General features: G+C 36.3%; 1 protein-coding gene and 1 pseudogene across 1 annotated transcript; both read right to left on the bottom strand.

The window, feature by feature from the left end:
• Nucleotides 1-106,690: 106,690 nt before the first annotated feature.
• Nucleotides 106,691-107,214, bottom strand: LOC145713851 (translationally-controlled tumor protein-like; annotated as a pseudogene).
• Nucleotides 107,215-111,713: 4,499 nt separating this feature from the next.
• HDX (highly divergent homeobox) lies at nt 111,714-285,170 on the bottom strand. Its single transcript, XM_081794323.1, has 11 exons — nt 285,047-285,170; nt 252,597-252,743; nt 244,656-245,768; nt 220,236-220,289; nt 174,640-174,786; nt 149,946-150,153; nt 140,709-140,785; nt 137,075-137,158; nt 120,589-120,711; nt 115,892-116,056; nt 111,714-112,768 (listed from the first exon to the last, which is right to left on the bottom strand). Exons 2-10 carry the CDS (start codon nt 252,741-252,743, stop codon nt 115,931-115,933), a joined length of 2,079 nt encoding a protein of 692 aa, XP_081650449.1. The 5' UTR covers nt 285,047-285,170; the 3' UTR covers nt 111,714-112,768; nt 115,892-115,930.
• Between the last annotated feature and the right edge of the window lie 3,188 nt (nt 285,171-288,358).

Below are 288,358 nucleotides of genomic sequence, written 5' to 3'. Positions count from 1 at the left end.
GTCTCACATTTAGGCTTTTAATCCATTTTGAATATATTTTTTTGTGGATGGTGTAATAAAGTGGTCCAGTTTCATTCTTTTGCATATAACTGACCAGTTTTCCAAACACCATTAGTTTAAAAGACTATCTTTTTCCCATTGTGTATCCTTTCCTTGTTTGTTGAAGATCAATTGACTACATAATTGTGGGTTTATTTCTGGTGGTTTCTATTCTGTTCCACTGATTTATGTGTCTATTTTTGTGCTAGTACCATACTGTTTTAATTACTACAACTTTTAATGTTTATTTTGAGAGAGAGAGGGAGAGCACATGTGCACGTGGGGGCGGGACAAAGAGAGAGGGGGAGAGAGAATCCCAAGTGGGCTATGTGCTGTCAGTGCAGAGGCTTGATCTCAATGGAATATTGTGTATATATATATATATATATATATATATATATATATCATTATATATTGGAATGGAATATTACACACACACACACACACACACACACACACACAGCATGGAAAAACCAATCTGAAGAGTGCCTGGGGCTAATAGCAGGGATGTTATTCACTCAACTTGGAGTCCCTTTCAGAGAAAGGGCATTCATGGAGATACAACTCTGGGAACAAAGGGACTGGCCAGTGCCATTTCCCTTCTCTGCCCCTCAGCATAAATGAAAGGTCACCTGAGGGAACCAGCAGAATTCCCCTCTTCATTATCCATTCATCTATCAATGGACACTTGGAATAGTTTGGCAGCCTTCTCTCTTTTTTCTTGATTGGTACAAATAGTGGTTTATCTGTTTGATTTATCTTTTTTAAAAGTGTCAAATGTTGGTTTTATTGATTTTCCTTATTGTTTTCTGTCTTCAATTTATTTGATTTCCAGTCTTATTTTTTATTATTTTTTCTGTTTGCCTTGAGTTCAATCTGCTCTTCTTTTACTACAGCTTTGAAAGATAACTTGAAGTCTGGAATTGTGATACCTCCAGCTTTGATTTTCTTTTGCAAAATTACTTTGGCAATTTGGGGTCTTTTGTCGTACTATATAAATGTAGGGATTCTGGTTTAGTTCTCTGAAAAATGTTGTTGGTATTTTGATAGGTATTGCATTAACTGTGTAGATTGCTTTGGGTAGTATAGACATTTTAGCAATATTTGTTCTTTCAATACATGAGCATGGAATGTCTTTCTATTTCTTTGTGCCATCTTGAACTTCTTTTATTAGCCTTTTATAGTTTTCAGAGTACATATCTTTCACTTCTTTTATTAAATTTATGGATAGATATAGTGAAATAAGCCAGTCAGAGAAAGACAAATGCCATGTGATTTCAATCATATGTGTAATTTAAGAAACAAAACAAACAAAAAAGGAAAAGAGAGAGAGAGGCAAACCAAAAAACAGACGCTTAACTGTAGAGAACAAACAGAAACATATGGTTAACAGAGAGAGGTGGGTGAGAGGATGGGTGAAATAGGGGAAGGGGATTAAGAGTACACTTATCTTTATGAGCACTGAGTTATATATGGAAATGTTGAATCACTATATTGTACACCTGAAACTAATATAGCAATGTATGTTAACTATACAGGAATTGAAAAAGAAAGATTTATTGATTGTAAAAAATGTACAACTCTGGTGTGGGATGTTGATAGTAGGAGAGGCTATACATGCATGTGGAAGGACATGTACAGGAACTCAATTATGCTAACACTGCTGTAAAAAATAAAAATCTAATTTAAATATTTTTTAAAGAATTGAGCCAGTATTAAGTTATTTTTATTTTTTTAATTATTTTTTAATTTATGCCCATAAATCCAAAAACTTAGATAAAATGACTGAATTTCCTGAAACAAAACAAAAGCTTACTCAAGAATCAATAGATATTTAATAGAATGTTATTCAGCCATAAATAAATGAACTACTGTAACATCTACAACATTGACGAATATTGAAAACATGCTAAGTGAAAAAAAAGACCACATATTGTATGATTCCATTTATATAAATTATCCTCAATAAGCAAATCTATAAAGATAGAATACAGATTAGTAGTTTCCAGGAGATGAGGGGAGAGGGAAATAAGGAGGTACTATTAATGAGTACTGGTTTTTTTTAAGGGATGATAAAATGTTTTGGAGTTATATGGTATTGATGGTGATACAATATCATAAATATACTAAATTATACACTTTAAAATGGTGAATTTTATAGTATGTAAATTGTATCTCAATAAAAATGATAGCATGACTACTCTATTAAAGTCATTGAACTCATAGTCTAAAATATCCAACAAAGAAAATTTTAGCTCAGAATGTTTGGTGAATTCTAACAAATATTTAATTAATAAATAATACCATAGAGATGCAGTCTGGGAAAGAAAGGGATCATGACCTCTGTAGTGCTGAGGGAGCCCTGGTTCTGGGAAAGAGTGAGAGACAGACTAGGACACAGGGGAGTGCATGGGGAAAATGAATCCCCATAGCAATTGGCTTGGAAAATGAGAGGGACCTAATTTCATGAGTTCTTGCAACCAGCCAAGCTTAAAGCCTGGGGTTTTATTTTTATTTTTTAATGTTTATTTACTTATTTTGAAAGAGAAAAAGAGAATGAGTATAAGTGGGAGAGGGGCAGAGAGAGAGAGGGAGAGAGAGAACCCCAAGAAGGCTAGCAAGCTTCATGCTCAATACAGAGTCCAACACAGGCATGATCTCATCACCATGAGATCATGACCTGAGCTGAAATAAAGAGCTGGACACTTAACCAACTAAGCCACCCAGGTGCCCAATGCCTGGAGTTTTAAAGGTCAGCATTCTTGGCTCTGGGAAAGCCCAGAGGTAATTGGGGCTGCTCTTAGAAAGGAGTAAGGAAAACAACTCACGCACATACAGCATGGAAAAACCAACTGAAGAGTGCCTAAGGCTCATAGTGGGGAGGTTAGTCACTCAACTTGGAGTGCCTTCCAGAGAAAGGGCATTCATGGAGATACAACTCTGAGAACAAAGGAACTTGCCAGTGCCATTTCCCTTCATTGCCCTTCAGCATAAATGAATGTCCACCAGAGGGAACCAGCAGAGTGCCAACATTCACTACCTAACTTGCTTACACCAAGCCCCACACCCCTGTGATCCTGTGGAACTTCCTTCACAGTCAGGCTTATGCCTGAGTCCCTTTTCCCAGAAGACAATCCCAAATCCCTGCTCACACCACATCACTCAACATGGGAGTTTTTAGAGCCTTGAATCCAGTAGTGGTAGTGAGAGGTCTCATTTCAACAGAGAAGAGCACACCTAGTTAAAATATGCCACATTCATGTCAGGGACCAGACACTGTCCACAACAGGTAAGGAGAGCCTCTGGAGACAACTGGCCTGAAAGATAAAGAGGCTATAACAAAACAGCAGGGCACATACACAGCACATTGGAGACGCTATCGGCAGCATCAGACCCTGCACAATAGGGGCACTACACGTCAGGGCACTACAGGCCTTTTTCTTCATAAGGGCATTTTTCAGCAGACACTTGCCATGCCAAGGCATGATATATTCGATGTACTGAATAGGAAAAATCTACAACAAAGAATACTCTATCCAGCAAGGCTATCATTAAGAATAGAAGGAGAAAGAAAAAGTTTCACATAAAAAGACAAACTAAAGTAGTTTATGAACATTAAATCAGTCCTACAAGAAGTGTTAAAGGAGAATCTTTGAGTGGAAAGGAGAGACCAAAAGTGAGAGTATACAGGTAGGAAACACAAAAGCAGTAAGAATGAATATTTTTGTAAAAAATCAAGGAACTCAAAAAATAAAAAGATGTAAAACATGGCAACATATACTTAAAACATGGGAGGAGAAGAGTAAAGAATGGATTGAAATTTAAATGACCATGAACTTAATATACCCTGCTTTATTCAGAAGAGGTTACATGTAAACATGTATTAAAACATATGTTAAAAAACAACTAGTAAATATGCAAAGACTAAAGAGAAAGAAGTACAAATATATCACTAAAGAAAATCGGGAAACTATGAAAGAGAAGACAATAAAGGATCAGAGAAAACTATCAGAAACAACCACAAAACAAATAATAAAATGACAACAAATGCATATCTATCAATAATTACTTTGAATTAAAATGCACTAAATGCTCCATTGAAAAGACATAGGGTAACAGAATGCATAAAAAACAAGACCCATTTATATGCTGCCTATAAGAGACTCATTTTAGACCTAAGACACCTGCAGATTGAAAGGGAAGAGATGTAGAAACATTTATCATGCAAATAGCTGTCAAAAGAAAGTCAAAGTAACAATACTTACATTAGACAAAATAGACTTTAAAGATTGTAACAACAAAGAATAACACTCTATAATAAAGGAGACAATCCAACAAGAAAATATAACAATTGTAAAAATTTATGCACCCAACACAGAAGCACCCAAATACATAAAACAGTTTAAAACAAACATAAAAGAACTAATCAAAAGTAATACAATAATAGTAGGAGACTTTAACACCCCACCTATGTCAATGGACAGACCATCTACACAGAAAATCAACAGGGAAGATATGACTTTCAGTGACACACTGGAACAGGTAGATTTAACAGTTGTATTCAAAACATTCCATCCTAAAACATCATAATACACATTTTTTTCAAGTGCATATGGCACACTCTCCAAAATAGATCAATATTAGCCAACAAAACATGCCTTAACAAATTCAAGAAGATCAAAGTCATACCGTGCACCTTTTCTGACAACAACACTATGAAACTTAGAAGTCAATCACAAGAACAACTCTGGAAAGACCACTGATATATGGAGGATAAATAGGACACTACTAAATATGAATGGATCAACCAGGAAATAAAAGGAGAAATAATAAGTACATGAAGATAAATGAAAATGAAAACAGCAATTCAAAGCCTTTGGAATGCAGCAAAAGTGGTTCAAAGAGGGAAATTTATATTAATACAGGGCTACTTCAAGAAATAAGAAAGATCCCAAATAAACAACCAAAACTTTACACCTAAAGGAGCTAGAAAGAGAACAAAGAAAACAAAACCAAAAGGAATGAAATAATAGAAATTTGAGTAAAAATAAATGATACAGAAACAAACAAAAACCAATAGAACAGATCAATGAAACCAAGAGCTGGTTCTTTTAAAAAATTCAATAAAATTGATAAACTGCTAACCAGAACTTATCAAGAAAAAAAGAGAAAAGACTAAAATAAAATCACCATTGAGAGAGGAGATAATAACCAATGCCACAGAAATACAAACAATTACAAGAGAATGTTATGAAAAACTGTATGCCAACAAATTAGACAACCTAAAAGAAATGGACAAATTCCTAGAAACATATAAACTACCAAAACTGAAACAGGAAAAAATGGAAAATTTGAACAGACTGATAACTAGCAAAGAAATTGAATAAGTAATCAAAAACTTCCAACAAACTAAAGTTCAGGACCAGATGGGTCCACAGGCAAATACTACCAAACATTTAAAGAGTCAATACCTATTCTTTTTAAACTATTCCAAAAAGTGGAAAAGGAAAGAAAACTTCCAAATTCATTTTATGAAGACAGCATTACCCTGACATTAAAACCAGATAAAGACACTACCAAAAAGACAGAGAGAGAGAGAGAAAGAGAGAGAGAGAGAACTGCAGGCCAATATCTCTGTAGCAAAATACTAGCAAACAGAATTCAACAATACATTTAAAAAATCATTCACCACAATGAACTAAGATTTATTCCTGGGTTTCAAGGCAAGGATGGTTCAGTATTCACAAATCAGGCAACAAGATACATCACATCAATAAGAGAAAGGATAAGATACATATGATCATTTAAATATGACACAGAAAAAGCATTTCATGATAAAAAGCCCTTAACACATCAGGTTAAAGGGAACATAACTCAACATAATGAAAGCCATATATGAAAAACCCACTGTGAACATCATCCTCAAGGGGGAAAAACAGAGAGTTTTCCTGTAAGGTCAGGAACAAGACAAGGATATCCACATTCCCCACTTTGTTTCAACATAGTACTGACAGTCTTAACCACAGCAATCAGGCAAGAAAAAAAATAAAAGCACCCAAATTGGTAAGGAAGAAGTAAATCTATTACTATTTACAGATTACATACTATGTATATAAACTCCTAGGGAGTAGACACACACACACACACACACACACACACACACACACACTACTAGAACTGATAAATGAATTCAGTAAAGTCACAGGATACAAAATTAACATACACAAATCTGTTGTATTTCTATACAGTAACAATGAAGGAACAGAAATTTTAAAAAATCTCATTTATAATTACAACAAAAATAATAAGATACCTAGGAATAAACATAATCAATGAGGTGAAAGACATTTCCTCTGAAAGCTATAAACCACTGATGAAAAAATTTGAAGATGACACAAAGAAATGGAAACACATCCTACACTCATGGATTGGAAGAAAAAATATTGTTAAAATGTCTATACTACCCAGAGCAATATACACATTTAAAGCAATCCCTATTAAAATACCAACAGCATGTTTCACAGAACTAGAACAAACAGTCCTAAAATTTGTATATAACTAGTAAGGCCCTGAATAGTTATAGCAATCTTGAAAAAAGAAAAGTAAAGCTGGAGGCATCACAATTCCAGACTTCCAGTTATATTATAGAGCTGTAGCAATCAAAACAGTATGGTATGGGCACTAAAATAGACACATAGATCAATGGAACGATAGAAAACCCAGAAGTATACCCACAGCTATATGGTCAATTAATCTTTGACAAACAAGAAAAGAACATCCAATGAGAAAAATGTCTCTTCAACAAATCGTGTTGGGAAAAGTGGATAGCAACATGCAAAAGAAAGAAACTGGACCACTTTTTTACATCATACACAAAAATAAACTCAAAATGTATGAAAGACCTACATGTAAGACCCAAAACCATAAACACCCTGAAGAGAACACAGGCAGTAACTTCTTCGACATCAGCCATAGCAACTGCTTTCTAGATACGTCTCCTGAGGTAATGGAAACTAAAGTAAAAATAAACCATTGGGACTACATCAAAGTAAAAAGCTTCTGCATCCCAAAGGGAACAATCCACGAAACTGAAAAGCAACCTACGAAATGGGAGGAGGTATTTGCATATGACATACCTGATGAAGGACTAGTATATAAATATATAAAGAATATATAAAACTGAACATCCAAAACACAGATAATCCAATTAAAAATGGGCAGAATACATGAATAGACATTGCTCCAAGGAAGATATACAGATGGCCCACAGATATATGAAAAGATGCTCATCATCACTTACCATCAGGGAAATGCAAAACAAAACTACAATAGGATATCACCTCACACCTGTCAAAATGGCTAAAATCAATAGCACAAGAAACAAAAGATGCTGGGGATGATGTGGAGAAAAAGGAACACACATGCACTGTTGGTGAGAATGCAAACTGATGCAGCCACTGTGGAAAACAGCATAGAGGTTCTTCAAAAAGTTAAAAATGGACTATGATGGGGCACCTAAGTGTCACAGCTGGTTGAGAGTCCAACTTTTGATTTAGGCTCAGGTCATGATCTCACAGTTCATGGAATTGAGCCCCGTGTCAGTCTCTGCTGACAGAGTGGAGCCTGCTTGTGATTCTCTCTCGTCTCTGCCCCTCGTGCATGTGCTCTCTCTCTCCTCTCTGTCTCTTCAAACATAAATCAATAAATATTTTTTTAAAAAAATATAGGCCAATATACTACAAGAACATAAATGCAAATATTGTTAGCAATATATAAGCAGGTTTCATAGATAGATAAAAATGAAGAAAAAGAAAGAAAGAAAGAAAGAAAGAAAGAAAGAAAGAAAGAAATTAAAAGAAATAAAGAAATTCTTTACAACATGAGAGATTTCTCATGAGAATTAAAGGTAGCCCAACATTGGATATATGAGCAATGTATTTCACCGTATGAAGAAACTAAAGAAGAAAAAAATACAAATAATTGCTTCAATGGATGCGGAAAAAAAAGAAAAAAAAACATTTGACAAAATCCAACATCCATTCATGACAAAAACTCTCAGCAAATTAAGAACAGAAAGAAACTTCCTGAACCTGAATAAGGATATCTACAAAAACCATACAGCTAACATTATACTTAATGATAAAATATTGATTGCTTTTCCCCTAAGATCAGGAACAAGAAAGACAAGAGTGTCCACTCTCAACACTGCTACTTGACATTGCACTGGAAGTTTTAGCCAGCACAATATGAGATGAAAATAATTTTAAAACATACAAATTGGATAGGAAAAAATAAAATTCTCTATTTGTAGAAAACATGAGTGTCTACATAGAAAAAAACCAAAAAAAGATACATAAAAATCTGCTGGAACTAATATGTGAGTTCAGCAAGGTCACAGGCTACAAGAGCAATATAAAAATATTTTTATGTCTATATACTAGCAACTGGAAATTATTAAGTAAACTATACCATTTATAATAGCATAAAAGAATATGAAATACTTAGATATAAGTCTAACAAAATATGTGCAGGCTTTTTATGATGAAAATAAAAAACAGTGATGAAATAAATCAAAGAAGATATATAAACAAAGAAGTGTACTGCATTCATTGATTAAGTTTCAAAGAGTCAATGTTATTAAGATATTAATTCTCTCCAATATGAATCTATATATTCAATGCAATTTCAATAAAAATCCTAGTATAATACTTGTAGCTATTGATAAGGTAATTATGTAATTTATACAACTGATAGAAAGGCAAAGGACCAAAACAATTCTCAAAAACAACAAAGTTGAAGGATTTGCAGTATCAGACTTGAAGACGTTACAAAGATACACTAAACAAGAGAGTATACTAACAAGATAAACAAATATATCAGTGGAAATTAGTGTAATTGCAGAAATATAGTCAACTGATCTTTTATAAAGCCAGACAGGTAATTCAATAAAGAAAGGATAGACTTTACAACAATGTGTGGTATAGAAATTATGTATCCATTTGGAACAAAATGAACTTTGATCCATTCTTTGCATAAAGAGTAAGTCAAGATGGATCATATACAGCAATGTAAAACTTAAAACCATAAAATTGTAGAGAAACGTAAAAAGGAAAAAAAAATTTGAGACCCTTTGCAAGGTAATGATTTCTTAAATTGGATACTAAAAGCACAATCCGTAAAAGAAAAAAAAAAATTGACTTCATCAAAATTTAAAATGCTTGGTCTTGTAAGACACTTTAAGAGAATGAATAGACAAGCCACAGGGTGGGAGAAAAGATTTGTAAATCTTATATCTGACAATGGACTTGTATCTAGTGTAAGAGATTCTTAAAATCCGATAATAAGAAAAATACATTTTTGAAATTGCAAGTGATTTCAATAGACATCTCACCAAAGAAGATATACTGATGGCAAAAAATCCCATGAGAAAATGCTCAACACCATTAATCAATAGGGAAATCCACATGAAAACCATAATAAGATGTAACTGAACATCGGTTATGGACTGAATTTTTTATCTCAAAATTTTGTTTTGAAATCCTAACACTCAATTTTATTGTATTAGAAAGTGGAGCCTTTGGAAGTTAATCCCTCATGAATGGGGTTAAAAGAGATTCTAGAGAGCTCTTTTTTCCTATTTCAAGCACATGAGGATATAATGAGAAGATAACCATCTAAGAACAAAAAATGGGCCCTCATCAGACTACTACATCTGCCAGTGTCTTAGTCTTAGAACTCTCAGCCTCAAAAACTGTGAAAAAGTAAATGTTTGTTGTTTAAGCCACTCAGTCTATGATATTTTGTTATATCAGTCCAAATGGACTAATGACTAAACAAATAAGAAAAACCTGACAAAACCAAGTGTTAAAGAGAATGTGCAGCAATTGGAATCCTCTTACACTGCTAACTGGAACACAAAATGTTACAGCCACTTTGGAAAACAGTTTGACTATTTCCTGTAGAGTAAGCATATACTTCTTAAATAACCTAGCACCCTACTCCTAGATCCTAACCAAGGAAATGAAAATATATGTTCACACAATAACAGTATGTGAATGTTCATAGCAACTTTAATCACAGTCTCCCCAAACTGGAAACCACCAAAATGCCCTACATATACAGAAGGGATGAACAGACTATGGTATATCCATTGAAAAGAATACTACACAAAAATAAAAATGAAGGGACTACTGGTAACTGCAACAAAATGAATGAATTTCAAATACATTATTTCATGTGAAAAAATGCTAGCTTTAAAAAAGCTTCATACTCTATTATTTCATTTGTGTGGTATCTTAAAAAGGCAAACTGTAGAGCAAACTGTAGTGGTTGCCAGGGGCAGGAGGTGAAGGGGAGATTTTTATTCAAAGGGCTAGAAGTTTTGGAATGGTTAAAATGTTCTGTGGTTGTGGTTACATGACTGTATGTGTTTATCAAAACTTACAGAAGTGTATCCTCAAAATCGTGTTTTATTATGTAAAAAGTATTCTTCAAAAACCTAACATATAAAAGGACCATCATACAGGCCAAAAGAAAGGAAATATATATACATAGTCACACAAAGTATGAACAATAGTGGAGGGTAATGTTAAGAATTTTAAGGATTGTACAGGGATGTACAAGGAGCTGAATTTTTACAAAATGTCATTTTGAGGCTCAAAGAAAAATATTTAAAGGAGAGGAAACTTTTGTGACAAAACCAACCTTGTTGCCTTGGTTATGGATGTGGGTGTTTATATACTGATTATATAAGAACACCTCAAATACTTTTTAGCAATAGCCTGTTATGTCACCTGATTATCCCTCCCACTGAAATATTGAGTCACTATCCTTCCAGAGTACCTGTGCAGCACAAGCAACATATTCCCTGTAAGAGTGCAGAGGATCATAAAATGTGAGGCCCAAAGGGATTGCTATGATGTGCTAACCCTAGAGTCAACTCCTCTGCCTGAATAAATTTTGAAAAATGCCCTCAGAAAGGAACACATTCCAATTTATATATTTAATTTTTTCAAGTTTTAAATTGAAGTATAATTTAGAAAATAAAATAAACTGAAGTGTAATTGACATACAATGATATATTAGTTTTAGGTGTACAAAATATTAATTCAACAATTCTATACATTATTTAATGTTCATCACGATAAGTCTTGGCACCACACATTATTAGAACATTGTTGACCATATTCGATATGCAGTACTTTTCATCTGTGAATTGTTTATTTTGTAACTGGAAGTTTGTACCTTTTAATCCCTTAGGTCTGTTATACCCATTCGTCCACTCACCTCCTCTCTTGCAACCACCAGTTTCTTCTCTGTATTTTTATTTATTTTTATTTTTTTAAATATTACATTTATTGTCAAATTGGTTTCCATACAACACCTAGTGCTCATCGAAACAGGTGCCCTCAATACCCATCACTCACCCTCCCCTCCCTCTCACCCCCCATCAGCCCTCAGTTTATTCTCAGTTTTGAAGAGTCTCTTATGTTTTGGTTCCCTCCCTCTCTAACCTCTTTTTTTTTCCTTACCCTCCCCCATGGCCTTCTGTTACATTTCTCAGGATCCACATAAGAGTGAAAACATATGGTATCTGTCTTTCTCTGTATGACTTACTGCACTTACCATAACACTCTCCAGTTCCATCCACGTTGCTACAAAAGGCCATATTTCATTCTTTCTCGTTACTATGTAGTATTCCATTGTGTATATAGACCACAATTTCTTTCTCCATTCATCCGTTGATGGACATTTAGGCTCTTTCCATAATTTGGCTATTGTTGAAAGTGCTGCTATAAACATTGGGGTACAAGTGTCCCTATGCTTCAGCACTCCTGTATCCCTTGGGTAAATTCCTAGCAGTGCTATTGTTAGGCCATAGGGTAGATCTCTTTCTAATTTTTTGAGGAAATTCCACACTGTTTTCCAGAATGGCTGCACCAGTTTTCATTCCCACTAACAGTGCAAGAGGGTTCCTGTTTCTCCACATCCTCGCCAGCATCTATAGTCTCCCTATTTGTTCATTTTAGCCACTCTTACTGCCGTGAGGTGGTATCTGAGTGTGGCTTTGATTTGTATTTCCCTAATGAGGAGCAACATTGAGCATCTTTTCATGTGCCTGTTGGCCATCTGGACGTCTTCTTTAGAGAAGTGTCTGTTCATGACCTCTGCCCATTTCTTCACTGGCTTATTTTTCGGATGTGGAGTTTGGTGATTTCTTTATAGATTTTGGATACTAACTCTTTATCCAATATGTCATTTGCAAGTATCTTGGTGGAATCTATCAGGTTTTCCATGTATAATATCATGTCATCTGCAAAAAGTGAAAGCTTGACTTCATCTTTCCCAATTTTGATGCCTTTGGTTTCCTTTTGTTGTCTGATTCCTGATGCTAGCACTTCCAACACTATGCTAAACAGCAGCGGTGAGAGTCGACATCCCTGTCGTGTTCCTCATCTCACGGGGAACGCTCTCAGTTTTTCCCCATTGAGAATGATATTAGATGTGAGCTTCTCATAAAAGGCTTTTGTGATGTTTAAGTATGTTCCTTCTATCCCGACTTTCTTGACAGTTTTTATTAAGAAAGGATGCTGAATTTTGTCAAATGCTTTTTATGCATCAATTGACAGGATCATATGGTTCTTCTTTTCTTTTCTTTTCTTTTCTTTTCTTTTCTTTTCTTTTCTTTTCTTTTCTTTATTAATGTGATATATCACATTGATTGATTTGAGAATGTTCAACCAGCCCTTCAGCCCAGGAATGAATCCCACTTGATCATGGTGAATAATTCTTTTTATATGCTGTTTAATTCAATTTGCTAGTATCTTGTTGAGAATTTCTGCATCCATATTCATCAGGGATATTGGCCTGTATTTCTCTTTTTTTTGCTGGGTCAGTGTCTGGTTTAGGAATCAAAGTAATGCTGGCTTCATAGAAATATTCTGGAAGTTTTGCTGCCATTTCTATTTTTTGGAACAGCTTGAGAAGGATAGGTATTATCTCTGCTTTAAATGCCTGGTATAATTTCCCTGGGAAGCCATGTGGTCCTGGACTCTTATTTGTTGGGAGATGTTGATAACTGATTCAATTTCTTCGCTGGTTATGGGTCTGTTGAATTCTATTTCTTCCTGTTTGAGTTTTGGAAGTGCACGGGTGCTTAGGAATTTGTCCATTTTTTCCAGGTTGTCCAGTTTGTTGGCATATAATTTTTTCATAGTATTCCCTAATAATTGCTTGTATTTCTCAGGGATTGGTTGCAATAATTTCATTTTCATTCATGATTTTACCTATTTGGGTCATCTCCCTTTTCTTTTTGAGAAGCCTGGCTAGAGGTTTGTCAATTTTGTTTATTTTTTCAAAAAACTAACTCTTGGTTTCATTGATCCTCTCTACAGTTATTTTAGATTCTATATTGTTTATTTCTGCTCTAATCTTTATTATTTCTCCTCTTCTGCTCGGTTTGGGGTGTCTTTGCTGTTCTGCTTTTCTTTCCTTTAGGTGTGCTGTTAGACTTTGTATTTGGGATTTTTCTTGCTTCTTGAGATAGGCCTAGATTGCAATGTATTTTCCTCTCAGGACTGCCTTCACTGCATCCTAAAGCGTTTGGATTGTTGTATTTTCATTTTCGTTTGTTTCCATATATTTTTTTTAATTTCTTCTCTAATTGCCTGGTTGACCCAGTCATTCTTTAGTAGGGTGTTCTTTAACATCCATGGTTTTGAAGGTTTTCCAGACTTTTTCCTGTGTTTGATTTCAAGCCTCATAGCATTGTGTTCTGAAAGTGTGCATGGTATAATCTCAATTCTTGTATACTTATGAAGGGCTGTTTTGTGACCCAGTATGTGATCTTTCTGGGAGAATGTTCCATGTGAGCTCGAGAAGAAACTATATTCTGTTGCTTTGGGCTGCAGAGTTCTAAATATATCTATCAAGTCCATCTGATCCAATGTATCATTCAGGGCCCTTGTTTCTTTATTGATCCTGTGTCTAGATGATCTATCCATTGTTGTAAGTGGGGTGTTAAAGTCCCCTGCAATTACCACATTCTTATCAATAAGGTTGCTTATGTTTGTGATTAATTGTTTTATATATTTGGGGGCTTCCGTATTCGGCACATAGACATTTATAATTGTTAGCTCTTCCTGATGGATAGACCCTATCATTATTATATAATGCCCTTCTTCATCTGTTGTTACAGCCTTTACTTTAAAGTCTAGTTTGTCTGATATAAGTATGGCTACTCCAGCTTTCTTTTGACTTCCGGTGGCATGATAGATAGTTCTCCATTCCCTCACTTTCAATCTGAAGGTGTCCTCAGGTCTAAAATGAGTTGCTTGTAGACAGCAAATAAATTGGTCTTGTTTTTTTTATCTATTCTGATACCCTATGTCTGTTGGTTGGAGCATTTAGTCCATTTACATTCAGTGTTATTATAGAAAGATATGGGTTTAGAGTCATTGTGATGTCTGTAGGTTCCATGCTTGTAGTGATGTCTCTGGTACTCTGTGTTCCTTGCAACATTTCACTCACAGAATCCCCCTTAGGATCTCTTGTAGGGCTGGTTTAGTGGTGAATACTTCGTTTAGTTTTTGTTTGTTTGGGAAAACCTTTATCTCTCCTTCTATTCGAATGACAGACTTGCTGGATAAAGGATTCTTGGCTGCATATATTTTCTTTTCATCACATTGAAGATTTCCTGCCATTCCTTTCTGGCCTCCCAAGTTTCAGTAGATAAGTCTGCCACTAGTCTTATCGGTCTTCCTTTATGTGCTAGAGCGTGTTTATCCCTAGCTGCTTTCAGAATTTTCTCTTTATCCTTGTATTTTGCCAGTTTCACTATGATATATCATAGAGAAGATTGATTCAAGTTATGTCTGAAGGGAGTTCTCTGTGCCTCTTGGATTTCAATGACTTTTTCCTTCCCCACATCAGGGAAGTTCTCACCTATGATTTGTTCAAGTACACCTTCAGCCCCTTTCTCTCTCTCTTCCTCTTCTGAAATTCCTATTATATGGATATTGTTCCGTTTGATTGTATCACTTAGTTCTCTAATTCTCCCCTCACACTCCTGGTGTTTTGTTTTTTTTTTTTTTTTACCTTCCTTTTTCTTAGCTTCCTCTTTTTCCATAATTTTATCTTCTAATTCACCTATTCTCTCCTCTGCCTCTTCAATCTGTGCTACGGCCACCTCCATTTTACTTTGCACCTCATTTATAGCAATGTTTTAGCTCCTCATGTCTATTTATTAGTCCTTTGATCTGTAGCAATAGATTCTCTCCTGTCCTCTATACTTTCTTCAAGCCCAGCGATTACTTTTACAAGTATTAATCTAAATTCTTGTTCTGTTGTGTTGCTTAAATCATTTTTGATCAATTCATTAGCTGTCACTACTTCCTAGAGTTTCTTTTGAGGGGAATTCTTCTGTTTCATCATTTTGGATAGTCCCTGGCATGGCGCAGAACTGCAGGGCACTTCCCCTGTGCTGAGTGGTGTAACTTGTGTTCATTGGCGGGGCTGCAGTCAGACCTGATGTTATTTCCCAGCCCACTGCTGGGGCCACAGTCAGACTGGTGTGTACCTTATCTTCCCCTCTCCCAGAGGAAGGACTCACTGTGGAGTGGTGTGGCCCCTGTCTGGGCTACTTGCACATGACCAGGCTTGTGGTGCTGCTTTGATGGGATCTGGTGTATTAGCCGGGGTGGATCTGCAAGGTCCACAGGAGCAAGAGGGGCAGGCTTAGCATTGCTTTGCTGTTGGTGGTTCCCTGTGGGAGGGGCCCTGCAGCACTGGTAGGGAGGTAGGCAGACCAGTTGGAGAGATGGATCCACAGGAGCACAGCCTTGGGTGTTTGCTAGGTGGAAGCAAACTCGGTGATGGGAACTGGTTCCCTTTGGGATTTCAGCTGGGGGATGGGAGAGGGATATGGCGCCGGCCAGTGCCTTTGCTCCCTGCTGAGCTGAGCTCTGTGTTCCAGGGCTCAACAACTTTCCCTCCCTGTGTTCTCTTGCCCTCCCCACTCTCTGAGAGCAGAGCTGTTGACTTATAACATTCCAGATATTAAGTCCCACTGGCTGTCAGAACTCATGCAGCCTGGCCCCTCTGCTTTTGCAAGCGAGACTAGGGGATTCCACCTTGCTGGGTGGACTGCCCCTCCACCGCCCCAGCTCCCTCCCACCTGTCCATGTAGCGTGCACCGCCTCTCCACCCCTCCTACCCTCTTCCGTTGGCCTCTTGTCTATTCTTGGCTCAGGAGAGTCCATTCTGCTAGTCTTCTGGCCATTTTTTGGGTTATTTAGGCAGATATGGGTGGAATCTAAGTGATCAGCATGACGAGGTGAGCCCAGCATCCTCCTACGCCACCATCTTCTCAATCCTCACTCTATGTAATTTGATTGGAGCATTTAGTTCACTTAAACTCAAAGGAATTATTGATAGAAACGTATTTATTGTATTTTGTTATTTATTTTGTGGTTGTTTCTGAAGATTTTCTCTGATTCTTTCTTGTCTTTCCCTCTTTCATAGTTTGTTGATTTTCTTTAGTTATGTATTTGTATGTCTCTCCTTTCATTCTTTGCATATTAGTGGGTTTTGATATGGTTACCATTAGGTTCGTATATAACCTCTTCTCCATATAACAGTCTACATTAAGTTGATGGTTTTAAATTCAAACCCATTCCTGACTCTTCTCCTCCCTATGTTGTAGGCATATGTTGTCATATTTTTCACCCTCTTATTTTGTGAGTACCTTGACTGATTTTTTACAGATACATTTATTTTTTACTGCTTTTGTGTTTCCTAACTCCATACTGTCACTTTTGGTCTCTCCTTTCCACTCAAAGATTCCCGTTTAATATTTCTTGCAGGCCTTAGTTAGAGGTCATGAATTCCTTTAGTTTGTGTTTATCTGTGAAACTGTTTATCTGTCCTATTCTCAATTATAGACTTGATAGATAGAGTATTCTTGGTTACAGACTTTTCCCATTCAACACTTTGAATATATCATGAGACTCTCTTCTGGCTTGGAAAGTTTCTGCTGAAAAATCCCCTGCTAGACTAGTGGGTTTTCCCTTGAAGTTAATGTCTTCATTTATCATGCTGTTTTAAAGTTTTTCTTTATTGGGGTGCCTGGGTGGCTCAGTCGGTTAGGCATCCAAGTTCAGCTCGGGTCATGATCTCATGGTTCGTGGGTTTGAGCCTTGCATTGGGCTTTGTGCTGACAGCTCAGAGCCTGGAGCCTGCTTCGGATTCTATGTCACCCTCTCTCTGCCCCTCCTCCACTTGCACTCTGTCTCTCAAAAATAAATAAACATTTTGAAAAAATAAAATTTTTCTTGTTTATTACTATTTTTTGCCAATTTACTGACAATATGTCTTGGTGTGGGTTTGCTTTTGTGGATTTTGATGGGGCTTCTTTGTGCCTCCTAGATTTAGATATCTGTTTTCTTCCCCAGATTAGGGAAGTTTTCAGCTATTATGTCTTCAAATAAATTTTCTGCCCCCTTTTTTCTCTCTTCTCCTCTGGGTCTCTTATAATATGAATGTTATTACATTTGATGGAGTCACTGAGGTCCCTATGTCTATTCGTATTTTGCATAATTATTTTTTGTCTCTTTTATTCAGCGTGATTATTTTTCACTACTCTGTCTTCTAAGCCATTAATTCATTCTTCTGCTTCTTCCAGCCTGCTGTTCATTGCATCAGTAACGTTTCTCATTTTGTTTATTGAGCCCTTCATCTCTGCTTCCTTGTCTCTGTGTTAAAGGTCTCATTCATGTCTTCTCCTCTTCGTCAAGTCTAGCGAGTATCTTTATGATCATTACCTTAAATTCTCTATCAGGCATATTAGTTGTGTCTGTTTCACTTGGGTCTGACTACTGCCTTTTCCTGTTCTTTCATTTGAGATAAATTTGTCTGTTGACATTCTCATTTTGTGTAGTCCTCTGTGCATGTTTCTCTGTTAGGAAACTCAGCTATGTCCCCTGTTATTAAGGGTAATTGTCTTCTGAAGATGTTCTGTAGTGTCCTGCAGTGTAGAGTCTCCTGTTCCCCATTGCTTGGCACTTCCAGGAGTTTCTCCAATGTGTGCTGCCTGTGCTATGCTGTTTTGTTTGGATGCTTTATCTTTCAGGACAGTTATCTCCAGAGGCTCTATTTGCCTGTTGTGGGTGGTTTTTTTCCCTTGTCTGAATGTGGCACATTTTAACTTGGCGTGTTATGGTCTGCTTGTGAAATGAGATATGTGGCCAGCCACCACTGGAACCAAGACTCTGCAAAACTCCTGTATTATGAGACAAGGTGTGAGTAGGGGTTTGAGCAGGTGTGGTGGGGGAGGGGGACTGTTGTGCTGGGGCTCAGGTGAGGGGTACTGGGAAGGACAGTTTTTCCAGAGCACGATGGGCTGATCTAGGTAGTTGGGTGAGTTGGGTGAGTTGGTGCTGTACTGGTTCTTGCAAGTGGCCCTTTGTTTATGCTGAGGGGTTGGGGAAGTAAATGATGAAAGCTAGTTTTTGCTTTTGGAGGTGTCTCCATGAATGCTGTCTCTCTAGGACATTCTCCAAGATGAGCTAATAAACACACTGTGTACCCCAGGAACTCTTAATGTAGCTTTTACTATACTGTATGACCATGGGTTGTTTTCATGCCTTCTCTCCAAGAGCAGCCCAAATGCCCTTTGAACTCTATCCAGTCATGCATGCTGATCTTTAAAACTCCAGGCTTTAAGCCTCACTGGTTGCCAGAACTCAGAAAATTCAATGCTTATTATTTTTCAAGCCAGTTTTTAAGGTGATTCTTTTTCCACTGTGCACTCCCCTATTAGTCTGTCTGTTGCCTTTCTCCAAGTCCCTCTCTACCAGAGCAGCCATGATCCATTTCTCTCATAAACTATGCTTCCACACTTCCTAACTTAGATGTGTCCACTTCTCTACCTTTAGTTTGTTCATCCAGTCTTCAGGTCAATGTCTTGGATATTTAAGATGATTTGATAGTTATCAATTTATATTCATGTGAGGAGGTGAGCCTAGGGTCTTCCTAATCTGCCAACATCCTCCAACCTGGTATGTTGTAGTTTTGGTCTTATTAATCTCAAAGAATTTTCTAACTTAGCATTTATTCTTGAGACATTAGTTGTTTAAAAATGTATTATTTAATTTCCACATTTGTAATTTATTTGTAAATTTTTAGTTTTGCCTTTTTTTACCATTTTATTATTTTTTTAATTTACATCCAAGTTAGTTAGCATATAGTGCAACAATGATTTCAGGAATAGATTCCTTAATGCCCCTTACCCATTTAGCCCATCCCACCTCCCACAACCCCTCCAGTAACCATCTGTTTGTCCTCCATATTTAAGAGTTTCTTATGTTTTATCCCCATCCCTGTTTTTATATGAATTTTGCTTCTCATCCCTTATGTTCATCTGTTCTGGCTCTAAAAGTCCTCATATTAATGAAGTCATGTGATATTTGTCTTTCTCTGACTGACTAATTTCTCTTAACATAATACCATCTAGTTCCATCCATGAAGTTTCAAATGGCAAGATTACATTATATTTTTATTTCCAAGTAATACTCCATTGTGTGTGTGTATATATGTGTATATATATGTACACACACACACACACACACACACACACACACACACCCCACACCACACCTTCTTTATCCATTCATCCATCAATGGACATTGGCACTCTTTCCATACTTTGGCTATTGTTGATAGTGCTGCTTTAAACATTGGGGTGCATGTATCCCTTTGAAACAGCACACCTGTATCCCTTGGAAAATACCTAGTAGTGCAATTGCTGGGTCATAGGGTTGTTCTATTGTTAATTTTTTCAGGAACCTCCATACTGTTTTCCAGAGTGGCTGTACTAGCTTGCATTCCCACAACCAGTGCAAAAGAAATCTTCTTTCTCCGCATCCTCACCAACATCTGTTGTTGCCTGAGTTGTTAATGTTAGCCATTTTGACAGGTGTAAGGTGGTATCTCATTATGGTTTTGATTTGTATTTCCCTGATTATAAGTGATGTTGAGCATCATTTCATGTGTCGGTTGGCCATCTTAATTTCTTCTCTCAAGAAGTGTCTATTCATGTCCTTTGCCCATATCTTCCTGGATTATTTGTTTTTCGGGTGGTGAGTTTGATAATTTCTTTGTAGATTTTGGATACTAACCCTTTATATGATATGTTGTTTGCAAATATCTTCTCCCATTCTGTCGGTTGCCTTTTAGTCTTGATGATTGTTTCCATCACTGTGCACAAGCTTTTTGTTTTGATGAGGCCCCAATAGCTCATTTTTGCTTTTGTTTCCCTTGCTTCCAGAGATATGTTGAGTAAGAAGTTGCTACAGCCAAGATCAAAGAGGTTTTGCCTGTTTTCTTCTTGAGGATTTTGATGGCTTCCTGTCTTACATTGAGGTCTTTCATCCATTTTGAGTTTATTTTTGTGTATGGTGTAAGAAGGTGGACCCGGTTCATTCTTCTGCATGTTGCTGTCTAGTTTTCCCAGCACCACTTTATTCCATTGGATATTCTTTCCTGCTTTGTCAAAGATTAGTTGACATTACATTTCTGGGTCCATTTCTGGGGTCCCTATTCTGTTCCATTGACCTGAGTGTCTGTTTTTGTGCCAAGAAGTATATTTCTTAATGCCCCTTACCCATTTAGTCCATCCCACTTCCCACAACCCCTCCAATAACCCTCTGTTTGTTCTCCATATTTGAGTCGCTAATGATTTTCCCCCACCCAGTTTTTATATTATTTTTGCTTCCTTTCCCTTATGTTCATCTATTTTGTATCTTAAAATACTCATATGAGTGAAGTCATATGATATTTGTCTTTCTCTGGCTGACTAATTTCGCTTAGCATAATACCATCTAGTTCCATCCATCAAGTTTCAAATGGCAAGATTTCATTCTTTTTGGTTTCCAAGTAATACTCCGTTGTATGTATGTATGTGTGTGTGTGTGTGTGTGTGTGTGTGTGTATCACATCTTCTTTATACATTCATTCATCAATAGACTTGGGCTCTTTCCATACTTTGGCTATTGTTGATAGTGCTGCTATAAACATTGAGGTGCATGTGTCCCTTCGAAACAGAATACCTGTATCCCTTGGATAAATACGTAGTAGTGCAATTGGTGGGTCATAGGGTACTTCTATTTTTATTTTATTTTTTTTGAGGAACCTCCATACTGTTGTCCAGAGTGGCTGCACCAGCTTGCATTCCCACAAGCAGTGCAAAAGAGATCCTCTTTCCCCACATCCTCACAAACATCTGTCTTTGCCTGAGTTGTTAATGTTAGCCATTTTGACAGGTATGAGATTGTATTTCATTGTGGTTTTGATTTGTATTTCCCTGATGATGGGTGATGTTGAGCATCATTTTATGTGTCGGTTGGCCATCTGAAGGTCCTCTTTGAGAAATGTTTATCCATGTCTTTTACCCATTTCTTCCTGGATTATTTGTTTTTCAGGTGGTGAGTTTGATAAGTTCTTTATAGATATTAGATACTAACCCTTTATCTGATATGTCGTTTGCAAATATCTTCTCCCATTCCATCGGTTGCTTTTTGGTTTTACTGATTGTTTCTTTCGTTGTGCAGAAGCTTTTTATTTTGATGAGGTCCCAGTAATTCATTTGTGATTGTGTTTCACTTGCCTCCGGAGAAGTGTTGAGTAAACAGTTCCTGCGGCCAAGGTCAGAGAGGTTTTTGCCTGCTTTCTCCTTGAGGATTTTCATGGCTTCCTGTCTTACATTTAGGTCCTTCATCGATTTTAAGTTTATTTTTGTGTACAGTGTAAGAAAGCGGACCAGGTTCATTCTTCTGCACGTTGCTGTACAGTTTTCCCAGCACCACTTGATGAAGAGACTGTCTTTATTCCATTGGATTTTCTTCCCTGCTTTGTCAAAGATTAGTTGACCATACGTTTGTGGGTCCATTTCTAGGTTCTCTTTTGTGTTCCATTGATCTGAGTGTCTGTTTTTGTGCCAGTCCATACTGTCTTGATGATTACAGCTTTGCGATACAGCTTGAAGTCCAGGATTGTGATTCCTCCTGCTTTCGTTTTCTTTTTAAAGATTGCTTAGGCTATTTGTGGTCTTTTCTGGTTCCAAACAAGTTTTAGGATTGTTTGTCCTAGCTCTGTGAAGAATCTTGGTAATATTTTGTTAGGTATTTCATTGAATATGTAGATTGCTTTGGGTAGTATTGACATTTTAACAATATTTGTTCTTTATATCCAGGAGCATGGAGTCGTTTTCCATCTTTTTGGGGTCTTCTTCAATTTCTTTCATAAGCTTTCTATACTTTTCAGTGTATAGATTTTTCACCTCTTTATATTTATTCCTAGGTATTTTATGGCTTTTGTCCTATTGTAAATGGGATCAATTCCTTGTTTTTTCTTTCTGTCACTTCATTGTTGGTGTATAGGAATGAAACCGATTTCTGTTCATTCATTTTATATCCAGCAAATTTGCTGAATTCATGGATCACTTCTAGCAGTTTTTTGGTGGAATCTTTTGGGTTTTCCATATAAAATATCATGTAATCTGTGAAGAATGAAAGTTTGACCTTCTCCTAACTAATTTGGATGTCTTTTATTTCTTTGTGTTGTTTGATTGCAGAGGCTAAGACTTCCAATACTATGTTGAATAATAGTGGCATGAGTGGACATCCCAGTCTTGTTCCTAACCTTAGGGGAAATATTTCATTTTTCCCCATTGAAGATGATACTAGCATTGGGTCTTTCATGTATGGTTTTATGATCTCTAGGTATGATCCTTCTATTTCTACTTTCTTGAGAGATTTATTAATAAAGTATTACGTATTTTGTCAAATGCTCTTCTTGCATCTATTGAGAGGATCATGTGGTTCTTGTCCTTGCTTTTATTGGTGTGATCAATCACATTGACTGTTTTGAAAATATTGAACCACCCTTGCATCCCAGGTATAAATTTCACTTGGCCGTGGTGAATGTAATTTTTTAATGTATTGTTGGATCCCGTTGGCTAATATATTGTTGAGGATTTTTGCATCCATGTTCATCAGGGAAATTGGTCTGTAGTTCTCCTTTTTAGTGGGGTCTGTGTCTGGTTTTGGAATCAAGGCAATGCTGGCTTCATAGTAAGAGTTTGGAAGTTTTCCTTCCATTTCTATTTTTGGAACAGCTTCAAAGAGAATAGATGTTAAGTCTTCCTTAAATGTTTGGTAAAATTGCCCTGGAAAGCCATTTGGCCCTGGACTCTTGTCTTTTGGGAGATTTTTGATTACCCATTTGATTTCTTTACTGCTTATGGGTCTGTTCAAATTTTCTATTTCTTCCTGTCACTTTTAGTAGTATATATGTTTCTACAAATTGTCCAATTCTTCTAGATTGCCCATTTTATTGGTGTATAATTTCTCATAATATTCTTTTATTATTGTTACTATTTCTGTTGTGTTGGTTGTGATCTCTCCTCTTTCATTCTTGATTTTATTTATTTGGGTGCTTTCCTGTTTCTTTTTATTAAACTGGCTAGGGGTTTATCTTTTGTTAATTCTTTTAAGGACAAGCTTCTGGTTTCATTGATTTGTTCTATTTTTTATTTATTTGTTTGATTGTTTATTGTTTTGCTTTGCTTTTTTTTCTTTGGTTTTGGTAGCATTGATTTCTGCTCTAATCTTATTATTTCTCGTCTCCTTCTGGTTTTGGGTATTATTTTCTGTTCGTTTTCCAGCCCTTTAATGTGATATGTTAGGTTGTGTACCTGAGACCTTTCTTTATTTTGGAAGGCGTGGATTGCTATATACTTTCCTGTTATGATGCCTTTGCTACATCCCAGAGGTTTGGGGCTGTGGTGTTATCATTTTCATTAGCTTCCATGTACTTTTTAATTTCCTCTTTAACTTATTGGTTAGTCCATTCATTCTTTAGTAGGATGTTCCTTAGTATCCAAGTATTTGTTACCTTTCCAAATTTTTTTCTTGTGGTTGATTTCGAGTTTCATATTCTTGTGGTCTGAAAATATGTACGGTATTATCTCAATCTTTTTGTACTTGTTGAGGGTTGATTTGTGTCCAAGTATGTGATCTATTCTGGAGAAAATTCCATGTGCACTGGGAAAGAATGTGTATTCTGCTGCTTTAGGATGAAATGTTCTGAATATATCTGTTAAGTCCATCTGGTCCAGTGTGTCATTCAATGCCATTGTTTCATTGTTGATTTTCTGTTTGTATGGTCTGTCCATTGTTGTAAGTGGGGCGTTGAAGTCCTCTACTATTATAGTATTATTATTGATGGATTTCTTTATGTTTGTGATTAATTGACTTATATATTTGGGTGATACTACATTTGGTACATAAATATTTACAATTGTTAGGTCTTCTAGGTGGACTGACCCCTTAATTATGATATAATGTCCTTCTTAATCTCTTGTTACAGTATTTATTTTAAAGTCTAGATTGTCTGCTATAAGTATGGCTACTCCACCTTTCTTTTGTTGACCATTAGCATGCTAGATGATTCTCCATCCCTTACTTTCAATCTGAATGTGTTTTTAAGTCTAAAGTGGGTCTCTTGTAAACAGGATACAGATGGATCTTGTTTTCTTATCCATTCTATTACCCTATGTGTTTTGATTGGAGCATTTACCATTGAGGTTTAGAGTGAATACTGAAAGGTATGCATTTATTGCCATTATGATGCTTGTAGAGTTGGAGTTTCTGGTGGTTTTTCTGGTCCTTTCTAGTCTTTGTTGCTTTTGGTTTTTTTTTTTTTTTTTTTTTTTGTCTTTTCTACCCTCAGAGAGTCCCTGTTAAAATTTCTTGCAGGGGTGGTTTAGTAGTCACAAACTCCTTTAATTTTCCTTTCTGAGAAACTTTTAATCTCTCCTTCTATCTTGAATGACAGCCTTGTTGGATAAAGAATTCTTGGCTGCATATTTTTCTGATTCAGCACATTGGATATATCCTACCACTCCTTTCTTGCCTGCCGAGTTTCTGTGGATAGGTGTCCTGCAAACCTGATCTGTCATCCCTGTTAAGTTAAGGACTTTTTTCCCTTGCTGTTTTCATGGTTCTTTCCCTGCCTGAGTATTTTGTGAATTTGGCTATGATATGATTTTTCAATGTTAGGTTTTTGTTGAATCTAATGAGAGTCCTCTGTCCTTCATGGATTTTGATGTCTGTGTCTTTCCCCAGATTAGGACAGTTTTCTGCTATGATTTGCTCACGTAACCCTTCCACCCCTTTTTCTCTGTCTTCATCTTCTGGGACCCCTATTATTCTGATGCTGTTCCTTTTTAATGAGTCACAGATTTCTCTAATTCTTTCCTTTATTTTTTAATCTTTATTTTTGAGAGAGAGACAGACAGACAGAATGTAAGCAGGGGAGGAACAGAGAAAGGAGACACAGAATCCGAAGCAGGCTCCAGGCTCTAAGCTGTCAGCACAGAGCCAGACACGGGGCTTGAACCCACAAACCATGAGATCATTACCTGAGCCTATGTCAGATGCCTAACTGACTGAGCCACCCAGATGCCCCGCTGATTGCTCTAATTCTTAAATCATGCTCTTTTGCCTTAGTCTCCCTCTTTTTTTCTGCTTCATTATTCTCCATAATTTTGTTCTTTATATCGCTGAGTCACTGCTCAGTCTCATCCATCCTTGCTGTCATGGCAACCATTCGAGATTGCAGCTCAGTTATAGAATTTTTTATTTCATCCTGAGGAGCTTTTACTTCTTTTACCTCCACAGAGAGGGATTTTAATCTATTTTCAATCCCAGCTAGTATTATTATTGTGATTCTAAATTCTGGTTCAGACATCTTGCTTGTATCTGTGTTGATTAATTCTCTGACTGCCATTCCTTCCTGCTCTTTCCTTTGGCGTGAATTCATTCATTTCATCATTTTGAAGGAAAAAAAGGAATTAATAAAGTAAAAAAAAATAAAATTAAAAAAATTAAAAACAGCACACACACACAAAATGAAATAAATGATGTTAAATCCTGGGTGTTTTTTGGTCTGGGAGTTGAAATGAGCTTGATATATTAGAGAAAAAAAGGGAAAAAGAAAAAAAATATGGAAAAAGGTTGAAAATTTGAAAAAATGAATAGAATGAAATGGAATAAAATGAAATGATGGAAGTAAAATAGAATTTGAAAAATTTACATAAAAGTAAAAACATAGTCGAAAAAACTTTAAAAAATATTTTTAAAACAATTAAAACAAAAATAATTCTTTTTCTTTCTGCTAAGTTCTGTGGTTCAGGTTGTTCAGATTGTTGTGTTAATCCTCACATCAGGTTTCTATATGTGCAGGATAGTTTAGTGTTGTTCTGGCTGTATTTCATGGACACAAGACACAAAAATCACCTCCATGCTGTCCCGCCATCTTGGCTCCTCCTCTATTTTTGCCTTTTTTAAATTGATTTCTAGCTTCATCTCATTGTCAGGGAAGAAGATACTTTTGATGATTTCAATCTTTTAAAATTTATTAACACTTCTTTTGATCTAGTATTTAGCTTAGGAAAAACATTCCATCTGCACTTGAGAATGCACAGTATGTTGTTTTTGGATGAATTTTTCTACTATATCTAGTTAAATTACAGAGTTGTTCAAGTCCTCTATTTCCTTGCTCATCTTCTGTCGAGATAATCTATCCATTATTGAAAGTATATATTGAACTCTTCTGCTATTCTTGTAGAACAACTTACTTCTTTCTTCCAGTTAGTCAATTATTACTTTATATATTTTGAATCTTCTGTTAGGTTTGTGAATGTTTATAATTCTTGTATTCTTCCCTTATATTCTTCTCTCTGTATTGAACCAAATATTTTATCAATATATAATGCCATTATTTGTCTCTTGTACATTTTTGAGTTTAAAGGCAGCTTTACCTGGTATTATTATAGCTTCCCATTTCTCTTTTGGCTATTATTTGCATGAAGCATATTTTGTCATCATTTCACTTTCAACAAACTTGTGTCTTTGGGTCTAAAGTGAGTACCTTGTAAGAAGAATATAGTTGGAACATGGTTTTTACCCATGCTGCCGATCTCTGTCTTTTAACTGATGAGTTTAATCCATTTGCACTTAAAGTGATTACTGGTAATGGAAGGACTTATTTCTTCCATCTTGCTATTGTAATATATGTTTTGTGTGTTTTTTCCTTATTTTTTCCAATACTACCTTTTTTGGTCTTTTATTATTTTCTTAGTGTACTATTTTGATTTCTCATTGTCTTTTCAGCCTGATTTTTTTAATTTATTCAATATTTATGTATTTTTTTAGACAGAAAGAGACAGAACATGAGCAGGGAAGGGGCAGAAAGAGAAGGAGACACAGAATCTGAAACAAGCTCCAAGCTCTGAGCTGTTGGCACAAAGCTCAAGGTGTGGCTCGAACCCATGAACTGTGAGATCATGACCTGAGCTGTGGTCAGACCCTCAACTGACTGAGCCACCCAGGTGCCTTTTTAAAAATTTTTTAAACATTTCCTTTTTCAATGTTTATTTTTTTAATTTTTTAATTTTTTTTAAAATTTATTATATTTTTGACAGAGAGAGAGAGACAGAGCATAAGCAGGGGACGGGCAGAGAGAGAGGGAGACACAGAATCCAAAGCAGGTTCCATGCTCCGAGCTGTCAGAACAGAGCCTGACGCAGGGCTTGAACTCACAGACTGCAAGATCATGACCTGAGCTAAAGTCGGACCCTCAACTGACTGAGCCACCCAGGCACCCCTAATGTTTATTTTTGAGAGAGTGAGAGAGCGACTTGGGCAGGGACAGAGAGAGACAGAGACACAGAATCCAAAGGATGTTCCAAGCTCTGAGATGTCAGCAAAGGACCTGATGCAGGGCAGGAACCCACAAGCTGTGAGATCATGACCTGAGCTGAAGTCAGACCCTCAACCAACTGAGTCACCCAGGTGCCCCATCATCCTGGTTTAGATGTTTTCTTAGTTTTTTGCCATGGAGATTAGAGTTAACATCTTAAATTTATAACAACCTAGTTTGAATTGACACCAAATTAGCTTCAAGAAACATATTTTATCTCCTGTACAGCTCCATCCCTCCTTTATGTTTTGTCACAAATTAAATCTTTATACTTTGTGTGCTAATTAACATGGATTTATAATTATTGTCTTATGCATTTGTCTGTGAAATCATGTAAGAAACAGAAGAGTTACAAACGAAAAGTACAATAATACAAGCTGTACTTCTTTTATTTACATTGAAGTATAATTAATATACATTCTTATGTTAGTTTCAGGGGTACAACATAATAATTCAACAACTGTATACATTACTAAGTACTCACCACATAAGTGTACTCCTAATCCCCTTAATCTATTTCACCTACCCACTTCCCCTCTGGAAAACATCAGTTTATTCTTTGTATTTCATAATCTGCTTTGTTGTATGACTGTTTCTTTGTTTGTTTCTTAAATTCCACATATGAGTAAAATCATATGGTACTTGTTTTTCTCAGTCTGACTTATTTCTCCAAGCATTCTATGCTCTAGTCCATCCATGTTGTTGCAAATGGCAAGATCTCATTGTTGCTGTTGTTGTTGTTTTCATAGTTGAGTAATATCCCATTGTTCATATATATACCAACTCTTCTTTATCCATTCATATATAGATGAACACCAGGATTGCTTTAGTGTCTTGGCTATTGCAAATAATGCTTCAATAAACATAAGGATGCATATAGTATTTCAAATTAGTGTTTTTGTTTTCTTTAGGCAAATACTCAGTAGTGGAATTAGTAGATCATACAGTAAATCTATTTTTAATTTTTTGAAGAAACTTCTAACTGCTTTCCATAGTGACTGCACCAATTTACATTCCCACCAGCAGTGCACATGTTTTCTCTTTCTTCACATCTTTGCCAACACTTGTTATTTCTTGCCTTTTTCATTTTAGCCTTTCTGACAGATGCAATGTGATATCTTATTGTAGTTTTTATTTGCATTTCTCTGATGGTTAGTGATATTGAAGATCTTTTCATAAGTCTATTGGTCGTTTGTATGTCTTCTTTGTAAAAATGGCTATTCAGTTTCTCTGATGATTATCAAATCTTATTTTTAGTGTTTTTTTAATGTTGAGCTGTATAAGTTCTTTATATTATTTTTTGCATTTTAACCCGTACTGGCTATATCATTTTCAAAGTTATTTTCCCATTCAGCAGATTTTCCTGTCATTTTGTGGATGGATTCCTTCACTTTGCAAAAGTTTGTGTGTGTGTGTGTGTGTGTGTGTGTGTGTGTGTAGTCCCACTAGTTTTGTTTCTGTTTCCCTTGCATGATGGCACATGTTTGGAGAAATGTTTCTATAGCCAATGTCAAAGAACCTGCTGCCTATGATTTCATCTAATAGTTTTATGGTTTCCAGTCTCATATTTAAGTCTTTAACACAATTTGAGTTTATTTTCGTGTATGGTGTAAAAAAGTAGCCCTGCCTCACTCGTTTCTATGTAGCTGTCCAGTTTTCCTAATACTACATATTAAAAAGACTGTCTTTTACTTGTTGTATATTCTTGCTTCCTTTGACATAGATTAATAGACCAAATCAGAGTGGGCTTATTTCTAGGGTCTCTATTCTGTTCCCTTGATCTCTGTGTCTACATTTGTGTCAATACCTCACAGTAGCTTTGTAGTACACTTTGAAACCTGGGATTGTGTTACCCGCAGCTTTGTTCTCTTTTGTCAAGATTGCTTTGTCTATTCAAGGCCTTTTGTAGTTCCATGAATTCATGTTTTTATTTGTTCTCATACTGTGAAAAATATTGTTTGAACTTTTACAGAGATTTCATTAAATCTGTAGATTGCTTTAGGTTGCATTGGCATTTTAGCACTGTTTTTTCTTCCAATCCATGAGCCTGGAATGTCTTTCCATTTTTTTCGTATCATCTTCAATATATTTTTAAAAATATTCTTTAAATATTTATTTTTGAGAGTGATAGAGTATGAATGGGAGAAGAGCAGAGACAGAGGGAGACAGAATCCCAAGCAGACTCCAGGCTCTGAGCTGGAGGCCTACATGGGGCTCAAAACAACAAACCGTGAGATCATGATCTGCCCTGAAGTTGGATGCTTAAATGACTGAGCCACCCAGGTGCCCCTCAATTTCAATTTCTTTCATCAATGTTTAAGCGTTTTCAGAATATTGGTATTTCACTTCCTTGGTTAATATTATTTTTAATTATTTTTTTTATTTTTGGTGCAATTATAAATGAGATTTTCTTAATTTCCCTTTATGTTACTTATTAGTATGCAGAAATGCAACAGATTTCTATATATTAATTATTTATCTTGCAACTTTAATAAATTTATTTATCAGTTCTAGAAGTTTTTTAGTGGAGTCTTTAGGGTTTTCTATATATAACTTCATGTCATCTGTAAATAGTGAAAGTTTTACTTCTTCCTTACCAATTTAGATGCCTTTTATTTTTTTTTTTTATTTCTTGTCAAATTGCTGTGACTAGAACGTCCAATACTATTTTGAATAAAGTGGCAACAGTATATATCCTTGTCTTTTTCCTGATCTTAGAGAAAAAACTCAATTTTTCATAAGTAAGTATGATGATATTTGTGGGATGTTTATATCTGGACATTCTTATGCTGAGTTATGTTCTCTCTAAACCTGCTTTGTAAAGAATTTTATCAGGAATAGATCTTGTACTTTGTCAAATGTTTTTTCAGCATCTATTGAAATTATCATATAGTTTTTATCCTTTCTTTTGTTAAGGTGATGTAACAGATTGATTTATGAATATTTACCAGTGCTTGCATCCATGGAAAAAATTCATGTTGTGATTAGTGAAATCTTAATGTATTGTTGGATGCAATTTGATAATATTTTATTTGTTGGATGCAATTTGCTAATATTTTATTGATGATTTTTGCACCTATGTTCATCAGAGATATTTTCCTATTCTTTTCTTATTTGTGTACTTTCTTTATCTGGCTTTGTTATCAGGGTAAAGCTGGCCTTGTAGAGTAATTCTGGATGATTTCTATCTTCTATTTTTTGGAATAGTTTGAGAAGAATAGATATTAACCCTTTTTTATTATGTTTTTAAAATTTATATTCAAGTTAGTTAATATGCAGTATAGTCTTGACTTCAGGAGTAGAACCCAGCGATTCATCTCTTACATATGACACCCAGTGCTCATCCCAGCAAGTGCTATCCTTAATGTTCATCACCCATTTAACTCACCCCCCACCCTGCCCTTCAGCAACCTTTAGTTTCTTCTCTGTATTTAAGACTCTCTTATGGTTTGTCTTCCTCTCTGTTTTATCTTATTTTTCCTTCCCATCCCCTTATGTTCATCTGTTGAGTTTCTCAGATTCCACATATGAGTGAAATCATGTGAAATCTGTCTTTCTCTGACTGAATAATTTCACTTAGCATAATACTCTTCAGTCCATCCACCTTGTTTCAAATGGCAAAATTTCATTCTTTTTCATTTCCAAGTAGTATTCCAGTGTGTGTGTGTGTGTGTGTGTGTGTGTGTGTGTGTGAGTGTGTTCATACCACACCTTCTTTTTTTGTTATGAAATGTATTGTCAAATTGATTACCATACAACACCCAGGGCTCATCCCAACAGGTGCCCTCCTCAATGTGCATCATCCACCCTGCCCTCCCTCCCACCTCCCATCAACCCTCAGTTTATTCTCAGTTTTTAAGAGTCTCTTATGGTTTGCCTCCCTCCCTCTCTAACTTTTTTTTTTCCTTCCCCTCCCCATGGCCTTCTGTTAAGTTTCTCAAGATCCACATGAGAGTGAAAACATATGGTATCTGTCTTTCTCTGTATGACTTATTTCACTTAGCATAACAATCTTCAGTTCCAACCACGTTGCTACAAAAAGCCATATTTTATTCTTTCTCATTGTCAAGTAGTATTCCATTTTGTATATAAACCACACTTTCTTTCTCCATTCATCCGTTGATGGACATTTAGGCTCTTTCCATAATTTGGCTATTGTTGAAAGTGCTGCTGTAAACATTGGGGTACAAGTGCCCCTATGCATCACCACTGCTGTATCCCATAGATAAATTCCTAGCAGTGCTATTGCTGGGTCATAGGGGAGATCTATTTTTAATTTTTTGAGGAACCTCCACACTGTTTTCCAGAGCGGCTGCACCAGTTTGCATTCCCACTAACAGTGCAAGAGGGTTCCTGCTTCTCCACATCCTCGCCACATCTATAATCTCCTAATTTGTTCATTTTAGCCACTCTGACTGGTGTGAGGTGGTATCTCAGTGTGGTTTTGATTTGTATTTCCCTGAAGAGGAGTGACATTGAGCATCTTTTCACGTGCCTGTTAGCCATCTGGATGTCTTCTTTAGAGAAGTGTCTATTCATGTTTTCTGCCCATTTCTTCACTGGATTATTTGTTTTTTGGGTGTGGAGTTTGCTGAGTTCTTTATAGATTTTGGATACTAGCCCTTTGTCAGATATGTCATTTGCAAATATCTTTTCCCATTCAGTCAGTTGCCTTTTAATTTTGTTGATTGTTTCCTTTGCAGTGCAGAAGCTTTTTATCCTCATGAGGTCCCAATAGTTCATCTTTGCTTTTAATTACCTTGCCTGTGGAGATGTGTCAATTAAGAAAATTCTGCGGCTGAGGTCAGAGAGGTTTTTTCCTGCTTTCTCCTCCAGAGTTTTGATGGTTTCCTTTCCTGAAAAGGATTCAGGTCCTTTATTCATTTTGAGTTTATTTTTGTCAATGGTGTGAGAATGTCGTCTAGTTTCTTTCTTCTGCATGTTGCTGTCTAGTTCTCCCAGCAACATTTGATAAAGAGACTGTCTTTTTTTCATTGGATATTCTTTCCTGCTTTGTCAAAGATTAGTTGGCCATACGTTTGTGGGTCCAATTCTGGAGTCTCTATTCTATTCCATTGGTCTATGTGTCTGTTTTTCAGCCAATAGCATGCTGTCTTGATGATTACAGCTTTGTAGTACAAGCTAAAGTCTGGGATGGTGATGCCTCCTGCTTTGGTCTTCTTCAATATTACTTTGGCTATTCGGGGTCTTTTGTGGTTCCATATAAATTTTAGGATTATTTTTATTGTAGCTTTGAGAAGAACCCTGGTGCAATTTTGATTTTGATTGTACTGAATGTGTAGATTGCTTTGGGAAGTATTGACATTTTAACAATGTTTATTCTTCCAATCCATAAGCATGGAATGTTTTTCCATTTGGGCTCTTTCCATAATTTGGTTATTGTTGATACCACTGCTATAAACATTAGGGTGCCTGTGCCTCTTAGAATCAGCATTTTTATATCCTTTGGATAAATTCCTAGTAGTGCAATTGCTGGGGAACCTCCAGCTTTGGCTTTCTTTTTCAACATTACTTTGGCTATTTGGGTCTTTTGCAGTTCCATACAAATTTTAGGGTTGTTTGTTTTAGATCTGTGAAGAATGCTGGTGGTATTTTGTGGATTGCATTAAATGTGTAGATTACTTAGGGTAATATAGACATTTTAACAATAATCGTTCTTTAATTCTATGAGTACGGAATATTTTGGACTTTAACATGTATTACAAAGCTGTAATCATCAAGACAGTATGGTATTGACACAATAACACTTTATTTTTTTAATTGTTTTAAATGTTTTTTATTTATTTGAGAGAGAGAGAATGAGCAGGGGAGGGGCAGAGAAAGAGGGAGACACAGAATTTGAAGCAGGCTCCAGGCTCTGAGCCAGCAGCACAGACCCAACATAGGGCTTGAACTCACAAACCGTGAGATCATGACCTGAGCCAAAGTCAGACGCTCAACCGACTGAGCCACCCAGGTGCCCCACTATAACCCTTCTTTAAATGTTAGTAGAATTCACTGTGAACCCATCCAGTCCTGTACTTGATTTTTGGGAGATTTTTTAATTACTGATTCAATTTCATTGCTAGTAATCAGTGTGTTTAAATTTTCAATTTCTTCTGGATTAGGTTTTGGAACGTTATATGTTTGTAGGAATTTGTCCATTTTTTCTAGGTTGTCCAATTTAGTGGCACATTATGCTTCATAAAAGTATCTCATAATCCTCTGTGGTTTTTTGGTGTCAATTGTTATTTCTCCTCCTGCATTTCTGATTTTATTTTTTGAGTCCTCTCTCTTTATTTATTTTTGAGTTTGTCTAAAATTTTATCAATTTTGTTGATTTTTTCAAAGAACCAGCTCCTTTCACTTATCTTCTTTGTTGTTTTTTTAGTCTCTTTCATTTACTTGTATTCTAATCTTTATTATATCCTTCTTTTACTGACTTTGGGCTTTGTTCTTCTGGGTCCTTCAGTTGTAAGATTAAACTTTTAATTTGAGATTTTTCTTGCTTTCTAATGTAGGTCTGTATTGCTATAACCTTCTCTCTGAACAATGTTTGCTTCATCCCAAAGATTTTAGATAATTGTATTTTCACTTTCATTTGTGTCTCTTTATTGTTTATTTCCTCTTTAATATCTTGATTGACTCAGTCATTGTTTAGTAGCATGTTATTTATTCTTCATGTATTTATACTCTTAGAGTTTTTTTTTCTTGTGATTCATTTGTGTCATACAGTTGTGGTTGGAAAAGATACATGGTATGATTGCAATCTTCTTGAGTTTATAGAAACTTATTTTGTGACCAAACATGTGATGTGTCCTGGAAAATGTGCCATGTACATTTGAAAAGAATATGTATCTTGTGCTTTTTTAGAATGGAATGTTCCCTATATATCTGTTATGCCTATCTGGTCTAATGTTTTTCAAACCACACTGCTTCCTTGTTGATTTTGTGTCTAGACGATCTCTCCATTGATGTTAGTAGGGTGTTAAAGTCCCCTTCTCCCTGTGATTTTTTTTCCTTTATGTCTGTTAATAGTTGCTTTATGTATTAAGGTGCTACCATGTTGGGTGCATAAATATTTAATATTGTTATTTCATATTGTTGGATTGTTCCCTTTATCATTATGTAGTGTCCTTCTTTGTCTCTTGTTACAGTCTTTGTTTTAAAGTTTATTTTGCCTGATACAATATTGCTACACCAGCTTTTTAAAATTCTATTTGTATGGTAAATGTTTTCCATCCCTCCACTTTCTTTTTTTAAATGTTTATTTATTTTTGAGAGAGAGATAGGGAGAGTGAGAATGGGGGAGGGGTATAGATAGATAGGGAAACAGAGGATCCAAAGCAGGCTCCACACAGACAGCAATGAAACCAATGCAGGGCTTGAACTCAGTGAACCAGGAGATCATGACCTGAGCTAAAGTTGCATGCTTAACTCACTGAGCTACCCAGGCATCCCCCCATCCCTCCACTTTCAATCTACAAGTGTCTTTAGGTCTAAATTGAGTCTCTTATAGGCTGCAAATAAATGATTGATACAGTTTTACCCACTTAGTCAAGCTATGTTTTTATTATATCCATTTAGTCAACCTATGTTTTTTTATTATTGGAGCATTTAGTCCAATTCCATTTAGGTTATTGATTTGTATGTACTTATTGGCATGTTGTTGCCTGTTTTACAATTGTTTTTATGGTTAATTTCTGTTACTTTCTTCTCCTCTTGCTCTCTTTCCTTGCCGTTCATAGTTTTCTGTAGTGTTTTGCTTGGATTCCTTTCTTTTTATTTTTCATTTTCTTTTCATTTTTAGTACAAAAACTAAATTATGTTTTTTTGATTTGTGTTATTACATTCATATGTGGCATCTTATGTATATAGCAGTCTACATTACGTTTATGGTGGCTTAAGTTTTAACCCATTTTAAATGTTTTTTTTTTTTTTTTGAGAGAGAGAGAGAGACAGAGAGAGAGACAGAGAGAGAGAGAGCACAAGCAGGGGAGGGGCAGAGAAAGAGTGGGAGACACAAAATCCAAAGCAGGCTCCAGGCTTTTAGCTTTCAGCACAGAGTCCAACACCGGGTTCAAACCCATGAGCCGTGAGATCATGGCCTGAGCAGAATTCGGATGCTTAACAGACTGAGTCACCCAGGCACCCCTTAAATTTTAACCCATTTTAAAGCATTGAATTTTTACTCCCCTACCCCACATTTTATGTATATGAGGTCTTACTTTTTATCCTTTTATATCGAGAATCTCTTGGTTGATTTTTGGAGATGTATTTGATTTAACTGCTTTTATACTTTGATCTTGATATTAGTTTTATAAATAATTAGATTAATACATTTAGTATATATTTGCATTTACCTGTGAAATTTGTTGTTTCCTAATTTTCTTATTCCTGATTATAGCCTCTCTCTTCCACCCAAAGAATTCCCTTTGACATTTCTGTAAGGCTGGTTTAATGTCGATGAATACTTTTAACTTTAGTTTGGGAACTCTACCTATTATTCTATTTTGAATACTGACATTACTGGGTAGAGTATTTTTGTTTGCAGTTTTTTTCTTTCGGCACTTTGAATAGATAATGCCACCCCTTTCTGGCCTGCAAAGTCTCTGCTGAAAGCATCAGCTGATAGCCTTATGGTATTTCCTTCGTATGTAATCATTTTCTCTTCCTGCTTTTAAAATTCTCTCTTAATTACTACTAGTTGACATTTTAAGCATTCTACCTCTTTCTGTGGACATCCTTGGGTTAATTTTGTTGGTGAATCTCTGTGTCTCCTGGATTTGGATGTTTATATCCTTCCCCAGATTAGGGAAGCTTTTAGCTATTATTTCTTCAAGTACATTTTCTGCCCCCTTCCCTCTCCCTTCTCCTCTTAGAATTCCTATAATGCAAATGTTATTATCCTTGAAGATGTCTCTATGTTCCCTTAAACTATTTTAATTTTTTATTATTCTTTTTTTCTTTCTGATGTTCATCTTGGTTGCTTTCCATTACCCTATCTTCCAGACCACTGGTTCATTCTTCTGCATCCTCTAATCTGCTATTGATTCCTCTAGTGTATTTTTTATGCCAGATATTGAGTTCTTAATCTCTTACTGGTTCTTTTTAATATTTTCTATTTCTTTATTGAAGGCCTCACTTAGATCCCCCACTCCTTTCTCTAGTCCAGTGGGTATCTCAATGACCACTACTTTGCATTCTTTGTAAAGCATATTGCTTACCTCTGTTTTATTTAGCTCTTTTACGGTGGTTTTGTTGTGTTCTTTACTTTGAGATATATTCCTCTGTCCCTCATTTTGTCTTTCTGTTTGTTTCTATGTATTAGGAAGGTCAACAATATCTCCTGATCATGAAAATAATGGCTGTCTGAGAAGGAGGTCCTTGGTGCCTTGTAACAACTGCCTTCTGTTTGTCAGAAACAGGTGCTTAAGAGTATTTTCTGACACTGGTGTGCCTTACTGTTGTGGCTGAGCTGAGCTGAATTTGCATTCAGTCTAGTCAGCTGCAATGACCCACTTTTCTTGTTGTGAGTGCACAAGCAAGGTTTCATCCCTGTGCTGTTACAGGGCTTGTCTAGGGCTACCACAAGTTTGGGCAGTATCCAACTGGATGCTTGTGTTCCATCAGTCCTAGGCCTGCAGTTGCACTGAACTGTTGGGCAATCTTCCTGGTGTGTATGGTTATATTCCCCTCTCCCCAGGGTATGGGTCACTTTGGAGTGATGCAGGTCTCTGCAGGGGTTGTTTACAGGGGTTGTGTTCCAGGGACACCTACCAGGTGAGGCAGAGTGAATGGTACTGATCTGCAGAAGATCAAGGGTGTAGGTCATGGAATGCTAGCAAGATAGGTAGAGAGTATTGCAGTGGTTCCTTCAAGTGTTTACATATCTAAGCTGGGGAGGGGGGAGAAATTACACTTGCCAGTTCTTTTGTTTTTCGAGAAGTTTGCTAAAAAAAGAAAATGTTTTTCCAGTGTATGTTCTAGGATTAGTAAATAATCTCCTTCACATATACCCCAGGTGCTTTTCAATCTGCTGTTTGTGTGCTGGGCCTTGGCTGGGTTATCATGCTTACTTTTTTAAAGGAAAGGACCCAGTTTCCTATTGCCGTAGGCCTCTCTTAGAGTGAAGCCTGCTGATTTTTAAAATACCGAATTAAACCCTGCTAACTGTAAAAATTCACAAAGTTGAGCCCCACTGTTTTTCAAAGCCAAATATTATGGGGAGTCCTTTTCCCAGTGCCAGTCCCCCTTGCCTGTAGTGCCTAGTGTGGGATATGATTGTCTCACTTCTCTGTGCTTATATTGTCCACCCCATTTGTGGTTAGTCTCAGTAAGGATTGATTCTCAACTGCATCTCTCCCACCCTACCCTTTTCAGTGTGGCCTCCTCTCTACAATTAACCGTGGAATGTCTGTTCTCCCAATCTTGAGGTCTTTTTAAAAATTGGTTGCACAAATGTAATTATTATCTCAATATGTCCATGGGACAAGGTAAGCTCAGGTTCCTCTTACTCCACCTTCTTCTCTGAAGTGTCCCAATGATACTAGATTCTATTTTTACCTATTTAGTTACCTTTACAAGAAATCCTTATTTCTTCATTTGCTTTGAGTTACTATATAGTTTTTTTTTTTTTATTGTAGCCTGAAGGACTACCTTTGACATTTCTTATAGAGGAAGTCTACTAGAAGCAAACTCCTTTAGCTTTTACCTGAGAATGCCTTAATTTCTGCTGTATTTTTGAAGAATAGTTTTTTATGGACTTAAAATTCTTTGTTGACATATGATCTAGCAATTTCACTCCTAGAATCATATCCACAAGACTTGAAAGCAGGTACTTGAACAGGTATCTGTACAGATTTGAGGAAATGAATTAAGACCTTAAAAACATCATTTAAAAGCTAGTATAAGGAGCACACAACTGAGTAAAACTCCTAAAAACTAAATTAATAAAATAGAAGAATATTCTGGGTTAATCACAATTAATTCAAAATATAGACACAGAAATTAAACTAATTAGAATATAATAGAGATAGAGAAAGAAGATAAACTAATAAAGACAATGCTGAAATTGAATAACTTCAATTCAGGAATGGAAAAGAGAAAGTATGAGAAGATACAACAAACAAAATTTCCTTGAAATAATGGAGGAACTAAATTTGCAAATATAAAGACTGTACTCTGTGTTCAAGGTTAATCTGATAGATATTGATGGAAATCTAGTCATAACTTGAATACATCATTAAACATCAAAGATAAAGAAGGCAACCAGGCACAGAAGGCAAGTCATGTATGCACACAAATGGAAAAAAAATGTTGGTATGGCGCTTCTCTGGAGATGCAGCTAGTGTCAGAAGACAATGGATGAAGTGTGTATAATGTTCTAAGAGACAGTATGATCCAAAAATACTAGTCAAGTTTTAGATCAAATGCAAATTTTACAGGCATACCTTCTAAAGCATGAGAGAACTCAGAATATATAAAATGAGCATGAGTACACTTTGAGGGGGAACTACTGAATGATAAAATGTTTCATTTAAAAAAAAACTACTGGGGGTACTGACTGAGCATCTGACTCGGTTTTGGCTCAGGTCATGATCTCAGTTTGTGGGTTCAAGCCCCTCATCAGGCTCTGTGCTGACAGCTAGGAGCCTGCGTGGGATTCTGTCTCTCTCTCTCTCTCTCTCTCCCTCCCTACCCTGCTGCTGCTCTCTCTCTCTCTCAAAATAAATAAACTTATGAACTTATAAATAAATTAATTAAATAAGTAAATAAACAAATAAACGAACTACTGAATAATGAATGGTCAACTGAAAAAAGAATGGAGAAGCTGTAGAAAATGGACTAGTAGTGGACATTTATTCCAATTAACCATATAGTTAAGAATAAACTGAGGGACTATTGTTATGGAATAGGATATGAATGTCACATATTCTAAGTTGTAAATGTCATATACTCTAATTATACATGCATATTCATATAACTATATCATCAAGCAGTGGTTGAGAAGAGTATAGGAAATATAACAGTGCTATTTTCCTCATCTTTCAAAACAGAATCAATAGTTACTGTATAAAATTGAGGCATAAAGCTTAACAATTCATAACTCCAAAATCTTACTGTTTCTAATTCTATATTTTCTTTTATATTGCCATACATAGTCTCACATTCACAACTCATTATATGATTATGAGAGTCACCAATTCCCAATCTGAAAATCAAAGGAAAATAGTGGATTGGAAGACAGAGGTAAGATATGATACTCCAAATCAAGGACATCTCCATTACTACATGATATTCCCTTGAACTTGACAGCTTCAACAAAGCCTGGAAAGCAAGAACAGAAATGAAAATTTTGACTTATTTGAGGCTTAGGTGCACTAAAGCAACAAATGAAAGGCTGTTAATTGGCACTGTCTCCTAATCAGGGAGGTAATTTGAGAATAACTTGCTGCAGGTGAGGGAGAATAGACAGTGCCACCATGTTTACATAATTATTCCCAGTAGAATGATCAAGGATCATTTTCATAGAATTATAGGGTGAACTCTGGGGTATAGGCAAAAACTGGAGAGGTGTGGTGGGTAACATGAGCAAAGAATGTAGGTACACAGACTAGTCATATATTTACAGGGCAAAGTTCTTCCTATTGGTAGCTTCAAGGACACTAAACTGTGAGACAAATCCCAGTTTTGTCACTTCACTGGCTATATGACCTTGGGCATGTCACTTCCTCTCTGGAGGCCTCAACTTTCCTCTCTCTGGGGTATTCTTGATATTCCTGAGTCTCTGGTACATATGGGGTCACTTTCTTAGGCTAGGCTGAAGCTGGGACAAAACTCCCTAATTGGTAACTACTAGAAATCAATTTCTAGGCATAACCCTTAGCAAAAATCTGAAGTTGGTAACACTTATCTCTGGAGCCCTCCCATATTTCTAATACTGTGAGTAATCCTCATTTTGGTGCTTGTTTCAGTTTCTCTCTCACTTCCTCCAATAGCTTATCTAAAGTTTTTTTAAGGTTAGCTCAAAATGGTTTAAATGTTAAAGGTGTGGCAGGGGGGGATTAAGGAAATATTTATGGGGAGGAGACGTTAACATGTGCAGTGTAAATATTTGGGGCAAAGGAAACTGTCCATTTTGCTAGATACACAGGGTAGATTTCTGGTAATGATGGGCTAGAATTGTTATATTGGGATATAATTGTGGGGGGCTTTATACCTCAGGGTTGAGACATTTGAAATTAATTTTATTGATAGTGGAAAGCCTTTTAAGATTTTGTCCAGGGGGTAACCTGAACAAGATGGAGGAGTTCACACACACAAAAAAACAAGTTAAAATGCAAATTATATTCCGTGAGAGGGTAATACATTAGTTCATTATCACTTACTAACACCTTAGAGAGAGATTTATTATCAAGGAGCAAAGTGCCCTGACTGGGTTATAAGCACCAGTCTGAGAAATATTGATTAGGAAGAAAAACGGAGTAAACAAGATTCAGAGAACAAGTGGTACCTAAAATATATATTGCAAGGGGGCACTGAACAGATGGCAGCAGGAGAGCATCACTGGGCTTCAGATGAGGAGAATGTAAGGGCACCAAAGTTAGAGTGTAAGGTTGGGTTCTGGGTCCATGTATAGTGATTTGAAAACAGCTTCTGACACAGAAAGAGCTGTCTTTTTCTGCTAGCTAGAAATCACACCATAAGAGATTAATTCTCTAGGATCTGGAGAATTCTCTAGGTATTCATTTTTATATATCCTGAGATCCAAAGAAAATTCAAATACCTTTGGGTAGCAAACACCTAATATGGATTATTTGGCTCTAATTTCATCATTTCTTATAATCTCCTTTTTCACATGTGTAAAATGGGGGAAATGCCTGTTTTGCCTAACTCATAAATTTGAGGTGAGAGAATGAGAAATTCAGATGAGATGGTAGATGTTACAGAATTTTGTAAATGATAAATTGCTAGACCAGTATAAAGAGGGTTGAGTGTTTTTCATAGTTTTCCTTTTCCTCCATTGTACTAGGCAGACAGCTGGGCATTTTGTCATATGTATGTAATTATCAAGACTGTTTGAATTGAAATGACTTGATGTAATTTAAAATATTTTCACAAGAATTACATGGAGGTAAAAATCTCTAAATACAACAACAAAGACAAAGAAACCCACCATGCTTTTTAAATGAAAGTAGTCCATAATCAATCTCACTCAGATTCCAGAATATATAGGAGAGTTTGAGAAATAGAAATTACTTACCTTTACTTTTGCTATAGCCTCTTCAAGATTTATGGCTAGGCTGCTGAAGTTCAAATTTGCCTCAGATTATCACCACTTCCTAATTAACTGCAGGCTTAAAGTACGGCTCTATTCTATCTAGCTTTAAAAAAAAAAAAGGATCTAGTACAATTTGTTTATTGAAGCAATTTCTTGTGTTTAATTTTAATATAAGAGAGTATCTAACTATTTTGTTCCAAATGTTTTATATCAATGGTTAATGATTTCATCTTTTCTAGATATATTTTTGCTGAAGATTTTTTATCATTCCAAGACTTTGTTTAAATTTAAAAGGGGAAATGTTAGTCTTTAAATGTAAAAGTATATTTTCCTGATCTTCAAGTCACAATCAGTCTTATAGAACCTAGGTCCAAGTATTTGAAAACACCCTGAGGATCACTGTAGTGCAATGGATTTAAAATGGCTTTAGCTCTTCATCTTTATCCTGGTTCTCTGTTTCCTTAACTACATCCCAAACTAGCTGGACATCCCCAACGGCAATGAATTCTTATATATTGGCATATGTCACTGAAAGAACACAAGTGTAAGGGAAAAATAAGGCTTACCTATGGAAAGCTGTTTTCAGAAGAGCAAATGATAAAAATTTTAATTGGCAGACCTGAGTTGTAGTCCTGGGCCAGATAGTCAGTACATTAGGTAAGTTACATTCCCCTTCCAGGCCACAGATTCTCTATACATAAAACAAATTACTGGACTAGAAAATATGTGAGGTCTCTTCCACAAACATCTACTGAATCTCCTAGCCTTAGAATATAGTGTACACTTCTACCTAGTGAGCTATGTAAATGATATCAAAAGGTATGTGTAGGCAACAGTGTTCTGCCAAATTATTTCATTATGTTTTATGGGTCTTTTAGCAAAATATACTAGACCACTTTTCAAAGTACTCTCCTGGTCGTCAGCTTAAAACAGTGCAAAAGGTCTTTCAGAGTACTTGGTATTGATGTAGCTCAACACCCATACAGTACAATCTCAAAAAAAAAAAAAAATGAAACCTGGGTCTCCTCATTAGAATCACCTAGAATGCATATACCAGGATACCATTGCAATCTCTTGAATAAAATTTCTCAGAGTAGGTGATAACTGGGAGCATACACATTATCAAGCTCCTCAGCTGATTCTAACACCCACTAAAGTTTGAGGGTCATAAAATACAAAGTTAGAGTCCTTCAGGCATTGGACAGATACACAAATAGGATAATTGTGCCTTGAACACAGCAGTTGCTGGGATTTTAAAAGTGTGGGTGAGGAGGTAATCAGGACACTCACTAAAAGAAAAAAAATTCCTGCTTATAGAATAAAACATTACAAACTATAGGCATGAAACTAAGTACAGGATTATATGAGAATGAATCCTCAGAGGAGAAAAGTGACAGTGTGAACATTTGACATTATAAAAATCACTCTTGGGAAGATGGCAGTGTAGGAGGATTCTGGGCTCATTCGTCCTGCTGATTGCTTAGATTCCACCCACATCTGCCTAAATAACTCAGAAAACCAGTGGAAGACTAGCAGAACAGATTCTCCAGAGCCAAGCATAGACAAGCGACACACGGAAGAGGGTAGGAAGGGCAGAGAGGCGGTGCATGCTACAGGGACTGGCAGGAAGAGGCTGGGGTGGTGGAGGGGCAGCCCGCCTGGCAAGGCAGAACCCCCAAACTGGCTTGCAAAAGCAGAGGGGCCAGACTGGGTGAGTTCTGACATTGAGCAGGACTTAACATCTGGAATGTTAAAAATCAACAGCTCTGCTCTCAGAGACCAGGGAGGGCAAGAGGACCCTGGGAGGGAGAGTTGTTGAGCCCCAGAAGGACAGAGCCTGGTGGAGGAACAAAGGCACTGGCAAGAGCCATTTTCTGCTCCCATCCCCCAGCCGAAATTCCAATGGGAACAAGTTCCCTTTACCAAACTTGCTTGCAACACGCAAACACCCAACACTGTGCTTCTGTGGATCCATCCCTCCAATGGGCCTGCCTCCCTCCAGGTGCTGCAGAGTCTCTCATGCAGGGGACCACCAACAGCAAAGCTACCTAGGCCTGCCCCTCCCACCCCTGTGCACCCTGCAGATCCACCCCTCTAATACACCCTTGGACAGATCCCATCAAAGCACCATGACAAACCTGGCAGTGTCCAAACAGACCATACAGGGGCCACAGCACTCCACAGTGAGTCCTGCTCCTGGGAAGGATAAGGTACACACCAGTCTGACTATGGCCCCAGCGGTGGGCTGAGGGCAGACATTGGGTCTGACGGCAGCCCTGCCCACCAACACAAGTTTCTCCAGACAGCAAAGCGGAAGTGCCCTGCATTTTGGAGCTACTGCAGGGACTACCCAAATGACAAAACATAAGAATTCTCAAAAGAAACTGCAGTAAGTGGTGACAGCTAACGAAATGATCAAAACCAATTTAAGCAATATAACTGAAAAATAATTTAGAATAATAGTCATAAAATTAATCACTGGGCTTGAAAAAAGCATAGAGGAAAGCAGAGAATCTATTGCTACAGAGATAAAGGGACTAAAAAATAGTCATGAGGAACTAAAAAATGCTATAAATGAAGGGCAAAATACAATGGAGGTGGCCACAGCACAGTTTGAAGAGGCAGAAGAGAGAATAGGTGAATTAGAAGATAAAATTGTGGAAAAAGAGGAATCTGAGAAAAAGATTAAAAAAAAAACAGGAGTATGAGGGAATAATTAGAGAACTAAGTGATGCAATCAAATGGAACAATATCCCTATCATGGGAATTCCAGAAGCACAAGAGAGAGAGAAAGGGGCTGAAGGTGTACTTGAAGAAATCATAGCTGAGAACTTCCCTGATCTGGGGAAGGGAAAAGACATTGAAATCCAAGAGGCACAGAGAACTCCCTTCAGACATAACTTGAATCGATCTTCTGCATGACATATCATAGTGAAACTGGTAAAATACACGGATAAAGAGAAAATTCTGAAAGCAGCTAGGGATAAACGTGCTCTAACATATAAAAGGAGACCGATAAGACTCCTGACGGATCTATCTAATGAAACTTGGCAGGCAAGAAAGGAAAGGCAGGAAATCTTCAATGTTGTGAACAGAAAAAAAAATATGAAGCCGATAATCCTTTATCCAGCAAGTCTGTCATTCAGAAAGGAGAGACAAAGGTCTTCCCAAAGAAACAAAAACTGAAGGAATTCATCACCACTAAAGCAGCCCTACAAGAGATCCTAAGGGGGATTCTGTGAGTGAAATGTTGCAGGGACCACAAAGTACCAGAGATATCACTCCAAGCATGAAACCTACAGACATCACAATGACTCTAAACCCATATCTTTCTATAATAACACTAAATGTAAATGGACTAAATGCGCCAACCAAAAGACATAGGGTATCAGAATGGATAAAAAAACAAGACCCATCTATTTGCTGTCTACAAGAGACTCATTTTAGACCTGGGAACACCTTCAGATTGAGAGTGAGGGGATGGAGAACTATTTATCATGCCACTGGAAGTCAAAAGAAAGCTGGAGTAGCCATACTTATATCAGACAAACTAGACTTTAAATTAAAGGCTAGAACAAGACTTGAAGAAGGGCATTATATAATAATCACAGGGTCTATCCATCAGGAAGAGCTAACAATTATAAATGTCCATACACCAAATATGGAAGCCCCCAAATATATAAAACAATTAATCACAAACATAAGCAACCTTATTGATAAGAATGTGGTAATTGTAGGGGACTTTAATACCTCACTTACAACAATGGATTGATCATCTAGACACAGGATCAATAAAAAAAAAAAAACAAGGGGCCTGAATGATACATTGGATCAGATGGACTTGACAGATATATTTAGAACGCTGAATCCCAAAACAACAGAATATACTATTCTTCTCGAGTGCACATGGAACATTCTCCAAGATAGATCACACACTGGGTCACAAAACAGCCCTTCATAAGTATACAAGAATTGAGATCATACCATGCACACCTTCAGACCACAATGCCATGAAACTTGAAATCAACCACAGGAAAAATTCTGGAAAGTTTCCAAAAGCATTGAGGTTAAAGAACACTTCACTAAAGAATGAATGGGTCAACCAGGCAATTAGAGAAGAAATTTAAAAATATATGGAAACAAATGAAAATGAAAAGACAACAATCCAAACGTTTTGGGATGCAGGGAAGTCAGTCCTGAGAGGAAAATACATTGCAATCCAGGCCCATATCAAGAAACAAGAAAAATCCCAAATACAAAATCTCACAGCACACCTAAAAGAAATAGAATCAGAATAGCAAAGAACCCCAAACCCGGCAGAAGAAGAGAAATAATAAAGATCAGAGCAGAAATAAACAATATAGAATCTAAAAAAACTGTAGAGCAGATCAATGAAACCAAGAGTTGGGTTTTTTTTTGAAAAAATAAACAAAATTGATAAACCTCTACCCAGGCTTCTCAAAAAGGGAAGAGAGAAGACCCAAAAGATAAAATCATGAATGAAAATGGAATTATTACAACCAATTCCTCAGAAATACAAGCAGTTATCAGGGATTGCTATGAAAAATTATATGCAAACAAACTGGACAACCTGGAAGAAATGGACAAATTCCTAAGCACCCACACACTTCCAAAACTCAAACAGGAAGAAATAGAAAATTTGAACAGACCCATAACCAGCGAAGAAATTGAATCACTTATCAAAAATCTCCCAATAAATAAGAGTCCAGGACCAGATGGCTTCCCTGGGGAATTCTAGCAGGCATTTAAATCAGACATAATACTTATTCTTCTGAAGCTGTTTCAAAAAATAGAAAGGGAAGCAAAACTTCTAGACTCGTTCTATGAAGCCAGCATTATTTTGATTCCTAAACCAGACAGTGACCCAGAAAAAAAAAAAAAAGAGAGAACTACAGGCCAATATCCCTGATGAATATGGATGCAAAAATTCTCAATAAGATACTAGCAAATCGAATTCAACAGTATATAAAAAGAATTATTCACCATGATCAAGTGGGATTCATTCCTGGGCTGCAGGGCTGGTTCAACATTCACAAATCAATCAGTGTGATACATCACAGTAATAAAAGAAAAAAAAAAGAACCATAAGATCCTGTCAATCGATGCAGAAAAAGCATGTGACAAAATTCAGCATCCTTTTTTAATAAAAACCATTGAGAGAGTCGGGATAGAAGGAACATACTTAAACATAATAAAAGCCATTTATGAAAAGCCCACAGCTAACATCATCCTCAATGGGGAAAAACAGAGCTTTCTCCCTGAGATGAGGAACACGACAGGGATGTCTACTCTCACCGCTGTTGTTTAAGATAGTGTTGGAAGTGCTAGCATCAGCAATCACACAACAAAAGAAATCAAAGGCATCAAAATTTGCAAAGATGAATTCAAGCTTTCACTGTTTGCAGATGAGATAATATTATACATGGACAACCCGACAGACTACATCAAAAGTCTCCTAGAACTGAAACATGAATTCAGCAAAGTCGCAGGATACAAAATCAATGTACAGAAATCAGTTGCATTCTTATACACTAATAATGAAACAACAGAAAGACAAATAAAGAAACTGATTCCATTCACAATTGCACCAAGAAGCATAACATTCCTAGGAATAAACCTAACCAAAGATGTAAAAGATCTTTATGCTGAAAACTATAGAAAGCTTATGAAGGAAATTGAAGAAGATATAAAGAAATGGAAAAACATTCCGTGCTCATGGATTGGAAGCATAAATGTTGTAAAAATGTCAATACCACCCAAAGCTATCTACACCTTCAATGCAATCTCAGTCAAAATTGCACCAGCATTCTTCTCGAAGCTAGAACAAGCAATCCTAAAATTTGTGTGAAGCCACAAAAGACCCTGAATAGCCAAAGTAATATTGGATAAGAAGAGCAAAGTGGGAGGCATCACAATCCCAGACTTTAGCCTCTACTACAAAGCTGTAATCATCAAGACAGCATGGTATTGGCACAAAGGCACTGATTTTCATGTTTTTGCACCCAGTGGGGCTTAAGGACTACAGTTTTAAAGGTCTGCAGGCTTGGCTGGGATAGAGCCCTGAGGGTGCTGCCCTATCCTGGAGAGAAGGCAAGGAAACACCTGGGGGCAGACTTTGTGAAAATAGTGAAAGGAAGAACTCCTATGTCACAGGGGTGGTGGTGGTGGGGGGGTGGGATTATTCCCTTTTCTTGGAGTGCTTCCCCGAGAGAAAGCATTCATGGAGATGCCTCTCTGTGGACAAAGGAGCCCACTGGTGTGATTTTCCTTCTGTGCCCCTCAGCAGAAACACATAGAAAAGTGCAGGAAGCAGTGCAGCACCCACACTGGATGCTTGAACTGCTTGTACCAAGTCCCACAGCTTTGGATTCTGTCAAGATTGGCCCTCTCTTTTTTTTCTTCCTTTTTCAAGTTATTTAAATTCTAGTTAGTTAGTATACATGGTAAAATTGGTTTCCGATATACAATTTAGTGATTCATCACATAACACCCAGTGCTCATCACAAGTGCCCTCTTTAATACCCATCACCCATTCAGCTCATTCCCCACCCCCCTCTTTCCATCAACTTTCAGTTTGTTCTCTGTAGTCAAGAGTCTTTTACGGTTTGCTTTTATCCTTTTTTCCCTTACTCTTATGTTCATGTTTTGTTTCTTAAATTCCACATATGAGTGAAATCTTATGGTAATTGTCTTTCTCTGACTGACTTATGTGGCTGAGTATAAAACACTCTAGCTCCATCCATCGTCCATGCTGTTGCAAATGACAAGATTTCATTCTTTTTTTCTGGCTGAGTAATATTCCATTGTGTGTGTGTGTGTGTGTGTGTGTGTGTGTGTGTGTGTCTGTGTATAGATATATTTATGTAATATATGTAACATACATATATATGTGTAAATGTAATGTACATGTAAAACATGTAATGTAAATGTAAAACAAATAATATATGTAACATACAGATATGTAACATACATATATATATGTAAGTAACAGCTTCTTTATCTATTCATCAGTTAATGGACATTTGGATTCTTTCCATATTTTGGCTATTATTGATAATGCTGCTATAAACATCATAGTGCATGTGCCTCTTTGAATCAGTAGTTTTGTATCCTTTGGGTAAATACCTAGTAGTGAAACTGCTGAGTCATACTGTAGTTCTACTTTTAACTTTTTGAGGAACCTCCATATTGTTCTCCAGAATGCCTGTACCAGTTTGGATATCCACCAACAGTGTGAAAGGGTTACCCTTTTTCCATACCCTCACCAACACTCTTGTTTCCTGTGTTGTTAATTTTAGCCATTCTGACAGGTGTAATGTGATATCTCATCATAGTTTTGATTTGTATTTCCCTGATGATCAGTGATGTTGAGCATCTTTTCATATGTCTGTTAGTCATCTGTATGTTCGCTCAGTCAAATTTGCCTCAGTCCCAGCCCAGTGAGCCCCTTCCCCAGAAGATCAGCAGAAACATCTGCCCTCACCATGTATCCTGATGAGAAAGTTTGTCAGGGCTTTAGTTATCATGGAAGTAGTATCATGTCTCATTTAACAAGCAGACCAGAGAACACCTAGATAAAAGTCACAACATTCTGGCCAAGGACCAAAAACTACCCACTGCAGGCAAGGAGAGTCTCTGAAGACTCCTGGCTTGAAGTATAGAACAGAAAAAAACACAACAGCAAAGCACATGCAGCACACACCAGAGTCCCTCCCTGAAGCTCCAGGCCTAGACACTATAAGACCTCTTGTACATAAAAGCATTGCCTCAGGACCAGGAAGCATAATGGGCTTATCTGACACAGAGAAGAAGGCACAGACTCAGACAAAATGCCAAAATGGAGGAATTCATCCCAAAATAAAGAATAAGATAAGTTCACTGACAGAGATCTAAGTGAAACAGATATAAGTAATGTGCCTAGTGAAGACTTTAAAGTAACAATCATAAGGCTATTCACTGGGCCTGAGGGGGGAAAAAGTAGACTTCAGGGAGACCCTTACTGCAGAGATAAAAAAAAGAATCATTCAGAAATGAGGAATGCAATAACTAAGATTCAAAACAGGTTTGATACAATAGACAGCAGGCTTAAAGAAGTAGAACGAATTAGTGATATAGAAAACAAAACAATTGAAAATAATGAAGCTGAACAAAACAGAGAAAAACAAATTATGGGACATGAAAATAGATTTAGTAAATTCATGGACTCCATCAAACATAATAACATTTGCATTATAGGAGTCCCAGAAGAAGAAGAGAGAAAAGGGGGCAGAAAATTTATTTGAGGAAATATTAGCTAAAAATTCCCTGATCTCGGGAAAGAAACATACATACAGATCCAGAAGGCAAAGAAAACTTCAATCAAAATAATCAAAGACAGATCACACAAGATATAATTAAATTTTCAAAATATAGTGATAAAAAATCTTAAAAGCAGCAAGACAAAGGGAGTCCTTAACTTACAAGAGAAAGCCCATAAGGCTAGCTGCAGATCTCTCAGCAGAAACTTGGCAAGCCAGAAGGGAGTGGCATGACATATTGAAAGTGATGTATGGAAAAAATCTGCAACAAAGAATACTCTAGGGGCACCTGGATTGGCTCAGTTGGTTGAGCATCCAACTTCAGTTCAGGTCATGATCTTGCAGTTCCTGAGTTCGAGCCCCGTGTTGACCTCTGTGCTTTCAGCTCATAGTCTGGAGCCTGCTTCAATTTCTCTTGCTCCCTCTCTCACTGCCCTTTCCCTGCTCATTCTCTCTCTCTCTCTCTCTCTCTCTCTGTCTGTCTCTCAAAAATAAATAAACATTAAAAAAATTTTAAAAAGGATACTTTTTCCAGTAATGCTGTCATTCAGAATAAAAGGAGAGATAAAGAATTTCACAGACAACAAAAAATAAAGGAATTTCTGAGCACTAAAACAGCTCTGCAAGAAATATTAAAGAGGACTCTTTGAGTGGAAAAGACTAAAAGCAACACTAGAAAATAGATAGATAGATAGATAGATAGATAGATAGATAGCCCAAGTGTCCATCAACACCGAATGGAAAAAGAAGAGGTATATATATACATACATATACACAGTGGAATATTACTCATCCATCAAAAGGAATCTAATTTAACCATTTGCAATGATGTGAATGGAGCTAGAGAGTATAATGCTAATTGAAGTAAGTCAGAGAAAGACAAATGCCATTTTATTTCACTCATATGTAGAATTTAATAAACAAAACTAATGATCAAAAGGAAAACAAAAGAAAGAGAGGCAAACCAAGAAACAGACTCTAAACCATAGAGAACAAATGATGGTTACCAGCAGAAGGGGGTGGGGGATGGATGAAATAGATGATGGGCATTAAGGAGTTCACTTGTTGTGATGGGTACTGGGTGTCATATGGAAGTTTTGAATCATTATATTGTACACCTGAAACTAATATTACACTGCATCTTAACTATACTGGAATTTACATCATAAAACTTAAAAAGAAAAACCTGTATCAAAGTTAAAGCAAAAATCAGTATAGTCACTTACAACGATTACTCAAGGGATTCACAAAATAACGTGATGTAAAGTATGACATACTTAAAACATGGGGGGAGTAAAAACTTAGTGCTTTTAGAGTGGGACTAAACTTCAGCCACCATCAACTTAATACAGACTGCTATATACATGTTATATATTAACATATTGATAAGTATAAATTAAAAAACCTATAATATATATACAAAAAAATAAAGAGGAATCAATCCAAGTATAACATTAAAGAAAGCTATCAAACCACAAAGGAAGAGAGAAAAAGAAGAAAGGAACAAAGAAGAGCTAAAAAATAATCTGTAAAACAAGCAATAAAATGAATACATACCTATCAATAGGTATTTTCAGTGTAAATATATTAAATTGTCCAATCAAAAGGCATAGAGCAACTGGTACAAATAAGAAAGTTACAATATAAGTTACAAATAAGAAAAAAAAAATGTCCCATTTTATTATGCCTATAAAAGGCTCACTTCAAACCTACAGACTCATACAGTTTATAACTGAAGGATGGAGTACATTTACCATGCAAATGGATAAGAAAAGAATCCAGGAGTATCAATACTTATATCAGACCAAGTAGACTTTAAAACTAAGATTGTAACAAGAGAAAAAGGACACTGAATAATAATGAAGGAGCTATCCAACAGTAAGATATAAAAATTTTAAATATTGTGGCCTCTGGGTGGCTCAGTCGGTTATGTAACCAACTTCAGCTCAGGTCATGATCTCACAGTTTATGTGTTTGAGCCCTGCATTGGGCTCGTGCTGACAGCTCAGAGCCTGGGGCCTGCTTCAGATTCTGTGTCTCCTTCTCTCTCTGCCCCTCCCTCGCTTGTTCTCTGTCTCTGTCTCTGCCTCTGTCTCTGTCTATCAAAAATAAATAAACATTAGATTTTTTTAATTTAAATATTTATGTACCCAGGGGCGCCTGGGTGGCTCAGTTGGTTGAGCGTCTGACTTCGGCTCAGGTCATGGTCTCACAGTTTGTGAGTTCAAGCCACACCTTGGGCTTTGTGCTGATAGCTCGGAGCCTGGAGCCTGCTTCAGATTCTATGTCTCTCCCTCTCTCTCTGCCCCTCCATCACTCACACTCTGTCTCTCTCTCCTTCAAAAATAAATAAGCATTAAAAATTTAAAAAAAATTAAAAAAATTATGTACCCAACATGAAAGCAGCTACATACATAATGCAAATAATATCAGACATTAAGGAAGAAATTGACAGGAATACAATAATACTATGGGACTTTAACACCCCAATTACCTCAATGGCTAGATCATCCAGACAGAAAAACCAACATGGAAACACTGGCTTTGAATGGCTCAATTAACCAGATGGACTAGATATATTCAGACATTTCATCCAAAGCAGCAGAATTCACATTATTTTCAAGTTCACAGAGAACATTTTCTAGGACAAACCACATGTTAGGTCAAAAAACAAGTCTCAACAAATTCAAAAAAGATTGAAATCACATCATGCTCTTTTCTGACCACAATAGTATAGAATTATAAATCAGTGAGGTGTGCCTGAGTGGCTCAGTCAGTTAAGCATCCTACTTTTGATTTGGCCTCAGGTCATGATCTCACAGTAGTGAGATCAAACCCTGTGTTGGGCTCTGCACTGGATGTGGATCCTGTTTGAGAGTCTCTCTCCTTCTCCCTCTGCCCTTCCCCTGCTTGCTCACTTGTTCTCTCCCTCTCTCTCTCAAAAAAAAAAAAAAAAAGCACCATAAATCAATCAGAAGAAAAAGTTAAAAAGAACACAAATACATGGAGGTTAATTTAACATGCTGGAGCAATGAATTGGTCAGTGAAGAAATCAAAGAAAAAGAAAAAATACATGAAGATAAATGAAAATGAAAACACAATGGCCCCAAGTCTTTGGCATGCAGCAAAATCTGATTTAAGAGGAAAGATTATAGCAATACAGATCTACCTCAAGAAACAAGAAAAATCTCAAATAAACTATCTAACCTTATACCTGAAGGAGCTAGAAGAGCAAACAAAGCCCAAAGATACTAGAAGGAAGGAAATAATAAAGATGAGAGCATAAATAAATGAATTAGAGACTAAAAAGTAAAAGAAAAAGTTAGAAGAAATCAAAACTTCAGCCAGACTCAACAAGAAAGAAGATTCAAATAAAATTAGAGATGAATGAAGAGAAAAAACAAATGACATCTCATAAATACAAAAGATTATGAGAATACTATAAGAAATTATATGCAATTAAATTGGACAACCTAGAAAAATGGATAAATTATTAGAAGCATATAACCTCTCAAAACTGAATCAGGAAGAAGTAGAAAACTTAAACAAACTGATTACTAGCAATGACATTGAATCAGTGATCAAAAACTTCCAAAAAACAAATACAGGGCCAGATGGATTCATAATAAATTCTACCAAACATTTAAAGAAATGTTAATACCTATTATTCTCAAACTAATCCAAAAAACAGAAGGAAAGAATCATCTGGAGTTATTTTACAAGGTCAGCTTTATCCTGATACCAAAACCAGATAAAGATACTACAAAAATAAACATACAAACTACTGGTCTCTGATGCACACAGATGAAAAAAATTCTCAACAAAATATTAGCAAATCAAATCCAACAATAAAAAAATCATTATCACCACGATTCATTGGGATTTATTGTGGGGATGTGAGGATGGTTTAATATTCACAAAGCAATCAACATTATACATCAGATTAACAAGAGAAATGATAAAAAACATATGATCATCTCAACAGAAGCAGAGAAACATTTGACAAAGTTCAGTATCCATTCATAATAAAACTCTCAATGAAATTGGTTTAGAGGGAACATGCTTCAATATAAGAAAGGCCATATATGAAAAACCCATAGCTAATATCATACTTAATGGTGAAAAGCTGGAGCTTTTCCACTAAGATCAGGAAAAAGAAAAGGATGTCCACTCTCACCACTTTTATTCAACATAGCAACCAGACAAGAAAAAAAAAGCATTCATATTGGTAAGGAAGAAGTAAAACTTTTCACTATTTGCAGATGACATGATACTATATAAATAAAACTCTAAAGAGTTCACCAAAAAACTAGAACTTATAAATGAATTTAGTAAAGTCACAGGATACACAATTAATATACAGAAACCTGTCGCATTTATTTGCACCGATATTGAAATATCAGAAAGAGAAACTAAGAAAAAAATCCCATTTACAATTGCACCAAAAATAATAAAATACATAGGAATAATCTCAACCAATGACATGATAAATCTGTACTCTGAAACTGTAAAACATTGATAAAGGAAATTGAAGATGACACAAACAAATGGAAAGATATCCTATGCTCATGGATGGAAAGAATCAATATTGTTAAAATGTTCATACAACCAAAAGGAATCTATAGATTTAATGCAATCCCGGTCACAATACCAACAACATTTTTTACATTATTAGAACAAATAATACTAAAATATATAGAGAACTACAAAAGACCTCAAATAACCAAAGCAATCTTGAGAAAGAACAACAAAGGTGGAGTTCTCACAATCCTAGATTTCAATGTATACTTCAAAGCTATAGTAATCCAAACAATATGGCACTGGTATAAAAGTAGACACAAAAATCAATGGAGTAGGATAGAAAGCCTAGAAATAGACTTTCACATGTATGGTCAATTAATCTGTGAGAAAGGAGACAAAAATATGCAAAGGGAAAAACTCTTTTCCACAAATGGTATTGGGAAAACTGGACAGCTACATACAAAAATACTAAAATAGACCATAAAATAGACCATTTGTTTACACTATAAACAAAAATAAATTCAAAATGAATTAAAGCCTAAATGTAAGACCTGAAACTATAAAATTCTTAGAAGAAATCATAGGCAGTAATCTCTTTGACATCAGATGTAGAAAGTTTTCTAGATACATTATGTCTCCTTTGGCAAGGGAAATGAAGCAAAATTAAACTATTGGGGCTATACCAAAATAAAAATGCTTTTGCAAAGTAAGGGAAACCATCAATAAACAAAAATCCTAACTACTGATTGTGAAAAGATATTTTCAAATAATATATTCAATTAGGGGTTGATTTGTCTAAAATATAAAGTACTTACATAACTCAACATGTAGGAAACAGCTAATCAGATTAAAAAATGTACAGAGGATCTAAATAGACATCTTTCCAAAGAAGACACACAGATGACCAACAGACACATAAAAACTAGCTCAACACCACTAGTAATCAGATAAATGCAAATTAAAACCAAATTAAAACTTATCAAAATGGCTAATATCAAAAATGCAAGAAATAACACATGTTGATAAGAATGTGGATAAAAAGGGACTTTTCTGCACTGTTGGTGGGAATGCAAATTGGTGAAGCCACTGTGGAAAACAGCACTGAGTTTCCTCAAAAAATTAAAAATAGAAATACTATATGATCCAATAATTCTACTCCTGGGTATTTGCCCCAAAAAACAAAAACAATAAATTAAAAAAAAAACAAAAACATGCGCCCTTATATTTATTGTAGCAGTATTTACAATAGCCAAGATAACAAAACATTCCAAGTGTCCATCAATAGATGAATACATAAAGATGTGATATATATGTATACAATGGAATATTATTGAGCCATAAAAAAGAATAAGACCTTGCTTTGTATAATACGGAACTATAGAATATAATCTTAAGTGAAATAAGTCAGAGAAAGATAAATACCGTAGATTTCACTCATATGTGGAATTTAAGAAACAAAACAAATGAACAAAGGAAAAGAGACAAATAATTTAAAAAACTTTTAAATACAGAGAAGAAACCTATGGTTGCCAGAGAGGAGGTGAGGGGGGGGAGTGGTGAAATAGATAAAGGAGATCAAGAGCATACTTATCTAGATGAGCACTGATTAACTTATAGAATTGTTGAATCATTTTATTATACACCTGAAACTAATATAACACTAATTATACTTCAATAGAAAAATATATTGGTTTTCTATCACATAAAAAATAAATAGAATACTAAGGGAAAGGTCCCAATTATATCTACTTTTCTCACTGGTATGTAATGTGGACTGGCCTTAATATTGGTAGAGTCCCAGATTTCATTGAAGTCATTGAATGCATCCATTAGCATGTAAGTTCTTTTTATCTGAGATGGAGAACACTTAAGCCATTATCACTTTAGTCAGAATGATAAGATTAGACCCCACTATTTATCAAGAACTTCATTATCAGGATCTGGAGTTTGCTGGGAGTTGAAGAAGTCTACAGGATTGAAATTTAGACAGAAAAGCCCAGGTAGAAATCTATAGGAAGATGTATTGGATACCTTAAGAGGGAAAGAGAGGTTAGTAAAACAAAAGAAGGGAATTAAGAAATGTAGTAGCCTTATTTAAGGAAAATTCTTGAATGTTCTTTTTCTCAACAAATAGACCTTGATACAATCTCAAAATGAATAAAAATATATGAAATTCCAGGTAGAGTATTGGTAAAAGTAAGGAAGAATTTTCTTCTCCAGCTTGTCTAATTCTGAGGTAGAAATGGAAACTGAGTAGGAAAAGCACAACCAAGAGGGAGTAGAGCATAGGGAAACCACATGTGCAAACATCCTTGTGGGCCTCAAGCCAGTTACCTGGGCAGGGACTCTTATGCTCCCATGTTCTGTAAGACATCCCTCTAACTTCCTTTGCATAAAGTTTTTGATTCCTAGGTAGGGCATTAAAATTATTTTTCTTCATTTTTAGAAATACTAACGATTTTCATGAAAAAGAATGGACCTTCAGGATGCCTGGGTGGCTCAGTCGGTTGAGTGTCAGACTCTTGATTTTGGCTCAGGTCATGATCTCAGGGTTGTGGGATGGATCCCCACATTAAGCTCTGTGCTAAGGGTGGAGCCTGTTCGTCTCTCTCTCTCTCTCTCTCTCTCTCTCTCTCTCTCTCTCCCTCCCTCCCCCTCTCACCTGCTCATGTGTTTTTTCTCTCTCTCTCTCGTTCCCTCTCCCTCTCTCAAAATGGACCTTCATAGAACCTTTCAAATGATATCACTCAGGCATCTACCGATTTACAGGCCTTACCCAGAGAGTCAGTATGGGTTACATACAGAAGTGATAGAACCCTGAGTATAACATTTTCTCACCTGATACTTTTGCCAGAAGTCAGTCAAATATTTAATTTATCAAAATGTGAAGATTCTCCTCTCCAACTCTTCTAAAGAGAATAGCAGCCATTTTGATAAATGTTTGTGTATTCAGATCCAAGGTAGTTCACATTTAGCTGTTTCATTCAGTTTCAAATGGCTTACCTTGAAAAAGAACTCTAAGCAGAAGAAAATGTATCAGTGGTATCCACACCCCCACCTCCTCTATCCATTTCGATGTGTGAGTCACTAGACTCACATTGCTATTCCCCTAGTCACCCCAAGTCTGTCTCCTTTGTTTTTAATCATTGCTTTAGCCATTACAGCAAAGTGTGACTTCTGCTGAGAGTTGGATGTTGCAGTTAGTTCCTGCTGTAACTGACATAATTGTCAGATGAATTTGTATAATAAAATCTTTCACAGTCCTGATGTAGGCCAGAACAACAAAAAGCTAGTCCAGTGGAATGGATATACCAGCAAATGGGCTTTGAGACTATGAAGAAGTGTCAATGTCTGTTAGCATGTCACCAGTCTTCCAAAATGAGTTTGATTTTGTATCTGACCCAAGAGCTAAAACCAGCAGTGTACCTTTTCCCTCCATGAAACTACCTCTCATCTGGTCTGTGATCTGAAAGGAAACTAACAATTGGAATTTCAAAATAAAATTAGGGGACTTTAAATCCATTTAGGTTTCTCCTTATTTTAGTAACTATACTAGTAAGAAGAGAGGGAAAATCCTATAGGGTGTGATTCAAGGGTACAGTGAGAAAGCACCATTTCTTCAAAAACATATTCTTCTATGAAACTGTTAATACGCTAAGGCACTTGGGTGGCTCAGTTGGTTTAGCATCTGACTCTTGATTTCAGCTCAGGTCATGATCTCCCAGTTTTATGAGTTTGAGTCTTGAATAGGGCTCTGTGCTGACAGTGAGGAGCCTCTTTGGGATTCTCTGTCTCTCCCTCTCTCTCTGCCCCTCTCTCACTCATGCTGTCTCTGTCTCTCTCAAAATAAATAAGTAAACTAAAAAAAAAAAAAACTGCCAATGCCCCAATATCTTTCATTCACTTATTCAGTACATACTTATAGTGTCTGCCATGTACCAGGCACATTCTCAGAAACATGAAAAATATTGCAGGCATTTTCAGATGGGGAAGGGAAATAGTATAAAAAGCACTTGAAAGCTGGCCTGTAGGTAATGGGGGAAGGGAGTGAAAAAAGGATATCACCAAGAGAAGACAAAGTTAAAAAAAGAGAGATAAATTATCCTGATTTCTTAATTGTGGTTCCAACAACACTGTCAATATGTCTCATTTAGAGCTCCAATTAGCTAGTAAAATTGGTGATTATAACTTTTAATCAATTAAATGCTTTCTGAGTTGTGGAAGATAATTATCTTGAAAAAAGAAATGTTTTACATTTGTGTTTTCTTTCTTTGGGGGGTTTTGAAATATTGTTGAATAGGAAATTTATTAATTTTACTAATTTAAGGTAAATTTAATCTAATTCAATTATTAAATGTTCACCATGTTTTTAGCTTATAACTGATTGATCACTCTTGTTTCAAGCACAGATAAATATTTTACATAGCTTATCAAGGTTTTTCTCCAAGTCTTATTTGTTTTTAATTCCTGAGCAAACATTGCTTTGAGGTATATATTTTTTGTGAACTGAATATGTTCAAAGATCACAGATTACACCTTGTTGGCATTGACAGTTTTCCACAGGACCAACATTGGTTTTAACAGCATTTTTAAAGTGATTCCTGTGATGAGTAGGCAATGATGTCAATAATACTCCTGGGTCACATCAGTAAATAAGACCTACCCTTGCAGCAGAAATCCCATAGCCTGAGATCGCTGAAATTTGAAGATTAGAAATTTGCTTTCTAAATCTTCTTTACTTTCCATTTAAGCACACAGTCAACTAATTTCTCCCCTAGAAATGTAAACAATTCATCCCTTTGTAGACCTGATACCATGAACATATAAAAAAAATTTTAAAGTATAATCACAACAAAACATTTCTCTAGATTATGAAACATTATTTTGGCTTATATGTAATATAATATTCCTGTGTAACATAAACTCAAAACCATAGTGGTGGTACGTGTTATGTAATCATTTTTTTCAAGTGACAGTTGTTAATTTCTGATACATTATCCAAGAAAAATACTAGTAGAGCCAGATCAATTCATTAAATTACCTTTTATACTCTTGAGAGTTTTCAATCAACAATCCTTCAAACTAATTCCCTATTGACTTGATCTGTTTTGGAAAACGTTTACACTATGCAAAAGGAGAAACCCATTTAATTACTAAATTTTGAATGGAAAATACTTACATAGGAAACCAAGTAAATGGTTCTTACTTTTACTGAGTGGATGATTTTTTAAATAAAAACTAATAAATTAATATTGATACAATACTATTAACTAATCCATGGACCTTAATTTAATTCCACCAGTTTTTATAGGAATACACATATTTTTTTCCTTTTCAGTTCATATATATTTCTTATCATCGGCCATGTTAACTTTGATCATTTGGTTAAGGTGGTGTCTAACAGATTTATACATTGTATAGTTACTGTTTCGTTCCTTTGTAATTAATACATATCTTGTGGAAGAGATACTTTGAAATTATGCAAATATCCTGTTTCTCATCATATTTTTCCCATGGATTTTAACATCCATCTATGATTTTTGCTTGTGAAAATTATTGTGATGTTTTCCTATTGGTGACTTTCCATTTTTCTCATTCCTTCTACATATATTCACTGGAATTCTAAAAGGATGAGCTATTTCTTCCTTCTTATTTATTTATCCAATCATTTATTTACATAATTATGGACAGAGGGGTATTTATTTTATTCTATGAGTTATAACCCAATACTGTCATTATTTATTTTGTTGCTTAAATTGTTGTAGTTTTGTTCCTTGAGATCTCCTTTATGACTATGAAGTTTCCTGCTTCTAGGGTATCATTGTGGACTTAGGTAGGAAATATATGTATATATATTATCCCACATATATATGTGCATAAGTCTATAACTATTTCTGTAACTATCTACCTGTATATAAATACACAGACACAAGTTCCTACTAATATCTTCATCTTTTATCTCCAATTCCAATCCAATGCAACAGAGCTTATTCTAGCCCTCTAGACAGTTTTTACATATAAAGAACTTAATTCAGTACTCAGTATCTACAGTGATGAACAGAATAGTGCCTGGACATATGCCCCAAGCAAAAATTATTTTAATAAATATAAGTTTGTGCTTTATTTCTGTCAAGGTTTCAGAGTTACCTGTTTCAAAGGTAACAAAAAACACTTCTTGAATATTTATTTCTTGATCTTGCATGATATTGTACTAGGTGCTCCCATGACATGATGTTGTTTAAGGAAAATGGGCCTCTAATTAAGAGCTGATATTTCACATGGCTATTCCTAGGTCAGAAAATAGAATAGGATAAAATTAGAGTTAAAATAAAGAATAAGAGTGTTGAATTATAAGCCATTTTACATATATATTAAAGGGAGCACTTGAATTGTTGGTGGGAATACAAACTGGTGCAGCCACTGTGGAAGACAGTATGGAGATGTCTCAAAAAGTTAAACATAGAACTATCCTATGATCTACTAATAACACTACTGGGTACTTAACCAAAAAATATAAAAATGCTAATTCAAACATATAAAATGTTATGTTTATAATGGCATTATTTACAATGGCCGCATTATGGAAGCAGCCCAAATGTGCATGGAAAGAAGAATAGATAAAGAAAATTTGAATATATATATATATATATATATATATATATATACATATATAATTCAGTCATAAAAAATAATGAAATTTTGCCATTTGCAATGATATGGATGGAGCTGGAGTGTATATTGTTAAGCAAAATAAGTCAGTCAGAGAAAGACAAATACCATATTATTTCATTCATATGTGGAATTTAAGAAGCAAAACAAACAAGCAAAAGGAAAAAAAATAAGAGGGAGAAGTAAACCAAGAAACAGACTCTTGACCATAAAAAGCAAACTGATGGTTACCAGAAGGGAGGTGGGTGGAGGGGTAGATGAAATAGGTAATGGGGATTAAGAAGGGCACTTGTGATGAGCATTGGGTGATGTATGGAAGTGCTGAATCACTATATTATACACATGAAATTAATATAACATTGTATGTTTACTGTAAAGTAATTAAAATTAAAACTTAATTAAAAAAAAAGAATCCATGGGGGGTGCCTGGGTGGCTCAGTCAGTTAAATGCCCGACTCTTGATTTCAGCTCAGGTCATGATTTCAGGGTTCATGAGTTCAAGCCCCATGTCGGGCTCCATGCTGACAATGTGGAGCCTGCTTGGAATTCTCTCTCCCCCTCTCTTTCTGGCTCTCTCTCTCTCTCTCTCTCTCTCTCATTATAAATAAACCAAACCAAAAGAAACAAAAAAGAGTCCCGGGCTCATATTGATATAAACCAATTATTGAATAAGTAAACAAATGGGAGAGAAGAGAAAGCTCATATCTACTAGTATAATTTCAACTAGGAAATGTAAAAAAAAAATGCTGGAAGTAGAAAACTACCATTTGGCAAATACCACAATAATATCATAGGCTCAAAGTATCTACCATCACAGTGATTACTAAGAAAAAAAAAATAATACATTTAAGGTGGAGAAACCATTAACCAAATGACGAAAATTTATAACCAGTAATGGGACAAATGACCATCATATGATTGCACTGAGAGGCAAACATTGCTTCAATGATATTTCTATAAAAATACATAATCTGACCACAAATCTAAATTGAGGAACATTCTATAAAATAACTCCCAGTATTTTTAATGGTGTCAATGTTCTGAAAGACAAAGAAAGACTAAGACACTATTCCAGTTTAAAGGAGACTAAGGAAGACATGATAACTATAAATGTAATATGTGATCATGAATTAGACGCTGAATCACAAAACACATAAATTGGGTCACTGGTTAAATTTAAATAAGGTGTGCAGATTAGATACTAATAGTCGATCATTGTTAATTTCCTGATTTTAATAATTGTTGTATGATTATGTATGATAAATCTGATGAAGGGTATTTTGGAATTATTTGTACAATTTTTGCAACTTCTTTGTATTTCTGATATTGATAGAAATGCAATTTTTTTAAAAAAGTAAAATATTTAAGATTTGGCTTATATTTCTTAAAAAAAATAGTGTTTATTTTTTTGTGTGTGAGAGAGAGAGACAGAGTGTGAGCAGGGGAGGGGCAGAGAGAAAGGGAGATGCAAAATCTGAAGCAGGCTCCAGGCTCTGAGCTCTCAGCACAGAGCTCGAAGTGGGGCTTGAACTTGTGAATCATGAGATCATGACCTGAGCTGAAGTTAAATGCTTAACTGACTGAACCACCGAGGTGCCTCAAGATTTGGCTCATATTTCTGAACAAAACAGATACTTATGTTGTTTTATTAACTTGCTGTCGCATTTCAGAGAAATGGGATGTTTCCTAATATTAGCTTGAAGTGATTCAATTTATTATGTATCGAACACATCCCGTATGATAGGTACAGAAAAGTGTGAAAGACACCTGGTTGGCTCAGTCTGTTAAGTGTCCACTGTCAGCGTGAACACTGCTTGGGATTCTCAGTCTCTCTCTCTCTCTCTCTCTCTGCCCCACCCATGCACTCTTTCAAAGTAAATAAAAAAAAAGAAAAGAAAAGAAGCTTAATTTCTAAGAAGGAAAGGAAAGGAAAAAAGAAAAGAAGAAAAGAAAAAAGAAAAGAAAGGAAAGGAAAGGAAAGGAAAGGAAAGGAAGAGAAAAGAAAGGAAAATAAAAAGAAAAGAAAGAACTGTGATTAATGGGGCACCTGGGTGGCTCAGTGTGTTAAGCGTCTAACTCTTGGTTTCTTGGTTTTGGCTCAGGTCATGATCTCACCGTTCGTGAATTTGAGTCCCGCATTGGTATCTGTGCTAGCCGTGTGGAGCATGCTTGGAATTCTCTCTCTCTCTCCCTCTTTCTCTGCCCCTCCGACTCTCTCTCTCTCTCTGTCTCTCTCAAAATGAATAAACTTTTAAAAAAGAACTCTGATTAGTGTTGTAAGAGAGAGGCAGCATGTTACAGGCACTCAGAAGATGGAGAGAAGATTTTTTGTTTTATTTGCTTTCAAATATCAGAGAAAAAGCAATTGTGAAATTAGTCTTTGGATTAGGCTTCAAAGGAAAACAAAATTTTGACAAGTACAACTTGGGAATATGGTGGTAAAGGATGTACAAAGCTAAAAGAATAGCATGAATAAACAAAAAACTAATGGAAAGACTACTCTCCTCCTAGGCCCCAACACATCATATTTGCACAATTTTGGGCCACATTATTGAGATATAATTTGATTATAATTTTTTATTGCTCATGAAAATTTCAGGCTCATACCCGAAAAACTAGAATTGGAAGGTGCCTTAGATATTTTCTTACTCAGCCACTTCATTTTAGTGCTGGGGAAAATGAGGAGGCTCTTATAAGTCTTCATATGGTGGGAGCAGTAGAACTGGGACCCAGAACTCTTGTATCCCGATTTAGTACTCTAACATTGTGAAACTTTTAATTTTTTAATTTTTTAAGACTTTATTTTTAAGTAATCTCTACACCCTTTGTGGAGCTTGAACTCAAAACCCCAAGATCAAGAGTTGTTCACTCTACTGGCTGACCCAGCTAGGGACCCTTAACATTGGTGAAACTTTTAAAATCAACATTGAGATAGAAGTCATACGTGTTACCTTGCAGATACAGAATCTTTGCAAAGAGGCACAGTTTCAAGGCACACTGTGACAGCCAACCAGTAGCCAGCTATTAGCTAACATTGATGGGTCTGAAGTTATATATTTTTTTGATGTTTATTATTTTTTTTTTGAGAGAGAGAGAAAGCATGCTAGCATGTGAGCAGGGAAAGGGAAGAGAGAGGGAAAGATAGAGAATCTCAGTCAGGCTCTGGCTGTCAGCACAGTCTGACATGGAGCTTGAACTCAGGAACCATGAGGTCATGACATGAGCCAAAATCAAGAGTAGGATGCTTAACCAACTGGGCTATCCAGGAATGCATGAAGTTATATTCTTATGCAAGCCCACTCATATGTTCATTTCTTCTGGCTGTAATTGGTTGATGAATCATACCTTAGTCAGAAACAAATCAACCAATGGAAAATTAAATTATCCTGTCATTTGTACATCTTCAGGTACAGACTTCATAACCATCCTACACATCCTTCTCTCAGAATCAGGTGTTTTCCTTTTTGAAGAGATAACATATGGATTATAAAAATGCATCTACTGAAATAATAATGTCCCCAGATGGCATGAAGCTGGACCAGGGCACCAGATGGGGTGAATGAAAGAATTGGGTCAGGCTAGGAATTCATATTTTCTACTCCTTACCTATGCGACTGACAGTGTCTGCTCTGAAGGACCATCTCTGACAATTTGTTCTTTGCTATTAAAACCTCCCTATTATCCTCAGTATGTCATTACTCTCCTGTATGCATGGATGTAGGTAAGATTTATGCCTATAGCATGGAAAATTGTGAGAGCAAGACAATGGGACCTAGAGATCTTCTCACCTCACTGCTTACTAAGTCTGTAAGGTCAAAGGGAAGCCTAGAAGCCCCTTTGGTATTCTAATTAATTTGCCAGTAAATCTTAAGATTCTGATTTCAGTGCAACCATCTCCTGTCATGCCTAAACCAAATTTAAACTATTTAAATTTAAATCCAAGTTACCAAGCTGGCCATGAATAACAATTAAGAAAAACAAGTAGCACAAAGAGACGATGGGGATAAAAGCAGACCTTGTTGCTAGTCAGGAGAAGCAGCACTGAGTTTCCCATTGTTAATGAGTAATTAAAGGAGTACAAAAAACAGCTCACTGCTTTTTAGGACCAACTGCTATTATAATCAAGATCACAGCCACAGCATCAAGAAATCCTGACTTCTAGACTCATGTGCATGTATACCCAAATTGGTATATTCAAGTAGGCAAGATGGAGGTATATATGGTGAAAAAGGTCAAGATAAAAAGGGTTTATGCTACTGTTCTTGTTTGAAGCAGATCTTCTCCAAATTTTCCACACTCCCTACTTCAGCTCTTCCATATTTCCAGAAACACCTCGAGAAAAATACTCTTGTTTTCAATTTGTCTTCTTACCTACCACTACTCTCTAATTATTTCCCTCCATCATCAAAATTTTCCTATCTTTTGTCCCATTTTCTCAGGATGCTTCTCAAAGAAGAACTAGTTGAGATGGCTGAGACTGATGATTGTGTAATATGTTTTCTCTTTCAGATAGCATTTATATTCTAACAAGGGGCTTTAATTATTTATCAAAAGAAGTGGCAAGCTAAGAAAAGGGTGACACTTTGAAAATGGGATGTCTCTTTTTGTTCTTAACATCACTGCATACATATTTTATCCTATGGGCAAGGCTGGCCCAGTATAGTAGAGAGCCATCTGGATAGTGCTAACAGCAAATATACTACAGCCAGTTTCCTATTCTGTATTCCATGAATATAGCCCTAATGAGTTATAATACAGACTTCAAACATATCAAACTGAATTGCTAATATGTGGCTAGATTTGGCTGAGAAAAAAAGTTACTAATTCAACATTTCTTGAATTATTCTCCCATTCTCCCAATTAGCATATCCTCCTGCTATCTCCCCTAAGACTGCTAAAATAACTTCCAATATAGCATTCATTACTTGGCTTTATTCAAATCCACCACACTCTGGATGATACTAGTTAGCAGCCTTTATGGATGGGTACCATCTGAGAATGAGAAGAACCATGAGGTACGAGTTTTAATCGTTATGTCATGGAGTTGATTTATAGATGGTTCTAGCCATTTTGAACAAGGAAAAGTTTTCATAATTCAGATGCTATCATAAGAATCAAATTTTCTGCTTTACATTTTGTCTGCAAAAGTTTTTGAGATGGTAATTCAGAAATTTAAAGCCACCTCAAACAAATTCAACAGCATCATAAATAATATGCTATTTCTTTCCACTGTTCCTGTAATAAGTTTAAAGTCACAGAGTTGGGCTTCTCAGCTCTGGGGAGAAAAATTATTTCCAGGGCACCATGGCATTTTCCAAAAAGAAATTATCTTTAATTCTTAACTAAAAGAAATAAACATAACCCAGACAAGTATTTTTAAAAATCAGCTGGGGTCATTAGGGTAGTAAAATCAAACAAATGACTCACTGACCTGACTTTCCCCATACCAGAAATAAATGCAAGAGTATAATGTGAAGTATGTAGATGGTGACAAAGTTGAGGACAGACTTCCCTCAACTAAGTCTCTCAATACACCAGGCTCAAGCAAAAGCTGGAGTAAAAATGTGTGACTTACACTGTTCCCTGAAGGTCAGAGCCCCAGGCACATTCACTTAATAGTAGGGAATTCTAAAGGCAGACAAGCTACCTTGACTCAAGGCAGAGCAGAACATTTGCAGGGGGGTGGGAGGGGGTGGGTCTGAGTAACAGGTATATACTCTAAGTGACACATGATTAGAAATACTCACTGAGAAACTGTGTGTGTTAAAGGAAGCTCAATGAATGAGAGATCTTTGATTCACCTACAGGGAGATAATGGTCAGCTAAAAGTCCCAGGGGTTCCATTCTGACATTTTGCTAAAGGGCCTAGATTTAAATTAACTGTTATAAGAGGCAGGGACAATCATCTCAGGATTATGAAGTCAAATGTTAATATTTGAAACATGCTCATGAACAAAGATGAAATTTCATTTGCAAGGCAGTTTATGCACTAGGAAAAAGGATTAGTGTAGGCTAAAAAAAAACTGGCTGAATTCTTAGTTATTGTAAATAATGCTGAAATAAACATAGAGGTACATATATGATTTTTGAATTAGTGTTTTCATTTTCTTTGGATAAATACCCAGTAGTGGTATTAATGGATCATATGGTAATTCTATTTTTTTTTAGGAATCTCCATACTGTTTTTCCACAGTGGCGTCACCAATTTACATCCCCACCAGCAGTGCATGAGGGTTCCTTTTTTTTTTCACATCCCCATAAACACTTGTTATTTCTTGTGTTTTTTTATGTTAGCCACTCTGACAGATACAAAGTGATACTTTGTTGTGATTTTTATTTGTATTTCCCTGATTAGTGATATCGAGCATCTTTTCATGTATCTATTGGCCATTTGTATGTCTACCTTGGGAAAATGTCTATTCAGGTACTCTGCCCATTTTAATCTGATTATTTGTATTTTTTGGTGTTGAATTGTGAAAGTTTTTTATACATTTTAGATATTAACTCCTTATTGGATATATCATTTGCAAATATCTTTTCCTATTCATTGAGTTTCATTTTTGTTTTGTTGATGGTTTCCTTCACTGTGCAAAAGCTTTTATTTTGGTGTAGTCCCAATACTTTAATTTTGCTTTTGTTTTTGTTTCCCTTGCCTGAAAGATATCTTATCTTGATGAGCATTGAGAAATGTATAGAATTGTGAAATCACACTGTATAATAATTGTACTTCAATTAAAAGAATTAGCTGAGTTCTAGTCCATGCCTCTGCTATGTGTGCTATGTGTTCTTGGTGTGCTATGTGCTCTTGGGCAATTTCCTTCTGTTTTCTGGGCCTCCGTTTCCTCAATTTTTAAATAATTAATTTACTCTCTTCAGTTTTTCAGACCTAATAAAAAGATGAGGTGCACTATCAGAATGATTAACATTAACAACTCAGGCAATAACAGATGTTTGTGAGGATGCGGAGAAACAGGATCTCTTTTGCACTGCTGATGAGAATGCAAACTAGTGCAGCCATTCTGGAAAACAGTGTGGAGGTTCCTCAAAAAATTAACAATAAAACTACCCTACGACCCAGAAATTGCACTACTAGGCATTTATCCAAGGGATACACGTATGCTGTTTAGAAGGGACACATGCACACCACTGTTTATAGCAGCACTATCAACAATAGCCAAAATATGGAGAGAGCCCAAATGTTCATCGATGGATAAATGGATAAAGAAGATGTGGTATATATATATATATATATATATATATATATATATATATATATACATACACACACACACACACACACACACACACACACACACACACACAGTGGAGTATTACTCGGCAACCAAAAAAAGAATGAAATCTTGTCATTTGCAACTAGGTGGATGGAGCTAGAGGCTATTATGCTAAGCTAAATTAGTCAGAGAAAGATAAATATCATATGACTTCACTCATATGAGGACTGTAAGATACAAAACAGATGAATATAAAGAAAGGGAAGCAAAAATAATATAAAAACAGGGAGGGGGACAAAACATAAGAGATTCTTAAATATGGAGAACAAATGGAGGGTTACTGGAGGGGTTGTGGAAGAGGGGATGGGTTAAATGGGTAAGGGGCATTAAGAAATATACTCCTGAAATCACTGTTGCACTATATGCTAACTAACTTGGATGTAAATTTAAAAAAATTAAATTTAAAAAAAGATGAGGTGCAAATATGGGGTTGCTTAATATTTATCTTACCAATAAAATAATTTATAAGATACTTTTAAAATATTCTACCATCAGGATGCCTGGGTGGCTCACTCAGTTAAGTGTCGGACTTCGGCTTAGGTCATGATCTCAGGGTTAGGGAGTTCAAGCCCCGCATTGGGCTCTGTGCTGACAGCTCTGTGCCTGGAGCCTGCTTTGGATTCTGTGTCTCCTTTTATCTCTGCCCCTCCCCTACTCTCACTCTGTTTCTCTCTCTCTCTCAAAAATAAACATTAAAAATTTAAAAATACTATACCATCTACTATTGCCATCATCTATAAGTGGAACAAAATGGCACTCACCTTATAGGTTTGTTGTGGGAATTAAATGAATCCATACATGTGAAGTATTTAAAATAGCATTTAGCAAATAGTAAATATTTAATATATGTTATTGCTATTGTTAGTATTATTATTAATCCAATACATAAAATATTTTAACAAATATTTAATAAGATTAATAAGAACATATTTATAGGAAACTATTTTTTGAAGTTAATTAAATTTGGCTTTATGAACAATTCAACTTGTCTTTATATTTCTCATGGAAAACTCGTAGATCAGTAAAAGTCTCACATTTGGTAATCACTGGATTGGATGATCTTAAAAACTTACTTCTTTTTTTTTAAGTTACCTCTAATACTAATATTCTATTCAGAAGAGCCATTTAAAACTTAAAAAAAAATAATCAATTGATAATATAACACCTTGAACTTTATAGGTCTTTATAAAATTTACCAGTATTAATTCACATAAATTGTGACTATATCAAGAAATTTGCAAACCAATTTTTGGTGTCCCCTTCCAAACACTAACAGATCCCCTTTCTCTTTGTCTACCCGGAGAGGATTCTGTTGTACATTCACACTAATTCCTGCTAAATACTTTGCATCACTAAAACTTTAGTATTGCCACTTAGGCAAGGATATTATTGACTAGTAGTTGAATTGAAGCTTCTTAAATGCACAGCTTTTGGGGCAAAGGTAGAAATGGAGGGTAGTCTGTTAAAGACTTGATTCACAAAGTTAGTTGGGTGAATGTCTGTATACAGGTCATCATATTGCTACAAATGAAACAAAGAGCTAAATGAAAGAAAAAAATTGTCTGAAATTTAAATTTTACAATCAAGATCAACTTCCTTTGCTGATTCCTGTGGTTTCGTACTGCACAAAATACTTGCCATAAAAAGTTAGGTAGTACTAACAGTCTAGTCTTACCTTTTCTATATATTTATTCCCCATAGCATCAGGCTTCACTATATACAGAAAAGATGATTTATGACTTTCTTGTTGAGTAAATTTTTTTCAAAAAAAGGCGAATTGTGGCCAATTTGTATCTCATAGAGCTAACCCAGTTTGGGGTCATGCCTTGCTGGAACCACAAATACAAGAATGGCTTTATACAAATTAGTGTGTCCTCTAAAGGCTTAGACTGCTCTGTATCATATATAATGTGGAGAGACAGACATGACTGAATGTTTTTACCAAGATAGCCTGTCTGACATGTTAACTAACAGATTTCTTAACATACTTCTGGAAAGGAAAAGTTATGGCACAGCTTCAGGCCCAGCCAATTTGCCATCCTACATAGCAGTGATTCCAATCTTTGCCCATTAAGAAGTAATATTGACTTCCTCATATGTTAATGCTGGATGACTGGGTTGAGCAGGTTACTGACAATTTAAATCTCTAAGAGGAATTCTTTCATTTATGACAATCCTCTTACAGTTAGAGCTTTGCAAGGTTTTTCACATCCTGGCACAAGTAAAAAATGATAAGACTTTGTAGAGCATACTGGAGTAAACAGATAAGTCTGTGAGTGGACAGAGGTAACTTTGGTTCAGACCCAGGATCTGCCTTGGTCATCCCAAGAGCTAAGGGGGAAATCAATACTTCAGCATACCTGAAACCTACTTCCATTTGCCTATTGTTTGGCATACTGGCTAAGAAGTTCTGCCATACAGGGGCGCCTGGGTAGCTCAGTTCGTTGAGCGTCCGACTTCGGCTCAGGTCATGATCTCGCAGTTCGTGGGTTCGAGCCCCGCATCAGACTCTGTGCTGACAGCTTGGAGCCTGGAGCCTACTTTAGATTCTGTGTCTCCTTCTCTCTCTGTTCCTCTCCTGCTCACGCTCGGTCTCTCTCCCTCTCTCTCTCAAAAATAAATAAAGATTAAAAAATTAAAAAAAAGAAATTCTGCCATACATCATTGAATGGTGGCATGGTGATAGTAACCAGGTAGTCTACTTGTTGTGACACTAGTTATAGGAGATAGTGTATATTGAATGAGAGAAGGAAAAGGTAAAGCTAGGAAAAGGATCTGGTGATAAATAAAATTTCTAATAAGTTCCCAAATCTCAGGGAGTTATATGAGGTTTTATGTCTACCTCTTTCAAATGCATATAGGGTCAACGGTTTGATGAGACTCATAATTCTGTCGAGGCCATTGCAAACATCTCAGGTTGATAGTGAAATTAGTAGTGAAATAAGCAAAAGAAGGAAACCAGTGGAGATGCAAGAGAAGCAAAATGAACCCCAGAGTTAACCCCAGAGTTGGGATGACCTGCATCCAATGGAAATGCAAACCAAATTATTCAGCTTAACATAATGATAGTAATTTTACAAACCACACAATCATTATGAGGGGACAGAAGTAAAAATGGACTATACAAATTTCTTTGCACACAAAAGAGTAGTCAACAATGAGGAAGCTAAGGTTGTGATGGTTAGTTGTTCACCTTCCCTTAACAGTAAATTACTAGTTCAAACACCAGTACTAGTGAGACAAAGAAACTGAAGGAACCCCATGAAAAAAGCTAGTTTTTTTGCTCCTTTTCCTGCTTCTGTGCTTTATAGGACCTGTACCCCCACTCTATATATGCCCTATATTACCAATAATGCATGTCCTCTTTGTAAAGGACAAGGAGTTAATGATTTCTTTGGAGCCTTCCATCACAATAGATAATATCTAAGGAGTGACTGGGCACAGTTGTACATTGTCCAAGACCACTGACTCCAGACACCTTGACACCAAGACTTCTGGCTCCAAGACATAAGTGATTTTTGGAGAACACCTGAGCACCCATCCTTGTTTTGACCAGTTCTTAGATGCCTGAAAAGACATGTATAATAGACCACCATCCTTAATAAAAATGGCATACCCCAAGCAAAGATGAAGCTCACTCTCCTTTCCTTTCCAAGTATCCCAGACACTCTGTCTCTCTGCACTATCTCTATGTCTTCAATAAACTCTGCTCTCACTTCCTCTCAGCTCCCATATTTCTAGCCTATGCAAAGTCAAAGACCCTTTGTGGCTGGGCCTGCAGGACCCTCTCCGGATCTTTGGACCCAACGACCTACATGACTAGAAGTCTAGGCATGAGGAATTGCCTCTGCATGTACTTTCTCTGAGTCTTTCCACCACACCCACACTCTGACATTATTTTTTTTCAATATATGAAGTTTACTGTCAAATTTGTTTCCATACAAAACCCAGTGCTCATCCCAAAAGGTGCCCTCCTCAATACCCATCCCCCACCCTCCCCTCCCTCCCACCCCCCATCAACCCTCAGTTTGTTCTCAGTTTTTAAGAGTCTCTTATGCTTTGGCTCTCTCCCACTCTAACCTCTTTTTTTTTCTTCCCCTCCCCCACAGGTTTCTGTTAAGTTTCTCAGGATCCACATAAGAGTGAAACCATATGGTATCTGCCTTTCTCTGTATGGCTTATTTCACTTAGCATCACGCTCTCCAGTTCCATCCACGTTGCTACAAAGGGCCATATTTCATTCTTTCTCATTGCCACATAGTATTCCATTGTGTATATAAGCCACAATTTCTTTATCCATTCATCAGTTGATGGACATTTAGGCTCTTTCCATAATTTGGCTATTGTTGAGAGTGCTGCTATAAACATTGGGGTACAAGTGCCTCTATGCGTCAGTACTCTTGTATCCCTTGGGTAAATTCCTAGCAGTGCTACTGCTGGGTCATAGGGTAGGTCTATTTTTAATTTTCTGAAGAACCTCCACACTGCTTTCCAGAGTGGCTGCACCAATTTGCATTCCCACCAACAGTGCAAGAGGGTTCCCATTCTCCACATCCTCTCCAGCATCTATAGTCTCCTGATTTCTTCATTTTGGCCACTCTGACTGGCGTGAGGTGATATCTGAGTGTGGTTTTGATTTGTCTTTCCCTGATGAGGAGCGACGTTGAACATCTTTTCATGTGCCTGTTGGCCATCCGGATGTCTTCTTTAGAGAAGTGTCTATTCATGTTTTCTGCCCATTTCTTCACTGGGTTATTTGTTTTTCGGGTGTGGAGTTTAGTGAGCTCTTTATAGATTTTGGATACTAGCCCTTTGTCCGATATGTCATTTGCAAATATCTTTTCCCATTCCGTTGGTTGCCTTTTAGTTTTGTTGGTTGTTTCCTTTGCTGTGCAGGAGCTTTTTATCTTCATAAGGTCCCAGTAGTTCATTTTTGCTTTTAATTCCCTTGCCTTTGGGGATGTATCGAGTAAGAGATTGCTACGGCTGAGGTCAGAGAGGTCTTTTCATGCTTTCTCCTCTAGGGTTTTGATGGTTTCCTATCTCACATTCAGGTCCTTTATCCATTTTGAGTTTCTTTTTGTGAATGGTGTGAGAAAGTGGTCTAGTTTCAACCTTCTGCATGTTGCTGTCCAGTTCTCCCAGCACCAATTGTGAAAGAGACTGTCTTTTTTCCATTGGATGTTCTTTCCTGCTTTGTCAAAGATGAGTTGGCCATACGTTTGTGGGTCTAGTTCTGGGGTTTCTATTCTATTCCATTGGTCTATGTGTCTGTTTTTGTGCCAATACCATGCTGTCTTGATGATAACAGCTTTGTAGTAGAGGCTAAAGTCTGGGATTGTGATGCCTCCTGCTTTGGTTTTCTTCTTCAAAATTACTTTGGCTATTCGGGGCCTTTTGTGGTTCCATATGAATTTTAGAATTGCTTGTTCTAGTTTTGAAAAGAATGCTGGTGCAATTTTGATTGGGATTGCATTGAATGTGTAGATAGCTTTGGGTAGTATTGACATTTTGACAATATTTATTCTTCCAATCCATGAGCAGGGGATGTCTTTCCATTTCTTTATATCTTCTTCAATTACCTGCATAAGCTTTCTATAGTTTTCAGCATACAGATTTTTTACATCTTTGGTTAGATTTATTCCTAGGTATTTTATGCTTCTTGGTGCAATTGTGAATGGGATCACTTTCTTTATTTGTCTTTCTGTTGCTTCATTGTTAGTGTATAGGAATGCAACTGATTTCTGTACATTGATTTTGTATCCTGCAACTTTGCTGAATTCATGTATCAGTTCTAGCAGACTTTTGGTGGAGTCTGTCGGATTTTCCATGTATAATATCATGTCATCTGCAAAAAGCGAAAGCTTGACTTCATCTTTGCCAATTTTGATGCCTTTGATTTCCTTTTGTTGTCTGATTGCTGATCCTAGAACGTCCAAAACTATGTTAAACAACAGCAGTGAGAGTGGGCATCCCTGTCGTGTTCCTGATCTCAGGGAAAAAGCTCTCAGTTTTTCCCCTTTGAGGATGATGTTAGCTGTGGGCTTTTCATAAATGGCTTTTATGATCTTTAAGTATGTTCCTTCTATCCCGACTTTCTCAAGGGTTTTTATTAAGAAAGGGTGCTGGATTTTGTCAAAGGCCTTTTCTGCATCGATTGACAGGATCATATGGTTCTTCTCTTTTTTTTTGTTAATGTGATGTATCACGTTGATCGATTTGCGAATGTTGAACCAGCCCTGTATCCCAGGAATGAATCCCACTTGATCATGGTGAATAATTCTTTTTATATGCTGTTGAGTTCGATTTGCTAGTATCTTATTGAGAATTTTTGCATCCATATTCATCAGGGATATTGGCCTGTAGTTCTCTTTTTTTACTGGGTCTCTGTCTGGTTTAGGAATCAAAGTAATACTGGCTTCATAGAATGAGTCTGGAAGTTTTCCTTCCCTTTCTATTTCTTGGAATAGCTTGAGAAGGATAGGTATTATCTCTGCTTTAAACGTGGTAGAACTCCACTGGGAAGCCATCTGGTCCTGGACTCTTATTTCTTGGGAGATTTTTGATAACTGATTCAATTTCTTCGCTGGTTATGGGTCTGTTCAAGCTTTCTATTTCCTCCTGATTGAGTTTTGGAAGAGTGTGGGTGTTTAGGAATTTGTCCATTTCTTCCAGGTTGTCCAATTTGTTGGCATATAATTTTTCATAGTATCCCCTGATAATTGTTTGTATCTCTGAGGGATTGGTTGTAATAATTCCATTTTCATTCATGATTTTATCTATTTGGGTCATCTCCCTTTTCTTTTTGAGAAGCCTGGCTAGAGGTTTGTCAATTTTGTTTATTTTTTCAAAAAACCAACTCTTGGTTTCGTTGATCTGCTCTACAGTTTTTTTAGATTCTATATTGTTTATTTCTGCTCTGATCTTTATTATTTCTCTTCTTCTGCTGGGTTTAGGCTGCCTTTGCTGTTCTGCTTCTAATTCCTTTAGGTGTGCTGTTAGATTTTTTATTTGGGATTTTTCTTGTTTCTTGAGATAGGCACGGATTGCAATGTATTTTCCTCTCAGGACTGCCTTCGCTGCATCCCAAAGCGTTTGGATTGTTGTATTTTCATTTTCATTTGTTTCCATGTATTTTTTAATTTCTTCTCTAATTGCCTGGTTGACCCACTCATTCTTTAGTAAGGTGTTCTTTAACCTCCATGCTTTTGGAGGTTTTCCAGACTTTTTCCTGTGGTTGATTTCAAGCTTCATAGCATTGTGGTCTGAAAGTATGCATGGTATAATTTCAATTCTTGTAAACTTATGAAGGGCTGTTTTGTGACCCAGTATATGATCTATCTTGGAGAATGTTCCATGTGCACTCGAGAAGAAAGTATATTCTGTTGCTTTGGGATGCAGAGTTCTAAATATATCTGTCAAGTCCATCTGATCCAATGTATCCTTCAGGGCCCTTGTTTCTTTATTGACTGTGTGTCTAGATGATCTATCCATTTCTGTAAGTGGGGTGTTAAAGTCCCCTGCAATGACCACATTCTTATCAATAAGGTTGCTTATGTTTATGAGTAATTGTTTTATATATCTGGGGGCTCGGGTATTTGGCGCATAGACATTTATAATAGTTAGCTCTTCCTGGTGGATAGACCCTGTGATTATTATATAATGCCCTTCTTCATCTCTTGTTACAGCCTTTAATTTAAAGTCTAGTTTGTCTGATATAAGTATGGCTACTCCAGCTTTCTTTTGGCTTCCAGGAGCATGATAAATAGTTCTCCATCCCCTCACTCTCAATCTAAAGGTGTCCTCAGATCTAAAATGAGTCTCTTGTAGACAGCAAATAGATGGGTCTTGTTTTTTTACCCATTCTGATACTCTGTGTTTTTTGGTTGGCGCATTTAATCCATTTACATTCAGTGTTATTATAGAAAGATACGGGTTTAGAGTCATTGTGATGTCTGTATGTTTTATGCTTGTAGTGATGTCTCTGGTACTTTGTCTCACAGGATCCCCCTTAGGATCTCTTGTAGGGCTGGTTTCGTGGTGACAAATTCTTTCAGTTTTTGTTTACTTGAGAAGACCTTTATCTCTCCTTGTATTCTAAATGACAGACTTGCTGGATAAAGGATTCTCGGCTGCATATTTTTTCTGTTCAGCACATTGTAGATCCCGTGCCAATCCTTTCTGGCCTGCCAAGTTTCAAAATAGAGATCAGTCACGAGTCTTATAGGTCTCCCTTTATATGTGAGGGCACGTTTATCCCTTGCTGCTTTCAGAATTTTCTCTTTATCCTTGTATTTTGCCAGTTTCGGTATGATATGTCGTGCAGAAGATCCATTCAAGTTACGTCTGAAGGGAGTTCTCTGTGCCTCCTGGATTTCAATGCCTTTTTCCTTCCCCAGTTCAGGGAAGTTCTCAGCTATAATTTCTTCAAGTACCCCTTCAGCACCTTTCCCTCTCTCTTCCTCCTCTGGGATACCAATTATGCGTATATTATTTCTCTTTAGTGTATCACTTAGTTCTCTAATTTTCCCCTCATACTCCTGGATTTTTTTATCTCTCTTTTTCTCAGATTCCTCTTTTTCCATAATTTTATCTTCTAGTTCACCTATTGTCTCCTCCGCCTCTTCAATCCGAGCCGTCATCGTTTCCATTTTATTTTGCATTTCGTTTAAAGCGTTTCTCAGCTCCTCCTGGCTGTTCCTGAGTCCCTTGATCTCTGTAGCAAGATTCTCTGCTGTCTTCTATACTGTTTTCAAGCCCAGCGATTAATTTTATAACTATTATTCTAAATTCACTTTCTGTTATATTATTTAAATCCTTTTTGATCAGTTCGTTGGCTGTTGTTATTTCCTGGAGATTCTTTTGAGGGGAATTCTTCTATTTGGTCATTTTGGATAGTCCCTGGAGTGGTGAGGACCTGCAGGGCACTTCCCCTGTGCTGTGGTGTATAACTGGAGTTGGTGGGTGGGCCTGCAGTCAGACCTGATATCTGCCCCCAGCCCACCGCTGGGGCCACAGTCAGACTGGTGTGTGCCTCTCCTAGGGGAGGGATTCACTGTGGGGTGGCGTGGCCCGTCTGGGCTACTTGCACACTGCCAGGCTTGTGGTGCTGGGGATCTGGCGTATTAGCTGGGGTGGGTAGGCAAGGTGCACGGGGGCAGGAGGGGCAGGCTTAGCTCGCTTCACCTTAGGTGATCCACTTCAGGAGGGGCCCTGTGGCAGTGGGAGGGAGTGAGATCTGCTGCAGGAAGTTTGGCTCCACAGAAGCACAGAGTTGGGTGTTTGCGCAGAGTGAGCAAGTTCCCTGGCAGGAACTGGTTCCCTTTGGGATTTTGGCTGGGGGATGGGCGGGGGAGATGGCGCTGGCGAGTGCCTTTGTTCCACGCCAAGCTGAGCTCTGTCGTCCAGGGGCTCAAAAACTCTCCCTCCCTTTGTCCTCCAGCCTTCCCGCTTTCTGAGCAGAGCAGTTAACTTATGACCTCCCAGACGCTAAGTCGCGCTTGCTGTCGGAACACGGAACACAGTCCGTCCGGCCCCTCCGCTTTTGCCAGCCAGACTCCAGGGCTCTGCTTGGCCGGCGGGCCGCCCCTCCACCCCGGCTCCCTCCCGCCAGTCCATTGAGTGTGCACCGCCTCTCCATCCTTCCTACCCTCTTCCGTGGGCCTCTTGTCTGCGCTTGGCTTCAGAGACTCCGTTCTGCTAATCCTCTGGTGGTTTTCTGGGTTAGTTAGGCAGGTGTAGGTGGAATCTAAGTGATCAGCAGGACACACGGTGAGCCCAGCGTCCTCCTACGCCTCCATCTTCCCAATGATTTGACATTATTTTCAAAGGAAATGCAATTTTCTAAGTTGTTCCTCAGAAAGCCAGACAGATTTGGCACTAAAGATCAGGCTGAAAGTCATCCTGGAAACTTTCCTGACGTTTTCACACCTAGCTCAAGTGTAAGTAGAAATTTTACATACTCATAAAGTGAAAATCAAGAAAAAGTCTTAAGAAACATGACCTTGAATGTTTGTGAGTTCTGGAAAAGCAATCTATTGCATCTATATTGCTTCTGCCTTGTAGTGAATACAGATAAGAAAACTGATTAAGGGGAACAGCAGTCTCATCCCTTTCATTTCACATTTCAAGCCTCATCCAATGCTGGAGATGAATGAGATGTAAGACTTTGGGCTTCCAAAAATAGAATAGTGATCAATCACTTACCATAATTTTGCTGGCCTTTTTAAAAGTTGGAAGTACCTAGGGCTATCAGATTGGCTGTTTTGCCTGAGCTGATAGATCAGTTGAGTCATATAGCCAACTAGTTTGACAAATTATTTTTACCTAGCTGACAGAACTGTTTGGTTGTTTTGATATCAAGTATGCTTAGCCTCAATATATTCAGAGAAAATATCTAGTGGCCACCTTGTAGAGAAAACATTTCATGATTGGCAGAGAAAGAAACTTCTTTCAGAGTATTAATGGTTCCTGTTTATATCAGGGAGTTAGAAACTTTGGATTTTATTCCAAGTGTAGCTTTCTGTTTTTATCATAACCTGAGTCAGTCATAAAACTCTGAGTGACCTTATTTTCTTCATTTACAAAATAAAAAAAGATTATATCAGCACCTTAATATGATTTCAAATTGTATTTTATGGCTCTATTTCTCAATATCTGCTATGTAGTTTTGTCAGTTGAAACATCAAGGTCTCAATATTGTCACTTTCAACTCAGCAATAGTCCCCTCAGATTATGCTACTGGGCCACTGTTGATTAGTATAAAAGGAATTCGAGGATAGTTCACACAAACAGGCTTAGAGCTATCTTATCCATAGGTTCAATCTCCTGACTCAGATTCATGCACATCACCTCATATTCTTTATGAGGCTACAGGACATACTCATTAATAATGTCCTGTTTCTTAAATACTGAAAACAGAGAATACTGGAGCAGGGTGTTCTAGTTCTCTGGAGAACTAGAAGACAGAACTATTTCTCACTGCTAAAATGTAATTAATCTACCTCTCAAATTTCACACTTTGTATGTGTAAAAGAGGAAAATAATATGTATGCAAGCTTTCCAACTATATATGCCATTATTAAGTACTGAATAAATCTCTTTTTAAATAATATTCCAGTCCATATTATCAAAATGATCTACAAATTTAACACAATCTTAGCAAGATCCTAACAACATTTTTTGCTGAAATAGAAAAAAAATCCTAAAATTAACATGGAATCTCAAGGGACCCAAATTGCCAAAACAATGTTGAAAAAAAAAAAGTCAAAAGCCTCACACTTCCGGATTTCAAAATATATTACAAAACTATAGTAATCAAAACCAGGTTATACTGGTATAATGACAGAAACATAGAACATTGGAAAAGACTAGAGAGTCCAGAAATAAGCCCTTGTGTATATGGTCAACTGATCTTTGGCAAGGGCCAAAAAACATACAATAAGGAAAAGACAGTCTCTTCAACAAATAGTGCTGGGAAAAGTGGATACCATGTGCAAAAGAATGAAGTTGGATTTTATCTTACATCATACACACAAAAAATGAAAAATGGATTAAATACTTAAATGTAAAACCTAAAACTATAAAACACCTAGAAGAAAAACAATAGAGAAGATTCCTTTAGACATTGGCTATGGCAATGATTTCTTGGATATGATACCAAAAGCACAGGCAATAAAATAAAGACAAATGGGACTACATCAAACTTAAAATCTTCTGCATCACAAAAGAAACAATGAATGGAGTGAAAAGGTGGCATATGTAATGGGGAAAAATAATGAAAAGTATTATATTTGGTAAGGGTATAGTCAGTATATATTATAAAGAACTCTTCCAATTCAACAACAACAAAACCCTCCAAATAATCCAATTCAGAAATGAGCAAAGGAAATGAATAAATATTTTTCAAAGAACATGTACAAATTGCCAATAAGCATATGAAAAGACATTAAAAATCACTAGCAAATAAAAAAATGCAAATCAAATTCACAATTGGATATCACCTCATACTCATTAGGATGGTTATCATCAAAAAAATAAAAAAGTGTTAATAAGATTATGGAGAAATGGGAACGCTGGTGCACTGCTGGTATGAATATAAAATGGTATAGACACTTGAAAAACCGTATAGAGGATCCTCAAAAAAATAAAAATAGAATTATCATATGATCCAGCAATCCCACTTCTGGGTATATATCCAAAAGAATTGAAAGCAGGATCTCAAAGAGATATTTTAACACTTAGGTTCATTGCAGCATTATTCATGATAGTCAAGAGGTAGAAACAGCCCCTATGTCCAAAGACAAATGAATTGATAAAATGTAGTACAATGGAATATTTTTCTTACTTTAAAAAGAAGGAAATCCTGTCCCATGCTGCAATATGTATGACCCTTGAGCATATTATGTTGAGTAAAATAGGCCACCACATAAAAACAAATACTGGATGATTCTACTTAACTGAGATATCTAGAGTAGTCAAAATCAATAAAACAGTTGATAGGGAGTCCAAAATGGCAGTGGAGGAATATCCTGAACTCCCTTTCTCCCACAGACACACCAACTTTATAGCAACCTAAGGATCATTTTCCTCTAAAAACTAGACGAACTGCTCTCCACAACAAAGGATAAAAGGATCACATTGTAACTGGGTAAGAGAGGCAGAGACCAGGTCTCAAGACAAAACAAAACAAATAACAACAACAACAACAACAAACACCCTCCAAACCTAGTGCTGCAGGAAGACACAGTAGAAAAAGACCTCACTAGGTTTGTGGTTTGCTCAGGGGAATAAAGTGTTGGTGGCCCATATCAGCCACCCTGACCCCTGGGATTTGCACTGGAAAGATGTGCTCCCAGAATGTCTGGCTTGGAAAATGAATGGAGCGGATGTCTGAGGGTCCCAAAGTGCTATAGGAAACTGAGAGCCCCTCTTGGAAATCTCACTCATGTGAGACCCAGCAAAAACAAACAAACAAACAAAAACCCCAGCACTTTGAAAAGCAACTAGATAATATTTCAGGGAGATTCACTTGCTGATCTAGGAGCATTGGCTGGAGAGGTGGGGACATTTGAGTTGCTCCCTGGACATGAAGAGACTAGCAGACACCATTGTTGCCCAGGCAGGTGAGGTCAGATGCAATACTTTCTCACCACCTTGCTGGGATGGGTGGGGGTGAGATATCATGGCACTAGCTGAGACTAGAGAGCATAGGTTATTGCAGCACTCCCCTACCCCTTGACTATGGAAGGGGGTGAGTATAAACAGTCACAGAATTTCCCCACTCTTAAGCTAAAGTCTACAAGGTGGGCAACTAAGACATTCATCCATATCCTGATTGGGGCTGGTGAACATGGGTGGTGGAGACATCCTCCTGCTCCCAGCCTAAAGCCAGTGCATGCTCACAGACAAGACACTTTTGCTTTCATTGCTGAAGCTCATGGTGAAACAAAGACAAAGATTGCCTTTCTGAAACCAGCAAGCATACCCCACCCATTACACTCTCCACCTGCCTTGCTAAAACCAGCAGGCATGTGCAAGCCACATTGGAAACACCCTTTGATTGCCTGGCCCTGGTGGCCATGAGGGCTGGCATTTCAAAGTCCCATGGATCTGAAACAATTAAGAAAACAGCTCTGGGCAGGCAAACGCTTCAGAGCACTACATAGAGAGCACACTGAAACATAATCCCAGGCTTTCTGTGAAAAAAAAAAAAATTAGCCTGGAGCTGCAACTAGAGGGACAGACTTCAAGTTTCTCACATATCAAAAGACTAAGGAGGTGAACTTAAAGAACATAAACATGTAGACACCATCTTTGTGCATCCCTTAGCCTGACTACAGTTCCATGAGACTTCAGAGAAAGGAGTTTATACACTTACCTGGAGCTCTAATTTTTGCAACTGTAACAAAGGACTACCTCCAGATCTCCTGGTCTAATTGACAAGGATTATAATTATATCACCCCAAGACTGTATATATTTGCACGATTTGCATGCTTTAAAAGCTGTTGCCTGAGAGTCTGGTTTTCAATCAGCCTGATATTAGGTGCTAAATGAGATTCCTCTCCTTGGATCACTGACAGGTCTTGACACACATTCAACAGTGAGGGTATATTCAGAGCAAATTAATTAGTTTAGACAATCACAAAGGTTCAGAGATAATCCAGAGCTAGGGCAAGGCTAAATAAGAAATGTCATCACCCATGCAAGGCCACTCCATCAAGACTGAGAGATGTAGCTGTTTTAACAAATATATAGAAATAAACATAATCAAGCAAAATGAGAAAACAGAGAGATATGTGTCAAACAAAAGAATAAGAAAAACACTCAGAAAATGACCATAGTGATGCAGAGATAAGTAATTTACCTGATAAAGAATTCAAAGTAATGATCATAACAATGCTGCAAACTGGGAAGATGAATGGAGAAACACAGTGAGGATTTCAACAAAGAGATAGAAAACATAATAAGGTACCAAACAGAAGTCACAGAGCTGAAGAATACAACAGTCAAACTGAAAATACACAAGGAGGGTTCAAAAGCAGACTGGATGAAATAGAAGTACAAATCAGTGAGCTGGAAAATAAAGCAATAAAACTCACCCAGACAGAGCAGCAAAAATAATCATTAAAAATAAAAACAAAATGTTTTTAAAATGAATATAACTTAAGGGATGTGTGGAAAATCAAGTGGAATAATATTTGCATTATTGAGGTCCCACAAGGAGTAGAGAGAGAGAAAGGAGAAGGAAAGTTATTGGAAGAAATAATGGCTGAAAAATTCCCCAACCTAGAAAAGTTAATAAACATTCAGGTCCAGGAAACCCAGGGAGTTCTAAATAAGAAGGAACCAAAAAGAGACAGAAACACTAAGACACATTTTAATTAAAATGCCAAATGTGAAATATAAAGAGAGAAGCTTAAAGCAGCAAGACACAATGAATTGTTACATACAAGGAAACTTCATAAGGCTAAAAACAGATTTCTCAGCAAAAACTTTGCAAGCCAGAGGGGAATTTCATGACATATTCCAATTGCTGAAAGAAAAAAAAATCTTACAACCAAGAATACTCTACGATCAAGGTTATAGTTCAGATTTGAAAGAAAAAGAGTTTTCCAGACAAGGAAAAGCTAAAGAAATTTATCATTACCAAAGTAGCCTTACAAGAAATATCAAGGCGGCTTCTTCAACCTAAAAAAAAAAAAATTCCACCAATTAATAACGAAAGTAAATACCTCACAGGAAAATGTAAATACATAGCAAAGGCAATGAGTTAATCACTTATAAAAGTACTAAGAAAGTTAAAAGGCAAAAGTAGAAAAATTAATTGAAACTACAGTAATTAGGTAAGAGATACATAAAATAAAAACATGTAAAAAGTGACATCGATTTTTGAGAGAGGGAAGATGGCAGCGTAGGAGGACACCTATAAGACTCGTGACTGATCTCTCTTTTGAAACTTGGCATGCCAGAAAGGATTGGCATGATATCTTCAGTGTGCTAAACAGAAAAATATGCAGCCGAGAATCCTTTATCCAGCAGGTCTGTCATTTAGAATAGAAGGAGAGATAAAGGTCTTCCCAAACAAACAAAAACTGAAGGAATTTGTCACCACTAAACCAGCCCTACAAGAGATCCTAAAGGGGATCCTGTGAGACAAAGTACCAGAGACATCGCTACAAGCATAAAACATACAGACATCACAATGACTCTAAACCCGTATCTTTCTATAATAACACTGAATGTAAATGGATTAAATGTGCCAACCAAAAGACATAGGGTATCAGAATGGATAAAAATCAAGACCCATCTATTTTCTGTCTACAAGAGACTCATTTTAGATCTGAGGACACCTTTAGATTGAGAGTGAGGGGATGGAGAACTATTTATCATGCTCCTGGAAGCCAAAAGAAAGCTGGAGTAGCCATACTTATATCAGACAAACTAGACTTTAAATTAAAGGCTGTAACAAGAGATGAAGAAGGGCATTATATAATAATTACAGGGTCTATCCATCAGGAAGAGCTAACAATTATCAACGTCTATGCGCCGAATACCGGAGCCCCCAGATATATAAAACAATTACTCATAAACAGAAGCAACCTTATTGATAAGAATGTGGTAATGGCAGGGGACTTTAACACCCCACTTACAGAAATGGATAGATCATCTAGACACATGCTCAATAAAGAAACAAGAGCCCTGAATGATACATTGGATCAGATGGACATGACAGATATATTTAGAACTCTGCATCCCAAAGCAACAGAATATACTTTCTTCTCGAGTGCACATGGAACATTCTCCAAGATAGATCATATACTGGGTCACAAAACAGCCCTTTATAAGTACACAAGAATTGAAATTATACCATGCATACTTTCAGACCACAATGCTATGAAGCTTGAAATCAACCACAGGAAAAAGTCTGGAAAACCTCCAAAAGCATGGAGGTTAAAGAACACCCTACTAACGAATGAGTGGGTCAACCAGGCAATTAGAGAAGAAATTTAAAAATATATGGAAACAAATGAAAATGAAAATACAACAATCCAAACGCTTTGGGATGCAGCGAAGGCAGTCCTGAGAGGAAAATACATTGCAACCCAGGCCTATCTCAAGAAACAAGAAAAATCCCAAATAAAAAATCTAACAGCACACCTAAAGGAATTAGAAGCAGAACAGCAAAGGCAGCCTAAACCCAGCAGAAGAAGAGAAATAATAAAGATCAGAGCAGAAATAAACAATATAGAATCTAAAAAAACTGTAGAGCAGATCAACGAAACCAAGAGTTGGTTTTTTGAAAAAATAAACAAAATTGACAAACCTCTAGCCAGGCTTCTCAAAAAGAAAAGGGAGATGACCCAAATAGATAAAATCATGAATGAAAATGGAATTATTACAACCAATCCCTCAGAGATACAAACAATTATCAGGGAATACTATGAAAAATTATATGCCAACAAATTGGACAACCTGGAAGAAATGGACAAATTCCTAAACACCCACACTCTTCCAAAACTCAATCAGGAGGAAATAGAAAGCTTGAACAGACCCATAACCAGCGAAGAAATTGAATCGGTTATCAAAAATCTCCCAACAAATAAGAGTCCAGGACCAGATGGCTTCCCAGGGGAGTTCTACCAGACATTGAAAGCAGAGATAATACCTATCCTCCTCAAGCTATTCCAAGAAATAGAAAGGGAAGGAAAACTTCCAGACTCATTCTATGAAGCCAGTATTACTTTGATTCCTAAACCAGACAGAGACCCAGGAAAAAAAGAGAACTACAGGCCAATATCTCTGATGAATATGGATGCAAAAATTCTCAATAAGATACTAGCAAATCGAATTCAACAGCATATAAAAAGAATTATTCACCATGATCAAGTGGGATTCATTCCTGGGATGCAGGCCTGGTTCAACATTCGCAAATCGATCAACGTGATACATCACATTAACAAAAAAAAAGAGAAGAACCATATGATCCTGTCAATCGATGCAGAAAAGGCCTTTGATAAAATCCAGCACCGTTTCTTAATAAAAACCCTTGAGAAAGTCGGGATAGAAGGAACATACTTAAAGATCATAAAAGCCATTTATGAAAAGCCCACAGCTAACATCATCCTCAAAGGGGAAAAACTGAGAGCTTTTTCCCTGAGATCGGGAACACGACAGGGATGCCCACTCTCACCGCTGTTGTTTAACATAGTGCTGGAAGTTCTAGCATCAGCAATCAGACAACAAAAGGAAATCAAAGGCATCAAAATTGGCAAAGATGAAGTCAAGCTTTCGCTTTTTGCAGATGACATGATATTATACATGGAAAATCCGACAGACTCCACCAAAAGTCTGCTAGAACTGATACATGAAGTCAGCAAAGTTGCAGGATACAAAATCAATGTACAGAAATCAGTTGCATTCCTATACACTAACAATGAAGCAACAGAAAGACAAATAAAGAAACTGATCCCATTCACAATTGCACCAAGAAGCATAAAATACCTAGGAATAAATCTAACCAAAGATGTAAAAGATCTGTATGCTGAAAACTATAGAAAGCTTATGCAGGTAATTGAAGAAGATATAAAGAAATGGAAAGACATTCCCTGCTCATGGATTGGAAGAATAAATATTGTCAAAATGTCAATACTACCCAAAGCTATCTACACATTCAATGCAATCCCAATCAAAATTGCACCAGCATTCTTTTCGAAACTAGAACAAGCAATCCTAAAATTCATATGGAACCACAAAAGGCCCCGAATAGCCAAAGTAATTTTGAAGAAGAAAACCAAAGCAGGAGGCATCACAATCCCAGACTTTAGCCTCTACTACAAAGCTGTCATCATCAAGACAGCATAGTATTGGCATAAAAACAGACACATAGACCAATGGAATAGAATAGAAACCCCAGAACTAGACCCACAAACGTATGGCCAACTCATCTTTGACAAAGCAGGGAAGAACATCCAATGGAAAAAAGACAGTCTCTCTCACAAATGGTGCTGGGAGAACTGGACAGCAACATGCAGAAGGTTGAAACTAGACCACTTTCTCACACCATTCACAAAAATAAACTCAAAATGGATAAAGGACCTGAATGTGAGACAGGAAACCATCAAAACCTTAGAGGAGAAAGCAGGAAAAGACCTCTCTGACCTCAGCCGTAGCAATCTCTTACTCGGCACATCCCCAAAGGCAAGGGAATTAAAAGCAAAAGTGAATTACTGGGACCTTATGAAGATAAAAAGCTTCTGCACAGCAAAGGAAACAACCAACAAAACTAAAAGGCAACCAACGGAATGGGAAAAGATATTTGCAAATGACATATTGGACAAAGGGCTAGTATCCAAAATCTATAAAGAGCTCACCAAACTCCACACCCGAAAAACAAATAACCCAGTGAAGAAATGGGCAGAAAACATGAATAGACACTTCTCTAAAGAAGACATCCGGATGGCCAACAGGCACATGAAAAGATGTTCAACGTCGCTCCTTATCAGGGAAATAGAAATCAAAACCACACTCAGAGATCACCTCACGCCAGTCAGAGTGGCCAAAATGAAGAAATCAGGAGACTATAGATGCTGGAGAGGATGTGGAGAAACGGGAACCCTCTTGCACTGTTGCTGGGAATGCAAATTGGTGCAGCCACTCTGGAAAGCAGTGTGGAGGTTCCTCAGAAAATTAAAAATAGACCTACCCTATGACCCAGCAATAGCACTGCTAGGAATTTATCCAAGGGATACAGGAGTACTGATGCATAGGGGCACTTGTACCCCAATGTTTATAGCAGCACTCTCAACAATAGCCAAATTATGGAAAGAGCCTAAATGTCCATCAACTGATGAATGGATAAAGAAATTGTGGTTTATATACACGATGGAATACTATGTGGCAATGAGAAAGAATGAAATATGGCCTTTTGTAGCAACGTGGATGGAACTGGAGAGTGTGATGCTAAGTGAAATAAGCCATACAGAGAAAGACAGATACCATATGGTTTCACTCTTATGTGGATCCTGAGAAACGTAACAGAAACCCATGGGGGAGGGGAAGGAAAAAAAAAAAAAAAAAAGAGGTTAGAGTGGGAGAGAGCCAAAGCATAAGAGACTGTTAAAAACTGAGAACAAACTGAGGGTTGATGGGGGGTGGGAGGGAGGGCAGGGTGGGTGATGGGTATTGAGGAGGGCACCTTTTGGGATGAGCACTGGGTGTTGTATGGAAACCAATTTGACAGTAAATTTCATATATTAAAAAATAAAAAAAAAAAAATAAAAAAAAAAAAAAAAAAAAAAAAAAAAAAAAAAAAAAATAAAATTTTTCAGTGGGAATTAAATAATCAGCCTCTATTTCCAAAAGTATTACAGTCAGGTGTGTGTGTGTGTGTGTGTGTGTGTGTGTGTGTGTGTGTGTGTAAATAAAGTGGAACAATAATGAATAAATGAAATTCTCATTATTAAAATCTTCCAAAGAAAAGAAAAAGAGAACAATTCTCATGTCCACATATATTCTAAGAAAGCATCACTACTAGCCTTAACATTGGGCAACAAGCTAAGATTGACTCTAGTGACCTACTCATATATTTTTTAATCATTATTTTGGAAAGCATTTGCTCAAAATCTCATTCACATTTTCTTAGCCACTGTTTAATACTATTTTATTTGTACTGACTTATGGAAATTAAAACAAGATAAAATATAAGCAAATCTTTGGTGAGAGTCATGAAGGTCAAACGACAAAAGGAAATGTCTTATTTCTTGTTTCCTGTTTTATTTCAGATTTTCCCTTGCTAGAAAAAACACAGATCCTTCACACATGCCAAAATTGTTTTCTACAGGTTCAGAAAAGATCTTCAAATAAAACTGATATCGAGGACCCTAATTTTTGTTATAATTGGATTTTAAACTAAAATAACTTAACACTGGCAACAGCATTAAAAGGCCAGGAAATAAGGGGTCCAGGGTAAACTTCTAAGTCATTGTATTTTAACCCCTACTTTCCAGCAGTATTATACAAAACTTGTCTTTCTTCAGAGAGGGATATTGTTGGGCTGAATTGTCCTGGTATTCAATGCCATCCAATGCAAGACTGAACCATTTTCACTACTCTATATCATATGCTCCAGTTCTATTGGACTATCCGGATTTCCCAAGGGCACCTATGCCATCCTAGATATTATGCCTTTGTTCATGCTACTCTGTTTGCTTAGAACCTTATCATTGCATTTCTACTTGCCCATATTCTGCCAATATTTCAAGGTCCAGCTCAAATGCCAACTCCGTGAATCCATACAGATTCCCACAAAACTGCTTCTAACTCTATCACCTTTCTGTTCACACTCTGCCTTCTATGTTAGATTTCTGTGCATTTTCTTTGTTTTCTTCATAAAGTTTTCATTTAATTCCAGTTAGTTAACATACAGTGTAATATTATTTTCAGGTATAGAATTTAGTGATTCATCACATACATACAACACCCAGTGCTCATGACAAGAAGTGCCCTCCTTAATAACCATCACCTATAAAAGACAACTACCCCACCCACCTCCCCTCAAGTAACCATAAGTTTGTTCTGTATGCTTAAGAGTCTATTTCCTGGTTTGCCTTCATCTTTTCTTTTTCCTCTATATTAATCTGTTTTGATTCTTAAATTTTATGTATGAGTGAAATCATATGGAATTTGTCTTTCACTGACTGACTTACTTCACTTAGCATAATACTTTCTGGCTCCATCCATGTTATGCAAATGGCAAGGTTTCATTCCTTTTTTATACCTGAGTAATATTCCATTTATATATACACCACATATTCTTTAACCATTCGTCAGTCAAAGGAAATTTGGGCTCTTTTTGCAATTTGGCTGTTCTTGATAATGATGCTATAAACATCAGAGTGCAGGTATCCCTTCAAATCTGTATTTTTGTATTCTTTGGGTAAAAACCTAGTAGTGCAATTGATGGGTCATAGCATAGTTCTATTTTTAACTTTTTGAGGAACCTCCATACTGTTTTCCACAGTGTCTGCACCAGTTTGCATACCCACCAACAATGTAAGAGTTTTCCCCTTTCTCCATAGCCTCGCCAACACCCATTGTTTTTTGTGCTGTTAATTCAAGCAATTTTGAAAGGTGTGATGTGATATCACACTGTAGTTTTGATTTACATTTCCCTGATGATGAATGATGTTGAGCATATTTTCATGTGTCTGTTAGCCATTTGGATGTTTTGTTTGGAAAAATATCTATTCATGTCTTCTACCCATTTCGTAACTGGATTATTTGTGGGGTTTTGGGGGGGTGTTTATTTGTATTGGTTCTTTAAAGATTTTGGATATTTAGTCTTTATCAGATATGTCATTTTCCAATGTCTTTTCCCATTCCATATATTTCCTTGTAGTTTTCTTGACTGTTTCCTTCACTGTGCAGAAGCTTTTTATCTTGATGAAGTCCCAATAGTTCACTTTTGCTTTTGTTTCCCTTCACTGTCAACATGTCTAGTAAAAAGTTGCTATGGCCAAGGTCCAAGAGGCTCCTGCCTGTGTTCTCCTCCAGGGTTTTGATGATTTCTTATCTCACATTTAGGTCTTTAATCCATTTTGAATATATTTTGTGGGATGGTGTAAGAAAGTGGTCCAGTTTCATTCTTCTTCATGTTGCTATCCCATTTTCCCAACACCATTTGTTGAGGAGATTGTCTTTTTTTCCCATTGGATATTTTTTCCTGCTTTGTCAAAGACTGGTTCACCATTTAGCTGTGGGTCCATTTCTGGGTTTTCTATTTTGTTCCATGGACCTATATGTCTGTTTTTATGCCAGCACCATATTGTCCTGATGACTACAACTTTGTAATATAGCTTTAAGACTGAAATTGTGATTCCTTCAGAGTTTCTTTTCTTTTTTTTAAGTTTGTGTATGTATATACGTATGCATGTATTTTGAGAGACTGTTTGTTTGTTTGTTTGGAGAGAAAGAGAGCAGGGGAAGGGCAGAGAGAGAGAGAGAGAGAGAGAGAGAGAGAGAGAATCCCAAGCAGTCTCTATGCTTACAGCACAGAGTCTGACGTAGGGCTGACCTCACTAACCATGAGATCATGACCTGAACCAAAATCAAGAGTTGGACACTTAACAAACTAAGCCACCCAGGTGCCCGTCTGCTTTTTGAAGCAGAGGTAATATACTGGCTAGGTCCTGTAGCTTCAGGGAGCATCCTGGTGTATGCTGTGTGCACTTTGCTGCTGTGTTTTGGCTGCTCTGTCCTACAGGTCAGTAATCTACAGAGGGTTGCCTTGCCTGCAATAGGTAGTGTTTGGACCTTAGGCAGCGTGTGGTAAGATTTAACTAGGTATACTCTGGTCTGCATGTTAAATGAGACCTTATGCTATTTCCACCTGAACTGGAGCATTGCAGACTCTATGTTTGGTAGAAATGGTGTGTACAGGACTTTGTAGTGGTCTTGTGGGGAAGGGGTTCCTTTGCATTCATCTTTAGGCACACTTGTTAGATAAAAGCAGTACCAGCAGAGCAGAGAGGGGCTGGACTTGTTTAACCAGTTTAGGAAGCCAGTGTTGGTGCTGTGCTGTTTGCTGAAGTTGGCTTCTGCTTAGGGGTGGAAGCAGAAAATGATGCCAGCCAGCTCCTCTGTCTCTAGAGAGGGGAGTCCGTGCTTGTTTGTCTCAGGGAAGCACTTCCAGAAGAAGGAATAATTTCCCTTCATGTGATGTAACCTAGGTGTTTTTTAGATTGCTGTTTTCACATTGTCTGCCTGGGTTGCTTGTGCAGTGCCCTTTGGGGTCTATCCCAACCAAGCCTGCTGACTTTTAAAACTCCAAAAATTAGGGAACTGGTGTGGCAGAGACCTACACTGGTCTTCTGGGGGAAGGTGTCACTGCAATAGGACTGATGCAAGTTTAACCCAGAAAAGCAGTGGCACCAGAAGCATGGGATTTGAAGCAAAACAGTCTAAACAGCCAGTGTCCAGGTTAGTCACCCTCAGAAATTGTTTCTGCACCTATGCTGAAGGGCATAGGAAGGAAATGGTGCCTGTCAGTTCTTCTCTCTCTGGGTAGGCAATTCGCCCTCTCACAGATATGCTCCAAGAAGATGGAACAGTCTCTCCTCTCATGTCTTAGGTGACCCTCTGATTGTGTTATCTCCCCCAGGGCTTCCTGTGTGCCTTCTCTCCAGGAGTAGGGCAGTGCCCTCAGGGCTCTATCTCACACAAGCCTGAGGACCTCTAAAACTCTAGTCTTTGAGCCCAGCTGGTTGCAAAAATTCACAAAAACTAGACACTGGCTTTGGGGAATTGTTCTCCTTTTGTATTTCCCTGTGCTCTCCACACTCTTTCACCTCTCTCTGGGACCAGGTCTCCCTCCTCTTTGCAGTTTCTCCCCAAACCACATTTTTGTACTTACTTTCATCAATGTGGCCTCTTCTCTCCCTCTGGTTGTGCAGTTCTATCAGTCTTCATGTTGACTTCTTGAGTATTCAGAATGATTTGATAGTTATCTAGCTGTGTTCAAGGGAGGAGGCAAACCTAGGGTTCTCCTACTACATCACCATCTTAGCTTCCCTAAAGGTAATAATTCTTTGCATTTTCTATTCAACTTTGCTTGTGTCCTCTGGTTATTGCTCACAATGGGATCTCAGTAAATATTTGTTGAATACTGTTTAATGTTGTATATCTTCTACTAGGTATAGTCAATCATTTATTCATCAATTCTATAAACATTTACTAGAGATACAGCACTGAACATGATAGGCAACATCTTTTTTTTTTTTTTTTTTTTTTTTTTTTTTTTTTTTTTTTTTTTAATATATGAAATTTACTGTCAAATTGGTTTCCATACAACACCCAGTGCTCATCCCAAAAGGTGCCCTCCTCAATACCCATCACCCACCCTGCCCTCCCTCCCACCCCCCATCAACCCTCAGTTTGTTCTCAGTTTTTAACAGTCTCTAATGCTTTGGCTCTCTCCCACTCTAACCTCTTTTTTTTTTTTTTTTCCTTCCCCTCCCCCATGGGTTTCTGTTATGTTTCTCAGGATCCACATAAGAGTGAAACCATATGGTATCTGTCTTTCTCTGTATGGCTTATTTCACTTAGCATCACACTCTCCAGTTCCATCCATGTTGCTACAAAAGGCCATATTTCATTTTTTCTCATTGCCACGTAGTATTCCATTGTGTATATAAACCACAATTTCTTTATCCATTCATCAGTTGATGGACATTTAGGCTCTTTCCATAATTTGGCTATTGTTGAGAGTGCCGCTATAAACATTGGGGTACAGGTGCCCCTATGCATCAGTACTCCTGTATCCCTTGGATAAATTCCTAGCAGTGCTATTGCTGGGTCATAGGGTAGGTCTATTTTTAATTTTCTGAGGAACCTCCACACTGCTTTCCAGAGCGGCTGCACCAATTTGCATTCCCACCAACAGTGCAAGAGGGTTCCTGTTTCTCCACATCCTCTCCAGCATCTATAGTCTCCTGATTTCTTCATTTTGGCCACTCTGACTGGCGTGAGGTGGTATCTGAGTGTGGTTTTGATTTGTATTTCCCTGATAAGGAGCGACGTTGAACATCTTTTCATGTGCCTGTTGGCCATCCGGATGTCTTCTTTAGAGAAGTGTCTATTCATGTTTTCTGCCCATTTCTTCACTGGGTTATTTGTTTTTCGGGTGTGGAGTTTGATGAGCTCTTTATAGATTTTGGATACTAGCCCTTTGTCCGATGTGTCATTTGCAAATATCTTTTCCCATTCCGTTGGTTGCCTTTTAGTTTTGTTGGTTGCTTCCTTTGCTGTGCAGAAGCTTTTTATCTTCATAAGGTCCCAGTAATTCACTTTTGCTTTTAATTCCCTTGCCTTTGGGGATGTGCCGAGTAAGAGATTGCTACGGCTGAGGTCAGAGAGGTCTTTTCCTGCTTTCTCCTCTAAGGTTTTGATGGTTTCCTGTCTCACATTCAGGTCCTTTATCCATTTTGAGTTTATTTTTGTGAATGGTGTGAGAAAGTGGTCTAGTTTCAACCTTCTGCATGTTGCTGTCCAGTTCTCCCAGCACCATTTGTTAAAGAGACTGTCTTTTTTCCATTGGATGTTCTTTCCTGCTTTGTCAAAGATGAGTTGGCCATACGTTTGTGGGTCTAGTTCTGGGGTTTCTATTCTATTCCATTGGTCTATGTGTCTGTTTTTGTGCCAATACCATGCTGTCTTGATGATGACAGCTTTGTAGTAGAGGCTAAAGTCTGGGATTGTGATGCCTCCTGCTTTGGTCTTCTTCTTCAAAATTACTTTGGCTATTCGGGGCCTTTTGTGGTTCCATATGAATTTTAGGATTGCTTGTTCTAGTTTCGAGAAGAATGCTGGTGCAATTTTGATAGGGATTGCATTGAATGTGTAGATAGCTTTGGGTAGTATTGACATTTTGACAATATTTATTCTTCCAATCCATGAGCAGGGAATGTCTTTCCATTTCTTTATATCTTCTTCAATTACCTGCATAAGCTTTCTATAGTTTTCAGCATACAGATCTTTTACATCTTTGGTTAGATTTATTCCTAGGTATTTTATGCTTCTTGGTGCAATTGTGAATGGGATCAGTTTCTTCATTTGTCTTTCTGTTGCTTCATTGTTAGTGTATAAGAATGCAACTGATTTCTGCACATTGATTTTGTATCCTGCAACTTTGCTGAATTCATGTATCAGTTCTAGCAGACTTTTGGTGGAGTCTATCGGATTTTCCATGTATAATATCATGTCATCTGCAAAAAGCGAAAGCTTGACTTCATCTTTGCCAATTTTGATGCCTTTGATTTCCTTTTGTTGTCTGATTGCTGATGCTAGCACTTCCAGCACTATATTAAACAGCAGCGGTGACAGTGGGCATCCCTGTCGTGTTCCTGATCTCAGGGAAAAAGCTCTCAGTTTTTCCCCGTTGAGGATGATGTTAGCTGTGGGCTTTTCATAAATGGCCTTTATGATCTTTAAGTATGTTCCTTCTATCCCGACTTTCTCAAGGGTTTTTATTAAGAGAGGGTGCTGGATTTTGTCAAAGGCCTTTTCTGCATCGATTGACAGGATCATATGGTTCTTCTCTTTTTTTTTGTTAATGTGATGTATCACGTTGATCGATTTGCGAATGTTGAACCAGCCCTGCATCCCAGGAATGAATCCCACTTGATCATGGTGAATAATTCTTTTTATATGCTGTTGAATTCGATTTGCTAGTATCTTATTAAGAATTTTTGCATCCATATTCATCAGGGATATTGGCCTGTAGTTCTCTTTTTTTACTGGGTCTCTGTCTGGTTTAGGAATCAAAGTAATACTGGCTTCATAGAATGAGTCTGGAAGTTTTCCTTCCCTTTCTATTTCTTGGAATAGCTTGAGAAGGATAGGTATTATCTCTGCTTTAAACGTCTGGTAGAACTCCCCTGGGAAGCCATCTGGTCCTGGACTCTTATTTGTTGGGAGATTTTTGATAACCGATTCAATTTCTTCGCTGGTTATGGGTCTGTTCAAGCTTTCTATTTCCTCCTGATTGAGTTTTGGAAGAGTGTGGGTGTTTAGGAATTTGTCCATTTCTTCCAGGTTGTCCAATTTGCTGGCATATAATTTTTCATAGTATTCCCTGATAATTGTTTGTATCTCTGAGGGATTGGTTGTAATCATTCCATTTTCATTCATGATTTTATCTATTTGGGTCATCTCCCTTTTCTTTTTGAGAAGCCTGGCTAGAGGTTTGTCAATTTTGTTTATTTTTTCAAAGAACCAACTCTTGGTTTCGTTGATCTGCTCTACAGTTTTTTTAGATTCTATATTGTTTATTTCTGCTCTGATCTTTATTATTTCTCTTCTTCTGCTGGGTTTAGGCTGCCTTTGCTGTTCTGCTTCTATTTCCTTTAGGTGTGCTGTTAGATTTTGTATTTGGGATTTTTCTTGTTTCTTGAGATAGGCCTGGATTGCAATGTATTTTCCTCTCAGGACTGCCTTCGCTGCATCCCAAAGCGTTTGGATTGTTGTATTTTCATTTTCGTTTGTTTCCATATATGTTTTAATTTCTTCTCTAATTGCCTGGTTGACCCACTCATTCGTTAGTAGGGTGTTCTTTAACCTCCATGCTTTTGGAGGTTTTCCAGACTTTTTCCTGTGGTTGATTTCAAGCTTCATAGCATTGTGGTCTGAAAGTATGCATGGTATAATTTCAATTCTTGTAAACTTATGAAGGGCTGTTTTGTGACCCAGTATATGATCTATCTTGGAGAATGTTCCATGTGCACTCGAGAAGAAAGTATATTCTGTTGCTTTGGGATGCAGAGTTCTAAATATATCTGTCAAGTCCATCTGATCCAATGTATCATTCAGGGCCCTTGTTTCTTTATTGACTGTGTGTCTAGATGATCTATCCATTTCTGTAAGTGGGGTGTTAAAGTCCCCTGCAATGACCACATTCTTATCAATGAGGTTGCTTATGTTTATGAGTAATTGTTTTATATATCTGGGGGCTCGGGTATTTGGCGCATAGACATTTATAATAGTTAGCTCTTCCTGGTGGATAGACCCTGTGATTATTATAAAATGCCCTTCTTCATCTCTTGTTACAGCCTTTAATTTAAAGGCTAGTTTGTCTGATATAAGTATGGCTACTCCAGCTTTCTTTTGGCTTCCAGGAGCATGATAAATCGTTCTCCATCCCCTCACTCTCAATCTAAAGGTGTCCTCAGATCTAAAATGAGTCTCTTGTAGACAGCAAATAGATGGGTCTTGTTTTTTTATCCATTCTGATACCCTATGTCTTTTAGTTGGCGCATTTAATCCATTTACATTCAGTGTTATTATAGAAAGATATGGGTTTAGAGTCATTGTGATGTCTGTATGTTTTATGCTTGTAGTGATGTCTCTGGTACTTTGTCTCACAGGATCCCCCTTAGGATCTCTTGTAGGGCTGGTTTCGTGGTGACAAATTCCTTCAGTTTTTGTTTGTTTGGGAAGACCTTTATCTCTCCTTCTATTCTAAATGACAGACTTGCTGGATAAAGGATTCTCGGCTGCATATTTTTTCTGTTTAGCACACTGTAGATATCGTGCCAAGCCTTTCTGGCCTGCCAAGTTTCAAAGGAGAGATCAGTCACGAGTCTTATAGGTCTCCCTTTATATGTGAGGGCACGTTTATCCCTTGCTGCTTTCAGAATTTTCTCTTTATCCTTGTATTTTGCCAGTTTCACTATGATATGTCGTGCAGAAGATCGATTCAAGTTACGTCTGAAGGGAGTTCTCTGTGCCTCTTGGATTTCAATGCCTTTTTCCTTCCCCAGTTCAGGGAAGTTCTCAGCTATAATTTGTTCAAGTACCCCTTCAGCACCCTTCCCTCTCTCTTCCTCCTCTGGGATACCAATTATGCGTATATTATTTTTTTTTAGTGTATCACTTAGTTCTCTAATTTTCCCCTCATACTCCTGGATTTTTTTATCTCTCTTTCTTTCAGCTTCCTCTTTCTCCATAACTTTATCTTCTAGTTCACCTATTCTCTCCTCTGCCTCTTCAAGCCGAGCCATCGTGGATTCCATTTTGTTTTGCAATTCGTTTAAAGCGTTTTTCAACTCCTCGTGACTGTTCCTTAGTCCCTCGATCTTTGTGGCAAGAGATTCTCTGCTGTCCTGTATACTGTTTTCAAGCCCAGCGATTAATTTTATGACTATTATTCTAAATTCACTTTCTGTTATATTATTTAAATCCTTTTTGATCAGTTCATTAGCTGTTGTTATTTCCTGGAGATTCTTCTGAGGGGAATTCTTCCGTTTGGTCATTTTGGAGAGTCCCTTGCGTGGTGAGGACCTGCAGTGCACTTCCCCTGCGCTGTGGTGTATAACTGGAGTTAGTGGGCGGGGCCGCAGTCCGACCCGATGTCTGTCCCCAGCCCACTGCTGGGGCTACAGTCAGACTGGTGTGTGCCTTCTCTTCCCCTCTCCTAGGGGCGGGATTCACTGTGGGGTGGCGTGTCCCGTCTGGGCTACTTGCACACTGCCAGGCTTGTGGTGCTGGGGATCTGGCGTATTAGCTGGGGTGGGTAGGCAAGGTGCACGGGGGCTGGAGGGGCAGGCTTAGCTCACTTCTCCTTAGGTGATCCACTTCAGGAGGAGCCCTGTGGCAGCGGGAGGGAGTCAGATCTGCTGCCGGAGGTTTGGCTCCGCAGAAGCACAGAGTTGGGTGTTTGCGCGGAGCGAGCAAGTTCCCTGGCAGGAACTGGTTCCCTTTGGGAATTTTGGCTGGGGGATGGGCGGGGGAGATGGCGCTGGCGCCTTTGTTCCCCGCCAAGCTGAGCTCTGCCGTCCGGGGGCTCAGCAGCTCTCCCTCCCTTTGTCCTCCAGCCTTCCCGCTTTCCGCGTGATAGGCAACATCTTTATATTTTTAAAGCTTTCATTCGAGTGGAAAAGACAAAAATAAATAAATATATAATTTAAGGAGTGACAAAGTGGTATGAAGAAGCCTGGAAATTCCTTGAGTGCAGGGGATAGTGTCCGATTCATCTTATTTCAACATAATGTCAATAAATATATATTGTTGATAGTTTTGAATGGTTTCCAATTTATTTAAAAATTAGTTAATAACAACACCTTACTTTTCATTGAATTTAGCAATCTTAAAGCATTTTTAAAGCTTTTCTTATTTGGTATTAACAGCATACTTGTAGACTAGATATAATTGTTAGTCTTTCATTTAATAGGCGAAGCAGATAAAGCCCAGGAAACTTCTTTATTCAATGTTGAAGAGTGGTTCCCCCTAGATCATTCATTCATTTAAGAAATATTTATTGATAGCCAACTCTGTAAGAGCATATAAAGCTAAATAAAGCTTGTTTCTAAGGAGATTATGAAAAAAATGGGGAAAGATGTATTAACTATAACCAAAGGTGATATGAACTCTGTGCACTAAGGAAGCTATCAATATGGCACTCTGTTAGTTCATAGGAGAGAGGGTTTGCTTGTGATTGAGAGGAATCAGATAAAGTTTTAGGAAGTAGTTAAACATTTAATCCAGATCTGAATTTTCCCTCACTTATAATGGCAGTGGAAATAATCAGAGTTCCCACTGAGAGAAATGGCCATGCTATTTTGTCTCACACATTATACAAGGCATAACTATAAAGCAGTAGGACTGATTTTCTCATGTGACCCATTATAATAAAATGTGTACATTTCCAAATTATTAATTTGAAGGGAGTTCCATTATTTCACTATACAATCCCAATATTTTATAGCATACTGACACCTCATTTTCAGGTATAGATTAGTTCTGCTTAACAAAAGTATTATTCCCAATATGGCTGAATCATATGTAAGGAAGTAAAAGGGAGCACAATGATAACATCTTAGGGTTGTAATATAATCTTCTATATCTTAGCACCTTAAAGGAAAAGATGTAGGGGCCTTGGGGATGAACTGCTATGACACAGACTCTTTGACACCCCTGATAACTTCCTGAGTACAATAAAGTCCCTGTATTCCCAGAGACGACAAATCAATATAATAACATTTAGAATGAGATTTATTTTAAAAAAATGAGGTTTCAAAACTATAAATGTGAGAATACAAGGTGAAGAATTTGAATGAGCTACCCCACCTTCTTAGACTGCAGCAGTTTACAAAAATAAAATAATTTGACACAAGTTTGTGACTAAGCCAAATGTTATAATTAAGTCATGTTTTAAAAACTGAAATACAGTACCTTAGAAATGCATGCAAAGATATGAACCTTTTAAAGTACTAATTAAAATGACTTTGGGAACATATAATGTGACATCTCAGGAAAATGATTTATAATTTAACTATTGATAAAATATTTTTAAACAAGCTGATCGTTCTTTATACAATGTTGTAAAAATTGTGATACAATACAAACGTTCTCATCTTAACCATTTTTAAGTGTACAGCTTGGCAAAATGTTAGCTATATTCACATTGTTGTGTAACACATCTCTAGAATATCTACATCTTGCATAATTAAAAGTCTATGTTCATTAAACAAAATCTCCCCATTTCCTGCTTCCTCCAGCCCCTAGAAACCACCGTTATACCTTATGTTTCGATTATTTTTTATGAAAGTCTAATTGACATGATATCTTATATTAGTTTCAGGAATACAACATAGTGATTTGGCTTTTGTATACATTATGAAATGATCACTGCAATAGGTATAGTTACCATCTGTCACCTTACAAAGTTAATACAATATTATTGATTATATTCACCACGTTAAATATTACATCCATGTGACTTAGTTATTTTATAACTGGAAGTTTGTACATATTTTTTAAGATTTATTTAAGTTTTGTGCAAGTGGGGGAGAGGGGAAAAGGGAGGGAGGGAGATAGAGAGAGGAAAAGAGAGAGAGAGAATCTTAAGGGGAGAGAGAGAGAGAGAGAGAGAGAGAGAGAGAATCTTAAGTAGGCTCTGTGCTGAGCCAGGGCTTGATCTCATGACCCTAGGATCATAACCTGAGCCAAAATCAAGAGTTGGATGCTCAACCAACCGAGTCACCCAGGTGCCCCATCAAAGTTTATATATCTTAATCCCCTTCATACATTTTACATCCCCTATGACTCCACTACACTCTAACAATGACCAATCTGTTCTCCACATTTACGAGTCTGTGTTTTGCTTGGCTTTGTGTGTTCATTTGTTTTGTTTTGTTTTTAGTTTCATATATAAGTAAAAACATGCAGTATTTATCATTCTTAGTCTGACTTATTTCACTTAGCATAGGATAGACCTGTAAGGTCTATCCATGTTGTTGCAAATGGCAAGACCATTCTTTTCTATGAGCAGTTTTCCAATGTATATTATAGTGTATTATATACCATATATTATTTAACCATTCATACATCAATGGATACCTGGATGGTTTCTGTGTCTTTGCAAGTGTAAAAAAAAAAAAACTGCTACAGTGAACATAGTGGTACACATGTCTTTTAAAATAGGTATTCAGTAGTGGAGTTGCTGGAAACTATGACCCTTCAATTCTATTTATTTTTTTTTTCTTTTCAAGTTTTTATTCAAATTCTAGTTACTTGACATATAAGGTACAATTGATTTCAGGTGTACAATTTAGTGATTCATCACTTACATATAACATTCACAACACATGCCTTCATCACAAGTGCCTTCCTTAATACCCATGATCTATTTAGCCCATTCCCCACCCACCTCCCTCCATCAAACTTAAGTTTGTTCTCCATAGTTAAGACTCTTATGGTTAGCATCCTTCTCTCTTTTTTTTTCCCTAACACTATGCTGATCTGTTTTTTTTTTTTTCTTAAATACCACATATGAGTGAAATCGTGAGGTATTTGTCTTTCTTTTGGTGCAATTGTAAATGGGATTGATTCCTTGATTTCTTTTTCTGCTACTTCATTAATGGCATATAGAAATGCAACTGATTTCTGTACATTGATTTTATATCCTGTGCTTTTGTTGAATTCATGTATCAGTTTTAGCAATTTTTTGATAGTATTTTGGGTTTTCTGTATAAATTTTCATGTTGTCTGTGAACAGTGAAACTTCAAATTCTTATTTGCTGATTTGGATGCCTTTTCTTTTTTTCTGTCCAATTGCTGAAGCTAATACTTCCAGTCCTATATTAAATAACATTGGTGAGAGTGGACATCCCTGTCTTCTTCCTGACCATAGAGGAAAAGTTTCAGTTTTTTCCCATTAAGGAAGATATTAGATATGGGTCTATCATATATGGCCTTTATAATGTTGAAGTACGTTCCTTCTATCCCTGTTTTGTTGAGGGTTTTATCAAGAATGAATGCTGTATTTTGTCAAATGCTTTTTCTGCATCTATTGATAGGATCACATGGTTCTTATCCTTTCTTTTATTAGTGTGGTGTATAATGTTGATTGATTTGAAATACTGAAATGCTCCTGCAGCCCAGGAATAAATGCCACTTAATTGTAGTTAATAATTCTTTTAATGTACTGTTGGATTCATTTTGCTAGCATCTTGTTGAGAATGTTTACATTCGTATTCATCAGGAATATTGGCCTGTTGTTCTCCTTTTTAGTGGGGCCTTTGGTTTTGGAATGAAGTTAATGCTGGACTCATAGAATGTGTTTGGAATTTTTTTTTCATTTCCATTTTTTGGAACAGTTTGAGAGAAATAGGTATTAATCCTTATTTCTGTGTTTGTTTGAATTCTTCTGGGAGGCCATCCAGCCCTGGATTTTTGTGTATTGGGAGATTTTTAATTACTGATTCAATTAATTTACTGGTTATGAGTCTGTTCCAGTTTTCTATTTCCTTCTGTTTCAGTTTTCGTAGTTTGCATGTCCTTAAGAATTTATCCATTCCTTAATTTTTTTTAATGTTTACTTTTGAGAAACAGAGAGACAAGGTGTAACCGGGGGAGACAGAGAGAGGCAGACACAGTATTCAAAGCAGGCTCGAGGCTCTAAACTGTCAGCACAGAGCCCGATGTGGGGCTCAAACTCATGAACTGCGAGATCATGACCTGAGCTGAAGTCGGACGCTTAACTGAACCACCCAGGCACCCCAGTATTTATCTATTTCTTGCAGATTGCCCCATTTGTTAGCATATAATTTCTCATAATATTCTTTTTTTAAAAAAATATTTATTTATTTATTTACTTATTTACTTATTTACTTATTTAGACAGAGTGAGGGAGAGTACACATGAGCGGGAGAGGGACTGATAGGGAGAGAGAGAAAATTCCAAGAAGGCTTCATGCTGTTAGCACAGAGTCTGATGTGGGGTGGGATCTCATAAACTGTGCGAACTGGTGCTCTGGTTCTCAGGCACACTTGCCCTAGTTCAGAAGCACAGGCAGAACTCAGGGTGCAGGGCTCAATGTAAGTGTCTCAAGCCTCCATGTGGGTGCTGTGCTGTCCACTGATGTTCGTTCATCCTGATAGACAGGGGTAAAAATGGGACCAGCCACCTCTCTAGCTCCCGGAGTGGGGACATCATGCCCACCATTGCTCAGGAAGCCCTCAAAAGAATGAACAGTCTCCCCTCTTTTGTCCCAGGCATACCTCTAAATACTGCCTTTACTTTTTCAGTATCTGGACTGTCTGCCCACCTGGTGGTACAGTGCTCCTTTGTTTTATCTCAGGTGTACAGGCTGGGTTTCAAAACTCCAAATTTCAAGGATCTGGTGAAGCATAGACCCACCCTGATCTTCTGTGGGAGGGTCACATTCTGAGGTGGCTGGCGCTATTTTGTCCCAGAAGGGCAGGTGCATGAATGTGCAGGGACTTTTAGGTTTATGGCAAAGCATAGCAAAAGCCAGTGTCTAGGTTAGCTGTCTTCAGCAGGTTCCTCTGTTCTTTTGCTAGTGAATGGGTCTGCTCAATGTTGCCTGCTGGCTCTTTTGTCCCTGGAGAAGCAGTGCCACTTCTTCCAAATGCACTCCAAGAAGGAGAACTGTCTCTCACAATGCCCCACCGGATTCTCAGACCACACTGTCTGCTCAAGGGCCTTTTCCCTCCTTCTCCACAGGAGCACCTCTATGCCCATCAGGCTCCACTTGGTTTTGGGTGAGACTTCTAAAATTTCAGAGTTAGAGTTTCACTGCTTGTAAAAACTTATGATAATCAGCCCTCTCATTTTTCCCATCAATTGTTTTGGGCAAATGTTTTACTTGTGAATGCCCTGCACCCTGTTCTTCTCTCTCTCTCCTCTCTACCTGATCAGGCTCCCTCCCCACCATAGCATGGAGGTGTGGGGGGAAGGGAGGGAGGGGTAGGTTTCTTTTCTCCTCCAAATTCCATCACCTCACATCCTATCATCCATGATGTGGCCTTTTTTTATCCCTCTAGTTGTGCAGTTTGTTCTCTCAGCCCTCAGATTGATTTCCTGGCTGTTCATAATGACTTGATATTTATTTAACTGTGTTTGAGAAAGGAGTCAAGTATAGCGTTCCCTTACTACACTGCCAGCTTAATTTCCCTCCCCCCCCCCACACACACACACGCAAGCAGTAATATTTTAAAAAGGAATATTTTTGTCTTAGGAATAGTTTACAGCAGTGGGATTAAAATATTTATTAATCCATTTTGTCAAAAAATGTCAGGCTGTGTTGATTCTTTATAGAGCAAAAGGGTAGCTTTTGCATAATTCTTAAGGGCCCTAGGATTTGTTGGCTTTGACTTAAAGTCACCAGCTGCATTAGCCTGAGTCAACAGTCAGCAGCCTGTTCTTTGAAGCTTTGGAACCAGGCATTGACTTCTCCTTTCTAGCTATGAAAATCCTAAATGGCATCTTCTTTCAATATAAGGCTGTTTAATCTACATTGAAAATCTGTTGTGTTGTTTAGCCACCTTCATTAATTACCTTAGCTAGATCTACTGGATAACTTGCTGAATCTTCTACATCAACACTTGTTGCTTCACTTTGTACTTTTATGTTACAGAGACAGCTTTTTCCTTAAACAACATGAAGCAATCTCTTCTAGCTTCAAACATCATAGAATTGAAGAGAGTTAGGTTTATGCTCTGGATTAGGCTTTGGCTTAAGGGAATGTTATGACTGGTTTAATCTTTTATCCATACCACTAAAACTTTTTCCATATTAGCAACAAGGCTGTTTCACTTTCTTATCATTTGTGTGTTCACTGGAATAGTACTCTTAATTTTCTTCAAGTACTTTCCCCTTGCATTCACAGCTTGGCTAACTGGTGCAAGAGGCCTAGGTTTTTTCCTATCATATCTTTTTACATGCCTTCCTTTCTAAGGTTAATCATTTCTAGCTTTTGGTTTAAAGTGAGATAGGTGTAACTCTTCCTTTCACGTGAACACTTAGAGGCCACTGTATGGTTACTAAATGGCCCAATTTCAATATTGTTGTGTCTCAGAGAATAGGGGGGCCCAACGAGAGGGAGAAAGATTAGGTAATGGTTGGCTGTTGGATCAGTCAGAACGCACATAACATTTACGTTCATGGCCTTGTATGGGCATGGTTTGTGGTGCCCCCAAATAATTATAATATTCACATCAAAGATTCATAATCACAGATCACCATAACAAATACAATAATACTTAAAGTTTTGAAATGTTATGAGAATTACCAAAATGTGACACAGAAATTCAAAGTGGGTAAATGCTGTTTGAAAAATGATGCTGATAGCCTTGCTTGAAGCAGGATTGCTACAAACCTTTAATTTGTAGAAAATTCAGTATCTGTGAAGTGCAATGCAGCCATGTGCAATAAAGCAAGATATGTCTGTAGTTGAAATCAATGACAGGTTGCATCATAGAATAGACATAGAAGAAGTCATACTTAATTCCTTCTGAAAAAGAATTTGTTTTTTTTAAAACTTGTTCTTAAGAATTTCAGATGTAGAAGGTTTATTTGCCCAGAAATTTAGAGATTTACAAGGGAAGTAAATGACCCTGTTTGATCATTCCTAAGGAAGTTATTAGTTGCACAGATCTCCACATTTCAATAGGATGCCAATTTGAATAAAGAAAAAGATGTGGAAGCTTCTATGCTATAGTTTGACTGTTTTAGCTTGTCTAATGTGCAACTTTGGCTCCCTTAATTGTTTAGAAATCCAAAGCAACACGATTAGTAGCTCTATTTACTCCCGACTGATGATACTGCATCTGGGAAATGATTTCCTTCCAGATGGAACAATCTCAGAGATTCTTCTAGAAGAGAGTAACCAGGCTGGCTTTAAGTCTGGTTATGAAGTCAAATGTGGATTTTTGGAAAGAACAAGGGAGGGATATTTGACATAGGAAAATGCTTGTTATGGATGGTGTGGGTGGAGATTGAGGCCATGTGTATTGCCTTCAAGTAGTTTTAGGGATTCACATACAAAAGCAGTATTGCTCTGTATCAATTAAGAGTGCAAAATGTGGATCAATTGGTAGAAATTACAGGAAGTCAGAATTCAGCACTTTAGAATGCTTAAGGGGTGTCACAGTGGAATAGATTGTCTTCTTAAGGAGTGACCTCCCTCTCCCTAGAAGTGTTTAAGTTGAAACTGGAAGACTATAAGCCAGAGATAAATTATTTTTAGTTTAAGTGCATTTTATTTTTAGACAACCTACATGACAGTCTTTTCTTAAAAACAATGCCTCCACTCCAATAATATCAAGGTCAAAATAAATGAAGAGCTCAAGATGACATTAGTCCCATTTTTCTAAGTCTTAGTGCTGTGTGGATGAAGAGCAGTAGGCAGTTAGGACAACAGGTGATACATCCAAAGTAATAGCCAAATTCATTAACATTTTTTTTTAATTTCTAAACTTCCCTGAAAGAAAATCATACATACATGAGGTCACACCATCCTCACGGTAGTCCAGCAGAGCAACCATGACATATGGATTCATGTTTTCACCAATAAAGAACTGGTAGTTTTTGAAATTAGCAAGGATTTTCTTATTTGTTCTGAAGCCCCTGCCATAAAAGGTTTGACTCTTTCTGGCCTCTATTCTTCAAGTTTGCCTTTGATTAATTTCATGTAATCTTTGATGTACTTCTCGCAGGCTTCCTTTGTGAAGCTGGTTTCCTGCCAGTGATGGATCATGACATTATCAATACAAGTGATTACTGTGCTTTTGGTACCTTTGCACACCAGGCCTTCAGTGGAGGCATTTTCACCAATGAGCAAGCTATCAATGTTACCCTCTGTCCTACTGACCATCTTCTCTTCCACCTCTAGGCACATCCAGTCTGCAATCTCCAGATCTTGTAGATGTCAGAGAACATCTCATTATGGCTTATAAGGTCCTAAAAGATTATCATGACGGCAGCTGGAGAAAGATGGTGGCAATGTCAGCTTAGCAGGAGCCAGGAGTTCTAAGTGAGCTTGGTGCAGCTAGAGTGGCAATCATGGGAAGGGAGGAGCAGACGGAAAAAAATGCCAGTGATATTGGAATGGACTTCTTTGTTGACTTAAACAATGATCTGAAACTGTTAAAAGTCTTTTATTTTATTCTTTTTTTGAAACGGTTTAAAGTCTTTTTAAGTTTGAGGTTCTACACCAAAATTGACCCAGTGGATTTTGTCTATAGGATTACTATGTTTTGAATAAGGTATCATCATCAACAAGCGTTTTGGAATGACTATTGAATACACAGGGCTGTATTCTTACAGAATACTCATTCTTCTTCTTACAGAAGGCTCATTCTTAAAATTATATGTATGCTTGGGGAGCCTGGGTGGCTCAGTAAGTAAAGCATCTGACTTCAGCTCAGCTCAGGTCATGATATCATGGTTTGTGAATTTGAGCCCTGTATTGGGCTTTCTGCTCTCAGAGCAGGGCCCACTTCGGATCCTCTGTCTCCCTCTCTCTCTGCTCCTTCCCTGCTCATGATCTCACTCTTTCTCTCAGAAATGAATAAAGACATTAAAAATTATATATATGCCCACCACATTTTAAAATTACATTCTGGTAAAATACTAAAAACCTTCCAGCCTTTAAAATAGAATGTGTGAAAGTCTACTTTCTAATCATTGTATTTTGTGATTCCATTTTGTTTCTGGCAAGTGTAAAAAAAAACACAAGTACTACTAAATGTGTGAATGGTAATGTCACCCAAATAGTTGCTTAACATGTAGTTTTTTGCTGCAAAGAGTTTGTGACAATAAACACAAGACTCCTGGGTTCTCTACTGCTCCAAAGGTCTCATCTAACTCTTGGACCTTGGGCAAGTCACTCTTATAAACATAAAAGAGGTTTAACAATATTCAGTTCTAAAATATTTCTCTGCTACTTTAGGGTTAAAGTGCTATAGAGATTCAAATATGTCTGCACTCCACTACATTAATCACCCTCTTCTCCACTTTGAGATTACTAAGGGAGATATCATATGAGAAACAATGGCAAATGAGAAAGCAAAGTGTGACTGTATTATTACCTGCACTTGTAAAAAGCTTAGCACTGAGATTAGTGTCAAACTTGTTGGAGAACAGGCTTAAACTGGAAACTTAATGGGGGTCTCTTCCCTGACCCCAAATCAGTCAGACCAGCCAGTAACTGGCTGTATAGTACAGCAAACTGAAAAGATATACTTGAGAGGAGATGAGCAGGCATTAGTGGGCCATGCATTTGGTTCATGCAAAGGGGATGTAAAAAAGCTTCCAAGAGAGATAGATAGTAAAAGAGAGACAGAAACATCAAACCTCAATGATATTTTCATTCATAGTTATTTCACTCACTAGCATTAGGTAATCCAATTATTATCCTAGAATCTGCTCCATCAGTTAATGCCATTCCTATTTGTGGATTATTGTTATGTGCTGTGTGTGTGTGTGTATTGCTTTAGACAAAATTTCAATGTGGTCTTAGAGGCCTATATCTTCCGTTGGAGTCCTGTATATACTGTCATCAGACATGGTTCTAGGGTTTGTGTTAGTTACCAGGTGTTCTGCTCTAACACAGAATCCTTTTTAATTTCCTGAAAACCTGACAGGTATTGATTCATGAGCAACCAACTCAGTCTGGGGTCACTGCCATGATAGGTATGGGATAGTCACTTTTTCTTTTATGATAAAGGCACTAAAACTTTCAAGCGTTTGGAAGTCTTCAATGTAAGAAAAGAGCTTAAAGTTTAAGATTTTTATATCTGCAGAAACAAATACTTATAGAGATCAATAAAGTCCTTAAAATTGTGAAAATTATTAATAACACCAAATCACAGAATGATGAATCTATGTACTGTCATTACTTGAAACTTTAAAAAGTTTCTCTGAGTATGATGTAAGGACTGTTTACATCCACAATCACTTGGGTAAATCACAGGGTTAAAAAAAAAAGCAAAAAACCCAAATCTTGGGTTTTTAGAATTTCTGGATATGAAGCTCATGAACTTACATTTTAAACAACCATCTTCTTCATGATTCTTATGAATTTTAATTTTGAGAACTATTGCTTTAAAGAGGTAGATTTAGAATCAGTAAAGTAAGGTACTATTCTATAGTCTAGTATGATGGAAAACACACAGATGTGGGGAGGAGGAGGCCTATAATCTAGTCCTGGATTTATCCTTATCATCTGGGAGATCTTGGGTAAGTGATGTTAACCCTTTGAGCACCATTACTGTTCTCTGTAAAATGAGAGATTTTATCTGGAGAAACTCTAAGGTTTTCTTCAGCTCTAACACTGCACAAATCACACACAGGGCATTAAATTAATTGAACTTGTTCCAGGAGGTCATAGGGCCTATCACCCAGCACAATGCCTGGCACATCATATGAATTCAATAAATGTTAGTTATGGAATGCAGACAGAAAGTATAAACATATTCAAACAGGAATTAAATAAGTTTTCAGTTGGTAGATATGTAATTGGCAATGCGTTAAGAAAAGGTAGGAAAATATTTGGGAAGTGTGTGAAGACAAATTATATATATCTCCCGACATCATTTCTTGGTGGCCATCAATACTTGACTGGATTCAACCAACTCAAATTTACTTATTAACACAGTTTCTTTTGACAACTACCCTTTACTTAGGTAAGCAACCACCCATCAACTTCTCAGCAACCACACATGATATTTAATGTCTGTCTTGTTTGATATTTATGCTGTCTTGTTTGTTACATTTTATCCATTTAAATCTATTTTATTTTTTCTTCAAAGAAGAAACCAATGTATATTTTTTATCAATTAATTGCCTAGATTTTATAATACAATATTTTCCTTTATTTTTAGGTTACACACTTTTTGATTTTTCTTTATTTGCCAACAATGTGTAATATTTTCTTCCCCTTAGAGACAAGAAGGAGATAATTTTGTCTTACTTTTAGGAGAGCTGTTCACCATTATAGCTTCACTACTTAAATATTTTTCTTTTTTTAATGAAATCTATTGTCAAATTGACTTCCATAAAATACCCAGTGCTCATCCCAACAGGTGCCCTCCTCAATACCAATCACCAACCCTCCCCCACCCCCCATCAACCCTCAGATTGTTCTCAGTTTGTAACAGTCCTTTATGGTTTGGCTCCCTCCCACTCTCACTTTTTTTTTCCTTCCCCTCCCCCATGGTCTTCTGTGAAGTATCTCAGGATCGATATAAGAGTGGAAATATATGATACCTGTATTTCTCTGTGTGATTTATTTCACTTAGCATAACACTCTCCAGTTCCATCCACGTTGCTACAAAAGGCCATATTTCATTCTTTCTCATTGCCACGTAGTATTCCATTGTGTATATAAACCACAATTTCTTTATCCATTCGTCAGTTGATGGATATTTAGGCTCTTTCCATAATTTGGCTATTATTGAGAGTGCTGCTACAAGCATTGGGGTACAAGTGCCCCTATGCATCAGAACTCCTGTCTCCCTTGGGTAAATTCCTAGCAGTGCTATTGCTGGGTCATAGGGTAGGTCTATTTTTAATTTTTTGAGGAACCTCCACAATGTTTTCCAGAGTAGCTGCACCAGTTTGCATTCCCACCAACAGTGCAAGAGGGTTCCTGTTTCTCAACAACCTCGCCAGCATCTATACTCTCCTGATTTGTTCATTTTAGCCACTCTGACTGGCATGAGGGGGTATCTGAGTGTGGTTTTGATTTGTACTTCCCTGATGAAGAGTGACATTGAGCATCTTTTCATGTGACTGTTGGCCATCTGGGTGTCTTCCTTAGAGAAGTGTCTATTCATGTATTCTGCCCATTTTTTCACTGGATTATTCGTTTTTCAGGTGTGGCATTTGGTGAGTTGTTTATAGATTTTGGATACTAGCCCTTTGTCCAATATGTCATTTGCAAATATCTTTTCCAATTCCACTGGTTGCCTTTTAGTTTTGTTGATTATTTCCCGTGCAGTGCAGAAGCTTTTTATCTTCATGAGGTCCCAATAGTTCACTTTTGCTTTTAATTCCCTTGCTTTTGGGGAAGTGCCAAGTAAGAAATTGTTGCGGCTGAGGTCACAGAGGTTTCTTCCTGCTTTCTCCTCTAGGGTTTTGATGGATTCCTGTCCCACATTCAGGTCTTTCATCCATTTTGAGTTTATTTTTGTGAATGGTGTCAGAAAGTGGTCTAGTTTCAATCTTCTGCATGTTGCTGTCCAGTTCTACGTGACAATTTCTACGTGAGCATTCCATGTTCTCCCTTCTCTGACCCCCAATACCTTATCATTCTCTGTATTTTGGGGGCCTTTTTTTTTACAAGAACCTTATTTTGGGGAGGACAAAAATTATCTTTAAAAAGGGAACAATGCTTAAAACACAAAGACTTGGAAAGTAAACATTAAAAGAAAGAAATAGATGTCTATTAGTTAGAAATCATTTATTGCCTCTATAAAACTTTAAATAAAAACCCTACAAAAGATCACATTACAGTGATGTGGTTTCAAGGTGGTAGTATATTTCAGAGGTAGTATCAGTAAAATGGGATGCAAGATCGCTTAAAGGAACTACTTAACAAGTTAATACAAAATAAAATTCCAATGCAGAGCAATATATACTCAGTATAAACTTTAATGGAACAATCATATTTATTTTCAAGAAAATATTATTTTATTATCTTTTCCCTCTTAGCAAATCTGCTCTTAAATAATGGGTTGGTTTTGGCAATGGCATGCTGACTGCAGTCTCACAAATTAGTAGGCTTCTCCCTCATATTATCGCAGAGCATAGCTTGATATTATGAGTATGATAGTGTTGTCTGTCAAGGATAATGCCAACTTCAAAGATAAACCCATGTACTCATCTCTTAAATATTATAGTACTGATAGCTCCCTTAAAAGGCTAATAAGTCAAAATTTGGCATTTTTAGGACCTGAATGAAAATCTCATATATATTTTTTAAATAGATAATATTCCTGGTACACCATCACTACAATGTGAAGGAAACATTTTCAGAATTTCTCTTAAAAATGACCATAAGTTATCAGGCTAAGATGAGGAAACTATTCCTAGGAAATGAGTGGAATTTCCCCTCTTCCCCCAAAACAGAAGGCAACAAAGTCTAACTTAGAGCCTAAAATTCTTTTAAATTCACTACTCATGTTTTCTCTACAAACTTAAAGATGGTGGACTATGAAAGTGCCTTAAAATACATGCTGTTGCCTTTGGAAAAATGGCTTCTTCAACATTTTTGAAGTCTTGGTAGTATACAGAGCACAGGATGTGAGTGGTTTGCAGCATTTTTTCTCCAACAATGATAAATGTTTTTATCATTATTACAATGGTAGCATAGAAGTCTTAATGTTGATACCTGATCTTAAAACAAAACATCCCCATTTTTCATGAAAAGATCAATTTTCTTTTGAGGTTGTCCTTGCATGTGCTAATTTTTCCATTCTCCAGCATCACTGCAGTTCTCGTTTTCTTGTGACTAACGTTAGCTTGGCTGAAATGAGGAAGGTACCTTCAAGTTATTTTTTAATACACATTTAAGGCAAGTGCCCTTATATATACTTTGTTGCTTAGAAACTGGTTGGTTATCCTAAGCTGAAAGCAGACATCAAAGTGTAGTAGAAGGAAAAACAAGTTTTTTCACCTTGGTATCTGTCTTTGTGAGAAATACTCCAGATAGTATAGTCTGCTTTAATGTGTCAAAGCCCAAAAGAAAGAAACACTAGCTGTTTTTCTCCCCCCATTCATGAAAATATCACAAAAGCAGTCAAACTGATATGTTTTCTGCTTTAAGATGTCTCAAAAATTCCATCTATATGTGTTAAAGATATATTTTCTTCATAATAGGTTTTTAGTACTTGACCTTGGTATCGTTTAAAAAATCTGCAATGCTTAATTTCATTCTGTCAATTATGATTTTTTCTAGATACAGCTATTTCTTTTGGTTCCTGCTACAGAACAACTATATTTTGTTTTTAAAAGGTTTAATTTTTTAAATGTTCATATATTTTTGAGAGAGCACAGACAGAGGAGGGGCAGAGAGAGATAGGGACAGAGGATCTGAAGCAGGCTCTGCACTGACAGCAGTGAGCCCAATGTGGAGCTTGAACTCACAAACTGAGATCATGACCTGAGCACAAGTCAGATACTCAACCGATTGAGCTACCAAGGTGCCCATAAAATGTTTAATTTTATGAGAGTAAAATAAATAATTATGGTGCTGAAACACAAACGCCAAAACAAAAGGATTCTTAAGTGTACTGCTTCTATTTTAATGGAATTTTAAATAGGGACAAAGGAATCATTTATGTTTGTTCTCAAAATTGTAGATAAGACGTTTTTCTAGGAATTACACCTAACAGAATCTTTAAATCTATTAAAATTTCTGCTTAAATAATTTTTATTAATATTCCTGAAAAAGTGAAAAGACATAATTCGTTTTGAAGTCTGTGGCTTGCTGAGTAGAAATCCAATGTCCCTATAGCAATAGTTCAATAAGATTTTTTTTTTATTTGGTGACAAATCGCTGGGGTGTGACAAATGCAAACCATAAAGTTGAAAGATGTAGGAGAGAATGAGCTATCCTTACTTAGTGACAAGAAACAAATAATAAGAGTTTAAACTGAAGCAGAAGAAAGTAGAGTTTAAAGATAAACTCAATGACTAGGAAGGAGCTCCTAGGAGAGACTTGAAAGCCTGGAATTTGTTCATTTTACCTTAAGAATGTTGTATATAGTAGGGACTCTTTATATCATGGAAGAATTGGTGTAACTGTTAAATTTAATCCTAATGTCTGGGGTTCTTTTCAGCACTCTTTTTTGAATGGAATTTTACTTGTCAGCCAGAAGTACTAAGCATCATTTACAAAGAACCATATGGCTTCCAGCTAAAAAGGATCGGACTTAACCACTGTAATATTTCTAACAAAAGAACCATAGCAGTAGCATGGCAACAATAATAAATTACTGACAAAATGAAGGATTATCAATGAACCTTACCTATTTGTGTATGTGGGGAGGGAGCATTTCAAGGTCAAAGACAGTCATGACTTCTTTTCTGTATTCATAAATTAGTATTTGTGAATTCCAAGATCAAAATTTGTTTTACTTACAAATTACAAAAATATATGACACAGAAACGTGATGACCAAAGCAGCCATGTAGCTACTTCATTAATCTTTTAGAAATAGACAGTAATTTAACCATGCAACACAAATCCACACAGCCAACTCATAAATACATGATGCTGTGTGGCTCAGGGAGAAACTGGTATTTTCCTTTCTATGTGTCTTGGTAATGCCTTCTGGTACCCCAGAAGGAATGATCTGCAAAGAATCATCTACAGTGTGTAGCAATCTGGTACAACTGTGTAGCATGTCCATTTCAGAGTGTATTCATAGAATGGTATCCAGAAGGGACACATGGATGACCAAGTCAGTTAAGCGTCCAACTCTTGATTTTGGTTCAGGTCATGGTCTCAACTGTTGTGAAATCAAGTCCCTTGTCTGGGCTTTGTGCTGAGCCTGGAGCCTGCTTAGGATTCTCTCTCTCTCTGTCTGCCACTCACTCCCTTCAAAAAAAAAAAAAGAATAGTATCCAGGAAATTAGAACTGTGATTCACAACCATAGTAGTGTATAACTTTTTTGGATATTATCCTTGGCTGATGGCTCTGTAGAAGCTTCACATGAGAATGAGGTAAATTTTGTGGCAAAGCTGAGTGACCAGATTAAAAAAGAAATCTCAGTGCCTTACCTTAACTTCCTGTTTCATAAAATGTAACTGAAAAATATTATAAAGATAGTGATAAACGTGTAATATTTGTGCAACATTTCAACTAACTCAGTTACACAAATTTATTAGTGGAATGTGAATCTTATCAATATTTGCCATTTGCAACAATGAAGAATCCCCATTAAGACTAATTTTTTACAACATTTTGTTTCTGTGCACTTAATAATTTATTTGACTTCATGTTGGTGAATTACTTTTCCATAGTGCTTTCCCACTTCTCCCCAAATATTTGGGTTAGGAAATGGAGGAATGCCATCAATTTACAATTATATACCAGTAATCACTTCAATTTTCAATCATTAACTGAAGTCAAATTCTCATAGGAATTGGAAAATAAATCCCAGGACTCACCCAGGTAAAATCATTTTTAAAGTTTTTTTTTCTTTCAAATTTGAGTCCACTTTCCTGAGTAAAAGTGTATGTGGATATAGGAAAAGGTGAGAGAAGGAAGATGTAATGGCTACAAAACAAAACTAACCAAGTGTTAGTAACTTGATAAGCAATGTTGAAATACCTTTATTTTTTGTGTCTCTGGTCAAAACTATTACTAAAACTAAGATTCTTCTAAAAACCAAACATAAATATTTCAGAAATTAAGCGTTATGCATTTCATAGCTAAATTCCTAAAAATTAAATACAATTTTCACCAGAGTTTTACCAATTTGGAAAAAAATTCTCAAACACTGCTCTTAAATTTCACATACATTTTTTACACTGTAGCCATTATATCTTGTCCATTCTTCACAGGGCATGTCAGTTTCAACAATATGTTTTTCCAACTGAAGAATTTTGAGGCAACAGAATGCAGTTATCTTGAAATGCACACCTCTTAGCCAAAATGCTGTGTCATATATGCCCCCTCAAATTACAAACTGTCTGAGGCATTTTTCTCTGATAAAGAAGACACACTGAATGAGGTATCATCAGGCTCCGGCGAGGCATGGTTGAAATCCATCTCTTCTAATTCAGGAGGTAAATCTGACAGCAGTGCCTAAGTCAGAAAAATCAATTTTTAAAAATTAGTGTGAGGACAAGTTTCCCTCCCCCCCCAATTTTATGTTAATAGTTTTGGTTCTCTCTTGTTGATTTACCTTCATGAACTTAAAGAATGGAGCATTTCTCTTCAGGACCTTATACAATACTTTATGTAAAGGAAAAACTTCATACAATATATTAAGAAACTAACAAAATACTAGATCCTGAGAATGTGAATTATGTAGAGTGAAACCCTAAGCAAAAGGGAAATCAGGAGGGAAATGAGCAACTATTCTGAACCAAATTCTCTGAAATATTTGAGATAAGTGATTTTCATACTAGTTTTTTTTAACATGAAATTTATTGTCAAATTGGTTTCCATACAACACCCAGTGCTCATCCCAACAGGTGCCCTCCTCAATGCCCATCACCCACCCTCCCCTCCCTCCAACCCCCCATCAACCCTCAGTTTATTCTCAGTTTTTAAGAGTCTCTTATGGTTTGGCTCCCTCCCTCTCTAACTTTTTTTTCCCTTCCCCTCCCCCATGGTCTTCTGTTAAGTTTCTCAGGATCCACATGAGAGTGAAAACATATGGTATCTGTCTTTCTCTGTATGACTTCTTTCACTTAGCATAACACTCTCCAGTTCCATCCACGTTGCTACAAAAGGCCATATTTCATTCTTTCTCATTGCCAAGTAGTATACTAGTTTTAAATGCCCACTGATCAGTGCTAAAGGGCTTTAAAATTATATTCCTTATTAAAATATTCCTGCCCACTTATGTTGTCCTTTAGAGAAAACCTTATTTCACAAGAGTATTTTGTACGTCAGTGGGAGAAAGAACTTATCAATTAGGAAAAAAGCTCAGTTATTCTACTTACTTTTTTACATTTATTTTGAGAGAGAGACAGAGAGAATGAGCAGGGGAGGGGAAGAGAGAAAGGAAAAGAGAGAATCCCAAGCAGACTCTGTAGTTTCAGTGTGGAGCCTGGCTCGAACTCACGAACCATGAGATCATGACCTGAGCCAAAACCAAGAGTTGGATGCTTAACTCACTGATCCACCCAGGCGCCCCTCAGTTATTTTACTTTAGACTGAACATTAACAACTTGAAAATTCCAAGTATTTTTTTTTCTTTTCTTAGGCTATGCCCATAGATGGCCAGGCATTCACCAGGGCACAGCTGAGCAATTCACAGCTGTGAAATTATGTATCTAAAGGTCTGCTCGTTTCTCTATAAGTAATTAGGATAAGCCAAGAGCCATGAACTAAGCTTTGCCATGGTATAATTGTTTCAACTGGAGTTACAGAACATGCATCCATACTAGAGAAATAAATGATTAAAGATTTATGTGGTTGATAGTGCTAATGCCCACTTTATCATAAAAAAAACTGTGAACTAAATGATTGATTTGAAGCTCCAAATACTAAAAATAATGTAGCATATATGGGCAATTTGAGATAGAATTACTTGTAGTGTGGGATTTGGATGCAGTAGTAAACAAGGACCAGGGAAATGGGAACATATGCAAATTTTCGACTACTGAATTAAGGAATAGAAAGATAGGGAATGTTGGAGAAGTTATTAAATCCACAGTTGAAATAAGACATATTCTATTCTCTTTATTAAAATAAGTGACATCTATACATTTTGTCTAATAGCAGAGAGACAAGATTAAAAACTTCCTCCTTTTTGTCAATCTGCATAAGGAAAGACCAAATCCTATCTGATAGAAAAGTTATATATTTTATACTATTAAATAGCTCATGAACTTCTTGCTGAAATTTGGAGTATTTACAAAGCAGTCGTCTAATGGTACTATACACTTTCTAAGGTATTAGATTTTAGTAAAAGGACACAGAGACATTGCCTTTTAGAATAGATATTTATCACTATCCCAGTCAAGGTGAAACAAAGCCTTTGCTAATATTAGCTGATCATAGTTTATTAGAAATACATCACTGGATTTAATTCACTTTGCAACTGTGAAGAAGCCATGTTAAAAAGGGCAAAGTGCTCGAACTAACATTCATTGAACATGTGCTTAGAATATTAAAAAGTTAAGTGAATGAGCAGACTTAATGACATTCTAAATTCTGGTGGGGAGACCTTCAAATCAAAAGAGTTTTTTTTTGTGTGTGTGTGATTGCATTCATGTAGCTGACTGAGTATATATAAAGCAGCATAGGAACTTCTAAAGCATGAAGTCCACTTCAAAATTCTTTTTAATATCTTATTGGATTGCAACATTGCCACACTGAACAAATCTATGGATTATGACAATTGCTAGAATTGCCTTTTTTATAGATCCTAAAGTAAATCTTTCCCAAAAGATTAAATTAATTCCCAAATATAGTATGTTTTTATAACACGTATTCTAAGCCCTATGGGTATGAATGCCAATTTTCATAACATTAATAATGCATATTTTCCTTGCAAAGTGGAGAAATTGGAAGTTCAAGGGAAGAAATTGACCTGGTTGGGATCACACAGTTAATTATCATGGGAAGAAAGACAGTAACTCATGTAGTATAGTGCTGGCAACATTATTTTTAATTAAAAATGGCTGTTAATTAACAAAACATTTGGGTAATCTAGTATTTCAATCAGACAGTGTCATATATTTTTAGAACCCAGTTTCACTGGGGAAACATATTCTATGGACCACTTATCTCAGCTTACCAAAACCAAAACTAATGAAAAAAAAAACCAGATTTTAAAAAATGAGAAACCAATGACACAATGGTTTTCTTTTGTTAAGTAGAATATACATTAATTTCTTGCATAAATAAACCTCTAAGTATCTCAAAACATAAAGATTAGTAACTTAAAAGATCAGCATAATAACTTTCATAAACTACTATTGGTGTCTTCTATATTATGAGACTGATTATACCTGATCTCAACTATACAAATTTGTAGTTTCTATTTGGGTGCTGATTATATATGATATAACTTTCAGTACAGGTTTTGTGTGACTTTCTCCTTTTTGATGGCCAATGTTTTGTCATAGTTTTTTTTTTCATTAGTCTTTTATCAGAGGAAAAGTATAAGAGAAGGAGAAAAGTAAAATACATAATATTTACTTTTCTTATTTGTGAGTATTCTTGGGGAAAGAACGAAGACAAGGATGAGGTTATAATTAGAAAACAAAATGCATTCTGTGCACCATTCCAAGATATTAAGACACCTAGACGCTAGTTAGCTGGCCTTGTAACTCTGAATTCAAAACCATGTCATAACTTTTGGGACCAGGACCACACTCCAAGTTATTTCTCTGATTGAACCTATTTTTTTTACAGTTATTTAAAATTTACAGTACCCTTGGGACCATGATTAATACTGCCACCTTATTCATTTAAAATCCATAGTTTATATTCCTAAACAACAAACACACTTTTAATATGCCATAGAATATGATAACTCACATAAAACAATATAAAACAATAACATGCTTAAATAAAGATGGTAAAGGTAACCGAAGACTGCTGTCTTGGAAAGTCTGTGTGTGTGAGGCATGGGGAGAGCAAAATGTACATACTGGATTGAATCTCATGAATAAATTCCTCTCTTTAAAAAGAAAAACAGTGGGCTGTTAAGACTCTATTATTTTTCCCTGGACATATCTGAGATGAACTACACATGTCAGTCTTGCTTGTATATAAGGGATGAATTTGTACACTACTATTGAGATTACTTACTAAATAAAAGCCTACAAGACTGCTTCCAAATCAATGGTTACTTGTGTGACATACTATTCACTGAATGTCTCTGACAAGAAATCAACACGATAGCGTACAACTCAGAAGCAAATTTGGTATCATTTAGTATTGAATAGAACATTTAATAACATTCCATAATTTTTAGCAACCTTAATACATTTTATACAAATTTACCACGAAAAATAATGGGACAGAAAGTGTAATTTAGGAGGAATTTTTAAATAAAAATCCATAGTGACAAACAAAAGACATTACATTTCACCTTTGGGGTAAAGGAATCAAACATTCTAGTTAAACTGGGAAAAGTAAATGATGCATTGTGGTCACAAAGAATTTCACAAAGTAATTTCATATTTTTTAGTGATAAGCAACGTATCACGGAATAAAAGATATTCAAACATTTGTGAAATCTAGTGAGGTCTAGAGGGTAACTGAAATCCAGAAGAGAGGCAAATACCCTACCTCGTTTATTCAAGAAAGTTTCCAAAATATGTGCCTCTTCAGTTAGGGTAGCCTGGTCTCTACAAACACTCTGAGAGTTTCTTTAAAACATATTTTTAAAAATTATTTCCCCCTACTTAAATCTAGCCTTAAATTAACAATTATTTTGATTTCTTACTAAAGTATCACACACATATCTGAACATCTATTCTTAAAAATATTGTGCTAAATAATAAAAAAAGATTATAAAGTAACAAATCCTTTCTTGATTTCTGCCAAGCAGAAATGAAGTAGAAAAATAAAAAAAATATTAAGAACTCAAGTGTGACATGTCATTTTTCAACATGATACGTTACAGCTTACTATTCTCTTCTGGCACCTACCTGCTGCTGTTCCTTATCATCAGCTTTCATAGCTAGTATCAAGCTTCTAACAAATGTCTGAAGTTTAAAGTATTTTTGCTTTTGAATCTCTAGCTCATTTTCAATGAATCTGACTTCTTCATTCTGAGCGAGAAAACATCAGATAATATCATTACCTTATGAAAACCTAGGATTATATGTTTGATGCACAGTAAAATTCTAAAAAGCAATCAAATTAGAAGGACAGTAAAGAAAATAACATTTTAGTATAAAGAATATAAAGCACAGAAGAAATTATCATGTTACTCAAAGGCTTTTAAACAAATCAACAAAAGAAAACAATTTTCAAGGTCAAAAATACAATAAAAAATTCCAGTAGAAGAAATCTCAAGAAACAATTTCCTTTTGGAAAGAATACTCCTTTATTAAACCTAATTAGCATTTTTGTTAGGATTAAGAACAGGCAAAGTCCAATTACCCCAACTAAAGAGCAATAGCAGATGCAGTAATACTGAATGTGCCATTCACAAAGCCAAATACTGAGAACTAAAAAGACCATTTTCTACCAAGGGGGGAATAAAATTATTATAGTCTTAAGTAGTTTGTTGAGCTCCCTGACTTTATATAGGAGTCTGTTATTCAGATAATATCTCCAATGTACCACTGTGTACCACTGATTTGACACACAGTCTCTCTTTACTATTTTGTTAGTTTCCTAAGAAAAGAACAATAGACTAGGATTTGAGAGGATTTTAGTGCCAGTTCTACTGATCACTGTGTAAACTTGAGCAGACCAATTAAACTCTCTGTGATTCTATTTGCTCATCAGTGAAATGTATATAATACTAGTAATCTTTGGCAATTCTAGGTTTGAGGGTTGTAAAACTCAAATAAACTAATGGTCACAAAAGTGTTCTGAATAGATTTATAATTAAAACTATAGTAATCAATAAGTTATGTTATTGCCAAAAGGGTGGACATATCTATCAAGAGAAAACAGTGTAGAAAAATACACACACACACACACACACACACACACACACATATTTTCTTAAAAGGTGCTAGGGTAATTCAATGAACAAAGAAAGTTCAATCTTCCAACAAATACAACAAATAGTGGTTGAACAATTGTAAATCCATATAAAAAAAAGATGATCAATTCTTACCGCACATCATATACAAAATTTAACAAGAAATGGACAAACCCTAAAACTATAAAACTAGAGGAAAACAGGAGAAAATTTTTGTGTCCTTGGGTTAGGCTGTTTCTCAACGGCACAAAAAGACCTCATCAAAATTAAAGTACACAAACAAAAACTCTTTGCTCTTCATTTTTTAAAAATGTTTATTCATTTTTGAGAGAGAGAGAGAGAGAGAGAGAGAGAGCAAGCAGGGGAGGGACAGAGAGAGGGAGACACAGAGTCTGAAGCAGGCTGTCAGCACAGAGCCCTACATGGGGCTCGAACACACGGACTGCAAAATCATGACCCAAGCTGAAGTTCGACGCTTACCAACTGAGCCACCCAGGTGCTTCACCTTTGCTCTTCAAAAGACATTGTTTTCATAAGGTCCAAGTAATTCATTTTTGCTTTTAATTCCCTTGCCTTTGGGGATGTGTCGAGTTTGAGATTGCTACGGCTGAGGCCAGAGAGGTCTTTTCCTGCTTTCTCCTCTAGGGTTTTGATGGTTTTCTGTCTCACATTCAGGTCCTTTATCCATTTTGAATTTATTTTTGTGAATGGTGTGAGAAAGTGGTCTAGTTTCAACCTTCTGCATGTTGCTGTCCAGTTCTCCCAGCACCATTTGTTAAAGAGACTTTTTTCCATTGGATGTTCTTTCCTGCTTTGTCAAAGATGAGTTGGCCATACGTTTGTGGGTCTAGTTCTGGGGTTTCTATTCTATTCCATTGGTCTATGTGTCTGTTTTTGTGCCAATACCATGCTGTCTTGATGATAACAGCTTTGTAGTAGAGGCTAAAGTCTGGGATTGTGATGCCTCCTGCTTTGGTCTTCTTCTTCAAAATTACTTTGGCTATTCGGGGCCTTTTGTGGTTCCAAATGAATTTTAGGATTGCTTGTTCTAGCTTTGAGAAGAATGCTGGTGCAATTTTGATTGGGATTGCATTGAATGTGTAGATAGCTTTGGGTAGTATTGACATTTTAACAATATTTATTCTTCCAATCCATGAGCAGGGAATGTCTTTCCATTTCTTTATATCTTCTTCAATTACCTTCATAAGCTTTCTATAGTTTTCAGCATACAGATCTTTTACACCTTTGGTTAGATTTATTCCTAGGTATTTTATGCTTCCTGGTGCAATTGTGAATGGGATCAGTTTCTTTATTTGTCTTTCTGTTGCTTCATTGTTAGTGTACAAGAATGCAACTGATTTCTGTACATTGATTTTGTATCCTGCAACTTTGCTGAATTCATGTATCAGTTCTAGCAGACTTTTGGTGGAGTCTATCGGATTTTCCATGTATAATATCATGTCATCTGCAAAAAGCGAAAGCTTGACTTCATCTTTGCCAATTTTGATGCCTCTGATTTCCTTTTGTTGTCTGATTGCTGATGCTAGAACTTCCAACACTAAGTTTAAACAACAGTGCCTCACGCCAGTCAGAGTTGCCAAAATGAACAAATCAGGAGACTATAGATGCTGGAGAGGATGTGGAGAAACGGGAACCCTCTTGCACTGTTGGTGGGAATGCAAATTGGTGCAGCCGCTCTGGAAAGCAGTGTGGAGGTTCCTCAGAAAATTAAAAATAGACCTACCCTATGACCCAGCAATAGCACTGCTAGGAATTTACCCAAGGGATACAGGAGTACTGATGCATAGGGGCACTTGTACCCCAATGTTTATAGCAGCACTCTCAACAATAGCCAAATTATGGAAAGAGCCTAAATGTCCATAAACTGATGAATGGATAAAGAATTTGTGGTTTATATACATAATGGAACACTACGTGGCAATGAGAAAGAATGAAATCTGGCCTTTTGTAGCAACGTGGATGGAACTGGAGAGTGTGATGCTAAGTGAAATAAGCCATACAGAGAAAGACAGATACCATATGATTTCACTCTTATGTGGATCCTGAGAAACTTAACAGAAACCCATGGGGGAGGGGAAGGGAAAAAAAAAGAGGTTAGAGTGGGAGAGAGCCAAAGCATAAGACTGTTAAACACTGAGAACAAACTGAGAGTTGATGGGGGTGGGAGGGAGGGGAGGGTGGGTGATGGGCGTTGAGGAGGGCACCTTTTGGGATGAGCACTGGGTGTTGTATGGAAACCAATTTGACAATAAACTTCATATATTGAAAAAAAAAGACATTGTTAAGAAAATTAAAATATGAGCTACTTATTGGGAAAAAATAGTTGTAAATCACATACCTGATAAAAGATTTGTATTCAGAATACATCAAGAATGCTTACAATACAATTATAGGACCATCAACAGAATAAACAGCAGGAAAGATATTTGAACACACACCTCATCAAAATGTGAATGACCAATAAACATGAAAAATGCTTGATATAATTTGTCATTAAGGGAATCAAATTAAAACTGCAATGCATACTACAATATCTAAAGCTAACCACCTCACACTGGTCAGAGTGGCTAAAACGAACAAATCAGGAAACTACAGATGCTGGTGAGGATGTGGAGAAATGGGAACTCTCTTGTACTATTGGGGGTAATGCAAACTGGTGCAGCCGCTTTGGAAAACAGTGTGGAGATTCCTCAAAAAATTAAAAATAGCCGCTATGAATATTCATCTTCTTGTGGACACAGTATTCATTTACCTTGGTTTAATACTTAAGAGTAAATTGCTACATCAGACGGTAAGAAAGAAAGGTAATGTGTAATTTTATAAGAAACTCTCAAAACATTTTCCAAAATTCTGTATTGTTTTATAAACCCACTAACAATGTATGAGACATATTGTTCCACATTCTCACGACCACTAGCTATTGTCAGTCTTTTTAACTTTATTTTTTATGAATATAATTTATTGCCAAATTGGCTTACATACAACACCCAGTGCTCATCTCAACAAGTGTCCTTCTCAGTGCACGTCACCCATTTTCCCTCTCCCCTGCTCCCCCATCCATCCTTAGTTTGTTCTCTGTATTTAATAGTCTCTTGTGGTTTGCCTCCCTCCCTCTCTGTTTGTATCTATTTTTCCCCCTTCCTTTCCCCTATGGTCTTCTGTTAAGTTTCTCAGGATCCACATAAGAGTGAAAACATATGGTATCTGTCTTTCTCTGTATGACTTATTTCACTTAGCAGAACACTCTCCAGTTCCATCCACATTGCTACAAAAGGCCATATTTCATTCTTTCACATTGCCACATAGTTATTCAATTCTGTATATAAACCCCAATTTCTTTATCCATTCATCAGTTGATGGACATTTAGGCTCTTTCCATAATTTAGCTATTGTTAAAAGTGCTGCTATAAACATTGGGGTACACGTGCCCCTACACTCCTGTATCGCTTGGGTAAATTCATAGCAGTGCTATTGCTGGGCCATAGGGTAGCTCTATTTTTATTTTTTTGAGGAACCTCCACACTGTTTTACAGAGCAGCTGCACCAGTGTGCATTCCCCCCAAAAGTGCAAGAGGGTTCCCATTTCTCCACATCCTCACCAGCATCCATAGTCTCCTGATTTGTTCATTTTGGCCACTCTGACTGGCATGAGGTGGTATTGAGTGTGGTTTTGGTTTGTATTTCCCTGATGAGTGGCAACGTTGAGCATCTTTTCATGTGCCTGTTGGCCATCCAGATGTCTTCTCTAGAGAAGTGTCTATTCATGTTTTCTGCTCTTTCTTCACTGGATTATTTGTTGTTCGGGTGTAGTGTTTGGCGAGCACTTCATAGATTTTGGATAGTAGCCCTTTGTCAGATATGTCATTTGCAAATATCTTTTCCCATTCTATTGGTTGCCTTTTAGTTTTGTTGATTGTTTCCTTTGCAGTGCAGAAGCTTTGTAACTTCATGAGGTCCCAATAGTTCACTTTTGCTTTTAATTCCCTTGCCTTTGGGGATGTGTCAAGTAAGAAATTGTTGCGGCTGAGGTCACAGAGGTTCTTTCCTCCTTTCCCCTCTAGGGTTTCGATGGTTTCTTGTCTCACATTTAGGTCCTTCATCCATTTTGACTTTGTTTTTGTGAATGGTGTAAGAAAGTGGTCTAGTTTCATCCTTCTGCATGTTGCTGTCCAGTTTTCCTAGCACCATTTGTTAAAGAGACTGTCTTTTTTTCTATTGGATATTCTTTCCTGCTTTGTCAAAGATGAGTTGGCCATACTTTTGTGGGTCTAATTCTGGGGTTTCTATTCTATTGCATTGGTCTATGTGTCTGTTTTTGTACCGATACCATGCTGTCTTGATGATTACAGCTTTGTAGTAGAGGCTAACGTCTGGGATTGTGATGCCTCCTGATTTAGTCTTCTCCTTCATGATTACTTTGACTATTTGGGGTCTTTTGTGGTTCCATACAAATTTTAGGATTGCTTGCTCTAGCTTTGAGAAGAATGCTGGTGCAATTTTGATTGGTATTGCATTGAATGTGTAGATGGCTTTGGGTAGTATTGACATTTTAATACCATTAATTCTTCCAATCCATGAGCATGGAATGTTTCTCCATTTCTTTATATCTTCTTCAATTTCCTTCATAAGCTTTCTATAGTTTTCAGCATACAGATCTTTGACATCGTTTGTTAGGTTTATTCCTAAGTATTTTATGATTCTTGCTGCAGTTGTGAATAGGATCAGTTTCATTATTTGTCTTTCTGTTGCTTCATTATTTGTGTATAAGAATACAATTGATATGTGTACATTCATTTTGTATCCTGAAACTTTGTTGAATACATATATCAGTTCTAGCAGACTTTTGGTGGAGTCTTCTGGGTTTTCCATGTTAATATCATGTCATCCGCAAAAAGTGAAAGCTTGACTTCATCTTTGCCAATTTTGATGCCTTTGGTTCCTTTTTGTTGTCTGATTGCTGATGCCAGAACTTCCAATTCTGTGTTAAACAATAGTAGTGAGAGTGGATATCCCTGTCGTGTTCCTGATCTCAGGGGGAAAGCTCTCAGTTTTTCCCCATTGAGGATGATATTAGCTGTGGGCTTTTCATAAATGGCTTTTATGATCTTTAACTATGTTTCTTCTCTCCTGACTTTTTCGAGGGTTTTTATTAAGAAAGGATGCTGAATTTTGTCAAATGGTTTTTCTTCATCAATTAACAGGATCATATGGTTCTTTTCTTTTGTTTTATTAATGTGATATATCACATTGATTGATTTGCAAATGTTGAACCAGCCGTGCAGCCCAGGAATGAATCCCACTTGATCGTGGTGAATAATTCTTTTTATATGCTGTTGAATTCGATTTGCTAGTATCTTGTTGAGAATTTTTGCATCCATATTCATCAGGGATATTGGCCTGTATTTCTCCTTTTTTGCTGGGCCTCTGTCTGGTTTAGTAATAAAAGTAATGCTGGCTGCATAGAAATAGTCTGGAAGTTTTGCTTCCATTTCTATTTTTTGGAACAGCTTGAGAAGGATAGGTATTATCTCTGCTTTAAATGTCTGGTAGAATTTCCCTGGGAAGCCATGTGGTCCTGGACTCATTTCTTGGGAGATTTTCTATAACTCATTTAATTTTTTTGGTGTTTATGGGTCTGTTCAAGTTTTCTATTTCTTCCTGTTTGAGTTTTGGAAGTGTGTGGGTGCTTAGAAATTTGTCCATTTCTTCCAGGTTGTCCACTTTGTTGGTATATAATTTTTCATAGTATTCCCTGATAATTGCTTGTATTTCTGAGGGATTGGTTGTAATAATTCCATTTTCATTCATAATTTTATCTATTTGGGTCATCTCCCTTTTCTTTTTGAGAAGCCTGGCTAGAGGTTTATCAATTTCGTTTCTTTTTTCAAAAAAACACTTCTTTGTTTCATTGATATGCTCTACAGTTTTTTTTCAAGATTCTGTACTGTTTATTTCTGCTCTGATCGTTATTGTTTCTCTACTTCTGCTGTGTTTTGGGTGTCTTTGCCGTTCTGCTTCTATTTCCTTTGGGTGTACTGTTAGATATTGTATTTGGGATTTTCTTGTTTCTTGAGATAGGCCTGGATTGCAATGTATTTTCCTCTCAGGACTGCCTTCGCTGCATCCCAAAGTGTTTGGATTGTTGTCTTTTCATTTTCATTTGTTTCCACATATTTTTAAATTTCTTCTCTAGTTGCCTGGTTGACCCATCCATTCCTTAGTAGGGTGTTCTTTAACCTCCGTGATTTTGGAGGTTTTGCAGACTTTTTCCTGTGGTTGATTTCAAGCCTCATAGCATTGTGTTCTGAAAGTGTGCATGGTATGATCTCAATTCTTGTATTCTTATGAAGGGCTGTCTTGTGACCCAATATGTGATCTATCTTGGAGAATGTTCCATGTGTACTTGAGAAGAAAGTATATTCTGTTGCTTTGGGGTGCAGCATTCTAAATATATCTATCAAGTCCATCTAATCCAATGTATCATTGAGGGCCCTTGCTTTTTTATTGATCCTGAGTCTAGATGATCTATCCATTGTTATAAGTGGGGTATTAAAGTCCCCGGCAATTACCACCTTCTTATCAATAAGGTTGCTTATGTTTGTGATTGTTTCATATATTTGGGGGGCTCCTGTATTCGCTGTATAGATATTTCTAATTGTTAGCTCTTCCTGATGGATAGACCCTGTAATTATTATATAATGCCCTTCTTCATCTTTTGTTACAGCCTTTAATTTAAAGTCTCGTTTGTCTGATATAAGTATGGCTACTCCAGCTTTCTTTTGACTTCCAGTAGCATGATAGATAGTTCTCCATCCCCTCACTTTCAATCTGAAGATGTCCTCAGGTCTAAAATGAGTCTCTTATAGACAGCAAATAGATGGGTCTTGTTTTTTTTATCTATTCTGATACCCTATGTCTTTTGGTTGGAGCATTTAGTCCATTTACATTCAGTGTTATTATACAAAGACATGGGTTTAGACTCACTGTGATGTCTGTAGGTTTCATGCTTGTAGTGATGTCTCTGGTACTTTGTGGTCCTTGCAACATTTCACTCACAAAGTCCCCCTTAGGATCTCTTGTATTGCTGGTTTAGTGGTGATGAATTCCTTCATTTTTTGTTTGTTTGGGAAGACCTTTATTTCTCCTTCTACACTGAATGACAGACTTGCTGGATACAGGATTCTTGGCTGCATACTTTTTTCTGTTAATCACGTTGAAGATTTCCTGCCATTCCTTTCTGGCCTGCCAAGTTTCAGTAGAGAGATCCATCACTAGTCTTATTGGTCTCCCTTTATATGTTAGAATGCGTTTATCCTTAGCTGCTCTCAGAATTTTCTCTTTATCCTTGTATTTTGCCAGGTCCACTATGATATGTCATGCAGAAGATCGATTCAGGTTAGGTCTGAAGGGAGTTCTCTGTGCCTCTTGGATTTCAATGCCTTTTTCATTTCCCATATCAGGGAAGTTCTCAGCTATGATTTGTTCAATACACCTTCAGCCCCTTTCTTTCTCTCTTCCTCTTCTGGAATCCCTATTATATGGATATTTTTGCATTTCATTGCCTCACTTAGTTCTCTAATTTTCCCCTCATACTCCTGGATTTTTTTAATCTTTTTCTCAGCTTCCTCTTTTTCCATAATTTTATCTTCTAATTCATCTATTCTCTCTTCTGCTTTTTCAATCCCAGCTGTGGTCGCCTCTATTTTATTTTTGCACCTCATTTATAGCATTTTTTAGCTCCTTCTGACTGTTTCTTAGTCCCTGATCTCTGTAGCAATAGATTCTCTGCTGTCCTCTATCCTTTTCTCAAGCCCAGCGATTAATTTTCTGACTATTATTTTAAATTCATGTTCTGTTATATTGCTTAGATCATTTTTGATCAATTCATTAGCTGTCATTACTCTCTGGAGTTTCTTTTGAGGAGAATTCTTCCATTTAGTCATGTTGGGTAATCCCTGGAGTGGCGCGGAACTTCAGGGCACTTCCCTTGTGCTGAATGGAGTAACTTGTGTTGGTGGGCAGGGCTGCAGTCAGATTGGATGTCTGCCCGCAGCCCACCACTGGGGCCGCAGTCAGACTGGTGTGTACCGTATCTTCCCCTCTCCCAGGGGCAGGACTCACCATGGAGTGGTGTGACCCCTGTCTGGGCTACCTGCACACTGCCAGGCTTGTGGTGCTGCTTTGATGGGATCTGGCCTATTAGCCGGGGTGGATGTGCAAGGTGCACAGCGGAGGGAGGGCAGACTTAGTTCGCTTTGTGGTCACCTACCTGCGGGAGGGGTACTGCAGCACCAGGTCGGGGGCAGGCAGACCTGTCAGAGGGATGGATCCATAGAAGCACAGCATTGGGTGTTTGTACTGTGCAAGCAAGTTCAGTGACAGAAACTGGTTCCCTTTGGGATTTCGGCTGGGGGGTGGGAGAGAGAGATGGCGCTGGCCAGGGCCTTTGTTCCCCGCCAAGCTGAACTCTGTCTTCTGGGGCTCAACACCTCTCCCTCCTGTTGTTCTCTTGCCCTCCTGCTTTCCGAGCAGAGCTGTTGACTTTTAACATTCCAGATGTTAAGTCCCACTTGCTGTCAGAACTCAGGCAGTCTGGCCCCTCTGCTTTTGCAAGCCAGACTCGGGGGCTCTGCCTTGCTGGGCAGGCTGCCCCTCCACTGCCCTGGCTCCCTCCCACTAGTCCGGGTAGTGAGCACCACCTCTCCGTCCCTTGCTACCATCTTCCTTGGGCCTATCGTCTACGCTTGGCTCTGGATAGTCCATTCTGCTGGTCTTCTGGTGGTTTTCTGGGTTATTTGGGCAGATGTGGGTGGAATCTAATTGATCAGCAGGACGAGGTGAGCCCAGCGTCCTCCTAAGCTGCCATCTTCTCCAGCTATCTCCCTATTTTTGTTTATTTTTGAAAGAGACATAGACAGTCCAAGTGGGGGAAGGGATGATAGAGAGGTAGAGAGAGAATCCCAAGGAGGCTCCTTGTTGCCAGCACAGACCCTGACCTGGGACTCAAACTCACGAAAGTGTGAGATCATGACCTGAGCCAAAACTAAGTGTCAGAGGCTTAACCGACTCAGCCACTCAGGCGTCCCAACTTAATTATTTGATAACTGGAAGTTTGCACCTCTGAATTCCTTTCATCTATTTTGCTCATTCCCCCACTCACCTCCCCTCTGGAAACCACCACTTTGTTCTATGTATTTAAGTGTGTTTATTTTGTGTGTTCATTTGTTTTGTTTCCTTAAATTCCATGTACAAGTGAAATCATATCATATTCACCTTTCACTGTTGAATTTATTTCACTTAGTGTGATACCCTCTATGTACATCCATGTGGTCACAAGTGGCAAAAACTCATTCTTCTTCTATGGCAAAGTAACACATGCGCACACACACACACACACACACACACACACATCTCTACTTCTTTACCCATTCATCCATCCCTGGACAGTTCTTGAGACTGTATATTTCTAGGAATTTATTCATTTCTCTAGATTGTCCAATATAATGTCATATGATATTTCATAATATTTTCTTATATTTCTTTGTATTTATATGGTGTTGGTTGTTATTTCTCTCCCTTCATTTGATGAGTCATCTCTCTTTTTTCTTGATGAGTCTAGATAGAGATTTATCAATTCTGTTTAACTTTTCAAAGAACCAGCAATGGGTATTGTTGATATTCTCTATTGTGTTTGTAGTGTCTATTTTACTTATTCCTGTGCTAACATTTATTATTTCCTTCCTTCTACTAGCTGTGGAATTTACTTGTTCTTCTTATGGTTACTTTAGGTGTGAGGCTTGATGGTCTATTTGAGATTTTTCTTGTTTCTTGAGGTAGGCCTGTATTGCTATATGAAGTTCACTCTTAGAGCTGCTTTTGTTGCATCCTAAAGATTTTGGATTGCTGTGTTTTCATTTTCATTTGTCTCCATGTATTTTTTAATTGCCTTCAATTTCTTCATTGACCCACTGGAGTTTAGTAGCTTGTTGGTTACCCCGATTGTGTTTGGTTTTTCCAGTTTTTTCCCCTGTAGTTGATTTCTAGTTTCATACCGTTGTGGTTAATGTTGTTCTTGGTATTATTTTAAGCTTTTCATATTCATTAAGACTTGTGGCCTAATATATGATTGGTCCTGGAGAATGTGCCATGTGCACTTGAAAAGACTGTGTGCTCTTCTGTTTTTTGATAGAATGTTCTGGAAATAACAATTAGGTCCATCTGGAGTAATGTGCCGTTCAAAGCCATAGTTTCCTTGTTGATTTTCTGTCTGGATGATCTATCCATTGATGTAAGTGGGGTCTTAAAGTTCCCTGCTATTGTTGCATCACTGTCAATTTCTCCCCTTATGTCTCTTAATATTTGCTTTATATATTTTGTTGCCTCTATATTGGGTGCATAAATATATACAATCATTCTATTCTCTTCTTGGACTGTCTCCTTTATCATCATGTGGTGTCCTTCTTTGGCTCTTACTACAGTCTTTGCTTTAAAGCCTATTTTGTCTGATAGAAGTATTACTACCCAGCTTTCTTTTGGCTTCCATTGGCATGGTAAATATTCTTCCATCCCTTCACTTTCAATCTGCATGTGTCTTAGTTTTGAAGTGTCTTATAGGTAGCATATAGATGGGTCTTGCATTTTTATGCATTCAGTCACCCTGTGTTTTGATTGGAGCATTTTGTCCATTTACTTTTAAAATAGTTATTAATAGGTATGTACTTATTGCCTTTTTAAAAATTGTTTTCTGGTTGTTCTTATAGTTATTCTCTGTTCCTTTCTTCTCTTGTTTACTTCCCTTGTGTTTTGATGGCTTACTTTAGTGTTATGTTTAATTTCCGTCCTCTTTATTGTTTTGTATATCTATAGTAATTTATTGATTTGTGGTTACTATTGCATTCATATGTTACATTTTATGTGAGTAGCAGTCTACATTAAGTTGATGGTCACTTTAGTTTCAATACATTCTAAAAGCACTACCTTGTTACTCCCGCCTCCATTTTATGTACATAATGTTATATTTTACATCTTCCTATTTTGTGTATCCCTTTTATAGCCACACTTGATTTTACTACTTTTATGTTTTAACCTCCTTACTGGCTTTATGAAGTTTATAAGTGACTAATAGACTAACTTTCACTCTATGTTTGCTTTAACTTGAAAATTATTTCCTTGCTTAATTTCTTTTCTTCAAGTCATTGCCTTTTCTTTCCGCTCAAAAAAGTCCCTTTATCATTACTTGTGAAGTTGGTTTAGTGGTAATGAATTCCTTTAACATTCTTCTTTGTGGGGGGTGGTGTCTGGGAAATTCTTCCTCTCCCCTTCAATTCTGAATGATAACCTTCCTGGGTAGGGTATTCTTTGTTGTAGTTTTTTTTTTCTCCCTTTTATCTCCTTGAATATATCATGCCAATAATCCCTTCTGGCCTGCAATGTTTCTGCTGAAAAATTACCTGATAGCCCTTTGGGGTTTCCCTTGTTTGTAACAATTTTCTTTTGCTGTTTTTAAATTATTTCTTCAATATTACATTTTGGCAGTTTAATTATTATGTGTCTTGGTGTGGACCTCCTTGGGTTCATCTTTTTAGGGGCTCTACTTACTTCTTGGACCTGGATCTCTGTTTGCTTCCCCAGGTTAGGGAAGTGTCCTCCTATTGTTTTTTTCAAATAATTTTTATTTCCCTTTCTCTCTCTCTTCTCCTTCTGGGAATTCTATAATGTGAATGTTATGCTTGATGGTGTTGCATAGTTTCTTAACCTATTCTCCTTTTATTATTCTTTCTCTTTTTGCTATTCAAATTAGTCGCTTTCCATTACCCTGTCTTCCAGATCACTGATTCATTTTTCTGCATTCTTTAATCTGCTATTGATTCCCTCTACTGTATTTTTCATGCCAGTCATTGAACTCTTCAGCTATGATTCACTCTTGTTTATATTCTCTAATTCTCTGTGAACATTCTCACTGGGTTTATCCACTCTTTTTTCTCAGGTCTTTTCAGTATCTTTATGACCATTACTTTGAACTTTTTATCAGGCATATTTCTTATCTTTGCTTCATTTAGCTCTTTACTGTGATTGTCTTGTTCTTTCATTTGGGACATATTCCTCTGACTCCTCATTTCATCCAACTCTGTGTGTGTGTGTGTGTTTCTATGTATTAGGTAGATCAGCTATATCTTCTGGTCATTCAATAGTGGCCTTGTGTATAAGACGTCCTGTGGTGCCCTATAGTTCAATCCTCCCATGTCACCAGAACCAGGTGCCCCAGGGATATCCCCTGTGTGGGTTGCAGGCACTTCCTGTTGTGGCCGAGCATAGTTGTCCTCATCCCAGATAGCTTCTATGGCCCACTTTGCCTTCTGTGAGCACACCTTTGAGTGTCCTGGTTGAGGCCAAGTAGTACTGGTTGGTGGGTGAGGCCATTACTCATTCTAACAGTGTGCTATTAACCTCTCTGCCAAGACTGCACATACACTGAAGTTCAGGGCTCAGTCCCTTCCTTATACATGCAGCTAAGGGGTCTGGCTACAGGAATTGTGGGTGCCTGCTGTGTTGGTTTTTTACCCCCTCCATATGAGTGGAGTCACTTTGTTTTGGTACTGGTCTGTGCCAAAGCTGTCAACCAGGTGTAGTTGGTCAGGAACAGCTTTGGAAGCTGTGCCTATCATGGCAAGTGTTTTGGGTGTGGTTGGTCCTCAGAGGAATTACTTGGTGAAGCAGTTGTTGCTGGCAAGGAAGATGGAGAGTGTTAGAAATGGCTCTTCTAGGCCTCTGGCTCTTTACTCTGGGAAAAGCCAAGAAATTTTTGACATTATTGAACTTTCATTCTTGAAGAAATATGCAGATCCCTTTCCTTCCAGTACATGTTCTAAGATTAAACAATAAATGTCTTTCATGTATACTTCAGGCACTTTTCAAACTGCTGTTTTCTGTGCTGTGTCTTGGGCCCATTTATTTAGTATGCTGTCTCTTTAAGGTTAAGTACTCAGTTTCCTATCAACTTTCAGCTTTCATGGCATTAAGCTTACTTATTTTTAAAGTTCCCAGAGTTAATGCCTGCTGGTTTCCAAAGCCAAACATTATGGGGACTTTTCTTCCCTGTAGTGTCCCCAGTGCCAGCAGTGCCCTTTGAGGAGTCTGAGTCACTTCTCCATGATTGTGATGTCCCTCTTGTTTGTATTTACTCACACACGGAGTTGGTTCCCAACTGTATCTCTGCCTCTCTTACCCTTTATATGTGGCTTTCTAAGACTAGCTGTGCAACATCTCTTCTGGTAGTGTTTAGTAACAATTGAATAGATGTATAGTATTGCCTAGGTATTTCTGTGGGAAGAGGTGAGCTCAGGATTCTTCTAGTCTTCCATCTTCTTTCCTTTCCTAATTTACCCTTGCTTTTGAAGTAAGGTAAGAAATCACAAATGAAGTGAAGTGTTTTCTTTTTTTTTTTTTTTTTAATTTTTTTTTCAACGTTTTTTATTTATTTTTGGGACAGAGAGAGACAGACAGAGCATGAACGGGGGAGGGGCAGAGAGAGGGAGACACAGAATCGGAAACAGGCTCCAGGCTCTGAGCCATCAGCCCAGAGCCCGACGAGGGGCCCGAACTCACGGACCGCGAGATCGTGACCTGGCTGAAGTCGGACGCTTAACCGACTGCGCCACCCAGGCGCCCCGAAGTGAAGTGTTTTCAATAATGGTTATGAAAAGGGGCACCTAGGTGGCTCAGTTGGTTAAACGTCCGACGTCAACTCAGGTCATGATTGCATGGTTTGTGAGTTTGAGCCCTGCAGCAGGCTCTGTGCTGACAGCTCAGAGCCTGGAGCCTGCTTCAGATTCTGTGTCTCCCTCTTTCTCTGCCCTCCCCCACTAGCACTCTTCCTCTCTCTCTCCCTCTCTCTCTCTCTCTCTCTCTCTCTCAAAAATAAACCTTAAAAAAATGATTATGGGAAGATATATTTTCTATATAGGTGCTAATTTTTTAGAGTTAAAGGAAAGACATTTATCTAGGATAGTAATGTGTTGTCAAAGACATTCTTAACAAGATAGTTAAGGACTCCTATTCCCACAGCATTTACCGCAATGGAAAACTTTGAATCATTAAATGTCCTATAGAGTGCAATAAAACTGTAATTAGCATTTCTGGGTAGAACATTCTGCCCTACCCTTGTTTTAGCTCAAAACCTTCTCAAGTGGCACTCTAGAAGGGAAAGGTTCTGGAGAGTATCCTTTGTTTTGAGTCCAACTCCATTTGACCTGTTTGAGAGTACTAAGTGGAGATTACTTAGCCACCATGCAATCCGGTCCTCTTCTCTGTAATTTTCATACCTTGTGCCACATGGTACAGAGCTCTTTAAACCTAACTGGGCATTTATAAATACTTTATGACTATGGAGGAAAGATAAGAATGATCTCATGTAGTTCAGAAATACAATTTTATAATTTTATTAGTTGGAAATACAGCTTAAATACTGGATTATAGTGTGCACTTTGACCACTTAACAAACAAATTTCAAAAGATAATTGTCTCCTATGTTTATAATGTTAAATATTATAAAGTCTGACATGTTATAAATATTTAGGAAATAATCTGTTGAATTACATAATTTCAATTATAGTAAAACCGAAAAGACTCTGAGAAAATGAAAAGTATTCTTTTCTGATTAAGTGTTTCTTTTTTCTATTAACAGCTTAGGATGATTAATCTCTGCTTTGTCACTTATGATATTTCAAGAAAAGAACTTTTGTATATGGATAGAAAGATTGGCCAAAATTTGGATAGCCACAAAGTTACCTAGTAAGATACAGTATTGATTAGCAAAGGGGTAACAATTATGTATCTATGCAGAAAACATATTGACATATAGACAGATATCTCATGTCAAAATTTAATAAAATAAAATTATGTATGGAATACTCACAACATAAGCCTTTCAGTTTAGGTACAAGTGGTTTTAAGAAAATGTCATCTCTATTTATATTCATTTGGTATTTGTTCTGCGAATTGTTTTTAAACTTCTCAAACAGTTTTCCTAGAAATGGTCTTCAAAAGTTGAATTCCAAGATAAAATTAGCAAATGCCACTGGAAAAAAATCTCCCCTCTGCCACCATTTAAAAATAAACATTACCTTTTAATCCACTGTCATAAATTAACCAACATAAATTAACCAACACTGTGCACAGCCTCACCTTGGTATACACTATCAAAACCTACTCCCACTCAGCAAGCTCTTTGCTTAAAACCAGAACCAGCATTAAAGCATTAGCATGCTAGCATTAGCCAGCATTAAAATGGCCAACATCTTGACTGATATCTAAGTGCCTGAGAAAGTCAATGTGGAGCCCCAGTTTAACTTATCAAATGAAAGTAAAAGTGAAATAAACTAGTACATAAGTACTGTAAAAGTCTGCTTCAATTAGTACCTTCTCTTAATGAATTAAGAATTTGAAATTACTTTCACCTTATAATCCAAGAGAGAATTCACTTGTTCAACTTCACAATTACTTATCATGTCACTTTCTTCATCATCAATAATTTCTATTTTCTGTAACAGAAGTAGAGAAGTTTCAATAAATATATATCTGATTATCATCACTACACTCAACAATGTATAGAACATATACATTCAGTGTTTACTTTTTATGATGAGATCATCTAGTCTAGATTATCCACAATAAACTGATAACTGACTGGCTCTTCAGTGTTATAACCAGTGTGTGTTTGAGCCACCTTCCTCTACCTTTAATTGATGACTGCTTAGTAAATAGAAAATTATGGGGATGCCTGGGTGGCTCAGTTGGTTAAGTGTCTGACTTTGGCTCAGGTCATGATCTCAAGGTTGGTGGGTTCAAGCCCCGCGACCTCCTCTGTGTTGAAAGCTTAGACCCTGGAGCCTGCTTTGGATTCTATACCCTTGTCTCTCTGCTCCTTCCCCACTCACGCTCTGCCTCTCTCTCCCCCAAAAATAAACATTAATTTTTTTTAAGTAAATAGAAAATTATTGTAATACTATTTAAAATAGCAAAACCTCAGGGCCCCTGGGTCGCTCAGTGGGTTAAGTGTCCAACTCAATTTTAGCTCAGGTCATGGTCTCACCAGTTCATGAGATCAAACCCTGCCTAAGGCTCTATACTGGCAGTCCAGAGCCTGCTTGGAATTCTCTCTCTCCCTCTCTCTCTGCCCTTCCCTACCCCTTCACACTTGCACTCTCTCTCTCTCAAATAAGAAGCTTAAAAAGAAACTTTAAACTTTTCACAATATAAAAGGAAAAAAAAATAAGCACTTGAATTCTGCTTAAACAGAGCCCTACAGTGACAGGAAGCTCACTTCCCATAAGAGTAGTCTATTTAATGCTAACCATACCTACTTTGTTGCAAGGGCTTTTTTCTTTTTTAATTACCATGTACTTCTTCACAACTAACTTCTAATGTAAAATATCAACATGTGACATGCATTCCAAAGTCAAATACAGTTTTAAAAAATTCATTTATTTATTTTTTTATTAAAAATTTTTAATGTTTTATTTATTCTTGAGAGAGAGAGAGCATGAGCGAGGGATGGGCAGAGAGAGAGTGGGACACAGAATCTGAAGCAAGCTCCAGGCTCTGAGCTGTCAGCACAGAGCCCAATGCAGCGCTCAAACTCACAAGTGGTGAGATCATGACCTGAGCCGAAGTCGGACGCTCAACCAACTGAGCCACCCAGGCACCCCTAAAAAATTCATTTATTAAATGCACTCCATTAGCTAGACAATTATGATGTGATAATAAAAATAACCTGGCAGTTTTCTTCCTTCACTGGACAGTAAGGAGAGAGAGAGAGGGAGAGAGAGATGTTAAACTTCCATTATCTTTAGAATTAAGGTGCAACATAGTCTGTCCAGTACTTTGCACATAGTAGGTACTAATTAATTATCTATTCAAAAGAGTGAACAGCTAACTGCTGATGTGAGGAATGACCAATAAGCTCCAACCATGAGAGCAAGGAAAGTTCTCTAATCATGGAACATCATTTTTTTAAATCAAAACCAAAAGACAAGATCAGCTCTAAATTTTTAAGCACCAGGTGTTGTATGGAAGTGTTGATTCACTATATTGTACACCTGAAACTAATATTTCAGTGTGTGTTAACTAATTGGAATTTGAATAACAATTTTTAAAAAGTGCAGAACATACCCTGAATGACCATCCTTAATACTTTGTCTATAAGGATATGTAACCATAGCAGGGTTTGTGACCTACTAGTCAGGAGGACAGCTGCAATGAAAACTGCTTTCTACTGCTGATTAGAGATGAATCTATTTTGTTTTTAATTAAAATAATTATAAACTTGGTGTTTAATCATATCAGTTTTCATCAGACCTGATTTGACACTTTCCAAATTTTTTTTTAGATTCTGTATTTGTATTGGTTTGGAGGGAAAGAAGATAAGTAATCCAGGGAAGAAGGCACCAAGAATCACTGGATAGATATGTGCATATAAATAAGTCTTATATGTCTTTGTGCTTTGTCAAAATTTATCTCTAAAAATCAATTGTTTTTCAAAAATTAGGTCCCTAAGTGACTTCGGTCATCCCATGCTATTACTTCATTTATTATTTCCAAATGTCTGCTGAGGGGAGATCCAATGCAGAGAAATTCAGACTAAAAATGAACATGTGTTTAGGGCAAAAGGTTTTAATTTGTAAATAAGTGTATATAGCTTGTACAGTACAACTCAAATATAGAGCAGAGGATATTATTACTTCATGGAATGTATGTTAACAAGATTAATATTGTGGAAAATAATTATTACTAGCTATCTAAAGAAAACATGGCTTTGCATCAAAATCAAAGCTTGCTTTCCTATAGTCTATTGAGTTGTGTTAGTAGGGTCAAACATCAACTTAAATCAGGACTCAGATCAATAAAATGTAATCCTAAACTATATTCTGCACGTGGAAAACACTGTTATATATTGTTGAATTTAACAAAAAAGAGCAAAATTGTATTTTATGTGTCAACTTTTATTAAGGAGATATAGAAGAATCAGAGTGTCATAAATATTTTTTGCAATGGAAGCCTGGGTAAATCATGAAGCCACACCCATTTTGTAACACAAAAATCCATTATAGGGACCATTTTTTTTTTAAAGATTTCAATCAAGCAAAAGCAAAATGGCATTTGCTTTTGGCTTTGACTTTAATATTATCTTGGTTTCTGTATTACTTGATGGAGTCAAAATATAAACAGATGTTGCTAAAACAGCTGTTTGGAGACCATTTCTATGTATCAATAATGTTTACATTTTCACAAAGCCCAGTTTAATCTGCATACAGTCTCTGCCTGTTACCCAGTCTTTTAATATCGTCCTTCTCTCATTAAAGCAATTTTTAAGAAGACTAAAAGAGTCTAATACAACTAGAAAGAAGGTAAGTTTCCAAACATAGTAGAGATAGGTATGGTCTGAACAGACAACTCTGAATCAGGAATCCTTGGATACAAGACCCAGAACTAACAAGGGCTTCCTTCATGGTTTCAGGCTAACCTCAATTTTATTTCTTCCACCTGTTAAATGAGAAGAAATCTGCTTTTTGCTGAATGTGTTAAAGTAACATGTATAAAATGTCTATGTGTAGTAAGCATCAGATTTTTATATGTGCAAATCTCTTCTTTTTTTAAAAAAAATTAATGTTTATTTATTTTTGAAGGAGAGACAGATCACGAGTGTGGGAAATTCAGAGAGAGAGGGAGACACAGAATCTGAAGCAGGCTCCAGGCTCCGAACCATCAGCACAGAGCCCAAAGTGGGGCTTGAACTCACAAACTGTGAGATCATGACCTGAGTCAAAGTTGGATGCTTAACCGAGCCACCCAGGCACCCCACAAATCTCTTCAATCAAAAAATTTGAGACACAAATGACAGTGCTTTAAGTTTCATTTCTTAAACCCTCGAAGATATATAAATTCATTGGTGACAGCTCTGTTTTGGCTTGTGAAGTGGAGCAAGATTTTATTCTGCTAACACCAATATCATTACCAAAGGGAAACGTATCCTTGAAATCCATCATGTGGGAAAGAATCCATCATGAGGAAAGAATTTCAAAATGTACATACCACATTATCTGCGGATACTGCATGGTGGTCCTCCTCCTTATGAACCCTTGCCTCATTTGGAACTTCATTGGACTCTTCTATAGAAAAGAAAAAAAGGCCACGGTTTCATTTTCATTCCTCAAAATTTTATTGAGAATACCTTTCTCAAGATCACTTAAATATTTTTTTCTTATTTTAAAAAGGCACAAATGATATATTCACATCATATATGCTGTGATGAGCAACTGTACCTCTAACAATGCATTCTAGGAAACAAGTGTGGATAGATGGCCACTACTGTGTTGTTTATAATTGAAAAATAAATGGAAATAACCTATATGCTTAACAATGAAGGACTCAATAAATCATTTAGGACCTCTTCCTACAATAAATACTATAAAAATGAAGAAGAAGAAGAATTGATAATAAAGAAAATATTCACAAAAAATTGGAAAGTAAATAAATGAAGGTGACAAAACCTACTATGTAGGTACAGTGTGATCTTAATTTTGTAAAAGTAAAAGAAGTGTACCTTTTCATAGAGAAAAAAAAACAAACAAAAAGAATGATGTTATTTAATACCAAAACACTGACATTGTTATTTCTGGATGGAATTACAGGAAACTTCTATTTTTCTTCATTTTGTTTAGTTTTACTTATTTTTTTAATGTTTCTTTATTTTTGAGGGAGAGGGAGAGAGATAGAGCACAAGCTGAGGAGGAGCAGAGAAAGAGGGAGACACAGAATCTGAAGCAGGCTCTGGGCTCTGAGTTGTCAGCACAGAGCACAATGTGGGGCTTGAACCCATGACCCATGAGATCATGACCTGAGCCAAAGTTGGACGCTTAACTGACCCAGGCGCCCTTTACTTATTTTGATAATTCTTATTTCAATTTGTTTAATCATATTTAAATATTTTTACAATGAATTTGTATTACTTATAATAAGAGAAAGATGATAATTTTTGAATACATGATATAAAACTATAAATACAGAACATTTCTAATTTTGTGAAAAGGCATGTGACATGAACACACACACACACACACACACCTGCATATATGCAAAGAAAACACTGGCAAAAATACCCATACACTCCTATTTTAGGAATAGTTATTACTGAAAGGTAGGACTATTCTAATTTTTCATTGTATTTTTTAAATTTTCTATAATAAACATGTACCCCTCTTATGATAAAAAATCAATATTCTAAAAATGTGAAAAAATAAACAAAGAGAAATAAATTCAGAAAAATAAGTCTATTAAAAAGTCTTCTGTGCTGAGCTAGGGAAAGTGGCTGGTTCACAGCATAGGTGTCTACAAAATATTGTCCTGTCTTAGATGATCCCCACCTCTACTCCTTAGTAAAACAAGACAGTAATATTTCTCCATTTTCTTTTTGCACAGTCATGGCATGCAGATTATTTAAACACTAGTGGAAGCTCTCAGCTTTTTGGGAACTGATGCTTTATTTCACCATAGAAAACAGAACAAAAATATTTATCAGTCCTCCTAGAATTTTTCCAGATCCATTCCTTCCCATGGAAAGATGTATAGGAGTGCCCTGTCTGAGCATGGAGGATAAACAGAAAAAAAAACATGGCTAATTGGGGAACTCCTATGAGTACATACATCACTAGAGTTTAAGATATACAGAAAAATTTTACCAGAATTTTAATGCAAATTCCACCATAAATTCATGTCTTTAATTAGTTATTTTCAAATTTTTATTTAAGTTCCAGTCAGTAAACATACAGTGTAATATTACTTTCAGGTGTACAATATAGTAATTCAACACTTCTATACAACACTCAGTGCTTACCACCACAGGTGTACTCCTTAATCCCCATCACCTATTTCACCCGTCCCCTACCCACCTCCCTACTGGTAACCATTAGTTTGTTCTCTGTAGTTACTTAGTTTGCCTCATTCTCCCTTTGTTCATTTGTTTGTTTCATAAATTCCACATATGATTGATCAGATGGCATTTGTCTTTCCCTGACTTATTTCACTTAGCATGATAATCTCTACCTCCATCCATGTCATTGCAAATGGCAAGATTTCACTCTATTTTATGGCTCAATAATTATATATATATAAAATATTATATATTATATACATTTTAATATTTAAATATTTAATATTTAAATATTAATAATATTAAATAAATATTTAATATTTACTATTATATATAATATTATATATAATATTATAATATTATATATATATAGCCCTTGGGCTACTTCCATAGTTTAGCTATTGTAAATTAGTGCTACAATAATCATAAGGGTGCATATATCCTATCAAATTAGTGTTTTTGTATTCTTTGGGTAAATACCTAGTAGTGCCATTATTGGCTGTAGGTTAGTTCCATTTTTAATTTTTTGAGAAACCTCCATACGGTTTTCCACAGTTTGCATTGCCACCTATGGTGGATGAGGGTTCATTTTTCTTTACATCCTCCCTAGCACTTGTTTCTTGTGTTTTTGATTTCAGCCATTCTGACAGGTGTGAGGTGATATTTCATTGTAGTTTTGATCTGAATTTCCCTGATGATGAGTGATGCTGAGCATCTTTTCATGTGTCTCTTGGCCATCTGTATGTCTTCTTTGGAAAAATGTCTATTCATGCCTTCTGACCATTTATTAATTGGATCATTCATTTGGGGATATTGAGTTTGATAAGTTCTTTATATATTGGATACTAACCCTTTATTGGATATGTCATTTGCAAATATCTTCTGCCATTCCATAGGTCATCTTTTAGTTTTGTTGTTTCCTTCACTGTGAAGAAGCTTTTTATTATGATGAAGTCCCAATAGTTTATTTTTGCTTTTGTTTCCTTTGCCTCAGGAGACATATCTAAAAAGAAGTTGCTACAACCAATGTCAAAGAAGTTACTGCCTGTGTTAACTTCTAGGATTTTTATGGTTTTGGGTCTTACATGTAGGTCTTTAATCCAGTTTGAAATTACTTTTGTGTATGGTGTAAGAAAGTGATTGAGTTTCTTTTGCATGTAGCTTTCCAGTTTACCAACACCATTTGTTGTGATTGCTTTAAATGTGTAGATTGCTTTGGGTAGTATAGGCATTTTAATAATATTTGTTCTTCCAATCCATGAGCATGTGATGATTTTCCATTTGCTTGTGTCATCTTCAATTTCTTTCTTCCATGTTTTATAGTTTTCAGAGTAAAGATCTTTTACCTTTTTGGTTAGGTTTATTCCTAGGTATATTATGGGTTTTGGTACAATTGCAAATGGGATTAATTCCTTGATTTCTCTTTTGCTGCTTCTTTATTGGTGTATAGAAATGCAACAAATTTTTGTATGCTGATTTTGTGTACTGCAACTTTACCAAATTTGTGTATCAGTTCTAGCAGTTTTTTAATGGGGCCTTTTGGGTTTTCTATAGAGAGTATCATGTCATTTGCAAATGGTGAAAGTTTGACTTCTTCCTTGACAACTTGGATTCCTTTTATTTCTTTTTGTTTTCTGATTGCTGTGGCTAAGACTTCCAGTATTGTGTGTTAAATTACAATGTTGAGAGTGGACATCCTGTCTTTTTCCTGACCATAGAGGAAAAGATCTCAGTAGTTCCCCACTGAGGATGATGTTAGTTGTGTCCTTTTCATATATGGCATTTATTATGTTGAAGTATGTTTCCTTTACATCTACTTTGTTGATTGTTTTTATCATGAATGGATGGTGTATTTTGTCAAATGCTTTTTCTGCATCTATTGAACACCAAAAATTAAATTTAGTTTTTTTAAGTTTATTTATTTATTTTTAGAGAGAGAGCATGAGCAAGGGAGAGGCAGAGAGAGAGAGAGAGAGAGAATTCCAAGCACACTGCTATCAGTGTGGAGCCCAATGCAGGGCTTAATCCCATGAACTGTGAGATTATGACCTGAAGCAAAACCACTAGTTGGATGCTTGAGGTTATGATTTCATGGTTCATGAGTTTAAGCCCCACATCAGGCTCTGTGCTGACATTGTGGAGCCTGCTTGGGATTCTCTCTCTCTCTCTCTCTCTCTCTGTCCCTCCCCCACTTATGTGTGCTTGCTCTCCCACTCTCTCTCTTTCTGAAAATAAATAAATAATAAACTAAAAAAAGGCAGATGCTTAACAGACTGAGCCACCCATGTGCCCCTCAATTTAATTGTTTAGTAAAATAATGATGCTTATATGGAGGAGACTTTATTCATTACTTAGATATTTCATGTCATATGTTATTAGCCACTAAATGAAATGAAGTGGGGGAGTTGTCATCAGGTTTAGCTGCAGAGCTGATATTAGTACTAATGCTGTCAGAATAGAAGTTACAGCAATCATCAGTAAGATCATTATTGGTATCATTCCCTATAGGCTTGCCTTATATTTCCGTTCTTAATTGCTCATAACTTTATACACAGCTTTGCTTTACTGGCAACATATTCATACAAGGTTTGATTATTTTATAAGATGTAAATAAAAACTATTTGGAGGATTTCTAAAATAAAAAGGTATGAAGTGATGCAGCTAATTAAGGCATGTTTTCTTTTTTACAGATAGTTTCTACATTACTGAAAGTTTGAAAGCTAAATACAGTTGATGTGTCTGCTTATTTCTCAACAAAAGCAGCTCTGCAAATTGGAAAATAAACAAATAAGCAAAGTTATTAATCAGTGAAAATTCTAGAGGGCATTCTATATATTAGGGATATACTCACACTGTGTAATTATGCAGAACTATATTTTATATGCATACACGTATAATAGATATAGCTAAGAAGATTTGTTATAAAATTTAACATTATAGATGTTAACCTTTGTCATACTTTAAACAATTTGATTCTCAGGATAGTAAAAATCTTTAAAATTGCTCAACCATACATATATTTCAGTAGACACAGAACTTTAAGGAGCTGAGTCATCTATTACTTTTTCTAGAGTTTGCCAGGTAGCTTTACCACATCTCTTTTCTCTTCACTTCCACACAGGGAAAGAAAAAAAAATGGGAGAGGTGAGGGTGGGAGATAAAAGGTGGAAGCTAGAGGTAAGTCAAAAGCTCTATATCAGGGGAATACCTATTCTCTCAGAAAAGAAAAAAAAATGGAACTGAAACTGCTAAAAGGTCAGCAAGCACTTTTTGGTGATTTTGGCTAAACCTGCCTTTTAGTGTGCTTGAAAAATGTAATGCTTCTTTTAGCTTGTAGAGTGTTTTCTAGGAAAATTTAACATAATTTTTAATTGATTTTTAACATGTAAAATATAAGCCCTGCTTTAAAGACATTTTTCTTTTTCTTAGACATTTGGAAGACTCTAACCCGCTTGAAGTAACAGCCATATTATAAAGGGCTCTGAATTTCAAATTGTTAGATTTTTGAAATAGAATGGGTAATTACTCTGATTATTCTGTCTCTATATCTCTCAGATGTAATCAATGGAAATGTCAAAGTAAACAGACTTTTAACTATATTTTCATAACTGAAAGAGAATATGGTTAGCATATCTTAAAGATATATTAGTCTAGGCCAGATGATACAATTCACTTAATCATCACAAAAGGATCACACAGTTAAATCAGTCAGATTAGTATTCTCCATCAGCAAAATGAGGAAGAGAATAAGACAGAACTCATTGGAAATAGTGAGCAAAAAGGCTCTGTTAGTATTTTAAGACTATTTTCTGCTTTTCTGCTCCAATTTCTGATGAGAATGAAAAGGTTACTATGCAGCTGTAAAAAGTAAGCCACTGAAGGGACTCTAGGTAATATCACTTCCCATCAAGTGTTTTTTGATTCATGCATTAATTCTCTCTCCTCTTTCTCATTAGGCCTTAATTACTATGTAACCTGTCTAGAGAACGCACTATTAAATGGCAAAGGATGCCAGTGTAGGAGCAGTGGTCCATTAGCAACCTTAAAATTAAATCATTTTTCCCCTATTAACTACTTATTTTTAAAAAATTTCCCTTTTAGGTGGGGAAGTGGAAGTAGTGGATTGAAACTCCCTTTCAGGGGCTTAAGTAATTTGCTTTTATCAGAATATTTCCTGGGTGCCTGGTTGGCAGAGTTGGTTAAGCATTCGATTTAGGCTCAGGTCATTATCTCATGGTTCCTGAGTTTGAGCCTGGCATTGGGCTCTCTGCTGGCAGCACAGAAGCAGCTTAGGATACTGTTTCCTTCTCTCTCTGCCCCTCCCCCATTTGCATTTTCTCTCTCTCTCTCTCTCTCTCTCTGTCTCTCTTTCTGTCTCTCTCTCAAAAATAAACATTAAAAAAAGAATATTTCCTCATAGCTCTCCCACCCACCCATAGAAACACACAAATCCCCATTATCTTTCAAATAGCTGCCAGTCATCATTCTCTACCCATGGGGGAGGGGAAGAAAAAACAGAAGAGGTTAGAGTGGGAGAGAGCCAAAGCATAAGAGACTCTTAAAAACTGAGAACAAACTGAGGGTTGATGGGGGGTGGGAGGGAGGGGGGGTGGGTGATGGGTATTGAGAAGGGCACCTTTTGGGATGAGCACTGGGTGTTGTATGGAAACCAATTTGACAATAAATTTCATGTATTAAAAGAAATAAATATCTATTCCTAAATCACTGAAAATATTCAAGTATTACCAGGCACATACAATTTAGTAAAGACTAATAGTCTTTGGTAGCAGACTAATAGAAGTTGGTCCATTTTTGGTTTAATGGACCAACTAGATTATAAATAAGGGACTTGGAAAAGATGCAACATCTTCTCCTTTTTCTTGCTTCACAGTTTTCTGTACACTAAATCCTGTATCATCTTCATCAAAGCCAACACCACATGTTGGTAAAGACACAGAGAGACAGAGAAGGGGAGGGGAGAGTGAGAGAGAGAGAGAGAGCAGTTGAATATTCACACATCTTTTCAAAGACTTAGTATTAAAATACATGGCCCTGGCAATACCAAGAGCTTTAATATCCCTTTCATTACTCAACATAATGCAATCTGTTTGCCTACCCCTCGCAACACACATTACTTTTGAAAGAAGCCCTTAAGCACCCAATTCAATGGGTTCTCATTGTTTCTAAAGCTTTATTTTAATATTTCTGCCCTATTAAGGTGTAATTGGTATACATAAAATGCACATAATAAATATAAACAATTTGGTGAGTTTGAACATATCAGTACTCATGTTACCATCACCACAATCCAGGTAATAAACATATCTATCACCTTCAAAAGTTTTCTTGTGTCCCTCTTTTTGTGTTAAGAACAACTTAATGATTTACCCTCTTAAGTTTTCTTTTTTAAAGTCTATAGCCCCTTATTGCTAACTATATGCAATATGTTTTTCAACAATTATACTCCAGTTGTATAACTGTAACTTTATATTCATTGAACAACAACTCCTCATATCCCTCTTCCCTATCCTCTGGTACTACCATTATATTGTCCACTTGTATACCTTTGACCATTTTAAATGCCTCATATGAGAAGACTTTCTACTCACCTTCCAAAAGATGATTGAGATAATGACACTTCTTTCTTCTTAAATCTCTCTCTTTCGTTGGTTTTAATAATATCATAATATCCTGTTTATCCTATATCTGAATCTTCTTTCATTGCCTCCCTTTTCTCCCTTAGCCCCCAAATCTGGATATTTCTTAACATAAAGCCCTTCTCTATCTTCCTTTCTTGTCTTCCATTTTCTCACTTAACTAAATCTTCTATTTCTATGGCTAGACATTTGTTCAGCCTCAATGTGAGTAGCTCCTATATTTCTTTTCATATCTTAACTCCTTTTCTGAGTTTCAGACCCACATTGGTCTGCTGGACAGCTCCACATTGATATCCTGACATCATCTAAAACTCAACACATGGAAAACTGTTTCTATCTTTCCACATTTTACTATCCATTTAACTCAGTACCAATAAAAAAAGCTTAAATGATATTTGGCAAGAGGGATTGGGGAAACGTATGATTAAGCAATTCTAAAATTAATGTTTTGCCTGAAGTCACATAATCAGCTAGTGGAAGATCCAGGACTTGTACTGAGGTTGCCTGACTACTACCCTCGTGCATATCACATTATACCATATCCTTTTTTATTATAATACATTTATAACATTCAAAGCCAAATTGGTTAGAGTTTCAATAAAATAAAAACAATCATGTACTTAATTATAACTATGGATTGTTGTAATAAACAACATTTCTAAATGTGAGAGATCTTTATTGTGGTACATAAGTGTTCCTTGTGATGACTCAGTGTGGGAGACTCTTTAGGTGGAGGCATTAAGAATAAAAAAGATAAAAGACAAAGAGTGTTGGTGAGTATATAGAGGAAAGAGAACCTTTGTATATCATTGGTCAGAATGCAAATTGGTATAGTCATTATGGAAAAGAGTATGTAGGTTCATTAAAAACGTAAAAAATATAACTACCACATGATCCAGTAATCCCTCTTCTGGATATATAACCGAAATAAATAAAATCAGTACCTCTAAGAGTTATCTGTGCTCCACATTTTTTGCAGCATTACTTATAGTAGTCAAAATATGAAAACAGCCTAATTATCTGTTGACAGATGAATAAATAAAGAAATTGAGATTATATAATATTATATTAAGATTCTCCACATAACTGAGATTATATATATATGTATATATGTGTATATATATATATATGTATATATGTGTATATATATATATATATATATATATGTATATATATATACTGTATATATAATGTATGAAGAATGAACCTGGAGGACATTATGTTAGCTGAAATAAGCCAGGCACAGAAATAAAAATACTGCATGATCTCACTTATACATGGAATCATAAAAAGTCAAATGAAGCAGAGAACAGAATGGTAGTTACCATGGTGGGGAGATCAGGAAAATGGGGGAATTTGGTCAAAGGATACAAATTTGCAATTATGTAGGATGAATAAGTCTAGAGATCTAATGCATATGATTATTACAGTTAACAATTCTATATTGCATTCTAGAAATTTGCTAAGAGTAGATTTCAGGTGTTCTTACCATACACATAAATGGTAGCTATGTGAGGAGATGGATATGTTAATTATTTTGACTGCAGTAATCATTTCATTATGTATATATGTGTATATACATATCAATAAAGTAAAAATAAATAAAAATAAATCAATTTATTTTCAAACGTTTAACCAAATGTTTTGAGAACTTTAGATGTGAAATGCAATTAGCTGAAAAGCAAGTTAAAAATCCATCAAAGTTACAAAAGCTATTATTAGGAAGTGCAGCATATAAAATACCTTGAGAGCTTCCTTCAGACAAACAGATGGATACTTCATCATTTCTGTCATTATCTTCTCCTACTTCTGGACCAGCTTCCTCTCCTGATGTGAGTGCAGACAAAGAACCAGACTCAGGCTGCTCAGAAAAATCAGCAGGGCCTCCTCTTGGAGGTGGAACTTCAATCCCCATTAAACGATATTTCCTTCTTCTATTCCCAATCCAAGTCTTATAAGAGAAATACAAAAGGAATTTTTGTAAACATAGAACCTTTAGCAGGTTTGGCCATTAAAATAATAAATGGATGCTGCATAAAATATGATTAGAAATAAATAGGTACCTAGAATAAGAAAATTTAATTATTAGTCAATAAGCAAAAATAAAAGTAATTATGCTTTTATTTTAAATATACTATTAGCAGAAAGGTAACATTTACCTAAATATTCAGACTTTCAAGAAACATGCAGTCTATTGCAGAACACTTTTTTTAGACTTTTTTTTTTCATGTTTGAAATTGGTCATTTTACTGATTTTACATACTATAATGTACAAAAATGTCAAATACAATGTTGAATAAAGGGCTAACAAAATATTTATAAGCAGATATTCATGTTTATGAAGCAAACATAATTCAAACAGAACAACCTTGAGGGGAAATTAAACAAAATATATTTAATATTTTGATAAAAGATAATTAAATACCAATGTTATTTTTTGAGAAAGTACTTATTTAATATAAATGATTATATCTTTTAAAATTAGTTAAAAATTCACAAACTTTTGTTTTTGGTTTTGGTTTTCTTTTTCTGTAGAAATAACCCACCAAATCTTTGAAACAAAACACAAATTAGTTCTTTTCTACAGGGACCAGACAGATAGTTATAACTATAGTTCATATGCCATTTCCAACCTTGTTCTTCCTTGATTAAAATGTAACTTCTATTAACTTCAGCTCTTTAATGGTTACTTGGGTATTTCAAAATTTGTAAAATTTCATTTCATTGGACTCAGAACCAATTTTTAAAACTTTTTATAGTAAAATATTTTTAGATTCACAGAAAGTGGCAGAGGTAAATTCACTCAGCTTTCTCCAATTTATGTTTAACCTAATTGTATCACAATAATTAAAACATTAAATTGAAATTACACAGTATGTATGTACAGTTCTATGTTCCTTTATCACACTATTCTTCTTCTTCTTTTATCCACTATTCCCAACCACTGTCAACAACTAATCTATCTTCCACATCTTTAATTGTGTCATTTCAAGAATGTTTTATGAATGGAGTCATAGTATGTAATTTTTTGAAGTTGGCTTTTTTCACTCACCATAATTTTCTGAAGACTTTTTCTTTTTTTTAACTTTCTTAATGCTTATTTTTGACAGAGATAGAGCGTGAGCAGTGGAGGAGCAGAGAGAGAGGGAGACACAGAATCTAAAGCAGGCCCCAGGCTCGGAGCTGTCAGCACAGAGACCGACCCAGGGCTCAAACCCACAAACCACAAGATCACAACCTGAGCAGAAACCAGAAGCTTAACCGACTGAGCCACTCACGCGCCCTGAAGATTTTTTCAAGTTGCATGTATCAATACTCCATTCCTTCTTATTGTTAAGTTGTATTACATGATATTTATGAACTAATTTTTTTCCAATTTATTTGCAATGTTTGTTTAATCATTCCCACATCAAAGGACACAAGTTATTTCCAATTAGGGGCCCTTAAAATTTCATGAACAGTCATGAACAGTCATGAACAGGCTTTTGTGCAGACGTTAAGTTTTCATTTCTCCAGGACAAATGCTCAAGAATGCAAATGATTGGCCGTATGGTAATTGCATATTTAGTTTCATGAAAAACTGTCAAATTGTTTCCAGAAGAGTTGTACCATTTTACATTTCTCCCAGCAATGTATGAAAAACCCAGTTTTTTTCGCATTCTTTCCAGCATCTGGTATTCTTAGTAATGAAAAAGATTATCTATTTTCACTGATGCATGCAGTGATAGATCCTTGAGTTCTTTTTTTTTTTTAACTTTTTTTATGTTTATTTATTTCTGAGACAGAGAGAGACAGAGCATGAGTGGGGGAGGGGCAGGGAGAGAGGGAGACACAGAATCAGAAGCAGGCTCCAGGCTCTGAGCTGTCAGCACAGAGCGTGATGCGGGGCTCAAACTCACAAGCTGTGAGACCATGACCTGAGCCAAAGTCAGAGGGCTCAACCGACTGAGGCACCCAGGTGCCCCAATCCTTGAGTTCTTAATTTGACTTCCCCAATGCCTAGTGATGTTGAAAATCTTTTCATGTGCTTATTTGCTATCCATACACTCTCTTCATTGAAATGATTCTTCATGCATTTTGCTCATTTTCTAATTGACTTTTTTTTTTAATGTTGAGTTTTAAGAGTTCTTTATATTTTCTAGGTAGGAGTTCTTATCAGATATGTGGTTTTGCAATATTTTATCCCAGTCTGTAGTTTTTATTTTCACCATTCTGGTATTTTGCAGAAAAAAAGTTTTTTTTTTTTTTTTAATTTTGATGAATTCCAAGCTCTTGTTTGTTTTTTTTTTTTCTTTTCTTTTATGGATTGTGCTTTTAGTGACATTTCTAAGAATACTTCACCAAGCCCTAGGTCCTAAAGATTGCCTCTTATTTTATCTTCTAAAAGTTTTATAGTTTTATTTTTTATATTTAAATCTGTGATCCATTTTGATTTCATTTTTGTATAAGGTGTGAGGTTTTGGTCATGGTTCATTTGTGCCTTCAATGGATATCAAATTATTTCAGAACCATTTTTTGAAAAGACATTCCGCATTGAATTGCTTTTGCACCTTCGTCAAAAATCAACTACGCTGGCTACACTTGTGCAGGACTATTTCTAATCCTTTTCACTGATCTACATTTGTATCTTTCTGTGACTACCACACAGTCTTTTCTTTTTAATGTTTATTTTTGAGAGACAGAGAGAGAGAGAGAGAGAGAGAGAGAGAGAGAGAGAGAATGAGTGGGGGAGGGGCAGAGAGAATCTGAAGCAGGCTCCATGTTCTGAGCTGTCAGCATAGGCTTGAACCCACGAACAGTGGGATCATGACCTGAGCTGAAGTCGGACACTTACCCAACTGAGCCACTCAGGTGCCCCAGAGTCTTGATTACTATAGCTATACAATAAGTCCTGATTTTAGGTAGGTGGATTTCTTCCACTTCAGTATTTTTTCTAGAATTATTTTAACTAAATTAACATATTTCCTTTCCATATGAATTTTAGAATTTTCTTGTCTACATCAAAAATATTGCTGAAACTTTTATAATAATTATGTTACATCAAAAATATTGCTGAAACTTTTGTAAGAATTATGTTAAACCTTCATATCATTTTGGAGGAATTTACATTTTTACTCTGTTGAGTCTTTCAGTCCATTAACACAGATGCTTTTCCATTTATTTAGAATGTCTTTGATTTCTTTCATCAATGTTTTGTAGTTTTCAGCATAAAAGTCCTATACATGTTATGTTAGATTTATATTTAAATATTTGATATTTTGATGGATTGAGAATGGTATTATATGCTTAATTTCAGTTTCAATATGTTCACTTTTTCCTATATATGCACAGAATTGATTTTTGTATGTTGATCTTGTATCCAGAAACATTGTTAAACTCACTTACTAGTTGTAAGACTGTTTCTGTAGATTCTTTCGGATTGTCAATACTGATAATTGTATGTTACTTTTATTTCCTTTTCTTATTTTTTTTTTGCATTAGCTAGAAATTCCAGTACAAATTGAATAAAGGTGGTCAAAGTGTATATTTTGTTTTGTTCCTGATCTCAGGAGGAAAGCATTATATTTTTCACCATTAAGTGTGATGTTAACTGTAAATTTTGGGCACTTGTAGATTTCTTTTGGAGGGCAGTTTTTAATGACAAATTTTATTTTCTTAATAGTTATAGGGCTATTCAAGTAGTCTATTTCATATTGGGTGAGTTGTGATACTTTACACCCTTTGAGGAATCCATTTCATCCAGATTGTCAAATTTGTCCATGTAGAGTTGTTTTAAAAATTCTGTTTATCCTTTTTCTATCTTAAAAGTATGTAGAATTATCCCATTTCATTCCTAATATTACTAATTTGTGTCTTTTTTCTTTGCCACTCTGGCTAGATGTTTGTCAATTTCACTTCTTTTTTTCAATGGACTTATATTTTTATTGATTTTCAAATTAATATTTATTTATTTTTATCTTTTTAAAAAGTGTTTATTTTTGAGAGAGAGAGAGAGAGAGCAAGCGGGTGAGGGGTAGGGAGAGAGACACATACAGAATCAGAATCCAGCTCCAGGCTCTGAGCTGTCAGCACAGAGCCAGGTGCGGGACTTGAACCCACGAACCATGAGATCATGGCCTGAGCTGAAGTCAGATGCTCAACTGGCCGAGGCACACAGGCGCCCCTTATTTGTATATTTTGACCATCCTGGTACATTTCTTTCATCCCCCAACTCCACACTCCACCTGCCCCCGCCACTGATCAGGCAACCATCAATCTGTTTTCTGTATGTATTAATTAAAAAAAATAAAATAACAGGCATTAGTATTTGATCAGTTTTAGATTTCTAGGAAAAAAAAGGCAAAAAAGATTTGCCATGTACCCTTCACCCACCCAATTTCCTCTGATTTAACATCATTCTAAAATTCATAAAGTGGATTTGTTACAATTGATGAGCAAATATTGATAAACTATCAAGTGAAGTCCAGAATTTCTATTAGGGTTCATTCTTTGTGTTGTACATCCTATGGGTTTTGGCAAATATGTAATGACAGTTTATAACATTAAACTATCATGCAGCATAGTAGTTTTACTGCCCTAAAAATTTCTGTGTTCCACCTATTTATCCTAATTCTCTCTCTCCCCACAAGTCGCTGGAAAACACTGATCTTTTTACTGTCTCTCTAGTGTTTTGCCTTTTCCAGAATATTATACACTTGGAATGACACAGCATTTATGTAGCCTTTTAACATTGGCTTCTTTCACATAGAAATATTCATTTAAAATTTTTCCATTTTTGTCATGGCTTGATATCTTATTTTTACTGCTGAATAATATTCCATTGTCTGAATGTATTTCAGTTTATCTATTCATCTATTGAAGGACATCATGGCTGCTTCTAATTTCTTTTGTAATTAAATAAAGTTGTTATAAATATTTATGTGCAGGTTTTCGTGTGAACATAAGTTTTCAACTCATCGGGGTAAACACCAGGCAGCAAAACTAATGTATCATATGTTAAGACTATGTTTACTTTTCTTAGAAACTGCCAAAATATGTTCCAAAGACCATGCAAATGTATCATTTTGCATTTCTATCAGAAATGAGTAAGAGTTTCTGTTGCTTTACATCTTCTCCAGCATTTGGTGCTGTTGGGGGTTTGGATTTTGATTATTCTAATAAATGTATGTGGTATTTTATCTTTTTTTAATTTGCAATTCCCTAATGATATATAATATTGTATATATTTTCATATGCTTATTTGTCATCTGATTAAATTCTTTGGTGAATGTCTGTTCAATGTTTGCCTATTTTTAAAAAATATAATTTATTGTAAAATTGGCTAACATACAGTGTGTACAGTGTGCTCTAGGTTTTGGGGGTAGATTACTGTGGTTCCTCACTTACATACAACACCTGGTGCTCATCCCAACAAGTGCCTTCCTCAATGCTTATCACCCATTTTCCCCTCTCCCCCACCTCCCCATCAACCCTCAGTTTGTTCTCTGTATTTAAGAGTCTCTTATTGTTTGCCTCCCTCCCTCTCTGTAACCATTTTTTCCCCTTCCATTAGCCCATGGTCTTCTGTTAAGTTTCTCAAGTTCCACATATGAGTGAAAAATATATGATATCTGCTTTCTCTGACTGACTTATTTCACTTAGCAAAATACCCTCCAGTTCCATCCACATTGCTGCAAATGGAATGATTTCATTCTTTCTCATTGCCACGTAGTATTCCATTGTATATATAAGCCACATCTTTATCCATTCGTTAGCTGATGGACATTTAGGCTCTTTCCATAATTTGGCTATTGTTGAAAGCGCTGCTATAAGCATCGGGGTACATGTCACCCTATGAATCAGCACTCCTGTATCCTTTGGATAAATTCCCAGTAGTGCTGTGGCTGGGTTGTAGAGTAGTTCTATTTTTAATTTTTTGAGGAACCACCACACTGTTTTCCAGAGTGGCTGCACCAGTTTGCATTCCCACCAACAGTGCAAGAGGGTTCCTGTTTCTCTACATCCTCTCCAGCATCTATAGTCTCCTGATTTGTTCATTTTGGCCACTATGACTGATGTGAGGTGATATCTCAGTGTGGTTTTGATTTGTATTTCCCTGATGATGAGTGATGTTGAGCATCTTTTCAAGTGTCTGTTGGCCATCTGGATGTCTTCTTTGGAAAAGTGTCTATTCATGTCTTCTGTCCATTTCTTCCCTGGATTATTTGTTTTTCAGGTGTTGAGTTTGGTAAGTTCTTTACAGATTTTGGATACTAACTTTTTATCCAATATGTCATTTGCAAGTATCTTTTCCCATTCTGTCAGTTGCCTTTTAGTTTTATTGATTGAGATGTTTGCCTATTTTGAATTAGGTTGTTTATTTTATTAGTGTTGGGTTTTAAGTGTCCTTTGTACATTTATCATAAAAATGTTTTGAAAAAAATTCTTCCAATTTGTGGCTTGTATTTTCATTCTTGTAAGAATGTCTTTTGAAGACTATAAATTTTCAATTTTAATGAAGTCCAATTTATCAATTTTGTAATCAAACTTGACTTTAGTGTATTTAAAAAGTTATCAACAAACACAAAGTCACCCAGATTTTCTTTTATGTTATCTTTAGGAGTTTCATAGTTTTGCATTTACTTTTAGGCATATCATCCATTTTGAGATAAGTTTTGTGAATAATGAAAGATCCATGTTTAGATTAATTTTTTCTTTCATGTGAATATTCAGTAGTTCCAGAACAATTAATTAAAATCAATATCCTTTTGATAGAGGACCAAATAGGAGGACCCTGAACTCACCTCATGCCACAGACACACTGGGATAATACCTGCATCTTTGCAAATAACTCTGAAAATGACCTAAAGATTTGAAGAACAGATATTCCATAGCTAGTCATAAAAAGATTGTTACATCAAAAATGGTAGGAGTGGTAAAGATGTAGTTGGGAACCAAACCCCCAGAGTAACTAACCACAAACAGAAAGGAATTCACAAACAAGGAGAAGTAAGATGAACAAACCACACAACAGGCAGCCTTAGTACTGGGGATCTACAGTGGAAAGAGGAATCTCCATAAATTCTGGCTTTGAAAACCAGCTGGGTTTACACCAAGAGAGTAAAAAACTCAAGGTTGCTCAAGACCAGGAAAGCCAGATGGCAGTATAAACTCAATACCTTCTTTTAAAGAGCCATAATAATAAATAACTTCACCAAGAAATAGGAGGTGCAGCTTGAAAAGTCCCTGGGGTATCCATGAAAGAGATGTATTGAATAATCTGAGAACATGTGCTACAGGAAAAGAAAACTACAGAAGAATTCTCTATGAACAAAAGCACATATGGGTACCACTGTTCTTCAACCTCAACACAAATAAAAGAATGCTTTTGGGACTCAGTTCTAAAACTCTCCTTCTTCTTTGCCAGCACCAAGTGCTTCACCCTGGAATTTCTCTGTTGACAAACCACACCGACCTGCCTGCCATGGCTTCCAAAGCTGTTCCCAACCACACCTGGTCTGCAGGTTTGGCCCACACCAGAGCCACTACAAAGTGACTCCACTCATGTGGAGGGGGTAACAAACCAACACACCAGGCACCCACAATTCCTGTAGCCAGACCCCTTAGCTGCATGGACAAGGAAGTGACTGAGCCCTGAGGTTCAGTGTATGTGGTCTTGGCAGAGAGGTTAATAGCACACTGATAGAATGAATAATGGCCTCACCCACCACCAGTCTTATCTGGCATCAGCCAGAACTCTCAAAGGTGTGCTCACAGAGGGCAGAGTGGGCCATAGAAGCTATCTGGGATGAAGGCAACTATGCTTGGCCACAACAGGAAGGTGCATGCAACCCACACAGGGGATACCCCTGGGGCACCTGGTTCTGGTGACATGGGAGAATTGAACTATAGGGCACCACAGGACCTCTTCTACACAAGGCCACTACTTGAAAGATCAGAAGATATAGCTGTTCTACCTAACACATAGAAACATACACACAGAGTTGGATGAAATGAGGAGTCAGAGGAATATTTCCCAAATGAAAGAACAAGACAATCACAGTAAAGAGTTAAATGAAGCAAAGATAAGAAATATGCCTGATAAAGAGTTCAAAGTAATGGTCATAAAGATACTGAAAAGACTTGAGAAAAAAGAGTGGATAAACCCAGTGAGAATGTCCACAAAGAGTTAGAGAATATAAACAAGAGTGAATCATAGTTGAAGAATTCAATGACTGACATGAAAAATACAGTAGAGGAAATCAATAGCAGATTAAAGAATGCAGAAAAATGGATAAGTGATCTGGAAGACAGGGTAATGGAAAGCGACTAAATTGAATAGCAAAAAGGAAAAAAAGAATAATAAAAGGAGAATAGGTTAAGAAAACTATGCAACACCATCAAGCATAATAACATTCATATTATAGAATTCTCAGAAGGAGAAAAGAGAGAGAAAGGGAAAGAAAAAATTATTTGAAAAAAATAATAGCAGTACACTTCCCTAACCTGGGGAAGGAAACAGAGATACAGGTCCAAGAAGTAAGAAGAGCCCCTAACAAGATGAACCCAAGGAGGCCCACAGCAAGACACATAATAATTAAACTGGAAAAATATAATGATGAAGAAAGAATTTAAAATCACCAAAAAACAAACAAAGCAAAACAACAACAACAACAACAACAACAACAAGAAACAGTTAAAACAAGGGAAACCCTAAAAGGCTATCAGGTAATTTTTCAGCAGAAACATTGCAGGCCATAAGGGATCGGCATGATATATTCAAAGAGATAAAAGGAAAAAAAAAGCAAAGAAACCTACCCAGGAAAAACAAAAAAAAAGAGTACCCGGGAAGGCTATCATTCAGAATTGAAGGGGAGAGAGTTTCCCGGATCCTCCCCCTCAGAAAAAAAAAAAAAGTTAAAGGAATTCATCACCACTAAACCAACTTTATAAGAAATGATAAAGGGACTTTTTTGAGTGGAAAGAAAAGGCCATGACTGGAACACAGAAAATTAAGCAAGGAAATAATTTCACAGGTTAAAGCAAACATATAGTGAAAGGTAGTAGATTAGTCACTTGTAAACTTTATAAAGCCAGTATGGAGATTAAACAGGAGTGCTGTTTAATGGTCAGGAGTGCTGATTCATAGGGGCACATGAACGCAAATGTGTATAGTAGTGCTTTCAACAATAGCCAAATTATGCAAAGAGCTGAAATGTCCATCAATTGATGAATGGATAAAGATGTGGTTTATATATACAATGGAATACTATTTGTCAGTGAGAAAGAATAATATGTTGTCATTTACAACAACGTGGATGGAACTGGAGGGTATTATGGTAAGTGAAATAAGTCAGTCAGAGAAAGAACGATATCATATATTTTCACTCATATGTGGAACTTGAGAAACTTAACAGAAGACCATGTGGGAAGTGAAGGGGAAAGAATAGTTTCAAACAGGGAGAGAGGCAAACAATAAGAGACTCTTAAATACAGAGAACAAACTGAAGGCTGATGGGAGGATGGGAGAGAGGGGAAAAAGGGTGATGGGCATTGAGGAGGGCACTTGTTGGAATGAGCATTGGGTGTGGTTTATAAGCGATGAATCATGGGAATCTACCTACGAAACCAAGAGAACACTGTATACACTGTTACCTAACTTTACAATAAATTATATTAAAATAATATAAAACAATATGTAAAACTTCTATTTAAGTGTATATTATTGTATATTTGTATGGTGGGAATGTTATATGTACAGGGTACACCATTCTGTTAAACATTCATTCCACAAATATTACTGAACATCAAGTATGTACCAAGCACAGTTCTAGTTGTGGAGTCTCAGTAGTGAACAACCAGGCATGATATATGTCCTCGTGGAACTCAAACTTACAATCTAGTAAAAGTAGAGACAATAGAAATTTTGAGAAGAAAATATAAATCACAAAATCTGATTAAGTATTATAAAAGGAAAGAACCAGCTACAATATTTAACCACAATGACATAGTATAGTGTAGTGAAGTGAACTCTTCCAAATTAACCTGATCCTAATTATTGAGAAAAAGGAAACATACAGATTAGCAGATCCTTTCTAGCAAATCCTGAGAGCAAGACTGGAATGGAGTAATCTGTATTTTTAAAGAGGTTTTCAAGGTAATTCTTATGATAGGGCATACACTGGTAAAATAGAAATAGAAACAATATTAGATAATAATAAAAAGATTTGGCTTGTAGTCACTGACTGTGTGAGATTGATCATGCCATTCTTGACTCCATTTTAAAAATTTATTGATGTATAATTGACATAAAACATTATGTTAGTTTAAGGTGTAAAATTTATTGATTTGGCATTTGTATGTATTGTGAAATGGTCACCACAAAAAATCTAGATACCATCTTACAGCTTAGAAAGTTAATACAATAATATTGACTGTATCCCTCATGCTGTACATTATTTCCCCATGACTTACTTACTTTATACCTGGAAGTTTGTTTTTAATTCCCTTCAACCATTTTGCTCTGCAAAACCTCCAACCCTTCTGGCAACCAACAATCTGTTCTCCACATGTAAAGATATTTTTTGTTTGTTTTTCTTTTTAGTTTCCATATATAAGCAAAATCATGCAGTGTTTGTGTTTCTCCGTCTGACTTATTTTATGTAGCATAATACCCTGAAGGTCCCCCCATGTTGTCACCAGTGGCAAGATTGTATTATTTTTTTATAGCAGAGTATGTATGTATATAGTTTCAAACAGAGAGGGAGGCAAAGCATAAGAGACTCTTAAATACAGAGAACAAACTAAGGATTGATGGGAATGTATATATGCAATATACACACCACCATCTTTTATATTTATTGATCCATCCATGGAACTTAGGTTGTTTTCCATACCTAGGCTATTATAAGTAATACTGCAATAAACATAGGGGTGCGCATGTTTTCTCACACTAGTGTTTTTGTCTTCCTCAGATAAATAACCAGCAATGGAACTATTGGATACTATGGTAGCTCAATTTTTAAATTCTTGAGGAAACTTCATACTGTTTTCCATTATGGATACACCATTTTACTTTCTCATCAACAGTGTACAAGATTTCCCTTTTCTCCACATCCTCATCAACACTTTTTTTCTTGTCTTTCTGATACTAGCCATTCCGACAGGTGAAAAGTGGCATCTCATTGTGTTTTGATTTCCATTACCATGAGTAGGGATGTTCCTCCTGGCCATCTACATGTATTCTTTGGAAAAAAGTCTGTTCAGGTCCTCTGCCCAGTATTTAATTGGATTGTTTGCTATTTTTTTCAAGTTTTTATTTAAATTTAAGTTAGTTAACATACAGTGTAATATTAGATTAAGGTGTACAATTTAGTGATTTAACACTTCCTTACAACACCGAACACTCATCACAAGTGCACTCCTCAATACCGATCACCTATTTAACCCCTCCCCCAACTAACCCCCCCATAACTATCAGTGTGTTCTCTATAGTTTAGAGTGTGTTTCTTGGTTTGCCTCTCTCTTTTTTTTCCCTATGCTCTTTTGTTTTGTTTCTTAAATTCCACATATGAGTGAAATCATATAGTACTGTCTTTCTCTGGCTGACTTATTTTGCTTAACAGTACTCTCTAGCTCCACTCATGTCATTGCAAATGGAGATTTCATTAGTTTTCATGGCTGAGTAACATTCTATTGCATATATTTACCACTTATTTATCCATTCTTCAGCTGATGGACATTTGAGCTGTTTCCAAAATATGGCTATTGTAGATAATGCAGCTGTAAACACTGGGGTGCATGTATCCCTTTGAACTAGTATTTTTGTATTCTTTTGGTAAATAACTAATAATGCAATTGCTGGATTATAGGGGTAGTTCTATTTTAACTTTTTGAGGAGCCTCCATATTGTTTTCAAGAGTGGCTATACAGACAGTACAGGAGTGTTCCACTTTCTCCACATCCATGCCAACACCTGTTGTTTCTTGTGTTGTTGATTTTAGCCATTCTTTTTTTAAAAAATCTTCTTTTTAATTAATTTTGAGAGAGAGAGAGAGAGAGAGGAGAGAGAGAAAGAGAGAGAGAACCTTAGCAGGGGAGGGACATAGAAAGAGGAAGAGACAGAATCTCAATCACTCCACATTATCAGTGCAGAGCCTGATGCATGGCTCAATCTGATGAACCATGAGATCCTGACCTGAGCTGAAATCAAGAATTGGATGCTTAACCAACTGAGCCACCTAGGTGCCCCAGATTTTAGCCATTCTGACAGGTGTGAAATGATATTTCATTGTAGTTTTGATTTGTATTTTCCTGATAATCAGTGGTATTGAGCTTCTTTTCATGTGTCTGTTGGCCACCTGTATGTCTTCTTTGGAAAAATGCCTATTCATATTTTCTGCCAATTTTTGACTTCAACTATTCACTTTTGGGTGTTGAGTTTTTTTAAGTACTTTATATATTTTGGACACTAACTCTTTAGCAGATATGTCATTTGAAAAAATCTCCCATTCTTCAGGTTGCCTTTTAATTTTGTTCATTGTGTCCTTCATTGTGCAGAAGCTTTTTGTCTTGAAGAGGTCCAAATTGTCTGCTTATGCTTTTGTTTCCTTTGCCTCAGGAGATCTATTCAGTAAGAAGTTACTAGAACTGATGTCAAAGAGGTTGCTGCCTGTGTTCTTCTCTAGGATTTTAGTGGTTTTGTGTCTCACATTTAAGTCTTTCATCCATTTTGAATTTATTTTTGTGTATGGTGTAAGAAAGTGGTCTGTTTTCCTGATTTTGCATGCTGCTGTCCAGTTTTGTTTTGTTTTGTTTTGTTTTTCCAACATCATGTGTTGAAGAGACTGTCGCTTTCCCATTGGATATTCTTTCCTGCTTTGTCAAAGGTTAATTAACCATATAGTTGTGGGTTCATTCTGGGTGTTTGTTATTTTGTTAATGGCTTGCATATGTTCTTTATTTTCAATATTACCTCTTATTGGATATCTAATTTGCCAATATCCTCTTTCATTTAGTAGGTTGCCTTTTCATTTTTTGATAATTTCTTTTGCTGTGCAGAAGCTTTTTAGTTTCATGTAGCCCCAGTTTATTTTGCTTTGTTTCCCTTGCCTTTGGAGACAAATCCAAGACAACATCAGTAAGAACAATGGCAAGGAGTTTGCCACTTACATTTTCTTCCAGAAATTTTGTTTTCAGGACTAATGTTGAAGTCTTTAATCCACTATGAATTAATTTTTCTATGTAGTGTAGCATAGTGGTCCAATATTACTCTTTTGCATGTAGCTGTCCAGTTTTCCCACCACCATTTATTGAAGAGACTACTCTTTTCCCATTGTATATTTTTGCATCTTTTGTTATAAATTAGTTTAGTATATATATATATATATATATATATATATATATATGCGGGCTTATTTATAGGTACTCTAATATGTTCCATTTATCTATGTGTCAGGTTTCATGGAAATACTATAGTGTTTTGATTATATCTTTTCATTATAGTTTGATGTCAGGGTGTATGATGCTTCCACTTTTGTTCTTCTTTCTCAAGATTGTTTTGGCTATTCAGGATATTTTGTGGATACATAAGAGATTTAGAATCATTTTTTTCTAGTTCTGTGAAAAATACCACTGGAATTTTGATAGGAATTTCATTGTGCCTTCTCCAATTTCTTTCCTCAATGTCCTATACCTGTAAATGTAGAGGTATTTCATCTTCTTGGTTAAATTTATTTCTAGGTTTTTTATTCTTTCCAATGTGATTGAAAATGTGATTGTTTCTTGATTTCTCTGATTGTTCTTTATTAGTGTATAGAAACACAAAAAATGTTTTTTACTTTGTAATCTGAACGTTGCTGGATTTATTTATAATAACATTTTTTTGGCGGGGTGTTTAGAGTTTTCTATATATAGTATCATGTCATCTACAAATAATGAGTGTTACTTCTGCCTTTCCAATCTATATGTCTTTTCTTTCTTTTTCTTTCCTAATTGCTGTTACTAGGACTTCCAATACTATGTTGCAAAAAGTGGGGAGATTGAGCATTATTAATTCTCTCCTGATCTTAGAGGAAAAGCTTTCTACTTTCAACAATTGAGAATGATATTAGCTGTGGGTCTGTCATGTATGGACTTCATTATGTTGCGGTACATCCCCTCTGTGCCTACTCTAATAAGAGATATTTTTAATCATAAATGGATATTGAATTTTGTCAAATGATTCTTGCATCTGTTGAGATGATTATATGATTTTTATGTTTCATTTTATTAATGTGGCTGTATGATGTTGATTGATTTATGTATCTTGTACCATCATTGTATCCCTGGGATAAATCCCACTTGACCATGTTGTAAGGTATTTTTAATGTATTGTTAAATTCAGTTTTCTAATATTTTGTAAAGGATCTTTGCATCTATGTTCATTAGGAATACTGGACTGTAACTTTCTTGTTTTGTAGTGTCCTTATCTGGTTTGTGTATCAAGATATTGTTGGCACCCTAAAATGAGTTTGGAAGCTTTTTCCCCACTTCAATTTCTGGAAGATTTTGAGGATAAGTATTAAATCATCTTTGAACATTTGATAGAATTTACCAGCCACATCATCATGCCCTAAACTTTTTTTTTTCAATATATGAAATTTATTGCCAAATTGGTTTCCATACAACACCCAGTGCTCATCCCAAAAGGTGTCCTCTTCAATAACCATCACCCACCCTCCCCTCCCTCCCACCCCCCATCAGCCCTCAGTTTGTTCTCAGTTTTTAACAGTCTCTTATGCTTTGGCTCTCTCCCACTCTAACCTCTTTTTTTTCCTTCCCCTCCCCCATGGACTTCTGTTAAGTTTCTCAGGATCCACATAAGAGTGAAAACATATGGTATCTGTCTTTCTCTGTATGGCTTATTTCACTTAGCATCACACTCTCCAGTTCCATCCACGTTGCTACAAAAGGCTATATTTCATTCTTTCTCATTGCCACGTAGTACTCCATTGTGTATATAAAACACAATTTCTTTATCCATTCATCAGTTGATGGACATTTAGGCTCTTTCCATAATTTAGCTATTGTTGAGAGTGCTGCTATAAACATTGGGGTACAAGTGCTCTATAAATCAGTACTCCTGTATCCCTTGGGTAAATTCCTAGCAGTACTATTGCTGGGTCATATGGTAGGTCTATTTTTAATTTTCTGAGGAACCTCCACACTGTTTTCCAGAGTGGCTGCACCAATTTGCATTCCGACCAAGAGTGCAAGAGGATTCCCATTTCTCCACCTCCTCTCCAGCATCTATAGTCTCCTGATTTGTTCATTTTGGCCACTCTGACTGGTGTGAGGTGATATCTGAGTGTGCTTTTGATTTGTCTTTCCCTGATGAGGAGTGACGTTGAGCATCTTTTCATGTGCCTGTTGGCCATCCGGATGTCTTCTTTAGAGAAGTGTCTATTCATGTTTTCTGCCCATTTCTTCACTGGGTTATTTGTTTTTCGGGTGTGGAGTTTGGTGAGCTCTTTATAGATTTTGGATACTAGCCCTTTGTCCGATATGTCATTTGCAAATATCTTTTCCCATTCTGTTGGTTGCCTTTTAGTTTTGTTGGTTGTTTCCTTTGCTGTGCAGAAGCTTTTTATCTTCATAAGGTCCCAGTAGTTCATTTTTGCTTTTAATTCCCTTGCCTTTGGGGATGTGTTGAGTAAGAAATTGCTACGGCTGAGGTCAGAGAGGTCTTTTCCTGCTTTCTCCTCTAGGGTTTTAATGGTTTCCTGTCTCACATTCAGGTCCTTTTTCCATTTTGAGTTTATTTTTGTGAATGGTGTGAGAAAGTGGTCTAGTTTCAATCTTCTGCATGTTGCTGTCCAGTTCTCCCAGCACCATTTATTAAAGAGACTGTCTATTTCCCATTGGATATTCTTTCCTGCTTGGTCAAAGATGAGTTGGCCATACGTTTGTGGGTCTAGTTCTGGGGTTTCTATTCTATTCCATTGGTCTATGTGTCTGTTTTTGTGCCAATACCATGCTATCTTGATGATTAAAGCTTTGGAGTAGAGGCTAAAGTCTGGGATTGTGCTGCCTCCTGCTTTGGTCTTCTTCTTCAAAATTACTTTGGCTATTTGGGGCCTTTTGTGGTTCCATATGAATTTTAGGATTGCTTGTTCTAGCTTTGAGAAGAATGCTGGTGCAATTTTGATTGGGATTGCATTGAATGTGTAGATAGCTTTGGGTAGTATTGACATTTTGACAATATTTATTCTTCCAATCCATGAGCAGGGAATGTCTTTCCATTTCTTTATATCTTCTTCAATTACCTTCATAAGCTTTCTATAGTTTTCAGCATACAGATCTTTTACATCTTGGGTTAGATTTATTCCAAGGTATTTTATGCTTCTTGGTGCAATTGTGAATGGAATCAGTTTCTTTATTTGTCTTTCTGTTGCTTCATTGTTAGTGTATAAGAATGCAACTGATTTCTGCACATTGATTTTGTATCCTGCAACTTTGCTGAATTCATGTATCAGTCTAGCAGACTTTTGGTGGAGTCTATCGGATTTTCCATGTATAGTATCATGTCATCTGCAAAAAGCGAAAGCTTGACTTCATCTTTGCCAATTTTGATGCCTTTGGTTTCCTTTTGTTGTCTGATTGCTGATGCTAGCACTTCCAACACTATGTTAAACAACAGCGGTGAGAGTGGGCATCCCTGCTGTGTTCCTGATCTCAGGGGAAAATCTCTCAGTTTTTCCCCATTGAGGATGATGTTAGCTGTGGGCTTTTCATAAATGGCTTTTATGATCTTTAAGTATGTTCCTTCTATCCCGACTTTCTCAAGGGTTTTTATTAAGAAAGGGTGCTGGGGGGCGCCTGGGTGGCTCAGTCGGTTGAGTGTCCGACTTCGGCTCAGGTCATGATCTCACGGTCTGTGAGTTCGAGCCCCGCGTCGGGCTCTGTGCTGACAGCTCGGAGCCTGGAGCCTGCTTCGGATTCTGTGTCTCCCTCTCTCTTTCCCCCTCCCCTGCTCATGCTCCGTCTCTCTCTGTCTCAAAAATAAATAAAAAAAAAAAAACATTAAAAAAAAAAAAGAAAGGGTGCTGGATTTTGTCAAAGGCCTTTTCTGCATCAATTGACAGGATCATATGGTTCTTCTCTTTTTTTTTATTAATGTGATGTATCACGTTGATTGATTTGCGAATGTTGAACCAGCCCTGCATCCCAGGAATGAATCCCACTTGATCATGGTGAATAATTCTTTTTATATGCCGTTGAATTCGATTTGCTAGTATCTTATTGAGAATTTTTGCATCCATATTCATCAGGGATATTGGCCTGTAGTTCTCTTTTTTTACTGGGTCTCTGTCTGGTTTAGGAATCAAAGTAATACTGGCTTAATAGAATGAGTCTGGAAGTTTTCCTTCCTTTTCTATTTCTTGGAATAGCTTGAGAAGGATAGGTATTATCTCTTGCTTTAAACGTCTGGTAGAACTCCCCTGGGAAGCCATCTGGTCCTGGACTCTTATTTGTTGGGAGATTTTTGATAACTGATTCAATTCCTTCGCTGGTTATGGGTCTGTTCAAGCTTTCTATTTCCTCCTGATTGAGTTTTGGAAGCATGTGGGTGTTTAGGAATTTGTCCCTTTGTTCCAGGTTGTCCAGTTTGTTGGCATATAATTTTTCATAGTACTCCCTGATAATTGTTTGTATCTCTGAGGGATTGGTTGCAACTTTTGTTTGTTTAGAGTTTTTTGATTATTGATTCATTCTCCTCATTAATAATAAGTCAACTTAGATTTCCTATTTCTTCATGATTCAGTCTTGGAATATTGTGTTTCCAGTAATTTATCAATTTATTCTGGGTTGTCTAATGTGTTGCTCCAGAGCATTTATAATAATCTTATGAACCCTTGTATTTCTGTGGTATCAGTTGTAATTTCTCTTTCATTTCTGTTTTTATTTGAGCCTTCTTTTTTCTTGGTGAAACTGCCTAAGATTTGTGAACTGTGTTTATCTTTTTAAAGAAACAGCCCTTGATTTCATTCATCTTTTCTATTTCACTTTTACTATCTAATTTATTTCCACTCTAATCGTTGTTATTTCCTTTCTTCTACTAACTTTTTTTTTCTTGTTACTTTAGGTCTATAGTTAATTGTTTATTTGAGGTTTCTCTTTTTCATAGCTTGTAGTACTATGAACTTTCCTTTTAGAACCACTTTTGCTGTATCCCATAGATTTTGGTAAGTCATTTTTTTTGTTTGTTTTCATTTGTTTCTAAGAAATCTATGATGCCAGTTTATTCTTGTAATTGATTTCTAGTGTCATGCTCTTGTGGTCAGAAAAGATGCTTAATAAAATTTCAATCATCTTAAATTTATTGAGACCTGTGGCCTAATATGTGATTTGTATTGGAAAATGTTCCACGTGAGCTTGAGAAGAATGTGAATTCTGCTGATTTTGGATGAAATGTTCTGTATATGTTTTTAAAGTCCATTTGCTCTACTATATTGTTTAAGGCCCTTTATTGATTTTCTGGCTGGAAAAACTATCCATTGATGCAAATGGGCTACTAAAGTCCCCTGCTATTATTCTATTGCTATCAATGTCTCTTTTTTTCTTTCTTTTATTGAAGTAATAATTGGCATAGTGTTATATTAGTTTCACATCTACGATATAATGATTCAACAACGACATACATTACTCAGTGTTCATAAATATAAACATACTCTTGATCCCATATATTTTACCCCTCCCTTCAGTTACCTCCCCTCTGGCAATCACCATTTTCTTCTCTGAATTTAAAGGTGTGGTTTTTGATATTTTTCCATTGTTGGTTCATCTGTTTTGTTCCTTAAATTCCACATATGAGTGAAATTATATGAATTCCACATTGAGAATTATAATAGCTGTAGGTTTTTCATATATGACCTTTGTTATGTTGAGTTATGTTCCCTCTAAACCTACTCTATTGATGGTTTTTGTCATGAATGGATATTGTCCTTTGTCAAATGCTTTATTTGCATCTATTGAGAGGATCATTTGGTTATTATCCTTTCTTTTATTAATGTGGTATATCACATTGATTTATTTGTAGATATTAAACCACCCTTGCAACCCAAGAGTAAATCCCACTTAATTATGGTGAATGATTCTTTTACGTATTATTGGATTTTACTTGCTAGTATTTTATTGAGAATTTTTGCATCTGTTTAAATGGACTAAATGCTCCAATAAAAAAATATAGGGTGACAGAGTGGATAAAAAGCAATATCCATCTATGTGCTGCCAAAGGAGACTCACTTCAGAACTAAAGACACATGCACATAAAAAGTGAAAGGATGGAAAACATTTCCCATACAAATCTAAACAAGAAGAAAGGTGGTGTATCAGTACTCATATCAGAAAAAAATAGACTTTAAAACAAAGGTTATAACAAGAGACAAAGAAAGACACTGCATATGATAAAGAGAATAGTCCAACAAAAGTATATAGCAATTGTAAATATTTATGCACCAACATTAAAGCACCTAAATAAAGAAAACAGCTATTAACAGACATAGAAGAAGAAATTGGTAATAATACAATAATAAGAGGGGATTTTGACATCCCACTTACATCAATGGATAGATTATACAAACATAAAAACAAGAATGAAACACTGTCTTTGAATGACATATTGGACCAGATGGGCCTAACAGATAAATTCAGAACATCCTATCTCAAAACAGCAGAGTACACATTCTCTTCAAGTACACATGGCACATTCTCCAGGACTGACCATATATTAGGGCATAAAAAATCTTAGCAAATCATGTCACACATCTTTTCCAACCACCCTCCATTGAAAGTGGAAATCAATCACAAGAAAATCTGGAAGGAACACAACTACATGGAAGCTAAATAACATGCTACTAAACAATGAATGGATCAATCAACAAATGAAAAAAAAACACACACACGAAGACAAGTGAAAATGAGAGCACAATGGTTCAAACTCTATGGGATGCAGCAAACACTGTCCGAAGAGGAAAGATTTTTATATCTTTCATTTTGAGAGAGTATGTTTAGGAATATTCCAGCACTGTCTCCTCTCTCTTGCAGAATGTGGTCTCCCCCATGGCAATGAATTTCATGATAACTTACTGAAAGTACAGAAAAAGATAACCACATTGAAAATGGAAATCTCAGGATAACATCTGTGTTCCAGGTGAAGACCTACCAATTCAGACTGGAACAAATCAGATTTCAGGAAAAATTTCTTCAAGATGATAAAACTGTTACACTACCAAATGTGTATGAATGTATTGAGAAGAGAGATATGCACCTGGGAAGGGTTTCAGAATAAATTAGTAGTAAGTACCTACAAAATTAAGCAAGCAAAAATGCAAAAAAAAAAACCCAAAAAACTAACAATGAACATAAAACAAAAACAAAACAAAAAACAAAATAATGTTACACAGAAATAGTAAAATATAATATACTACATATGTTAATATGTAGTATAATAGTATACTACATAAGTCAAATATGTAAAACACTTACTTAGTTATAATAATGTTAACACTGGATAACTAACTAACTGAAATTATGAAATAACCAAACTGGGAGAATAAAAGAGAAAAAGTATGCATGTAAGTAAAAGGATCACTGAAGAGATCTTGAAAAAGATTGAGGATAAACCCTCGTATTTTAGTGGAAAATCAATCAACAATGGCTAGCATTGAAAAATCAAGAAATAGTCATATAAACAGAGAGAAGGGAGACTCTTAGGTATTTCCCAATATCTGTCTTCTCCCTCTTCCAGAATAATAAAAAAGTTTAGTTGGGCATATGGCTTCCCAGAGTATAACTGCATTTTCAGCAAACCTTACAGTTAGGTATGACCATGGAACTAATCTTCAGCCAGTGGGTTAGAAGTGACTGTGTCTTGTGACAGTTTCTGGGAATCCTCTTTAAAAGATAGCTGGTACACACCCCTTGCCTCTTCTTTTACCCCCCTCTGTCTTGCTTCCTGGACCATAAGTGTCATAATTTTGGACCTTGTGGGCAAGAAGTACATCATAGAGATGGCAGAATTGAAGGTGGAATGTACCAGAGTCACTCAGGAGTTTATGGGGCAGAACTGCCATGCCAATTTTAAGTTGTACATCCCTGGACTTGTACATGAAATTAAAATATCTTGTCTGAATTACTATTGAGTGTTTCTGTTACAGGCAAACCTAATTCTAATTAATAAAACACATTATTCATAGGTGGAGGTAAAAAGTGCTTGATTCCAGCTATTGGAAAATAGGAGTAGGGAAAGAATAAGGAATGTTGGTTTTATAGCAAGTTTTACAGAACTCGGCTCCTTAAGCTGTGTGCATTTATAACTTCTATTTAAAAAAAAAATGATAAGAACAAAAACACATGTTCTGAAGTTCCTTATTCTTGGCATTTAGGCTTCTCATACCATTATCCCACTCCAATTCCTCTTCAATCATTTGTATTCTTGTGTTATCTTTCTTGCTAGACTCCAAACTACTTAAAAACAGGGAAAGTGTCTAATGCATTTCTATTTCTTTGTTAGTATACATAATATAGCATGCTCAGTAAATGCAGGATTTAATTTGATTTTTCATTTGGATCCAAAAAAAAAAAAAACCGAAAAGCAAGCATTGTGAAAATAGCAATTATTTTTTGAAATCTGTGCTCCATGGTTTCTCCCAATATTCCCTTTTTCTTCATCTATGTATGTGAAAATACTTTATTTCTTCCTTTAGAAGAAATCTGAAGTTTGCCATTTGTTCTTTAATAGCACTTCCCTCTTGATTTTCTGGGATGAATCTCCAGTGTAAGCTAAAGCCTACTCATACTTCCTTGAAAAAGCCAACTGTTAGCATCTCTTCTAAATTCCACATTTAATGATCCATGAAATCGCCCAGAGTGGGATTCTTTTTTTTTTTCAACGTTTTTTTTTTTTTTTTTTTTTTTTTTTTTTTTTTTTATTTTGGGACAGAGAGAGACAGAGCATGAACGGGGAAGGGTCAGAGAGAGAGGGAGACACAGAATCGGAAACAGGCTCCAGGCTCCGAGCCATCAGCCCAGAGCCTGATGCGGGGCTCGAACTCACGGACCGCGAGATCGTGACCTGGCTGAAGTCGGACGCTTAACCGACTGCGCCACCCAGGCGAAGAGTGGGATTCTTTATACCACATAAATCAAGAAATGCTATAAATCAGGTTTTTTCCCTTAGCTAATTGTTAAACACTTACAAGCATACTACTATTACTACTATTTAAATCTTATATCCACATTTTATAAATTGAATGTAAACTACTGTATCCATGACTGATCAATATAATTTTCAATCAAAATTTCATTACATAACATGTGAGGTCCATTTCATATTACCTTATGTAATGTTTCATAATATAATGTAATGTAATGTAATGTAATGTAATCACCCAAATTCCGAATACTTTCAGCATGCCAAAAAGAAACCCTATACTCATTAACAATCATTTTTCATTCCTCCCTATCTCAATCCCCTGGCAATTACTGATACTACTTTTCATTTCTATAGATGTGCCTATTCTGGATATTTCATATAAATGGAATCATAAAATATGTGGTCTTTGGTGACTGGTTTCTTTCACTTAACATAATGTTTTCAAGAAGCATCTATTTTGTAGCACGTTTCAGTATTTCATTACTTTATATGCCTATATAATATTCCATTCTATGCTATATCACATTTTCTTTATGCATTCACTTCATGGACATTTGTTTTTTTTCCCACTTTTTGGCTATTATGAACAATGCTGCTATGGATATCCATGTATAAGTACTTTTTTAAAGTTTTTATTTAAATTCCAATTAGTTAACATACAACGTATTATTAGTTTCAGGTGTACAATTCAGTGTTTCAACACTTACATACAACACCCTGTGCTCACTGCAAGTGCACTCCTTAATCACCAACACCTATTTACTCCATCCCTCCCAATCACCTCTTCCATCGTAACCATCAATTCATTCTCTATAGTTAAGAGTCTGTTTCTTGGATTGCCTCTCTCTCTTTTTTTTCTCCTATGCTCATTTGTTTCAATAAAACAAAAAGCTTTGCACAGTGAATGAAATGATCAACAAAACTAAAAGCCAACCTACAGAATGGGAGAAGATACTAGCAAATGACATATCTGATAGAGGATTATTATCCAAAATATATAAAGAACTCATAAAACTCAACACCCAAAAGATGAATAATCCAATTAAGAAATGAACAGAAGACAAGAATAGACATTTTTCCAAAGAAGACATACAGATGGCCAACAGATATATGAAAAGATGCTCACCATCACTGATCATCAGAGAAATACAAATTGAAACTACAATGAGGTATCACCTCACACCTGTCAAAATGGCTAAAATTAACAACACAAGAAACAACAAGTGTTGGTGAAGATGTGAAGAAAGGGAAACCCTCTTGCACTGTCTGTGGAATGTGAATTGGTGCAGCCACTGTGGAAAACTGTATGGAGTTTCCTCAAAAAATTAAAAATAGAACTACCTTACAATCCAGGAATTGCACAACAAGGTATTTACCCATAGAATAAAAAATACTAACTTGAAGGGATACATGCACCTCAATGTTTATAGCAGCACTATCTATAATAGCCAAATTATGGAAACAGACCAAATGTCCATTGACTGCTGAATGGATAAAGAAAAAGTGGTACATATATACAATGGAATATCACCCAGCCATAAAAAAAAGAATGCAATGTGACCATTTGGAAGAATGTGAATGGATCTGGAAAGTATTATGCTAAGTGAAATAAGTCAATCAGAGAGCAAGAAATACCATAATATTTCATTCATATTTGGAATTTAAGAAAAAAAAATGAGCATGTATAAGTTTTTGAGTATACACACATTTCATTTCTTTTGGGTACATACCTAAGAGTGAAATTGATGGGTCATATGATAACTCTATGTTAAAAATTTAAGAACTGTTTTTCAACGTGGCTAAAACATTTTACATTTACAACAAAAGTGTACAATGGTTCCAATTTATCCACATCCCAGTCAACACTTGTTATTATCTGTCTTTTTTATTATAGTCATCATATGGGCTATTAAGTGGTATCTCATTGTGGTTTTGATTTCCACAATGACAAATGATGTTGAACATCTTTTTGTGTGTTTATTGGCCAGTTGCATATCTTCTTTGGATAAAGTATATTTAAATTCTTTGCCCATTTTCAATTGCATTATTTGCCTTTTTATTATTAATATTTAAGAATTCTTTACATACTCTGAATATAAGCTCCTTATCAGATATGTACTTTGAAAATATTTCGCCCCATTCTGTGGATAATCTTTTTCACTTTATTGATGTTCTTGTTTTCAGCACCTCATGCAATTTTTATAGAGCTTTATTTTATGACAATCTTCAATCACAGCATGAAAATTATTGAAAATGTCTTACCCGAACTATTTCACAGTCAACATTTAATTCAGTTGCAACTGCTTCAATTTTCTCTCTACACACAGAACCAAGGCTGGTCATGCCATTGTCCCAGTACTTCTTAAGGGTGGCTAAGTCTCGGTCACTGAACTGAGTGCGGTCTTGTAGCTGTAAGACAGATTTAAAATAATTAGAATAAAAGGAAAGAATATTATAGACAGGGTCATCTGGGTGAATTATGCTAGGCTACTTTCAACACATAACTAACTAAATTAATTTCACAGTTCTTAATATGTGTTTCCCCATTCTGAAATGGGCCTCTCCATGATATTTCCATAACATGAAAGTGTGTTAGAATAAAACAAGTAAAAAAAATTAACTGTTAGCAATTAAGTAGTATTTTTAAGTTGTTTTTAGTTTTTATTTTTACCATTTTTTTAAAGTAGACTTCATACCCATTGTGGGGCTTTAACTCACAACCCTGAGATCAAGAGTTGCATGCTCTACCAACTGAGCCAGCAAGGTGCCCCAGCAAATAAGCAGTATTGATTTTAAATGATTATAATCACATAAATAATACATTTTATTGTCATTGTAGAAAATAAGGATACATTTTTTAAGAAAGAATTTAAATTACCCACAATTCTGTAAATAGCACTTGTTAATATTATAATGTCTATTTTTTTTCATTTTTCTATGATACACATATTCATATTCGCACTAAATATATTTAAAAAAATAATGGTTAGGGAGCCTGGGTGGCTCAGTCGGTTGAGTGTCCGACTTCAGCTCAGGTCATGATCTCACGGTTTGTGAGTTTGAGCCCCACATCGGGCTCCATACTGACTGCCTGGAGCCTGGAGCCTGCTTCGGATTCTGTGTCTCCTTCTTTCTGCCCCTCCCCTGCTTGCACTGTGTGTGTGTCTCTCTCTCTTTTAAAAATAAATAAACATTAAAAATATTTTAAAAAATAACAGTCAAGATCACATCACTGTGGTGTCTTTTGAGAATTTAATCTAGATTGGCCATGTGTAGATCTTGTATTAATGTTATAATAAATTAAAAGTGTAAATAAGAAAGTCTTAAGAAGATAAGGTAGCTTTTAATAATCATATTTATGACTTCAGAAAGTTTCATAATAACCCTATCCTTTTTGTTCTTAGATTTTTTTTATTCCAATAAACTATAGACCTTGTATGTTATTTTAATTCAATGAATCCTAGAGGCAACTGTAGGAAGGAAATTAGAAACATGATGGAATAATGACTTTCATTTTATTGATAAGGAGTCAGGAAAAGCAGGGTCAAAGGACACATTTAACAAGGAACAAAATGTCCATCACAGAGCTAGAAATAGAAATCTGATTTTTTTTCTAGTAGCTTCATCCTTATGAGGTCTCCAATTAGCTAAGGAGGTGGTAAAAAAAATCTAAAAATAGCTTTTAATTAAAAATATATATCCTGCAAAGCCCTTGTATGTGTATGCATGCTTTTGTGATGAGAGAACAAGAATGAGAGAGCAAGAGAGTGAGAGAGAAAGCCTGTGATAGTGACTTGAGGAGAAATGCTGCAAATCATGGAAGGAGGTATGAGGTTCTGTTGCTTCCTTCTGCTTAAAAAGATATGGTCTGGTCTCACAGAGGCTACACCTCAAATCCTTTGTAGAAGTACACTGATTTCAATATTCCCTTTCTTTCTTTTTTTTTTTAATTTATTTTTTTAAATTTATTTTTGAGACACAGAGAGACAGAGCATGAGCAGGGGAGGGGCAGAGAGAGAGGGAGATGCAGAATCTGAAACAGGCTCCAGGCTCTGAGCTGTCAGCACAGAGCCCGATGCGGGGCTCGAACTCACGGACTGTGAGATCATGACCTGAGCTGAAGTCGGACGCTTAATGGAGTCACCCAGGTGCCCCTCAACATTCCCTTTCTTAATGAAATTTAAAATAGATCCCTCTCCTGAATTGGATTTGAATAACAATATAATGTATACAACATATAAAGCATGACTTAAATGAAAGTTATCATAGCTAAAACTGGTAAAATACTAAAAAACAAGTGCAAATATGTTTTAAAGCTACAACCCTTTGAACAAGAATTTTACTTTTTAATTTTTTAATGTTTACTTTTTTTATTTTTTAGAGAGAGAGAGTGACAAAATGTGAGCAGGGGAGAGACAGAGAGAGAGGGAGACGCAGCATTCGAAGCAGGCTCCAGGCTCTGAACTGTCAGCACAGAGCCATTTCCAGGGACAAACCCACGAACCGTGAGATCATGACGTGAGCCAAAGTTGGTGGCTTAACCAACTGAGCCACCCAGGCGGCCCTCAGAAAGAATTTTAAACATCAGGAGGGAAAGCAATATATGAACTTGTGGTTTACTACCAAAATAGTGAAGTTAGATTGTATAATTAATGTGTCTATTCATAGGCAATATAGTACAGTTGTTCTGTGCGTATGTTGATCATTCAACACAGATAAATGATAAATTTGTTTTTCCTCTACTTAAAGAGCCTTGATGAGTAACATTTATTGTAAGTACTAGTACTAAATTACATGTTCCTAAGGAACAAATCAAAATATACCATACAAGAGTTTTTAATCAAGTGGAATAAGCTTCAAGTATTTACAACATAAAAAGCTCATTAGGTTCCCATTGTATATTGATCGTACCATAGTTTTGTAGCTAAAATAAAACAGAAAGCAAAATAAATGGGAGTAGGGTTCTAGGTAGATTCAAATAATCCACCATAACAGCCAGCATAAGGGTTTTTATATATTTCCATTGCATCAAGTTCTCCAGTGCAAGCCAGGCTACATTACTGTCAGAATGTAAGGAATACTGAACAGAACGCTGAACACACTCATCCAATGAATTTGTAATTCATTTAGAGGACATCTGAAGCTGATTCATCCCTTAAATTGAACTAAATAAAACCTGACTTGATTTGTTAGAAATGTGCTGGGGTCCCAACATTAGCAATGTTGAAGGCAAGCTATTATGATAATGCCTATTAAGTAGAAACTTATGGGGGAAGAACAGTTAAAGTTCTTAAAAATATCTTATCCAAGAAAATAATAAGGTTATAAAAATAATTTATCATTAAAACTGTAAATATTGATTTAGAGAAGAATAAAAAGGTGGACACAAAGGATAAGTTACATTCTGCCCTCAAGTTAAAATCAGTTTTGTTTTTTGACAGGGCTCTAAGCCACTTTCACTTTAGAAAGAAACCTACAGCCAAAACCACTGGCTCAAGTGAGAGAGACATATTAAACAATTCTCTTGTTGATTTTGCGAAAAGAATAACATTCCAGTAACCCTGAAACTAGGGTGAAAGCTGAGGTTTGGCCCAAGTGACCAGGTAATTGTGTTGATTGTACATGGATTATATTGCAACACAATATTCAGAAACCTTCTGGTCTCTTCACAAACTTCATAACATTTGTAGGAAATTAGTTCTTTGCTTTTCTTTTAAAAATAAAATTAGATGACAAAACTCTGATGTTGGGGAGTACAGTGTCCTGTTTTATGTATGGATCTTACTTAAATGTAGAGGTAAACTATTTATATTCAGAGGAAGCCCCTTTAAAATGAGAACTATTAAAAAATTTTAATACAATTAACACTCCTTCAGCTTACTGCTTCAGTGTTCCATATGCTGTGCACCATTCTGCCCTATTTCAATCATCAGTCCAGACACTAGCCTGTAGTGTTGAGACTTCAAACTTGTTTTGTGAAATTCTATTCATCTTTCTACTTAAAAATCAGCTCATTAGTAGCCGAGATCATACTTTTTTGGTTTTATTTTCATTGTAAAAATGAATAATACACTTGATAAGAAAAACAGCCAAACTACGAGCTATAGTCTCTTTCCCTTCCTTATTTACAAATTCCTAATCTAAACACCAAGGCAACTTCTGTCAGTAGTTTCCAGAAAATTTCCAAAACAAAAATGCATATACACTTACAAAAAAAGTGATGATACTATAAAATTAAATTCTATTACTTATGTATATCTTGGAGCTATTTCTATACCATCACATTCAGATACACTACCTCAATATTTTTTTTCAATATATAAAATTTATTGTCAAATTGGTTTCCATACAACACCCAGTGCTCATCCCAAAAGGTGCCCTCCTCAATACCCATCACCAATCCTCTCCTCCCTCCCACCCCCATCAACCCTCAGTTTGTTCTCAGTTTTTAACAGTCTCTTATGCTTTGGCTCTCTCCCACTCTAACCTCTTTTTTTTTCTTCCCCCCCCTCCAATGGGTTTCTGTTAAGTTTCTCAGGATCCACATAAGAGTGAAAACATATGGTATCTGTCTTTCTCTGTATGGCTTATTTCACTTAGCATCACACTCTCCAGTTCCATCCACGTTGCTACAAAGGGCCATATTTCATTCTGTCTCATTGCCACATAGTACTCCATTGTGTATATAAACCACAATTTCTTTATCCATTCATCAGTTGATGGACATTTAGGCTTTTTCCATAATTTGGCTATTGTTGAGAGTGCTGCTATAAACATTGGGGTACAAGTGCCCCTATGCATCAGTACTCTTGTATCCCTTGGGTAAATTCCTAGCAGTGCTATTGCTGGGTCATAGGGTAGGTCTATTTTTAATTTATTGAGGAACCTCCACACTGTTTTCCAGAGTGGCTGCACCAGTTTGCATTCCCACCAACAGTTCAAGAGGGTTCCCGTTTCTCCACATCCTCGCCAGCATCTATAGTCTCCTGATTTGTTCATTTTGGCCACTCTGACTGGTGTGAACTACCTCAATCTTTTTAACTGCTAAATTGTGTTCCATGGACCACATAAAAATATAAAGCTTCTGCACAGCAAAGAAAACAAGCAACAATAATAAGACAATCTACTTAATGGGCAAAGATATTTGCAAATGACATATCCAATAACGGCTTAGTATCCAGAATATATAAAGAACTTATACAACTCAACACCAAAAAACTCCCAAATAATCCAGTTTAAAAATGGGCAGAGGACAGGAACACACATTTCTCCAAAGAAGTCATAGAGATGACTAACAGACACACGAAAAGATGCTCAACATCACTCATCAGCAGGGAAATGCAAATCAAAACCACAATGAGATATCATCTCATACCTCTCAAAATGGCTAAAATCAAAAACACAAAAAACAAGTATTGATGAGGATGTGGAAAAAAGGAACCCTCATGCACTCTTGGTGGGAATACAAATTGTTACAGTCACTGTGGAAAACAATATGGAGGCTTTTCAAAAAAGTAAAAATAAAATTATTGTATGATTTAGTAATTCTATTACTGAGTATTTAACCAAAGAATATTGAAACACTAATCCAAAAAGATATATGCACCCCTATTTTAATTGCAGCATTATTTACAATGGTCAAATTATGGACTAATCCTAGTGTCCATTGATAGATGAATGGATAAAGAAGATGTATATATAATGATAAATGGATAAAGAAGATAAGGTGTATATACATATATATGCAACAGACACTACATGATTTAGAAATATCTAATTGTGAAAGTTTAGGTGTTTTTCAGGTTATTGCTATTAAAAACAACACTTAAATGGATATCCTTGTATATAAATCTTGATTTTTATTTGCAATTATACATTATGCAATTATACAATTTGCAATTATACAATTATACATTATTTGCAACTATACATATTTTTTTTTGTTTTGATCACCTCCACTTCTCATTGGTGATGAAGGGATTCTTGCCCTAGAGTTTTGGGGATAGCCAACAAAAGCCTCTCAACACTAAACAGATAAAATCAACAGTAGTGTATTAGTCAGGTATACTCATAGCTTGGAAAAGAACACCACATGCTACAAAGGGACACATGGGGATTCTCTCTGGGAATAGAGTGAACAAACAGAGGCTGTAGTGTAATCCCTGAGAGTGGTGAAACCCCCATTTCCCATAGGAGGATTGGATTTCCCTCAGGAGAATTTCCCACAGGAGGAGGATGTGCTTGGCCTGTTTGAACAGAAACCCACAATTCAGGGATAAGCAGGCACTGCACTTGGTCCCTGTGATGAGTTATTTGAATATGGTACTTTGTCTACAGGTACAGGATGACAAGGGGAACTTGTGGTTGGCCATTTGAGACTCTCCTTGCTTTCCCCAGATGTCAAAACACATGTAATATGAGGCCTTAATATTAGGTCTTTTAATTTTTTTTTAAAATTTGAGTATATTTGAAACATAATGTTATGTTAGTTTCAGGTGTACAACATAGTGATTTGACTTCTCTATACATTATGTTATGCTCACTACAAGTGTAGCTATCACTCATCATTATATAATGCTATTACATTCTCACTGACTACATTTCCTATGCTGTGCTTTTTATTCCCATGACTTACTCATTCCATAACTGGAAGTCTGTACCTCCTACTCCCCTTCATCAATTGTGTCCATCCCTGTGGCAAATCAAATAGCTATGCCCTGGGTTAGGAGATTATAGGGAATGCATTGGAAAGGAGAACATTGCTTTCTGGCCTTGCTGAAAACAGTGGGCTGCACTTCCCTTATTTAGTTAATGTATATCTAGGGGTTGGGTTGTTCCTGTGCTCAGGAATTCCTTAGATCATGTTATCTATGGAATAGCTCATCTTGTTTTCCACCCTGTTTTCTGCATATGCTCTTTTGTAGTCTTGACAACACCTTAACTTGTTTTTCTGTACACTTTCTATACTTTCTTATTGGCACTTAGCCCCCTGATGTATTGCACAATGTTTCCCTACATGTATTCTTAAATACAGGAGCTTGAGATCAGCTTGGGAGACTTCCCTTAGCCTCCCTCTTTTCTCTCTTGACTTGCATGAAGCCTTGAGTAATCTTTTCTGCCAACTTAGGCTTTTCTGGACAAAACCGAAAGCAGAACTCACCCATCCCCAATCCCTCTTCCTCCGGCCTCTATAAATATGCCACAAATTGGGATTAGTGGGCCAAAGAATATGTGCATTTAAGTTTTTATAAACATAGCCAAATTGCCCTTGTTTAAGGACCTAGAGGGTATTATGCCAAATGAAATAAGTCAGACTGGGAAAGACCAATGCCATATGATTTCACTATGTAAAAATCTAAAAACCAAAACAAATGAATAAACAAACCAAAAGCAGAATCAGTTCTCTCTTTGTCTCTCTCTCTGCCCCTCCCCCACTCATGCACACACGCACACACACACACACACACACACACACACACAGGCACACACACACACCCACAGAGTCTCTCTCTCAAAATAAATAAAAATAAATAAGCTTAAAAGATAAAGGATCATACTTTTATTTCTTCTTTCTTATTATTTTTTTAAATCCATACACCTCTGTGCTAAACATGTCAGATGTCTTTTTGGACATAATTACATTTGTAATCACATTGAACACATTATCTATGATTAGCAATTCACTGTGCTTTCATTTTTTAAATTTTTTTTCTAACTATGAAATTTATTGTCAAATTGGTTTCCATACAACACCCAGTGCTCATCCCAAAAGGTGCCCTCCTCAATACCCATCACCCACCTTCCCCTCCCTCCCACCCCCCATCAGCCCTCAGTTTGTTCTCAGTTTTTAAGAGTCTCTTATGCTTTGGCTCTCTCCCACTCTAACCTTTTTTTTCTCCCCCCCCCTCCAATGGATTTCTGTTAAGATTCTCAGGATCCACATAAGAGTGAAAACATATGGTATCTGTCTTTCTCTGTATGGCTTATTTCACTTAGCATCACACTCTCCAGTTCCATCCATGTTGCTACAAAGGGCCATATTTCATTCTTTCTCATTGCCACGTAGTACTCCATTGTGTATATAAACCACAATTTTTTTTTTGATATATGAAGTTTATCCAGGCTCAAGAAACACAGAGAGTTCCAAACAAGATAAACCCAAGGAGATGCACGTCATAATATATAATAATGAAATGTCAAAGATTAAAGATATAGAGGGGCCCCTGGGTGGCTCAGTTGGTTAAGAATCCAACTTCGGCTCAGGTCATGATCTTGTGGTCCATGAGTTTGAGCCCCGCGTCAGACTCTGTGCTGACAGCTCAGAGCCTGAAGCCTGTTTCAGATTCTGTGTCTCCCTCTCTCTGACCCTCCCCCGTTCATGCTCTGTCTCTCTCTGTCTCGAAAATAAATAAACGTTAAAAAAAGCTTAAAAAAGATTATTATTTTGATAAAGTTCCAATGGTTTATTTTTGCTGTTGTTTCCCTTGCCTCAGGACACATACGTAGTAAGAAGTTGCTACAGCCAATGCCGAAGAGGTTACTGCCTGTGTTCTCCTCTAGGATTTCAATAGTTCCCTATCTCATATTTAGGTCTTTTATCCATTTTGAAATTTTTGTGTGTGGAAGGTGTAATAAAGTTTATGATTTTCATTCTTTTGCATGTTGTTATCCAGTTTTTCCAACATCATTTGTTGAAGAGACTATCTTTTTTCCATTGGATATTCTTTCCTGCTTTATCGAAGATTAGTTTATCATATAGCTGTGGTTCATTTCTGAGTTTTCCATTCTATTCTATTAATCTATGTGTCTGCTTTTTTGCCAGTACCATGTCTGTCTTGATCACTACAACTTTGTAATATAACTTGAAATCTGGAATTATGATGCCTTCAGCTTTGCTTTCCTTTTTCAAGATTGCTTTGGCTATTCAGGACCATTCGTGGTCCCATAACAATTTTAGGATTGTTTGTTCGACATCTGTACAAAATGCTGGTGTATTTTATAGGGATTGTATAAAATAAGTACTTTGCTTTGGGGAGTATAGTCATTTTAACGATGTTTTTCTTCCAATCCATGAGCATGGAATGTTTTTCCATTTCATTGTGTCCTCTTCAATTTCAATTTATTTCATCAGTGTTTTATAGTTTTCAGTTTATATATATTTTACCTCTTTGTTTAGGTTTATTCCTAGATATGATTTTTGATTGTAAGGTGTTGTATGGGGTTGATTCCTTAATTTTTCTTTCTGTTGTTTCATTATTATTGTCTAGAAATGCAACAGATTTCTGTACATTGATTTTGTATCCTGTGATTTTGATGAAATCATGTATCAGTTCTGGCAACTTTGAGGAAGAGTCTTTTGGGATTTCTATATAGGGTATCATGTCATTTGCAAATATGAAAAATATCTACATCCTTGTTAATTTGGATGCCTTTTATTTTTGATTGCTGAGGCTAATACTTCCAGTACTATGCTAAATAACAGTGGTGAGAGTGGACATTCCTGTCTCATTCCTGACTGTAGGGGAAAAGCTCTCAATTTTTCCCAATTGAAGGTGATATTAGCTGTGTTTTTTTTTGCATATGACTTTTATGATGTTGAGATATGTTCCCTCTGTCCCTGTTTTGTTCATTGATTTCATAAGGAATGGATGTTGTACTTTGTCTAATGTTTTTTCTGCATCTATTGAAGAGATCATATGGTTTTTATCCTTTCTTTTCTTAATGTGGTGTGTCATGTTGATTGATTTGTGAATACTGAAACACCCTTGCAGCCCAGGAATAAATTTTGCTTGATCTCGCTGAATCATTCTTTTACTGTACTGTTGAATTCAAATTGCTAGTATTTTCTTGAGAATATCTGCATCTATGTTCATAAGGAATATTGGCCTGTAGTTCTCTTTTTTAGTGGAATCTTTATCTGGTTTTTGGAATTAGAGTAATGCTGGTCTCATATAATAAATTTGGAAGTTTCCTTCAATTTATCTTTTTTGGAATACTTTGAAAAGAATAGGTATTAACTGTTCTTTAAATGTTTGATAGAATTCCCCTGTGAAGCCATCTGGCCCTGGACTTTTGTTTGTTGGGAATTTTTTTAAGTTTTTTTTGTAATGCTTATTTATTTTTTTAGAGACAGAGAGAGAAAGAACAGGAGCAGGGGAGGGGCAGAGAGGGAGACACAGAATCCGACACAGGCTCCAGACTCTGAGCTGTCAGCACAGAGCCCGACACAGGGATCGAGCTCAAGAAAAGCGAGATCATGACCTGAGCTGAAGTCAGACACTTAACCAACTGAGCCACCCAGGCACTCCACGTTGGCAGGTTTTTGATTAGTGATTTAACTTCTTTGTTGGTAATTGGTCTGTTCAAGTTTTCTATCTCTTTCCATTTCAATTTTGTTAGATTATATGATTCTAGGAATTGATACATTTCTTCCATATTGTCTAATTTGTTGGCATATAATTTTTCATTATATTCTCTTATAATTGTTTGAATTTTGGTCATGTTGATTGTCATTTCTCCCCTCTCATTTGTGATTTTATTTGGTTCCTTTTCCTTTTCTTTTTGATAAATTTGGCTAGGGGGTTATCAATGTCATTAATTTTTTCAAAGAGCCAGCCTGGTTTCATTGATCTGTTCTGCTATTTTTTATGTTTTTATTTTTTAGTGTATCATTTATTTATGCTTTAATTCATATAATTTCCCTGCTTCTGTTGGCTTTAAGGTTTGCTCATTGTTCTTTTTCTACCTCCTTTAGGTGTAAGGTTAGATTTTGTATTTGAGGTTTTTCTTGCTTCTTGAAGTAGGCCTGTAGTCATATATATTTCCTACTTATGACAGTTTTCACTGCATCCCAAAGATTTTGGACTGTCCTGTTTTTATTTTCATTTGTTTCCATGTATTTTTTTTATTTCTCCTTTGATTTCCTGGCTTGTCCACTCATTCTTTACTAGCATGTTGTTTAACCTCCGTGTATTTGTTGTCTTTACAAATTTTTTCTTGTGGTTGATTTCAAGTTTCATAGCATTGTTGTCAGAAAATAAACATGGTGTGGTCTCAATATTTTTGTACTTGTTGAGGTCACATTTGTGACCTAGTATGTAATCTATTCTGGAGAATGTCCCATGTGCATTCAAAAAGAATGTGTATTCTGCTGCTTTGGGATGGAATGTTCTGAAAATATCTGTCCAGTTAATCTGATCCAGGGTGACATTCAAAGCCATTGTTTTCTTGTTGATTTTGTTTGATCATCTGTCCATTGACATAAGTGGGGTGTCAATGTCCCCTGATAATACTGTATTATTATCAATGAGCTTCTTTATGTTTGTTATTAATTGATTCTTATATTAGGGTGCTTTAATATTGGGGCATAAATATTTATAATTGTTAGATCTTGTTAGATAGTCCCCTTTATTATGATAAATGCCCTTCTTCACTTCTTGTTATAGTCGTTGGTTTAACCTAGCTTGTCTGATATAAGTATTGTTACTCTGGCTTTCTTTTCACCCCATTTGCATTATAAATATTTCTCCATCCCCCCAATTTCAATCTGCAGATGTCTTTAGGCCTAAAATGAATCTCTTGTAGGTACAATATATGGTTCTTATTTTTTTTTTTTTTTTTTACCCATTCTGACACCCTATGTCTTTTGATTGGAGCACTTAGTCCACTCAGAGTCAGAATAGTTATTGACAAATTTGTATTTATTGCTATTTTATTTTTTGTTGTTTCTGGAAATTTTCTCTGTTCATTTCTCATCTTTGTCACTTTTGGTCTTTCTTTCCCAGAGTCCTCTTTAATATTTACTGCAGGGATAGTTCAGCTGTCACAAATTCATTTTGTCTGGGAAACTGTTTATCTCTTCTGTTCTGAATGATAGTCTTTCTGGATAAAGTATTCTTGGCTGCAGATTTTTACCATTCAGTATATTGAATATATCATGCCACTCCCTTCGATGTTGCCAAGTTTCTGTGGAAAGACCTGTAGCTAGCCTTATCGGTCTTCCCTTGTAAGCTGTAGATTTATTTTTTCTTGCTGCTTTTAAGATTTTTTTCTTTATCATTATATTTTGCAAATTTAATTACAATATGTCTTGATGTTGGCCTGCTTTTGTTGATTTTACTGGGAGTTCCCTGTGTCTCCAGGTTCTGGATGTCTGTTTTCTTCCCAGATTAAGTAAGCTTTCAGTTATTATATCCTCAAATAAACCTTCTACTCCCCTTTCTCTCCTTTTTCTGGGACTCCTATAATACAGATGTTAGTATGTTTAATGGCAGCACCGAGTTCCCCAAGTGTATTCTTGTGATCCATAATTATTTTTCTCTTTTGTTTAGCGTCATTACTTTCATTAGTCTTATCTTCTGCATCACTTATTCATTCTGCTTCTTCCAGCCTTGTGGTCATTATAGTCAGTTTACAGTCTCAGTCATTGTATTTTTTTTTTCATTTCTGACTGTTTTTTAACTGTTTTATCTCTGTGGTAAGGGTATCCCTGGTGTCTTCTATACATTTTTCAGGCCCAGCCAATATCCTTGCAATTGTTGCTTTACATTCTCCATCAGGCATATTACTTATATCTGTTTTGATTAGATCTCTTGCTATGACCTTTTCTTGTTCTTTCCTTTGATATGTATTCCTCTCTATTGGCATTTTGTGTAGGCCTCTGTCTTCTCTTAAAAAGCCTGTTGTTTTTCCTACTTCAGAGAGTAATGGTGTTATGAAGAAGAGGCCATATACTGTCCAGGGTCTGGCGCTTCAGGAAGTGTCTCTGGTGTATGTTGTATGCACTCTGCTACATGTTTTGGCTGCTCTTTCCCTAAGATCAGTCCTCTGCAGAAGTTTCTCCTTGACTGCAATGGGGAGCGTTTGGATGTTGCCTAGAGTGTGGTGAGTTTTAACTAGGTGTTCTCTGGTCTGCTTGTTAAATGAGACCTGATGCTACTTCCACTAGAACTGAAGTATTTAAAAAGTCTCTGTTCTGGGGACGTGGTGTGTGCAAGTGTTTTGCTGGTCTTCTAGGGAAGGGGCCACTGTGCTGGGTCTTAGGCACACTTACCTGAGAAAAGTAGTACCAACAGAGTGCAGGGGGATGGGACTTGATGGAAACATTTTAGGTAGCCAGTTTGGTGCTGTGCTTTTTACTGAAACTGGCTTATGCTGAAATGGTGGAGGAAGGAAATGGCACCAGCCACCTTCTTTGTCCCTGGACAGGTGTCTCCATGCTTGTTGCTCTCAGGGAAGCACTTCCAGAAGACTGAATAATCTCCCATTGTGCCACCTATGCATTTTTCAAATTACCATTTTCATGCTATCTCCTGTTTGTTTGCTTGTTTGGAGAAGTGCTGTGTACTTTGAGCTCTATCCCAGCAAGCCTGCTGTCTTTTAAAACTCCAAACTTTAGGGACATGCTGTGACAAAGGCCTGCACTATCCTGGATGAGGGTCTTCCCGTTCTGAGACAGATGCAGGTTTGACCAAGAAGGGCAGTTGCTCTGGAGTGCTGGGTCGTGGGACTTGGAGGAAGCATGCTGAATAGACCGTGTCAGGCTGAAAGCCTTTAGCAGGTGTCTCTATGCCTATGCTGAGGGGTGGGAGAGGGAAATGACATCCACTGTCTCTTTTGTCCTCAGAGAAACATCTATGAATATCATCTCTTAAAGATGAGCTCTAAGAAGAGAAGTTTCTTCTTTATGTGCCTTAGATGATATTCAGAGCATACCATCAGCCCCAGGGTTGTTTGCCTGCCTTTCTCTCCAGAAGTAGGGCAGCACTCTCAGGGCTCTTCCTGGCTAAGCCAAGGGATCTTTAAAATTCCAGTCTTTGAGCCCCACTGGTTGCAAAAATTCATGGAAATAAGCTCCTATTGTTTTTCCAGCCAATGACTTTGGGGGAATGAAGTGTTCTCCTTGTGTGTTTTCCTGTGCACTTCTCTCTGTCTCTGTCTCTGTCTCTCTCTCCTTCTCTGCAACCAGGGGTCCCCCCACTCTGCAGCACCCTCAATCCATTTCTCTCCCAAATAATGTCTCTGCACTTCCTTCCTCAATGTAGTCTCTTTTTTCCCTCTAGTTGTGCAGTTTGTTCTGCCAGTACTCAGTTCTATTTCTTGGGTATTTAGAATGATTTGATAGTTATGTAGATAGTTATATGTTAAAGGGATGAGGCAAGACTTTGGTCCTCCAAGTAGGCTGCCATCTTAGTTCCCACTGTTATAGTATAAATATTTAAACATCGTATTACAAAAATTTGCTTAGCTTTTAACTAGAAGCTACTAGGGGGCAGGGATTGGAAGAATCAAGTTCCTTTTGTACTATATTTAGCACAGATTGTAGAGCATAATTCTGAGGCATGTGACTCAGAACCACAGAGAAAGTAGATCTCTAGCAATTCTTCAATCCAGGCTGGACAACTTTAAAATTATCCAAGATAAATGAATATCAAAATTCCTCTATGATCATCCAGTGAACAGAAGGAGAATCTATGCAAGTTACCAGATGATTCTAATTTGTTATAACTTTGCAACTCCATGTACTTTAATTGTAAGTAAAATAAAGGAATTGATTAGATTTTCACACATTCTTTTTCACAAAAAAAAAAAAATCTTAAAGAGCTAGTGTCAGAACAAATTAGTACTTTTAACATGATTCACAATAAGGGACTCAAATGGAGACTTTTCCCATTATAAAACATAATGTCTAAAATGTGGACAACTGTTATTGGTTAAAGCAGATAAATGTATAAATTGAGAGTTACTGTACAATCAATTTAATTTGGAAAGGCTAAGATTTTGTGCAATCCATTGCAGGTTTTATGCACATCTGTATAGCCTTCTATTGTAAAATTCTCATGTTTTGACAAATTTATAGTGTAATACGTCCACCGTTATAGTACCATATAGAATATTTTCACCTCCCCCAAAATAGGTGCTGCACCTATTCAACAACTATGCCCCAGTGAATCCCTGGAAACCACTCACCTGTTTACCATCTATAGAGTTTTGCCTTTTCCAGAATATCATATAAGTGGAATCATACAGTATGAAGCCTTTCAAAACAGGTTGCTTCTCTTAGGAAAATGCATTTAAGATTCATCAATGTCTTTGTTGTTGTTGTTATTGTTGTTGTTTATCTTTTTTGAGAGACAGAAAGAGAGCACAAGCAGAGGAGGGGCAGAGAGAGAGGGAGGCACAGAATCTCAAGAAGGTTCCAGGCTCCGAGCTGTCAGCACAGAGCCTGACACTGGGCTCGAACTCACAAACTGCGAGATCATCACCTGAGCTGAAGTCGGACGCTTAACCGACTGAGCCACCCAGGTGCCCCTCTTTGTTTTTTAGAATTTTTTTTACCATAGTGAACACACAATGTTACTTTAGTTTCAGGTGTAAAACAGTGATTCAACATATCTATATGTTATGCTGTGCTCACCACAGGTGTAGCTACCATATGACATCATACACTGCTATTACAATATCACTGACTGTATTCCCTATGCTGTGTTTTTTATTCCTGTGACTTATTCAATCCATAACTGGAAGCCTGTATTTTTAATTTCCCTTCACCCATTTTGTCCATTCTCCCCCTCGCCCACTCCTTTGTTCTGGCAACCATTAGTTTGTTGTCTGTATTTATATGTTTGATTCTGCTTTCTGTTTGTTTATTCATTTGTCTTGTATATAGATTCCACATATGAGTGAAATCATATGGAATATGTCTTTCTCAGTAAGCCTTATTTCACTTAGCATGATACCCTCTAGGTCCATTCATGTTGTTTCAAATGGCAAGATCTCATCCTTTTTTATGGCTAATATTTTACTATTTGTTTGTTGTGTATCACGTTTTCCATCTCCAATCATTTATCAATGTACACTTAGGTTGCTTACATATCTTGGCTTTTTTGTGGTTGCATAGTATTTCATTCTCTATATATACTATTTCTTTATCCATTCATCTATTGGTGGACACTTACGTTACTTCCCTATCTTGGCTATTGTAAATAATACTGCAATGAGCATGGGGATGTATGTATGTTTTTAAATTAATGTGTTCTTGTTTCCTTCTGGCAAATATTCAGTTACAGAATTACTGGATCAGGTGGTTGTTCTATTTTTAATTTTTTGAGGACCCTCCATACTGTTTTCCACAGTGGCTATACAAATTTACATTCTCATCAACAGTGTACAAGTGCTCCTTTTTCTCCATATCCTTGCCAACAATGGTAATTTGTTATCTTTTTGATTCTTGCCATTCTGACAGGTGCAAGGTAATATGTCATTGTGGTTTTGATTAGCATTTCCTTGGTGGTTAGTGAGTTGAGCATCTCTTCATGCATTTGTTCGAAATCTATGTCTTTGTAAAAATGTCTATTCAGGTCCTGTGCCCATGTTTTAATCTGATTATTATTATTATCATTATTATTATTATTGTTATTATTATTATTAGTTGTTTGTTTTTGCTGTTGCTTGGTGTTGAGTTGTATATGTTCTTTATATATGTTGGATATTAAATCCTTATCAGACTTGTCATTTGCAAATATCTCTCATTCAGTAGGTTGCCTTTTTGTTTTACTGATGGTTCCCTTCACTGTGTAGAAGCTTTTTTTGGATGTAGTCCCAATAGTTTATTTTTACTTTTGTTTCCCTTGCCTTATGAGACACTTCTAGAAAAATGTTGCTATGATCAATGTCAAAAAATTGCTGCCTATATTTCCTTATAGGATTTTTATGGTTCCAGGTCTCACATTTAGGTCTTAATCCATTTTGAGTTCATTTTTGTGTATGCTGCTAAAAAGTGGTCCAGTTTCATTCTTTTTCATGTAGCTATCCAGTTTCCCTGCAACATTTATTGAACAGACTGTCTTTTTTACAATGTATATTCTTGCATTCTTTGTCATAGATTAACTGACTACATGAAGTGTGTTTTTTATTGGGGGGGCTCTCTATTCTGTTCCATTCATCTATGCATCTATCTCTGTGACAGTACCATACTGTTTGATGACTATGACTTTAGTATATTGTGAAATCCGGGATTGTAATACTTCCAGCTTTCTTTTTCATTCTTGAGATTGTTTTGGCTATTTGGGGTCTTTTGTGGTTCCATACAAATTTTAATGCTATTCATCTAGTTCTGTGAAAAATGTTGTGTGTATTTTGATATGGATTGCATTGAATCTGTAGATTGCTCTTGGTAGTATGGACATTTTAACAATATTAATTCTTCCAATCTATGAGCATGGAATATTTTCCCCTTTTCGTTGTCTTCAATTTCTTTCATAAGTGGTTTGTAGTTTTCCAAGTACATATCCCTCACCTCCTTTGTTAAGTTTATTCCTAGTTTGTATGTGTGTGTTTGTGTGCATGTGTGTAACTGTAAATGGAATTGTTACCCTAATTTCTCTTTCTCCTACTTCATTATTAGCATGTAAAAATGCAACCAATTTGGGGGTATTGATTTTGTATCCTACAACTTCATTGAATTCCCTTTTACTTCCAAAAGGCTTTTGGTGAAATCCTTGGGAGTTTTCTATGTGTAGTGTCATGTCATTTGCAAATAGTGAACATTTAACTTCTTTGCCAGTATGGATGTCTCCTTTTCTATTTTCTGACTGCTGCAGCTAGGACTTTCAGTATGATGTTCAATAAAAGTCATGAGAGTGGCCATCCTTGCTTTCTTCCTGATCTTAGAGGGAAACTCAGTTTTCACCTTGCTTATGATGCTAGCTATGGGTTTTTCATATATGGTCTTTATGATGTTGAAGTATGTTCTGCCTAAATCCACTTTGTTGAGAGTTTTTATCATGATTGAATGTTGCATTTCGTCAAATGCTTTTTCTGCATCTTTTGAGATAATCATATAATTTTTATTGTTTGTTTTGTTGCTATGGTATATCACATTGATTGATTTGAAAATACTGAACCATCTTTTCATCCCTGGAATGAGTCCCACTTGCTTGTGAATGATCTTTTTCATGTATTGCCAAATGTGGTTTGTTAATATTTTGTTGAAAATATTTCTGTCTATGTTCATCAGAAATATTGGCCTGTAGTATTCCTTTCTTCCCTTCTTCCCTTATTCCTTCCTTCCTTCCTTCCTTCCTTCCTTCTTTCCTTCCTTCCTTTTTGGTATCTTTTTCTGGTTTTGATATCAGGGGAATGCTGACCTTGTAGAATGTATTTGCAAGCTTCCCTTCATCTTCTATTTTTTGTAATAGTATTAGAAGAATAAGTGTTAACTCTGCTTTAAGTATTCCACAGAATTTACTAGTGGATCCATTTGATCCTGGACTATTTTTTTGGTAGGTTTCTGATTACTAATTAAATTATATTACTATTAATTGATATGTTTATATTTTTTAATTCTTCCTGACTCAGTTTTGGAAAATTGTATGGTTTTAGGAATTCATCCATTCCTGTGTTGTCCAAATTGTTGGCATATGATTTTTTTGTAGTATTCTCTTACAATCCTTTGTATTTTTGTTGTTTCAGTTTTTAATTCATCTCCTTAATTTCTGACTCTATTTATTTGGATCTTTTATCTGAGTCTAGATAAGGGTTTTTTTTTTTGTCATGAGTCTGGCTAAGGGTTTATAAATTTTGTTTATCTTTTTAAAGGACCACCTCTTGCTTTCATTGATTTTTTTTTCTTTTTCTTTTTCTTTTCTTTTTTCTTTTTTTAGTCTTTATGTCATTTTACTCACTTGGGCTGTTCTTTCTTTAGATCTTTTAGTTTTTAGGTTACATTGTTTATTTGAGCTTTTTTCTAGTTTCTTGTGATACTCTTGTGTCACCGTAAATTTCCTTTTTACAACTGTTTTCACTGTGTCTCAAGGATTTCAGACTAACGTATTTTCATTTTAATTTGTCTCTATGTATTTTTTTTATTTCAACTTTGATTGTTTCATTGACTCAATTGTTGTTTAGTTTTTGTTTGGCCTCCATATGTTTGTGTTTTTACAGTTCTTTTCTTAATGATTGATTTCTAGTTTTATATTGTTATGATCAGAAAAAAATCATGATGTGATTTCAGTTTTGTTAAATTTATTGGTACTTGTCTTCTAGCCTAACCTGTGATCTATTCTGTAGAGTGTTTCACTTGTACTTGAAATGAATGTGTATTCTGTTTTTGGATAGAATGGTCTGTATATATCTGGTTGGTACATTTGGTCTAATGTGTCATTCAAAGCCACAGTTTCCTTATTGACTTTTTGCCTAAATGATATATCCATTGATGTAAGTGGGGTGTTAAAATTCCCTACTATTAAAGTACTACTATAATTTTCTCCCATTATACCCATTAATATTTGTTTTATGTATTTAGGTGCCCTAATGTTAAGTACATAAATATTTACAATTGATACATCTTCTTGTTAAATTGATCTTTATCATCATGTAATGTGCTTGTCTCTTGTTACAGTCTTTGTTTTAAATTATTTTTTGTTTGATATAAATGTGGCCACTCCTTTCTTCTTCACTTCCAGTTATGTGGTAAATATTTTTCTAACTCTTCACTTTCAATTTGGGTATATTTTTAGGTCTGAGGTTAATCTATTATAGGCAGCATACAGATATGTCTTCTTTTTTTTAACTATTCAGTCACCTTCTTTTATTATTGGAACATTTAAGCCATTTACATTTAAAGTCATTATTGACAGGTATGTATGTATTGCCATTTTGTTAGTTTTTTAAAGTTTTTTAATGTTTATTTATTTTGGGGGGGGGGAATGACAGAGACAGATGGAAACAGAATCAGAAGCAGACTCCAGCCTTCAAGCTGTCAACACAGAACCTGACACGGAACTTGAACCCACAAGCCATGAGATCATGACCTGAGCCAAAGTTGGACACTCAACCGACTGAGCTGTCCCGGTGCCCCTACAGTTTTTTTGTAATTCTCCTCTCTTCCATTCTTCTCTTGCTCTCCTTCTTTGTGATTGATGCATTTCTATAGTGTTATGTTAGGCTTTCTTTCTCTTTCTCTTTCTCTTTTGTGTATCTATTATATGTTTTAGGTTCATGATTACCATGAGATGCATATATAACTTACGATGTATATAGCAATCTATATGAAGATGATGGTCCTTTCAGTTCAAATGTTCAAACACATTCTTAAAAACCTTATTTTTTACCCCCTCCTCTACATTTAATGTATATTTCATATTTTACATCTTTTTATTCATAATTTTCTTACATGTAGTTATGTCATTGTCTTTTCCACTTGAAGTCGCTTTAATATTTCTTACAAAGTTTATTTAGGGTAATAAACTATTTTACTTTTGTTTGATAAACTTTTTATCTTTACTTCAATTCTGAATGATAACATTTCCGGGTAGAGTATTCTTGGTTGTAGGGTCTTTCCTTTCAGTACTTTGAATATATCATGCAATTCCCTCTGGTCTGTAAAATTTCTGCTGAAAAAATCAGCTGATGGTCTTATATGGTTTCTCTTGTATACAGTTTTTTATTTATTTCTTACTGTTTTTAAATTCTCTCTTTATCTTTAACCTTTGACATTTTGATTATTATGTGTCATGGTATGGACCATCCTGGGTTCAAAAAAAAATTGTTTTTGGAACTCTCTGTGATTCCTAAACCTGGATATCTATTTCCATCCCTAGGTTAAGAAAATTTTCAGTTATCATTTCTTCAAATAAATTTTCTGCCCCTTCCATTTTCTCTTTTTCTTCTGGGAACTCTAGAATGCAAATGTTTGTTTGCTTCAGATTGTCCAAGACATCCCTTAACCTATCATAATGTCTTTTATTATTTTCTTTTTGCTGTTCAGCTTATGTGCTTATTACTCTATCTTCCAGATCACTGGTACATTCTTTTATACCTGCTAATTTACTATTGGTTTACTGCCATGTATTTTTTATTTCAGTTATTTTATTCTTCAATTCTGATTACTTTTTTATATTTTTCATCTCTTTCTTTAAAAATGTCCAACAAATTAAATCTCAAAAAAAACTCACATTTTTTTCACTTTTTTCTGTAGAACAGTGAGCATCTTTACGATCATTACTTTAAATTCTATATCAGGCATATTGATTATATCCATTTCATTTAGTTCTTTTTCCAAAGCTTTGTCTTATTTCTTTTGGAACACATTCTTCAGTCTCCCTATTTTGCTTGACTCTCTGTGTTTCTAGAGATTGGGTGGAACAGCTACTTCTCCTAAACTTGAAGGAATTACCTTGTGGTGCATGAACATCCTCTATGTAGACTGTGTGTGGCTGGTGACTTTCCCTTGTTGGTGGGAGCTGTGGCTAGTGTGGGCTATGGGTGTTGGATCTTTCATTGCAGTGGATTCCCTGGAAGACAGTAAAGCTTAAGTGGGTGCAGGCTGGTGTGGCCCCTGGGCTCTTCACATAGTGGGTGCCCTGGCAAGAGAGTAAAAGCAGAAATGGGTGCATGCCAGAATGTCCTGAGGTTCTACATGCAGAAGGTCCCTTGACAGAATAGCTGAAGCTGAAGTGGGTATAAGCCAGGGTGCCCTGGGACTCTCTACAAAACGGTACCCTGACACAGTGTCTTGAGATGAGATAGAGTGCTGGCTGTATGGTCCTGGGGTTCTCCATGCTGAAGGGCACCTTGGCAGGACAGCTGAAGCTAATATTGGTGCAACCTGGAGGTAGTCAATGCTCTCCATGCAGCAAACACCTTGGCAAAACAGGTAAAGGTGAAGTGGATGTAGGCTGAGGTTTCCTGGGGTGCTCCACGCAGGGTATGTCTTGATTAGATGGGTTGAGTTGAAGTGGTTTGTTAGCTGGAAGGCTCCTGGGCTCTCCACACAGAGGGTGTTCTGGCAGGTGGGTGAAGCTAAAGGGGATGTAAGCCAGGAGTCCCAGGTATTTTCCACAGAGGAAACCTTGGGAGGATAGAGCTAAACTGAGTGTAAACTGATTGCTTCATGGCTCTCAGCAGAGGAATTACCTGGAGGGGTGGCTCAATCCAAAGCAGGGTACAGACAGTGGGGATCATGAGGTACTCTGTGCATGGTTTGCTCTGGCTGGGCAGCTAAAATGAAGTGGGTGAGGGCTGGTGTGGCCTTTAAAATCTCTACATAAAGTGTGCCCTGGCCGTACAGCTAAAGCTGAGTGCTTGCAAATTAAGAATCTCCACACTGAGGGTACCCTATTGGAACAGCTGAAGCTGAAGTGGGTGTAAGCCACATGTACTGAGGTGCTCAAGACAGGGGGTGCTCTGGCCAGGCAACTGGAGTTGTGGGTGGACTGGGGGGGGGGGTTCCAAGGCACTCCACGCAAGGGTGCCCTGATAGATTAGCTGTAACTGAGGCTGGTGGGGGCTAAGGGTTCCTGGGGTGCTTTAAATGGGGAACACCCTGGTGGGTTGGCTAGATCCAAAACAGACATCAGCCAGGCTGTTTCAGAGCACTCTGCATTGAGGGTGCCTTAGCAAGCTTCCTGAAGCCTAAGTGGTATAGGCCTGGAATGTTTTGCAGTGCTTTGCACCTGTGTCACCATGATGTGAAGGCTGGAGCTGTAGTGAGCACTAATTAGAGACATCCAGGTGTGCCCTGCCCTGTAGTTGCCTCAGTTGGAAGGCTGGAGCTGGTATGGGATAGGGTCCTGCCTGGGGCTCACTGAGATGGCAGGCCAGTTACAACACCTGGATGATGCACTGGTCTGTGCTTTCAAGGTAGATGGGAAGTGTAAAATTGTGTCTGTCAGGCCCTCCCACCCAGAGAGTTCCAGCAACCTTCTCACCATTTGGGAGAATTCTAGGGCTGACTCATATGTTGGTTACTCCTTTAAACCACAGCTTTTTTTTTTTTCCTGTGCTTCAGCAAGTCTGAAGCTGATGTGGACTAAGGGAACTGGGACTCGCAAAAGGGCCAAGCTAGCTATGATCTCGACTCTGTTCCAGTCTGTGCTTTTAAGGTGGAGGGCAAGCATAAACCTTATCATTCACCAGTCCCTCTGACACAGAAAAAGCTTTAGTGGCAGAGCTGAAGAGCTAGATCTTTCATAACGTAGTTCTAGTTTGAACCATAGCTTTTGTTTGTTTCCAAGGACAGATCAATTGCTCCAATTCCCACAGTACAATCTCTCCCCACTGCAGTTTGCAGTGTGGGAGTTCCTCTCACTACTATGCCTCTGTCTCTCTTGTTGTTCTCTTCTGCCATTCTATATTTTTTTGTCCAGAAGCTGTTCATGCAGTCCTCAGTTATTTTTCAGGAAGAATTGCTCACAGTTATTTGGGGTATCCTGTGGAGGAGATGAGTTTAGCATCTTCCTAAATGGCCATCTTGGGCCAGAATCTGTCAAGATTCACTACTGTCTTTGTATGGCTTGATGGTTCATTTTTTTATTATCACTGAATAGTATTCTATTCTATTTAGTGTGCCAGTTTATCCATTTGTCTACTGAAAGACATTTTGGTTGCTTCCAGTTTTTTGTGCTCATTAATTAAGCTGTTATAAATATTTGTATGCAGGATTTGAGTAGACATACATTTTCAGTTCAGTTTGGTAAATGCCTAGGAGCATGATCACTGGAGCATATGGTAAGATATTTGAGAAACTTTCAGACTGTTCTTCAAAGTGATTGTACCATTTTACATTCTCACCACCAATAAATGAGAATTTCTTTTTCTTCTCATCAGCAATTGCTATTCTCTGTGTTTTGGATTTAGCCATTCTAATGGGTGTACAGCATTTTGTTGCAAAACATACACAGTCAAAAATGACAGAATTTTCATACTAAGGACATGGTACTTTGCAAAATCACCTTTGCATTAAAGTTTCAGGATTTGTTTCATTCAGAATAATGTCTAAAACTATAACTTTATATTTGAGTTTAAACATGTGTTTTTGCAAAAATTAATAGTGCTTAGAAAATAGTTTTTAGAGGGAGGGGCCAACATGGCAGAGAAGTAGGGGGATCTGAACTTCCCTCGTCTCTCAAACAAAGAAGTGTTGAAGCCAAAGGACTTTGAACCCCAAGAGTCCAGGAGGGAAATAGACATTCTCACTTCCAGGCACCCACCCAAACAACCTGACAGGCCATAGGTGTGTGATTGTGAACTAGGAGAGATAAAATGAATGGAGGGGAGGGTTCTCCTTCTGTGGAGAGACAAAGGGAAGAGAAAGAGAAGCTGGAGAAGCATAGGACTGTATCTGGACAAGAGAAAAACCTCGACCTGGATGGAGAAAGATCCAATCTCTAACTGCTGGGCATTCTCTGGACTGGGGCTGGATGCCTGGATTGCACACCTAGGAATGAGGGGAGCCAGCCCCGGGCTGGGTGGCTAGGTAAACAACACAGTCTGCAGTAGGCGAAAACGATCCCTTCCGTGGAGTGCTGTGGGACAGGACAAAGCTTGCCTGCATCCACCATCCAGCGACCACATATTAGGTGGCACGGAGCAGCGTTTTCCCAGTACTGGGGCAGACGGAGCAGAAGTTTGAATCCCAGCCAAGCTCTAGGCATGGGAGTAGGTGGGGTGAGACAAACCACCCGGTTTGAGTCCGCGGCACAGTGAGGACAGCTCAGAGTGGTGTAGGACACCAAGTCCATGGAGGGGAGACAGGGAGGTTGCCCTTTTTCTCTCATCACCAACAAGGTGGGGCTTCAGGGATCAGAGAGAGGGGCCCACAGTGGAGGCAGAACCCGCCTACACCAAACCACGCCCCTCCCCACCTGGTAACTGTATCTACTGGAGCAGGATTAATGCTGATGAAATAGATGGCCCCTACCCTAGATCAGTGCTGTTGCATTGCCTGATTTAATTCTTGGACAGTTCTTATGATATAGATATATTCTTCCTTTCCTCCTTTTTATCACTTCCTTCCTTTAGTTTGGTTGCACTGGTTGTTGGTTTGTTTAAGCAGACAAATATAATCCATTCTCTTCATACATGTTCTACATCTCATTATTTATTTTCCTTTCTCTCTCTCTGGATCAAGCCTATAGTTTCTCTGGTCAATTTTATATTATTTTTTTTTCTCTGCCTCCTTCTTTATTTTCCTTTCTCTCTCTCTGGATTAAGCCATATAGTTTCTCTGTCTGGTCAATTTTTATTTTTTTCTTTTTCCCTGCCCTTGTCATTTCTCTTTGTATGGGATAAGGTCTCTTCTGTCAGCACCACCTCCACCCTGTTGTTTACTTGTAGCTGGCATTTCTGGTTTGTTTGTTTTTTATTTGTGTGTTTGCATGTTTTTGTTTTATCTTTGTCTTTTGTGTGTTTGTTTGTGTGTTTTCCTTTCAAGGGCCACTTCAACTAACAAATCAAACCACACTTGGTGGAGGGACCAAAACATCACTACCAGTAGGGAGATAAAGTAACCAAGGCACAACAACAAAGAGCAAGTAGCAGTCCAGGAAAAAAAAAAAAAAAAAAAAAACAAAAAACTTCTGAAGGGCTATGCCCTGGACAATATAAGACCCCTGTTATATAGGACATAACAAACTTTTAAACACATAATGGACAGAAAACTAGCCAAAATGACAAAATATAAGAATTCTTCCCAAAAGAATTTCCAAGAAGAAATGACAGCTAAAGAATTGCTCAAAACAGATATAAACAACATAACTGAACAAGAATTTAGAATAATAGTAATAAGATTAATTGCTGGGCTTGAAAAAAAAAAACATAGAAGACAGTAGAGAATCTATTCCTGCAGTGATCAAGGAACTAAAAAATAGTCATGAAGAATTAGAAAATGTTGTAAATGAGGTGCAAAATAAACTAGAGGTGGTGACAGAATGGATTGAAGAGGCAGAGGGAGAAGAGGTGGAATAGAAGATAAAATTATGAAAAATATGAAGCTGAGAAAAAGATAGATAAAAAGTTCTGGATTATGAGGGAAGAATTAGAGAACTAAGTGATTCAATGAAAAGGAACAATATCCATATCATAGGAGTTCCAGAGGAAGAAGAGAGAGAGAAATGGGCCAAAGGTATACTTGAACAAATAATAGCTGAGAAATTCCCCACTCTGAGGAAGGAAACAGACATTGAGATCCAGGAGGCACAGAGAACTACCCACAGACATAACTTGAATCAATGTTCTGCATGATATATCATAGTGAAACTGGCAAAATACAAGGATAAAAAGGGAATTCTGAAAGCAGCTAGGGATAAACGGATCCTAACATACAAGGGTAGATACATAGGGTAGTAGCAGACCTATCTACTGAAACTTGGCAGGTCAGAAAGGAATGGCAAGAAATCTTCAATGTGATGAACAGAAAAAATATGCAGCCAAGAATCCTTCATCCAGCAAGCCTATCTTTCAGAATGCAAGGAGAGATAAAGGTTTTACCAAACAAAAACTGAAGGAATTCATCACCACTAGAGCCCTACAAGAGATACTAAGGGGGACCCTGTGAGTGAAATGTTGCAAAGACCACAAAGGATCAGAGACATCACTACAAGCATGAAACCTACAGATAACTCAATGACCCTACAACCATATCTTTCAATAATAACACTGAATGTAAATGGACTAAATGCTCCAAACAAAAGACATAAAGTATCACAATGGATTAAAAAAAAGACCCATCTATTTGTTGTCTGCAAGAGACCCATTTTAGACCTGAAGACACCTTCAGATTGAAAGTGATGGGATGGAAAACCATCTATCATGCTACTGGAAGTCATAAGACAGCTGGGGTAGCCATACATACATTAAACTAGATTTTAAACTAAAGGTTGTAACAACAGATGAATAAGGGCATCATATAATTATGTAGTCTGTCCATCAAGAGGAGCTAACAATTATAAATGTTTATGCACCAAATTTGGCAGCACCCAAATATATAAAACAATAACCACAAATGTAAGTAATCTTATTGGAAAGAATGGAGTAATTGCAGGGGACTTGAATATTCCACGTACAACAATGGTCAGATCATCTAGGCAGAAAATCAATAAAGAAACAGTGCTCCTGAATGATACACTAAACTAGATGGACTTGATGTATATATTTAGAACTTTTCACCCTAAAACAGCAGAATACACATTCTTCTCGAGTGTGCATGGAACAGTTTCCAAGATAGATCATATACCAGGTCAAAAAATAGCTCTCAATAAATATAAAAGAATTGAGATCACACAATGCACATTTTCAGACCACGATGCTATGAAACTTGAAATCAACCACAGGAAAAATTTTGGAAACCCCCCAAAAGCATGGAAGTTAAAGAACATCCTACTAAAGAATGAATGGGTCAACCAGGCACTTAAAGAAAAAAATTAAAAACATAGGGAAACCAATGGAAATGAAAGCACAACAATCTAAATCATTTGGGATGCAGCAAAGGCATTCTTAAGAAGAAAGTACATTGGAATCCAGGCCTATCTCAAGAAACAAGAAAAATCCCAAATACAAAATCTAACAGCACACCTTAAGGAACTAGAAGTTGGACAACAAAAAAAACTCCAAAGCCACCAGAAGAAGAGAAATAAAATATATCAGAGCATAAATAAACAATATAGAATCCAAAAGAAACCAGAACAGATGAATGAAACCAAGAATTGGTTTTTTGAAAAAAAATATATAAAACTGATAAACGCCTAGCGAGACTTCTCAAAAAGAAGATAGGACCCAAATAGATAAAATCATGAATGAAAATGAAATTATTACAACCAATCCCTCAGAAATACAAGCAATTTTCAGGGAATACTATGAAAAATTATATGCCAACAAACTGCAAAACCTGGAAGAAATGGACAAATTCCTAGACACCCACACAGTACCAAAACTCAAATGAGAAGAAATAGAAAATTTGAACAGACCTATAAGTACTGAAGAAATTGAATCACTTATCAAAAATCTCCCAACAAATAAGAGTCCTGGACCAGATGGCTTCCCTGGGGAATACTACCATACATTTAAAGCAGAGATAATACCTATTCTTCTCAAGCTGTTCCAACAAATAGAAAGGGAAGGAAAACTTCCAGACTCATTCTATGAAGCCAGCATTACTTTGATTCCCAAACAAGACACAGAGTCCACTAAAAAAGAAAATTAAAGGCCAATATCCGTGATGAACATGGATGCAAAAAAATCTCAAAATGATACTAGCAAATCAAATTCAACAGCATATAAAAAGAATTATTCACCATGATCAAGTGGGATTCATTCCTGGACTGCAGGGCTGGTTCAATATTAGCAAATCAATCAATATGATACATCATATTAATCAAAGAAAGGATAAGAACCATATGATCCTCTCAATAGACGCAGAAAAAGCATTTGACAAAATACAGCAACGTTTCTTGATGAAAACCCTCAAGAAAGTCGGGATAGAAGGAATATGCTTAAACATCATAAAAGCCATATATGAAAAGCCCGCAGCTAATATCATCCTCAATGCGGAAAACTGAGAGCTTTTCAGGAACATGACTGGGATGTCCACTCTCATCACTGCTGTTTAACATAGTGTTGAAGGTCCTAGCATCAGCAATCAGACAACAAAATGAAATAAAAGGCATCAAACTTGACAATGAAGAAGTCAACTTTCACTTTTCACAGATGACATGATACTCTACATGGAAAACCCAAAAGACTGCTAGAACTGGTACATGACTTCACCAAAGTCGCAGGGTACAAAATCAATTTAGAGAAATCAGTTGCATTTTTATACAAAAGTAATGAACAGAAAAGGAAATAAAGAAACTGATCCCATTCATAATTTCATCAAGAAACATAAAATGCCTAGGATAATCCTAACCAAAGATGCAAAAGATCTGCATGCTGAAAACTATAGAAAGCTTATGAAGGAAATTGAAGAAGACATGAATAAATGCAAAAACTTTCCATGCTCATGGATTAGAAGTATAAATATTGTTAAAATGTCAATACTATCCAAAGCAATCTACACATTCAATGCAATCCTAATCAAAATTGCACCAGCATTCTTCTTAAAGCTAAAACAAACAATCCTAAAATTTCTATGGAAACACAAAAGTTGCTGAATAGCCAAAGTAATACTGAAAAAGAAAAGCAACGTGGGAGGCATCACAATCCCAGATTTTACTGTCTACTACAAAGCTAAAATTTTCAATACAGTATTGTACTGGCACAAACACAGACACATAGACCAAGGGAATAGAATAGAGAACCCAGAATTGGACCCACAGATGTATGGCCAACTAATCTTTGACAAAGCAAGAAAGAGTATCCAATGGAAAAAACACAGTCTCTTTAACAAATGGTGCTGGGAGAACTGGACAGCAACATGCAGAAGAATGAAACTAGAGCACTTTCTTACACCATACACAAAAATAAACTCAAAATGGATGAAAGACATGAATGTGAGACAGGAAACCATCAAAACCCTAGAGGAGAAAACAGGAAACAACCCCTTTGACCTCAGCTGCAGCAATTTATTGCTAGACACATCTCCAAAGGCAAGGTGATTAAAAGCAAAATGAACTACTGGGACCTCATCAAGATAAAAAGCTTCTGCACTGCAAAGGAAACAATCAACAAAACTAAAAGGCAACCAGAGGAATGGGAAAAGATATTTGCAAGTGACATATCGGATAAAGGGCTAGTATCCAAAATCTATAAACAACTCACCAAACTCCACACCCAAAAAACAATAATCCAGTGAAGACATGGGCAGAAGACATGAATAGAAACTTTTCCAAGGAAGACATCCAGATGGCCAACAGAGATATGAAAAAATGCTCAATGTCACTCCTCATCAGGGAAATGCAAATCAAAGCCACACTGTGATGTCACCTCACACCGGTCAGAGTGGCTAAAATGAACAAATCAGGAAACTATAGACGCTGGTGAAGATGTGGAGCAGCGGCAACCCTCTTGTACTGTTGGTGGAAATGCAAACTGGTGCAACCTTTCTGGAAAACAGTGTGGAGGTTCCTCAAAAAATTAAAAATAGAACTACCCTATGACCCAGCAATAGCACTGCTAGGAATTTACCCAAGGGATACAGGAGTGCTGATGCACAGAGGCACATGTACTCCAATGTTCATAGCAGTGTTTTCAACAATAGCCAAATTATGGATAAAGTCTAAATATCCATCAACCAATGAATGGGTAAAGAAGATATGGTTTATATATACAATGGAATACTACTTGAAAATGAGAAAGAATAAAATAGTGCCATTTGCAGCAACGTGTATGGAACTGGGAGGGTATTATGCTAAGTGAAGTAAGTCAGAGAGAGACAGACATCATATGTTTTCACTCATATGTGGATATTGAGAAATGTAACAGAAGACCATAAGGGAAGGGAAAGGGAAAAAAAGTTACAGAGAGGGAGGATGGCAAACCATAAGAGACTCTTAAATACAGAGAACAAACTGAGGGTTTATGGGGGGTGGGGAAGAGGGGAAAGTGGGTGATGGGCATTCAGGAGGGCATTGGTTGGGATGAGCACTGGGTGTTGTATGTAAGCCAATTTGACAATAAATTATATTTAAAAAAATTAAAACAATAAAAATAAAAAACACATTAAAAGAGAGTTCTCATATCTATACATTAGTTAATAAAGAAGTTTTTCAAAAACAAACAAGGAAAGAAAATATTTTTTAAAAGTCTAGAGCTATCTGCTCCCATATGATTGGGGAAAATTCACAGTAATTACCTCATATTACCAATCATCTCAGAATATAGTGTTTGCATACAACAACAAAAAAATAGTGCTTTCTACTTGCATGTAGAAAATGCTAGACTCTGAGCAAAACTTCTAGTAACTTTGAGTTTGAAGCACCAGAATTCCCAATCTAAATAAAAATATTGAGACACATGGATACATAAAAATAAAGATTAAATAGAATGTCTATATAACTAAAAAAAGAAGGGATTTGATGAAGGTCAAAAGGTACAAACTTTCAGATATAACATAAATAATTACTAGGGATGTAGTGTACAGCATGATAAGTGTAGTTAATACTGTTGTACAGTATATTTGAAAGTTGTTGAGAGAACATATCCTAAGAGTTCTTTTCACAAGGAAAAAACATTTTTTCTCTTTTTTTGTGTCTAAATGACATGGTGGATACTAACTAAACTTATTGTTGTAATCATTTTACAATGTATGTAAGTCAAGTCATTATGTTGTATGTCTTGAAGTTATACATTATGGTATATGCCAATTATGTTTCAATAAAACTGGGGGGTGCTAAATTTCCTTTTGATAATATTAAGATTGCCAATTCCAAAACAAAATGGAACAAAAAGCAAATTAAAAAATCCAGAAGAATATATTATAAAATTATCATTTAGGTGCTATATTGCCACAGTAAGACAAAAATCCATATCTATATATTAATGACAAAGAGGAATTAATGCTCAAAAGAGAATCATAACTCTAAATATACTGGAATCTGTATAATGTTTTAATACTGATATTAGTTTTTACTATTTTGAATATATTGAAATAGACTGGATACCAAGTACCTTAATACAGAAATTTAGTTGTCTAATAGTTTAACCATAAACCATAAAGTATAAGTTTAGTAACCAGCCTAAGTTACATTCTGAGGGAACATACAGTCAGATAGCCAATATTTTTCAACATCTATATACACCTATAAACTAAGGTATTCAAACTAAATGTAAACTTCATCACAATTAAAAAACAAACTAAATTACATGTAGGTAAGAAAGTTAAAATCTATATTATGAAGACACAATATACTAAATTTTCACAAAAGATTTAGATGACACTCAACAGAAGATGGATGTGTTTTTTCAGGTACACAATACTCAGTCAGGAAAAAAAGTACATTAATTTGGGACAGAAGGAAGAGAGAAAGGAAAAGACATTGTTCTTCTTTAAAGTATCTTTAAATAAACTAGACTGGTAGTCACATTTCTAAAAATTCAGAATTCTTAATTTTTGGCTAACCTTTCAAAAAGAGGAACTATCTTAATTAACTTAGCTGATAAGTAACTGCTATAACCATCTAATTCCTGAAAAAAAATGGATTAACCAAGTTTATTTCTTAAATCAAAAAAGTATCTGAATTATAATAATACTTTTATAAATACACACCCTCATGTTGTTAAAACATATATACCTCTTGCAATTCTTATTTTTTACAGTCCTTACTGTTTTCATAATACCATAGCTGTGTCACATATGTAGTATATTTGTAAAGAATGGTATGACTCAACAGGTTTAGAAACAACCAGCACAACTTTTAAAGAATCATGAAATTGATTTTTGTCTAATAACTGACTAATCAATGAGGCCAAATCAGCCCATCTAAAGTCTTCAAGTAAAGATATTGTACTGTAAGACAGTACCTATTAATTTCAACATGCTTACAAGTAAAGGCTAAGAACTTTATTATTAATTACTATAGGTGACAGGAAAGAGACTTGCTTGGGATAAAGAATAAAAAAAAAACAGCAATTGCAGGCTAAATGGAACTAAAGGCTGAAATGTATGGTAAAAATTGTAAGCATTATGGAATTTCAGATGGAAAGAGGGCAATATAGGTTACTGTGGTGGACTATGAGTTGAGCCTTGAGATATGAGTGAGATTCAGGTAGAGAGAGATAAGAGAGAAAGTGAAAACAGTGAAAGTGAAAGCAAGAAACCCAGAGAACACAATGTATAGACTCAAGTGAACAACAGGAACAACCTCCATTAAAAGATACATTTAAAAAAGCAAGTTGGGACAAGACAATAATGGGCTCTAATGACAGAAAAAATTTTATTAGATTCCACAGGAAATGAGGAGCCACAAGAGCTGCATCAAACAGAAGAGGGACATGAAAGAAACTATAGTAGTGATAAAGAGGAATACACACCAAACTGGGTCACATATTTCAAATATCAGAAGGGAAAAGGAATACAACTGTAAATTCCACTTATCAAGCCAAAGCCTAATATATAAATATTAAATAATGGCCAAAAATTCATATATAAATAATATGCTGTATTGTTAAAAACTCTATAGATTTCATAACAGTGAACTCTAAAGGAATTCCATAGTAGTGTTGCCAGAATCGCAAGGGCAAAAACTTTTGCATAATAAAACAGTCAAGTATCAACATGGCACACTGTGGTAAATCTTTCCCTGAAATGAGGCCTATTTATTTAATACTGAAGCTTATTTCCATTTCCATACAACACTCAACAATATAAATGCACTCCTTAATTCCTATCACCTATTTAACCCATTCCCCCACCCACCTTCGCTCAAGCAAACAGCCATCAGTTTGTTCTCCATATTTAAGACTCTGTTTCTTGGTTTGCTCTGTCTTTTTTTCCCCTATGGTTGTTTTATTTCTTAAATTCCACATATGAGTGAAATCATATGTTATTTGTCTTTCTCTGACTGACTTATTTCACTTAGCATAATGCTCTCTAGCTCCATCCATGTCTTTGCAAATGGCAAGCTTTCATTCTTTTTTATGGCTGAGTTATATATTGCAGGAATATGGGAAAACACACACACACACACACACACACACACACACACACACACACATCATATCTCCTTTATCCATTCTTCAGTCGATGGACATTTGGGCTCTTTCCATAATTTGGCTATTATAGAAAATGCTGCTATAAACATTAAGATTATGTATCCCTTTGAATTAGCATTTTTGCATCCTTTAGGCAAATACCTAGTAGTGAAATTGCTGGATCATAGAGTAGTTCTATTTTTAACTTTTTGAGGAAACTCCATACTGTTTTCCAGAGTGGCTGTACCAGTTCACATTCCTACCAAAAGTGCAGGACTGTTCAACGTTTTCTACATCCTTACCAACACCTGTTGTTTACTGTGTTGTTGATTTTACCCATTCTGACAGGTGTGAGATTATCTCTTTGTAGTTTTGATTTGTGTTTCCCTGATGATGAGTGATGTTGAGCATCTTTTCATGTGTCTCTTGGCCACCTGGATTCGTTCTTTGGAAAAATGTCTATTCATGTTCTCTGCCAATTTTTTACTTGGACTACTCACTTTTGGGTGTTGAGCTTTTTAAGTACTTTATTTATTTTGGACACTAATCCTTTAGCAGACCTATCATTTGCAAAAACCTTCTCCCATACTGTAGGTTGCCTTTTAGAAAGTTTCATCCATTATGTTTTTCACTGTGCAGAAGCTGTTTATTTCTATGATGCCCCAACAGTTTATTTTTGCTTTTGTTTCCCCTGCCTCAGGAGACGTATCTAGTAAGAAGCTGCTACAGCCAAATTCAAAGAGGTTACTGCCTCTGTTCTTCTCCAGGATTTTAATGGTTTCAGGTCTCACATTTAGCTCTTTAATGCATTTTCTATTTATTTTTGTGTATGATATAAGAAAGTGGTCCACTTTCATTCCTTTGCATGTTGCTGTTCAGTTTTCACATCACCATTTGTTGAAGAGACTGTCTTTTTCCCAATGGATATGCTTTCCTGCTTTGTCAAATATAAATTGACCATAGAGTTGTGGGTTCATTTCCAGGTTTTCTATTCTGTCCCATTGGTCTATGTGTCTATTTTTGTGCCAATACCATACTATTGTGATCACTACAGCTTTGTAATATAACTTGAAGTCAAGAATTGTGATGCCTACAGCTTTGCTCTTGTTTTTTGGTTTCTTTTACTATTCGGGGTCTTTTATGGTTACATAAAAATTTGAGGATTGTTTCTTCTAGCCCTGTGAAATAAATGCTGGTGTTTTGATAGACATTGCATTAAATGTGTAGATAACTTTGGGTAGTATAGGCTTTTTAACAATATTTGTTCTTCCAATCCATTAGCATGGAATATCTTTCCCTCTCTTTGTGTCATCTCCAATTTCTTTCATCAGTGTTATATAATTTTCATAGTACAGATTGTTCACCTCTTTGGTCAGGTTTATTCTTAGGTATCTTATAGTTTTGTTGCAATTGTAAGCAGGAATGATTCTTTAATTTTGCTTTTGGCTGCTTCATTATTGGTGTAAAGAAATGGAGTCAAAATTTGTATGCTGATTTTGTATCCTATGACATTACTGTAGTTGTTTATCAGTTCTAGCAGATATTTGGTGGAGTCTTTCAGGTTTTCTTTATAGAGTATCACGTCATCTGCAAATAGTGAAAGTTTTACTTTTTCCTTGCTAAGGTGGATGCCCTTTAGTTCTCTTCATTGTCTAATTGTTGTGGCCAGGGTTCCAGTACTATGTTAAACAACAGTGGTGAGAGTGGACATCCTTGTCTTGTTCCTGACCATAGAGGAAAAGCTCTCAGTTTTTCTCATCCCCATTGAGGATGTTAGTAGGTGTTTGTTATATATGGCCTTTATTATGTTGTGGTATGTCCCCTCTGAACCTACTTTGCTAAGTATTTTTATCATGAAATGATGTACTTTGTCAAATGCTTTTTCTGAATCTATTGAAATGATCATATGATTCATATTCTTTCTCTTATTAATGTGGTGTATCATGCTGATTGATTAGCGAACTTTGACCCACCCTTTCAACCCAGCAATATACCCCACTTGATTGTAGTAAATGATTCTTTCAATGTAATTGTAGGTTCAGTTTGCTAGTATTATTTTATTGAGATTTTTGCATCCATGTTCATCAGGGATATTGGCCTGTGGTGGGAGTCTTAATCTGGTTTTGGTATCATGGTAATGATGGCATAATAGAATGAATTTGGAAGTTTCCCTTCCTTTTCTCTTTCTTGGAATAGTTTGGGAAAAATAGTATTAACTCTTCTTTAAGTGTTTGGCAGAATTCACCTGGAAGCCATCTGGCCCTGGAGTTTGTATATGGGTTGCTTTTTTATACTGATTCAATTTCTTTGCTGGTTATCAGTCTTTTCAAGTTTTCTATTTGTACCTGTTTCAGTTTTGGTAGTTTGTATGTTTCTAGGAATTTACCCACTACTTCCAGGTTGTCCATTTGTTGGCATATAGTTTTTCATAATATTATTTTATATTTGCGTGTATTTCTGTATTGTTGGTTATTTCTCATCATGGCTATGTTTTTCATTCTAGATTTTTCTTGCTTCTTGAGGTAGGGCTGTAGCGCTATATACTTCTTTGCACAGCTTTGGCTGCATTTCAGTGGCTTTAGACCATTGTGTTTTCATTTTCATTTGTTTCCACGTATTTTTTTATTTCTTCTTTGATATCCTTGTTGACCCATTCATTGTTAGTAGCATGTTGTTTAACCTCCATATACTTATCATCTTTCTAAATTTTTTCTTATGGTTGACTTCAAGTTATATAATGTTGTGGTCTGAAAATATGCATGGTATGATCTGTTCATTTTGTATCTGTTAAGGACTAATTTATGGCTTAATATGTGATCTGTTCTGGAGAATGTCCCATATGCACTTGAAAAGAATGTGTATTCTGCTACTTTACAATGGGATGTTCTGAATATATCTGTTAAGTATATTTTGTCCTATTTGTCATTCAAAGCCACCGTCTCCTTTATTTTCTGTTTACATAATCTGTCCATTTATATAAGTGGGGTATTAAAGTCCTCTACTATTATTGCGTTACAATCAATGTGTTCCTTAATGTTTGTTTTTAACTGTTTTAGGTATTTGGGTAATTCTATGTTGGGTGCATAAATATTTACAATTGTTAGATCTTGTTGGATTGTCCCCTTTATTATGATATAGTGTCCTTCAACTCTTGTAGCTTTTATTTTAATAATTGTCTTATATAACTAATGTTACTTCAGCTTTCTTTTCACCTCCATTTTCATGATAAATATTTCTCCATCTCCTCACTATCAACCTGCAGGTGTCCTTAGGTCTAAAATTAGTCTCTTGTAGGCATCGTATAGATTGGTCTTATTTTTTGGTCTGATATCTTGAAACATTCAAAATTTTAGAGACATTTAAACGTTCATTTCTCAGTTTATAATTATTATCTTATTGTGAAGCTGTGTAGCTTTGTAGCAATTATTATATAATTGTAGCTTTGTAGTATATTTGGAAAGGTGGAAGTATGAGGACTTCAGATTGGTACTTCGTAAGATTTTTTGGTTACTTGGAGTCCTTTGTGGTTCCACATGATTCCTAGAATTTTTTCCTATTTATGTAAAAAATGTGATTGACATTTTGGTAGGGATTACCCTGAATGTGTAGACTGCTTTGAGTAGTATGGACATTTTAACACTAAGTCTTCCAAACCAGAGAAATGGGATTTTTTTCTTTCATTTGTTTGTGTCTTCCTTAATTTCTTAAATTAATGCTTTGTAGTTTTCAGCTTCTTTTATGTCCTTAGTTCAGTTTATTAAGTGTTATTCTTTTTTATGATATTGCAAATGGAATTGTTTTCCTAATTTCTTATTCATATAGTTTATTTTTAGTGTATACAGACACCACAAATTTTTGTAACCTGCAAATTTACTTTTATTTATTTAATTATTATATTATTATAGAATTCATTTATTCTAGAACTGTGTGTGTGTGTGTGTGAGAGAGAGAGAGAGAGAGAGAGAGACTGTGTGTGTATCCTGTAGGGTTTTCTATATATAAGAAGATGTCACCTGCAAAGATTATTTGGATGTTTTCTATTTTTGTTTCTTCTATAATTGTTCTGGCTAGGACTTCTAATACCCCATTGAATAGAAGTGGTGAGAATGAGCATCCTTGCCTTGTTCCTCATCTTAGAGGAAAAACTTACAGTTTTTCACCATTGAGTACAATGTTAATTATTGGGTTTTCATATATGGCCTTTATCACATTCAGGTACTATATTTCTATTCCCAATTTGCTGAGGGTATTTATCATGCAACAGTGCTCAATTTTGTTAAATTCTTTCTCTGCATCTATTTAGATAATTGTGTTTTTATTTATTTATTTTTTATTTTATTCCCGTATAGTTAACATACAGTGTTATGTTAGTTTTGGGTGTACAGTATAATAATTTAACAATTCTATACATTATTCCATGCTCATAATGGGTAAGGACATTAAGGAAGACACTCGTTGGAATAAGCACTGGCTGTTATATGTAAGTGATAAATCACTAAATTCTATTCCTGAAATCATTATTATACTATATGTTAACTAACTTAGATTTAAATTAATATACATATTAATTTTTATAATATATTAATTTTTAAATTTTTCCTTTCTGCTGAAAGTTATGAGAAGATATTTTAAGAAAACCTCAGGGTAGTTACAGACAATTAAAAAGAATTCAAATGAAATCATAAATAAATCAAGTAGGTTTAAGAGACCTATAGACCTTTGAGGAATAAAAAGGTCACTTAAAAACGTGGCAAGTTTAATTTTCATAATATGGCTCAATTAATGCCAAACAATGGAGTCTGATCAGTATATATATACCAATGTCTATATCTATATCTATATCTATATCTATATCTATATCTATATCTATACACACACACATACACACACACACATATACACACATACACACACACACACACACATATATATATATATATATATATATATATATACACACATATATATATTCTTAATTCCCTTCACCTATTTTATCCTAGCTCATCCAAGTTGTTTACTCTTATTACATTGAGGGTCATGAGATGCCTGGCGTAAGTTAACTTCTGTTGTTAATTGGGACACAAAATACCCTGTATCTTTCTGAGTCCTAGAGTTACTAACCAGTTGCCTATTTTCCATCTTTTAGAAATCTGCTTTGGTGGCATCTTGTATTATTTCCATGGTATATAGTTCTACTTTTTGGAAAGGGAAGGGAGAAGAGTCTACACAGTCTTATCCAGTACAAATATCTTCGCTTCAGTTTTATCCCTAAACAAACCTACCAAAAAGTAATTTGAGTTACCTTTATAAGAGTCTACTCAGGTCTCTTTTATAATTAAAATCCTTTAATAGTTTCCAATCTATTTGATGAGTTACATCAAAATTTCCTGGGATACTTGTTAAAATGCATATTCATAGGTCTTACCCACAACAATTGAATGAGATTCTTTGAAAAAACATAATTTTAATGAATTTTATATTAATATTACAAAATCATGAGAAAAGGGAAGATAGCAGTGTAAGATGATGCTGGGATCACCTCGTCTTGCTGACCACTTAGATTCTGCCCACTTCGGCCTAAATAACCTAGAAAATTGATGGAAGACTAGCAGAATGGATTTTCAAGAGCCACAAATAGACAAGAGGCCCACAGAAGAGGATAGGAAGGGCGGAGAGGAGGTGTGTGCTACATGGACTGGTGGGAAAGAGCCAGGGTGGTAGAGGGGCAACCCACTGGGAAAGGCAGAGCCCCCGAAGTCTTGCTTGCAAAAGTGGAGGGGTCAAACTGCATGAGTTCTGACAGCCAGTGGGACATAATATCTGGAATGTTAAAAGTCAACAGCTCCACTTTCAGAGAGCAGGGAAGGTGAGAGGATGCCAGGAGGGAGAGATGTTGAGCCCCAGAAGGACAGAGCTGGGGGTGGTGAGGAAGAAAGGTACTGGAAAGTGCAATATCCCTCTCTCATCACCCAGCCGAAATTCCAAAGGAAACCAGTTCCTGTCACTGATCTTGTTTGCACCCTGCAAATGCCCAACGTTGTGCTTCTGTGGATCCATCCCTCCCATGGGCCTGCCTCCCTCCCTGTGCTGCAGGGCTCCTCCCACAGGGGACCACCAACAGCAAAGCTAGCTAAGCCAGCCCCTCCCACACCAGTGCACCATGCGGATCCACCTCTCTAATATGCCCTTGGCCAGAGCACACCAAAGCAGCACTACAAGCCTGGCAGTATGCAAGCAGCCCAGACAAGGGCCACACCACTCCACAATGCGTCCTGCCCCTGGGAGAGGGGAAGATAAGGTACACACCAGTCTGACTGTGGCCCCAGCGGTGGGCTGGGCCAGACATCAGGTCAGACTGCGGCCCTGCCCACCAACACAAGTTTCCCCGTACAGCACAAAGGAAGTACCCTGCAGTTGGGAGCTACCACAAAGACTACCCAACATGACGAAATGGAAGAATTCTCCTCAAAAGAAACTCCAGGAAGTAGCAACAACTAACAAATTGATCAAAAACGATTTAAGAAATAAAACAGAACAAGAATTTAGAATAAGAGTCATAAAATTAATCGCTGGGCTTGAAAAAAGCATATAAGACAGCAGAAAATCTATTGCTACAGAGATGAAGGGACTAATAGTCATGAGGAGCTAAAAAAAGCTCTATGAGGTGCAAAATAAAATGGAGGCAGCCATAGCATGGATTGAAGAGGTAGACAAGAGAATAGGTGAATTAGAAGATAAAATTATGGAAAAAGAGGAAGCTGAGAAAAAGAGAGATGAAAAAAATCCTGAAGTATGAGGGGAGATTTAGAGAACTAAGTGATGCAATCAAATGGAAGAATATCCGTATCAGGAATTCCAGAAGAGGAAGAAAGAGAGAAAGGGGCTGAAGGTGTACTTGAACAAATAATAGCTGAGAACGTCCCTGATCTGGGGAAGGAAACAGACATTGAAATCGAGGAGGCACAGAGAACTCCCTTCAGACATAACTTGAATCGATCTTCTGCTTGACATATCATAGTGGAATGGGAAAAATACAAAGATAAGGAGAAAGTTCTGAAAGCAGCTAGGGATAAACAGGCTCTAACTTCCAAAGGGAGATCCATGAGAGTAGTGGCAGACCTATCTACAGAAACTTGGCAGGCCAGAAAGGAATGGCAAGAAATCTTCAATGTGATGAACAGAAAAAACATGTGGCTGAGAATCCTCTATCCAGCAAGTCTGTCATTTGAATAGAAGGAAAGATAAAGGTTTTCCCAAACAAACAAAAACTGAAGGAATTCATCACCACTAAACCAGCAATACAAGACATCCTAAGGGGGACTTTGTGAGTGAAATGTTGCAAGGACCACAAAGTACCAGAGACATCACTACAAGTATGAAAACTACAGACATCACAATCACTCTAAACCCATATCTTTCTATAATACTGAATGTAAATGGACTAAATTCTCCAACCAAAAGACGTAGGGTATCAGAATAGATAAAGAAAAAAAAAAAAGAAAAAAAAACAAGACCCATCTAATTGCTGTCTAAAAGAGACTCACTTTAGTTCTGAGGACACCTTCAGGTTGAAGTGAGGGGATTGAGAACTATCTATCGTGCTACTGGAAGTCAGAAGAAAGCTGGAGTAGCCATACTTATATCAGACAAACTAGACTTTAAAGTAAAGGCTGTAACAAGAGAAAAAGAAGGGCATTATATAATAATTGCAAGGTCTATCCATTAGGAAGAGCTAACAATTATAAATGTCTATACACCAAATATGGAAGCCTCCAAATATATAAAACAATTAATCACAAACATAAGCAACCTTATTGATAAGAATGTGGTCATTGCAGGGGACTTTAATACTCCACTTACAACAATGGATAGATCATCTAGACACAGGGTCAAAAAGGAAACAAGGGTCCTGAATGATACATTGGATCAGATGGACTTGACAGATATATTTAGACCTTTGCATCCTAAAGCAACAGAATATACTTTCTTCTCGAGGTACACGGAACATTCTCCAAGATACATCACATACTGGGTCACAAAACAGCCCTTCATAAGTATAAAAGACCTGAGATCATGCCATGCACATTTTCAGATAACAATGCTATGAAACTTGAAATCAACCACAGGAAGAAGTCTGGAAAACCTACAAAAGAAAGGAGATTAAAGAACACCCTACTAAAGAATTAATGGGTCAACCAGGCAATTAGAGAAGAAATTAAAAATTTATGGAAACAAATGAAAATGAAAAGACAATAATGCAAACACTTTGGGATGCAGTGAAGTCAGTCCTGAGTGGAAAATACACTGCAATCCAGGCCTATCTCAAGAAACAAGAAAAATCCCAAATACAAAATCTAACAGGACACCTAAAGGAAATAGAAGCAAAACAGCAGAGACAGCCTAAGCCCAGCAGAAGAAGAGAAACAATAACGTTCAGAGCAGAAATAAACAATATACAATCTAAAAAAAAACTGTACAGCAGATCAATGAAACCAAGAGTTGATTTTTTGAAAAAATAAACAAAATTGATAAACCTCTAGCCAGGCTTCTCAATAAGAAAAAGGAGATGACCCAAATATATAAAATCACGAATGAAAATGGATTACACCCAAACCCTCAGAAATACAAGCAATTATCAGGGAATACTAGGAAAAATTATACACCAACAACTGGATGTCCTGGAAGAAATGGACAAATTCCTAAGCACCCAGACACTTCCTAAACTCAGAAAGAAATAGAAAACTTGAAGAGACCCATAACCAGTAAAGAAATTGAATCAGTTATCAAAAATCTCCCAACAAATAAGTGTCCGGGACCAGATGGCTTCCCTGGGGAATTCTACCAGACATTTAAGCAGAGATAATACCTATCCTTCTGAAGCTGTTCCAAAAAATAGAAAGGGAAGGAAAACTTCCAGACTCATTCTCTGAATCCAGCATTACTGTGATTCCCCAAGCAGACAGAGACCCAGCAAAAAAAGAGAATAGGCCAAGATCCCTGATGAATATGGATGCAAATATTCTCAACAAGATACCAGCAATTTGAATTCAACAACATATAAGAATTATTCACCATGATCAAGTGGGATTCATTCCTGGACTGCAGGGCTGGTTCAACATTCACAAATCAATCAATGTGATACATCACATTAATAAAAGAAAAGAAAACAACCATATGATCCTGTCAATCGATGAAGAGAAAGCATTTGACAAAATTCAGCATCCTTTCTTAATAAAAACCCTCGAGAAAGTCGGGATAGAAGGAACATACTTAAACATCATAAAAGCCATTTACAAAAATCCCACAGCTAATATCATCCTCAATGGGGAAAAACCGAGAGCTTTCTCCCTGCGATCTGGAACACGACAGGGATATCCACTCTCACCACTGTTGTTCAACATAGTGGTAGAAGTTCTAGCATCAGCAATCAGACAACATAAGGAAATTAAAGGCACCAAAATTGGCAAAGATGAAGTCAAGCTTTCACTTTTTGCAGATGACATGATATTATACATGGAAAACCCGAGAGACTCCACCAAAAGTCTACTAGAACTGATACATGAATTCAGCAAAGTCACAGGATACAAAATTAATGTACAGAAATCAGTTGCATTCTTACACTAATAATGAATCAACAGAAAGACAAATAAAGAAACTGATCCCATTCACAATTGCACCAAGAAGCATAAAATACCTAAGAATATACCTAAACAAAGATGTAAAAGATTTGTATTCTGAAGACTATAGAAAGCTTATGAAGGAAATTGAAGAAGATACAAAGAAATAAGAAAACTTTCCATGCTCATGGATTGTAAGAATAAATATTGTTAAAATGTCAATATTACCCAAAGCCTTCTACACATTCAATACAGTTCCAATCAAAATTGCACCAGCATTCTTCTCGAAGCTAGAACAAGCAATCCTCAAATTTGTATGGAACGACAAAAGACCCCCAATAGCCGAAGTAATATTGAAGAAGACCAAAGCAGGAGCTGTAATCATCAAGACAGCATGGTATTGGCACAAAACCAGACACATACCAATGCAATAGAACAGAGACTCCACAATTGGACCCACAAAAGTATGGCCAACTAATCTTTGACAAAGCAAGAATGAATATCCAAAGGAAAAAAGACAGTCTCTTAAACAAATGGTACTAGGAGAACTGGACATCAACATGCAGAAGAATGAAACTAGAGCACTTTCTTACACCATTCACAAAAATAAACTCAAAATGGATGAAGGACCTGAATGTGAGACAGGAAACCAACAAAACTCTAGAGGAGAAAGCAGGAAAAAACCTCTGACCTCAGCCACAGCAATTTCTTACTTGACACATCTCCAAAGGCAAGGGAATTAAAAGCAAAAATGAACTATTAGGACCTCATGAAGATAAAACCTTCTGCACTGCAAAGGAAACAATCAACAAAACTAAAAGGCAATGGACGGAATGGGAAAAGATACTTGCAAATGACATATTGGGTAAAGAGTTAGTATCCAAAATCTGTAAAGAACTTACCAAACTCAACACCCGAAAAACAAATAATCCAGTGAAGAAATGGGCAGAAAACATGAATAGATACTTCTCTAAAGAAGACATCCAGATGGCCAACAGGCACATGAAAAGATGCTGAATGCCCCTCCTCATCAGGGAAATACAAATCAAAACCACACTGAGATATCACCTCATGCCAGAGTGGCTAAAATGAACAAATCGGGAGACTATAGATGCTGGCGAGGATGTGGAGAAACAGGAACTCTCTTGCACTCTTGGTGGGAATGCAAACTCTTGCAGCCACTCTGGAAAACAGTGCGGAGGTTCCTCAAAAAATTAAGGGTCCCCTATGACCCAGCAATAGCACTGCTAGGAATGTACGCAAGGAATATAGGAGTGCTGATGCATAGGGGCACTTGTTCTCCAATGTTTATAGCAGCACTTTCAACAATAGCCTAATTATGGAAAGAACCTAAATGCCCATCAACTGATGAATGTATAAAGAAGTTGTCGTTTATATATACAATGGAATACTACTTGGCAATGAGAACGAATGAAATATGGCCTTTTGTAGCAACGTGGATGGAACTGGAGACTGTTAAGCTGAGTGAAATAAGTCATACAGAGAAAGACAGATACCATATGTTTTCACTCTTAGGTGGATCCTGAGAAACTTACCAGAAGACCATGGGGGAGGGTAAGGGGGAAGTATAGTTACAGAGAGGGAAGGAGGCAAACCATGAGAGACTCTTAAAAACTGAAAATAAAGTGAGGGTTGATTTGGGGTGGGAAGGAGGGGAAAGTGGGTGATGGGCATTGAGGAGACCACCTTTTGGGATGAGCACTGGGTGTTGTATGGAAACCAATTTAACAGTAAATTTCATATTAAAAAAAAGTCACAACAGTTGTCACAGAAAGTCAGAAAAACAAAATAAGACTGTTAAAATACTACTTACTCATTACTTCAAATACTAAAATGCACCAATAACAAATAATAATATAAACTCCTTAATTTTGATTGAAATATTTATATCAATCAGGATTCAATTATATGATCAAGTTAACTGGGCGAATTATATGTAAAAACATATTTTATTGATTGTATTTTTGTTGACTTATAATTAATATAGTGTTATATTAGTTTCAGGTGTGCAATATAATGAAAAAAATTCTAGGGGCGCCTGGGTGGCTCAGTCGGTTAAGCGTCTGACTTCGGCTCAGGTCATGATCTCACGGTCCGTGAGTTCAAGCCCCGCGTCGGGCTCTCTGCTGACAGCTCAGAGCCTGGAGCCTGTTTCCGATTCTGTGTCTCCCTCTTTCTCTGACCCTCCCCCGTTCATGCTCTGTCTCTCTCTGTCTCAAAAATAAACATTTAAAAAAATTCTATAATTACTCAGTGCTCATCATAACTGTACCTCTTAATCCACTTTATTTATTTCATCCATCCCATTAATTACCTTTGAGTGTTTTTTTTTAATTTTAATGTATTTATTTATATATTTTTTCATGTGTATTTTTGAGAGGGAGAGAGAGCGCAACTATGGGAGGGGCAGAAAAAGAAAGAGACATAGAATCTGAAACACGCTCCAGGCTCTGAGCTGTCAGCGCAGAGCTCGATGCAGCACTCAAACCCACTAACCGAGAGATCATGGCTTGAGCCGAAGTTCGACACTTAACTGACCGAGCCACCCAGGTGCCCCGTTTGAATGTGTTTTTTTTTTTTTCAACTGAAAAAACCTGCTCAAAGTCTAAATGGTGTGTTGATTACTGCATTTTATTTAGGGTTACATTAGTAATATATATAAATATTATGATCTCAAAATATGTCATTTTAGATAATGCAGTCTTTTCGAGGTTCAATTTTGCCAACTTTACAAATATCATGACAATTTTCTCAATGGCATTCTTACTAACAACATAGAAGGGAAACAAACGTTGCTTTAAATAAAGGATTACTTACTGCTCTTTTTCTAGAACACCCTGTAATCCAAGGCACAGTAAGGTTTCCTGAAATCTGTGGAAACAATAAATGGAATTTCAGTAAGGTATGCATTGACACTACTTGGAATGCTGATCAACATCAATGAATTCACACAAGATGTCAACATAGGTCTGCATTCAGAGCATATCCCCCACATAGACTTTGCCATTTCCTTACTGAACACAACAGATTTAAAGGACTTTCATTTGTAAGAAAATTTTAGAAGCAGTGTAATTTCCCCTGGAAATTCAAGAAAATCCCTAGGCACTGTTGGGGCCTGGAAGTATGGTTTACAAATCTGTGAACAAGAAAATTATTGTAATAAAAATGCAGTACTCTGTGGAATATGTTATAATAATTAAATTATTAACTATAGTCATCATTCTATGTATTAGTTCTATAGACTTATCCTACATAACTACAAGCTCCTTTTTAAGCAGAGACTACTAAGATGAATAGGCAGCAACACCTATTACATCGACATTGGCACGCAAGGAGATAGGTAATACTCCAGTAGGATTCCAGGGACTGTTTACAGAGACCAAGGTGGACCTGTGGGCTATAGCACAGAGTAGCCTAGACGTAACCATACATTTTCCTGAAATACACAAGTTTTGGAGAATAACTCCAAATTCTCCACTTGCCTTCTCCTTCCCTCCCACATACCTCCTGAGACACTCACAAGTCAAATCAGACTTGCCAAATGGTGACGATGAGAATATGGTATTCAAACATTTATTGTTTTTGATAAATTACATTCAGTGATGACTTGTGAATTAGTATTATGCTTACTGATAAGGAGTGATAATCAAACAGTTAATGCAAATAGTAAAGTAATATCCTTAATTATTCAAAATTTAGGTAAATTATTACTGTCTCTGGCCACTAAACATGAAATTTTATTTTGAGTTCAAAATATACCACTATGCTAGGGATAGGCTAACAAAATTAATGTTATAAACTCCAAATAATACTTTTAAGAAAAAAATTAAAAATAATTTTATTTGAGTTAAAACCCCATTACAGTAATATGGCACTTAAATACAATGTTTGAGGATCATGAAGTTTCAAATAATTGATTTTTAAAAGTAAACTGAGTGATAATGAAAATTTTGATGGAAAAAATTCTTCAAAACTTACACTTTCCTGTCCTCCCATTAATACTTGGAATATAATATAATGTTTACAAAGTAATTTGGCTGCTAGCCTCAAAGAAAGAGGTAAGTCTACCAAAATAACCACATAATATACTCTTGAAAAAATAGAGATATCAAAACATTTTGGATTCTCTTTTTACATACTCCCACCTATTAGTGAGGATAATTTCAAACTGTCTATATAAATTTGCTATAGAAAACATTTTAAACCAAATGAACTAGAAAAAACAAACAAACAAACAAACAAACCCAGGGGCGCCTGGGTGGCTCAGTTGGTTAAGCATCCGATTTGTGATTTTGTCTCAGGTCATGATCTCATGGTCTTGAGATTGAGCCCCACATTGGGTGTGTGCTGGGTGTGCTACTTGCTTAAAATTCTCTCTCTCCCTCTGCTCCTCTCCCCCACTTGTGCTCTCTCTCCCAAAATAAATTAAAAAAAAAATAAACCAGTAAGTATTAAAAAGTTACATATGAAATAAAAAAATTATGCATATAATATGCATGATAAATGAATGGGAATTATACATTTTAAGAATACAAAATGTTGTTTTCTGCTTAGGTCAAGTGTATGTAGCCAAGAAAATAGAAAACTACTATAAGCACATTAACATACAAATATCAATTCCATGTGAGTTGGGAAGAGATGAAGTTTCACTTTTTTGCTTTATAATTCTGGGGCACCAGTTACATAATATTCAAATGCTATATTAACTACCTTCTTTTGTTTATTTCAATTTTTTTTTCAGTTCTTTATGTTTCTGGTAAAACTCAGGAACAGCTAAGTATAGCAACTGAATTTGTATGTTTTTTTGAAGAATAATACGGTATAAACATATTTCTCTCAAAGTTGGGAAGTTTTGTTTGGTCAGTAGTGATGACAAGGTTTTTCCCTCACCAGAAGCTACAAAAATAGTATTTCAAATGAGCAGGGTAATATAGTAATCATTTAAATGATATTTAAATTCCAAACACATTTTTCAGTACCCTGGTTTGGAAAAATATAAAAGTAATTGACAAGGAGACAAGACCAACTTAACAAATATATTTGAACTTACACATACAAATGAGTACTATATGTTTCAAAGTAGAAAACAGGAAGTTATACAGTCATTACAATGATGTTGCCATTGTTGAAAACATTTTGGGAACTTTTCTTGGCAGTTCATGACACCCAGACTCTGTGTCATTATTTCATATTCTGTTTGTCTTAACTGAAAATATAATAACCCAAATTGAACATCAATATTATTCACTAAATGTGGCTCAGAATAAATTCTAACTATTTTCCAAAGTCAAATTTTACCTCAAATAATGGAGATTTGTCACCAATGAAAGTATTTTTAAAAATCTCACAGGGGGCACCTAGGTGGCTCAGTCAGTTAAGTGTGGACTTTGGCTCAGGGCATGATCTCAGCGTTAGTGGGTTCGAGTGCCGCATCTGGCTCTGTGCTGACAGTTCAGAGCCTGGAGCCTGCATGGGATTCTGTGTCTCCCTCTCTCTGCCCCTCCCCCACTCATGCTCTTTCTCTCTCTCTCTCTCAAAAATAAATAAACATTAATTTTTTTTCCAAAAAAAAATTCTCACAGGCCCTTAAAGCAATTGTAAAAGAATTTCAAAACTTTTTTGACAAATTAAACATGATTGAAATAAGTATAGGTAACTTTCCAAAGTCATGAATTTGAACTTAATTTCTATACTACGTTGCTGTTTTAGGTACTTAGGAAATAAAAAAGATGGGTAAAACATAATTTCCTAGAGGGCAAGAATGTGAGAGGGAAGATGAGAAAGATACATGAATGACTTTAATATAAAGAATACTATGATAAGTGTCATGAGAAGTATAATAAATGAAATGCAATAGAAGTTCAAGGTATGGTGAAATTACATCAAATTTGAGGACTTATATCTCAGCTGAACCTTAAAAAATGAATAGAATTTTTATAGAAACAAAAAAGAGCATTCCAGAGAAAAAGAATGGCATGAGCACAGTGGAATAAAAGGATAGGATGTGTTGGGGCTCCTGCGGGGCTCAGTCGGTTGAGCGTCCGACTTTAGCACAGGTCATGATCCTGAGGTCTGTGAGTTTGAGCCCCGCATTGGGCTCTGTGATGTCAGCTCAGAGCCTGGCGCCTGCTTCGGATTCTGTGTCTCCCTCTGTCTCTGCCCCTCCCCCGCTCATGCTCTGTCTCTCTTCTGTCTCTGTCAAAAATAAATAAACATTAAAAAAATTTTAAAAAAAGGATAGGATGTGTTTGGGAATGGTCAATTCAATTAGAATTAAAAATGGAATTGGGGTTACTTTCTGCAAGCCATAAATACCAAAGTACATTTACATCTAATTTTACGGAAAAAGAGGAGCCATTCAAAGTTTTAAGCAAATGAGTTATATGGTCAGAATGCATTTTTATACATTAAGATGATTAATTTGACTCAATGTGTTCAGTAAATTGAATCAGTATGGAAACTTATAATAGTTTAGGCAATCCAGACTTGGAACAAAGTTAGGGAATAGTAATTTAGAGAGAAATATAAAATACACTTGTAAATACAGGTCTTGTGCAGGAGATTAAAGAGGACTAGACAGTCTGGAAATTACTGGAATAGCTTTTTTTATGGCCATCATAAGACTGCCTCTCCAAATGGCTGGTCTGCTCAAACAAATAGAGAGTTGGAGAGTCACAATTTTGAATGTGAATGCAAGGAAGTACTAATATTGGAACTCTCACAGAAAAATGTGGACACACTAAGGGCGCCTGGGTGGCTCAGTCAGTTAAGCATCCAACTCTTGATTTTGGCTCAGGTCATGATCTCACAGTTCATGAGATCAAGCCCTGCATTGGGTTCTATGCTGACAGCACGGAGCCTGCTTAGGATTCTCTCTCTCTTCCTCTCTCTTTGCCTCTCCCCATGCTGGCTCTCTCTCTCTCTCTCTCTTTCTCTCTCTCTCTCAAAAAATAAACACTAAAAAAATAATAAAATAAAATAAAATAAAATAAAATAAAATAAAATACACTAAAGGGAGTAATACAGTTATATGGATGTAAACTGTAGTCACATCATATGGATAGGTAAGGTTTGTGAATCCATCTATAAAACACTTACCTTTCTCATGGAAAGTTATATTTAAAATAAGTAATATATATCAGAATGTTAATTATACATTATACATAATTACTTTTATAGATGATTTAAAGGATTTTTAAAGGAACTTTTCTACATTTCATTTTCATGATTTAGATCTTACATATGACTCTGCTATATTTCTGCTAGACTATGAGATTCTTTTTTTTTTTTTTTTTTTTTTTAACGTTTATTTATTTTTGAGACAGAGAGAGCATGAATGGGGGAGGGGCAGAGAGAGAGGGAGACACAGAATCGGAAGCAGACTCCAGGCTCTGAGCCATCAGCCCAGAGCCCGACGCGGGGCTCGAACTCACGGACCGCGAGATCGTGACCCGGGCTGAAGTCGGACGCTCAACCGACTGAGCCACCCAGGCGCCCCTAGACTATGAGATTCTTAAGGGCAAGGTTTGTATATAGTCACACAAAGAATATACACAAAAAAGCATTCATTCCGATTTCAAAAATATTTCTGTTAAAAGACAATTCTCAACATATGCGGGACATTCTACTTAATTCGATTAACTGAAACAACCAGACAATTACCATGTCTATCAGAAAAGTTTAGCAGCAACAGATTCATAATAAACTTATATTTTTGTTTTTCATCAGCTGTTTTGATATCAGTTGAACAATAAAAGATATCAATCCTTATGCTTTAATCAGCAGAGCTTCTTAGATCTTTTAAAGTTATAAGGTATAGAACATAGAAGACACTGCTGGGCATTTGGTAGGCAATCAATAAATATATGCTGATTGATTGGTTGATTGAATTAACGTGCACTTTATAACTAGCTTCACTTGCTGAACTTTAACAAAAGGCCAAGAGTGGAAATGTACAAGAGACCATTACATGGGGGTAGGCAGTTTGGAGGAGGGAATAACTAGCTTCTGGTAGAGAACAATGTGTTCTGGAGCAAAGAAGAAAAGATATATTGGCTTTTTAAATATATATATATATATATATATATATATATATATATATATATATATTTCCCTTTCGTCTCTAGACCAAGTCTGGGAAAGCTTTGAGAAATAACAAAATAAGCTTTACAAATTGAAATTCAAATACTACAACATTTGGCAAAGCAACTAACATTTTTAAGCATATTAATTTTTCTTCTATTAAGTTATAAGAAATTCGTATTTAGAAAATCTTACTAGCCTGAAAAGTTCTTGCAGTCAAAAACCAAGATACTATTTGGGATTTTTCTTTTTTCTACATAATTTTAGAAGTTAAATTTCACAATGCACAAGATATTAAAATCAGGAAAACTCAAATTCCAAGATGTTTCAATAAAATTATAAAAAGTACTCAGACATAACATAACTAGCCTGATTTCACCATACTGATTCTAGGGATACTGATTGTGAAAAATAATGGAAGGATATCAGAAAAATAATATAAATTAATATGTGGAATGATTATCTTCTGAGCCAAAGCCCTGGGGAGTACAGAATTACAAATCCGTAAACCTCAAAATTATACTCTAACATATTTTAAAATATTATAATTTTACCCATATAAAGGGCAGATCTTTTATAAGTTATAAAAATAAAAATTCTTTGCTAAGCTTAGAAAATAAATTATCATGTGTTAGTTTTAAGTTATAAATATACAACTGAAATGAAATGTTTTCTTAAATGTATATTCAGAGATCAGTCCCTTAAATAATAGGAAAAGATTGATAGCTCTTATCAAGCTACAATCTTTTCAAGACTGGACCAGCATTCTTAATACCTAGCTCCAAGTCTTTGCTTTGCACACATCTCTTTGTTAAACCAAAAGATAGGCATTTGAAAGAAATCAAACACCCTGGATTTTTTTTTTTTTTTGCAATAACATTATATGAGTTGCTACATTCGTTTTGTCATCTAAAACAACAAACAACAAAGAGATAAAGATAAAGATAAAGCAAGATAAAAAATTAGACAGCTCCACAGTTTCATCCCCCACAGAAACACTAAAAATAGAGACTGACAAGAATAACATTATGGTAGGTTTAGAAATCAGTCAAAGTTCTACAGCAATCAAGCCATAGACTAATCAAAAAAATTCCCCATTGTAAAAGATAGGAAATTTCATGGAGTTTTTATTAGAAGAAGCAGAAGTGAGACTCTTTGGGAAATTAAGACTTTTAATAGTAGGGTAATCAGTAAAAATCATGTACATACAACCAGGGGAGACACATGCCCAGAAAAGGCCTGCAAAGCCTTTAAGCTTTTACACCAGGCTAATTAATTAATTAATTGTCTTGAACTGCACAGACCCAGAATGCAAGGAGTGGAAGACATAGTTGTTTTTCAAATACTCAATAAAAAAAATCATGATATATACAAAAAGCATTGTCCATTCGAAGGAAAAAAATCTCCAGGAAATATCCCTGAAGAAAACCCATATATCGGACTTGCTAGACAAATATGTTAAAACAGCTATCTTAAATATGCTCAAAGAGCTAAAGGAAAACATGGACAAAGAACTAAGGGAAATCAGGAAGAAGGTATATGAACAAAAAGAGAATATCATCAAAGAGATAGAAATTATAAAGAGAACCAAAAAGGAATTTTTGGAACTAAAAAGTACAATAACTAAATTGAAAAATTCACTAAAAGAGTTTGACAAAAGACTGGAATAAGTAGAAGAAAGAATAAGTAAACTTGAGCAAACGTAATTTGATATTATCAAGTTTGAGGAGCAAAAAGTAAAAAGAATGAAAAAAAGTAAGCAGGGCCTAAAGAAACTTATGAGACATTAACAAGCAGAGCAATATGTGTATTATTAGAAGCCCCGAAAGGAAAAGTAAAAAGAAAGAGGAAGAGAAATTATTTGAATAATATCTGAAAACTTCCCAAAACTGAGGAAAGTCATTGACATACAAATCCACAAAGCTCAACAAACTGTAACTAGGATAAATTCAAAGACATTCACATGAAGATACATTATAATCAAACTGTCAAAAGACACATACAAGGAATCTTGAAAGCAGCAAAAGTGACTCATTACACACAGGGGCTGACACCAACCAGCACTCAGATTTGGCAGACCAAAGTCCTAACTGCAATGCCCAAGTAATAGTCCCACCCAGTGGTTTGGCTTATCTGCAGAGCCAACATGGTTGTGCAGTCTGACCAGGGAATTCAGCAAGGTACAATTCTGCCTGATTCAGGTCTTTGAATGAAGAGCTTTCTAACCCTACAGTCTGGTTTGTCTCCACCCAGGCAGGGTGGCTGAGTCATAGCCAAACCCACTGCTGAATGTAGCTCCCAGCCATACCTAACCAGAAAAGGCTAGCCAGAACACCTTGAAGCTGCACAACTCAGCAGCACTAGATCAGAGTGTGGCAGGCAAAGCTCATCATCCACAGAGCAAAGCCAGTGGCACTGTTCAGCTAGGGAATTTGGACAGTAAGTCAACTTGAATCAAGACCATAAATAAAGAGCTTTTCCAAGTTTGGAGTCAAGCTGCCCAGGTAGAGGAGCTAATTAATAACCCCTTTCATTGATGAGCATAGCTCCAGACCCTTGGACCAGAGACCCTGACTGGGAATACACAGGAAGCTTCTGGGGTCTGGTCATCCTGTATGCTCAGCAGTGGAGCTACTTCTGACCATGCCTACTGCTAAGTGTAGCTCCCAGTCCCAACTGACAAGAAAGCCTGGCTGAAACATCTGGAGAGCTGCATACCCCAGCAATACTTGACTGCAGACTCTGGCAGGAAAACCTGATCAGCCTCAGAGCACAGCCAGTGACCCCATTCAGTCAGGTAGCTTGGTGGTATGGTTTGACTTGAGTCAAGACCAAAAACAAAGAGCCTTTCCAGTCTTGAAAATAGCTCTTTTGTTCTACCCACAGAAACAAATTTGTAGCCCATTCCATGGCTGAATACAGCCTTCACCCTTACCAACCAGGGAACCTAATGAGCACATTGAAAGCTGAACAGTTCATCCAACAACCTTGCTTGAAGTGGCACTTAGAGAGCAGAAGCCCATGGCTTTCCATGCAAAAGTAAAACTGGTAACCTTATCTGGCTAGGGAATTCAGTACCCGCTCTTGCCTGATTTAAATCTACAAACAAGGAGACATGAAGACTCTGGGGTCTATTCTGTTATACTGAACCATTTCAAAGTATCATCTATTACTGAATATAGTACCCAGACTTAACCATCTATACAGCCTGTCCAGGGAACCCAGGCAACTCTAGAATACAACCTACAGCCTTGCTTGTACACAGAATCAAGCCAGTAGTCCTATTCAACTGTTCTCAGCCAGGGGAAGCCCAGCGAACTCAGAGCTCACAATAACCTTGCCCCCAAATAGATCCTGATAGCAAGCTCCACATTCTCAAGGACATTGCCAACAGGCATATTCAGAAACCCAAAGTGAGCTGACTGGTGAAGAACTGTCTCTGCCAAAGAGAACCTATAAAGTCTGGAAGAGGAGACTGCTTACTCAAATGCACAAGCACCAAATAAACAATCAAGGATCATGAAAAATCATTAAACATGACACCACCAAAGAAAACATAATAAAATTTCAAAAACTGGCCCTAAATAAATGGAGATCTATGAACATTCATAAAAAGAATTTAGAACAATCCCTTTAAAGTGAACTAGTGAAGTAAACTATAAGAATACACACAAAATAAATGAAATTTGGGAAGTAATGCATGAACAAAAAGAGAAGTTCAACAAAGAAATAGAAACCATTGGAAAAACAAAGAAAAACACTAGAAAGCATAGATCTGAAAAAGACAATGACTAAATTGAACAATTCAATGGAGAGCTTCAAAAGCAGACCCAATCATGCAGAAAAAAGAAGAAGAGACCTAGAAGATAGACCATTTGAAATTACATAGTCACAGGATCAAAAAGAAAAAAAGAATAAAAAGGAGGGAAGAAAGTCCATGGAATTTATGGGACACAATTAAAAAACAATATCCACGTTATGAGAATACCAGAAAGAGAATAGTATAGAAAGTATATTTGAAGCAAAAATGGCTGAAAACGCCCCATACCTGGGGAGTAAAATTAACATGACATATCCATGAGGCCAAAAGGACCCAAAATAGTTTGAACCTGAGTAGGGTTATACTAAGATACATTATAACTAAACTGTCAAAAGTCAGACAAAGAAAGGTTTTGAAAGCAGCAAGAAAGAAGAAAGAAGTTACATACAAGGGAACCACTATAAGACTATAAGCAGATATCTCAAAAGAAACTTTTCAGGCCAGAAGATAATGGAATTATATATTCAAAATATTAACAAAAAAAAAAAAACCTGTCAACCAAGAATCTATACCTAGCAAAGCTGTCCTTCAGAAATATTTTCTTGAATAAACAAAAGCTGAGGGAGTTCACGACTACTAGACCTGCCTTACAAGAAATGTTAAAGGGAGTTCTACTAATAATATTAAAAATATGCTAATACCATACAAACATATAAAGGTAGAATAAAACTCACAGGTAATTGTAAATATATGGTAGTAAAACAACAAAATACTATATATAGTAAATATAAATAAAGTTAGACTCTGTAATATGGAAATGGTGGTGCATAATTTGCTTACACCTATACTTTAAAAGTTAAAAGAACAAAGTAAAAAATAACTTTAAGTGCCAAAACTTGTGATTGGTTACACAATATAAAAATCATGTAAACTACAGCATCTATAACCTAAAACTTGATGGGAGAAGTAAATGTAAAAGAAACAGATTACCTGAATGGATGGAAAAAAAACATGACCCAATAATATGCTGCCTACAAGACACTTGCTTTAGGCTTAAAGACATGCAAAGACTGTATATGAAGACACAGAAAAAATATTTCAAGCACATTGTAAAACAAAGCAGAAATCTCTATACTTATATCAGACAAATTAAACTAATCTAAACAGGTGAAAAAGAGACAAAGAAGGACATTATACAATGATAAGGGGGTCAAATCCATCAAGACAATATAACAATTCTAAATGTTTATGTATCCAACATCAGAGGACCTAAATATATAAAGTAAAAAGTAAAAGAACTAAAAGACAAAATAAACATAAACATAAACACATTAATAGTTGTGGACTTTATATTTTTAAGTTTTTATTAAAAATCCAGTTAGTTAACACACAGTATAATATTAGTTTCAAGTGTACAACTTAGTGATTCAACACTTACATAAACACCCAGGGCTCATCACAAGTGCCCTCCTTAATCCCCATCACCTATTTAACCCAGTCCCCACCCATCTCCCATCTGGTAATCAACAGTTTGCTCTCTATAGTTAAGAGTCTGTTTCTAGGTTTGGTCTCTCCTTTTTCCCCCCTATTATTGTTTGTTTTATTTCTTAAATTCCACATACCAGTGAAATCACATGGTATTTGTCTTTCTCTGACTGATTTATTTCGCTCAGCATAATACTCTCTAGTTCCATCCAAGTAGGTAAAAATGGAAAAATTTCATTCTTTATTTAAGGCTAACTAATATTTCACTGTATATATACATATCACTTCTTTATCCATTCATCACACAATGGACATTTGGGCTCTTTCCATAATTTGGTTATGGTTGATAATGCTGCTATAAACATTGAGGTGCATGTATCACTGAATTGGGTAGAAGTACAATACCTGGATGATAGGGTAGTTCTATGTTTAACTTTTTTAGGAACCTCCATACTGTTCTCCAGAGTGGCTGCACCAGTTTGTGTTCCCACTAACAGTGTAAACAAATGAAAATGAAAACACAAAGGTCAAAAACCTTTGGGATAAAGCAAAAGTGGTCCTCAGTGGGAAGTATATAGCAATACAGGCCTACCTCAAGAAGCAAGAAAAATCTCAAATAAACAACCTAATCTTACACCTAGAAGAGCTAGAAAAAGTATAGCAAACAATGTCTACAGATGGAAAAAGAGGGAAATAATAATGATTAGAGCAGAAATAAATTTTACAGAAACAAACAAAGAATAGATCAATAAAACCAGGTGCTGGTTCTTTCAAAAAGTTAATAAAATTGATAAACTTTTAGCCAGACTTATCAAAAGGAAATCAGAAAAGACTTAAAAAAAAAATTCACTAATGAGAAAGGAGAAATAACCAACACCACAGAAATGTAAACAATTATAAGAGAGTATTATGAAAAACTATATGCAAACATATTGCAAAACATGGAAGAAATGGATAAATTCCTAGAAACATATGAACTACAAAAACTGAAACAGGAAGAAATAGAAAATTTGAATAGACTGATAACCAGCAAAGAAATTGAATCAGTAACTCCAAATGTCCCAACAAACAAAAGTACAGGGCCAAATAGCTATCACAGGCGAACTCTACCAAACATCTAAAGAAGACTTAACTATTCTCAAATTATTACAAAAAATGCCTAGGAATTGAAGGAAAAATTCCAAATTCATTCTATGAGGCCAGCATTACCTTGATAAGAAAAATATATAAAGACTCCACTAAAAAAGAGAAGAACAGGCCAATATCCCTGATCAACATGTATGCAAAAATTCTCAATAAAATACTAGCAAACCAAATAGAACAATCCATTTAAAAAATAAACCACAATCTAGTGGGACTTATTGCTCCACTGAAAGGGTGGCTCAATATTCACAAATCAATCAACATGATACACCACATAAAGAACAGAAAGTATAAGCAGCATATGATCATCTCAATAGATGCAGAAGAAGCATTTGACAAAATACAGTATCCGTTTATGATAAAAAATCTCAAGAAAGTAGGCTTAGAGAGAACATAATGTAATAAATGTCATATACCACAAACACACAGATAATATCATCCTCAATGGGGGAGAAACTGAGAGCTTTTCCTCTAAAGTCAGGAAGAAGACAGGGATGCCCACTTGCACAACTGTTATGTAACATAATACTGGAAGTCCTAGCCACAACAACCAGACAACAAGACATAAAAGGCATCCAATTGGAAAGGAGGAAGTCAAACTTAATTACTTGGATATGACATGATACTCTATATAGAAAATGTAAAAGACTCCACCAAAAATTTGCTAGAAATGATACATGAATTCAGTCATGTCATAGGATACGAAATCAACATATAGAAATCTGTTGCATTTCTATATATCAATAATGAAGCAGTAGAAATACAAACTCAGGAATTGATCCTATTTACAACTGCACCCAAAACAAAAGATACCTAGGAATAAGCCTACCTCAATAGTTAAAACATCTGTACTCTGGAAAGTATAAAACAATCCAGAAAGAAATTGAAGATGACACAAAGAAATGGAAAAGGATTCCATGCTCATGGATTGGAAGAACAAATGCTATGAAAATGTCTACACTACCCAAAGCAATCTACACACATAATATAATCCCTATCAAAATAACACTAGCATTTTTCACAGAGCTATAACAAACAATCCTAAAACTTGTATGGAACTACAAAAGATTTCAAATAGCTAAAGTAAACTTGAAAAAGAAAAGCAAAGCTAAAATCATGACAATGCCAGGATCAATTTATATTACAAAGCTGTAGTGATCAAGACACTATGGTAATGACACAAAAACAAACATCTAGATCAATAGAACAGAATAGAAAACCCAAAATGAACCCACAGCTAAATGGTCAATTAAGGGAGGTTCCGGAAGATGGCGGCGTAGGAGGACGCGGGGCTCACAGTGCGTCCTGCCGATCACTTAGATTCCACCTACACCTGCCTAAAGAACCCAGAAAACCGCCAGAGGATTAGCAGAAGGGAGTCTCCGGAGTCAAGGGCAGACTAGAGGCCCACGGAAGAGGGTAGGAAGGGCGGCGAGGCGGTGCGCGCTCCACGGACTGGCGGGAGGGAGCCGGGGTGGAGGGGCGGCTCGCCGGCCAAGCAGAGCCCCCGAGTCTGGCTGGCAAAAGCGGAGGGGCCGGACGGACTGTGTTCCCACAGCAAGCGCGACTTAGCGTCTGGGAGGTCATAAGTGAACAGCTCTGCTCGGAAAGCGGGAAGGCTGGAGGACAAAGGGAGGGAGAGCTGCTGAGCCCCCGGACGGCAGAGCTCAGCTTGGCGGGGAACAAAGGCGCCAGCGCCATCTCCCCCGCCCATCCCCCAGCCAAAATCCCAAAGGGAACCAGTTCCTGCCAGGGAACTTGCTCGCTCCGCGCAAACACCCAACTCGGTGCTTCTGCGGAGCCAAACCTCCGGCAGCGGATCTGACTCCCTCCCGCTGCCACAGGGCTCCTCCTGAAGTGGATCACCTAAGGAGAAGCGAGCTAAGCCTGCCCCTCCAGCCCCCGTGCACCTTGCCTACCCACCCCAGCTAATACGCCAGATCCCCAGCAACACAAGCCTGGCAGTGTGCAAGTAGCCCAGACGGGCCACGTCACCCCACAGTGAATCCCGCCCCTAGGAGAGGGGAAGAGAAGGCACACACCAGTCTGACTGTGGCCCCAGCAGTGGGCTGGGGGCAGACATCGGGTCGGACTGCGGCCCCGCCCACTAACTCCAGTTATACACCACAGCACAGGGGAAGTGCACTGCAGGTCCTCACCACGCCAGGGACTCTCCAAAATGACCAAACGGAAGAATTCCCCTCAGAAGAATCTCCAGGAAATAACAACAGCTAATGAACTGATCAAAAAGGATTTAAATAATATAACAGAAAGTGAATTTAGAATAATAGTCATAAAATTAATCGCTGGGCTTGAAAACAGTATACAGGACAGCAGAGAATCTCTTGCCACAAAGATCGAGGGACTAAGGACCAGTCACGAGGAGCTGAAAAACGCTTTAAACGAAATGCAAAATAAAATGGAAACCGCGATAGCTCGGCTTGAAGAGGCACAGGAGAGAATAGGTGAACTAGAAGATAAAGTTATGGAGAAAGAGGAAGCTGAAAGAAAGAGAGATAAAAAAATGCAGGAGTATGAGGGGAAAATTAGAGAACTAAGTGATACACTAAAAAAAAATAATATATGCATAATTGGTATCCCAGAGGAGGAAGAGAGAGGGAAAGGTGCTGAAGGGGTACTTGAACAAATTATAGCTGAGAACTTCCCTGAACTGGGGAAGGAAAAAGGCATTGAAATCCAAGAGGCACAGAGAACTCCCTTCAGACGTCACTTGAATCGATCTTCTGCATGACATATCATAGTGAAACTGGCAAAATACAAGGATAAAGAGAAAATTCTGAAAGCAGCAAGGGATAAACGTGCCCTCACATATAAAGGGAGACCTATAAGACTCGTGACTGATCTCTCCTTTGAAACTTGGCAGGCCAGAAAGGCTTGGCACGATATCTACAGTGTGCTAAACAGAAAAAATATGCAGCCGAGAATCCTTTATCCAGCAAGTCTGTCATTTAGAATAGAAGGAGAGATAAAGGTCTTCCCAAACAAACAAAAACTGAAGGAATTTGTCACCACGAAACCAGCCCTACAAGAGATCCTAAAGGGGATCCTGTGAGACAAAGTACCAGAGACATCACTACAAGCATAAAACATACAGACATCACAATGACTCTAAACCCATATCTTTCTATAATAACACTGAATGTAAATGGATTAAATGCGCCAACTAAAAGACATAGGGTATCAGAATGGATAAAAAAACAAGACCCATCTATTTGCTGTCTACAAGAGACTCATTTTAGATCTGAGGACACCTTTAGATTGAGAGTGAGGGGATGGAGAACTATCTATCATGCTCCTGGAAGCCAAAAGAAAGCTGGAGTAGCCATACTTATATCAGACAAACTAGACTTTAAATTAAAGGCTGTAACAAGAGATGAAGAAGGGCATTATATAATAATCACAGGGTCTATCCACCAGGAAGAGCTAACTATTATAAATGTCTATGCGCCAAATACCCGAGCCCCCAGATATATAAAACAATTACTCATAAACATAAGCAACCTTATTGATAAGAATGTGGTCATTGCAGGGGACTTTAACACCCCACTTACAGAAATGGATAGATCATCTAGACACACAGTCAATAAAGAAACAAGGGCCCTGAATGATACATTGGATCAGATGGACTTGACAGATATATTTAGAACTCTGCATCCCAAAGCAACAGAATATACTTTCTTCTCGAGTGCACATGGAACATTCTCCAAGATAGATCATATACTGGGTCACAAAACAGCCCTTCATAAGTTTACAAGAATTGAAATTTTACCATGCATACTTTCAGACCACAATGCTATGAAGCTTGAAATCAACCACAGGAAAAAGTCTGGAAAACCTCCAAAAGCATGGAGGTTAAAGAACACCCTACTAACGAATGAGTGGGTCAACCAGGCAATTAGAGAAGAAATTAAAATATATATGGAAACAAACGAAAATGAAAATACAACAATCCAAACGCTTTGGGATGCAGCGAAGTCAGTCCTGAGAGGAAAATACATTGCAATCCAGGCCTATCTCAAGAAACAAGAAAAATCCCAAATACAAAATCTAACAGCACACCTAAAGGAAATAGAAGCAGAACAGCAAAGGCAGCCTAAACCCAGCAGAAGAAGAGAAATCATAAAGATCAGAGCAGAAATAAACAATATAGAATCTAAAAAAACTGTAGAGCAGATCAACGAAACCAAGAGTTGGTTTTTTGAAAAAATAAACAAAACTGACAAACCTCTAGCCAGGCTTCTCAAAAAGAAAAGGGAGATGACCCAAATGGATAAAATCATGAATGAAAATGGAATGATTACAACCAATCCCTCAGAGATACAAACAATTATCAGGGAATACTATGAAAAATTATATGCCAGCAAAGTGGACAACCTGGAAGAAATGGACAAATTTCTAAACACCCACACTCTTCCAAAACTCAATCAGGAGGAAATAGAAAGCTTGAACAGACCCATAACCAGCGAAGAAATTGAATCGGTTATCAAAAATCTCCCAACAAATAAGAGTCCAGGACCAGATGGCTTCCCAGGGGAGTTCTACCAGACATTGAAAGCAGAGATAATACCTATCCTTCTCAAGCTATTCCAAGAAATAGAAAGGGAAGGAAAACTTCCAGACTCATTCTATGAAGCCAGTATTACTTTGATTCCTAAACCAGACAGAGACCCAGTAAAAAAAGAGAACTACAGGCCAATATCCCTGATGAATATGGATGCAAAAATTCTTAATAAGATACTAGCAAATCGAATTCAACAGCATATAAAAAGAATTATTCACCATGATCAAGTGGGATTCATTCCTGGGATGCAGGGCTGGTTCAACATTCGCAAATCGATCAACGTGATACATCACATTAACAAAAAAAAAGAGAAGAACCATATGATCCTGTCAATCGATGCAGAAAAGGCCTTTGACAAAATCCAGCACCCTTTCTTAATAAAAACCCTTGAGAAAGTCGGGATAGAAGGAACATACTTAAAGATCATAAAGGCCATTTATGAAAAGCCCACAGCTAACATCATCCTCAACGGGGAAAAACTGAGAGCTTTTTCCCTGAGATCAGGAACACGACAGGGATGCCCACTGTCACCGCTGTTGTTTAATATAGTGCTGGAAGTTCTAGCATCAGCAATCAGACAACAAAAGGAAATCAAAGGCATCCAAATTCGCAAAGATGAAGTCAAGCTTTCGCTTTTTGCAGATGACATGATATTATACATGGAAAATCCGATAGACTCCACCAAAAGTCTGCTAGAACTGATCCATGAATTCAGCAAAGTTGCAGGATACAAAATCAATGTGCAGAAATCAGTTGCATTCTTATACACTAACAATGAAGCAACAGAAAGACAAATGAAGAAACTGATCCCATTCACAATTGCACCAAGTAGCATAAAATACCTAGGAATAAATCTAACCAAAGATGTAAAAGATCTGTATGCTGAAAACTATAGAAAGCTTATGCAGGTAATTGAAGAAGATATAAAGAAATGGAAAGACATTCCCTGCTCATGGATTGGAAGAATAAATATTGTCAAAATGTCAATACTACCCAAAGCTATCTACACATTCAATGCAATCCCAATCAAAATTGCACCAGCATTCTTCTCGAAACTAGAACAAGCAATCCTAAAATTCATATGGAACCACAAAAGGCCCCGAATAGCCAAAGTAATTTTGAAGAAGAAGACCAAAGAAGGAGGCATCACAATCCCAGACTTTAGCCTCTACTACAAAGCTGTCATCATCAAGACAGCATGGTATTGGCATAAAAACAGACACATAGACCAATGGAATAGAATAGAAACCCCAGAACTAGACCCACAAACGTATGGCCAACTCATCTTTGACAAAGCAGGAAAGAACATCCAATGGAAAAAAGACAGTCTCTTTAACAAATGGTGCTGGGACTACTGGACAGCAACATGCAGAAGGTTGAAACTAGACCACTTTCTCACACCATTCACAAAAAGAAACTCAAAATGGATAAAGGACCTGAATGTGAGACAGGAAACCATCAAAACCTTAGAGGAGAAAGCAGGAAAAGACCTCTCTGACCTCAGCCGTAGCAATCTCTTACTCGGCACATCCCCAAAGGCAAGGGAATTAAAAGCAAAAGTGAATTACTGGGACCTTATGAAGATAAAAAGCTTCTGCACAGCAAAGGAAACAGTCAACAAAACTAAAAGGCAACCAACGGAATGGGAAAAGATATTTGCAAATGACACATCGGACAAAGGGCTAGTATCCAAAATCTATAAAGAGCTCATCAAACTCCACACCCGAAAAACAAATAACCCAGTGAAGAAATGGGCAGAAAACATGAATAGACACTTCTCTAAAGAAGACATCCGGATGGCCAACAGGCACATGAAAAGATGTTCAACGTCGCTCCTTATCAGGGAAATACAAATCAAAACCACACTCAGATACCACCTCACGCCAGTCAGAGTGGCCAAAATGAAGAAATCAGGAGACTATAGATGCTGGAGAGGATGTGGAGAAACAGGAACCCTCTTGCACTGTTGGTGGGAATGCAAATTGGTGCAGCCGCTCTGGAAAGCAGTGTGGAGGTTCCTCAGAAAATTAAAAATAGACCTACCCTATGACCCAGCAATAGCACTGCTAGGAATTTATCCAAGGGATACAGGAGTACTGATGCATAGGGGCACCTGTACCCCAATGTTTATAGCGGCACTCTCAACAATAGCCAAATTATGGAAAGAGCCTAAATGTCCATCAACTGATGAGTGGATAAAGAAATTGTGGTTTATATACACAATGGAATACTACGTGGCAATGAGAAAAAATGAAATATGGCCTTTGTAGCAACATGGATGGAACTGGAGAGTGTGATGCTAAGTGAAATAAGCCATACAGAGAAAGACAGATACCATATGGTTTCAGTCTTATGTGGATCCTGAGAAACATAACAGAAACCCATGGGGGAGGGGAAGGGAAAAAAAAAAAAAAAAAAAAGAGGTTAGAGTGGGAGAGAGCCAAAGCATAAGAGACTGTTAAAAACTGAGAACAAACTGAGGGTTGATAGGGGGGTGGGAGGGAGGGCAGGGTGGGAGGGAGGGCAGGGTGGGTGATGGGTATTGAGGAGGGAACCTTTTGGGATGAGCACTGGGTGTTGTATGGAAACCAATTTGACAGTAAATTTCATATATTAAAAAATAAAAAAAAAATAAATGGTCAATTAATATTCAACAAAGCAGGAAAGAATATCCAATGAAAAAAAGACATTCTCTTCAACAAATGGTGTTGGGAAAACTTGACAGCAACATGCAAAAGAATTAAACTGGACCACTTTCTTACACTGTACACAATAATAAATTCAAAATAGATGAAAGACCTAAATGTGAGACAGGAAACCATCAAAATCCTAGAGGAGAACACAGGCAGTAACTTCTTTCCCATCAGCAATAGCAACCTCTTACTAGATACATCTCCTGAGTCAAGGGAAACAAAAGCAAACATGAACTATTGAGACAAGAAGCTTCTGCACAGCTAAGGAAACAATCAGCAAAATTAAAAGGCAACCTACCGAATTGGAGAAGATATTTGCAAACGACACATCTGATAAAGGGTTAGTAACCAAAATATATAAAGAATATATAAAAATGAACAACCAAAAACATTTAATCCAGTCAACAATGGACAGAAGACATGAATAGACTTTTTTTTTCAAAGAAGTCATCCATATGGCCAACAGACACATGATCACTCATCATCAGAGAAATAGAAAGCAAAACTACAAGGAGATACCTTCTCACACTTGTCAGAATGGCTAAAATTAACAACTTAGGAAACAACAGGTGTTGGCAAGGATGTGGAGAAAGGGGAACCCTCTTACACTGCTGGTGGCCATGCAAACTGATGCAGGAAGTCTGGAAAGCAGTATGGGAGTTCCTCAAAAAGTTAAAAATAGAATTACTCTAATATCCAGCAATTTCACTATCAGATATTTACCCAAAGGATACAAAAATATGGATTTGAAGGGGTACATTTACCCCATTATTTATAGCAGCATTATCAACAGTAGCCAAATTATGGATAAAGCCCAAATGTCCATTGACTGATGAATGGATAAAGAAGGTGTGGTATATACATACAAGGGAATATTCCTCAACTATAAAAAAGAATGAAATATTGCCATTTGCAATGACATGGATGGAGCTAGAGAGTATTATGCTAAGGGAAATAAGTTAGTCAGTGAAAGACAAATAATAGCATATGATTTCACTCATGTGGAATTTAAGAAAAAACACAAATCAACATGGGGGAAAAAGGAGTGAAGGAAACCATAAAATAGTTTCTTAACTATAGAGAATAAACTTAGGGTTGCTGCAGTGGAGGTTGGTGGGGGAATGGGTTAAGTTGCCAATGGGTATTGAGGAGGGCACGTGTGGTGGTGGTTATTGGGTGTTGTATATAAATGATCAATCAGTAAGTTCTACAGCTGAAATTAATATTATACTGTATGTTAACTAACTGGAAGTTAAATTTAAAAAATGACTATCATCGATAGTGCTGCTATAAACATTGGGGTGCATGGGTCCCTTCAAAACAGCATACCTGTATCCCATGGATACATACCAAGTAGTGCAATTGCTGGGTCATAGGGTAGTTATATTTTTAATTTTTTGAGGACCCTCCATACTGTTTTCCAGAGTGGATGCACCAGCTTGCATTCCCACCAGCAGTGCAAAAGAGATCCTCTTTCTCCGCATCCTCGCCAACATCTGTTGTTGCCTGAGTTGTTAATGTTAGCCATTCTGACAGGAGTAAGGTGGTATCTCATTGTGGTTTTTATTTGTATTTCCCTAATGATGTACTGTATGCTAACTAATTTGGATGTAAATTTAAAAAAATAAAATTAAATAAAAACTTGAAACTATCAAAAAATAAGGTTTACATAAAATGAAATAAATTGTCCTCTAAAGAAAAAAAAAAGGAACTAAACTATAGTATCCTGATATAGGCACCCTCTGACAGTTTCCTTACTACCACTTCAAATCTTAATATGGCATTCCCAAAAGGTTCCAAAACAGATCTGATTTCAACTTTTCAGCATCCTCTAGGATTCCCTCAATTTGCTCTCATTCACCTAGATAGCTTGGAACTAGACCTTCTTGCAGGAAGACCTCAGCAGCTTGAAGATACCTGGTGTAACAGGAAGAGGCAGATATCTTTGTTATACAGTCCTAAAGTCAGAAACTAATGAGAATTGCTTGCTTATAGTTTCACAGCTAGGAAGTTGCCAATATGGCCATAGATTCTATTTTTCTAAGTCCTCACCTAACAGTAATATATCTTGGTAATAGAACTTCTTCTGAATTTTAAAGAATAACTACCATGGACTGAATGCGTGTGTCATAGTTGAATTAATATGTTGAAACCTAATCACCAGTGTGATGGTGTTTGGAGGATGGGCTTTTGAGAGGTGATTAGGTCATGAGAATGGAGCCTTCATAAATGGGATTAATGTCCTTATAATAGAGAACCTAGAGAGCTCCTTTGCCCCTTCTGCCATATGTGGACACAGAAGACAGTCATTTATCAATTAGAAAGCAGCCCTTTACCAGATACCAGCCCTTTGTCAGCATCTTGATCTTGGGCTTCCTAGCCACCAAAACTGTGAGAAATAAATGTTTGTTGTTTAGTCCTCCCAGTCAATCGTATGTTTGTTATAGAAGCCCAAATGGACTAAGACATTTTCATGGACTACACTTCCTCAGGCTGCTTTGATTTCCCCAAATCTCAACTAATTAAAAGAAAGGAGGGGCAAAACAATGCCCCAAGGTTCTCTGCAAACACTCTTTCCCATACAATCTAAGGTCAAGTTGGAGGAAGTGTGGTATAATATTAATAAGTGTACACACATTATGGTAAAGTTGATGGGTAATCTTCAGTCTTCTTTCAGTCAGCACTACAGGTATTTATTCTTCAACTACCCTGTGATAATTGTGGGCTTTTGAAATATTTTATTTGAATATAAAGGAGACCTGGGCTACCAGAGTTTCAATAATTTTCCAACTACAATGTCATATGTATAAGACAGTTTATGTGCCAGGGAATGTAAAAGTAGCTTTGCACTGATTGTGACATAATCATGTCACAGCTTTCCTGTGAAACAGATGTTACTAACCACATTATATAAATGAGGAAACTGTTAAACAGAGAAGTTATGCCACTTGCCTGAGGCCTCCCAAGTAGAAAGTGGCAGAACCTAGATTTGAGTGCAGGCCTATCAGGCTCTAAGCCGATGCTCTTCATTGTTGTCAGACTGCCTTTCTTTAAAGAGATTACTATTCCAAAAAGTTGCTAAGCTTTTTCCTTTTAAGAGGTTCTTTTATATAAAACAAATTTAATTTTAAGTGTTCTGTCAAGAAAAAAAATGTAGACTGTAAAAAAGTAAAACATATGGGGCACCTGGGTGGCTCAGTCAGTTAAGTGTCCAACTTCGGCTCAGGTCATGATCTTGTGGTCTGTGAGTTTGAGCCCCGCATCAGGCTCTGTGCTGACAGCTTGGAGCCTGGAGCCTGCTTCAGATTCTGTGTCTCCTTCTTTTTCTGACCCTCCCCCACTCACACTCTCTCTTTCTCTCTCTCTCAAAAATAAATAAACATTAAAAAAGTTTAAGGTAAAACATAGGTTAACTTATTTTTAAGGAAGTTGTTGGCTTATGAAAAAATAAAAATTAAACTGCACTTTCAGGCTTCCAAATACCCTACACAGTTGAAATCATTAGGCTGTGTGGTAAAACAGAAAAAAAAATAACCACATGATATATTTTTTACTTGGGATCCTGGTTCTGTCATGTACATACTAGCTGTGTGATCCTGGGCAAGTTACCAAAATATATATAAATTACCTATATGTTCAGAGTGGCCTATATGTCCAGAAGATTCAATGAGATCAGGTATATAAGGTGACTGATGATGCCTGGTATGTGGAATACGCTCAACAGATGGTAAATGTTATTGTTATGGCTATTATTAAGAACAACACTAATGGGGTAAAGAAGTACAAAGGAGAAGGTAAATTAAAACTGGTTTGTGTGAGGATCTTAATAGTATGATTCATTGTTACTTTAAGCATGTTTTAGGAAAGAACAACACAGAAAAATGTGTAGATTCTCAATAGTAAATGAATACTAATGATGATGACAGAGTCCTCTTCTGTTAGGGCTAGGTGCCAGAGAGATTCTTCCTATACTCTGTTACTGCTTTTCATTTTGAAGCAGGGAGCTATAAGATGGAGGGAGTTAAGAGAATTTGGTTCCTTATATTGGTTGAGAATAGCCTGGAAGCACGTTAAGTCCAGATTTTTTAATTTTTTTGTATTATTTATTTTTGACAGAGAGAAAGAGAAATAAAGAACACAAATGGGAGAGGGGCAGAGAGAGAGGGAGACAGAGGATCCAAAGCAGGCTCTGTGCTGACAGCAGAAAGCCCAAGGTAGGGCCAAACCCACAAACTTCTAGATCATGACCTGAGCTGAAATCAGAGGCTTAACCAACTGAGCCACCCAGATGCGCCTTAAGTCCAGATTATACTTAAATACTGTGGTTGAAAAAAATCAAAGTGTCTAGCTATTAGCAAGGAAAAATAGCAAACATCCATGTCCTGCTATTAAAATTCACAGAAACATGTTTTTCAGAGAAATCTTGGTCTTAAGAGATGTTCTGAGGTGGGCTTTCACCTCTCTTTTGAGATTATTTGAAGCATATCTAAACAACTGAATATGTGAAGCAGTGTAGAAATAACACCTATTTTTTACACAGGTTTGAAGTTGCTTTACATTTAAATCTGAATGTCTCTTCTCTATAAACATTTTTAAAACTTTATCAATATTCCACTTGATGTTTTAATAAAGTATTTACTTTTAGAAAAAGTAGTTGACTGAGTTACTGCATACTATGACTTCTCAGCCATCATCTCTTGGGGAAATGATTGACTTGCTTTGCCAGTTATGCATGGAAAGCACTACTCATCTATTGACAGCTTCCAAAACTGCAAGTAAAAACCATCACAGGAATAATCTATGTTCAAGTGGATGAACTTAGTCAATTTAGTCTTATTTTAGTAATGGGAAATGCCATGCTTCCTGAACAAAATAATTTTATATGTCAGGAGACATAAAATTCCTGAACAATAATTCCTGAATTATTCCTGAATTATTAGGAATTCCTAATAATTCCTGAACAAAATCATTTTAAATGTCAGGAGAAAGCTTCCATGATTATATTCCATGGGAAAAAAACTAAGCAATTTAAACATGACAAAGACAGCATAACATTCAGCAAATAGTTGACCTCAAACTACCAATTTGAAGCAAAAAATCTCAAATTACTTCAAAGTGTGAGTTAAGTGATGGGGCACCTGGGTGGCTCAGTCAGTTAAGCAGCGGACTTGCTCAGGTCATGATCTTGCAGTTTGTGTTTTCGAGCCCCACATTGGGCTATGCGCTGACAGTTCAGAACCTGGAGCCTGATTTGGATTCTGTTTCTCCCTTTCTCTGCTACTCCCCCACTCTTGCTCTGTCCCTGTCTCTCAAAATTAAATGAACATTAAAAAAAATAAAACAAAGAAACAAAAAAAAAACAAAAAACAAACAAACAAAAAACACAGTATGAGTTAAGTGACCCAGGTTTCATGTTTAACTGGATATCAAACACAGCTTTTTACACCAAACAAAGCTTTTTAAAAATTTTATAAAATGAATGTATACATTACCTGGTAATTGTTTTGGTTTTGTGATAACTTCAATTGGTTTGATGATGCGAAATGTGAAGGAAAATTACTCCGTGATGGATTTGTATTACTGTACATCGTAGTAGCTACTGAATGCAATGAGGTCCGTGGTGTCAAATGGTAGTCTCTGCTTTGATAGAGTACATTGTCTGCCAAGTCTCTAATATTCACCATTTGTGAATTTGGCATATTTCTTCCTGGTCCAGGAAGTACTGTACTTTGGTTCTCTGCTCCAAGGGATCTGCCACTTTCATAAAATCTTGAGTAGCTTGGTATCTGTGCTCCCATCAATGCCAACTCTTCTTCTTTGGCATACTCATCATCAGCATCTCCAGTCTCCATTGCAATGGACAAACAAGTTCCTTCTGCTGAACTAGGCTTCTGTGAGGCATTTCCTCCCAGAATTCTCTGGGGGTAATCACTAACAGCCAATGAAAATACTTCACGGATTTCCAAGTTTTGCGTTCTACAGTAAGGGTCTCTAATAGGTGGCTTTTGCCCACATAAGTTTTGTGATGCTAGACTCATGTGTTCAGGCTTATATGACCTCTGAATTCCAACTGGTTCAATTTTGCAAGGTCGGTGGCACATAGATGGCTTTTGAGGTACCATCATCTCAGAGGCCTGCATTGAAGAGCTTCCATAGTTTTTCTTTGTGTGACTGTATACTGAATTTCCAGCATTTAGCACACTTGTCTGTCTTGACAAGATAATTGTTTTTTCACCTAAGAGCAGAGAAGCATTTTTACAGTGTGCTACTTGTCTTTGAACAGGAATGTGCAACTGAAACTCAGTATCATTTTTACTGGCAGTCTTCTGAGTAGGAATTTTATGTGCTTCTGTAATTTGTGTATCTGAATGTTTGGTTGTCCCTTGCCTCCTTGATGAACTTGCTGGACTGTATGCACCAGTTACAATGTCATCATTATTGGCAGATGTCCAAGAAGACTGTTGGCTTGATGGTCTAGTGATGTTAACTACATTTCTGACTGTAATGTCCGGAGCTGTCAAAGAGGTACTGGGAAGAGTTCCTGTTGTTGTTCCTGATTCAGAATTCTTACTACTCATTTTTCTTCTCTTATTGCCAACCCACGTCTGTAAGGATAAAAAATGATATTATAGAAATGTTTTTAACAAAAAAAGAAAAAAAAACTTTCAATGTGATAAATTGTGTTCTCATTGTCATAGAACTATGACAATAGCCTATAATTTTTTCAAACAAAAATATACAATAAAAGAAAAAGTAACTGAAGTATAAGGTCAAAAAAGTAAAAAAATAAATAAAGTATATGGTCAGACATGTTCAAGAACTTGCACTCAATAACTATCTAAGAACTTTGATAATAGAATTGTATTATTGCTTCTCTCCTCAAAACCCATTCAATTAACCTGTAGCAAGAACCCTAAAAATGTTTACATCCCTTTTGTAGTAAATCCATTTCTGGGAATTTATCCTAAAAACAATCATATACAAAGTTATATGGAATTATGTCCATCATATATTTATTTATAATAGTGAGACATTGGAAGGATACTAAAGATAGGGTATTTAATGACATTGGAAAATGCTCATAATATTATTAAACAAATATATACTTGTAATCTTCATGTTTAACAATGTTCTATGACTATATCACAACTTGGTTAATTTAATACTGCTAGATATTACTGGGTTATTTTTAGAAATATTCACTATTATAAATCATAATGAAGTACATGTCATTGTATATGCATCTTTGTGCTATTGGTCCATTACAATGCTATCCTAGAAGGGAAAGTGTTTGATTTTTGATATTTTCAAAGTACTGTCCAAGACTTCCGGTTTCCCCACAACCTCACCAACATTTTACATTATCTTTTTGTAGTGTTTACTAGCCTAGGAGTTAATATAAGGTATATAATTGCTATTTTCATTTGAATTTCTATGGTTACTGTATTAATTAATAAAATCACTTCCTATTAACTTTACTCATTTTTATATTGAGATATTTGTCTTTTTAAATTGATACAATGGAATACTGCTTGGCAATGAGAAAGAATGAAATCTGGCCATTTGCAGCAACATGGATGGAACTGGAGGGTGTTAGGCTGAGTGAAATAAGCCAGGCAGAGAAAGACAGATACCATATGTTTTCACTCATATGTGTATCTTGAGAAACTTAACAGAAGACCATGGGGTTGGGGAAGGGGAAAAAAAGTTACAGAGAGGGAGGGAGGCAAACCATAAGAGACTCTTAAGGACTGAGAACAAACTAAGGGTAGATGGGGGTGGAGGAGAGGGGAAAATGGGTGATGGGCAGGAAGGAGGGATGTTGGGATGAGCACTGGGTGTTGTATGGAAACCAATCTGACAATAAATTATATTAATAAATAAATAAATAAAATAAAAATAAAAGCAATTTTCTACTAGAGACAGCAACACTTTGTCACAAGTTGCAAATATTTTTCCCACTTTGTCATTAATTCATGGTAGTTATTTCCCTCTTTATACTTTACATACCAAATAACATTTTTTTTTAATGTTTATTTATTTTTGAGACAGAGACAGAGCATGAGCAGGGGGGGTATAGAGAGAGGGAGACACAGAATCCGAAGCAGGCTTCAGGCTCTGAGCTGTCAGCACAGAGCCCAATGCGGGGCTGGAACCCACCAACCACGAGGTCATGACCTGAGCCATAGTCGGACGCTCAACCAACAGAGCCACTCAGGCGCCCCACATACCAAATTTTATATAGTGAGTGTATATTATTTTTATAAATGAAAAAAAATATCATTAATAAAAATAATGTAAGGGGTTGGCATTTAGTATTTGATTACAAAATATGCACTTTTATATAAGTGATTTGTTGTAACAATCTAGTATTATACTGAATTATGATTATGCAATAAGAAATATGTAATAAGAAATATTACATTCCCTAATGTGATCAGCAAACTTCATAATTATTTCAAAATACATACCATACTATAAACTACCAAAACACTTTAATCTATTATGAATTAAAGAAAAAATAAGTAAGTGAAAACATTAAATCAACTAGCCTTGCACAAACATGGTGCAGGGTATACTTGGTTAACTTTTAGGTGATTTGTTTTTGAAGACCACAAAAATTACTCAGTTCTTAATGTTTATACAATCTACATTAAAGTTTCTATAATACTATAAATAACTTTTTTTAAATTTTTTTGTTTATTTTTTGAGAAACAGCAAGCCACGGGTGGGAGCAGAGAGAGAGGGAGAGATAAATCCCAAACAGGCTCCATACTGTCAGTGCCAAGCCTGACATGGGGCTTGAACTCACGAACAGTGAGAGCATGACCAAAGTTGAAACCAAGAGTCGGGCGCTTAACCAACTGAACCACCCAGGCACCCCTAGAATACCATAAATAAAAGCTAACATGTATTGGATCCTCACTATGTGTTTACATATATATTGGCTTCTTTGATTATTTTCCTAATTGTATAAATAAAAACACTGATGTTCAGAAATATTAGGTAGCTTATAGAAGGATATCCTGTCAGCAAGTGGCAGGGGAAGGATTCAAAATAAATTTCACTTGACCTCAAAGCACATTCTCCTTCCACTATGGCAAGAAACTCCTGAAATTTTCATCTTTCTTGGCCATTTTACTTTTATAATTAGTATTTTTCTAACAAGGAAAGTATTCCAGAGATGTAGATGCTCTACTTTGCTTCACATGAGGCTGTCGGATTTTTAAACTCACTATTATTTAGTTTTACTGAATAGCAGAGGTGTAAACTACAAGCAGAATGACAAATATAAATATCAAAGGAGAATGAAAAGGATTTAGAGTAGAAAAATGAAGGGATTTAAAGTATATACTCAAAAGAAATATTTAAATAGAAACATTTTTGGACAAATATAATTTCAGTGTATGGTTCAAAAAGGTGAATTTTACAAATGTTAAAAATAAGTTACTGTGTGGCTTTTTAAGTATGAAAAGTGTGCATATGAAGAATTATGCATTTGTTCATAATTTTTACAAAAATTTATAAGAATTACATTTTAAGTCTTTCAGTGGGAAAGCATAGTGAATTTGTAAAATTTAAATTCAAGAACTATTACATCTGGAAGGCAGCTCTGGGCAATATTTCTAAGAAAACAAATAAATGTTCTCATTACTATAAATACCTTAATACAGGAAGTTTAAGAATGATCTTAGTGTATTGCAAATTTATGGCTTATTTTAATAGTTTTACTGTTCATTATATATATTATACATAGAAATATGTACATATACCATATACAGTTGCGTATAGAGTTTATTAGATATTTATATTATGAACCCCTCGAAAAAGTAAAATGTAGTAGAATATCATGTGCATATGAAGATTAGCTAGCTAACAAACTCACTTGTCAAGAACACAGCCAACATAGATATCACAAGATACATGTACCTTACTAAAAGCACAACCCTTGCCCTTAAAACACACTTTCTTCTATTTTATACATGATTTCACCAAATCTAGTATTCTAATATATAGCAAATTAGAAATTAAAAAAAGTGGGCAGAACATTGGTATAGAGATTGCAATTAGAGGCAACTTGATGCCACCAAAACTAAGAATGCCCATGAAATTTTGCTCACCAAAAATAAGAAAGAACATAACAGAATTAATGTGAGAAATAATTAAATGCTTTGGGGTACTTTAGTGAAGAAGAAAATCACCCCATATAGCTTACCATGTAGTGAGCAGTATTATTTTATACCACAGTACAATAATTCATTTCCATAATGAAACTCTGGGTCAAAAAGTAAGGTTTCATATTTTCAATATTTTCCATTGAAGTTAAAGTAGGAAAGTGTATACTTAAGAAATATTTTTAAAATTCTGAAAATAAATTTATTGCCTGAGCATTCCCAATAACTGAATTAAATTTTACTTAAAGTTATTCAGTTACAGGATACAAAATTTACCAATGCTTATAGGCTATAAATTATTCTCATTCAAAATGACTCATTGGAGAAAGAGAAAATAATGGATCAAACAAAACTGATATGATGAGAATTTGGGAAAACTAACAAAACAATACTACAGAAAGAACAAAAGAATGAAAGAAAGGAAGGAAGGAAGGAAGGTGAAAGAAAGAAGAAAGAGAAAGAAAGAAAGAAAGAAAGAAAGAAAGAAAGAAAGAAAGAAAGAAAGAAAAAGACATTAGGTCACCAATTCTTGGTGTCCATAAAATTCTCTTTCAGTTCTCTCTTTGAAATTCACGGTCTCCAAACGGGGTTTTTTTTTTGTTTGTTTTTGTTTTTTTCTACATACCTCCTTCTTTGGTTTCCCTGTTCCATTACTCTACTATTTATTTTTTGCATGGACCTAACCTTTTAAGTTCATTTTACATTGGGATCAGGTTCTTAGTACTATGGGATTTGAGGGGTTTTTTGAGGAAAACACAACAAATACTATATTAAAAATAATAAAGAAAAGTCTCTTTCAAGTAGAATATTGGAGTAAGATATTGAAGGCAGGGGAGGTCATGGAATGATGAGTCTATAAACAACTTCTTTCTCCTCAGATGGGAAAAAGCAACCAAAATTGTGTTGGAATTTAGATTAGGAAGACTGAATTTCTGTACAATTTACACTCTTCTAGACAAAAAGAATCTGTTTTACACAATTACTTAAAACTTAATATTTTACTTGTAAGCTTACAATCTAGGAATTTACTTCTCTCATTCTCATTGTTTTAGATTCCATACCATTTGGAGCATAAATATAAATCTTTGTATTTCAGCACTCTCAATATACAAGTACAATCAAATAAGTTATTAGAGGAAGATTGCAATAACAAATTGGAAATATGAAAGGTAACATAGTCCACAAAGCAGCTGTTTGAGAAGCCTTTTCACTTTAAAGTAATGATAAAATAGAAGGAAAAAAGGAAAAAGTTACTCCAAGAAAAAAAAGAGTTTGTACTTATAAAATGCAATCTCATCAATCTGAAATATTACCCATTTATCCTTTCTAAGGCAATTAAACATTTTTCTCTGAGGTTTACTAAAGGGAAATAAAGATTTGAATTTACTAAAAGGACAACCTTGACCTTAAAACATACTTTCTCTCGGGGTGCCTCGATGGCTCAGTTAAGCGTCAGACTTCTGCCTAGGTCATGATCTCATAGTTCCTGAGTTCCAGCCCTGTTTTGTGCTCTCTGCTGACAGCTCAGACCCCGGAGCCTGTTTCACATTCTGTGTCTGGGTCTCTTTCTCTGCCCTTCCCCCACTCATTCTCTGTCTCTCTCTGTCTCTCTCTCAAAAATAAATATTTTTAAAAAATTAATAAAAAACATACTTTCTCTCATTTTATACACAATTTTACCAAATCTGGTACAAAAAAACATTAAATAGTCTGGGGTTCTATCAAAGAAAATCAAGCTGTAAATTCAAGTAGGGAATTCAGAGCTACCAATAGGACTATTTCTAGTTCTTACAGAAATCAGAATAAGATGGTTGATCTCATCAGATAAAAAACAGCTATCCTGTGATATTTCCATCCTATAATTTAGGAGTTCAAAGGTGAATACATCTTCTAGTCGTTAAAAAAATAGATTTTCCAAAGAATTCTGCTTATCAAGAGATTTTTATCTTTAGGGTCTTTTGAAGGGTCCTCCAAAAGAAAAATGGACTTAAAAACAGGTGTGCTTTTCTTTGCCAAATTAGCTTAATGAATGACAAGAGATGGAAAGTTGCCAATCTTTGAATTCCTAAGGTATCTTTGAATTCCTACGTGTTTGTAGCATATTCAGACAAACATGAAAGGACCTATAGAATCTGTGACTAGTTCTGTTAGATTTATCCCTTGCCTCCTCTCTATCACCTTCTCATTGCCATTCACAGAAGTTTAGGGGCTCTGATTTATTTTATTTTATTTTATTTTGTATGCATTTCTTTTATTATAATTTTTTAATATTAAATTTATTGTCAAATTGGTTTCCATACAACACCCAGTGTTCATCCCAACAGGTGCCCTCTTCAATGCCCATCTCCCACTTTCCCCTCCCTCCCACCCCCCATCAACCCTCAGCTTATCAGTTTTTAAGAGTCTCTTATGGTTTGGCTCCCTCCCTCTCTAACTTTTTTTTTTCCTTCCCCTCCCCCATGGTCTTCCGTTAAGTTTCTCAGGATCCACATAAGAGTGAAAACATATGGTATCTGTCTTTCTCTGTATGACTTATTTCACTTAGCTTAACACTCTCCGGTTCCATCCATGGGGCTCTGATTTTTACAACTGAATAACTATGGTTGTGATAATGGAAAATTTCCTCCCTGAGATTTCTTGTTCCTTACACATTAGGTAACCCATTAAAATGCATGTATTTTACTTAGAAAAAAGGGGGCGGTATTCATTAAAAAGGCCAGGTTTTCCTAAAAAGACAAAAATGCTGAAATTAAAAATGCCTAATGACAAACCTTCTCTACTGCGTCACCACAACAACTGTTATTGTTACGGGCTAACAGCTAGTTAATAAAGCTAAAGTACTGACATTTTCAGCTGTGAAAAAAGGGCCTGATGAAAAAAATTCAAGTACACGAAGAAAATATGCTAGGTACACAATAGTCCCTTGGTAGATGCCTGTTTTACTGATACCATTTTGGTGGGTTATGTCCAGATTAATTCTGGGATTAAAGCAGGCATAGGATGAACAAGTAATCTTAAATGTATTCATTAGCTCAAAGGACTGGGATTTTTTTAGAGGTATGTTTACAATGCAAAAGTCTTAGTGTTCTCAAGGTGTTTACAGAAACACATACTAAATGATTACTTCTTTTTTTTTAAAGTAGTATTTTTACACCAGGAAAATGAAACTGTTTATAAAGTTAATGACTTCACTCTATGAAGCAATTATCACTTACAATAAAAAGCTATAAATTCAAGAGTTAAGACCTCAATACTTACCCTGACTACACTGAAGTCCAGCTTAGTCTCCTGTGCACACTGTAATATGAGCTGAAAGCAATTTTTACTTTGATTTGTCATTCCATTTTCGTAATAACGCTGTAAAATCCTTTGTTGTTCTACAGTAAATACAGAACGCAGATTCATCTAAAAATAAAAGAAGATACTCTGAAAATTGGAATAAAAATTGGGTATACGCAAAATTTGTATGCTTTTGTTTTTTTGATAAAGTTTCAGTGCTTTGAAGCTGCAAGATTCATTTAAGTGAACTAATTCCCAGCAATGGGCAATAATTTGTGTGCTAAAGGGAGAAAGTTATAACAGAAAATTATATATAATGAAAACACTTATTAAATTTGTTCCTCAAAACTAAGGAAAAAATAAAAGAAAGAGAGAGAGGAAAACCTTTATCTAGTTAGTGTCAGTCCATGGGGAAATAAAGGTTCTTTCAAAGAAATAAATATTTATGTCTAGTAAAGACAGAAATGGTGGTGCCCATACATTCATGGTCAATTATCAACAGAAACACTCACTGTTCTTTGTCAAACAAGGCATCTGACATATGTCTTACAACCAGAAACTATGGTCTGAAACAAAGGGGTGCTTTTATTTTTCCTCTTTCTTGAATAAAGGGGTTCATTTTATATATTAAAACAGAACCTCTCTTTAAAAGCTTAAAAATAAACAAAGTGTTGGTGACTAAAAATATCTTTGCTTTAGGCAATACTAACAAAAATAATTATTTTTAATCATGATAGATTATAAATCAAAATTCAAAATCATGTGAATTTTACTAAAAACAAACCATCTAAAAACTACATACTTTTAATTAAATTGACACCATCATAATTATACAAGAGAAATGTTAATAATGCATTTTATCCTTCCTATAAATATGCAATGCGTTTAATATTAAGAGAAAACAACCTGTGAATCCCACAAATAAAAGGCAATGCAAACTCTTTTTTTTTTCTTTTAAAGAGGATGAATTCTAGTAGTGCATTTTATAAAGAACTCTTGTAATTACATTAAGGCAACTTCAGGTTCTTATTAAAAGTGGTCACACTGAAATTGTTATTCCTAAAAGTTTACAGAAAGAACATCCTTTCTAAGGAAATTGCCCCTTCAAAATTAGGAAAATAGCAACAACAAAAGCACTATAAGCCAAACCAAACAGAAATCATTCTAGTATACTGGATATGGAAACAATCTAGTAAATTGACATGTAAATAAAAATAATTTTCTTTCTTCTGGATATGTTGAACAATAAGGCAGTCTCACAAAGAAATTAAAAACAGTCATATAGGCATCTATTGCTATTTGTATACCTGACTTTTTTCCATCTTCCTATCTAATGTTAAGAAATCTAATTAGATAAAATCAGATGTAGAGAGGACACAGGAAAGATGGAGTAGAGTTTCTCCCTGAAACTTTCAGGAACAACAACAACTCCACTAACTTTCTGAAGGGGATCTGATTCTGCAATGTAACCAAACTTTCAAGGATGTTTGGACCAGAGGGTAGTGATGGTATCCATCAAAGCAACATTTGCTATCATGGCTGTCAGCTTTCAGAGCAATGTGAAATTCCTTCTCCTAAATAATTCAGCTAGTCAGGAGAGGAACCAGAAGGTAGAGGGCAACTACCTAAAATATGTTAGCTGGTATGGATTTAGAAGCAAGGTATTTTGGAATGAGTTCTGAGGAGGGACATAAACTTCAATTCACTAATGTGTAATCAGGGTAATGGCTCTGATCCTTCTCTGAAGTGCTATAACCACAAAAATAAAAATTCCTAGAATGCAAGATATGGGTGATCCTCAAGTGTGATGATAACTGCTGTAAAATTTAGGCATGTTTTCCTATTGGCTGGCTACAACTGTTAAATTTACTCAAGTATGATATAAGCATTAAAAAGCATAGCAGGTTCTTCCTCACTTATACCAATAGCCAAATGTAGATCTGAGTACTAAACAGACTCCTGGAGTCTACAATTCTGCCAACGAACAATGCTATGACCCTTCTGGTTTTTCCCTTAAACTCATAGCAATAGCAAGAAGGCCACTTTGATCAGGAGATCTAATGTTTTTTCTTTCAAATTATAGGACATTCATTATTTATCACAACAACTAGATAAAGGCTTATCTGCAAAATAACTTGTCATAATCTTTATGTACCCTAGTTATCTTGGTCTATTAAGTGGCAAGATATTGAATGACTGCATAGCCAAAGTTACTAATCATTTACACAAAAATCAGGAAAAGAGTTGTAAAAACCTTCATTTTAAAAGTTGGGTTCTTATTTATGTGCAAATAAAATGGCAAGCAACTGTCTTCGTGGAAATTGAGGTCTGTTGGGTTGAAGTAGGGAGGGTAACTGAATTAAGGGATTAAATACTGAAATAACAAGTAATTTAGCTTTACCCCAGGATTTCCTAATCTAATACTCTGCAATGTGCCACTCACTCAGCAAATGCCAGCCCATAGGAATGAGATGACCTGTATTCTACATTTAGCTCCACTGTGGACTATTAAGTAAATCACTTAATTTCTATGAGCCTCTATTACCTAGTTTGTAAAATGCTAGAATATATGACATGTTCTACCTACCAGTCTGGGTTTTTACAAATAATTTACAATATGTAAATTCATTTTCTTAAGTTGTAAAACATGTTACAGTTGTAACATATTTATATTTTTAAATATGAGTGGGCCCTTCAACTTATTTATCATATTCAGGTATGGGATTTCTCAGGTTGCTCTCAGCTTTATGATTCAGTTGTTTAATGAAGATCCTTAGCCATTGAAAGGATTATGCTCAATACCTTCTATTCAAAGAAGCAGAGCAATGAGTAAAATGTTTTAAATTTATTGCTTCAGGAGTACTTGAAAAATGAATCTTCTAAGAATGAATTCCCTTTAGCAGTTCCTCATTGCTTAGGCCATATTTTCACATGGAAACATCTCAGATGAATTGCTACATAACATTGTCCTTACATATCTGATTTCATATATAAAGCCAGCTCTAATAATGCCCTAATAATGTCTTAACTAGTTAAATCATTTGAAAAGTACTAAAAAATTTTACTGATAAGTAATCATTCTCAGAAAACTGATTCTAAAGATGGATTGAGTCCATAACATCATCACCAAGTCAAATATAACACATTCTTTCCAACATTAAAATTAGAATTTTAGATAAACCACTGATTTTTTTGTTTGTTTGCAAAGAGTTCTGCCTGGGTTAATAAAACACTTTGAATGTCTTTAATTTGGCCAATATGTCTCTATTAGCATTGTTCTTCTTATTCATTATTATTATTATTCACTTTTAAATTTATATATAGTAAATTTCACTCTTTTTGATATACAGTTTTAAGAGTTAAGACAAACATATGCAGTAATGAAACCACCACCACAACCAAGATACAAAACAGATCCCTCACTCCAAAAAAAAAAAAGCTCCCTTATACTGCTTCTTTATAAATAATTCTCCAGCCACCCCAGCCCCAGCAGCAACTAATCTGGTTCTATAATAATAACTTTTGAAGAATGCTATATAAATGGAATAATAGAGTATGTATTCCTCTTAGACTAATATCTTCCACTTAGCATAATGCATTTGAGATTTATCTGTGTTGTATCAGTAGTTTTCTCCTTTTTATTGCAGAGTAGTATTACATTGCATGAAATGTACCACAGTTTATCCATTCATCCACTGGAGGACATTTGAGATATTCCAAGTTCTTGGCTATTATTAATAAAGTCAATAAAAACATTTGTATACAGGTTTTTGTCTGCAAATGTCTTTCCATTTCTCTTGAATAAATACCTAGGAGTGGGATTTCATATGATAAGTATATGTTTAACTTTATAAAAAACTACTAAACAGTTTTCAAAAGTGACTGTAAAACTTTGCTTTTCACACCAGTATTCTATGTGTTTCAGTTTTTTCACATACTCACCAGCATTTATTGTCATTAGATATTTTAAAAATTAAATACAACTGCACTTATAATCCAGCAATTTCATTACTAGGCATTTACCCAAATAATACAAAAATACTAATGAAGGGATACATACACGCCCATGTTTATAGCAGTATTATCTACAATATCCAAATTATGGATCAGTCCATCGACTGATGAATGGATAAAAAGGTTGTGGTATAAATATTCAATAGAATATTACTCAACCACAAAAAGGAATTAAATCTTGCCATATGCAATGACATAGATGGAGCAAGTGAGTATTATGTTGAGCAAAATAAGTCAGTCAGAGAAACACAAATACCACATGACTTCACTCATATGTGAAACTTAAGAAACAAAATAAATAAGCCAAGGCTAAAAAAAAAAGAGAGGGAGGCAAACCAAGAAACTATAGAGAGTTCTATATAGTTAGAGAGTAGTATAGTTAAGAGAGTTAGTTCTCTTAACTATAGAGAACAAACTGATAGTTAACCGAGAGGAGGTGGGTGGCGGGCTGGGTAAAACAGGTGATGGGGATTAGGAAGTGCACTGGTGATGAGCACCAGGTGTCATATGAAGTGTTGAATCACTAAATTATACATGTGAAACTAATATTACACTGCAGTTCAACAGGAGTTTAAATAAAAACTTAAAAAAATAACAAATAAATAAATAAAAATTAGCCATTCTAATAGGTGTATAATCATATGTTATTATTGTGGTTTTAATTTGTATTTCCCTAGTGAGTAATGAATTTAAGCATTTTTAATATGCTTATTTTCCATCTACATATCTACTTTGTAGAACTATCCAAATATTTTGCAAATTTTTAATTGGATTTTTTTCTATTTTTTACTGAGTTTTTAGGAATCATTACATATTCTACATACAAGTCTTTTGTCAGAAATATGATTTGTAAACATTTTCTCCCTGCTAGTAGCTTGTCCATATTTTATTAAAATAAATTGTATTTCAAAAAAAATATTGTGAATTTCACAGTAAAGTTTTTTAATCTTGATGAAGCCCAATTTATCACTGTTTTTTTTTTCTTTTACAGATTGTGCTTTTGTTTTTAGTGTTATATCTGATAAACCTTTGTCTAGCACAAGGTCACAGAAATTGTTCCCATGTTTTCTTCTAGCAGTTTCATATTTTTCCATTTCACAATTAGGTTTATGGTCCGTTTTGAGATCACCTTTGTAGAGGTGTGAAGTACAGGTCAGTTTTGTGAGCTTTTTTTTCTGGCTATGGATATTTAATTATTCCAGCACCATTATTTGAAGAAAATTTTTATTGAATTGCTTTTTCATCTTTGTCAAAAATCAATGGACTATATATATCTGTGGGTCTATTTTGGGACAATCTTTTCTGTTCCATTGATCTATGTGTCCATTCTTTCATCAAAACCACACTGTCTTAATTATTGTAGCTTTACAGTGAGTCTTTTTTAATTTAAGCAGAGCTGACATATTAGTTTCAAGTGTACAACGATTCAACAATTACATACATTATAAAATGCTTACCACAAGAAGTGTAGTAAACATGTGTCATCACACACTTATCACAATATTATTTACTATAATCCCTAAGCTATACTTTTCAGCCACATGCCTTATTTATTTTATAACTGGAAGTTTGTACTTACTTCCTTTCACTCATTTTGCCTGTCGCCCATCCTCCTCCCCTCTGGTAACCACTAGTTTGTTCTCAATATTTATGAGTCCTTTCTAATTTTATTGTTGTTGTTTGTTAATTTGTTTTGTTTTTTAGATTCTACATATAAGTGAAATTATGGCATTTGTCTATCTCAGTCTGATGTATTTCACTTAACATAATATGTTCTAGGTCCATCCATGTTTTCACAAATGACAAGATTTAATTATTTTTATGGCTGAGTAATATTCCATTGTGTATATATACTACATCTTCTTTATTTATTCATCTATCAATGATACTTGGGTCACTTCCATATCTAGCCACAGCAATCAGGGAAGAAAAAGAAATAAAAGACATCCACAGTGGTAAAGAAGAAGCTAAAATGCCACTATTTGCAGACAGTATAATATTATACATATAAAACTCTAAAGAATCCACAAAAAACTACTGTAAGTAACAAATGAATTCAGTCAAATTGCATGATACAAAATTAATATCCATAAATGGACTGCATTTCTATATACTAATAACAAAGTAGCAGAAAGAGAAATTAAGAAAACAATTTCATTTACAATTGCCCCAAAAGAATAAAATACCTAGGAATAAACTTATCCGAGGAAGTGAAGGATCTGCACTCAGAAAACTATAAAGCACATATGAAAGAAACTGAAGGGGGAGGCACGTGGGTGGCTCAGTCGGTTAAGCAACCAACTTCAGCTCATGTCATGATCTCACAGTCTGTGAGTTTGAGCCCCACATAGGGCTGTGTGCTGGCAGTTCAGAGCCTGGAGCCTGCTTTGGATTGTGTGTCTCCCTTTCTCTCTGCCCCTCCCCACTCGCACTCTGTCTCTTTCTGTCTCTCGAAAATGAATAAATGTTAAAAAATAAATAAGAAGAACCTAAAGGGGACACAAACAAATGGACATATTCCATTCTCATTGATTGGAAGAACTAATATTGCTAAAATGTTTATATTACCCAAAGAAATCTACAGATTCAATAAAATCCCTATCAAAATACCAATAGAGTTTTCTGCAGACCTATAATAAATAGTACTAAAATTTTTATGGAACCTCAGAGACCCTGAACAGCCAAAGCAACCTTAAGAAATAACAATAATGGTGAAGCTATCACAATTCCATATTTCAAGGTATAGAACAAAGCTGTAGTCATCAAAATAGTATGGAACAGAAACAAATAAATAAATGAAACAAAATATAGAGCCCCAAAATAAACTCACACTTATGTGGTCTATTAATCTATGATAAAAGAGGAAAGAATATATATTAAGGAAAAGAGAGTCTCTTCAATAAATGGTTATGGGAAATCTGGACAGCTACATGCAAAAGAATAAAACTGGACCACTTTCTTACACTTTACACAAAATAAACTAAAAAAAAAAAAAAACTAAAGAACTAAATGGGAGACATGAAACCATAAAAATCCTAGAAGAGAACATAGGAAGTAATGTCTTTGACACTGGCAGTGGCAATACTTTTCTAGACATGTTCTCCATGCAAAGGAAACAAAAGGAAAAACATATTACTGGGATCACATAAGAATAAAAGTTTTTGCACAATGAAGGAAAACATCAATAAAACAAAAACGCGCCTTACTGAATGGGAGAAGATATTTGCAAATGATATATCCAATAGGGGATTAATATCCAAAATACATAAATAACTTATACAACTCAACACCAATAAAACAAATATTCCTCCAGTTGCTTTTAATATTTTATTTTTTCTCTAGTATGTATTCAAGTTGACTAACTTTTTCTTCTGCTGTGGTTAATCTGCTGTCAAAAACATCCAGTGCATTTGTCATTTTATGTACTTTATTTTGTCTCTAGAATTCAATTTGGATCTTTTAATAAATCATTTTCTTTTGCATCAGGCTTGTGCTTTCCTCTACCTTCTTTTTTTATTTAAATTTTATTTAACATACCATGCAATATTGGTTTCAGGAGTGGAATTCAGTGATTCATCACTTACATACAACACCCAGTGTCATCACAATTGCCCTCCTTAATACCCAACATGCATCTAGCCCATCCCCTGCCCACATCCCCTCCATCAACCCTCAGTTTGTTCTCTATGGTTTTTGCCCTCCTTCCACCCATAGTTTGTTCTCTATCATTAAGGGTCTCATGTGGTTTGTTTTCCTTTCTTCTCTTCCCCCTACATTCCCATATGCTGATTTGTTTTGTTTCTTAAATTCCACATGATTGAAATCATATGGTATTTGTCTTTCTCTGATTGACCTATTTCAGTTACCATAATACATTCTAGCTCAATCCACATCATTGCAAATGGCAAGATTTCACTCTTTTTGATGGCTGAGTAATATTCCATTGTTTATGTGTGTGTGTGTGTGTGTGTGTGTGTGTGTGTACCATATATACATATATGTGGTATACATATATACCACATCTTCACATCTTCTTTATCCATTCATCAGTTGATAGACATTTGTTTAGGCTCTCTCCATAGTTTGGCTATTGTTGATAATGCTGCTATAAACATTGGGGATGCATGTACCCCTTTCCTGGCTACCTATTTGAACATAGAGAATACAGTTATCACAGATGTTTAAATATTCTTCTTTACTAATTCTATAATCTATTATTTTCATTCTGTTTTATAAATGCCTTTTCACCACACTAAACCTCTATTTACTATTGCTTGCCAGGCATAGTAGTTTTTCATTTATTGGTAGATATTGTGCAGTTTCTTATTGGGTACTGGATGTTTTTGTATTCTTTAAATAATTTTGGGCTTTTTTTCTGGGATATATTTATGTTACTTGAAATTTTTTTTTCTTTTAAGGTTTCATTATGTTAGGCACGTCAAGAATTGCCTATAGTTCAGAGCTAATTTGTCCCATTACTGAGTCAATATCCTTTTTAGGACCTGCCTAGGTGCTCCATAAATATGAGGTTTTCCAGTCTGGCTGTTGAAACATAAACACTTTTGGGTCCTATGTGAGCTCTGAGAACTGTTTGCTTTTTCTTTACTAGTGGTTCTTACCTTGTCTTCAATATTTTCTTAACACACTAGAGTTGATCAGTATTTACCCAAAGACTTGAGAGGTCCCTGTACAAATCTCCATAACTTTCTCAATGTGCAGTTTTCATCTGTCTGTGAGCTTTCTCCTCTCCATTATTCTGTCCCTTTGTCTTTCCTTAACTTTGTCCCCTTAACTCAGAGAGACTTCCAGCCTGTTTGGCTTCACTTTCCTTTTGTTGTGATCTGGACATTTTCTCCAGGCAGTGAGTTGAGACACTCATAGGCTAGTTTTATTTCCCTTCTCTCAATAATAATGGTCTGGTGCTGTCTTTTGTTGAATAGCTGAAATCCAATGTTTCATATATATATATATATATATATATATATATATATATATATATTTGTTTTAGATATTTAAGATAAGAGTGTAAATTATATTCCTGTTACTTCACCATAGCCATAAGCAGAGATTCAAGTGGCCTTTAGGAGTGGTGGAGTGTGAATGCTATGTTATGAATCAGGATATATCTATGTAGTTAACCTCTTGGACTCACTTTCTTCATCTGAAAAACGGGGTTATAAAACCTTTCCTACTCTTCTTCACTCCACTTGCATTCTGTCTCAAAATGAATAAGTTTCAAAAAAATAAAAATAAAATAAGTTAAAAATACACTACAAGAAAAAAATTACAGACCAATATCCTTGATAAGAACAGATGCAAAAAATCCTCAACAAAATATTACAAACCAAATTCAGAAATACATTAAAAGGACCATTCACCATAATCAAGTGGCATCTATTCCATGGATGCAAGGATAGTTCATAACACTGTGATACAATACATTAACAAAATGAAGGATAAAAATCTCAACAGTATAATGCAGAAAAAACATTTGATCAAATTCAGCATCCATTTATGATAAAAATTCTTAATAAAGTGCGTATGGAAAAAACACACCTCAACATAATAAAAGCCACATATGGCAATTCCACAGCTAACATCATACAATAGTAAAAAGCTGATAACATCATCCTCAATGGGGAAAAACTGAGAGCATTTTTCCCTGAGATCAGGAACATGACAGGGATGTCCACTCTCACCGCTGTTCTTTAACATAGTGTTGGAAGTGCTAGCATCAGCAATCAGACAACAAAAGGAAATTAAAGGCATCAAAATTGCCAAAGATGAAGTTAAGCTTTCACTTTTTGCAGATGACATGATATTATACATGGAAAATCTGATAGACTCCACCAGAAGTCTGCTAGAACTGATACATGAATTTAGCCAAGTTGCAGGATACAAAATCAATGTACAGAAATCAGTTGCATTCTTATACACTAATAATGAAGCAACAGAAAGACAAATGAAGAAACTGATCCCATTCACAATTGCACCAAGAAGCATAAAATACCTAGGAATAAATCTAACCAAAGATGTAAAAGATCTGTATGATGAAAACTATAGAAAGCTTATGAAGGAAATTGAAGAAGATATAAAGAAATGGAAAAACATTCTGTGCTCATGTATCGAAAGAATAAATATTGTCAAAATATCAATACTACCCAAAGCTATCTACACATTCAATGCAATCCCAATCAAAATTGCACCAGCATTCTTCTCGATAGTAGAACAAGCAATCCTAAAATTCATATGGAACCACAAAAGGCCCCGAATAGCCAAAGTAATTTTGAAGAAGAAGACCAAAGCAGGAGGCATCACAATCCCAGAATTTAGTCTCTACTACAAAGCTGTAGTCATCAAGACAGCATGGTATTGGTACAAAAACAGACACATAGACCAATGGAATAGAATAGAAACCCCAGAACTAGACCCACAAACGTATGACCAACTAATCTTTGACAAAGCAGGAAAGAACATCCAATGGAACAAAGACAGTCTCTTTAACAAATGGTGCTGGGACTACTGGACAGCAACATGCAGAAGGTTGAAACTAGACCACTTTCTCACACCATTCACAGAAATAAACTCAAAATGGATACAGGACCTGAATGTGAGACAGGAAACCATCAAAACCTTAGAGGAGAAAGCAGGAAAAGACCTCTCTGACCTCAGCTGTAGCAATTTCTTACTCGGCACATCCCCAAAGGCAAGGGAATTAAAAGCAAAAATGAACTATTGGGACCTTATGAAGGTAAAAAGCTTCTGCACAGCAAAGGAAACAACCAACAAAACTAAAAGGCAACCAACAGAATGGGAACAGATATTTGCAAATGACATATCGGACAAAGGGGCTAGTATCCAAAATCTATAGAGTTCACCAAACTCCACACCCGAAAAACAAAAAACCCAGTGAAGAAATGGGCAGAAAACATGAATAGACACTTCTCTAAAGAAGACATCCAGATGGCCAACAGGCACATGAAAAGATGCTCAACGTCGCTCCTCATCAGGGAAATACAAATCAAAACCACACTCAGGTATCACCTCACACCAGTCAGAGTGGCCAAAATGAAGAAATCAGGAGACTATAGACGCTGGAGAGGATGTGGAGAAATGGGAACCCTCTTGCACTGTTGCTGGGAATGCAAATTGGTGCAGCCACTCTGGAAAACAGTGTGGAAGTTCCTCAAAAAATTAAAAATAGACCTACCCTATAACCCAGCAATAGCACTGCTAGGAATTTACCCAAGGGATACAGAAGTACTGATGCATAGGGGCACTTGTACCCCAATGTTTATAGCAGCACTCTCAACAATAGCCAAATTATGGAAAGAGCCTAAATGTCCATCAATTGATGAATGGATAAAAAAAAATTGTGGTTTATGTACACAATGGAGTACTACATGGCAATGAGAAAGAATGAAATATGGCCCTTTGTAGCAACATGGATGGAACTGGAGAGTGTTATGCTAAGTGAAATAAGCCATACAGAGAAAGACAGATACAATATGGTTTCACTCTTATGTGATCCTGAGAAACTTAACAGAAACCCGTGGGGGAGGGGAAGAAAAAAAATAGAGGTTAGAGTGGGAGAGAGCCAAAGCATAAGAGAGCTCTTAAAAACTGAGAACAAACTGAGGGTTGATGGGGGGTGGGAGGGTGGGGTGGGTGGGTGGGTGATGGGTATTGAGGAGGGCACCTTTTGGGATGAGCACTGGGTGTTGTATGGAAACCAATTTGACAATAAACTTAATATATTGAAAAAAACGCTGAAAGCTTTTTCTCTTAGATGAGGGACAACACAAGGGTGTCTACTCTCACCACTTTTATTCAACACAGTGCTGGAAGTGCTAGCCACAGTAGTCAAACAAAAAAATGTAATAAAAGGCATCCAAATTGGTAAGAAATAAGTAAAACTGCTACTATTTGTACATGGCATGATACTATACATGGAAAACTCTGAGGATTCCACCAAAGATTATTAGAACTAATAAATGAAGTCAGTGAAGTTGCAAGACACAAAATTCATATACAGAAATATGTTGCATCTGTATACACTAATAATAGTAGAAAAGAAAATTAAGAAAACAATCCCAGTTGCAATTGCATAAAAATATTAAAATGTGTAAATGTAAATTTAACAAGTAGGTAAATGACCTATACTCTAAAAACTATAAAACATGGACAAAAGAAATTGAAGATAACATAAATAAATGGAACAATATAACATACTCATGGAATGGAAGAATTAGCATTATTAAAATGTTCATGTTATCCAAAATAATCTACAGATTAAATGCAATCCCTAGTAAAAATCACAATAGTATTTTTCACAGAACTGTAACAAAAAATCCTAAAATTTGTATGGAACCACAAGACACCCTGGATAACCAAAGTGATATTGAGAGAAAACAAACCTGGAGGTATCACAGTCCCTGATTTCAAACTATACAACAAAACTACATATAGTAATCAAAACAGTATGGTACTGGCACAAAAACAGACACATAGATTAGTGGAATAGAATTTAAAGCCCACAAATAAACCCATATTTATATGGTCAAATAATCCATGACAAAGAAAGAATGTATTTGGGGGAAAAACAGTCTCAATATATGGCTTTGGGAAACTGGACAGCTACATTCAAAAGAATAAAACTGGGGCAGATCCTTACACCATACACACACAAAAAAACTCGAATTAAATATCTAAATGTAATACCTGAAACCATAAAATTTCTAAAAGAAAATATAGGTAGTAAACTCATGGATCTTGACCTTAGCAATATTTTTCTAATATATGTCTCCCCATGCAAGGGAAACGAAAAATTAAACTACATCAAAGTAAAAAAATTTGCATAGTGAAGGAAACCATAAGAAAATGAAAAGACATCCTACTGAATGGGAGAAGGTATATACTAATGATATATCTGATAAGCAGTCAAAATCCAAAATATATAAAGATCTTAACACTAAAAACAAAATTAATCTGATTAAAAATGGGCAGAGAACATGATTAGACTTTTTTCTTTTTTTTAAGTTTATTTATTTTGAGCAACACTGAGAGTGCAAGTGGGGGAAGGGAAGAGAGAGGGAAAGAGAGAAGATCTCAAGCATGCTCCATGCTGCCAGTGCAGAGCCCAGTGTGGGGCTTGAACTCACAAAACCCCAAAACTGTGATCTAAATCAAAGCCAAGAATCAGACGCTTAACATACTGAACCACCCAGGCACCCCAAGGACTTTTTTTCAAAGACTTACAGATTGTCAACAGACACATGAAAAAATCCTCAATATCATTAATCATCAGAGAAATACAAATCAAAAACATAATGAGATATCACCTCATACCAGTCAGAATGGCCAGTATCAAAAAGACAAGAAATAAGTGTTGGCAAGGATGTGGAGAAAAGAAAATCATCCAAATCTGTTAGTGGGAATGTAATTTGATGCAGCCTCTGTACACTATGGAGATTTCTCAAAAAACTACAAATGGAAGTATCATATGATGCTGTAATTCCACTATTCTTTTCTGAAGAAAACAAAACAAACAAACAAACAAAATACTAATTCAAAAAGATAACCGCACCCTTGTGTTTACTGCAACATTATTTACAATAGCCAAGATATTGAAACAACCTAAATTTCCATCAGTAAATGAATGTATAAGGAAGATGTGGTATAATATATATAATGATGTGGTATAATATACATAATGAAATATTACTTGGCTATAAATAAGAATGAAATCTTGAAATAAGACAGAAAAAGACAAATACCATATAACTTCAGTTACATGTAGAATAAAAACAAATAAATTAACAGAAAAACAACAACAAAATACAGGAGAACTCTTGATTTTGGCTCAGGACATGATGCAGGGTCATGGGATCGAGCTCCACGTCAAGCTCTGCATGGAGTGAGGAGCCTGCTTAACACTCTCTCTCTCTCCCTCTGCCCCTGCTTGCACTCTCTCTCAAATAAAAAAAAAAAGTTTAAAAAGTCAGTCAGAAATAAAAATTCAATAACAGATTGAAAACAGACTTGATAAATGAGCATAAAGATAGAATAAACAGAGAATAAGTGATAGACAAGATAAAATAATGGAGACTAATAAAGCTGAATAAAAGAGAAAAAAATAATTATGGAACACAAAAAATAGACTCAGATAACTCAGTGATCCCATAAAATATGGTAACATTTATATTATAGGAGTACCAGAAGAAGAAGAGAGAGAAAAAGGAGTGGAAAATTTATTTGAAGAAATAAATAGTTGAAAACTTTCCTAATCTGGTGAAGGAATGAGATATCCATTTCCAGGAGGAACAGAGAACTCCCATCAAAATTTTAAAAAGCTGGCCAACACCAAGATATATTATAATTAAATTTGCTAAATATAATGATAAATTAAAAAATGTTAAAAAACAGGGGCACCTGGGTGGCTCAGTCAGTTGAGCCTCCAGCTTCGGCTCAGGCCATGATCTCCCAGTTCATGAGTTTGAGCCCCTCGTCGGGCTCTGAGCTGAAAGCTCAGAGTCTGGAGCTTGCTTCCGATTCTGTGGCTCCATCTCTCTCTGCTCCTCCCCCACTCGTGCTCTGTCTCTCTCTCTCTTTCTCAAAAATAAATAAACATCAAAAATTTTTTTAAAATGTTAAAAATATCAAGACAAAAGAAATCCGTAACTTATGAGGGAAGACCCATAAACGTAGCTGCAGATCTCTCAGCAGAAACTTGGCAAGCCAGAAAGGAGGGGCATGATATATTCAATGTGCTGAATGGGAAAAATCTGCAGCCGAGAATAGTCTATCCACCAAGGCTATCATTCAGAATATGAAAGACAAAAAGATTCTGAGACAAACAAAACTTAAAAGGAGTTCGTGGTCACTAAGTGAGCCTACAAGAAACATTAAAGGAAACTCTTTTTGAGTGGAAAGACCAAACTGATAAAGACAAAAAAGGCTCAGAGAAAATACAGAAACAATGACAAAACAAGTAATACAATGTCAGTAAATTCATATCTATTAATAATTACTCTGGGGGTGCTTGGGTGGCTCAATCAGTTAAATGCCTGACTCTTGATCATGATCTCACCGTTCATGAGATCCAGCAGCACGTTGGGCTCTGAGACAGTGCAAAGCCTGCCTGGGATTCTCTCTTTCTGTCTCTTTCTCTCTTTCATGATAATAAAAAAAAATTTAAAAATTACTATTCTGAATGTAAATAGACTAAATGACCCAGTCAAAAGATCTGGGGTGTCAGAATGGATAAAAATACAAGACCCATCTATATGCTGCCTACATGAGACTCGTTTTAGACCTAAGACTCCTGCAGATTGAATGTGAGGAGATGGAGAAACATTTATTCTACAAATAGGTGTCAAAAGAAAGTTGGAGTAGCAATAATTACATCACACAAGATAGACTTTAAGACAAAGACTGTAACAAAAGATGAAGGGCACTGTCTCATAACAATGGGGACTATCCAATAAGAAGATCTAATAATTGTAAATATTTATTCCACAACATGGAAGTACCCAAATACATTTAAAAAAATTAATAACAAACATAAAGAAACTCGATAATAATACAATAATAGTATGGGACTTTAATAACCCATTTACACCAATGCACAGATCATCTAAACAGAAAATCAACAAGAAAACAATGTTTGAATAAGACACTGGACAAGATGGACTTAACAGATATATTCAGAACATTTCATCCCAAAGCAGCAGAATACACATTCTTTTCAAATGCACAAGGGACATTCTCAGAATAGCTCACATACTAAGTCATAAATCAGGCCTCACCAAGTACAAAAAGACTGAGATCATACCATGCATATTTTCAGAGGACAATGCTATGAAACTTGAAGGCAACTACAGGAAAAATAATGAAAAGACCACAAATACATGGAAGTTGAACAACATGCTACTAAACAATGAATGCATCAACCAGGAAATCAAAGAATAAATCTAAAACTACATTGAAAAAAATGAAAAGGAAAACACAACAGTCCAAAACCTTTGGGATGCAGCAAAAGTGGTCATAAGAGGGAAGTATACAGCAAATACAGTGCTACCTGAAGAAGCAAGAAATATTTCATATAAACAACCTAACCTTACACCTAAAGGAGGTAGAAAAAGAACAACAAATGAAACCTAGAACCAAGAGAAGGGAAATAATAAATGCTACAGCAGAAAAAAAAAGATATAGAAACTAAAAAAGGAAAAGAACAGATCAATGAAAACAAGAGCTGGTTCTTTGAAAAAATTAACAAAACGATAAACCCCTAGCAAGAGTTATCAAAAAGAAAAGAGAAAGGGTACAAATACATGTAATGACAGAGGAGAAATAACAGCAAACACCACAGAAATACAAGCAATTATAAGAGAATATTATGAAAAACTATATGCCAACATATTGGAAAACTGGAAAGAAATAGATAAATTTCTAGAAACATACAAACTACCAAAACAGAAACAGGAAGAAATAGCAAACTTGAACAGACCCATAACCAGCAAAGAAATTGAATCAGTAATCAAATCTCCCAGCAAACACAAGTCCAGGGCCAGAGGGCTTCACAGAGGAATTCTACCAAACATTTAAAGACATAATACCTATTTTTCTCAAACTATCTAAAAAAAACAGAAATGGAAGGAATCCTTCCAAACTCAATCTATGAGGCCAGCATCACCCTGATACCAAAACCAAATAAAGACTCAACTAAATGCAAAAATTCTCAACAATATAGTAGCAAACTGAATCCAACAGTACATTAAACAAACCATTCACCATGTTCAAGTGGAATTTATTCCTGGGCTGAAAATTGGTTCAGTATTCACAAATCAATCAACATGATACACCACATTAAGAAAGAAAGGATAAGAACTATATGATCTTTTCAATAGATGGAGAAAAAGCATTTGGCAAAGTACAGCATCCTTTCATGATAAAAACCCTCAACAAAGTAGGGCAAGATGGAAGATACCTCAAAATAATAAAGGTCATATATAAAAAACCTACAACTATTATCAACTTCCATGGGAAAAACTAAGAGCTTCCTTCTAAGGTGAGGAAAAAAACATGATGTCCATTCTCACCACTGTTATTTAATATACTACTGGAAGTCCTAGCCACAGCAATCAGACAAAAAATAAATAAATAAAAAGAAATAAAAGGCACCAAGTCAGAAAGGAGGAAGCCAAATTTTCACTATCTTCAAAGACATGGCAATCTATATAGAAAACCCAAAAGACTGCACCCAAAAATTGCTATAATTGAGACACGAATTCAGCAAAGTCATAGGATACAAAATCAATGTATAGAAATCTGTTGCATTTCTATATACCAATAATGAAGCAGCAGAAAAAGAAATCAAGGACTCGTTCCCATTTACAATTGCACCAAAGACCATAAGATACCTAAGAATAAAATTAAACAAAGAGATAAAAGATCTTTACTCTGAAAACTATAAAACACAGATGAAAGAAATTGAAGATGACACAAAAAACTGAAAAAAATCCCATGCTCATGGATTGTAGGAACAAATATTGTGAAAATGTCCCAAATATTGTGAATATTGCCCAAAGCAATATATATATTTAATGCAATTCCTGTCAGATACCAACAGCAATTTTCACAGAGGTGAACAACCAATCCTAAAATTTGTATGAAATCTTGAAAGACCAAATAGCCAAAGCAACCTTGAAAAAGAAAATCAGAGCAGGAGGCATCACAATTATGGACTTCAAGTTATATGACAAAGCTGTAGCAATCAAAATATTATGGTTACCAAAACAAAAATAGATACATAAACCAACAGAACAGAATAGAAACCCAGAAATCAACCTACAACTGTATGGTGAATTAATCTTTGGCAAAGCAGGAAAGAATATCCAATGGGAAAGACAGTCTGTTTAAAAAAAAGGGTGTTGGGAAAACTGGACAGCAACATCCAAAAGAAGGAAACTGGACCACTTTCTTAACACCATACACAAAAATAAACTCAAAATGGATGAAACACCTAAATGTGAGACAGGAAACCATTAAAGTCCTAGAGGAGAGCATAAACAGTAACCTCTTTGTCACTGGCCATAGCAACTTCTTACTAGATGTCTCTTGAGTCAAGGGACACAAAAGCAAAAATAAACTATTGGAACTTAATTAAAAATAAATAGCTTCTGCAGAGCAAAGGAAACAATCAACAAAACCAGGAGACAACCAATGGAATGGGGGAAGATACTTGCAAATGACCTGATAAAGGGTTAGTAATTAAAATATACAAAGAACTTACAAAACTCAACACCAGTGAGAAAACAAATAATCCAGTGAAAGAATGGACAGAAGACACGAATAGACGTTTTTCCAAAGAAGACATCCAGATGGCCAATATACATATATTGGAATATCACTCAGCCATAAAAAAGAAAGAAATCTTGCCACTTGCAACAACATGGATGGATCTAGAGAGCATTATGCTAAGCAGAATAAGTCAGTCAGGAAAGACTAATACCATATGATTTGAATTATATTTGGAATTTGAAAAACAAAGCAAATAATCATGGGGGAGGAAATACGAAAATCAAGAAAAACTCTTAACTATAGAGAACAAACTGATGGTTACCAGAGGGGAGGTGGGGAGGGGGGTAGGTGAAATAAATGATGGGGATTAAGGAGTGCAGTTGTGATGAGCAAAAGGTATGTATGTAAATGCTGTACCACTAAATTCTATACCTGAGACTACTATTACACTGTATGTTAACTATGCAATTTAAATTAAAACTTTAAAAAATGAAATAAATAAGCTACAAAGGTGAAAAGTACAGAGGCGCCTGAGTGGCTCAGTCTGTTAAGCATCTGACTTCGGCTCAGATCATGATCTCATGGTTCATGGGTTCGAGCCCTGCATTGGGTTCTGTGCTGACAACTCAGAGCCTGGAGCCTGCTTCAGATTCTCTCTCTCTCTCTTTCTGCCCCTTCCCCACTCTTGCTGTCTCTTTCTTAAAAACAAATAAACATTAAAAATTAAAAAAAAATAAAAGTACAGAATATGGAATATAGTCAATAATAGTGTAAGAACTTTGTATGGTGACAAATGGTTAACTACTTATTGTGATAAGCATTACTTATTGTGCATATTTGTCAAATCACTATGTACTGCGTGTGAAATTAATATATTTATGTCATGTATACTTGAATAATTTTTTAAATTTTGATTAGATTATCTTAAAAGAAACAGAGCATTAGCCAGTTGTTATGCTAGACCTCATTTTGTTTTATCAATTATAATTACCTATTGGCTTTTAATTACACTTGCTTTATTACAGAGTCCTGATGTTAAATTAATAAAATACATTTAAACTGTAAGTACTTTATTATACATTCAGATATCAAAACTCACATTACAATAAAATACAAAAAGATCAATTTCAAACAGATGATAAGTTGAACAACAGAGGCATAAACAAAGCCTCAACTGGATAACTGATTTCTTGTTGTCCTAACTCTGCTTTGATACAGTCCCACATACACTTATTCTGAAGAAATGACTGTCAGTTACCAGAGATATATAGCATCTTATGATGAGCTAAGTAGGGCCACACATACATATTTGTTCCATTCATATTTGTCTACAAATTGTGCTTTTTTTTTCTTGCATTCCTAGCCCCAAATTGTGCACATAAATCACTTCTGTCTTCCGCTATTTAATCAAGCTGTTTGCACTGCTTCACGCATTGACTACTAAAATCTTGCAATTCACATTCTAGGTTAACATATTTAAAATGTAGCTTGCATTTTCAGTTACTTCTTAGAGGAACTCTACAAAACTTCCACAGCCACACTTTGAAATAGTAATTATAACAAATTATCCATTATACCAAAATAATTTATATATCCCTTATTTTACTATACTGCAAACCTATTTTTTTTTTTGAGACACAGAGTGTGTGTGCATGTGGGGGAAGAATAGAGGGAGAGAAAGAATCTTAAACTGGCTCCACGCCCAGTGCGGAGCTCGATCTCAGGACACTGAGATCATGACCTGAGCCAAAATCAAGAGTAGTATGCTTAACCAACTGAGCCATCCAGGCGCCCCTACCATAAGCTTGTTCTTACTGTAAACTTATTCTTATTAGTTCTTTCTAACCTTTTTTATTATCCACGTAACTCCACCCTACCCTATTCTACATCTTCTCTAACACGCTCCCAGCAAGAAGTTTTATTGGTAATTAAAATTTGCTTTAAAAAAGGGTAAAGCCATATTCATTTACTTAGACTAGATATTCTTTTAGTGTTTCATGAATAATATTTAAATAGTATATGTTAAGATTTGAGGGCAGTTTCGGGGCGCTGGGTGACTCAGTAAGTTGAGCGTCCGACTTCAGCTCAGGTCATGTCACAGCTCGTGAGTTCAAGGCCCGCGTCAGGCTCTGAGCTGAGCCTGTTTCAGATTCTGTGTCTCCCTGTCTCTCTGCCCCTCCCCTGGCTCACACTCTGTCTCTCTCAAAAGTAAACACACAAAAAATTTTTTTTTTAAAGATTTGCTTCCAGTTTCACCTAGAAGCAAATAGATAAACTATCAGATTCTCTTGTCTTCCATTCTCGATTTTACTAGAAAAACACAGGGGAAAAATTAAACACCCTGCTCTTTTGGGATTAGAGAAAGAGTCCTCAAAGCACACAATCTAGTGGTAAGTATGTAACAGTAATAAGTACATACCTATATATAGTGTGGAAAAATATATGTATACATATTTAATTCATCAAATAGTGGAAGCATAAATTGATCTCCACAAATATTTTGAATAAGCTAAGAAACTGCTTAATAACATAAAAGCCTTATGGAACACAACCCAAATCATAAAGCCACAGGTAAAGACCCTTCTTTCTTCTTCATTTGAAAGAAGAAACCAAAACCAAAACCAAAATATTTCCTATCCTGCCAAAATCTATCTTTGGATGTCAGTTTGAGGAACTCTGTATTAAGGTACCCAATTAATTCCATCAAATGTCTTTTAACTGTGATTTATGACTATAAAAGAGAGGTTTTGTTTTTATACCTGGTAGAAAGGCTTTGTGTATGAGTGAATGCATGCTTACTGTGGATTTTTTTCAAGATCATCATTTTATTTTTAAGATAAATTATTTCAAGATCAAAGAAAACCCTCAAATTTAAAAATTGCCATAAAACTTGCAGACCTCTGAAGACATTTCCTTGGACTCACAGGGGTCTGCAGACCTTAGTTTGAAAGACATTGTCCTAAGTTAAGCCTGTGACATTAAGTCAGAAAACATATGTTACTGTCAAATTATAGGCGAATATATGTTTAAAGTATGGGATTAACATTGACCCCTAATGTTTTTGCTGGCACTGCATTTCTCCTGCCTAGTTTTTTTTTTTTCATGTAGATATGAAACACAAAGGCAGAGATTATCACACAACTGTGTTTCTAAATATTTCATTACAATCATATTCCTTGGTGTTAATCAGCAAAGATCTGCACATATGAAATGCACTGTCCAGTGTTTGATCATGACCATACTCAGGAATTGTTATTTTACTGCTAATTAATCCAGGAAACCTGATAACAATTTGCAAAAATATTCTTAAAGCTACTTAAAGACTACAGCTTCATCTGTGAATTATGAGAACACATATTACTACAATATACTTTGCAATAATGAGAAATTAGGGGAAAACTGTATCAAAATAACCATTTCCTCTTCATGTCACTGTTCTCAAATTTTTCCAGTATATGAATGTGTCACGTCATATATTTTGACAATTTACTCATTTATTGAAATTTATTTCTTAAGCATCTATTGTAGGCATAGAATCATTAATATACTGTGTCCTGAACATAAGTCTTTTTAAAAACTTTTTAATGTTTATTTATTTTTGAGACAGAGACAGAGCGTGAATAGGGGAGGAGAAGAAAGAGGGAGACACAGAATCCGAAACAGGCTCCAGGCTCTGAGCTGTCAGCAGAGCCCGATGCAGGACTGGAACCCACTAACTGTGAGATCATGACCTGAGCCGAAGTCAGACGCTCAACCAACTGAGCCATCCAGGCGCCCCCTAAACATAAGTTTTAAACCAATTTCAAAAGGGTCAAAAGAGTCAAAAGAACAAAAGTGTTTCTCAATGTCTTTATTACTTCTCTTTAAAATTTAAGGAAAGTACAAAAAAATAAATTCAAAAAGAATGAAGGACCTAAATGTGAGACAGGAAACCATCAAAATCCTAGAGGAGAAAACAGGCAACAACCTCTATGACCTCAGCTGCAGCAATTTCTTACTAGACAGCTCCATAGGCAAGGGAAACAAAAGCAGAAAATAACTACTGGGACCTCATCAAAATAAAAAGCTTCTGCACAGGGAAGGAAACAATCCACAAAACTAAAAGGTAACTGATGGAATGGAAGAAGATATTTGTAAATGACACATTGGATAAAAGGGGTAGTATCCAAAAATCTATTTAAAAAAACCTAAACTCAACACCAAAAAATCAAATAATCCAATGAAGAAATGGGCAGAGGACATGAATAGACACTTTTCCAAATAAGACATCCAGATGGCTAACAGACATATGAAAAAAGGCTCAACATCATTCATTAGCAGGGAAATACAAATCAAAACCACAATGAGATACCAACTTACACCTGTCAGAATAGCTAAAACTAACAACTCAGGAAACAACAGATGTTGGCAAGAATGTAGAGAAAGAGGAACCCTTTTTCACTGTTGGTGGGAATGGAAACTCATGCAGCCACTCTGGACAACAGTATGGAGGTTCCTTAAAAAGATAAAAATAGAATTACCCTACAACTCAGCAATTGCACTACTAGGTATTTATCCAAAGGATACAAAAATGCTGATTTGAAGGTGCACACACACCCCGAGGTTTATAGCAGTGCTATGAACAATAGCCAAATTATGTAAAGTGCCCAAATGTCTATCAACTGATGAATGGAAAAAGAAGAGGTGGTATATACCAAGGAATATTATTCAGCCATCAAAATGAATGAAATTTGGGGTGCTTGGATGGCTCAGTTGGTTAAGTGTCCAACTTCAGATCAGGTCATGATATCGTGGTTCGTGAAGTTGAGCCCCACATTAAGCTCTATGCTGACAGCTCAGAGCCTGGAGCCTACTTGGGATTCTGTGTTTCCCTCTCTCTCTGCCCCTCCCCCAGGCTCTCTCTCTGTCTCTCAAAAATAAATAAATATTAAACTTTTGTTTTAAATATTAGAAAAAAATGAAATCTTGCCATTTGCAACAACGTGGATGGAACTAAAGGTATTATGCTAAGTGAAGTAAGTCAATCAGAGAAAGGCAAATATATGATTTCACTCATATGTGGAATTTAAGAAACAAAACATGAACACAGGGGAAGGAAAGTAAAACTACAATAAGATAAAAACATGAAGGCAAATCATAAAAGACTCTTAAATATAGAGAACAAACTGAGGGTTGACAGAGGGGAGGTTGCTGGGGGCTGGGAGCTGGGCATTAAAAGAGGGCACTTGTTCAGAAAAAAAAATTGAAGAAAGTGGGCAATGAATAGCATAGGTGGTAGTTATTAAGATACTGATCCTAAAGAAAAGTTTAACAGTTTGATGGCTTTGCCTGCACTTAATACTTTTTATTAATGTATGGATGTAATAACTTCCTAAAATTTAATTAATAAATAAAATCATGGATTTTAAGTTAGAAATGCTGTTAGATAGTATGAATACTATGCCCTCTTTTCACAGTTGAATAAACGGAGGGTCATAAAGTCATCTATTTCAGAGCTTGCTTTATGAAAATTGTCTAATGTATATCATAAGTTCTTCAATGTCTAATTCACCTCATCCAACATCTAGCACATTACTAAATAAATGCTTTTGAGGATGATGATACTTAGATATCAACTGAAGGACAATCTTGACTTTTCTAGGTCTACTGTAATTGGATGGCATAAACAGAAATTTATTATCTCACAATTATGAAGTCTAGAAGTATGAAATCAAAGTATTGGGAGAGTTTTTCTCTCTGAGGGTGGTGAGGGAAGGCTCTGTTCTCTCCTCGTTTATACATGGACATCTTCATGTTCATATGGCATTCTCTCTCTATGCATACCAATATCCAGACTTCCCCTTTTATAAAGACACCAGTTACATCTGGTTAAGGGCCTACTTTACTCAAGTATGACCTCATCTTAATTTAACTAATTATATCTGTGATGACCCTATTTCAAAATAAATTTACATTCTGAGATACGGAGGGCGGGGGGTAGAACTTCAATGAATTTTTGGGGGTAGGAGACACAGTTCAAACCATACACTAATTGCTTATTCCCATTACAAGATTAGAAGCTGACTTTCCTTATCAGCCAAAAAGGCCATCAATTCCTGTGCCCCTCACACACACCCAGTGATATCTACATCTTCATGCATGAAACCTGCGAATATGTTAAATTCCAACACAAAAGTGAATTAAGGTTACAGAAAGAATTAAGATTTATAATCAGCTGACCTTAAAATAAAGAGATTATTTTAGATTATCTGAGTGGGCCAGATGTAATCACAAGGATCCTTAAATGTGGAAGATGGAGACAGAAGAGTGCCAGAGTGATGCGATATGAGAAAGATTTGATTGGCCATTGCTAGCTTTGAAGATGGATGCAGCCACAAGCCAAAGAGGGTAGCCTCTAGAAGCTAAAAAAGGTAATAAAGTAAATTATTTCCTAGAGCCTTTAGGGGAAAAAATCCCTGTTGACACGTTGATTTTAACTCAATGATACCTATTTCAGACTTCAAACCACCAGAACATAATGCATGTGTTATTGTAAGCCTCTATGTTTGTGGTGATTTGTTACAGTAGCAAATGGAAAACTAAGTATAGTTTCTTTTGAAGATATTAGTGACAGTGACCCCAATACGTTCATACTCTTTTGTAACACTCTGTTGACAATTAGGAAAAATATCATTTCAACAGTAAGGCCATTACTACCATCAAAATAATTGGATTCACTCAGGCTAAACAATTTTACCCATCACACAAGAGTAGCTATTCTCCCAATGAGATAGACTCCAAAATGAAGTAAAGCTGATGTATATTAGACAAGTAAGACTTTGATTACATATTTCTTTACACATGTGAAAACTGTATAAAAGAAATTAAGGGATTTTTCTGATTATCAGCTCTTAAAAGTCTAAGTTGCACAGAAAGTCATATTTCACTTTATATCAGTGCTTCTCAGAGTTTAATGTGCATATGAGTTACTTGGAGATATTAAAATGCAGAATCTGATTCAGTAGGTCTTGGTTGAGGACACAGATTCTGCAATTTCTAAGAAGTTCCCAGGTGATGCTCATGCTTGTACTCCACGTAACACACTTTGAGGAGCAAAAATTTAATAGATATGGATGCATTCAACCCTACCAGAAAAGTACACTGGCTAAACATCACAATCAATAATGAGTTTTTAAAAGTGTCTCTTTACATTAAGCACTAGCAGTTGGGAAAAGAAGAAAAAACTGAAACTTACCTTTAGCACCTTTTATTTTTGAGAGAGAGAGACAGGGAGAGACAGAGAGACAGACAGAGCATGAGAAGGGGAGGGGCAGAGAGAGAGGGAGATGCAGAATCTGAAGCAGGCTCCAGGTTCTGAGCTGCCAACACAGAGCCCAACACGGGGCTCAAACCCATGAATTGTGAAATCATGACCTGAGCCGAAGTCGGTCGCTTAACTGACTGAGCCACCCAGGTGCCCCAAAACTGACCTTGAGCATCTTTCAAACATCCATTGGTGATAAAAGTGAACCTGCAGGTTCTAAATAAAATGTCTGACTAATTATTTTAATAATTTACATACATATTCAAAAATAACTCCATGCTGTCTCAGGATAGCGGGGATAAGTCAAGGCTGAGTATTCTATGAATAATGTAATAGTCCCACTAATGTAGAATATATTTTTTTTCCATATTTCATAATGCCCTGGGTCTCTTTCAATTGTTGTTCTATTGAGGAGATTTCAACACACCTCATGGGTCTATGGAAAGGTAAAGCTATTTGGAGGATGGGTCTCAGATCATTACTTTCCTAAATGGCATAACTACTTCATCCATAAAACACACAATACATAGCCCAAGTCAACCAAGTAAGACAATATGTAAAGAAAGATATTAGTGTATAATGTATATAAACAATGTATATTAGTGTAACAAAACAAAACCCAAAGAAGACATGCTTTTGCCATTGCTTTGTACTTGACAATAAGAAAGAATAGTGTACGGGTCTATATGCCCTCAGCCTCTGAAGCCATTGGAGGCCAACACAATGATCCCTTTCTCTTAAGCCTTGGCCTTTCTATTAAAATTGTTTAGGGGCACCTGGGTGACTCAGTCAGTTAAGTATCCGACTTTGGCCTAGGTCATGAGCTCAAAGTTACCTAGTTTGAGTCCCATGTCAGGCTCTGTGCTGACAGCTCAGAGCCTGGAGCCTATTTCAGGTTCTGTGTCTCCTTCTCTCCCTCTCTCTCAATGCCCCTCTGCCACTCACGCTCTGTTTCTCTCAAAAATAAACATAAAAAAATTAAAATTATTTGTCTCCACTGACAGAAAAAGGAAAAATGTCATAGACATAAAGACTCTGAAAGACAGTCTCTTTCTCAGAAAGAGAAATTAGGGGGAAATTACATACACACACATATATACATACATACAAACAATTTTTAAAAACAATAAATAAAGATGGGCCTCACTCTAGCTCTCTAGTCCATAACCTAGTAAAGAGTGCAGCATCTACAATGGCATCTCCTTTAAAGCCCTGGCTCTGCCACTTACTTCTTGCATGACCTTGGGCAAGCATCATGCACAAACTGTTGTGTACATGAGAAAATTGCCTACCTGAGACATACTTGCATTTAAAAATCTTAAAATAAACTGCCACCAACTCCAAGGGAAAAACTGCTAAGAAAATGTTTTCCCAAATTTTTGTCACTCTGACAATACATTTTTTGAGTATACCTACACACAATATTACATTAGTTTTACGTGTACAACTCAGTGATATGACAAGTTTACACATTATGCTATGTTCAAAAGTGTAGCTACCATCTGTCCCATTACATAGTGATTACAATATTATTAACTGCATTCTTTATGTTCTGTTTTTTATTCCTTTGACTTAATCATTCCATAACTGAAGGCCTGTATCTCCCTCCCCCCTTTACCCATTTTGTCCAAATCTCCATCCTCCTCCATTTTAAAGCTTCTAAGGATCAACCCAATTCGAACATAACTCTAGTTATAAAACAATAGGAGACCAAGAAGGTAGGACAGCTTCTATTGCAGATTTCTTTATGGATGACAAATGTAAAGTATAACATTTAATTGATATAATATAATCTCATTTATTTAGTTGCCATGTACCTAGATATCCAATTAATCCAGGAAATTTTGGTACTAGTTGGTATATGGATGACTCCACTTCCACAGACAGGTTTCAGTCTGTTGTCTTGAAATTTTACATACTAGAAAGGTCTCATAGTGTTAGTTACAGCTTCTGAATATGCTAACCTCTCCAGCTCCCTTCTTATGCAGAATATATCTCTCTAGAATTTTCACTGCTTACTTCCAAACCACTATACCTAGATATAATGTACTCTATACAAGTATACTGAGACAGCACTAATTTCATGTTTAGCTGACTCTAATATAAAATTAAAATCAACAATTCAAGTATTTTTACTGTGTTTGGGGGTAACAATACACAATATATAATTCTTTCTGGAAGTACAATACAATTTTAAAAGCAGAACTAATTAAATATCTTTAAATATATATTTCATACAAAATTTAATGCCATATTTTTCAATCGAGACCAAGAAAGTATGTTTTAGTAAAATACCTAAAAAGAAATGTAGGTATACACCATTTGGTCAGGCTTAGAAATCAGCGACTTTATACAAGTAGTATGTTGTTCATGGAAAACATTTTGATATCACACACACACATGCACACAATTAGGCTGGGACTCCAGATATTCAGATTCTTGCTAAAGCTCTGCCAAAGATTCATTGCATATTACTTTGGTCAAGTATAGTTTCATGATTAAAAGTCAAAACAGGGGCTCCTGGGTGGCTCAGTTGGTTGAGCATCTGACTTCGGTTCAGGTCATGATCTCACAGTTTATGGGTTCAAGCCCCATGACGGGCTCTATGCTGACAGCTCAGAGGCTGGAGCCTGCTTCGGATTCTGGTGCTCCCTCTCTCTGCCTCTCCCCTGCCAGCACTCTGTGTCTCTCTCTCAAAAATAAACATTTTTTTTTTAAAAAAGAGTCAAAACAGACCAATGTTTGAACTCTGTGACATTTTATAGTTGTGTGGCCCCAAGGAAGTCAACCACTTTAAGCCACTGTTTTCCCACTTGTAAAATGAGAAATAATACTGGAAACTATCTCTTAGGGATGTCGTGAGGTTTAAATGTGACAACATATATAAAGTTGTTAGCACAGTGCCTGGTATTAAGTGTTTAATAAATATTACCATTTATTAATGCTGCTAAGGTACTACACTTCTCTATACTTCAGCTTCCTCATTTATAAAATGGGGAGATTGGCTCATCATTATAAAATCTCCTGCAGCTCAAACTAAAACTTAAATGACAATGTCCAATGCCATCCTTTCATTGAGATAGGAATTGTAAAATAAACCTTAAAACACAAATACCACACTTCTATTTTTTTATATGTTTTCTAAAATCGGCAGCATATGATGTATAGGGGCACATGTACCTCCATGTTTATAGCAGCACTTTCAACAATATCCAAATTACTACGGAAAGACCCTAAATGTCAATCAATTGATGAATGGATAAAGAAGATGTGGTTTATATATACAATGGAATACTACTTGGAAATGAAAAAGAAATAAAGTCTTGCCATTTGCATCAACGCGGATGGAACTGGAGGGTATTATGCTAAATAAAATAAGTCAGTCAGAGGAAGACAGATACCATACATTTTCACTCATATGTGGATCTTGAGAAACTTAACAGAAGAATATGGGGGAGGGGAGGGGAAGAAAGTTACAGACGGAGGGAGGCAAACCATAAGAGACTCTTAAATACAGAGAACAAACTGAGGGTTGATGGGGGGTTGGGGGAGAAGGGAAAGTGGATGATGGGCATTGAGGAAGGTACTTTTTGGAATGAGCATTGAGTATTGTATGGAAACCAATTTGACAAATTATATTTAAAAATAAAATAAGGGGGCACCTGGGTGGTTCAGTCGGTTAAGCATCCGACTTCAGCTCAGGTCACGATCTCGCGGTCCACGATTTCGAGCCCCGCGTCAGGCTCTGGGCTGATGGCTCAGAGCCTGGAGCCTGCTTCCGATTCTGTGTCTCCCTCTCTCTCTGCCCCTCCCCCGTTCATGCTCTGTCTCTCTCTGTCTCAAAAATAAATAAACTTTAAAAAAAATTAAAAATAAAATAAAATGAATAAACATTAAAAAATAATAATAATAAAAATTGGCAGCATATTCCTAAGCATTACATTCTATCTAGAGTGTCCTACCTTTGAATAGTTTAGTCTATTGGTCTATATGTGAATATCTAGGTAAGTCTTATTAATTACTATGAAATGGTTGCAAGCTAAAACACTTTGAGGGAATTTACATAATATAGGTAATAAGAGAAAAAGTCAAGGACAAAGGATTTTCCCTTATAGTAAATAACATTCACAGTTCATTCATAATGATATATGACAAATATTTTTAAATTTATAGGTTATAATACCCTTCTAGAATGGTTATTATCCACTTCTAGAATGATTATTATCCACGTTCTTAAGCCACATATGATATTGTTTGGCATGGTGCCTCAAAGTGAAGCAGCAGCCAAAGTGAAATCTGTGGAAAGCCTCTATATTAAACAATGTCTATCAAATAAACTCAGCTCCATAAAACAATGCACTTTGAAGCTGAAAGGGTAGGAAAGTGGCAAGTGATAGGTTATATGATAGCAATTATGATAGCCATCACAATGATTAGCTCTGATTTAACAGAGGTACAAATGAAAACTATTAGTGACAGTCAATGCAAATCAGCAACTGTATGATATATTGCAATAAAACACAGTGAATAAGTAGTAGGTTTTAACAGAACATACATGATGTAATGTCATAAAAGAGAAATACAGAAAATGGGAAATGTCTTAGTATTTTTCAAACTGAGAAAGTTAGAGATAGAAACACTTCTGGGTTAATGTCCCCTTGGTCTTTTATGAAGACAGTATATATTTGGAGGCCACCCACTATATAGATATGTCCATATTGCCTTTTCTCTGACTCATACTCAAGTTTATTCAGTCACTGGAGGGTCCCTTGCCTAAGCAATGATGAATAAATTTTCACATATATACAGTTTTCTCTATAATAATACTACTTTGTTACCCAAGAAATTGGGATACAAAGACAATATATGGTTATAGATACTTCCAATAATCATCCAGGTGCTGTAGGCAGAAGATAAAGAATTAGATGGCATGGTCCCAACACTTGAGGGGGTGTAAAATCCACTTGAAAATTTTAGTCCAACACACACACATGCACACACCCAAATAAGACAATAATACAGGCTATAAGAAAGTGACAAATATAAGAACTGATGTAGAAGTTCTAGAAAAGGTGAGCTTAATGATGGTTGGGTTTCACTTGGAAGGCACTTATGGAGAGGTATAAATTGAGTTGAGTTTTCAAATTCGGTACGATCTGAATGGGCAGAAGAGAAGGCATCCTGGGTGAAGGGAATGGTGGTGAGCAAGGAGCAAAGCTCTGGAGATAGATTGTCCAAAGGACATTAAGGAGAATTATATACTGAAGAATCAAGTAAAATAAGACTCCTATGGTACAATAAAGCCAGATTATGAAGTTTTTGCAATCCAAGTGGAGTTGGGCTTGAAACAATAAAAAAAAAATAGAGCTAAGAATATTTTGGTGAAGAAAATGACTTGGTAAAAGAAGTGCTCACTGACCATTAGTCTGGCAGAATAAATTAGGGATTTGGGGCACAAGTGAAAGCTGGCTAGGAGGTTCCTGGAGTGACTGGATGGGTGGTGAAGATAGCTTATATTGTAGGATAAAGGAAGAATTGTAATAGTGACCTTTGAAAATAAAATTTCCCAGGACTTGACAACCCCTTAACTATAAAAAATAGGCGGGAAAAATCAGATTTCTCTATGAAATAGTCGAGAGTTAATAACACTACTGTACAATTTTTCCACCAAGAACAAACAGGCAGGTTTTTCCTCACAATTGCTGAGTAATATTGCCCCTCCCAAAAAAGGAGAGTTAGAAAGGGTCTCTCAAACAGGATCTGACTTTGGTGGTTTTAGCAGAGAAACAGAGGAAGAAAGAAGGAAGAAAATCTTAGCACCAACCTGAAAGGGAGACCAAGGCTTTATAAGAAATCGTTTCAAGAAAGAAAGAAGAAAAAAGAAGACAAGAAAGTTAAATTTCTTACTCTGACTCTCCACAATGGGTCTCACTCTGAGTCTCTCCAAAGAGTTTAAATTTCAAAATCATTGAATGGTACCTCAAATCAGAGTTCACTGAAGATTAAAAGTTGGATTCATTTGAATAATTAGTGGGTTTTTTTTTTCTTCCAAAGGTTTCTCATCTCAGTAATTTCTACTCCACAGATTCCTCTCCGACTTCTTTCAATTATTACAAACCTGGTAACTGTAGATTAAGAATCTGCTTTCTTAAATTCATCAGACCCATTTGGGGTCTGGGTATGCCCAATAAGCCAGATTTAAAATAACTGGCACACCCCTCTCCATCAATCAGCACTTGAAATATCACAGGGCCAACTCCCCAGCTCTTTCTATATTCAGCCCAGACAGAGCTCAGCGCCACCTCCTCCAGCGAAACCGAAAAGGCGCCTGCGCAAACTCTACGTCTATTCTTCTCGCCACGAACTCCCCCCCCCTCCCCCACATGTTCTTAATGCGCAAGCGCAGCACTCAGTGAGTTTGAGTAGGACTGTGAGAAATCGGCTGTCCAGTGAAATCTGGTAGTGGTAGAATTCATCCCCCGCCCCCGCCTCCTTTCTTCAGAGGCAAATGTGCCACTTCCTCCTACTCCGAAGGCAGAAGCGCATCCCCAACGTTGCCCTCTCTAGGAGCAAGATCCTTTGCACTCTGGCAATACCTGCTATATCCCTATCCTCAGCTCTTTTTTAACCTTACGCTGCCGCCAGCCTTTGCTTGGAAACTAGAGACAGTTGGCTCCCCAAAAGCCGCCGCAAATTTGTTGGCAGACTCTGTAGGCCTCTGAACCTATAAGCTCCCTACTGGGCAAAGCATTAGCTCGGTGTCTTGCTCATCGTCTTTCACCCTTCACACCCACCCAGACTGGGTACTTACCTCGCAGCGTGGTGCGGTCACTGGAAGGATCGCAGGATCCCCAATCAGGCCAGTGCCGGGGCAGGCAGATTCAGCAAGATTTTTCCTGGGTCTTACAGCCTCCTCAGACAATGAAATCAGCGTGTCCGATCATCAATTCTCATCATGATTGTGACGTCACAAAAGACAGCGACCAATGGGAGCCCGAGATCAGCTCGGACAGTCCCAGGCCTCAGCCCAGAACCCAAGAGTGGGGAGGGGGGAGGAAAGATAGCTGCCTGCAGTGGGGCTGCCTCTTCCCTGCTATCAGCTGTGTCCAAGGCCAGGCCTTTCTGTATCTTTCCCTTCCTGAATAGCTGTGAACACCCAGCATCCCTGTGACTATAATAGTTAATATGCCACCATTTGAGCAGGTGCTGTCTGGTCTTCCAACTTGAGATTTGCTTTCAACAGAATTGTTGCATGCCAAAATCAAATGATGACATACAGAAATAGTCTTTTGTGGTCAGTGTTCAATTGACATGCATATATTCAGTGTTACTAAAATCAAGAAGGTATCTATCAAGCTTTTGGAATTTGTCAATAAGAGCAAGTGTACTGTTTTATGTGACCAGTTGACTCTGGCAACTAAAACAAATTAAAATTATGACTTCTGTTCACCTAACATCAATCCTGTTCTGCCAGAAGTTAGTTGCATGGTCACAGCTACACCATTGCAAGAAAAATAAAAAACAATTCAAGCCATATGTTACACAGTTAACACCCCCCAAATTTGCTGGGTGCCATAAGAGATGTACAATTTACTGGACCTATGCTATTATAGAACTTATAACATCATTCAGAAGACAAGATTAGCACACATTAAACATTCACAACACTAAAATTAAGTACATTATTGGGTGCTCAATTATCAACTATGGACAAGATATACATCATTTGATGACTGGAAACAACAGTGAGGTGATGACAGTTGGGGGAGCATTTTATTTTGTAATTGAAACTTGAGATAGTTCCTGAATGATGGATAAAAGAGAACTGAAAGCACTGTCTTAAAGGGGAAGGAATAGACAAAAATTAGGAAGGCATAAATATATATATGAGGACACCCGTGATAAAACCAGCCTAGAAAATAAAGGGCATATATGAGGACTTGTGGGGAAATAGGATAGGAAATAGGATAAGTCTTTGAAAATAGGCAGAGAATGTTGATTTCATTAAAAGGCACTAAAGACCCTAAGGCAGGGTACCTCAAACCTATACAATCTAGAGAGCAGCTTCAATGATTTTTTAAAAGAAAATAAAATCATCCCCAGCTCCAGAATGTCCAATAGCTTACATTCACATATTCTATAAAATGAAAATTTCTTACCATAGTCTGAAACTCCTAATTTATCTGGCCTTTGCCATCTTTCTGTCCTCACCTCCTGCCACCCTGCAATTAACTCACTTTCAAATCACACAGGCCTATCCGTTTCTCAAACAAATTAATCTCATGACCACATCAGAACCCTTGCACTATTGTTCCTTTTGATCTTTGCCTGACTTTACTCCCTTATTTGATTCATATCTCTGTCGTCATGTAACTTCATTAAAAGTAATATCTAAAATTTTAAAGACATTACACTGTAATGCTATTTCAAATTGTGATCTTCTCAACACTTCGATCTATCTCCCTATACTCCCTTTCCTCTTTTATTTCTCTTCATAGCACTTACTATCTAACATGCTCTTTATTTTTAGTTATTGAAAATATGAGCCCCATGATGGCAGGATTTTTTTTTGTCTGCCTTGATTATTTTTATATCCCTGGCTTCTAGAAGAGTCCTGGATACAAAGTAGACAAATCAGTAAGTTTTTGTTGAATGAATGACTGAAAGCAAATTTTTCAAGTAATTGGTCATCAATTTGCAGCTTGAATCAGATTAGGGATAGTCTGGAAAAAGAAAGATCAGTTAGACAGTTGTAGTGGTAATACAGCTTCTAGATGACTCAGTCCTAGATCAGGGTGTCAAGAGCAGTAATAAAGAGAAATTATTGAATTTCAAAGAAGGAATGATTAGGATGAAAATGGAGGATTCAGAGATAGACTACCTATGATAGGAAAACAAATTCATTAAGTACACACTGCATATCTTGAACTTAGGTGATTTGAGAGAAAAAGAAGGGAAGGATCCCTACCTTTAAAGAATGTATAGTCCAACTGATAAAGAGGAGACAAATATGAAACCAGAGTACAAACAGAGGTAATTAAATTCACCCAGTTTCTCAGTCTTCTTTTCCCTTCACACTCTATATCCAAGCCACTCATGAATCCTGTAGGTTTTACCTTCAAAATATGTCCAAAATCTAAGCACTCCTTACATCTTCCATTACTATTCCAACAGTCAAAGTCACTATTGTTTCTAGCTTGAACCACTGCAAAATCATCTTATATGGTTTGCTATTGTCTACTACTACCTTTTTTTTTAATGTTTATTTATTTTTGAGACAGAGAGAGACAGAGCATGAACGGGGGAGGGTCAGAGAGAGAGGGAAACACAGAATCGGAAACAGGCTCCAGGCTCTGAGCCAGCACAGAGCCCGACGCGGGGCTCGAACTCTAGGAACGCGAGATCGTGACCTGAGCCGAAGTCGGACACTTAAACGACTGAGCCACCCAGGCGCCCCTACTACTACCTTTTTTTTTTTTTTTTTTTTATTTATTTATTTTTGGGACAGAGAGAGACAGAGCATGAACGGGGGAGGGGCAGAGAGAGAGGGAGACACAGAATCGGAAACAGGCTCCAAGCCATCAGCCCAGAGCCTGACGCGGGGCTCGAACTCAGGGACCGCGAGATCGTGACCCGGCTGAAGTCGGACGCTTAACCGACTACGCCACCCAGGCGCCCCTACTACCTTTTTTAATACTTTCTCTTTTTTTTTAACTTTTCAACATTTATTTATTTATGAGAGACAGAAGACACAGAGTGTGGGTGGAGGAGGGGCAGGGAGAGAGAGAGGGAGACACAGAATCCTAAGCAGGCTCCAGGCTCTGAACTGTTAGCACAGAACCCGATGTGGGACTTGAACTCATGAACCACCAGATTATGACCTGAGCCGAAGTTGGATGCTTAACTGACTTAGCTACCAAGGCACAAGAACACTTTCTGTTAATAGCAGTCAAAATATTCTTTGTAAAGTTGAATAGGATCATATTATTTCCCAGCTTAAAATCCTCAAAATGCTTCCCAACACATTAACAATAAAATCACAAATCATTCTTAGGGTTTGTTTCCTACCACTTCTTTCTGCCCTGCATCATTATGCTACACTGGCATTTTTTTTCACCCTCTC

This window comes from Panthera onca, chromosome X (genome assembly GCF_046562875.1).
Source record: "Panthera onca isolate mPanOnc1 chromosome X, mPanOnc1 haplotype 2, whole genome shotgun sequence".
NCBI lineage: Eukaryota > Metazoa > Chordata > Mammalia > Carnivora > Felidae > Panthera > Panthera onca.
Note: the sequence above shows the minus strand (reverse complement) of the source record. Positions and strands in the feature narration are given on the sequence as shown.

Excerpts from the sequence above, each read along its gene's own strand:
- HDX (XM_081794323.1), bottom strand. The coding sequence starts at position 252,743 with ATGAATCTGCGTTCTGTATTTACTGTAGAACAACAAAGGATTTTACAG. Across the intron at positions 174,787-220,235 it reads GGTGTTCTAGAAAAAGAGCA|CTACAAGACCGCACTCAGTT; the intron begins GTAAGTAATCCT and ends TCTGTCTTACAG. Across the intron at positions 120,712-137,074 it reads ATTCTCTCTTGGATTATAAG|AATGAAGAAGTCAGATTCAT; the intron begins GTGAAAGTAATT and ends TTTCTCGCTCAG.